Here is a 258,432-nt window from a genome sequence, read left to right on the forward strand (position 1 = left end):
ACAGAATCTGCATTTTCATGGTATGTGTAAGGTATTAGGGGCTCTATAGTGGTGGTTTTCAGATCTGCAACTTAGGATCAGGACTATCAGTTAGAGGTGGTAGACGGGTATTTCAGTTTCTGAAACCCTAACTTGAGAACCAAGCTTGCTAACCTAAGTCAGTTTCCACCCTGACTTCCCAGGATTAAATGAGATAACATTTCAACTGGTTTTCTACCAGAGAACTGGTTGTCTCTACCAGAAAACAACTGCTCCTTCTTCTACACACTCTATCCATTTAATTTTTGCCACGTTTGAGAACCCTACAATCAGGCTGTTATTGTTAATTTAAGTCTATTTCACTAGATTGTTAGTTCTTTGAAGTCATGAGTGCTACTTTAATTTACACACACATACACACACACACACACACACACACACACACACACACACATATGCCCTGAACATTTCTCACTTATATAGATTAGTGTGGGGCATGCCACAAGAGAAACTAGCACAGAGCTGGGGAGGTGGAGCGCATCCAATGCTAGGGAATCTAAAAATTTAGATTAGCAAATCATCCTGAAACTGACAGGAGTAGGGCCAACTCCCTCCCTGTTGCCATGCCTGCCTCAAAGGTCCTAACCCAGTGACCCCCAACTAGGTGCTCACAGGTAAATCAGTCCCTTGGCCCAGTACCTGGAATTTTCTCCCATGCAAATGAGGCATCTTAGTAGCCTTAGCCTTTAGCCAATGACATTTGCCCACCCTGGATATTCTCACCACCCTGGTTCACCTCAAATAAAGTATATATGTGTTCAAACCCACCCCCAAATAAAGACATATACAAAAGCTAAATATACACTCTCTCATCTCAGAGAGTGGTTTCCTTGAAGAACATCAGAAAAGGCATTCACCTAAAAGAGCTGTAACATTGAGATTCTTGGAGAAAGCCATCCCCCATACACACACACACACACACACACACACACACCTGCTCCCAGCCTGACCAGGCTCCTGCCCATACTAGACTCTGCTTCATCCTTCCAGCCATAACCCAGACATTCACCCCGGGCCCCACTTCACCCCTCCCACCCTGGTGTACAGTGAGTCTGATGCTTCAGGGGGAAGAGGCAAACTGTGCACCCCACCCTTTCCAGACTTCACCCCGTCTTCTCCAAACCGGTGTACTAGCAGCACCCAGACGGCCCAAGAGGAAAGGCAGAACCCAGAACCACAGATTAGTTTACTTGTACAAGAAGCTCAAGAAATGTAGCTTAGCTGAATTCAGTTCCATTAGGCTGAATTGGGTACAGTTGGATGAGATTGCTGCTGGGCGTGTCTGTATTGCGCAATAGACATGACTGGGCAGCATAGATACGTGGGATCTCGAGTGAATTCCAGAGTTATTTCTGGGGACGAAGCAACTCCACAAGTCTAGAAGAATATTACCTATGGTCTGCTCCGAGTGAGGTCATGCAGCCCAATCCTTCTGGGCCATGTTTCTGCTTCCACTATTATTGTATTTAGCTGAGAGGATCCTTTAAGTAAATCTGTCAGTTTCTCTACGTATGAACCCTCCCAAATAATGTTTCCTTACCTCTAATAAAGACTATGCCCTCATCAGAGAAGAAAGACTAACAATGGCATTGAATTGGTGTCTTCCATTCAATACTTGTATTTACAGTGTGAAATTTAAATAAGGACATTTGCTCTTTATTTTTATAGATGAAATAATGGATCCAGCTATTATAAACTTAAAAAAAAAAGAAAACCTGAGGTAAGTGATTGTAAAAATAAAACCGGTGAGTGGCCTTAGTGGCTTCTCTTTTCATCTTTTTTAATTTAAGAAATTTGTAAGAGACAGGCGGATTTCTGAGTTCGAGGCCAGCCTGGTCTACAAAATGAGTTCCAGGACAGCCAGGGCTGCACAGAGAAACCCTGTCTCGAAAAAAAAGAAGAAAGAAAGAAAGAAAGAAAGAAAGAAAGAAAGAAAGAAAGAAAGAAAGAAAGAAAGAAAGAAAGGAAAGAAGGAAGAAAGGAAGGGAGGGAGGGAGGGAGGGAGGGAGAGAGAGAGAGAGAGAGAGAGAGAGAGAGAGAAAGAGAGAGAAACAAACTTGTAAGCTTGACCCTCGATCCTAGAGGCACCAACTCTGCCCAGAATGTCATAAAGGAGTCAAGGGCCACCCTTCCATCCCCAGGACTCCTTAACCATTCATTCATCAGTTGGATGCTCGCCTGCCCTGAGCCATTTATGCTCTCAAGCCCATGAGAGGATGATCTAAACTAAGTCCTTTTGGGTGTTTCTGGGCTTAGATGTTTGTGACAGGGCAACCCTGTGTTGCTTCTTTATCTGCTGTGGCCAACAATGACAGCGTGCTCTCAGTAAAGTAAGCACTGCCAAGATTCTAGTTAAGTGGGGCAGTGAGGGGCAGAGGGGGGCGTGGGGACAGGAATCAACAACAACAAAACCAAAAAACAGCAGCAACAACAACACAAACAGCACTTGGTTATTTACCGGAAATCTATATTTTTATGGAATGTGCACTGCAAACGGAGGAATCCAGTCTATCAGTAACAGGAGACAGAACAAGGGCAAAGCCTTCAACAGTTCTTGCTCTGTGGATGATACCACTGAAGACCATTTGAAAACCATACATCTTTAGCTGATCTGCTCCATGGTGCAGGCGCTTTTGTTATACTGTGCTGTAGACTGTTACCCAGAGAGAAAGATACATAAAGTCGGGCAGCTATGGAACACACTCAGCCTCTGAGCCCAAGTTGTAGGATTCCATACTCTTAATTACCGGCTATTTTTGGAAAGGGGCTTAGAAAAGGAAAATGGCTATGTTCCAGGACCTCATTATACTAAGTAATTTTTTCCCATTTCCTTCTCATTAGGACTCTTTCGCAATGCAAATTTTGTCACCTCAATTTTTCTTCTACCATCTCTTTAATAATAACCATTAATCACATGGCCATTAGGAGGAAGACTTATACACATCTCACCTTTCCCTTTTATCTTCCTTCCCATAGTTACTGAACCCTTCATTCCAAGAACTAAGTTAACCCTGAGAATACACACAAACAAAACAAAACAAAACAAACATAAAACAACCCCACATACAAGAATTTCACATTTGATGGGAGATACACTAAAGAAATAATCTTCATATCGTTCTTGTATTTGCTAACTTAGTGATGGGCACCGGCATACTTACATCCACATTGCGTCTTTTGTTATAAGGAAAGACTGTATGTTCTACTAAGCGGATGGTCAACTATAACTTCTGGATTTGCACAGTTTTCTCCATTGCACACTGTGCAATCCAAAACATTTCTAATGTAATGTTTTTAGGTTAAGTATTTCTACACTACACTACACTAGCACTAGCACTACAAACAGAAACTTCAACGCTGGAAATCATTTAAGTTGCAGTTAAAACAGATGCACACCAAAAATAATATATAAATTTGCCTTGAAGTATATGTATATAGTCTTCAGGAAACATGAGTGAATTTCGTGTTTGGACTTGGGTCCCATCTCTGAATAAATATCGGTAGGTATATACAAACATTCAAAAATATAAAAAAAATAACATGAAATGATTCCTGTCTCAAGCATGTCCCATAAGCAATACTGGAACTGTTTGGTCTTCCCTCTGCTCTAAGGCTGCCATTCCATAGTGTGTGAGCCTTGCTGTCTATCCTCAGCATCCTTCCTGGCACTTTCTCTTCCTTCTTGTGTTTCCAGACTTACTGAGTGCACCCTCTACCTCACCAGCGGCTTTATAGAGGAGGGCATTGTCAAAGCCAAGGCCCTACAGCACAGGACACACACCACTTCCTGTCAATGTTTTAGTTCTTTGGTGCTTGTTTTCTGACTGGAATATGTTACTGGCAGGCCTCACTAGGTGATGAGAGACTCTAGAGTTCTGCCAAAATCAAGATACGTCCCCTATAGATAGTATGCTTTGATCTACTAAGAAATACCTTCAACGAATGACTACATTTAAAATTTTGGCTCTTAATGACCACCATCATCTTGACTGTTCCTTGTCTGCCTAACAAATCACCTCACTTCCCCAGCCCCCCAGTCCATTCCCTCCCCACCAGCTAGTCTTGAGCTCCTCCAGGTCAGAAATGTAATTCTGTGTCTACAATACCTCATGTGCTTGCTTCTTGACGTGTAACAGATGATCAGTGTATTGTTGAATAAATGACTGAAACCATCTGTCCCTTTGGTTTAGGTTCAACTTTTACCCAGAATGTTCCTATAGGGCAGGTATGTGATCACTTTTAGAGTTTAAGTTAAGTTAGTTATGGGTTATTAATACTAATCATTTTCAGTACTATCAATGGATAAAGGAGAAAATGGAGCTTAATTTCTGTTTTACTTCTGCCTCGTCAAGGAGAAATATCTACGTGCTGAAATACAATGAGTAAGATGTAGTACCTGTTTAAAAACAGTCAGCTGGCTTTTTTTTCCCCCAGAGAATTAAAGTCAGCCAGTTCACAACTACTGAAAAGAAAAACATCGTAGCCCCACCAGTGATGTCTCAGATGCTTCTAGGGTATCTTACAAGACTAGTAAGGCAATAGAAAGCAGCATCCTAGTATTCTGAAAGGAACTTGGTCCTGGCACTGGATATAATTCCAGTGATTCTATGGTTTGTGAACACAGAGGAGACACCGATGATGTCTTAAAGACTTAGTTCAATTCCTGTTGTTCTCTTTGATAATGTTACCGAGCTGATTCTATTGTTCCACAATTGCTCACCCCCATTCTCCTTAGAAACTAAGGACATGAAAATAAGTGGGCCAAATCTGGCCCGTCCTGCTCAGACTGAACAGTCTTGCACAAGCACATAAACCATACATAACAACTAATATGGACCAATAGAATTTTTTAAAACAATTTTAAGAGTTAGATACTATTTATACTATGGATTTCCAAATCATTTTTTAGTTAAAAGGATAATAAAACAAAAAGCTCTCTCACACACACACCCAAAAAATCAAATCAAAACAAAACAAAACAAAAACCCACCATGGAATCTATTTTGTGTTACCCAACTATTCCTGGGCATGAGGCCTACCCTGGACCATGGTTGATACACCCAATAACATTTCATTGGAGAAAACTGTTTGTCTGTTTATCAATTGGTATCAATTGCAAATGGATTATTGGTTAGAAGTGGGACCCTGTATCCACTTCCTCCTCACAGTGATAGGACCCCATCTGGCTGGAATTTGCGCAAGTCTTATGGGGTCTGCCACAGTATCTGCAAATTCATATGTGCATTGGCCTTTTGTATGTGGATGACAGCTTTCTTGGAAGTATCCACCACCTCTGGCTCTTACAATCTTTCTGTTTCCTCTTCTGCATAGATCCATGAGGCTTGAAGGGAGGGATTTGAGGAAGATATCTCATCAAGGATTGAGTGTTCCAAAGAATCTCACTCTCTACACACTGTCCTGATATGAGTCTCTGTATTAATTCCCATCTGCTGTGAGAAGCTTCTCTGACAAGGATTGAGGGCTGTTTTTTCACAGAGATGGACTTTCAAGAAGAACTGGCTGAATCTCAGATGCCTGCCCAAGTTCTACATCCTGTACATTTGATCAAGCCTCAGAGGTTATACTAAGATTCCTAATGGCTTGAGAAGTATCACCCAAAGCATAGCCATGGAAACCTCCGAGGGTAGCTTAGTCTGGACCTATGGTATGTGGAAGACCAAGGATGACATAGAAGCTGTAGAACCAGAGTCTGAAATATCAGCTCTACATGTAAATAGATGATAGATAGATAGATAGATAGATAGATAGATAGATAGATAATAGCAAAATAGATGATGGAGAGATTATAGGTATGTAGATAGAATAGAAATTTTAGAAATTATAGAGATAAAAGATGATAGATAGATAGATAGATAGATAGATAGATAGATAATAGCAAAATAGATGATGGAGAGATTATAGGTATGTAGATAGAATAGAAATTTTAGAAATTATAGAGATAAAAGATGATAGATAGATAGATAGATAGATAGATAGATAGATAGATAGATAGATAGATAGATAGTCAATTCATGAACACGGAGACTCTAGGCCCATCACATCAGTAGTAACTTCCTGTCCTCTGTACCTGCTGCCCAGATTCATTCATCTCCTTAGCCAGCTACCCTAGAATAACACCATCAACTCTTATTTACTCATAGTCTTCAGAAATAATCTAGAGGACAGAGGTAAGAAAAAAATAACATTCCATGGGAGAGAAGGTGGGTTTTAGTAGTGATCAGCTGAGGATTCTGTCCTTTGTTGTTTTAACTGTAGTTGCTATGTCCCTGGAAGAGTCTCATGCATGGTTTTTGTTCACTTCATTTTAATGTCCTTCCAAGCATATTGAATGCAAACACAGATTCAAAACATCCTTGCCTAATACCAGGTTAAAAGCACAACTAACCAGTTAAACGAACATATTTGAATGTGCTTAGAGAAGACTCCAAAATCTGGCTGTGGGGCTCAGCCCCTTAGCCTGGCTTCTTCATCATATGTGCCAAGGTATGATGGGAACAATGAAGAAATAGACTCAAGTGTCTCTTATTGCCCCTGTTTCTTCTTTCTGCTTCTTGGTCTACCTATTTAAATATATCACAATCACTTTCTCCTTGATAGCCCTCTACATTGAAGACTTGGAGGTAAATGTGATGTTTCCCTCCCTCTGTGTTCTTAAGAACTAATAAACAATTCTTGGGTTATGAGTCCTGTTACTATAAGGAAGTCATGACAAGGTAACTAGGAGAAAGTTAGCCATGCTTTTCTAATGAAGCCAATCTTATGGTTCCTAGTCTGTGTTTAATTCACTTTGATTTAATAAGTCTGCCTCTGAGCAAGATGACTCCAGAGACACCAACAGGATGAAGCATTCACCTGCCTCCAAGCAAGCTGATGAATCTTTGATTAGAGCTGGTGATGCCTGTAGGGAGGCCACCAGTCCTTGAGGCTTTCTTTCCCCCAAAGCACAGCCTGTGGTTACTGGCTTTTCTGAGGATCTTATACTTATCTGAGTCTCTTGTCAAAGGACCTCAGAAAAGTGAGGGAACAGTTCCCTGGGGAATTTCTTCAGCTCTATTTAGCAGTGTATTGATAGCCAACACACACACACACACACACACCAACCAACTACAGCAATTTGTGTTTGACTTGAATCTTGAAAAGAACATACAGAAAGGAAAGAGTTAGGATTCATTCCACAAATTTAAATATAATAGCTAGAATATCCATTGGGCAGAGTTTAAAGTTTTTGACATTTTTATATTATTTGACTACATCATCTTTAGACTATAACATTTGTATGTGTGTATTGAAATAGCTTTTTACTCAAAATGATTCCAAGAGGATAGGTATAATGACTCAAACCAGTAATATCTGTAGTCTGAGCCAGGAAGAATACTACAAATGTGAAACTTGGATGAGCTACAGTGCGAGGCTCTGCCTTAATAAAAAGGATGGTGATTTACTGTTCAATAAGTACAAAGTCAAATGGTACCATAGTCACATGATGCTATAAATACACCAACTCTCCTGAGCTGAACATCGAAAAATGGTTAATGGTTAAGATGAATTATGCTTTGTGTAATTTACTATAATAAAAACTTGAAAAAAGTCATCAAAATTTCTAAGGCAAGATAAATATATCATTTTTTTGAAATTTCATTTTTTTCTCACTTTGTCAAAGTCATCTATCATATTGGTAACATGGACATCTATTAACAAAATGTGTATAACAATAGCTAATGTAGATCTTGCTTTTCAGACTGAGGACCAAATGCAGTATAAAATGAAAGTTAAATGTATCAATATTGGGGGGTTCAATGAACTGTATAAGACCTTAACAGTGCACTCACTTTCAATATGTAGTATAGCTGCAAGCATATATGAGAGTTTAAGATGACTTGAGCTGGCTTGGTTTCCAGTGCAGATTCCGAATGTGTTTTAGCTGAGTAGTTTCTAGAACAGCTATAAAGGCATATGACCTTCAGTAAGTTGTGGAATTGATATACACTCTGTGTACTTGATATAAGGATCACTTGAGGTCATGTATACAAAATCCCTGGCCCATAGTATGTTCCATGAGTAGTGTTGACCATCATCTGTGGGTACTATTCTCTATACATGTGCTTCTCCTATCTCCCCACACTTAGCCAAGCTAAAGAGCTACTTCCAGAAAACCTTAATGACCTAAACACAATCATTTTAACCCCAAGGAGACTGGAATGTGCTGGATTCTATCATTTCTTTTATCATATGAATTTTGATTGCTTGTTTAAGTTCCTCTCTCACTAGTTTATAAACTCCCAAATGAGGAACTCTCTTGTGTCTTTATGTCTTCAAATTTAGTAATATTTGAATATAATCTTAACAATCAATGTGATCTGTTACTGAAAGACCTAATGCAATTCTTCAAGAGTATTTATAGAAATAGTGTTTTCTCTTTAAACACTTTGGCATATACATACTTCATATTGGATGGGATCTTATAGAATTAGCTGCATGGTGGTACTACAGCCACAGGTCCCATGTTTGAGAGTGTGGCTAGGAAGAAAGCAGGTGTGTCATGCATTCTTCCTTGAGAAACTATTCTGAGTCTGCTATTATGTTCTTCTGTGATAAAATGAAAAGGTAATAATAGCACATGCATATCTAGGGTTATTTGAGCTGACTTGGTTTCCACTGCAGACTTCCAATGTTTACTAGCTGAGTAGCTTTTAGAACCGGTATAATGGTATATGACCTTCAGTAAATTGTGGTATTAATATATATTCTGTGTACTTGATATATGGATCAGTTGAGATAATGTAAATAAAGTCACTGGTCCACAGTATGTTCCATGAGTAATGTTGTGTTATTCAGGTCAATTTAAAATTCATCCTCCATTTTATTACTATATGTTAATCATACAAAATTGGATTTGGGATGAGTATATAGTCATATAACTTGACTATAGTCAACCCTCACTTCCATCTTATATTTCTCTTTCCCAATTTCCCCTGATCTCAATCCTTTAAATCTCTCCTTTTGCTTTCACATCCCTCAAGGTATTACAGTTAAGCCCCTTGACACCAGGAGATTATGTACTGGAAGGAGGCACTAGCCTTGGAAGCATATGGGACCCTGAGATAACGGGCACACTGGGAAGGGGGATGCCCCAGCAGGGCAGGCCACAGCTGTTAGGCTAATTTTGTTTTCTAAAAATAACATCTCTGCTGACCAAAGCCAATCCAGCTATTCTGTGGAGGAAATAGTGTCTCAAACAGACCGATTCATCTATATAAAACTCTGCTAAGCCATTGCACACTTTTCCAGTATTTTCTTTCCCATCATTACCTACAAGCAAAATGTATTATATAAAAACCACATAATTGACTCAGTAAGCTTATTAACACAAAAAAGCCAAAGGCCAGTGTTTTTATATTTCAGTGATGTCCCAACTGAAATTGGCTAAAAGAAGCAGAAACAAGCAGAGCTGCCTAGAAGAGATTTGGACCAACTGAGTCACTTGGAATGGGCACTCTCCAGCCTGCTGAGATGGGAGCAAGTTGCGCAGTGTGCTCCAGGTTTCCAGCTAGCATGGGCTTTGATGATGCAGTGGTCTTTGAGTCGTTTCTGCACATATAAATAACCCCTCACCCACACTCCTGTAATTAACCTCAATACATTGGTTCCTCATTGGTTCACCAAGTCAAACTTTCACGGTACCCATATGTTCTCTGTCATCTGTGATGAGTAGATGTATATTGTGTATTCGTAGGAAATTTTTTCTTATACAACACCTTCATACCAGTTATAGGGGCAAAGACTATACAAGATACTTCATACCTTCCTCCTGTAATTTTCCAGAAAGAAAAAGACAACCAAAATCCTATGGATTTTTTCCAGATGGTATAAACACCTTACATGAAGCAACAGGATCTGGATCTGAGGGTTCTAAGAGGTGAATTCTTAAACCTTCTTCATAACACACACACACACATATATATATATATATATATATATATACATACATATATATGTGTGTATATATATGTATATATATATATATGTGTGTATGTATATATATATTACATTCACATGCGCGCACACACACACACACACACACACACACACACACACACACACGCTTCAATAGCCACAAGTGTTTCCTATAAAGAAGCACAATCATGTCTCTGCTCTCAATCTCATGCTCCAATGGAGGGAGATACTTGCACAAAGTTACTCCCCTGTCTTCAAGCCCCAGGGACATCCACATATAGTTTTAATCTGAGTGTAACTACATGGGCCCAGTCCTATTGTCTCAACTGTGAACATCGCTGAAGACCAACATTTCAGAATTTCTGATTGAGTCTGGAAGCCTCCGTTGCAGCTATAGCACAGGTCTACAGCTTTATCTGCTATTCTGCCTCCTTCACTGCATTCATGTGTTCCTGTGAGCACCTTCTGATTAACCTGCTACACACAAATCTAGCACCTCCTAATTTATTCCTGGGAATATAAAACTATTGCAAGTAGATTCATGGGTAGAATTGCAAAGAATATGAAAACCAGCTAGAAATTTTAGGACTCCATGCCATAGAGGTTAAAACCCTAGGGAGGGAGATAACAGAGAGGAATGGGAGTTAGCCTAAATATGATCAAAATATATACATGTATGAAATTTTCACAGGATAAATAAATTGTTAAAATAATAATAAAAGCTGACCTAGGACAGTGATGGTAGTAAGAGTGGAGCAGATGGGAAGAAAGGATACATACTGGAGAGACTCTTCAGAAGCAGCAGCAACACACGCTTCTGCCTCAATGCCCTCACATTAAGGAATGAGCCACACATAGTTAGGCCTTTGAGAGATTGGCAGAGTGATGGTGCTATTGCAGAATGTCATACCATGCTGACCACACGTGTGAGAACAGCTAGAGACCTTAAGACTCCAGGCTGAGAGACTAAGAGCCCAGGAAGGAGTAAAAAAGGAAGGTGGACACATGATCAAACTATATTATATACTTTAATATGTTTTGTAGGAAACACCTAAGTTGAGAGATCAGTGTCAGCTCGTCGACCATCCTTGTGAAGTGATTTCTCTACACTAAGAGACACTTAGGGTTAGCTTCACTGGACCACAGCTGGAAGAAGGATGTAATAATAAGATTTCTTCTCCTTTTCCCCACTTCCAGACCTGAGGTCTTTTAGCAGGAATGCTCTAAAAGATCATCTATACAACATTTTTTTTCAAGAAATAAAGTGAGCTAGAATATGTCTATATGATATACCAGATAAACTTATAAACAGGAAAATCTTTAACAAAACAGACCACAATGTTATTGGATATATACTTAAGATATATTTCTGAAGACAGGTATCTTTATGTTACAATGAAGAGTATAAGTGGCATTCAAACCACATCAGTTTATATGAAAATAACCTACATACAACATTATAGCCAAGATGGCCTCTTCAGTAATGCATTCCACCTGCCATGTGGGAAACTCCTACTATTGTTTGACAGATCCGTATGTTTATATAATACATTTTATACCCCATTCCCTTCCCATCTTCCTCCCTCTCCCTCTGGTGTCCAACAGTTTCCCCTACCACTTCCATGTCTTTTTTTTCTTGTGCAACACACTGAGTTTAGTTAAAGATTTTGCCTGTGCATGGGCGGGAAGACTGTTTCCTGCAACGAGGGCAACACTGAAGAAAATGCTACCCCTCCCCCAACAATCATTACCTGTCAGTAGTCCATTAGGAAGAGGTGGGTCTCCATGGACGCTCCTCCCCATACATGATGAAATATTGATATGTCTGATCTTGTGTGGGTTGTGTGCAGATAAACACCATCTCAATGAGTTCATGAGTGAATAGCACTTTTGAGAGCAGACGTCATAAAGCTACCGAGTATCTCCCCATAGTCTAGATCGTACATTCTTCCCACCTGTTTTCCCAGATGTTCCCCAAGCCTTCAGTCAAACATCACTTATTTTCAGCACTTTGGTCACTTACTGGTATCTGAGGCATTGCCTGCTGAAGTAAGAAGTTTCTCTGATAAAGGCCAGGACGGTACTAATCTGAGCATATAAATGAGAATAATCGGAAGGCAGTTTGACAACATGACTATTCTATAAAACAACAATAGATTTCCCCTTAGGGTCAATGAATCCCAAGCCATGGGCTCTTGACCAGGTTTGCAAAACAAGGTATGAGTTCCCTCCTGCCCAACAGGCTTCAAATCCAATCAGAAAGTGGCCGGTTACCCCATCATACCCATACCACTATTTTACTAGAAAGCACATCTTGCCGAAGAACATTATTGTGACTTGCAATATTCATAGCTAGATGCCTTTTTTTAAAACCAAGAAGTCTACATAACACCTTCTGGCACTATGAGGGCTAACCAGTGGGGAAGAACCCTAAGGCTTAACTCCGGATTGATTTCTCTGTGTCATGTGACCAACGTAGACATTGTCTTTATTAATGAGGACCTAATCTAAACTATGTTTTTGAAGTTTAATTATGTTGAGTCCGTCACTTATATAGTTCCCTTAGTCATCAGGTTGTTCATCTGCAATAGTCATTAAAGGGTATTACCATCAGTTTGCACAATGAACTGCAAAAGCAGGCTTAATGCATTTGGTCGTGTTTCTTTCCATTATATGTTATTTCTTAATAAATTTGATTAAAGACCTGGTCTTTATTGCCTTGCAACCTTGGGTCAGTTCTTCATGTCCTACTTGAAGATTATATGAACTAGATTTGTTTGTGCATAGCTTGTTTGTCCTCTCTTCCTCCCGTCTCTCCTCCTGTTCTCTCTCTTTTCTTTCCTTCTGCACCTCTCCCTGTTTCCCTCCTCTCATTTCCTTTCCAGTCCTAACCCTGATCTAAAGGCTTAAGGACTCACAAGTTAACTCTGACAGTTCATGGAATGTGATCACACAGGGAGATAATTCTGCGTCGGTGTGTGCTTCAGTACAGAACAAGCTACATGTGTAAAGCTTCAGCCAATGGAATACTTAAGTCCAGAATTCTCCAGTTTCTCTACTTATATTTCATTAGCATTTGGGAAGAGTGCCAGTGTTTGGTTAAGCTAAGTCCTGCTGATGCTCTTGTCAAGATAACATAAAAATGCAGTGTCAGCTGTAGTTTTATTTTGTCTCTTCTTAGCGTCCCCCCACAATGCAACAGTGCGCCTATAGCAATAGCCTGTGATAAGTTGTATATGTTTCTTCATTTGGTATGTCCTTTTTACAAAACCTTTTCTCACTTTGTCCTTGTATTTGATGTGTATCATACCTGATATTTCTTTCCACATAGAGACTTAAAAGAACATGTATAACTGCTTTAGTAGAGAGCTATGATGTCTTCCTCCAGAAACGAGTGTGTATTTCTCTCCTCCTTTGCCACACACAGTATGCAAACAAAAAGCTCCGCCTGATGGCCTGACCTGGTGAGCCTAGCCCTTAAGCAATGCCACATGCTTAAGCACACTTCTGTGAAATTTAATATGCTAAAGACCTCCTTAAGTGTGCGTGTATATTTTATTTCTCTCTATTCCTTGATGATTACTCAAACATTTCTGTGTGTCAACACTGGCATTTTCTTCTCTCATCAGCCTCCACTTCCTGAGGTGTAACACCTGCCAGTAATTTAACATTACGGCATTTTATCACCGAAGACAACCTCTCGTGTTTTAACCATCAGCTCACATAGGAAAGCCAAGCATTCTCAGGTTTAATTTGCAGAGGAATGAATTTCTATCCTTTCACCCTTATGTTCATAATCTCTGGTTTGTGGAAGGACTTTTTGTATGACGTGGGAAAGATAAGCAGAATGATGGTCCCTCCTTTCGCTCTTACCCTTGTCTTCTCCCTTCGGGGGTATAGACAGGGTTATCACAAGGCTTAGAGCATCGAGCACTCCAGAATTAACTTGTAGCTCCAACATAGGTCTCAAGTTTCAGGGACACCCACCTCTATATTAAGCTTTAGATAACAATAATAAAGGCCATTTGCATGGATGTTGTTCATTATATAACATGCATTTACCTACATTTGTCTCATATATAGCAGCTCAATAAACCTTGAGGTTAAGTACTAACTAAATATATTTGAATAGAATTTTGGTGTCGTTAAGTAATCTACCAGTGTTTACACACTTAAAAGGTGGCTCCAGGAAGCAGGTCAGTTCATTCTTTGACCCAAATGCCATTTCTTTGCTTTCTGCTAATGATTCTTAGAAATAATTTTTCTTACATATTCATAAACCTAGATTCTTAAAGGTACACTTTTAAATTTAAAGATTAGTAATTTTACATTCTAGGCACTCAAATCTATTAGATCCAATATAGTAGATTAAAAATGTCAGAAATATATAGGGACTACAAAATATTCTCTCCTTCATATACACACTGTGATTTTTTTTATCTCCTTGGCTCTTTTCAAAATTCTGTGTGTGTGTGTGTGTGTGTGTGTGTGTGTGTGTGTGTGTAAAACATATTTTCCATGATAGAACAACCTTTAGAACACATTCCTCTCTTTCCAGCATGTTAGATCCAAGGGATAAAACTCAAGTCATGAGTCTACAGCAAAGCACTTTCTCACACACACACACACACACACACACACACACACACACACGAGCCATCCTGCAGGCCATAGTCAGTTCGAATACAACAGTTTTTAGGGTTCATATTTTAAGTCAACTATAAAATATCTCCATTCAGAGGCCAGTTTCTGCAATGTTTTTCTTAGTCCAGCCTTCTTGTAGGTGTAAAAAGTAATGAGGTACACAGGTTCAAGGTTAATTGCTACCCAGAGAAGGGCCTGTTTTCAAAGCTATAAACCCAGAGCAGTTACCCTCCTGAAGCAGGCCATCAGTGTTCACTAGGATATTGGATACGTTTTTTAAGTTAATTCAAAAGTAATAAGTTAGCAAAGAAACTCTAACAATATTATCAAACAAAAGTGCCACATCACTAAATCAAACATTAGAGTCATTAGCACTTTGGTGTTAGTGACACACTGGATCCACCTGGACAATCCAAATTTAAGCATTTTTCTGAAACAACGAAAAAATTGTGGTTTTAAAATTCCAGAAATACAATTCTGTGTTTTTGTTGTCTATAGCTTTATGGGTCTTAGAAACTGTATGCCTCCCTCTAGAAAACCACAGAATGAATCCCAATGATAGTGGGCAGTTTTCTCACTGGCCTGTTACTTTAGGGTGGTATTAGCAGGTAGAATAAAGCCAAAGTATTACTTTTTAAGTGCTGTTTTGGTCTCTTTCATAAAAATAAAACCTATATCCCCAGATTTGATCATCTCAGAAGCACCCTGACAATATGCTTTATATAATTCTGTAAACATAGAAAAATCTTTTAATCTCACAGACTCCATCCAAAAGTGTCCTGTTGCCTTTCCAAAGCCACTTTCTGCTTTTTACAATTTTTGAGAGTTCCATCCATGAGTACTGTATTTATATCATTTCCTTCTCACTCTCTCCACCTCCCTCTCATGTTTATGACTCTGTGCCCCACATTCTTCCTCATATGCGTGACTTCTTTTTTACACACACATATATATTATATAGAAACAATGTGTGTCCATAAATACAGTCTGCTGAGTCCATGTAGTGTTTGGGGCAGATCACTTGGATTAATCTCTCAGGGTCACTAGAGAAGACGGATTCTTCTTCCACTGTAGTCATTAATTGCCTGTAGTTCTTCATAGAAGATTGGGGCTCTGTGAAATTTTCCTGTCCACATGGTCATATCAACTGGTGCTGTCATTGTGCTGTGTTTCTTCGTCAGTAATCGCAAGCACTTGGCTATTGCTCCATTGAACCATAATGGAAAACATCTCCAGATCTGCTTTCTTTGTAGAGTTTAAAGTAAGCATTGGGGGGTGGGGGAGAGAAGATGTGGGGGGAAACGGAAGTGAGTGGAAGACTTTGAGGAGATCTACAAGTTAGAACTCATTGCATTCGTTTCATTTTGTTTTCCTCAGGAAAAGCTGTCTCCTGCTGCAGAATTAAGTAGAAAAACAACGTTCAGTGGTGCTGTGAAGACCCAGTGTTCCCTGCCCTTATCCAACTGCTTTTCTTTCTGGAAAGCATGCAGAACCATAAACTCTGTAGCTACAAAGTTCAATTCTGATCTGGAGTGAAAATGCCCCAGGTGTGTTTTACTAGATCATAAAATTGAATTGGGCAGTGAAAGTCATAGGAATCAGTGGGTTTTTGTTTTTTCCCTATATAGCATGTTTTCCAGGGAAAAGATGACGACAGAAGAATAGGCCAAAATCAAATGAATTATTAAATCATTATAAAAGGTTGTCCCTGTGATAGCGTGTGATTGTACACTCACATACTGGAAAATGGCATGCTGGAAACCCTGGAGCAGTAGAATTGGCCAGGCCTGGCTTGAATCCATTCCTGTCTTATAATTTGGAAAAATAATTTTATCTTTATTATTTCATCTGTTTCCAGATCTTCGAAGGAGGAATCCACCACAGCATTATTATGAGGCTGCATGAGAGGAGGCATATAAAGAGCTTCAAGGTCAGGCAGCCTAAGTTAGAGTCACGGCAAGTGACTCGGAACCATAAAATCCTAGCATCCTAACTTCTGAAAATAGGAATACCCTTACTACCCATCCTGTACAGATATTGTGGAGAAAACCTTGGTCCAGAGCAAGGGCATCGCAAGCATCTGTTGAGTGCCTGTTGGCTTAGCTTTCCCTCTGGGTCCAGATTCTCTCTAAGCTGCCACTGGACATTGTCTACACGTTTAACACCTATCAAATGTTCATCTATTACAATTTAGAATTTAGGACAAATTTTATTTTCAAATTTAAATTTCATCCCGAAGAGAAGTGATGCAAGGTATTTGTTTCACTGAATTTCTAGGGATTTTTTAATCTTTTGTTAACAGATTTTAGAAATAGAAAATTAAGTATAAGAAGAAATAAGATTTTATTTAGAGAGCTACTATATAGATTTAACAAGTTAACTTCTATTTTTCTTCATTTAAAAAAATTAGTCTTGTAAAAACTGTTTGTATAAGCCAATTTTATAAGATAAAGCAGTTCAGACAAACGAAAGCTTTTTAATCCCTTTCCCCAAAACTATTAATTTCTAGCCAACCATCGAAGAAGAAATAAGTAAAGACACTTTTTATATTTAATTATCAGAACCAGCTTATGCAAAATACTATATTCTACATTGATGCAGCTACCAGATATGTGCACACCTATGAAAAGTGAATGGAAGCAAGCAGGAGGAGGCATTAGAGTTATTTCGCTACAAGTATTTTCACTACCATAAAGCAATAAATATGGCGTTATTTGAGAGAAAAGAGAGAAAATTCAAATGAGTGCCTGAATGATGTCATCAGTCTATCTAAAAGAGAAGACATGCTGTATGTAATCTATAAAAGGCCACACTGTATGCAAAGACACTGGTCTTTGGGAAACTGAGGCAGGAGGGATGAGAGTTCTGTATCAGCCTCAGCTGCATAGCAAAAAGAAAAAACAAACAACAAAAAAAAACCCATACAGATTAAAAATTAGTAGTAGAAGAAAAACCCCTCAAGTTAATGCCAATCAGAGGAAGCAGGAGTAACTATGCTGATTTCAGATGAAGCAAAGGGCAAAGCAAAGAAAACTATCAGGGATATTGAAGGTTTATCAGAAGGATATTGTGTTACAATAAAGGAGTCACTTTTCCAGAAGACGAAACACTATTTAATAGGTATGTACCTAAAAGCAGGGCACCAAACTATTTGGGGCAATAATGATGAGGATGCTGTTGCTGCTGCTGCTGCTGCTGCTGATGATGATGATGATGATGATGACAGTGATAAATACAGCTGCAAGAAAAAAATGAGATCAATACATCAGAGCTGGAGATTTCAACACTTCTCTTTCTGAAGTGGACACAATCAGAGAATCAGTGAGTGCATGGTTGGGTCCAGCAGCACCTTCAGTCCACAGGAAATAATGAACATCCCTAGATTGCACCATCCAGCAACTGAAAACATTCTTCTCACAGTCCCATGGAACACCAACCAAGACAGGCTACCTTCAGAGCCATAAAACGCACCTTAACAAATGTAAAAGTCTACAAGACATGCAAAGTGTCTTCAGATCTACGGTGGAATTAAACTAACAACAATAGAAAAAGACGAAAGTCTGATTAAACCGCATATTTCTAAATAACATGTGAATCAAGGAGTAAGTCCCAATAGAAAATTTAAGATATCTCTAATTGGGGCTGGTGAGATGGCTCAGCAGGTAAGAGCACCGACTGCTCCTCCGAAGGTCCTGAGTTCAAATCCCAGCAACCACATGGTGGCTCACAGCCATCCCTAACAAGATCTGACGCCCTCTTCTGGTGTGTCTGAAGACAGCCACAGTGTACTTACATATAATAAATAAATAAATCTTTAAAAAAAAAATTTTATCGAAAGGACCCAGATGTAGCTGTCTCTTGTGAGACTATGCCGGGGCCTAGCAAACACAGAAGTGGATGCTCACAGTCAGCTAATGGATGGATCACAGGGCTCCCAATGGAGGAGCTAGAGAAAGTACCCAAGGAGCTAAAGGGATCTGCAACCCTATAGGTGGAACAACATTATGAACCAACCAGTACCCCGGAACTCTTGACTCTAGCTGCATATGTATCAAAAGATGGCCTAGTCGGCCATCACTGGAAAGAGAGGCCCATTGGACACGCAAACTTTATATGCCCCAGTACAGGGGAACGCCAGGGCCAAAAAGGGGGAGTGGGTGGGTAGGGGAGTGGGGGTGGGTGGCTATGGGGGACTTTTGGTATAGCATTGGAAATGTAAATGAGCTAAATACCTAATAAAAAATGGGAAAAAAAGATATCTCTAATTAGTTAAAAGTGGAAAACAATTATGAAAATTTGTGGGATGCAGTAAATTCAACTTATTGTATTTCGTGCTGATAATAGAAAGAGAGCAGATGTAAAATTGATACTATGCTTTTGCCTAAGGAAACTATAGGTAGGACAAATTAAACCCAGATTAATCAGAGAGAAGAAATAATACGAGTTTATACAAAAATCAGTAGAACTGAAAACAAAACCAATAGAGTAGTTGATCTCTACCATCCTAATGCTACAAACATTTCATACAGTTACTGGTGTTGTGGTGACCCCCAACCATAAAATTATTTTTGCTGCTACTTTGTAACTTTAAGTTTGCTGTTATGAACTGTAGTGTAAATATCTGATATGAGACCCACACGAAAGGGTTGTTTGACCCCTAAGGGGGTCGTGACGCATAGGTTGAGAAACACTGCAATAGAGAAACAAGAAATCAATGCTTAACACAAAGAGTGAGCACTAGCCAGTCGTGGTGGTGCACACCTTTAATCCCAGCACTCTGGAGGCAGAGGCAGAGGCAGGCGGATTTCTGAGTTCGAGGCCAGCCTGGTCTACTAAGTGAGTTCCAGGTCAGCCAGGGCTACACAGGAAAACTCTGTCTTGAAAAACCAAAAAACCAAAAAACCAAAAAAACCCAAAAAACAAAAAAAAACAAAGAGTGAGCCCTAATGTAAACTAGAGGCTGTTGTCTGCTCAGTTGTACTAGCCATGCGCCTGTGGTAAAGGATGTTACAATGGGGGATGCTGTAAATGTGGGAGTAGGGACATCTCTATACCCTTCCTTTTCTTTACTGTAAACCTAAAATTGCTCCTTAAAAAAATAGTTTTGAAAAAGCTTTAAATAAAAAACTGTAAAAGATTTGAATGTACTGTGAACCAAGGGGCGGGGGGAAACAACGGTAAGCAAGTAATTAAGGGAGGGATAACCCCCCCCTTACCCCATGCCCATCTCTGATAGGCTGGAATTAACACATTGATTATGGTAAGACAGAAAAAGATTAACCAGAGATTAAGTAGATTTTCTTTAAACTGCAAAGTTTATCAAAGCTTCTCATATACATGTTTAGTAATGTACAGTGTCACTTGAGCAGACTTTCCAAAACATACTTGGCTATGAAACTCTATATTCTCCTAGAGAATCTTAAGGGAGTAATGTTGCATATGGCGTGCTTTCTAAAATATGCTGCAAAGCGAAACACTTTTTTTGGAATGTCTTCATCTAACTTTTTGTCAAACTTCCTTTTATTTTGTTACTATTTTTAAAGTAATAAGCACTTTTGCAAATTATTTTCTTTCATTGTCTGTAGCAAATATGTAAAGGTTGTTCTTTTAGTGGTTATTTATGTTATGGAGTGTGTGTGTGTATGGGGTATGTGTGTGGGTTTATGTGACACACAAACACACACACACACACACACTCGGGGGGCGGGGGGGAGAGAATGGGTGTTCCCATGCATGCAGAGGCCAAAGCAACACATTGATGGCTTTCTTCTAAGACTCTCTGCCACACTGCCTTAAGACAGAGTCTCTCGCTGGACAAGGAGCTTACATTTTTGGGGAGACTGTGTGGCTAGTGAGCTCTAGGGATCTTCTTGTCTCCACCCCCCCCACCCCTCCCCTAATGCTGGGTTAACTGTCAGGGCCAGCCATACTTGGTTTTTCACGTGAGCTCTGGCGGTCTAAAATCTCACACTTGTCAAGCAAGTGTTCTCACCCTCTGATCATCCCCTTATCCCTTCATTTGTAATTTAAGAGGAAGAGGGTATCACACAGCCCTGAATCAGAGGAATAATGTTGGAAAGATTCATTTCCATAAACCTCTACAGAGAACTGTATCACAAGTATGTAGAGCGAACTAACAAACATGCAGTCAGATCAAACACCTAGGGAAAACCAGAGGAAACACCAGAGGAGAGAGAAGTGTCACAGATAGGGCTTTCCCCTGAAGAATGGGCAAGAAAAAGTCACAGTGGAGGGCAAATGATTGGTAAATTAATTTTGTCTGTCTCATGAAGCAATCTAAAATACGATGAAAAATGCATTTCTTCTGCCTTCTTCTGTTTCTTGTTAAACAATCAAGTTGCTTTTGTAAGATATATACATAGATATGTGTATAGATAGATATAGATACAGATACTAGGATTAGAGATATATTTAATGATTATGATAAGCCTTTGGCCTGCAAGAAAGCTAAGTAGGATACTTAAAGTCACATGTTCCATGAGAATGGATGCATCTCAGTTTGTGGTCATGAAAATCAAAAACATTGCCATCAGATTTTGTGATAAAAATTATGGGCTTTGGCTCCTACACTTGATGCTGGCTCTTGCATTTCCACGCTACATGGACTTCGATAAGTACTTTAATACCCCTTAGTACCAAGCTGTCCATTTATGTAACAAGCATAAAAATGCAAGTCATTGGACGTGTCTTGAGGTCTGTGGCAGAATGACAAATGTTAATATAGTGTTTAAGGCCCAAAGCATTATCCTGCAAAGCTATGTCCCACTAAGTGACTGGGTATGAGCATTACTGGGGTACTTCTGATAGTCCATATTTAAAGTCTAACCAGGCTTGGGAATCCATCATATTTGGGTTCAAATTCTAATTCACTTTCTATAACTTATAATTAATAGTTAGCTCCAGGGTAATCTAATGCCTCTGGCACCCATGAACCCTGGCAGTCATATTCACATTCCCATACAGATCCACACACATGTACATAATGAAATTCTTTAAAAAGGATCATAATACTACCTCTTTGGCATCACTGAAGATTATGTGTGATGTATATGCAGCCTACCTAACATACAATAGGGACTCCACAGATGTCAGTCTCCTTCCGCATTTCCTAGAAAAATCAATGTATACATTTTTATTAGAATCCACAATCCTTCACATTCTTTCCCCAAATTATTTTTCTAGCTTTGGTTCCAAGCATCTCCCCATTAGAATCTTTCTTTCTTTTTTTTCCCCCTCCTTTCTCTAGATCCTTTTTCCTCTATGGTCTAAAACCTCTTAGACTGGGATTATATTCACTGTGTAAATAGCCTCTTGAGAGATTACAACCAAAAGGTGACTAAAGCCTCGTGTCTGATCTTGATCAGTCTTCTAAGCATCTCAAGCACAAGACTCTGCTGACACTCGGACTGCAGGAAGCAGCCTCTGTACCATCTTGCTATACAGAATTGAGCGCATGGGGAAAGCTTAACTACAGGTCAGACAGGAACAAGAATGCACCCCTGAGATACAGGCAGGAAGATCTGGGAGGATATTTGCAGGTTGCATTTGGTACCTAACATGATGTGTGTTGCACTGCGTAATCAAAAGTCCATTGCTTGGAGTGAGCAAATAGTACGCTATTTCACCTATATACCACATTTATATTTGAACAATGTTGCTAAGAACACTGATGTACAGGTACCTGCTAGAGAAATGTTTTTCACCCTATGGGTCAAAACCATGTAAGGGTAGAATAACCCTTTCACAGTTGTCGCCTAAGACCATCAAAAACCACAGATATTTATAATATGATTCATTAACAGTAGCAAAATTACAGTTGTGAAGTAGTAATGAAAATAATTTTATGGTGTGGGGCCACCACAACATGAGGAACTGTGTTAAAAGGTTTACAGCATTAGGAAGGTTGAGAATCACTGTGTTAGAGTCATTGTTTTCAAATTGTTGGAAGTATATACTTAGGAATGGAATTGCGGACTCAAATGTAATCTAGGTTTAAGGTTTTGAGGAAACAGCAAGAATTCCCTTTTCAGTGTCCCCCATTCATGAAAGGGGGCAGAAAAGTTTTAAGGGGTAGTTCAGACATTGTCTGTGGGTATGGCTGAGAGAAAAAGTCAAAAACAAAAAATCTCAAATGTGCAAGTTAACAGACGACTTGGTGGTCAAAGGTGTGACGCCGTGTCTGTGAGTGGTCTGGAGGTAAGCGGGATTCTTTTGACTGGATTTAATGCACCTAACCCTGGAGAGACTTGAAGCCCCAGGGAGTGGGGAAGTCTGGTGGGGGTGGTCAGAGACAGAGGGAAGGAGGAATGGGATGAGGTACTGTAGAAGGGGGGACCAGGAGCAGGAATACAGCTAGACTAAAAAAAATAAAAGTAATAATAAAGAGGAAAGGAAAGGAAAAGAGAAGAAAAGAAAAAGGGAGAAATCTAAGCTATTGAGCTTGAACTATGAAGCACATGAAGGCAGGCGTGACCAAGAATAGGTGAGGGATGGAGGTGATAAGAAGTTAATGACCTCAACATTACACCCAATGAAGTAAGTGTTCACAAATCAGTGAGTCTGTTGGATGCCCAGTTGTGAAACTGGGATAGAAATAAGGAACTAGTTAGCACTACATGCAAGCATATGGTATGACCACAACCAGACACAGCTCAAAGATTACTAGAATAAATGAGAGTAAATTTTCATTTCCAGGACTTGGGGGTGGGGTGGAGGAAGAAATAAGGCCACAAAACACTTTGGTGTGGACACCAGAAGAAAGACAAGCCAGTAACCTTCAAGGAGAAAGCCCAGGTCAAGGTCTGCTGCTTTGACTCTGTAACAAGTATTCTCAATTCTTCTGTTCGATTGTTATGCCCACTCATTTGGCAAACTAACCTTTTCTCTGAATGAATTCAGTCCACTTTCCAGAATCCCCAAAGAGAAACCCTGCCTTGTGAAGGTAAGTCCATTATAAATTCATTCGGGTTGTGAATATGCGGGCAACACAGTCTTGACCTTGCTCATTCTTCAGAGCCCATTTAAAGCATTCTATTTACCATCTATTCTCTGATCCTCATATGTTTCCCTCTGTTCTCTGCAGAACTCGCTGATCCCCAAAGATGTAGAAATGCTTACTCAATCCCTAGCCTCAATCCTTATGCAGTACCCTTGCTTACAATGTGTTAGCCAAGCTTTCTGCCTTACCCACAATTCTTTCCTACTTATCTTTTGTAATAGAATCAGTGTTGTTTGTCCTGCACCATTGGCCCCAGTGTCTTCAGCTGTGTCACCTCTAATGCCTTCCCTTCCGTATTTATGTGAACTCACTTGGCTGTGTCACCTCTAATGCCTTCCCTTCCATATTTATGTGAACTCACTTGGCTGTGTCACCTCTAATGCCTTCCCTTCCGTATTTATGTGAACTCACTTGGCCCTCCTTGATTCCCTTCAGATCACTCTCTCTTCTCTAGTTTCTGCTTTCTCTTTCAACCCAGACACACCTCCAAAGAGTCATGTACATTTACTATAGGGCTCTTTCTCATTTGTAAAACCCATCCCATTCATATCGCTTAAACTGATCTAGATAGGATAGACACACACACACACACACACTGCTGCTGCTGCTGTTCATAAAAATAATAGGTATTTTTCCAGTCTTATCTTTCTTGGTCACTTTATCTTTCCATAAGCGTTTTTCCTCTGACCTTGTTCTATAAATGAATATTAGCATCTCTCCCCTTCTTCACCCGTAGCAGATCTGCCTACTGTGTTGGTGATAAACAGACTCCTTCTCCCTCTGATGAGGGTTGTCTTGTTTTCCTTTCTATCCACAGCTAATCTATAAAGAGAAGTCCCAGTTTTCTCCCTCCCCCTTCCAGGTGCACCTTCACCTCTTGCAGCCTAAGATGTCAGCCACTATTTCTCCATAACCGTTATATTGACTTTGAACATGAACCCACTTAGCACTGTTCATTTTCTCTAAATGCTTTATCTTCCTCCCCTCCACAGTTTGTCACCTCCATTGCTTTCCCAGTGGTGTTCTCAGTGGTGACCATAAGGGTTTGGGATTACATAAAATAATAGACCCAAATGATTTCTCAGAGAACTTAAATTTTTAAAGAACTTGGAATTATATGGAAATATGCAGACTTTAACGTTTGGCAACACAATATTTTTAAAATATGCATATCTGAACTCCCACTTCAGGCCATCAGTTTCCACTGTGGGTCAAGGGCATTTGGATACAAAGTGGAAATGACTGCTAAGTGCATCTTGTATTTATAATGACTATCCCTTTCAGCTCGTCAAGCACCTGGTATAATCGTCCTACATATGAAGAAACATCGCATGAAGTTTTTTAGTATTTGTGTTTTCACTACTATTCATTCTGATGATTGGCAAGATGCTGGTTTTATTCTTAGTGTCCATTGCAGGCCTGCTCCTGGAGCTTCCCAGATGCTAGTGCTTTGCTTCAAGGCTTGCCTCACAGTATTTTAGGTGCATCCTGCTTGTGTCTAGCATTGTGCTTCCCACGCTTCAATTGCTTTATCATCAGTTTCATGTCCTGGTATCACTTGCCTACAGCATAAGGATCCTGGTGAATAGAAAATGGTTTTCATCGTCTAAACAACACAAGGACTAGTCCAGGGTTCTGTCTTCCTCTGTATAACATCTCCCTCACACTAGACAGAATGATGGAAGTGACCTATGGTTGTATATAATAGTGTGTTTATCCATTCAAATATAAAAGGTTGTAAAAATTACTGCAGCATGCTTGGGTGCATGGTATAGAGAAGAGAAAAATGCAACTTTTCCTCTTAAAGCAAGTAGAGCAAACGGCACTGGTATAGTGTGGTGTGAGTTACTCAGAGAAGCAAAGCTTTCCGCAGCACGGAAAGCAGACCAGGTAGTTGAGAAGAACGCAGGTTCTGAAGCTGCATGGTCAGTTTCTAAGTTACCATCACTGTTCAAAGTCCTCGTGGCCTGCTGTTGTCTTCTATGTGGAGTGGGGGAATAAACGAACCCACCCTATCTGATACAGATGGGAGTTAATTATATCTGTAAAATACTCATAGTCTCCCATAGAGCAAACACTCAGCAAAGGCTTCCTGTTGCAATTGCTGGAGCTACTCTCAAGCCTGGGTGCCTGGAGCTGGGGAAGAGATAAACCTAGGAAGACTTCTCTCGGTTTCTGACAGTCCTGAAGATTTCCAGGACGATTCACCAGGTACCTTTTATGCCCCAGATACTAGACATTTCGGAGTAAAGTAAAAGAGGGTAGAGACGTAGCCTGGAAAATTCCCAGACACGAAGGACAAGTCCAAAGTCCTAGTGGGCTTCTGAAAGTATGACGATTTCAAGGTGACAGAGAACAGGGTGAGAAGCAAAGACACATAAGAGTCAGCAAGAAAGTGAAGTGAGGGTGGGGTGTGGGGGGGGGTCTGTCTTTCATTCTGTACTATGACATTTTTGGTTTATTCCACAGCAAGGAACCAAATAATGGTTTAGCAGGGCAGTGTTGTGATCAGACAGACATGTGTCTCTACTGTCGGCTGTTCAAACCCAAATTTCCTGAGTAGCCTTGCCTCGAAACTTAACGTGGAGAGAGCAATTTTCTGTGCTGTTCCAAGCTATTTCATCTTGGGAATAAAAAGACAAAATGAACAGTGAAAGTTTTCCACATTTGCTGGGGGAAAAGGGGGTACCTTGATTTGGGAAACTGGCTATTTCATCACAGAGATACTTCATAGTCCATGGGGCTCTTTGAATGACAGCCAGCTCTGTCTTGACTCTTCTGCATCTTTCTTATATCATTTGTGTGTCTTCTCAGTTCATTTAACTAACAAACATTTATTATGTTAGACACTGCCTTAGTATCTATCAGGTGGCAACAAAGAACAAGAATGTCTGGATGGCTGTGACTCTTTGGGCTAAGTGAACTATTTGGAGATAAAAGAATTGAAACAAACAAACAAACAAACAAACAAACAAAAATGAGGCAGATTAAGAAAAGCCAGGGTGTCCATTCACCAAAGAATTAAGAGATTAAGGCACCTGGGGGTGGTTCCAAGTGAATGAACAGAACTGCAAAGCCCTCTTTAAGCACAACCTATAAATTAGTGGGTGAAAGCCCTTCTCTGCACGAGGACCACAGCTGTAGCACCCCTGATTCACAGATGTATATACATATATATGAGATTTATTAAGCTTCCTTTTAACAATGTAGTGTGATGTGACTAAAATTAGCCTTATATTTCCACAACAAACAATCTTAGGTTTGGATGATTGTGTAGGTGTGTCTTTGTGGGTGTGTGTTGGACAGCATCCCCTAGCTTGGAACACTGCCCACCTGAGTTCTGTTCCTTATAACCTGCCCCAATAGCCGCCCAAACTGCAAGAAACCTCTTTTTCTTTTTTTCTTTTCTTTCCTTTCCTTTTCTCCCCCTTTCTTTTCTTTTCTTTTCTTTTTTCCTTGTCACAAAAATAAGCAGAATCCGTAACCATCTCGCAATCACGGAGTGATATCCTTAGTGATTTTTTTTTCACACTAGTTCTGATTCCAAGGGAAGAATGCCACCTACTGTATCATTTACACCAGCAGCCAGCCCTGCAAAGTGCGAACACTACTTAACCCTGGTCTGTTCCAACTGCCCTTTGATTATTATTTAGTCCAAAAAAGAGGGAGGGGTCACTATTTGGACTTACAGGAAGTTAGGTTCTGAGCTCGCGATATCAGATCAACGCTTCCACATATTGTTGCCTTCTCATAGATACTATGCCAAGTTTCAACCTCCTTTCTGCCTGCATTTTCCTCTTAATTGCGCTTTCTCCTTCAGAATGCAGGGTCCCTGCAGCTTGCTGCCTGCGAAGCTGGTGGTGCAGACATGCAAGGTTGCTTGTCCATGCTTGCTCCCTGTGACTGCAAAGCAACAGCTCTGGGTTACCCTGACAGGCTTAGCTAGCAAGCGTTCGATATTGCCCCCGAAGTCCGGCGATGCCACCAGGGCTTCCAAATTTGTCTAACTCCTTCTTCAGCGGAGCGGGGACCGGGTTGGGGGTGGGGGTGGGGTCCCTTCCGCAGTCCGCGAAAGCGAGGCTAGGCTGGCGGCCCCTGCACCACCTTCGAGCGAGCCGCGCTCGCTGAGGCTCCCGCGCTGCAGCTGCGCGGGAAGGGACGCTGGCGGGAGCGAGCGGACAGGCGCGCGGAGCTGCACCGGAGGCAGTGGTGCGTGGTGCACGGCGCGTGGCGCGCGGCAGCGAAAGCTTCGTACCCGCGGAGGCACCTCGCAAGGTTAGTGGCTTCGGTAGCGCCAAGCGCTGAGAGCTCGCTCCCGGCAGTGTGCACGGGCGGCGCGGGGAGGGCGGAGGAGGCGGGGCGGACGCGGAGAGGCGGGGCGGGCCGGGGCGGGGCTACGTGGACGGGCGGCCGCCCGGAGCGCTTGCTGCAGCCTGAGCAGAGTGCGGCGAGCGCGACGAGCGCGGCGCGGGCGGCGGTCCATGGCCCCGACGGGAGGCGCGCCGCCCGCACCCGCAGCTCGGCGTCCGGCCTGAGCGGACCGCGCCGCGCAGCCACCCGGTCCTCGGCTTGGGCTTAGCTTGCAGATCTTCTTCATGGAAGCGATGTCTCCGCAGCAGGATGCTCTAGGGGCGCAGCCGGGGCGCTCCTCCTCGCTGACAGGCATGTCTCGCATCGCGGGAGGCCCTGGCACCAAGAAGGTGAGGACGCCCGAGCGGGAGGGCCCCTCCATGGGCTCGCGCCTTCCACGGGTGCCTGGTGCTGAGAGGGGTTAACGGTCCCCGCGTGGGGTGGGAGGGTCACCTCCCGGGATCCCCGCTGTCTTCTCTGGTGGAAACGGTCTCGGAGAAGCCCGTTGCCTCTCCATCTCTGACCCGGGGAGTGCCTCCCTGCGAGCCTCCCGAGGTAGTCTTAACCCGACAGCCTGAGGAAGGTAGGCGGCCCCGGAGGGGAGGGATGATGCGCCCACCCAAGGCCTCCAGGGGATGTCGGAGATGGGTGCCGTGGGCTACACTGTGGGATCCGGAGGTTTGACTCGGCCTAGATCTAGGCTGGCTGGCGGTGGGCGGGCAGTTTCCGGAGGTCCCAGCGGGGCATGGGGGGCTTGGCTCAGAACCACCCCCTGAGAAGGGACGTTTGCATTTGCCTGTGGGGGCGGCGCCCTTGTTCCCTGACACCCGAAGGACTGATCCGGGTAACTACTTGTAGCTTTTGCTGGTGATTGACTGGTCCACGGTGCAGCGGGAGGATTTCGATAGAGGTCAGGAGTCTGCAATAGGTCCCGGAGCAAGTGCACGTGGGCCGCGAGCTTCTGAGCTCCTGGGAATTGATTTGGGTGCTGTAGCCATGGGTGCCCCCTTCCCTTCCTCCAGCACTAAACCTTCAGATATTTGGCCATATTTGTTCCTTACAGTGGTGTCGCCTTCTCCAGCTTCTGTGGAAACAAGTTGGGATGAGAGCTCATTCTAGTTCTTCCCTAACAAATAATGTGAAAACGTTGCATTACTATAATTAGAGACTCACAGGGATACACTGGCTCCCTGCATGTCCGGATTTTATGGCTTTTCATTAATCTTCCCACTAGAATGGTGGCTTGGCTGGAGGTGAAAGAAGAGAGGTGATAGCTGTATAGAAATGTATGTGAGCTCCCAAGGACCTTGGGCCTGTCACAGAGCCCTCTATGGGTGTCTGTGAACTTGATGGATGGGCAGTAGTGGCGGCTCAGCCTTTGATGTATGGAGGCTGATGTTTGCCCTTGTGGGTTTTTTCACCCTTCAGAGACAGTGTGTGTGAGTGTGTGTGCGCGCGCGCGCGTGCGTGTGTGTGTGTGTGCGCGCGCGCGCGCGCGCTGTATGTGGTGTGTGTGTGTGTGTGTGTGTGTGTGTGTGTGTGTGTGTGTGTTCCAGTTTTTCCAAATAAAACGTGAAATTGTCAGGATGTCATTCTTAATTTAGGATGGTAGAGGAACATTAGGCAATTGGCAGAGATTTAAAGCGTTTTGGTTTTGTAAACCTAAGGAATTGGAGAGAATCAAGCATTTGTTTTCCTAAAGACTGTGGCCCCGCCCCGCGACTGATTATGCTAGCAAGGGGCGGAGGGGAGGGGAGGGGAGGGGAGGGAGCCTTAAAGAGTAGCTTTATCATTTTCAAGCCGCACTTGTCCCATAAAGGAAGGGAGGCTGTGTCCTTTTTCCTATGCTCTGTTCTCTGGGCACAGCCACTATCTCTAGGATGGTGTCCTTCGTTATAAAACATAAAGAGCTAGTACATTTCCACATCCATCTCTACTCCCCCAAGATTTTTGAGAAAATTGAATGGATGATGGCACATAGGCGCGATTGTGTTAGCCCTTCGTGTGCATTTTCCCCGTGATTGTAATTCACAACACTCGTGTTCTGGGTTACTCAGGCCTGTCATCTAGGATGGGGTTTCAACACCTTTCTTCAGTCAGCAATAGCCAACCCACCACAACAGCTGCCACCCTTCCAAAGTGTCCCGAACTTCTCCACTCCACCCTGCACAGCTTCCAGTGCAGTCCGAGCTGCCCAGTACCCATCTCTAACCTGTGCCTTTGCAGAAACTCCCACGACACCCTCGTGTCTTTCTGTGACCCGTTCTGCATTTAGCAGTGCCAGAATGGGTGGGTTTTTTTTCCATTTGAATTGATGGTGACATTCATTTTGCTTACAATTCTGAAGGCGATTCATTTTGCAGGCCTAGTAAAACGCAGACACTTCTCCTTGGTCCCTTCTACTTCTCCCATTCCTTCACCCTCCCCACTTTTGTATGTTCTTCAGCCTCCTGGGCCTTCACTTTCATACACTAAGTCAAATTCATTCCTATTTTAGGCATTGGTGTTATTCCCTTTATGTCTGCCCAAGGAATTGTTGGTTGGTTTTTCTGTTTTTCATGTTGTGCAAACCTTGGGTCTTCTAGAGGTCTCTCTCCCTCTCCCTCTCCCTCTCCCTCTCCCTCTCCCTCTCCCTCTCCCTCTCCCTCTCCCTCCCCCTTCTCCCCCCCCCTTCCTTTGTAAATGAAAGCCACCTCCTGTCACATTCTGGGCCTTCCACTCTATTGGTTGTCTTAGCATTCATTGTACTTGGCATTTTCTCCTCTGCTTATTTCTTTCCCATTACCTGCCTCCCTCCCAACTGTGTCCTCAAGACTAGAGTGGGTCCTGCTAGATAGCAGTTGTTTCGTAAGCATTCCTTGGGTCATGGCAAGCAAGGAACAGGAGCAGTGTGGCCCCTGTCCTTAGAATTTGCCTTTAAGAGAAGGATCAGCAAGCCTTAAAGAAACAGTAAATACTTGAGGTTTGCCAGCCTTATGGTCTCTGCTTACTTCTTCCTCTACAGCACTGAAGTAGAAATGGACACTTCCTAAGTGAGTGGGCTTGACTGTGCCCCAGCAGAATTTCACATGTAGTGGAGATCAGCAGAACGGCTCATCAGATAAATACCCTTGCTGAGCAAGCCTGGGAACCTGAGTTTGATGCCCAGAACCCACGCTAACATGGAAGGAGAGAGCTGATATTCCACCAAGTTGTCCTCTGGCCTCCACACACATAGCATGCAGGTGTGTGTATGTGCACATACACATACCATATACAGCATGCACACATGTAATAACAATATAAACATACCCTGTAGTTTGCTGCCCTCTGGTCTGAAGCATTTGTGTGGTTTGGTTTGTTTGTTTGTTTGTTTGTTTGTTTGTTCTGTGGGACCTGGTCAGATGGTGAGGCTTGACCATCCTTCGTGTCTGGTAGCCAGTAACCACATGTGCCTGTTCAGGTCCTGAAATGTGGCTGGTACCCTGAAGATTTTAACATCTCTCTTGAAGTTTAATCGATAGACAGTAACCTCACATATTTAGAATTTATAAATCTAAGGTCTGGTGTATGTATGCACTTAGAAAATGTGAATTTTCCCAAGAAATCACCTGTCTGCTTTATGTCATTATAGACTAAGCGTGCATTTTCAGCTTATGTAAGTGAATTCCTTTATTGTTATTTTTATTTTTGCCTTCCTTTCACTAGATGTAATTTTCGTATCCACCTGTGGTTATTTGTATGTGTCTGTGCCTTTCATTGATGAGCTGCCATAAAGACTGAATATCTTAGCATGGGAGTTTCAGGTTTCATATACTTTGGACTTTGAGTTGTTTGGTTATACAAAAATGAGATAACTCATGAGCGGCATTCAAATCTCAATATAAGATTAATTCATATCTCTTACGTGCATAATCTGAAGATCATTTTGCTCATTGTTTTTAGTACACCTGTATTTTGACCTCAGCCCATCACAGGATGTGGCATAGACTGTCCATCTTCTGTCTTAATCAGCAAGCAGACAGTCTCAGAGTTTGAGGCAGTTTTGGATGCCAGGGTTGGGAACTAGGGATGTTCAGTTTGTAGTTCACTTACCCATTCCTCTGGCGATTGGATTGCTTCTGCTTCTTGGCTGTTACAAGTAAAGATGTTGAGAATCTTCGTTCACAATTCTGCATGGACCTATGCTTTGAGTAGGGAGCAGTAAATATCTAGGCATGGATTGACTAGGTCATAACTAGCCATATACTTGACTCTTTGAGAAAACCGGTTGTTTTTTTGTTTGTTTGTTTGGTTTTTGTTTTTGTTTTTCGAGACAGGGTTTCTCTGTATAGCCCTGGCTGCCCTGGAACTCACTCTGTAGACCAGGCTGGCCTCGAACTCAGAAATCTGCCTGCCTCTGCCTCCCGAGTGCTGGGATTAAAGGTGTGCGCCACCACGCCCGGCGAGAAAACCGGTTGCTTTATTCTGAAGTGATCTTACAGTTCCAAAAGCAGTGTATGGTAATCCAGTTCCACACATGCTCACCGACACTGTTAGCATCTCTCTGTGGGTCAGTCATCCTGACACTGCTAGCATCTCTCTGTGGGTCAGTCATCCTGACACTGCTAGCATCTCTCTGTGGGTCAGTCATCCTGACACTGCTAGCATCTCTCTGTGGGTCAGTCATCCTGACACTGCTAGCATCTCTCTGTGGGTCAGTCATCCTGACACTGCTAGCATCTCTCTGTGGGTCAGTCATCCTGACACTGTTAGCATCTCTCTGTGGGTCAGTCATCCTGACACTGCTAGCATCTCTCTGTGGGTCAGTCATCCTGACACTGCTAGCATCTCTCTGTGGGTCAGTCATCCTGACACTGCTAGCATCTCTCTGTGGGTCAGTCATCCTGACACTGCTAGCATCTCTCTGTGGGTCAGTCATCCTGACACTGTTAGCATCTCTCTGTGGGTCAGTCATCCTGACACTGCTAGCATCTCTCTGTGGGTCAGTCATCCTGACACTGCTAGCATCTCTCTGTGGGTCAGTCATCCTGACACTGCTAGCATCTCTCTGTGGGTCAGTCATCCTGACACTGCTAGCATCTCTCTGTGGGTCAGTCATCCTGACACTGCTAGCATCTCTCTGTGGGTCAGTCATCCTGACACTGCTAGCATCTCTCTGTGGGTCAGTCATCCTGACACTGCTAGCATCTCTCTGTGGGTCAGTCATCCTGACACTGCTAGCATCTCTCTGTGGGTCAGTCATCCTGACACTGCTAGCATCTCTCTGTGGGTCAGTCATCCTGACACTGCTAGCATCTCTCTGTGGGTCAGTCATCCTGACACTGTTAGCATCTCTCTGTGGGTCAGTCATCCTGACACTGCTAGCATCTCTCTGTGGGTCAGTCATCCTGACACTGCTAGCATCTCTCTGTGGGTCAGTCATCCTGACACTGCTAGCATCTCTCTGTGGGTCAGTCATCCTGACACTGCTAGCATCTCTCTGTGGGTCAGTCATCCTGACACTGTTAGCATCTCTCTGTGGGTCAGTCATCCTGACACTGCTAGCATCTCTCTGTGGGTCAGTCATCCTGACACTGCTAGCATCTCTCTGTGGGTCAGTCATCCTGACACTGCTAGCATCTCTCTGTGGGTCAGTCATCCTGACACTGCTAGCATCTCTCTGTGGGTCAGTCATCCTGACACTGCTAGCATCTCTCTGTGGGTCAGTCATCCTGACACTGCTAGCATCTCTCTGTGGGTCAGTCATCCTGACACTGCTAGCATCTCTCTGTGAGTCAGTCATCCTAGGATCATGGTGCAGTAGTACCTCTTCACATGGATGTGCATATCCTCAGTGATCTTGTATTTACCAGCCACACATTATCTCTGGTTAATTATCTATTTGCCAGCTTTCATTGGGTTGTGAGCTTTTTTATTACTGAGGTTTGAGAGTACTGTATACATTCTGTCTTCAAGTCCTTTATTGGGTATATGGTTTTCAAAATATTTCCTGTCTGTCTATGATCTGTATTTTTATTTCTTTGGCCTTGTTTTTCTAAGAACAAAAGTTCTTCACTGGGTGAAATCTAACTTGCTTTTTATTTTTCTTTAATTTGATTTTATCATAATTAACTTGAATTTAAATTTATATAGTGATGTTTACTCAGTGATAGCAATATTGGGTAGCAGGTCTAGAGGGGGAGCTTAAAAACTGTACCACAACAATTATTAAATTGTGTTATTAAATGGATCATTAAAATTCAATCCTGGTTTGAACAAATGTAAGTATTCAGATGGACCGTTCTGCACTGAGCTGTTGAAGGGAAGGCCTGTTTAAATTGCCCTTTAACTCTGAAAAGGACAGGGCCCATACATTAGAGGAGGATTTCAGAAAGGGTGAAATTAAATCCAGAGGTCCTAGGGTGGGTCTGTTTGAGCAGTTAGCCTGTAGGTGCACCACAGAAGTCAGTCTCTTTTCTTTATAGCTTTATTTAATGTTTTAACCTCAATAATTACATAGCTGAAAAGCTTGCTTTTATTTGCTACACACAGGATACAATGATTTTTCAGAGAAAAAATGTAGTCTATCTACCCTAGACGATGGACCCCTCATCCTGCCGTTGGGGCTTCCCAGAAGAACAGACAGTAAATTTGTGTAGTGGTTCCTAAAATAGAGCTCTCAAATGCACCTGCAGCACGCAGAGGACAACTTAAATTCTTCCGGAATAATGTGTTCTTGGGAGGTGTCCATATTCGTCCTTCACATCCCTGGAACAGTGGATGGAAGCCCATATCAGAGCCATGTCGGTGTTAGGAATGGCTTGGGTCAGACTCCAGCACGCTGCCCCTTAGCCTTCACTTGATAGCTAACAACTTTTTAACGAGAGCAGCAGGTATTGGGATAGGGAAGAAATGTATAGGCATAGAAAGCCAGCCAAAGTAAAATAGTTTGGAAATAGTTGTAGCATCTCAAACGTCGCAGCTGCGGTTATGAACTGTACCGTTTCCCCTTTATGCATTTTGTTGGGGGTCCAAATCTGTTTCTAGCATTTGGTGGTAGAACACCAGCAGCAGCACCACCACCACCACTACACGCCAAGAGCTGACGACTTTAACCAAGCCAAGCGTATGTGTGGCACTCAGCCTTGAATGAAATGTCTTAATAGCAGGCTTTAGTTTTATTCTTCAGTACTGAGAAAAGAAAGCCCTTGCTTAAAACTGCGTCCCACTGAGCCCTTCTCTGGTGTTACTCGCAAAGTGAATTGCATAAAACCAACTAGGAAAGAGTCTTTGCTGCAGTCATGGTGGCCCCTAGGTAATGTTAGGTGAACACTGACTAATAGTGACCCCTGATGCAGCTATCACAAGCCTTCTTATTTTGTCAGCTCACTAGGTTTTGCACCTTGATGTCTGCCCCTTTCTGGTGTTTCATAGAAGGAAGACAGCTAGAGATTCAGGAGCTGCTAAACCAAGCTGAATGTCCATGCTGCTCGCTTAGTCTTGCCTACTGTTGGAAAGCTTGGCATATCCTGCACAGGTAGACTATAGTTCGAAGTTCTGTGGAAATGTTCCAACTCCTGTGTCTCTGATAACTCCACTGTCGAAAGCGATGTGTGGAAAATGTCACTGAAAGTTACATCAGTAAACTTAGAAGTCTTGAGTCTGAGGGGGTTTTTTTGTTTTGTTTTTGTTTTTGTTTTTGTTTTTTACCATCCAGGAGTGATTCTTCAAAGGTAGCCCAATACTGGATTCTAACATAGCAAAAATACTTAACTTTTTTGTAGCTCTAGAATTTCATGTTATGATAAAATCAGTCAGATATGAAATGAGGCATCTTTTATCTGCATGTTTTTATTTAAAAACGTGTGTGTGTGTGTGTGTGTGTGTGTGTGTGTGTGTGTGTGTGTGTGTTCACATGCAAAGGCTAGAAGTCTTCCTTGATGGCTTTCTGCTGGCTTTCTGCTACCTTGAGACAGAGTCTCTCACTGACCCCCAAAGCTTGCCTTTCTATTGAGCAGACAGACTGGCCAGGCCGGGAGCTCATAGGATCTGCTGGTCCCAAAGCCAGGGCTGCACACATAGTTGTGCTTGTCTTTATAGGTGATTGCTGGGGATCCAGACACAGATCCTCATTCTTGCAGCCAAGCACTTAGCCATTGAGCTGTCTCCCCAGTCCCAGTTAGTTAAATTTGTAGAGTGAGTCTCAGGAATGAACATTGCAGTTACAGCGCATAACCCATAGACCTAAAGCGTTCTTGCATGGCCATCATCCTGAAATAAAGATTGCAGGGAGGTGAGTCTTGCTCCCAGAGACTTCAGCTTTCTCTTGAGTTACAAATTAGCAGTCTGTGAGACAAACTGCAACACATTTGGTGACTGAAGAGGAGCAAGAAAGCTGGAAAGGAATCCCTTCCTATTAATAACTGAGGAGTCTCCATTCTTTCTTGGCTCTTGACCTTGTCAGGATGTGTTGGATTGATTGATTGATTAATTGATTGATTGATTGTAAATGTGTCATGTGTCACAACTTACTGGAGACATGTAATTATACAGCTGGCATTGTTTTTCAACCTTTGTGGACCCTAACATTTATTACTAAATATTAAATACTACCAAAAGCAGCTGTTTAAAGTCAGGTGTATAGACATATACATGGACATACACTCATTCCATATCTATAGTACTTTGAAGACACACATGCATGCATGTGAGTGTGTGTGTGTGTGTGTGTGTACATACAGATACATCATTTTGTTACTTTGTGAAGTGTCTTGAAATACACCCATCATGTCTAAAATGCATCTAAAATAAACTTGTACTGTAGGAAAAGCTTGCTTTCTTGCTGTTTCTGTTGGGTCTCTCATGCTCAAGATTAGAATTCTAGGAGTCCCTGTATGTTTAAGACACTTAGAGAGAGCAGGCTCTCTATGGTAGTCACAACTCTAATGTTTGTCTGAAACTAGGGTAGGGTAATCTTTAGATTTGTTCTTGTATGGAAGGCTCTGCCACAATCTGGAAGGCAGGGGAAGCAGAAAGGGTCCCTTACTGACTTCTGCCTTCCACCCCAATGGTGCTTGTAGGCAGCACAGCCCAGGTTATTTTTAAATTTTGTCTCAGCCTTATTTTCTTCAGGATAAGTTTAGCTTAGAAACATCCAGCCAACAGCAGAGGCAGCCCCGTCAGCACTGCGTGTCAATAGTGAGCTGAGCAGTCCTGACCTAATTTTGACAGACACCTGTCACACGGTATAACTGGACATAAAAGCTGTTTTTAGATGTCTGGGTCACTCAAGAAGACTCTGGGAATGGGAGGTATGTGCCACCACATCAGCTCACAGATGAAGATCTAAAAAACCCAACTTCTCCACAGCCTGTGCTTTCCTGATTTACCTGGGGCCCATTTACAGCAAGAGGGCCCTAGTATTCCCTCTTCTCCCTCTCTAGTGGCCACTTTACACCTGAATGTGGAGAAGAACACTACTAGATGACACCATATCTAAGTCCAGACATACCCTGATGTGGTTCTGTTGATCATAACACCGTTTCCCTCTAAGTGTGGAAAATCAAGACTATGTTAAAAGGTGAATCTTCCCAGTCATTGCAGTATGCCTCATACCTTTAAACCCTTGGCCCTCAGACAGGTGGGTATTGGAATAGCCCAACTGTACCTATGTTTGTCATAGAGTGTCATGACTGTAAGAACAACACCATTATGTGTTGGCCACGATGTGAAAAACTTCAGCAGAACCTTGCTCTAAGGCATAAAGCGTCTATGGTTGACCTGTATACTTGAGTACTGCTTTTGAAAGGGAAGTGTGGCCAAAGGGTGAAGCTGGTGGCTTTGATAGAGACCACAGCCCAGCCAGTTCTAAAGCTCATCGTGATGATAGGACAGAATGCATTGTGGGTAGAGATGGAGGAAGAGGAACAAAGAATGTGTAAGGGAGAGTGTGATGCTCTCTCATGTATAGACACTACTGTAAGTCTTGAATGTGTGCCCTAATATCACAGTACTTTTCAGCTCGGGAATCTTTTATACATGCACACAGATAGGGCAGGAATTGGGTCTATTTTAGAGAGAATCTGAGAAATGATGTCATGGAAGTAGGGCCCAGTGTCTGCTGCATTATGTAGACTCTTGATTTGTTGTTCTTCAAAACAATGGTTTTGAGGAAATAACAAAGAGCCATGAGTAAAAATGTTTCTATCCTACCGTCCGAAGGAACGTTAACCTTAGTCGTTATTGTGATGTTTGGTTGAGCTAAGAGTCCAGACTGATTCTGGATGGGACTGTTTATGAATATATAAAACATTATACTTAGCACAGGCTGAACTGACAATAGCTGGAAGTAGTATCACCTCACCCAGCGCTCAAAATTTTGTTGTGATAGTAGGATCCAGAAGCAAGGTGCAAGGTTAAAAATAATTCTTTTCTCACTGCAGAGCCAATGTTTTTGAACTATAATTGTGCAGTGGCTTGAGTATGTCTCCACAAATAAATACTGCAGGCATGCAGGGAACGAGAGAGAGAGAGTTCACTGCTTGCCTGAATCGCACAGACTGGTCACAAAAGGATTAGTAGTCAAATTTGAGCCAGTTAGTTTGTAAACTTGATCCAGTATTTTTGTAGCTGTGAAGATCTGTAGTTCTTTAAACGATTTCCTCAAATCTCTCATTTTAATGTTGTTCTTGCTTGCTTTAAAAAGCTCAAGGGTGATGTTAGTTTGTAAAACTTCTGTAAAGTTTGAAGTATTTGATTTTTTTTAATCTCTAAATAAACCATGAAAAGTTACAGTTCACCTCTACTTAAATCTTCCATCCTAGCCCTTTCTTTTGATAGTATTTATTTATGTTTACTTATGGGGAAGGCTAAGAATGCCAGATTTGAACTCATGTGTAAGGTGAATAAAGCAGGGCCATAGCATTCAGTGGACATTCAATTAACATTCTAATGAGAACTTATATGTAAGGTGGGATTTTTACATAGAGAGGGTTCCATCTATAGACCTTTGAAAAAGCCCTGTGGAGACTTATATCTATAGGGGTTTCTTTCCATATAAACATAAACAGAGTTTCAAAGAGTTTAAGTGGAGTTACCCTAGACTAGGGAGAGGGACAGCAGTGCCTCTCCCAGGCAGAATCAGCTAACAAATTAAATGTCTGATGCCAGATAGGTAATTCCCTTTTATGAGTTGTTGATCAGTAAGATCCTATAGACACCACCACTGCCACTGCCACCCCTAAAAAAAAAAAAAAAACAAAGCATAATGACTATTGTGGTTGCTTCTGGTTACCCTCCAGAACTCGGAGGTAAGATCCTATTGCCTCTGAGAGGGTGGAGGAGTAGAGCTGATACTGGCCAGGAAGTACTGTTCCTCCTAGCTAGCTTTCACAGTGTTGGCAGGGTGCTCTGGACACAACAGAGGACAGAAGCAATCATCAGCCATGCCCAGCTGTGAACCTTGTGAACTACAGTGACGACTGGCCTGACAACACACACCCACTAGTGAAATTACAGCATGAGTGTTATGGGGGTAACCAACCATTTTCTGATTGAATTTAAGGCCTACCCTCACAAAATGAGACTCATGTCTGGTTCTGTGAACTGTCCCATGAACTTGTGAGTGCTAAGTCATAGGCCCTAATAGAAGCTCTACTAGCATTATCCTGCTAAGTGGACATAGTATCAGACTGTCTTCTAAATGCTCACCCTACATCAATAAGTTAGTACACGACTCAGCCCTCATCAGAGAACCTTCTTTCTGTGGAAATGACAATTAGCAGAGAGGCCTCCAGATGGTCAACATGCAGAGAATAGAAGTCTAGAGTAGCCATCCCAGAATGGGACATCTGTATAATACCCTTTCCTCCCAAGCCTTGGGGATCATCTTGGAAGAGGGCGAAAAAGATTGTAAAAGCCAGAGATGGTAGATGACTGCAGAAAAACAAACAAACAAATGAACAAACAAATGAAAGTCCACAAGGTGTTTCTGGACATGCTACACATAAACTCAAACAGCTGTGGTTGTATGCACAAATTCAAGCCAGAGAAAAATCCAACTATAGATGGGGTCCCTTGTCCCCTCCTAGCTGAGTGCCAAGTGATGGCTGCCAGGAAGGTTGGGTCCCTTTCCTTAAGTCTCCAGCAGGTGGCCCTGCCTTCATCCAAGGCAGTGCTAAATGGATTCAATGGGGTTTGTGTCTGTCTGGTTTTGTTTTGCACACGAAGGCAGGAGGAAGTAGTACTGGGGCAGGGGAAGAGTTACAGGGAAGGAAACAGAGGCAGACTTGACAATTTTTAAAATATTGAAATTAAATAACTTTTAAGAGAAGAAAAACACTTGTTATTGACCCAGCAGCATTTTCTGGAGAACACTAGAGGGATGTGTTCTTTGTTCCTCCCTTTATTGAATACATCTTTTTAAGCAATGAAACACCAAAAAATTAATAAAATGTTTTCTGAGTTGATGAAAAAGCCAGCTTGTTCCTTCAGCTGCCTGTTTGTAAATCGGTTTCCTTGTATAGGTACACTCACCACCTGATAGGCCTACGTGTAAGTAATGGTAACCACTGTTACCTAGCAACTCCTGATGACCTGCCATGCATACACCTAAGGGAGTGGGTGACAGCAAACTCCAACAAGTAGTCAGGCCAGCTTGAGTTTCATACAGAGCCCCCGAGCTCTCTACTGCTCCCATATAAAGAGCAGTCAGTTTTACATGTCCACATAGTATCCATTGGGTGGCTGTTAGAATATTCTCACTTCTGGTCCCAAATGAGTTTGCTGAGACAGAGCCTAGTGGTTTAGTGAACACGTAGTTAGATTTTTTTTCTTAAATTTTATTCTTTATTAAACGCACAATTGAAATGCTGCACAATTCTCCTGCCTCAAGTGTACAGTCATTGATTTCTGCATTGGTTCTTTAATTATGCATTGGTCTTAGGGCATTGTAGCAATGTATTTTATATGTAAATCCCATTGGCACCTGTTCACTACCTGCCTCAATGGTTTAGGTTCCTGAATGAAAAACACACTCAGCCTTTATATTTTGATATACCTTAAACAGCGCAATAGCTGGGCCACTTCCTAATTGCCACACGTTTTAATCTACCTACCATTGATAATCCCAAGTTATCATTTACAAAATTCTTTATTCTACCCTGGCTTCCCTGGGTCCAGTTGGGCAGTGCTCTGGGCCACATTCTCCTGGTTCCTTCACATGGTTGCTATAACAGCCCCTCTCCTCTGCTCTTTTCAGGCATGGTGACTCCTCTCCTCCATCACTCCCAACATGGGAGCGCTCTTTCTTCTCCTTTTCTGTTCCAAGCCCAGGAGTCCTAAAAGCTCTGCCTCTATCTGCCCTGCCCAGCCATTGGCTGCCAGCATCATTATTTACCAATCAGAACCAACTTGGGGCAGGTTCCCAGAAGCTACATGCAGGTACTCTCGTAGAAACAGTTTCTGGGGAACATGATTAGCATTCATAATACAAGAAGCTACAGGGTGCATTGATTACCTCATAAAGAACTCACAACTCTGAGTCATCTCCTTTTGCCCCACTTTCCCAAGCTCAGGACAAACACTAACCTACAGTTCGTTTCTGTCAAACCTTTTGTTCTACACAGCCTCTATAAGTGGGATCCATACGACATGGTCCTTTATGACTGTCTCCCCTAAATTGGCATAATGTTTTCAAGTTTCAGACAGGTCGTGCCATAGTGCCTATTAGTACTTCTTTTATTACCAAGTAATATTTCAGATGTAGCATGAGACATTGGGCTTACTGATTCTTAAGTGTGGGTGTTTCTGCGATGCTGCAGTGAATGATGGTGTGCAAGCCTTTGTATGATCATACGTCTTCACTTCTCTTGAAGGGATATTCCTTGGCGTGAATTGCAGGATCATACACGTGGTTAACCAATTGCGGGACTTTGCACTCTCTTCGAGAGTAACTGATCCAACTTGGAATGAGACAGCAGTGTATAATAGTCTGGTGTCTCTATGAACAGAAAACTGTCTTTCTTAATATTGGCATCCCTGTGTGGATAAAGCGGTAGCTCACCATGATTTTTATTTCCCTGGTGGCTAATGGTGTTGAACAGTTTTTCATGTGTATTCATGTCTTCTCAGAAATCATATCTTTCACCTTATTTCCACTTGGGTAATTGGCCTCTATGACTGAGTTCTAATAGCTATTTACATATTCTAGATATGAGTCACTTAACGTAGGTATAATTTACCATCCCCATTCTGTGCAAGCATTCAGTGTGAACAGTACACAGTCTACCCGTTTTGTTCTTTTGTTGCTTGTGTTTGCGGTGTTACATGAAGAAGCAGCTGGCTGTCTCATTGAAAGTGACCAAGATGGCTTGTATTTTGTAGGGTTTTTATAGTCGCTCCTGCTTTTTGTCACTTTTGAGTCAGTTGTTATGTGGCATGAGCTACAAACCCAACTTCATTTCTTTGCATGTAATTATCCAGTTATCCTGGCACAGTTTGTTGATGGCTAATAAATACTTGCTAGATCATTAGACAGATATTTGCCAAGGCGCAATCAAGTGATGGTAGCAGGGTGTGTAAGAATAGCTTCCAGTGGACAGGAGTGTTGCTTGCTGTCTAGTTCCTTCACAAATGCCCCCATTTCACAGAATCTGTTAAAGATGCTTCCTCCCTCCCTCGTTCCCTCCCTCCCTCGCTCCTTCCTCCCCCCCCCCCCCTTCCATTGGGACCTTACTGTGTAGCCTTGGCTAGCCTCTAACTCACAGCCATCTTCCTATTGTGGCTCTCAAGTGCAGGGGTTACAGGTGTGAGTACTATGCCTTGGAGCGTCTCTCTCTCTCTCTCTCTCTCTCTCTCTCTCTCTCTCTCCCTCTCTCTCTCTCTCTCTGTGTGTGTGTGTGTGTGTGTGTGTGTGTGTGTGTGTGTGTGTGTGTGTTTGCACTGGTCTCGATGTGGTAAATGACGAGGCTTTAAAATTCACATCACGCCCTCTGCTGTTTATTAACTACAGTTTATGCCGATGTTACACTAAGCTTGGAAATGCAAATTGGAGTTTCAATAAATAATTGCTGAAGAAAGCGGGCACTTTTGGAAGAGGAGGTAGTCCCTGTTGTCTGGGAAGGGGCAGACAGATGCCACGAGAAAGGTTGTGTAACGTTTGCGGAGCACATTAATTGAGGTGGGAACCCCGAGAGTCGGATGTCGGATGAATCCCGCTGACAGCGATGGCTTGGGGTGGGAAACATCGCTGAAGCTTTGGGTTATGTTGGAAATACAAACCAAAACACGAATCACATGCTTTTCATTCTCATCTGCAGTTCTGACCTCTGCCCATTTGCTCTTGGGAGGAATCGTTCTTTTGACCTGCCAAACTAAATATAGCTTCAGAGGAGACAGCATAAAAACCAAAGCTTGCTTTTGTCCCTAATGTGCATCCCATGCCTATCCAAATCGCGGCTGCTTGGAAAGAGGGACAGGTTTGACAAGGTAGTCACAATTTTTTACTACACTTTCTTTTAAGATATTATCCTATTTGGGGATAATGGAGTAGACAGAGAATACTATTTCATGTTTGTTTGATTTTTCAGCCCAAAATTCTTGTTAATTCTGGAGCTGCTTCACACTGAATAAATGGTATCACACGGAGCTCATTTCCCAAAGATGCATACAATTGCTTTTTGATGTATAGTTTATGCATTTTATAAAAGATTACTACCTTTTTTCTCTTTGAATATCTTAATTTGTTTTTTAAGATAAACGATGAGCTTTAAAAGAAAAATATTTCCCCTCCAGCTTGCATCCACTATGATGTCACATTGCTCTAAACATCAAATGCTTAAATTCAGAAAAGAAGAAAATAATAAGAAACTGGATAGTAATTTGTCAGTCAACAAAACATACAGTGTTTGCAGTTCACGCCATAATTGACCTTAGAACAGCTGTAAACATGGCTGGCCTAGTGCAGCCTGACCTGACAAGCTTGCACTACTACACGTTTACAAAGGAATCCGGTCTCGTCTTATTCCAACCTGCCCAATTCCATGTCCTTCTAGACAAATAGGAAGTCCAAGTTCTCATTGCCTGAGTGAAGGAAGGCCAGTGGCTTCATGTCAAAGCCCCTGTAGGCCTTTGGCTTTCCCACATAAGCGATAGAGATCTATGGCTCTGAATGAATAACACCTACTCCATTATACTTTCGGTTATATCGGCCACTCCTGAGGCTTTGGTTAATTGTGGGCAAAGTGAATCCTGTAGATTGTAAATGGTTCATATAATGCTTTTCCTTTCTTTTTTCTTTTCTTTTTTTCAATTCCAGGTAGAATATCAGAAATAATAACATTGAATGACTTAAGAAACTGTGTAGTCCAAATGTTCTTGTTTCCCAGACAGTAGGAAGCCGTAGAAGGGATGGAATTGTCTTAGCTTGTATGACTTTGTTGGCGTAAGGTCTGACTCTAAGACTTCAGTCAATAGTGGTATTCTCTCTGTGATTTTGTTGCATCCCCTTCTGTATGAATCTAACTGGGTGAGGTGGATAGAATATAATCACTGTATCTAAGAATGTTTTTTTATGTGGTTTCCATGAAAAAATTATTTAAAATACCTTTACAAAGGAACATATGTCACTGGTTTTTTGTTTGTTTGTTTGTTTGTTTGTTTTTTAATTACCCATGTTCATGTTTTAATAACTCTCAGGAAGATGTTCTTAAATCACACAGTTTTTTGGTTTTGGGGGTGTTTTGTTTTGTTTTGTTTGTTTTTGTTTTTCGAGACAGGGTTTCTCTGTGTAGCCCTGGCTGTCCTAGAATTCACTCTGTAGACCAGGCTGGCCTCGAACTCAGAAATCCACCTGCTTCTGCCTCCCAAGTGCTGGGATTAAAGGTGTGTGCCGCCACCGCCCAGCTAATCATTAGTTTTTTAAGGAATCCATTTCAGGGTCTTTGAAATTCTGTGGAAAAAAAACTAGCTTGCAGCTTTTGTGAGTTTAAAATTACACATTAGCCCAGGTTACCCCCAAATCTCCTTCCAAGAGTCTTTCCCATTCCACCCTGCCTTGTTCTTAACATGGATGCTCATTTCCTATGTGTAACAGGGCTGCACTACCATGGAAACATCTATTACCAAATAAAGAAGCTCGTTGTTATGGGGTTTAGGATTTTTGTTTGTTGTTTGTTTAGGGTGTGTGTGTGTGTGTGTGTTCTTTACATTTCAAGGCTCTCCCAATTCTTTCCAAATTCTTGATCAAGCCGGAATGCAGAGTTCAGAATTAGAAACCATGGACAGGTGAAGAACTGCTCTAGGACTTAAGTTTGCTGATAGTAATGGAGAGGCCCCAGAGGCAACCCCACAGATAAGGTCAGCGAGTCCCCAAGGTCACACAGGTGGCAAGGCGCTCCCTGCAGTAGGGCCAGTAGAATTGCTTACATTTCGAATTTCACAATAACAAAAATGAGCAAAGTGGGGCCAGACTGGGGGTGGGGGGGGGGGGGGTTCAAGACAAAGCCAGAAGAAAGGAGTCCTGAAAAAGAGTCTGAAACAGCTCTGATGACATTAACAGCCTGCACCTTTCGTAGTAAAATCGGCTCTGTCTTCTAGTACTGAGGCTGCTCATGCAGGAAGACGGTCGCTGCAGCCTTGGGATGTCAGATTGATATGACTAATGGGCACGGGGAGGTGGGCTTTGAACACTGTGATGTATGAGCTTAGTTGTTGAAATTGCTACAGTTGAGGAGCTATATGCTATTCCTGTGAGGGAGGCACCAAATACACACACCATGCAGACTTGGTTTCCCTTTGTAACCTGGAACCTGTTACTGGTTCATGGTCAATAATGCCTGACCCAGGAGTCTGGGAGTCTCCATTTCTTAATCCCATTTGTTTCCTGGTCTTTGTTGTTCTGTGTAATTGCTTCAGCTGCCGTGTCAGATGTGTTTGAGAGATACGAGGAGAGAGCATCCACGTAGGAGACAAAGGATTGGTTGAAGTAGCCCCAGTAATAAGTCCAGAGCAGCAGTGACAGCAATAATTTGGGAGGTCCCTGTGAACATGATGAATTTGGGGAGTAAGAATTGTAATAAAGAAGTGTATCATCCAACTAAAGGATGATTCTTCTGCCCCTGTGTTAGTATCTTGTTTTATTTACTAGCTAAAAATGGGTTAATTCTTTTGTGACACACACACAATGAGATGCTGACCCTGAGCCAGCAGCTAGTTAGTTTTGTATGGTTACTACGACAGCCATGTCCGGTTCTCAAACATGGGTGTTCCAAGCTCTTGGGTAAGTCCGATCCTGGGCCATGCTGGGAAGAGGATATAGCAGGAAGGGTGGCTTTTGTCGTGTGGCCTGAAGTTTAATCATGGCTGTTTGTGATTTCTGTTAACTTTACCAATCTCTAGAAGCAGGCTCTCTGAGTGTATCCACAGCTATTTGCATATATATTCTTTAATTAGAGAATAGTTATCTGGATAACTCAAGTTGAATAGATTCTCATTTGTCACCAAATTTTCAGTTATTAAAAATAGAGAACTTGCAAAGTTTGGAGCTGAGACAAAAGGATGGACCATCTAGAGACTGCCATATCCAGGGATCCATCCCATAATCAGCCTCCAAACGCTGACACCATTGCATACACTAACAAGATTTTGCTGAAAGGACCCTGATATAGCTGTCTCTTGTGAGACTATGCCGGGGCCTAGCAAACACAGAAGTGGATGCTCACAGTCAGCTATTGGATGGATCACAGGGCCCCCAATGGAGGAGCTAGAGAAAGTACCCAAGTAGCTAAAGGGATCTGCAACCCTATAGGTGGAACAACATTCTGAACTAACCAGTACCCCGGAGCTCTTGTCTCTAGCTGCATATGTATCAGAAGATGGCCTAGTCAGCCATCACTGGAAAGAGAGGCCCATTGGTCGTGCAAGCTTTATATGACTCAGTACAGGGGAACGCCAGGGCCAAGAAGTGGGAGTGGGTGGGTAGGGGAGTCGGGGGCGGGGGGAGGGTATGGGGGACTTTTGGGATAGCATTGGAAATGTAAATGAGGAAAATACAGAATTAAAATTTTTTTTTAAAAAAAAAGAAGAAGCTTATCATAAAATAGTACAATAATACTCCATTTTGAGGCATGCAGTCAGTCCTTCATAGGGTACTGTGTGGTGTCTGGTGTTATCTAAGAGCTCTTATAACAAGGAGCATTAACGAAACTATGTCTGTGGTATCCCCAGGGAAAAGCATGCAAATTGGTTGTCCAGTGCCAAATGGTCATCCCTGAAAACATACATGAACATATGTACATGAACATCATACATGAACAGGTTATATTTAGGAATATATATGTATACATAGTGAAAAAAGAAGCTGTGAATTTGAAGGAGAACATGAAGGGTATATAGGAAGGCTTGGAGTGAAGAAAGGGAAGAGAGAAGTGTAGTAATTACATTATAACCTTAAAAATAAATGTTTATTTCTGGCACCATTAAAAAAATAGAGAACTTGAAATATCAAGCCTATCTTGCTCCTTATAAATTATCTAAATAGAGAACAGATTTTTCTTAAGAGTTAAAGTATCCATGTGTGTGAATATCTGAATGTAAAATAGAGTTGATTACATGTGTACTAAGAGTCTGTTGCTGCGGTGGAGAGATGGCTCAGTGGTTAAGGATTCTTGATGCTCCTGCAGAGGACTGGGCTTCAGTTCTCAGCACTCACACAGTGGCTCACAACCACCTGTAACCCCGGTTCCAGGGGATCTGAGGCCCCCTTCAGGCCTCCACTGGTACTACATACATATGATGTACAATAGGTACGCGCTAACAAATACTCATACACATAAAAATAGATAAACCTTGCACAAACAAAAAAAGGGCCTATTCACTATGGCTTGGGCGTTAACTGGTACTCCTTTCCTTTATCTGACCTCCACTGAAGCTTAGTTGGGAACATGCGATCACCATGAAATGGAGTCAAAATGTATCTCCCATGATAGCTTGGAATATAAATGAAAGGGTTCATGTCTGTCTAGCACAGCAGTCCCCGGCCTGTGGTTCCTGACCCCTTGGGGTAGAACAGCCTTTCACAGGGTTTGTATATCAAATATCCTGTATACAAGAGATTTACATTACAGTTCACTGCACAGCAGCAAAGTTACAGCTGAGAATTAGCAATGAAAATAACCTTACGTCGCGGCTCACCACAGCATGAGGGGCTGCAGTGAAAGGTCGCAGCCCGAGCAAGGCTAAGAACCACCAACCCCGCAGCGTGTATAGACAAAAGGCTATGGTGGGGTTTCTCTTCTTTTACTTTTCTTTTTTTCTTTTTAATTCCCTGGCAATAAAAACGGCTTGTACCTCACGTTAATACTGTGGTCCTAAAGGTGGCTGCTTTAGATCCGTAACGGAAGTTGTAGAGTCTTTGATGGTCAACGTGAAATTCTGCTGAATTGGTTTGAAAACCAACATTTAATTCCTTCACGAGCCATCTGGTCATTATTTTGATTTTTTTCCCCCCTCAACAGAAAATGAAAACACTCGCAGAAAGGAGGAGAAGCGCCCCGTCCCTCATCCTGGACAAAGCCTTACAGAAGCGGCCGAGCACCAGGTGAGTGCAGGTGTCACGTCACAGCTGCCCTGCCCTACATGGAGGAGGCTGCGTCATCTGATGAGGTTTTCAGATCATCTTTTAGTAAGTGTGAAGGTTGGTTGTCGGCACCAGCATTTTCTTGGTGATAGGAATTGTGACCTGTGACATTCTTTCATAAGAGATAGATGGTTTTAGAGGTAGAGTGTGTACCCAGTTGCTTTACAACCAAACTGAGTGACTTTCAGTACAACACAGCTCATGTGTCCAAGCACAAAGGGTCAGTGTTTATCTGGATAAATTAGAAATCCCAGTGTTGAAAATTGAATGTCTGTATTATATACCCACATATGCGCTTGCTTTTGATCACAGTGTAGTACCTGTGCATAGATATGGTAATCTTTTCCCAATTGCATTTATGAGTAAATAAACAAACCACATTAAGATTATTTTCTTTAAAAGATTGGTGTTACAGACTTTATTGTAAATTAGTAACGAGGCTGGCTATTAACCATTTCATTTATTAGGTCTAAATAATTTTCTAGGAGGATTTTTTTAAGTCTTTTATAATGTGTGTAAATTTAATTGATATTCAAGCACTAATTCAAGGTTTGGGTTGTTTTTTGTTTTTTTGATGTTGTTTATTTTTTGTGCACACGCATGTGTGTCCCATGTCCGAATCGATGCATCTGTGTGCATGTGTGTGGAGATTTACATTAGGTGTGTGTCCCAATCTCTCTCTGTTCACTGCAGTGGAGTCTCTGAACCCAGAGTCACTAGCCAGTTTTCTCTGCAGTTGCCCTGTCTCTGCCTCCAACTACTGGCATTAAATGCAGGCCACTACTGCCCCCAGCTTCTCACGTGAGTGCCAGGGATATGAATTCAGGTCTTCACACTTGCCTGGGAAGCATTTTACCCAGTGGCCCATCTTCTTGGATGAACCTCTTCATTCATTGTTTTAAATGGAATTTTAACTCTGAGACAACCATATGTTCAAAGGGCGGCTGTGGTGACTTTCCGGTAAGCTGTAAATCCTTCTGTGTAAAGAGAATCTCTGTAGCCTTTCTTTAAAGTCAGCTTATCTATAACCATGCTGCTTTTGCAGGTGGGTGCTCATTTAACAAGGAATCCATAGGATCATAACAGAAGGTGAAATTTCCAATAATGAAATACTTAAAATACTTAGATCGCTTTTTTTTCAGTTCTCAAACTAAGTTCTTTCTGACCTTTGCCCTAAATACATATACTTTAGACATAGGCTTCTCAAGAAAGAGAAGCCACGTTTTTTTCAATAAGTGCCTACTCAAAATTTAATTAGGATGATATTCTTCCAAATAAACACACAGCCAAGTACTTCAGTGCCGTATGTAGATGACTTTAGATACTTGCTTTAGCGTGGTTCTGTTAGTGTGGGTAAAAAAAAAAAAAAAAAAATGGCCATAACTTCCCAGTTTGATCCTGGTTACCTGGAGGTACAGGAGGAGGTCTTTTTAGGGGAAGTAGATACAGAGAGGAATGTGGTTATCAGGACAGCTGTCTCTAGTTCTCTGCACACAAAGATAATTTGTACAGGGTTTTAAATAAGGTCTATTACTGGATAATCGTGGGGTCCAAGTGTAGTCCAGTTCTCAGCTAAAAGAAGCCCTGAGCGCAGGGTGGGTAGATAGACATCTTCTTCAAGCTCAGGCAGGCACTGACAATACCATTGATGCAAGGCACTGACACTTACAAAAAATAGCGTTTCCTGGTGGTACTAACCTCTAGGGGGCATGTTGGAATTGTGTGGAGGGTCTGATTTCCTCAGAAAATGCAGCACGGCTGCTGTCAGGCAGAATGCAGCCAGCGAAGCAAAGCACAGTCAAGTGCTGGCGTCCCTTTCAAATGTCCCACATGCAGACATTTATGAAGAGGGAAAACCTGACTCTTTTATTTAGAAACATGGCATTTTTATTCATTTTAACTGATACTGCATTTTCCAGGAATGCAGCTGTGTTGTGCCGCAGGAGGTCATTATACTTGGGATCCTTTTGAACCATTTGGGGAAAAAATTACTTGGTAGTACCACATTTGGAGGTGCTTGTTTCAGTAGAGGGTTGCTTATCCTGTTGTTCTCAAATTTAAATGTATACATTGCAAGTAGATGTAAACACTTGGACCCTTGTTGTGGTTTAGTGTCGCCATGCTGGAACATGGCCAGACTGAAGTACATCATTTATTAATTGCACTGTGGTCTTCCTTTTTACTGTTATTGGGGTTCTGATTAATATTTTATAGTTATGTTTACATGTCATTTTACAGTACAAAAGGAGAAGTTAAAATAGATGGGTGTATTTATGTAACCTAGACGATTCATGTAATAAAGGGCATGCAGTTTAGTTATCAGAAACCATAAATAGAAAGAAACAGACAAATGGTTAGCCAGAAACCACATCCAAGCAATCAGAGAGACAGAAGCTACGATTTTGTTATTGTATTATTGTTTGTTTGTTTGTTTGTTTGTTAGAAAGATCCTGTTTCTCTAAGAGAGAGAGAGAGAGATACAGTCTAATTCAATGGTTTTCGGCCTTTCTAATGCTGTGACCCTTTAAAACAGTCCCTTGTGTTGGGGTGATTCCCCAAACATAGCATTATTCCATTGTTATTTTGTAGCAATAATTTTTCTACAGTTATGAATCATTCTATAAATATCTCATTTGCAGAGTATCTGATATGTGACCCTCCTCCCAGTGAGTCCCAGCTCACCACCTGAGAACCACTGGTCTAATTGGATGGCTTTGTTTTGTTTTGTTTTGTTGCCCACAGAATCAGGAGGCAAGGCACCAGTGCCCAGTTGCATCATACTTATGTGAGCTTAGCTAAAGTCAGCTGTAGCCACCCAGGAAGTATTCTCACAGGCAGAGAGCTCGAGAGCCAAGAGAGGCCAAAATGCAGCCAGATACTGGAGGTAGCATGTAGGAAGAGAGAGTGCTGAAGCAATCCAGAGAGTGGAGATGAGAACAGAAAGTGGCATAGGAGCTTGACTCTCAGAGAAGATGTCTTCAGCCCTGACCACTGGCCTCTGATCACTTTAAGTATGCTGCGGATTGATGATGCAATTGACGAGCTAGACAAAAGTCAACACAAGCAGACAGGCCTGCTCTACCCACTCAGAGCCTCACGGAAAGCTCTGGGCATGGAAAGAACAGTCCCCGAAGCATCAGAAGTACAGTTGTAGCATCGGGGCATCTAGCTGGAGACAGACTTCATTGCAGAAGCCCTTCTCATTGGGAAGCCCCGTGCATGTAATGTGTTCGAATAACTGAGACCAGCAGCTAGCCTCCCCACCTTCCAACCTGTAGATACTGATAGGAAAGACAGGCCCAGGGCAGGGAGGAGCCTTCTCACTCCACCTGGGGTCGTAGTGCCTTCTCTTTTGTTGTATTGCTTATGCTTGTCATTGAATTGTTATTACTTTCTTACTTTAGTTGTTCTGTTGTGCTTTTAAATGTGTAATCACCAGAAAGTGCGTATGATTGTCCTATCTCTATGACCACTCAAAAGTATTTCCTCATATGCCTTATGATACATTATATAATAACTATATTATATACCTTTCATCTCATTACTACTCATTCTCCCCCCATTTCCCCCGTTGTAAGTTCATTTCACTAATTCACTATTAATCGCCTTGGCTCTAAAATACATTTTTATAAATTGTATTTTCCCACATCAGTACCAGTACCCCACTGTCTCTGAAGCTTGTTGGGGACACAAGTGTCTCCTACTACACATCAACACTGCGCCTGCTGCTGTCAGCTCATTGTGTGTGTCTCTGCAAGTGGTCTTCCTCCTAAGTAGCCATAGGTTTAAAAACTCCAAGTGAAGACAGCTCACCAAGAGGACCCATAGTAAAACAAAGGAAACTAAAAGAGGGGAAACGTAGAAGGATAAGCCTGGGGGACACATCCTCCCAAAAGATACACAAAGCACAGCCAATAAACACACAGAGAGATGAGAAACCTCCACAGGCTCACCACCGCTAACCACCACATACCAAGGATAACTAGATAACTGAAATCTCAGAGAAAGACGTCAGAATACTACTTTTAAGAAGGACTGATGACTGTCAAGAGAACTCAGGTAGATGTGCCTGAAATCAATCCAGGACCTGGACAGGGAAGTTTCCACAGAGGATGAACTGGCCCGTGAGGAGAAATTCAAAATCATGGAGGAAAATTCAGAAAGGAAATTGAGACTCACCAGAGAATCTGTGTAAACAAAGTCTAAAAATGGAAGAGTCATCAAATGAACACAGTGGAAAGGATCGCCCAGAAACCAAGGAGAACAGATTTCAGAGGTGTAGAGTAAGGTCCAGACAACAGTCCACATGTGAAGAGTGAGCTGAGGAGCACTAGTGGACTCCCAGAACCTCTGGAATAGGTTCAAATGCACAGACCTAACAACTCACAGAGCAGAAGAAATAACAGGACAGGAGCAGTTTATTCAATGAAATTTTAGCAGAAAATTTCCCAAACCTAAAGAAAAAACAAAATGGATATCCTAACTCGAGAGGTATTTTGAACCCAAATAAGCCCAAGTAGAGAAAAGTCTGTCACATTGGTTCTCAGTCTGTGGGTCATGACCCTTTGAGGGGTCAAAAGACCCTTTCACTGGGGTCATATGTCAGAGATCAGATATTTAATTGCAATTCATAACAGCAAAGTTATAGTTAGAAAGTAGCAATGAAATAGTTTTATTCGTTGTGGGGTCACCACAGCAGGAAGAACTGTATTAAAGGGTCGCAGAGTGAGGAAGGTTGGGAACCACTACATTACCATGTACCATGATCAAAAATCTCAGAAACACAAAACAAAGAAACAGTAATTAAAAGCTACAAAGAAAAACTGCCAAGTCACATTCAAAGGCAGAAATGGCAGATAACAAAACAAACAAACAAACAAACCTCTCATTATCCTTTCCCTCACAAGAAAAGCATTAGTTCATGCCCTGGATGTAAGTGATCCTCAGCTAAGATCTCTATATCCAGCAAGGTTATCCCTTAAAATTGAGAGGGAAATGGAAATGGAACAGAAGATAAATACAAATTAAGGTAACTAATCACAGCCAAAACAATACTGCAGAAAATACTTGAAGCAATACTACCCACGAAAGAGCAAAGATAGTGTTATCCATGGAAAACAAACATTTCACAAGAGGAATGGCCGAGCAGAGCCAGGAAGGATTCATTCATTTAGCACAGTGAGCCAGAAAGCCCTTGGTACTAACAGGTAGGCAAGAAGAGAATTGTTGCTTGTCCAATCAGAACATGAGGCACAGAAAATGTAGGAAATAGCAGAGCCCTCTCAATGATGGCATTGAGTGCAAAGAGCCCTAACCCATCAGTCAAAAGGCACACAGTAACTAATTAGATTAAAAAGCAAGACCTCACTGTCTCTCGTCTCCAAGAATCACAGCTTTCTGGATGGAAGTCAGTCTAGCAAGTGCATTAAAGCCATGACCAAGCTGCTATGGCAGCTGTCATGGTTGGTGAGTGGGCTCCTCAGTCACTGATCAGGGATGGAAAAAATCCACCACATCGTTTGTTTGCTTGTTTTTTGAAACAGGGTTTCTCTGTGTCACCCTGGCTGTTCTGGAACTCCATCTGTAGACCAGGCCAGCTTTGAACTCACAGATCCACCAGGCTCTGCCTCCCAAGTGCTGGGATTAAAGGTGTACACCACCACTACCCCACATGGAAATGATTCAGCGAGAATGCACATAAGCAATTTTTAACATTTTTCACATCATGTGTCAGCACTCCCAATTTTCTAAAAGAAACACTGAAGAGCATGAGAGTTCAGCTGGGCCCCAGGGTGGTAGCAGGGAGGAACTTCTGTACCCAACACTCATATCTACATCAGTCTTCCAAACTAAAATTGAACCCTCCAGAGCTAACATGCCATAGATGGAGTGGATCCCACACACAGCTAGAGCATATTCTCTTAGCAGTGAGGGGACACACATTCTTGCCAGTGGCCCATGGAACCTTCTCTAAAATAGTTACATTAAAGACTACAAAAGCGATCTTCAACTAATACAAACAAATTAAAGAAATTCCTTGTGTCATATCAGGCCATCATAGAATAAAACTAGAAACCTGCAGTAAGCAAAAGCACACAAACACACAAACGCACACACATACAAACTACACAGCTTGGAGACTACACAGTACACTTTGAGCAAAGAATGAGTCATTGAAGAAATCTAGGAGGAAATATTAAAACTTCTGAAAGCAAATCAAGATGATAGCAAACCTACTAGAACTAGGACCAGCCAGGAAACTTCCAGAAGGAATGTGAATAGCCACAGTGCTCATGGTTTTTTTTTTTTGGGGGGGGGGGTTGTTTGTTTGTTTGTTTTTTAAAGGAGAAGAAGAATGATGTCAGGAGCTATGGAATCAGGAAGCCAAACACAAACGTGGTAAATGGAAAGAAATAAGAAAGGCTAAGGCAGAGAGGAGTCTTTAGAAAGAGAAACTGGCGGGTGAGCATGTGTCTTCAGTGGGGAAACGGAGGGCTGTGAGCTCACCTCCCCCTTTCAGTCTTGTTGGAGTGAGGATCCCCAGCCAACACTTTTCTGTTCTTCAGAAACGATCAGACAGGTCTGTCCCTGGTGCAGTGTGCTGTTTCTTGTGACATAATCTGGGGATCCTTAGAAGGATGTATTTGTTCTAGTGGACGTTGACAGGGTTGATCGAGTCTAATTTTGTTCTTGCAGAGTGGCACATCCACTTGATTTCTTCTTTCCTGCTTGACTTGATCTGTTCATTGTAGTCACAACTCAGTCTTATCTATCCTCTTTTTCTTTAATCTTCATTTATTTACTTTTATGTATATAAAAGTACACCGTCGCTGTCTTCAGACACACCAGAAGAGGGCATCAGATCCCGTTACAGATGGTTGTGAGCCACCATGTGGTTGCTGGGAATTGAACTCAGGATCTCTGGAAGAGCAGTCACTGCTCTTCACCAGCGAGCCCTGGTGTAGAGCACTGCTGCACGCGGAGCACTGCCTCATGTGGATCATTGCCTCACTAGTGGATGTTGAGTTACCTCTTTTTCATCTTGTCCACAGGGAGAACAGGCTTGTCCTAGGGTGTCTGTACTGGCTGGTTTTGTGTGACAACTTGACACAGGCTGGAGTTATCACAGAGAAAGGAGCCTCAGTTAAAGAAATGCCTCCATGAGATCCAGCTGCAAGGCATTATCTCAATTAGTGATCAAGGGGCGAGGGCCCATTGTGGGTGGCGCCCTCCCTAGTCTGGTAGTCTTAGGTTCTATAAGAAAGCAAGCTGAGCAAGCCAGGGGAAGCAAGCCAGTAAAGAACATCCCTCCATGGCCTCTGCATCAGCTCCTGCTTCTTGGCCTGCCTGAGTTCCAGTCCTGACTTCCTCTGGTGATGAACAGCAATGTGGAAGTGTAAGCCGAATAAACCCTTTCCTCCCCAACTTGCTTCTTGGTCATGATGTTTGTGCAGGAATAGAAACCCTGACTAAGACAGTGTCCTTGCTGCACTGGGCTGGATGCTTCTTTACCCTGTAAAGCTGAAAGCCACAGTTTCCCAGGGCACTTTTGGCATTTTCGGATTGATTTTTCTTTAGATCCATGAACAGAAGGAAGCCTGAAACATTACTCGCCACAGTCGAGAGGCTTTAGAGGTTGGACATAAATGAACTCTGGATCCTTACTTTTTACTGCTTGAGCTGTGTCTTCTTACAAGCTGTGAGAACTTTGGCAAGCTATTTTTCCTCTTTAGGCCTTATTTTCCTTGCCTGTAAAAGTGAGCTAATATATTAAAATAGCAATTATAATACAACCTACATGTTACAGCTACAATGTAAGCTTTTGTTAAACATATTTATCAATATATAAATATATATATAATAACTATATATAAACCCACTTGGTCCCCAGTCACATGGTACCTTAGTATCTCAGTGTAGGTGTAGATCTTGTCTTTCCAATTTGACCAACTGATAAGACAATATTTTTTTTTAAGATTTATTTATTGTATGTATATGAGTACACTGTAGCTGTCTTCAGACATGCCAGAAGACGTCAGATCTCATTACAGATGGTTGTGAGCCACCATGTGCTTGCTGGGAATTGAACTCAGGAACTCTGGAAGAGCAGTCAGTGCTCTTAACCACTGAGCCATCTCACCACCACCCCCCAAGTTTCTTTTATTTATAAAAACATTGTATTTATTTATTTTGGTTTTAATATAAAGCTGTATTAAAATCTGAGACACTGGATTCCCTGTCTCTTCAGTTCTCTAAAAGCCCCTCCTCGGGCCTCATATGCACTCTTGGCTGGCCTGGAGCTTATTAAGTAGACAAGGGTGGCCTTAAAGTTACAGAGATCTGCCTGCCTCTGCCTCCTAAAGTGTTGCAATTAAAGGTGCGACCACCACACCACACCTGTTTAACAGGTCTTTTTAAAAAGGTTTCCTCCCTGATGTTGTCTGGGATGGTGGCTTAAAATGTATGATTACTGGTATATGCATGTGGAGATGGGAGGACAACTTTTGAGGTCATTTCTTTCTCTCTTTATGTAGTGTGGTGAAGACCATATTTTCTACTCTTAAAAAATCTGTCTTCAGTGTTTAGGCCCAACAAAAAATGTGAGTGTGTTAATATGTAAATAAGAATGTACTCGTGTCTCTAGCTGCATATGTAGCAGAAGATGGCCTAGTCGGTCATCATTGGGAAGAGAGGCCCCTTGGTCTTGCAAACTTGATATACCCCAGTACAGGGGAACGCCAGGGCCAAGAAGTGGGATTGAGTGGGTAGGGGAGCAGGGTGGTGGGGAGGGTATAGGGGACTTTCAGTGTAGCATTTGAAATGTAAATGAGGAAAATATCTAATAAAAAATTAGGAAAAAGGGATGTGAATGAAATGTAAATGTTTGTATAAATGTGTATGTATATTCTGTGCAAAAAACAAATCTATGTCTTCAGGTGGCCCCTATTTAATCTTCATTGTGCTGCATATAGACCAAAGGCCATCAAAAAAAATCTATGTATTCAGTGCATAAACATTAGCTGGATCAAATACATTATTCTTTTCTTGCCTAGCTGGGTAAGAGCCTGACTGCCTGAGAAAGAATAGAATGATTAGTACTGAGAAGAACCCCTGGAAGGAAGAATTCCTGAGTAATTGAATGTATGGTGATTTAATGCTTGACTATTTTATTATGTCCTCTGACCTGAGCCCCAGTGAATAAGGGTCCCAAACAACAAGGTGTCAAAGGGGAGGATCAAGGATGAGAAAACAACGAAGACAGAAAGCTGAGACCAGGAGGCCTTATATAAGCCATCAGCTTATGCCCAGCAAGCTTATTAAGAATACAGCGTCTTATATTCATGTCTAGGGGGAACGTGGCCACAGTCAACAGAAAGCTAAATCAAATCACATTGGCAACGAGAACACAGGACGCCTCAGACACAGCTGATAACCACGACCCTTCAGGGCAAAAGCAGGGGTTTGGAAGCCAAATCTTAACTCCTTGAAGGCTCTGGCCTCAGCCCCAGACCAGATCTGGCCAAGTCTGCTCCTGGGCAAGGACTCAGAACTAGCATCCCCTTTGGCTGTGCATCATGCCTCTGAGAAAGTCTCGGGTTGGCCTGGCTCCCAGTAGTCCTCAGTGTTAGGGACCGATGCTGTTGGTTCTCCTGTTCTCCTGTTCACTGTTCCAACTGTAAGAAGAAGACACAGCTAATAGAGTCTAGTGTCCTGCCACACTTAACCTTGGTAGAATCCCATATACTTTCTATACCTGGGTAGTAGACCTCATCATCAATTATATAGAAGAACTGGAGCTTAGAGGAAGCTGCCTCCTTCATGTTCTTTCTAATGCACCTCCAATTCTATGAGTTTTAGTTAAATTTTCTCTGTTGCCAAATGTAGTGACACACACCTTTGATCTCAGCTCTCAAGATGTAGAGGCAAGAAGAACATCTCTGAGTTTGAGGACAGCCTGGTTTGCATACTGTGTATGCCTTAGGCCAGTAAAGGCTGTATAGTGAGATCCTGTTTCAAAGAAAATCAGTGTCTGTCTGTCTTCTGTCTCTCTGTCTCTGTCTCTCTGTCTCTGTCTCTGTCTCTCTCTCTGTCTCTCTCTCTGTGTGTATGTCTCTCTAATCTCTCTCTCTCTCTCTCTCTCTCTCTCTCTCTCTCTCTCTCTGTGTGTGTGTGTGTGTGTGTGTGTCTGTCTGTTTGTGTATGTGTGTGTGATGTATGCATGGATATGGATGCACACCCCTGTGCATGCAAGTGAAGACCAGAAGAGAACACTGAGGATCCAGCTCTGTTGCTCTTAACCATATTCCCTTGAGATAAGGTCTCTTACTGTACCTGAGACTAGTCTACCTGTGATCTCCCCCTTTCCCCTTCCTCTATTTCCCTCTCCTCTTCCCCCTCCCCCCTTCTCTCTCTTACACACACACACACACACACACACACACACACACACACACACACACACATTCCTACAGCACTAGGGTAACAGGTACATGTATACTTCATTTGGGTTTTATGATTGGCTGGGGAGGTAGCTCAGTTGATAAAATGCCTCCTTTACAAGCCATACTCAGTAGAGTACACTTGTAATCCCAGCTATGGGGAATTGGAGACATACCAATTCCTTGTGGTTGCTAGCCAACATACTGTAGCTGAGTTGTCTTGTCGAGCTCTGGTTCAGTGAGAGACATTGTCTTAAAACTAAGGTGGGAGAAGAACACTTGAGGAAGAGAGCCAGCATCAGCCTCTGGCCTCTACACATGTCTGTGTGTGCTCATGTGCAAACACGTGCCTGTGTATACACACACATACACACACACACACACACACACACACACACTCACACACACACAGTAACCCAGTAACATACAGAATAGAAATGGCATGGCTGGTTCTTACATCTCTCTTATTTGATATATACATTTTTTTTGCTAGATATTTTCTTTATTTACATTTCCCCTTTCTGGTTTCCCCTCCAAAAACCCCATCCCCATCCCCATCCCATCCCCCATCCTCCCTGCTCACCAACCCTCCCACTCCCACTCCCACTTCCTGGACCTGGCAGTCACCTGCACTGGGGCATAGAGCCTTCACAGGACCAAGGGCCTCTCCTCCCATTGATGACCAACTAGGCCATCCTCTGCTACATATGCAGCTGGAGCCATGAGTCCCACCATGTCTTTGGTTAGTGATTTAGTCCCTGGGAACTATGAGGGTTCTGGTTAGTTCATATTGCTGTTCCTCCTATGGGGCTGCAAACCCCCTCAGCTCCTTGGGTACTTTCTCTAGCTCCTTCATTGGGGACCCTGTTCTCCATCTAATGGATAACTCTGAGCATCCACTTCTGTGTTAGTCAGGCACTAGTAGAGCCTCTCAGAAGACAGCTATATCAGGCTTCTGTCAGCAAGCTGTTGTTGGCATATGCAATAGTGTCTGGGTTTGGTGGTAGTTTATGGGATGGATCCCCAAGTGGGGCAGTTTTCGATTAGTCTTTCCTTCAGTCTCTGCTCCAAAATTTGTCTCTGTAACTCCTTCCATGGATATTTTGTTCCCCTTCTAGGAAGGATAGAAGTATCCACACTTTGGTCTTCCTTCTTTTTGAGTTTCATGTGCTTTGCAAATTGTATCTTGGGTATTCTGAGCTTCTGGGGTAATATCCAATTATCAGTGAGTGTATATCATGTGTGTTCTTTTGTGATTGGGTTGCCTCACTCAGGATGATACCCTCAAGATCCATCCATTTGCCTAAGAATTTCATGAATTCATTATTTTTAATAGCTGAATAGTACTCCATTGTGTAAATGTACCACATTTTCTGTATCCATTCCTCTGTTGAGGGACATCTGGGTTCTTTCCAGCTTCTGGCTATTATAAATAAGGCTGCTATGAACATAGTGGAGCATGTGTCCTTCTTACATGTTGGAGCATCTTCTGGATATATGCCTAGGAGTGGTATTGCTGAGTCCTCAGGTAGTACTATGTCCAATTTTCCGAGTAACTGTCAAACTAATTTCCAGAGTGGTTGTACCACCAACAATGGAGGAGTGTTCCTTTTTCTCCACATCCACGCCAGCATCTGCTGTCACCTGAGTTTTAGCCATTCTGACTGGTGTGAGGTGGAATCTCAGGATTGTTTTGATTTGCATTTCCCTGATGACTAAGGATGATGAACATTTCTTTAGGTGCTTCTCAGCCCTTTGGTATTCCTCAGGTGAGAATTCTTTGTTTAGCTCTGTACCCCATTTTTAATAGGGTTATTTGGTTCTCTGGAGTCTAACTTCTTGAGTTCTTGGTATATACAAACATTTTTTAACATTTTAAGTTTTATGAAAAATGTTTCATCTGCATGTATAAAATTGTTTCTATTTAACTCATGCCCTTTAATACATTTGGGCACCTCTTAAAATATCGGAGTGTATGCTGTACCACTGAGAAATACATAGGAGCCTTTCAGTGATGAGGCTGGACATTGGTTGCTGATAAGAGTCTTCCAGCTGAACATTGGTTTCTGTAGGATCTCTAGTCTGTTTTTGTCAGCCGGTTCCTGCAGTGCCCCTCCCCTGGTGACTTCTGCCTCTTGGCAGTCACTGGCTCATCTGACTTTGTCATTGCCATTGCATAGGACTGCCCTGTAGCACCAGCGGCTTTAGCAGAATGCAGTGGCTGGCATCACTGCAGTGAGGCTGTAAAGGTGGACACCCACTCCCGCTTGCTCTCATATTTTTCTCTGGCCACTTGATTTGGGAGCAGCTTAGAGAAAGCCACTCAGTCTTAGCCCTGTGATGGTGCGCCCCCCCCCCCCAACTGAGGAAAGAAGCCATCTCCTCTTTCTGAGGGTGTAGGAAAATGCTACTATTTATCAGTGATGTTATTTAAGCGTTGTGTTCTCTTGTCTGGAAATGTCTTAAATTAGTATGTTAATTTCTTGAATAGTTAATATGCAGAATTATTTAAGCATTTGGTTGTTTCTCTGAGTCGGTTTTTGCCTTTGGAGGATTGTGTCCATTTCATCCTTGCCCTCAATTTAATCATAATATTTTATTTTTGAAGCAAAATATGCCTTGATGTTTTTAAAGTGTGCCAGAACTGTCACTATGCCCTTTTCGTTCCCAATATTGATAATTTCCCGACGTCTTTGTTTAGCCAAAGGCATTGTTTTGTTTGTGTTTTCTAAGAAGTGAGCTTTAGCCTTGTTGCTCTCTCCTCTTCTCTGCTGTGTTCTTCTTTGGGCTTTATTGGGGGTTTGTTGTTGTTATTTTGCTAAGATTTGTTGAATAGCTGTATGTAATAAAGCACACATACCTGCAACATGATGAATTTTAATTTGCTGTACAAGCATGAAGCCAACCCCACAGTCAAATAATAAAGAGACGCGTGACCTCCAAAGGTTGGCTGCGTGCCTTTGAACCTATCCTCTCGTGGTTCCTCCACCCACATGCAGATAATCAGTGATTGGTGCGATGTCACAGAGTTTTGTTTTTATTTTGAGACATTGATAAAAGTACGGTGCTGCTCTTTACTGCTGAGTCATATGGCAGTCTGGGTTCGCCTTCACTCGCCCCTTTTTAACTGCTGGTAGATAGGAGAGGCATTTCTAGCACACAGCCAATTATTGTTGCCTCATACATCCATCTATCAGCGTTTACAAGTCCTTGTATTCCAGTACTTTCATTTTAAAGTATCAACAAGTGTAATATCTGGATTTTGAGTTAGATGTAAGTTAAACTGTTAATTTATTTTCCAAAGAAGTTGACCTTGGGCCTGCAAAACAGCTTGGTGGGTAAAGGCACTTGCCACCAAGGCTGACAACCTGGGTTTGATACCTGGACCCCACATGGTGAAGGAGAGAACTAACTCCAGAAGATTGCATTCTGACCTCCACTTGCTTCCTTCCCCAGCAAGAATATATTCCAACACACACATACACACACACACACACACACACACACAGAGAGAGAGAGAGAGAGAGAGAGAGAGAGAGAGAGAGAGAGAAACAAAACAAAACAAACACCAGAGTGGCTGTACCACTTTATATTCCCAGGAGCTACATGTGTACCGTACCCTTGTCAGCACCAGGTATGGTCCAGCTTTTTAATGTTGAGTATTCTTTGTATCATGCCATTTTATCTCCTGTTGGTTTAGTTGTGATCTATCTGGTTACTAAAGGTGTTGAGCATCTTCTCGTCAGCTTATTGAATATCTGTATCTTCTCTGGTAGAATGCTAGTTTACATGTCTTGATTCTTGAGTTGTTTGGAGTGTTGAGTCATGAGTGTTAAATGCCATGGTTTGTACTGTCCAGTATGATGGCCACTGAAATACTACAGATCCCGTTCCCCACTAGCTCCAGCCGCAGTTTAAGATCACGTGAAGATGTGAACCATTATTACCCATGATTCAATGCTGGTAGACTGTTTTCAGATCTCCATGGAGTTACCTGTATGCTAAGCTTTGCCCCAGTGCATGCCCTGTGAATTCTCCCCTCTAAACATAGAGCTGGTGATTTCCCCCAACAACACTGTCCTTGAAAGAGACAGATTGTAAATTTTAATGAAGTCCAGCTTAGTGCTTGTTTCTTTTTAAACCTTGTGCTGTATTCTGGTTTTTTATTATTAACATTTTTTATTTGTTTATTTTTATCTATTTATTTTTCTTTTAGGCTAAATGTAAGGTCAAGATAATCCTCTTGTGCCTTATTTTAGCAATGCTTACATTTAGAAATATGGTCTACTTTGGGTCATTTCTATGTATGATCTACAATGAAAGTCAGTATTCAAGTTTATTGCACGTAAAGAACCCTCTCCGTATTCAGTTCCCTTCCTTCTTGGTCACACAGTCATTTTGCTGTGTCCTGGACATACCTTCTTCTGTACTCAATACTATTCATGCCCAAATGACACTATCCCAGTAATAAGAGCTCTGAAACCTTTTCAAATCTAGGTGTGTGAGTCTCTCGGCTTCACTGTTATGGGGTTCCCCCCATATTTCTGGTTATTTCAGGCCCTAAAATCATCTATGTAAATGTGTTAATCTGATGATTGGCAATTCCAATAAGACTGGGCCTGAGACAATAGGAACAGCTTTTCACTGACAGTACTGTAGTCAAAAAATAACATTTTTATTTCACTTTTGAATGTGTGTTCTCTATATACAGAAATGTACTTGGCTTTTTATAGTGATCATATTCTAAAGTATTTCTACATTCACTTATTAGCTTGAGTAATTTTTTGTGGCTTCCGTGGAACTCTACGTAGACTGGGCCACCCATGAACATAACCCTGTGCTGCTTCCCTCTGATGTGAACGTTCTCTGTCTCTTCCTCAGATTCTGATTTCTCTAGTCAGGATCTGCAGTACAGCAGAGAGACTGGTATCAGCAGGTATCTCCCCAGAAGTAAAGGAGAGAGAGCAAGCTTGCCTTCCCTTCCTAAAATGGATTCTGATGAATATTATGTCCTATCAAATACATTTTAAGCATCACCATAAGAATGATCATTTAATTTTTCCTTTTGTTACTATGCAGGTTACATTGACCTCATGTGAAAGCAACCTTATATTCTTGAGCAAAGCCTACTATATATCATGATATGAAGCCATTTTATGACTTATTGTTGAATTCAGTTTGAAGGGTCTTTTTAGTGTCTCTCGGCCTATATTTCTAAAAGATAATTGGCCTGGTATTTTGTTTGTTTTCTTTTCTTGTTTTGTTACCTGTAGTGTCTTTGGCTTTGATACTACTTTGATATTTTGTGAATAACTTGGGAAATATTCTTTCCTTCTTTCGTTTTCTGGAAGAGTTTGTGTAGAAGGTAGTGCTCTCTCAAATGTTTGACTTCACCTTTGAAGCTGCTTGGGTCTGCAAGTCTAGTTTATGTGTATGTGTGGCATGGATGTCTGTGATGGTGTTAAGTTTATGTACTAAGGATATTTGTTATCATTCCTTTTTCAGTAAGCTGTGGTGTGTTATATTAAGGATTTTTTTTCTGTCTCCTTTAAGTTGTCTGTTACATAGCCCTGTATTTCCTCATAATATTGTCTAATCATTTATCTTTGAAATCTATAGTCATACTCTTATAAAAAGTTAATGCTGAGTTATTTTGATTATTTTATTTATAAGGTATACTTCATATACATTGATTATGAAAGTGCTACCTGAATTTTTCTTAATCTGTACCCTGTCTTCAGGTAATGTTTGCAGATGATAATGGCAGTAAGAAGTAAAATTCACTAAATTTGCAAACTCCCTTCGTTGTCTTTTACAGGCCTTTTTCAGTTAAATTCTGAGTATGAGCTTCTTGTCATACTGATGATTTTATCCCAGGGTTTGCAGCCTAACATCTTGGATAAACATGTGTTTTCCGTTTATTGTATAAAACTGAGTTTAGGATTATGTTTGTGCACCTGGGCTCTGAAATGGACTAATTCTTTTTGAACTTGGGACTCGTCTGGTTTTTATTAAAAGAAAAAGAGATGAAGAGGGGAGAGTGAGAAGAAGGTCAAGTCTGTGTCTTGACCTCCAGCAAACACTGGGAAGATGGGCTAACTTTGTAGTGGGAAGGCTGTGTTGTAGCAGTGCTCCCTGACACATCTGTGCTTCTGAACATCACAGATCTGAGGCATATGTCCAGTATAATCTCCAATCTAAAAACCGTCTTATAGACAATGTGGTATACGTTTATGCCATATCACTTTGGGGATCACATTAATGTCAGGTTGTCTGACCTGGCCAAGGGGACCTCATAGGCTTTATTAAGGTAGTTTTCCTCCTTTGCAATTATCAATCTATAAGTTGATATTACAACACGTACCAGATTTCCTGTTGATGGAGCAAGATTTTGAATTTCAGATGATTTTCAATGTCAGTAACTTAACTCCTTGTGCTTTCGCTATGTGCCACCTTTCTGTAAACATTTCTTTATTTTAACCTCAAAAGACAATATTCTTTAGTTATTCTCATCGGTATACAAGAAAGCATTCAGCTCATAGAGTTTAAAGGCCAGAGCGCACAACTAGTCAGTAACAGAGTCAGGATTTAAATTCTGACTACAAATCCCACATTATTGACAGTTGTGCTGGATACTTTTATGTCAACTCAACACAAGCTAGAGTCATCTGAGAGAAGGGAATCTCAATTGAGAAAATGCCTCTGTAAATGCAAGCCTGTAGGACATTTTCTTAGTGATGGGGGGTGGGGGTGCGGGTAACTCATTGTGGGTGGTGCCATCCCTGGGCTGGTAGCCCTGGGTTCTATAAGAAAGCAGGCTGAACAAGCTGTGAGGAGCAAGCCAGTAAGCAACGTTCCTCCACAGCCTCTGCCTCAGCTCCTGCCTTCAGGTTCCTGCCCTGTTTTTCCTGTCCTGACTTTGTTCAGTGATAGACTGTGATGTTGAAATGTAAGCCAAATAAACCCTTTCCTCTCAGCTTGCCTCGTGGTGTTTCATCACAGAAACACAGAAAAGAATAGACTTCTAACTTTCTGCCTAGTGTGCCAAGAGGCCCTTTGAAAATACCGAGGTGAGCCAGTGAATGCAAGGGCACATTATTCATCTTTTGTGAATGCAGAGATTTTTCTAAGGTATTGAAGATCTCTTCACAGCCCTTTGAGTTCCTGAAGGGGTGATTTAAGGGTGAGATACTGAGTGTTTATTTATCTCATATGTAGACATAAATGACTATTGTGCTCAAGTCTTGCACACGCTCAACTGGCCAGGAAGAACGACGCTACAACAGGATCCTTCTGCACACTTTTATTGGGAGAGCATTGATTGCATAGGCGAAAGAAGAACCCCGAACAAGGAAAATGATGCTGCTTATATACCCCTCCATGTGACGTATCAGCTCCTGATTAGCTGCTCACTCATCACCCCACTACTATGCCCCCGGGATGGGCAGTGACTTGGCACGAATTTACTCTTGCACCTGTGCACATTACTTGTTTACCAGTTAGGCACAGCGGAGGCTCATGATGGCAATTGCTCACGGCTCTCCACACTCAAGCAACAAGGCAGTTGTCTTAGTCAGGGTTTCTATTCCTGCACAAACATCATAACCAAGAAGCAGTTGGGGAGGAAAGGGTTTATTCAGCTTACACTTCCATACTGCTGTTCATCACCAAGGAAGTCAGGACTGGAACTCAAGCAGGTCAGGAAGCAGGAGCTGATGCAGAGGCCATGGAGGGATGTTCCTTACTGGCTTGCTTCCCCTGGCTTGCTCAGCTTGCTCTCTTATAGAACCAAGACTACCAGCCCAGAGATGGTCCCACCCACAAGGGGCCTTTCCCCCTTGATCACTAATTGAGAAAATGCCTTACAGTTGGATCTCTTTTCCTCATCTGAAGCTCCCTTCTCTGTGATAACTCCAGCTGTGTCAAGTTGACACAAAACTAGCCAGTACAGCAGTCATATAGTATGTAGCAGTAGTTTTTGTTTGCTTTCTAGGTCATTGAAAATGTGAGTAAACTCTCTGAGGTCTAAGAGCTGGGGAGAGGTCAAGATATTTGTCCCAAAAGACTGTACTCTTTGAATTAACAGCTCCATCTTTGTGTCGGGGCTCATGAAAGGCTTCTGCAGGTGAGCCTGATGCATGGGCTCCCTGCCACTGAGATCCAACAGGAGTGGTATGCAGAAGGTGGCTTACCTGCTTCTCTTCATCCCGAGGTCAGGCCTGGAGACCCAAGCCCTTTGGAAAGCTGACCAGAGGGCACTCCATCCTTGTTCTTTGCCCTTGACTTGAAGTGTTTCCTCACTTCTGCTGCCAGGGTTGTGTCTGGGAGTCACGACAGTGCTCTCTTCTGACTTGTCAGTCACGGGGAGCAACAATGTGGAATTGTGATTGTCCAGCGAGGAACCTCATCCTCGGGAGTAACAGCAGCATCACCTGGCAGCCTAGAACCCACGGTAGCACCCTGCCCCAGCCTGCCCCATTCTGAATCAAAACGACCAAGGACAGAGAACACACTCGGTATTTTAAGAAGCTCTGGCTGTGGTTCTCCGGTAGATGACAATTTGACAGCTACTGTCCTAAGGCATTGTGTTAGTGAAGTCTTCCTTGGGAGTGACTAAGCCTTGGCAGGGTGGTTGGCACAGAAAATGAGATAAGTAAGTAGTTACGCTGCAAACTGAAATCGTTGGGGGGAAATAGGGACATAAGGAAACTTTCTGTATGCGTGGCCCTCAAATTTCTTTTTTCTAATGCAGGCTGAGTTTTTAATCTGTCTGAAATTCTTGAGGGGGAAAAAACTGTTTTAGATTTTCAGAGTTTGAAAATTGTAGATTTGAAACTTTTAAATAATCACATGTTTGAGGCTGGACCACAACTCTAAAACACAAAACTCACTTATGTTTCATGCACACCTTGTTTATATCAGCTAGAAGACGATTGACTGTATGATGGCTTTTGCCCTTCTGAACTCTGCTAGTGTCTGTCATGAGAGGTCAGGTGTGAAATTTCTCATTTTGACATCAGTTTGGCAGCACTCAGAAACTTTTAGACTAAAGAGTACTTTGGATTTCACATTTTTGTATCAGGTCTTCTCAGTCTATATTGTATGTTGTGCCTTCATATACTGTGAGTCTCGGAAGAACAGTTTTATCTGATTCATTCACCCTCTAAAATACAATGCCCGGAAGTTGTTCATTTATTTAACAAAGATTTTAGTTACAATAAATTAGTTACTTTTCCAGGTTTTTGGGTTTGTACTTGAAACGTTTCTGCTTTCGTAGATGTTATATTCTAGCAGGGAGAGTATGAATAAAAAGAGTACAAATAACCTAGGATATTAGAAAGTGGCGTCTGATATAAGTTAAAATGGGTCTATTAGAAGGTGAGTAAGTTAGGGTGCTTGGGGAAGATCCCCTCCTTCTGGTGGGCAGTCCCAGAGCTCCAGTCCACGGTACCAGATGAATAGATGTTACCTATTCTCAGATTTCCATCCAAGGCAGAAATCTACCTATCGCTCTCTGTCTCTGTCTCTGTCTCTGTCTCTCTCTCTCTGTCTCTCTCTGTCTCTGTCTCTCTCTCTGTCTCTCTCTCTCCCTCTCTCTCTCTCTCTCTCATGCACACACACACACACACAGAGCGTTTTATAAGACTATAAGAACATAAACATTCATCATTATAATTGTTTTAGCAAACATTTGGTGTGTGTTTTCTATCATCTGATACTTCTAGGTAGATAGAGACAAGAACAATTAAACAAACAAAACCAAAAGAACAACAACAACAAAACAGAAAAACCACCCCACTGGCTTCATGGAGCTTACATTAATGTTCCAATCCAAAAGTAGCTAACCCAGTTATTCTGTACATTAAATTTCTCCCAGTCCTGCCCAGGTCAGATTTCAGAGCTAATCATTAATTGATAGACTAGAAATAAATCTTAATTTTAGTCAACCCCGGATTTACTGCTAGTGGAAATTTAAACGAATGCAGCTACTAATTAAGCTCAGAGTTTCTCAAACAAAACCAAAACAAACAAACAAAAACAAAAACCTAAAACATAATTTACCATGTATCTTAGTTACTTTACTGTTGCTGAGCTAAGACACCATGATCAAAGCAACTTATTAAAGAAGGAGTTTATTTGGGGCTTACAGTTTTAGGGTTAGAGTCCATGATCATCACTATAGGAAACATGGCAGCAGGTAGGCATGATGCTGGAGCAGTAGCTGAGAGCTCACATTTTAAAATAACCAGGAGAGAGATGGGGAAGAGAGAGAGGGAAGGAGGGCAGAAAAAGAAAAAGAGATGAATTCAAGCATAGGTGCCTGTTGGAGCTATTCTTGCTCCACTGCACCATCTCTTCCACTCCTGTACCCAAAGAACTCTAAGCCCTAACTCAAAGATTCGTGCATGTCTGCATTTGTTGCTTTGCTTTTGCAACAGTGGAAGAGATGGAACCAGGCTAGCTTTCCATTAGGTGGAGGCATGGATTAGGAAAGATACATGCGCAGTGCAGTTTACCCCACTGTAAAGAGAATTGAGCTCATGACAATAGCGGGAAATGGGCACAGCTGGGAATCATTAATTAGGCAAAATAAACCTAACTCAAAGGCCACACTTGCTTTTCCATGTGATCCTAGATTTTAATATCCGCTCCATTCTTTGTATGTGTGTCTGTGCCTGTGTACTTGACTGTGGGGGGGTGGCACTGCTTCATGCTTTAGAATTTGCGCGATATGAACAGAGAAAGTGTCTGATGACATTGTACTAACATTTTCAGGGCCTGGACAGAAATAAGACCCACACATGTGTTTGCTCAGTCCTGCCAACACAGATGCGATGTGTGCCTTTTCTGCTTTAAGAGAAAAATGCATCATCTCTGTGATGAGTTACTGTGGAAAATCATTGGTTGAACTGTCAATTGTTTTTGTTGAACCTTTAACCTGTGGATTTCACACTTTAATATGCGGCAGCAATCATTAGTGTAATCTCTTATTCTCGTCCTCTTAACAACTGTGAAAAGTTGAGTAACATAGAAGCTAGATCACCCAATAGTTAACATTGTGAGGTCACTGTGACTAAACTCTTCATAATTTCAGCATGAGGAAAAGCATTTTGAGAATGATGGTTTTAATATGATGGTTCCTCATGACTGATAGCCAAAAATAATTCTCAAGAAGTGTTGAGATCTGGAGGCTGGAGTAAGGACTGTGTGGTTTAGAGTGTTTACAGCTGTTGCAGAAGACCAGAGTTTGGTTCCAGGCACCCACATCTGTGTTCTTTCTGTGTCTTTTGTGCTTCCATACAAATGGTAAGATTGTTATTTTCCTAGTTCTGCTACGAGTGTCACTGGACTTCTAATGTACGTTGTACTGATTCCGTAGATTAGCTTTGTTAGCATAGCCCATATTCACAGTGGTAATTCAGACACTGGAAGGTTTTCCCTCGGCTACCACTGTTTCTATTTCTTCTCTCAGCACATTGCAGTTTTCCTTGTAGAAGTCGTTCATCTCCTCAGTTAGGTTTTCTTCTTTGTGTTGATTTTGTTCTTACCAGGTTTGTTTATTGTACATGAATCTTGGTATTCTACAAACCTTACTGAAGTATTTACTACATCCAAAACTTTTATGAAGGCCATGGCTCTTTTTAGAATAGAACCATGTCCTATGCAATTTTTGCCAATTTTTTATATCCTTCTGTTTTCTCGTCATTCTATGTAAGAATCAAGCGCTATAAATACTGAATAGGAATCAAATGTGGAGATGTCCTTCACTTAAGTCTAGATCTGTGGGAAAGCGATCTCAGTTTTCTGCCATTTGGTAAGCTAATGGCTGCTGCTTTTTATCATGTTTAGCTTTTACTGTGTTGAGATATATTCCATCTATTCCTGGTTTCTTCATAACTCTTATCCTGAAGGACTGTTGAACGTTTTCAGAACCGTTTATGCATCTATCAGGATGATCATGTGACTGATGTCTTTATTAGTCTTATATAGTACATTTATTGACTTGATGTTGAACCAACTGCGCACTCATAAAATGGAGCCAACTTGGCTGTACTATATGATTTAAAAAAAATTTCATTATCCTTGGATAATTTAATACCTGAATCCAATGTCTCTGGATCACATCCATCCCCAATTCCTCCCTCCAGCTACTACCAGATCACTCTATCCACATACCCTTCCCAACTTCCTGACTTCATTCTTTAAAAAGGTTAATTTTATTCATTTAAAATGTGGGGTTAGGGGGCACAAGAGGAAAATGCCCACTGAGTTCCTAGGTGTCGGATCCCCCAGAGCCGGAATTATAGGCACTTATGAGCATGGGCACTGGAAACCAGTTTTTGATTTTCAGCAAGAACAGTTCCAGCTCTCAACGACTGAGCCATCTTCAACCCCTTCCTTTTTATAGTAACTCATTTAGTGCAATTAGTACTGCCATTTGAACATTAGTTAAGATGCTAGCGTTGCATGGGTATAAACATTACAAATCTAATAAATGATAGCTTAATACATTTTATTAGGACAAACCTAGACTTAGACACTTATGTGGTATGTTTCTAATTTTATTTGATAACTTTTAATATTTTCCCAAAATTTGTATACAGTGGCCTTCTAAAATCATCAGTGAATGAAAGTTTGACGTTAACACAAATTGAAGTAATTGATTCCTGTAGGCCCATTAGAATTATTCTCCACAAAAGAATAATTTCTTTCTACCTTTGCAAGATATATATATATATATATATATATATATATATACAAGATATATGTATATATATGCAAGATATACACATATATGTATGTATATGTGTGTATACATACATATATTACACTAAGTTATACTTATGATAAAGTTTAATCCATACATTAGGAATAGCAAGATGTTGGCAACAACTAATAAAGTGATTACAAAATAATTACAATTGTACATTATAATAAAGGCTAGGTTGTGAATACAGTCTTTCAGAGTGTCCTTTGTGCTGTCCTTACATAGCTTGTGACATTATGAGATGATACTGTATCTGTGTGGTACCATGAATGACATGGGCATTGTGACACAGCATCAGGCAGTTACACAAAGCTTACTTGAACACTGCACTGATGTGTGTGTGTGTGTGTGTGTGTGTGTGTGTGTGTGTGTGTGAGAGAGAGAGAGAGAGAGAGAGAGAGAGAGAGACATCAGTCTGAAAACGAAGGCAAAAAGTGATTAAAGATACATAGTAGAGATATAAGGTGGGACAGAGACAAGTTTTATGACACTGCCTAAGATGGCGTGTGGTTTAAACTCAGGAACTATTTATTTCTGGAATTTTCCATATAACTATTTAGAGTCAGGGAACTAAAGCTGCAAAGCAAAACCATGAAGACGACAGTTCTCGCCATGAGATTCCTCCTTACCCTGAGAGGTCCGGTACGAGACAGGGGCAGGGAAGGCTTCTTGCTTGCCAGCCTCATTCTTTCACCAGCATCCAGCTAATGAAATCGACTTATTTACATATCAAGTAAATATTGACATTTTGCTGTAAATGAGCTGGAGATTATAAACAGCCTGAGTCCCTGCCAGTGGCATACCACCTTAAGGACTTTGTAATTTGTATTTCTTAATCTTCTAGTTAGAAGTTGTTAGCTGGACACAAAAGCACATGATTAATCATCCTAGCCATCTTGGGAGGCTGAGGCAAGAGGGTCACTGGAGTCCAGGAGTTCAAGATCAGCCTGGGCAGCACAACATAGCAAGCTTGCCTCAAAAGGAAAATTAAAGAAGTTATCGGGTGGCATTTTTAACTTTAGGATATCTTTAAGTTACAGACAGAATGACTGAATGAGCTATAATTGTTTTCTTCCTTCCCACATGCCATCCACTGTTTAGTTGTTACCTGAACGAACCAATCTGCCCATGGAGAATCTAGTCAATATGTGATCGGCCTGGCTTAATTTTCAATCAGTCATCATTCTAACATGTGGCCCCATCACACTAATCCATACATATATAAATTGCTTAAGTTGTTGGAATGTGTTTGGTATTCTCTGATTCAGTATGACTGAAATTAATCTTAGTTAGTTCATAATGGGGATAGATGGTATTTTGAAGTCAACAGGCCACATAAAAGAAACGGAATCAGTGTGACATTTCCTCCGGTCTTCCCCTGAGGCTTACCTGAGGCTTACCTGCTTCTCGTCATCCTTTCATTTTGCAATAGAACTGCCCTTGCAAAGTTACAGTCTCATTTGAAGTTCTGAAATCCATGTTTCCTTCTGTTAAGGGAGCTGCCATGTCTTTGAGTATATTCTGTGGTCTTTGGATAAGCAGCAGCTCTCAATCCGTGCGTGCATCATGACCCCTTTGGGGATGGAATAACCTTTTCACGAGGGTCTTCTAAGATCACCAGGAAAACAGATGTTTACATTACAATTCTTAAAAGTCGTCAAATTATAGTTACATTGTAGCGATGAAATGTTATACATGGGGGGTCACCATGACTGAGGAGCTGATTTAAAATGTGGCTGCATTAGGAAAGTGGAGACTGCATTGGGGAGACCAATCACAAAACCTTCTTTTGTCACTAACATTTCACGAGTGCCTTAAACTCTAAGTCAGTGTTGTTGAACCACTTCTTTGTCAAGGCTGTGAAGGCATTAAGTGCTTCATTCTTAGAAACACTCTCTGTTGTGTGTGGGGGTCTGACTCTATTAGTGTAACTGTTTATTGGCATCCATCTGCCCCTCATGTCCTTCTTCTGTCTTGCTACTCTGTTTTACTTGTCTGTGTTCCTTCATTTTTGAATACTTATATCATCTAATTATTAATGTACTCAATATATGATATATTGATGACTGTAACATAGATACTACCTACTCTAATCAATATTTTACTGATTATAGTGCTCCTTTGTATATTTCTTGCTCTTTAAGGCGCTGCTCATTCTGTTTATTTAAACATTGTTCCATCTGTTCTTCAAAGCCCTTGTTCTGAGTTCATTTTTATCGTAATATTAGCATTATCACTAGGCTCTGTTCTCACAATCCAGGGCATTTCTCTGTTCATTATGTTGCCTAGTTAATTTGAAGATAGGTAAGTAGGTAGGTAGGTAGATAGATAGATAGATAGATAGATAGATAGATAGATGATAGATAGATAGATAAAAAGAAAGATATGGCACACTATCATTTCATAGTATACTTAGTAGTGTTTTTTTAGTAATTTGCATGTGAATTTTATTACAGTGATAAATATTGAGAGGCCTCAGAACCTGCTTGTTTACCCCTGAGTAAGACATAATTGCTTTAGACTAGATTTCCAGGTTTTGTTTTACTGCTGAAATGTTCAAGACGGTCACGAATATACCATAAATGGAGTGTTATTGCTGAACGACATGGATGGGTACCAATAGTGATTCTGTAGCCTCATTTCAATGGCTGTGTTCTTTTGTTTCAAATTATTTCTTGCCTAGTTTATTTGGAACAACTCAGCAGGGATACCACGCAAAGACGATAAAGAGAGTTGTAAACTGGCATATCATAGCCAAGGTGAGCTTACTTGTTAGACGGCTTACATTCTAAGATCATTGGCACCGTGCATTTAGAAGCTTCAGTTTGATGGAAATATTAAATGTGAGTCGAAAAATGGAGTCAGCAAGAAAGTAGAGTTCAGTTAAGACATCTCTTACAAACTATAGAAGCAGTTATGGGCCCCCCCCCTCTCTCTCTCTCTCTCTCTCTGTGTGTGTGTGTGTGTGTGTGTGTGTGTGTGTGTGTGTGTGTGTGTTAGAATACCCTTAAAACATTATCCATCACTGGTGGGGTATAGAATGAGAAGGCGACTATGGTGAAGTCTGGTGGTTCTTCAGCACGTTATATATGGAATTGCCATGTAATCCAGCGCTTCTAGCCTTCAGTATACTCAGCACTGAGAACAGACATTTCCGTGGCAGCATCGGTCACAGTAGCCACAAGGTTCAAACACCCAAAGTACCCCTCAGCTAATGCCTTCAGAAGTATATCCATACAGTGTAACATGTAGTAGCAATAAAAAGCATTGAGTCAAGCTACAGAACGAACCTTGAAATTTATACTAGCCCAAAGCAGGGAGACGGACGAGAACACATACAGACCAGTATGATGTATGCAAAGTAGGCAGATCCATGGGGGCTGGGGGCAGGCCTGATGAGGAGCTTTCCTTTATGAGTGATATAAGTCTTCAATAACTAGATAGTGATAATGGTTGCTCATTATGCATATTGTGCTAATGAATTTTACATGTTTAATGCAATCTAAGTCAGTAAAGAGCTCGACACACAGCAGTGAGGACCTTAGTCTGGTCCTCAGCACCACGGTAAAAGACTGGGCATGATGTTGTAATGCTTGGATCCCAGCACTGGAGATGTATACATAGGAGGATTCTAGAGCTTGCTGGTCAAGACAGGCTGATTGATGGGTGGGCTCCAGGTCATGGTGAAGCCCACTTCCCAGTGTGAGACCCTTGTCTCGACAACAGCAACAAAGCAAACAAAACAAACACAAGTGGACATCTCCTAAGAAACACTGAGTTTGACTTCCACACACATGTACACATACAGACAAATATGAAAAAATCTATGGTATTTGATATAATTTTTGACAGAATTCAAAATTAGATGAGCCTTTAAAAACAGCAATGGTTAAGCAAAAATCACTGGTTTAAGTACTTTGGGGGGGGGGCAGAAGTACAGTAGACATAGAAGGAAAGTGGCAAACTGTGTGTGCAAGATTGTTACTGTCTCTGTGTGGGCCCAACAAAATATGATTGTGAGTCATGGCACACCCAAGGCCTGTCTGGATGACAGAATAAATTCAAGGCCATTGTGGGGAGTTTGGTGAGACTGCCTTAAAATAAAGAGAAAACAGGTGGCAGGGGACATGAGTCAGTAGTAGAGCACTTGCCTAGAATGCACAAGGCCCTAAGTTCAGTGCCCAGCAAGGCATGCAAGAATAAAAGAAAAGTCGAGTAAAGACTGGACAGTAAGGCTTACATTCTTGTCCATTTTATTTTCATTTTAGTACCACAGCTAATTACAGTTTTAGTAGTGCAGATTTTAATAATTTTAAAATGTGTTTTCCTTTGTTCTTTTCTTCCTCACAGTTGAATGTCCCCCATTCTTGCCTAAGTTTACTGTGGCAGCTTCCTAGTGGTTTTCCTCTCCCTAAGTTACCCTTCCCTGTTCCCTTCAATATGTTACAAACACGGCATCCTGCCTAAAAGCCTCCTGTGCTTTGGGGTAAAGTCTAAGTGAGATTCTTATAACACAGGGAAATATCCTTCACCAGGCCTGTAATCCAATCCCTCCCGAACGTCGCTCTTCCTAGAACACACTTCCTTTACTTAAGAGTGCCCTTCTGTGTTTATTGATCTGTCTGCCCATCCTTTAAGACTTTGCTTCCTACAAGAAACTGTCCTAACCCACCCAGGCTCATAGCTTTGCTGGGCCTCAGTACCCTGCATGTCTGATGTGTCACTGGTTTCTCATCGTTTTCTTTGTCCGATTCCTCTATTGGATAGCTGACTTTTTGAGGTCAGGGAAGCAATCATATCTGTCTTTCACGAATGAACCCGTCAGCAAAGCAAAATGTAACACTATTATATGTATTGCAAGCTATTCACAGTGTTAAATGAGAATAGTAAGGAAGCAGAGTACTGAGTGTACATCATACAAGAGATGACAGGCAAAGACTCGTTTAAGAGAATGCTGTCATAGAAGATAGGACATTTGGAATGGGTTGTGAGTTAGGGGATATTTTGAGGAACTACATTGTTTTCGATAATTATTGTAGTTGTGTACTAGGTAATGTACCAGGACTTGAGGTTGTATGGATCCTACTTAGCATATTGATTATCACTTATGAACATAGGTGTTTCCCAAGAAGAGTTGAGCAGTTTTGTCTATTTTACTTTGTAATGCTTTGTGTTGGGGGTGTGGGGTCAGCAGTGAACAGATGATAACAGCATGGTATCAGTGGCAGTCAGAGGACAGCCCCAGATGTCAGTCCTCTCTACCCTGAGCCAGGGTCTTTATTGCTAGTCTCAGCAGTGCACACACAGGCTATTGGGCCAGCCAATATCTGGGGCCCCCAGCCTCCGCTCCCATCTCACTGTGTCAGTCCTGGTAACACAGATTGCTCGACCACACCCAGCTTTCCTTGGGTTCTGGGGATTCAAACTCAGATGCTCACATTTGCACCCCAACCCCCTTCCCTACTGAGTCATCTCCCCAACCACTGCCCTGTGATTTCCTAAGAAGCAACTATTGCTCTCAAGCTTTATCTAAAACTCAACTTGAGCTTTAGTGTAAGCCCAACCAGAACGTATTAGGGAATAATACTATCCCAGGATTCAGGGAAGTTACCTGGTTTTAGTAACAACTAGGTCTTAAAATTCTCTTTGCCATTCAGAAGTAGCTTCATAAAGTCTTTAAAATGGTATGTTCATGCAGAAGTTGCAGCAGGTTAATTTTTATAGTTTGCAGTACTTGTTAAATCAGTTCAGAGCTCTGTTAATTATAACCTGTAGATCTTACTCAGGCTGTATGAAGAGTTAAATAGAAGGCTATGATCTTACCCTCCTCCCATTCCTATACTGTAAGAGACAAAAATAATCACACCTCTGTTGCACTCAGAATAAAAATAAATACTTCATCACTGTCTGACAATGCATTTTAAGTAGAAAAACACCAAAATGCTAGTTTTTAAAAATGCCAAAGCTATGTGTGTGTCCCCTTAGATGAAAGTTTTTAATTATGTAAGTGCCGAGTGATTTTGATTTTCTTCAGACGTACTGTAACATGTGTTGTTTTTGGTTCTGTTTTTGTTTTTGTTTTTAAATCAAGGCTCAGCTTGCTAAGGTCTTGAAGCATTTCTTGTCATACATAAAAAAGTTTAAAATTACAGATAATAGACTTGCACATTGCTAAATTTGGGGGGGTTCTTTCCAACAGTACCACCAATACTATTTGAAGGTATATTAACTATGAGGTAAAGGTTTTATTATGTGTGGAAATCCTTTGCTTTCAAGGGTAAACCTTTTTTTTTTTTTTTTTTTTTAATCACCTACATTAAACCTTGGCCCAAGCTAACCTCAAGCAAATAATGATCACTCCTGAGTTAGTGGCTCTCTCCCTGAATTTCTTTTCTTTTTTTTTTTTTTCAGAGTTTGAGGTACTTGCCTTTTTTTTTTTTTTTTTTTTTGCATTTTTATTAGATATTTTCTTCATTTACATTTCTTTTTTTTTCCGTATTTTCCTCAATTACATTTCCAATGCTATCCCAAAGTTTTAGAAGTAAATGTTCAAACCAAAGCGTAGAACAAACCGTAGCCCAGACAGGATGCTTTGTTTTGTATAGCATTGCCAGGCCACAACCTCCCCTGGCCATTCAGGCGTTATCTGTGGTTGATTCTGCAGTCTGAGGGCTGTGGAGATGTCCTCACCACCTGAGATTGGCTCATGGCAAGGAGATGCCTTCCAGAAGGAACTCCTAAAGAGGAGGATGTGGGAGGAGCTCACCTGGGTGCTGCAGGTGCAGGTGCTGTTGCTGAGACCTTGAAAGAGGGAAAGAGTTCTGCCACCTGGGCTCACATAACAAAAGACTCTTCATTGGCTCACAGATGCTGGCTATGCAGAGCAGGCAGGCTAACAATGGCTAAAATGTGCTTGTGTGGGATAATTTTGACGTCATTGGTGTGTAAAACTTGAATTCCGCATCAGTCTCGACCTGTGGAGGGTAATCCACCCAGCGACCTGCACATGGCCCCATATAGTGACAGAGAAGGATGGCGGTTTTTGGAAAGATTGTCAGTGTCTTGGTTTAGGAGTTCAGATTTCACAGGTGAGTGCCTTTGTCAAAACTTGGGGTATATGCACTGGCAATTTGGCCTTGTGCATTTCATTGCTGCATACATTTTAATTATGGGACAACTGTTAGGTAAACATTGGGCTCTGGTTAATGACACACAGTCAAGACTGAAATGCCAAAAAGGAAATGAGTTAATGAATCCTAGAAAAGACAGTTGGATTAGGGACGCGAGGAACCGGTGAGATAAAATATTAATGCCAATGTCTAGTTCAATTGTATGGGCATTTATTAGGAAGCTGTTTTCAAGTTTGTTTTAAGGTTTGTTTTTTGTTTTTTGTTTTTTCTTTTTTTTTCATAATGAAGTTCTAAGATACTGCTGTGTGCAGAATCAGCAGTGAGGTCAGAAAAGATACTGAGCCGCTGCTTTAAGGAAACAGAAAAAGAAAAAAGCCCTCGGGTTCCATATCCATAAACAACTGTCGGCCTCTACTGTAGAAATCTCTGTTCTGAGGATGCGCATTTGACTGACAGCTTTGCTACCTGTGGTCTCTTTCAGAGACAGCCATTCTGCCAGCATTGACACGTGTGCATTCCTCTCGTCCTTCATGTGCTCCAGTCGCACTCTGCTGATTGATGGTCCAGTGGAACTTAAAAGAGGCCTGCAGAGGCAGGAGAGGCATCTTTTCCTATTCAACGATCTGTTTGTCTCAGCCAAAATCAAGTAAGTAAACTGCATATGGCGCAAGTAATTGTTTTAAAGCGAATTTCTTCTAATGGAGACCACATTCTCTACTTGGTCTGGCCTCCATCAAGGGCCTAGTATCTTTTTTAAAGCTTTATTTATGTTTGTATGTATATGGACTTTTTTTTTCCATGTGCATGCAGTGCCCACAAAAACCAGATGATAGCGTCAGACACCACCACCACCACCACCACCCCACACCCCTAGCCCCTAACTAGAGTTATAGATGGTTGTGAGCCAACATGTTGGTGCTGGGAATTGAAGCTGGTCTCTGGAAGAGGGGCCAGCATTCTTTTTTTTTAATTTTTTTATTGGGTATTTTCCTCATTTACATTTCCAATGCTATCCCAAAAGTCCCCCATACCCCCCCACACCCCTACCCACCCACTCCCACTTCTTGGCCCTGATGTTCCCCTGTACTGGGGCATATAAAGTTTGCAATACCAATGGGCCTCTCTTCCCACTGATGGCTGACTAGGCCATCTTCTGATACATATGCAGCTAGAGACGAGCTCCAGGGGGTACTGGTTAGTTCATATTGTTGTTCCACCTATAGGGTTGCAGATCCCTTTAGCTCCTTGGATACTTTCTCTAGCTCCTCCATTGTGGGCCCTGTGATCCATCCAATAGCTGACTGTGAGCATCCACTTCTGTGTTTGCTAGGCCCCGGCATAGTCTCACGAGAGACAGATATATCAGGGTCCTTTCAGCAAAATCTTGCTAGTGTATGCAATGGTGTCTTCGTTTGGTGGCTGATTATGGGATGGATCCCCGGATATGGTAGTCTCTAGATGGTCCATCCTTTTGTCGCAGCTCCAAACTTTGTAACTCCGTCCATGGGTGTTTTGTTCCCAATTCTAAGAAGGGGCAAAGTATCCACACTTTGGTCTTCATTCTTCTTGAGTTTCATGTGCTTTGTATCTTGTATCTTGGGTATTCTAAATTTCTGGGCTAATATCCACTTATGAGTACATATCATGTGAGTTCTTTTGTGATTGAGTTACCTCACTCAGGATGATGCCCTCCAGGTCAATCCATTAGCCTAGGAACTTCATAAATTCATTCTTTTTAATAGCTGAGTAGTACTCCATTGTGTAAGTGTACCCCATTTTCTGTATCCATTCCTCTGTTGAGTGGCATCTGGGTTCTTTCCAGCTTCTGGCTATTATAAATAAGGCTGCTATGAACATAGTGGAGCATGTGTCTTTCTTACCAGTTGCAACATCTTCTGGATATATGCCCAGGAGAGGTATTGCGGGATCCTCAGGTAGTACTATGTCCAATTTTCTGAGGAACCGCCAGACTGATTTCCAGAGTGGTTGTACAAGCTTGCAATTCCACCAGCAATGGAGGAGTGTTCCTCTTTCTCCACAAAGGACACCGTCAATAAGACAAAAAGGCCACCAACAGACTGGGAAAGGATCTTTACCTATCCTAAATCAGATAGGGGACTAATATCTAATATATATAAAGAACTGAAGAAGGTGGACTCCAGAAAATCAGATAACCCCATTAAAAATGGGGCTCAGAGCTAAACAAAGAATTCTCACCTGAGGAATACCGAATGGCTGAGAAGCACCTGAAAAAATGTTCAGCATCCTTAATCATCAGGGAAATGCAAATCAAAACAGCCCTGAGATTCCATCTCACACCAGTCAGAATGGCCAAGATCAAAAATTCAGGGGACAGCAGAATTCTTAACTACTAGCAGCCAGCATTCTTAACTACTGAGCTAGTTCTCCAGCACCTATAGATAATATCTTAAATGGGGAGCTTGTTTTTTTTTTTAAAGTTGTTTATTAGAGTGTTAATTTAGGTTCCTCAGGAGGGACAGTGAAGAATGTGATGGGTCTAACTCCTGCTCCTCTGAAGCCTCCACCCTTATGGGAAGGGATGTGAGAGCTTGCATCCTTATATGTGTGTGAAGAGTTGATGATAGTGCCCAATGCTCAGAGCAAAACTTAGGTGCTAGAGTAGGAAGTAGAAGATAAGGGAGTGTGTTGTGTACATAGTTGGGGTAAAGAATTATTAAAGGATGAAAAGCAGCTAATCTTTAAATACCTTGAAAGGATGAACTAAATAAATAACAGATTCCTCTGAAACATAGCTGCTTAAAACTACCAGCATTTCGTTCAGTTTGAATCAGGACTCGAGAGTATTTAAGAGGGTAGCTATGGCTCAATGGCCCTCCAGACCCTGAGGCTTGACTGGAGGATTCACTTGCAAGCTAGCATCATGAGTTTCTCCCTTCCTTTGCTCTCCTCCAGTAGTACATCTCACAACATGTCACCTGCCTCCTTTACACTGAAAAGTCTTTCAGATCTGTTAACACCAACATGTCTGACCTGTGCTACTGGCTACACAGACCAACCTGCGAATGGTATAGAATACACTATTCACAGTAGTGTATCAGGAAGCAGAGACTACTGGGGGGTGGGGAGGGGCCCTCTGGAAGGCTGGAATCACTAAACTACACTAGAGTTTGAAATCAATTTTTAGATTCAATTGAGGAGTGCCATCATGTGATACATATCTTTGAAATATTTATTCATCATAAAGAGCTGGTTGTAGGAAAATCAAAAGAGTAGAAACAAGGTGACAGACAGGATGATGCTGTAGTGGCCCTGGAAGGAGACAGTGAGGGCTTTGCCTGGGGGAAATGGCAGTTATAGACTTATTGGGATGTTGGGTTTACACCTTAGGGGTACCCAAGAAGATTCTCTTCCTGTTCAACACTAGCTGTCGGGACAGCTAACAGAAAGGCTGTGGCTGCAGAGCTTGCTCCGTTCTGCTTCCTTGTTATTTATAGGACACCAACAAGGGTCAGACCACTCTTAACAGATTCATTCTCTGCAAAGTGATTCTCAGTCACTAGAGAAAAGTAAACGCTTGTTAACTCTACACTAAGTTATGGTGCGTCAGAAAAATAAGACTTGGACCAAGCTAGGTATTCATTTGGCAAAAGTAAGTTTAATCCAAGAGGTGTGCTTATGGCAGTAAGAGCGAAAAATTTGATAGAACCTGTTAGTGATTAATCCAAAGGCTTTACTTTTCAGAACCCTTTTGAGTTGAATAATATGTCCCTTGTTGTAAAAATAGAAATTGAAGTGATACTCCAGAACTATTAAGTTAGTGACTGGCTGAGCCTCTATGTGAACTCCCTGCTATGTGAAGCCTATGGCTACTCTGTCGCTCTTGGCCCTTGGAGGAAGGACAGGGTGGTAGCCAGATGACTTCATTTGCTGAAATAACTGAGTGCAGCCCTTAGTATTTAGTTTCCTTTCACATCACTCCTTCAAAGTCCTTGAAGGACCACTATAAATCTCACTTGAGCTTTATAACCTCTGTAGTAGATGGCTTTGGGGGGCTCCTGTCCGCATGCTGTATCTTTGATTTTCATTGCAGCTTTTATGTTCCCAAATGGTTCTAAATGCTACGTGAGCCATTTCCCTGGGCTAGGAGAGCCATTTCCCTGGGCATTCCCTTCATAGTTCCCACTGCCCTCTAACTACTTATGTCTCACAGCTACCATGAGTATTAAATATATCATTTAGGTTAGAATACGTTGTGCCTCCATGTCAAGGGTCTGAGGATGACTAGGAAGATATTGCCAGACACAGTCACAGCCCACTAAAGAACTCAGTACCTCAGTCCCCAGAGCTGACCACTAGCTGTGTTAGCCCTCCCCACTGCTTTTGTCTGTTTTGTTGTTGCTGTCTAGTTTAGGTTCTGTTTTTAGGTTACAGTTTTTCAGTGTTTGCAAGAATATACTAGAAAATGATTGGGGATAAAAACAAACAAACAAACAAAAAAAAACACTTAAGTGAAATTTAAGGTAATCTGTGTTTCTGAAACCACAAAGTCTTAACAACCATTCTATTGAAAGCTTATCAATTCCTCTAACTCCTAACATGGAAGTACTTAACATTTTATAAAGCATGTCTTTGTGTATATATGTTGAAGTAATTTTAAAAATAAGCAAATTGCTGATATTTTGTCACAAAAATAAATTTAAGTTGGGTTTTGACCCCAGTGTAGTGCTCCCCCTATGGAAAAGGGCAGTTTATAGATATTTTCTGCCTCTGCTGCGGGCATGAGAACCAAGCCTTCCCAAACGTTTCAAAGGCCTGGGTAGCCGTCCACGGTACAGTCTGCTGACTCAGGAACTGGAGACGGGAACAATAAGACTTTCTTAGCCCACAATGGGTAGAAACTGCCCTCGCAGGACAAACACAGATCCTCCTGTAAAACTCAAGAAACAAAATAACAAGAGCATCTGTTTTGGTTTCTGTCTTGCTAGATATAACAACAACTTTAAGATAAAGAATAAAATAAGACTAACTGACATGTGGACAGCTAGCTGTGTGGAGGAAGTGGGAGAAGGCAACATGAATGCTCAGAAGTCCTTTGTCCTGGGCTGGCCCACCGTGAACTTTGTGGCTACTTTCAGGTAAGAGCCAAGGTTTGTCCTCGGTTTACCAGGGTCAGCTACTGTTAACAATGTCTAGGACAAAGAGATGTGGTTTTGCCAGCTTCATGCCTAATGTTTAAGGAAAATGTGATTATGCATCGAGTAATTCTTCCTTTGCCCATAAAATCCTTCAAATGGCTGACTTTTCATGTGAAGACTATTTCATTAAAATGTGTAAAAATTAGTGATAAATATTGGGGATTAGAAGGGCAATTCACCTTGGGCTAGCTGTTGGTTTTTAAAAAAAAAAAAAAGTTTTATGGAGACAACTGGTAGGAAAGTAATTTATGAGGTTGTGGAAGTAGAATTGGTTGGTCCATCTGGGAACCCTCTATTCTTAATGGCTAGGGGTTTGTTTGAAATATTGAGACATGAAGTTGATCAGTCTTTTTGAACCACAAAAAAGGCCACTTCACTGTTAATAAACCAGCAGAGTTAAGTTTAAATATTGGGTCATTTTGAATAATATTTGAATAACTTGTTTACTCTCAATTTTAAAAAAGTTTTTTGTTATACAGATGACGTGTCAAAGTACTTTGTTTGCTAAGTTCTGATTAGCTATCTATAGAGATATGGTAATCAGAAGCATATTTCTTCTTTTAAAGTGTTTAGTTTCCTAAAACGAATTCCGAGTCTGTGTGACTACAGAGTGTGTCTTTCAGTCTGACATGGTTATTTGACGGCCTGGCTCTGTGATTTTGAACGACTGTACACCAACTCCAGCACTCATTTTCCCTTTAACAATTCTAGTGTTCATCACACTCACAGGAAGCACCAATCTACTCCAGGCGTCATTCTGGAGCTCGACTGCTAAACCTTTCCACATTGTTCTCTGTAAATCGGGAGCAGGCCCGTCAGGCCGTGCCTTGCCGTGCACTGTGGTGCACTGAGGACCTGATGCAGGGCCTGTTCAGAAGCAGCACGTTTGTGTCATCCTCTGTATCTCTTCCTGTCCGTGACAGATCTCTAAAGATAGTGTCCCTTCCCAATGTTTAATCAGCTTGGTAAAAGGAAGCAATCCACCCATGGGGCTGACCATGTGCTACCAAGAATCTCCACTCTTTGTAAGAGGGATGAAATATGGGACCATTTTGCTTGGGCAAAGCATAGTTCTTTAACCACTTGATGAAGGCTAATATCCCCAGTAATGTCATACAAATGCCACATGTGTCTCAATATATGTTGATAAGAGCAATTCACTTCTGTAGTATTTATTCACATCCCTCCCAACAAAATACACACACACACACACACACACACACACACACACACACACACACATATATATATATATATATATATATATATATATACACACACACACATAAAATCATAAATATCTGTCAAATCCTGGAAAATCCCAGACTCCCTAGCCACTCCTCCTCAAATCTGCCAAAGGAAAACATAGACTAAGAAATTACTATAGACCTTCCCTAAGGTGACACAGTCCCTAAAGGCCATGTGTGGCCCGGTTTTGGTTATTGGTAAATGGCAGCAGTTCCTGGTTCTGTGCCTTGTGACTGTGATAACAACAGCACAGAAGCAGCAACTGGCTGGCAAATTTCAGGAATTTACTGTTCTCTGTATAACTTTTTGGGAAACAATTTTTCCAAGCTAAGTATCTTTCAAAAAATAAATTATTGAGGTCTGCCTGTAGTATTTAAAAAAAAAAAATGCAGTCTTAATACCGGGCTGCCCTGTAGATAACTGCTTATCTGCTTAAAACTCAGAGCAGTACAGAAACAGCAACTACCAGGGGCTTCTGGAGAATTGGAAGACTAGGGAGAGGTTTTAACTCTTGAATGAAGGCACCGACACTCCGTGGGTTCCTGTTTTTTCAAGGCTCTTGCTTGTTGTAGGGCCAAGTAACTAAAACTCACAAAACCTCACTGTCTCTGTGGAATTAAGCTGAGTACAGCCAGCCACAGGTATCGGGCGTGAAAGAGGACATACAAAGTAGCTCACACCTTATTATAATATTTACACAAATTGCCCAAAGGGGCAACACCCCTCCTGTGCCACTGGGAAGCAGGATCCTGAGAATCAAGGCCAGAAATGGGGTAAAGGGGGACTTCTAATTTCATAGCATGGGTACTAGAACTTTTTTTTCTAAATCAAGATTCTGTGTAACTGAATCTAAACAATCTCTAGGGGGAGGAGTACACAAAGGAAGGGGCTGGAGAGATGGCTCAGTGGTCAGGAATAGCTGCTCTTTCGGGGGATCCCAGTTTAGTTCCCAACACCCACGTCAGATGGCTCACAACTGCCTCTATTTCCAGACAACCCAATGCCCTCTTCCAGCCTCTGTGGTATCCCACATACATGTGCCATATAGTCACACAAACATACACACATAAAGTTTTTAAACCAAAAAGCTGTAAGAAAGATGGCGAGGAAGAACTGTGGAAATTTTGTTCCAATAATGCATAAATATACTTTCTGATTACCAACCCTGAATATACTTTCTAATTACCAACCCTGAAAGTTTGTTTTGAAGACAGTTAAGCAACGACGTTACAACAAATTACAAATATGTATTACACATTTTCTTGAATAAGAAATGTTTTTCCAACTTCTGTATAGAGATGAGAAATATTTTTAAAGTTGTGACAGGCAGGATCATATAAGAAGAAATTAGATGAATGTTTAACTTTAACCATCAGCAGTGGCAATAGAAACATATTTAATTGTACATACATCCATATTAATCAAAATGTTTTTGCACTTAAAATAAGTTTGCTTTGAGCAAATCTACTAAATTCCTGCTGTTTTGCCTTGTGTATAGGAGATGAAAAAAAAAGTTTCCTTTCCTGACAATAGACTGGTTCCTGGGCCTAGCATTTCTGCCCATCCGCCAAAACTCTCTTTCATCTCAATATTAAGCTTTTATTAAGTATTTTATTAAGTAATAATATTATACTTTGTGAGGTTTTGTTTTGGTTTGGTTTGGTTTTTGGTTTTTCAAGACAGTGTTTCTCTGTGTAGTCCTGGCTGTCCTGGAACTCACTTTGTAGACCAGGCTGGCCTTGAACTCAGAACTCCACCTGCCTCTGCCTCCCAAGTGCTGGGATTAAAGGAGTGCGCCACCACTGCCCGGCTTTACTTTGTGTTTTTATAAATGACAATTTTAGCTGGAAAACAGCACTTGGAGAGGATAATTAACCCAGCTTCTCAGGTATAAAAACTGCAGCTTCGGATAAGTGGCTTGCCATGATGCTCTAGCTTGCATGCAGTTGTTTCAATTCCAAATCAGATATTCTTTCCACCAAGGGACCCCCCTCCCCTGTGACCTAATGCCACTGGTGAGCGAGCAGTAACACATTAAAAACAGCCTGCCTCTGATCCACCTGAGTGAGTTTAATAAAGTGACACTGGACTGTGATCATTCCCAGGGCCTGCAGCATCTTCTAAGCAGCGGTGTGAAGCCCGCACTGTATGTGCACAGCTACATTTGTAACAACAGGCTGTCGGTATAGTCACCTGAAGTGGCGGGCTTTAAAATGTTGGCATTAATATTTCACACGGCTTTTTTTTCCTCTTCCATTTTCTCTGATTGCAGTTCTCCAGAACAAAAGGACAAATGGCTGTCTCTCCTTCAGAGGTATGTTCCAGTTCACACAGTTTTGATGTTGTCGTTAACCTGTTTAAACCAAACATGTTACTGCCAAATATGCCCCAGGGGTGCACCTTTCTTCTTGAATGGAAACTGACATTTGTCTGCTAAAAATAACCTACGGTTCAGATTGTACACCAGCTAGAACATAGTATAAATAGTATTCTCTCACTACAAGTACTTTTTTCTAGGAAGGAGGAGAACACTGGGGTCTGATTAGATCCCATTAGAAAGGAAGGAATTACCAGTATCTTCTCTGTCTGATGTCTCCAAGCTATGAGCCAGTCATTTCTTCATAGAGCATTTCAAGTCCCCATAACTGCAAGGATTTATTCAGAGCACCTCAGTGTAGGGTTATGATCCCTACCATTGCCTGTACTGAATAAAACAACCAACATAGGCTTACCACTTACAGGCAGAGTTCTTCCCTCTTTTCTTTCCTCTCCTCGTCCCACCCCATGGATAATAATCAAGATTTACACCATGCTTAGCAGCTAAATGGGAGTGAGTTCATTGTACAGTATAGTATGTGGTCGGGTACTTGCCAGCAAGGTAAAAGGCCTGTTCAGAGGAGACAGGAAGGCTCTGAGAACAAACCGTCACTTAGAGGTACCTTCACCTGGTCCCTCCTCCAACATCAGTTGACATGGATATCCCATTCTTTGGCGAGTTCCATGCCTAATATCAATTTTTTTCTCTTTTATATAATCTGATTCGGCTGAGTTTTACCTGTATCCTTAAAAAAAGAAAAATGAGAAAAGAGAACATTTAAGTATATTGACAATGTTATCAAGATAGGTTTGGTTTTTTTTTTTTTGTTTTGTTTTTTTTAATGAGCTATTAGTGAATCTCATTTGACTCAGTGTTGTTTTGGATTATCACATTTGATTAGATACATCGCTCTAGAAAAGGAGAAAGACTACCCGAAGAGCATCCCCCTCAAAATCTTTGCCAAGGACATTGGAAACTGTGCCTATGTAAGTGTTTCTAAGCCAGTAAACGAAATCCAAGGTCCCTGTATAAGAGCAAAAACATTGTGGATGAAAAAGGAGACAGGCAGGCTGAAAGACTGTGCGTGTGTCCTATAGAAGGCAGGCATTTAGAGGTCCTGTGGTGGGGGTGTGCATCTATATGTATCTTTAAATGCATGAAAGTCAAGTTCTGGAGAGAATGGAAAAAGGGACATTCCTGCAGTATTTAACATGTAGCCCTGGATAGAACATTGCTGGTCAGAAATCTCTTCTCGGGGCATGAATACTTGTCTGGGTCCTTTCAGGAACAACTGCAGACTCTTGCAGTGAAGCCACAGGAAGAATTGGCTGCTAGTATTCACCAGCTCTTCCCAACTTGCCAGTTCTTCGGTTGGGTGGTTTTGAAAGTGTTTTCATTCTTTGAGTTCTTATGAATGAAATCCCCGAGATCAGGGAACAGATCTGAATGATATGACATCATCTAGGAATCGCCATGTTCCTATGGTAAACATTCAGCCTTTAGCCCCAGTTATGGGGACTTTCTTGGCTGAAATTGTAGCCCAAGAGCTGAGCTTGTTATCAACTGTGAACAGGATGGGAAGGGGCCTTCTTATGATGCTGTGGGCTGTAGACTACACAGCAGCTCTCTGTAACAGACACCTTGTGAGCACAAATGTAGTTCATGAGAATTATGTTTTAATTTGCTTTTAAAAAGTTAACTATTCTGACCAACTCCTAAAAGCCAGACCTTACTGCTTGAAGAAAACATTCAAAATTTTGGGCTAAGAAACTACCTATCTCCTTCAGTAAAATAGAAGAAACTAAGACAAAACAGACAAAGATCTACTGTATTTCTGCTTGCTTAAAAATGGTGAACTCTTCATTTATGACTACGTTTTTCTATTTCTCTCCCTACAGTTTAAAACTATAACAGTGATGAATTCAGACACAGCGAGTGAAGTTATCAACATGTCACTGCAAATGTTAGGAATAACTGTAAGTTACCTCTCCTCTATTGTCTTCCTTTTGAAACATGTTCCTGCTGTGTAACCCAGGTTGGCCTTGAACCTTGAATGTGATTTTTTTTGCCTCCGCCACCAAGATACTCCTTAAACTTTGATATTTTGATTTCAAAAATAATACATGGTAATTCAGATGTAAGTATAGTCCCTTGCATTACAACACAACCAATAACAAAGTTACATTTGTCCCCAGCCCCAAATGTAGAAAACAGGAAAGTTCCTATGTTAGCACGATGAATGGGTGCTGTCTATTTTAACACTACTGTGACCCAAAGACCATAATGGTTAAAGTAGAACTTTAGAGTAATAATACACATTTTATTATATGTCCTATGTACATTCACAAAAATCTGGTGAAAATTGCAGGAGAGAGTTTTAACTTCTGCTACTCCCTCCTTCTGTTCCACCTTGACCTTCAGATACTGTTTTTATTCTAAGACTCAATCTAAGGACAATTACCAGGTCTCAAGGCTTTGCTTTGCTGTATACTTTTGCATTCATACTGACTGGCTTCAAGTCCCGAAAAAGACATCTGGTTCCTCTTAAGAATCAGTAAATAAAAGCACAGCTTTGAATTCTGCCATGGATTTGAAGGCCTTACTGTCCTTGCTGTGTCAGTCTGTCTCGCTTTTAACCTGACCCTTTGTTTTCTGGGGTGAGTTTGTGAAATGTTGTTAATGGAAATGATTGGAATATTGAGATTGAGGTCAGGGGGAGAACTGGACAGCTTCTCCCTTGGTCCCCCTGCTAGCACCCCGCAAAGAACCCTTCTATTAACAGGGAGACTTCAGAAGAATGGAAAGTAAGAAAAAGTAAGAAAAAGCATTTGTGAGGTTATTTTTAAACACCCTGCAATATGAGCCATAGAGATGGCTCTGTTGTACAGGTGCATGATGCCAAGCCTGATGACCTGAGTCTCATCCCTAAGACCCACTTGGTACAAAGAAAGAACTGACCCCTGGAAGTTTTCCTCTGAACACCACGTGTATTCTGTCATGCTGCTATAGTGTGTGTGTGTGTGTGTGTGTGTGTGTGTGTGTGTGTGTATGTGTGTGTTCTTGCACATGTGCATGTACACACAGAGTTAATAAATGTGATAAATATTTAAAGCTAGGCTGTGGTATAACAGATAGAATGAAGATAGACACACCATTACTGTGTCTATTTAGGTTCGCTCTTATCCAGTGCTGCTAAGCCCATTAATGACTCCAGGCAACCAAAATCTGGGATAAAATAAGTAAAAGTTAGTAATATGATTGAAATAGAATTAAATTTTATACACAGAGTAAAGTGGGGCTTTCTGCATTGCTATCTAACCTGCACAAACACAGTGCATAGTTTTAGGCTAGGAAGGAAGATGAACCACCCCGATGTATTTTCTTAGGCTTCCTTAAAAGCTGATCTGCTCAGGTTCAAAAGAAAAATAGAAGTTGAGACTATTTGATGACACCCATGCTAAGAGATATCTGACAGCGTTGTCTAAAATGTATTTTTATTAGATTGTTCCTCTCTGTCTAAAGGACAAAGTGGAGGCTAAGTGATCTTTGTGTGCCTGCTCATGTGGCCAGGCGCAATCTATACGACATGTACAGTAGCCAGGACCCTGACTTTTAATTGCAAGTTAAAGGCAGGACAGTGAAATGCTTCTAACAGACTCAAATATTTCTATTATGGCTGTGTATAAGAATTCTGCCGTATCCCTCCTGGAGGATTCAGCAAAGTCCACATAATTAGTATTTCTTTCAAGTGGGATTTATAGTTTTGTTAGATTATAATTCTACTAATAAATACTTTGTTTTCCATGATTGGGCCTATTCTGTAGGAGAATTCTTAACCCTGTGTCCCCAGGACTGGATGGAGTTGTTCAAAGTGAAGTCCATCCAACCAGCTATCCATTTCTAGAAAGCCCCTTGGTCAGTCTGCTCAGAGCCCACTGAGCTAAATAAATAGGCAGCCTCTGAGATTGACGTTATAGTCTCATAGACAGAAAGGTTGTCTGGCAGGGGTACATTAGACGCTATGTCCAGTATTCTCTGAGACGACGAGGGGATCTCAGAAGTTAGGATCAGCCATTTAGAACCAGGAAGTATATTCTTCCCTTGTCGAAGGCCTTTCTTAGACTTTCACACTCTGTGGGCCACTGATAGGAAGGTCTGATCCCACTGCAGTTTGCAGATCCCCAGTCAGCTCAGGGGCTGTGGGAATGAGGGGACCAACAATGATGGATCCTGGTTTTGAATAGGATATGGTTGTAGGAATGAGTACTACTACCCCGCCCAAGCCAGATGCACCCGTGAATCTAAAGAGCGGAAAATGCCCCAAACTCCCTCCTCACTCAAGTACCTAACATGAAGGATTTGTTTTGATTTTTTTAATCCTTTTATCTCAAGGGCTCTGAGAGAGATTACCAACTGTGGGTAAATTCTGGAAAAGAAGCGGCACCGTACCCACTCATTGGTGAGTGTCTGTCAAAGTCTAAGATAACCTCACATTGCTTTGGCTCTACGGTCTTAAGCCTAAATGTTACTGTATCGGGTGTTTACTATGAACCAGACAATGGGATCGTTTCTCTCGGGCTGCTAATGATTACAGTCAGACAATAGACATTCTCCTCTTGGTATTTTTACTTTACAAGCAGATCTTACCAAGCCTTTTATGATGGGGTATCTTCTTCATGAGAGAGCAGTGCACATTGAAATTCCTCTCGCTCCATGCACACGTCTGGTTTTCAGCATCTTGAATTGCCACTTGTCTTTCCTACTTTAATACCAGGGTTGCCTCAATACCTAGAGTACTGTGAGTGGTACAGTGGTGTACTGTCACCCACCCCTGAGTACATAACATCTGCTCTCTCCCAGAATTCCCTTAGCATCAGAGGAAGTGACACTAACACATTTTGACTCCTGAGAGTCTTCACTGACTCGCTAAACAACTAGTGTATATTCCCCTTACCATTTCTCCAGGCCAAAGTTCCATTTGTTTTTAGGATTTTTTTTTTCCTTTTTTGCCTGGGAGACAATGTCCAGACTGGCCTGAAATTCAAATTCCTGCTGTTTTGAGGAATTAGCGAGAAGTAAATTTTAACTTACCTTATTTCCACTATTTATTTGAAAGTATTTTCTGGTTAGTAATTCCACTTTGTAATTAACAGAAATATGGTAATTAAAATAAATTCTGGTATCTGTTTCAGCTCCCCAAATGATAACCATAACAACAGTTAGCAATTTTAGAGTGCCGCCTGCCTGTTGGAGGCTGTGCAGCATGCGCCCGTGCGAGGTCACTCTGGGATGGTTGAGTATTTCAAGTGATCTTAGGAATTGAAAACAAACTTATCTAGAAAATGCTTGTATATTCTGCCATGCAGAAAATAGGACGCTGTCATGCCATGCTGAAGGCAAAGCCAGTTTCCTCAGACAGGTTTGGTTTTAAACGTCATTTATGCAAAAGCGAATAGGCAACAAGAAGATATCGTTTAAAAAATGACAAATAATTTTATTACGTTAGAACTAAGACCGTAACTCTTAGGCACAGAGCCACTTTCAACTTCACTGAAAACCACAACTCTAAACTGTGCAATGAAAAAACTTCTGACTTACAAAGCAGTGTGGATTAGTGGCCCATTGTTTTTCAAGGTTACTTTTGAATTATGCTGGTATGGAGGTCTTCTTGCCTTAGTCTTTAGAGGTTTCTGTAATGTGTGTAAATGTCAATAACACATTTGCTTTTTATGCCTGTGTCAAGTGCAAAGGAAGGGTTTGCTGAGTTACATTCAGTGAGTCTAAGTGAAAACATGCTGTCTTGGCTTTAAAAATCTGCAGCATGGCAGGATAAAAGGACTGAACCACACCCATGATTTACCTGGAGAACTAACCAACAAAAACTGGGTTAAGGTCAGATGTCCATGCTCTGGTTTGTCAATTCGTTGTTGCATCTGTATCTGTATTCTGAACCCACTACAGTTTCCTTTAGATTGTTCCCTAGGAATACCAGTCCCAGGGCTGCTGAACAACTAATTCTGCAACCAACAATAAGCAAATGTTTTTTTTTTTTTTTATACAGATGTGCTAGATAACAGGGTGAATCTTTGGGAAATGTGCGGGGATGAGACATGGACTCTGTAGCCTAGGTCCTATCTCACTTTCAGTCTGGCTGGCACCCAGGCTGGGCTCAAACTCAGAGCGATACTCCTGTCTCAGCTTCCCAAGTGTTGATATTTCAGGCATGAGCCACCACACCTACATATTAAGTGTATATTCAGGAATGCAAACTTTTGTTGAGGAAGGCTCTATGGGGTGCGAGGGCTCACCAATCAATGGCTAGGTTGGAGTAATCTTTACCAGGCAGGCTTCTTTGTCCTCATTTTTAGAAGCTCTTAGATATTCTTGATGCAAACGTAGAAAAGGTCAATTATGCAACCCACAAACCGATGTCTACAGTCATTCTAAGGAATCTTTTGAAGAGTTTTTTTTCCCTCCGCTTACCCTTCACCTGCTGTGAGACAACCTCTCAGATTTGGTAGAGCCACCTGCAATATGCAGAGGCCCCGGCTGCAGACTGGGCACATGGATCTCTCACTGAACAAAAGCATTCTTTATCCCAGATGGCCCAGGTGTAAGTCACAGTGCGCTCCGGTTTGCAGCACTCGCCCGAGGTACTCGCCCAGCCTGAAGTCTGCATTTGGATTTTCTTCTTCTTGTAGGACACGAGTATCCTTATGGAATTAAAATGAGCCACCTCCGAGACACTGCCCTTCTGACGCAGGGATCAAGAGACTCTGCCAGCCCATCCCAGCTCCAAGAGCCTTTCCTCATGGAGCAGCTGCCCCGCGAGATGCAATGCCAGTTCATCCTGAAACCTACCCGCCTGGCGACAGCCCAGCAACTGAGCGGTGAGTTGCTCCCCCTCCTTCCTAGAACCCCCCCTTTCAGCAAAAGCTCGCATTCCCGGACACAAAGGCAAAGACCCAACTTCCACCCAGATGAACCTGCAAATATGAATTTTCAAGAGAAGAAAACAGAATTTTGGAAGATGGTTCTGTAAACTAGCTGTAGGTGTTAACTGACCTATACTCAGAACAGGAGGCCAGAATCTGCCCCTTCTTCCCTTGCCAGTCTTCCCCCTTCAACCTTCTGCCCACTGCAGAGTCAAGGCTTGGGCGATGCTGCAGGTGCATCAATGCCCTCTTTGTATGGTAATACACTCCACTGTGTGTTCTAAATGATCACGTTATAAAAGGGAGCCTGTCCATCGTGGATGTCAGAAGACCATGATGCCCTGACCGGGAGGGATCCCGGCCCTGATAACTGTGTGAAGACTAATATGATTTCTGCCGAGGTCTCCCCTTAGCCTACTGATCTACCATGAATTCCCTGTGAGCAAAGCTGCCTCACTGCTACCCTATAATAAAGGCTGTATTATGGCAGCTGTGGTGTTCAACAGAAGAGCATTATAGTTTGCCCTGACCCAAGCTTGCACTAAAGAGCTCAGTCTGAAGCAAGACTGTATTAAACAAGAGAAAATTGAGACCAGAAAGTCTAAGGGTGATAGGAAATGGATACTGTACTTCTACGTCTGCCTTGGTCAGCTGATCCAGCGGATAGTGACATTGCCTTCTGCAGACTAACTCCGGGAGTAAGATTTAAAGAGAGGCCACCCACCCTCCCTCCACAGGACAGATTTTTGGCATCAGCTGGGTGCCAGATGAAGCACTTCATTTTCATTTTCTCCATTTCTAACCGTGTTGCTAAATGACCCTGCTTTAAGAAAAATGTGTGTTTAGTTATCCAAACTTAGAGGGACGTAGTAATGAATACTCATTATACAAAAAGGTTTTCCCGCTTTAAGTGTTTGACAAACTCAGTGTTCATCCCATTAAGTTCTGAGGTTTTATTGGGCTAAAAGAAATAAAGGTGGGGGGGGGGTGTTGTTGCAACAGCTTTTGCTCCTTAAGTTTATCCGATCTGTAAGCCCATATTTCTTCCTCTCACCTCCCGATTCTACTCCGTATTCCTTTCCCTCACCTACCCAGTCTACCGCTTTCTCACACATCTCCCGCTTGTGTTTGCCTGCTTCTGTATCCATACATTCAGTTAGCACCATCTCTCTCACAGATGACTTGAGCTCTCATCCCCACTCACTTCACTACATGCCCAGCACAGTCCCGACTCCAGATGTCTGCTGAGCACTTTGAAGAACCCGTACAGCAGAAGGGCAGAGTGGCATCGTCACTAATGACCAACCCCAGACATTCATTCATCCTGGCTGGGCAATCTGATCACCTGTCTCATGCACACCTCCACACACACGTCAGCCCTGCCAGTGCCTGGTGACCTGGCCCCAGATGTTACAGCTCACTGCAGTCCGAGCAGACATCAGCTGTGCAAATGTACTTAAATCTGTACCCTCGTTTTCCCTCCTATAACAGTAAACTGGGTTTGGGGTTCCAAGGCTGCTTGGGCACATCTTTGGGTTATTTTGAGGTGCTGCTTTGGAAAGATCCTTGATTTTATCCCCTAAAATGAGAAGGCCAGATGCTGGTCTGGAGAATCTGAGTATCCGGTAAATACTTACTGGATGAATGAACAAGTTAATGGGCCTTTTAGTAGATGAATGAAAAATTCCCATAGGAATTTAAGGGAGCCAAGGGAAATGATAGTCCGACTCTTCTACCTTTAAACTCATGATTTTCAAGTTTGTTATTTCATCACAGTAATTACTTGGGGTTTTGTCCGCTCTATCCATTGACTTGCATTCTCTTGTTTTCTATTGGAAATACAGATGGTGCTTGCATCCTTGATGCTCAGGGTAAATGGAGGAAGAGTGTAGTTAAGGCCTCTGCTCTGGATCATAGGAGTCACCTTCCCTGCAGCAGCCTCGACTCACTCAGCTCTGTAGTTTCTCAGTGTTTGGTACATAGATTTCCGTGGAGAGTGCCTTCTCGGAACTTCCTGGCTTTTTCTGTAAGGGGCCCAATAGTAAAAAGTATTGCCAATGAAATTCTGAAAAGTATTTAGAGGATACATGAGAGAAGCAATCTCCACAGATTTCTTATCGATAGAGTTTATAAATCAAACTCAGTGTCTGCAGATGAAGAGATGAATTTGGGGGAAAGACATAGCATTTTGCTTTAGAATTTGAAGTTCTTGATCCAATCACAGAAATTGAACACAAGTGTTTCTATGACTTTTATATTTTAACTTAAAACATTTCACACAGCTAAGTGTAGCTAAATACTGATGCCATTATTAAAAATGCATTTTAATTGTGCCTATCTCTCTCTTGCATTACATTTGTAGAATTTTATTAGATTCTTCTTTTGGCAACTGCCTCTTAGCATTTCACTGTAAACCAGTCACCTCACCCAGATTGTTACATGGGTTTTGAAATGTGGAAATTTTCTTTGCTCTACATCAAAAGTTAGTGAGGAAGGGAGGGAGAATACTGCTGGAATTCGGGTGCACTTATAACTTCTAATTGTTCCAAAGTGTTCTCAGAATGGCTTTACTGTGATTGTTTCATATCTTACAATTTTAGATTAGAGCCAGGTGTGGTGGTACACATCTGTAATCCCAGCACTCTGGATTCTGAGGCAGGAGAATTACAAGTTAAGAATGTTACGATAAAGCCAGATGGCAGTGGCACATGCCTCTAATTTCAGCACTCAGGAGGCAGAGGCAGGTGGATCTCTGTGAGTTTGAGACCAGCCTGGTCTACACAGCGAGTTCCAGAGCAGCCAGGGCCTACACACAGAAACCCTGTCCTGAAAAACAAACAAAAGAATGTTACAGAAAAGCATCTAGATGAAATTATCGGGCTCCGTATGATGGTATTCCTGCTATCCAGCAGTTTTTACCTCGCACTTAGCATTTTAATGAATCCTTGATTGATAGATGAGCTTCCTCGGACTACATGTGCTATTGTGAAGCATAGGACAGTAGAAATTAACCCCCCCCCCCATGCTGGCTGCCCTACTGTGTGTTGCCTGTTAACATGAATTCTCGTGAAACAGACCCCTGACCACCACCACACCTGGTAGAAGCACTGTCAGTGCTCTGCCTGCCTCTGCCACTCTATTTCCATGTGGTCCAGTTCATCACTGGTATAAATCAGACTTTAAAAAAGAAACTCTCGAGGGTAAGGCAGGATTGCTACAAGTTTGAGGCAAGCCTGGACTATAGAGCAGGACACCATGTCAAACAAATAAAACACTACTCCATCTTCACTCTTTCTCACCACCTTCCATCACAGCTGTTATCAGCCTAGAAGCCTGACCTAGAAAGTCTCAGCACATATTTTAAGTGTATAGAATGTGCCTGTATTTGCCAAGTGCACAGGACTCTTAGATCCACAGAACTTAAAATTGTAAATTGCTTAGTTCCAGTTTACCATGGTCTGTCGTGTAGAAAATATCTGATTTGTCAAGGAGATAATATTTTATGCTGCCTGGTTAAAATCAGCCATAATTAGTCACAAAACTGTTTATCTACATTACTGAGAGGGGGCTCCTCTAGTTAAGAAAAATATCTCCTTCTCAGGAAATTAAGGTAAAAGTGATAGAAGTCTAGGGAGATGGCTCAGGTGTTAGAAGCACTGGCTGCTCTTCCAGAGGACCCAAGTTCAATTCCCAGCACCCACATTAACAGCTTACAACTGTATGCCAGTTCCAGGAGATCTGACACCCTCGCGCAGACATACATGCAGGCAAAACACCAATGCACATAAAAATAAATAAATCTTTTTTTTTAAAGATAAAGAATTGAGGTCTAGCCAAGGCTATATTCATGAAATTGTGTTGTACCTGCCACCCAAAAGGAGTAGGGGTTGGTTAAAACTGGCTTTAAATACCTAAATTATGAAAACTCACGAATTTTAAGCTTTTTGGATTAAGTTTCTATTATGAAAGAACCTTTAAATTTTAGTCTTAAGGAAGTAAACCAAACGTTTAAAGAGTAAATAAAATAAACGTTCCTCTAGATCTAGAAAAAAATTCCTGAGATTTATCCTCGGGGTGATTAGTCTCTAACGAGCCCCATCTACTGTATTGGAAGGTTCCAGATATAAAAATTAAACTTATTCACACTCAGTACCTAAATGTCACTCCTGGCAAACCTTTGTCCCTTCTAGAAGATCATTACCCCTACTGTGCCTCTTACCTGTATCCTGTGTAACACCTAAAGATCAGCTGTGTCACTAGACCTTGAGAACATGCATCCCGAGGCTTTTGCTCAGTGGAAGACACAGCAGGAGGTGAATAAAGATGGCCCCGCTTAGTTGCAGCCAGAGTGAGACTCTGGGTGAGCAGTTTTGGTGGGAAGTGTGACCTGAACCACACCTTCAGATCCAGGGCTAGCCTGAAGGTGAACTGACCTTCATAGAAGACGGTAGAACGCAGACACCCCTTCGTGCCCTGTTGCCCGCATGCATGTGCTACTCTTTGGGGGAAATACTTAATTGTATGGCCAGAAGGGATTTTCAAGTTAAAGTTAAAGCTTTTCGGTTAACAACTGTTATTCTTTAACCATGAAGTTGTATAAATTAATATTTTTAGTATTAAGCTTTGTCATGTAAACATGGGAAGGATCTAGGAAGGCTAAATTTACACATTGTTTACTGTGTGTTTACCCTTGTGGCTTTGGTTATTACGATTATTAATAATCAGTAGTAGTAGTATTGGCAATTGCATCTTTTGGTGTCAGCCTTTGCCATTTAAAAAGAAAAAGTAGTAGGGCTAGAGAGATGGCTCAGCAGTTAAGAGCACTGACTGCTCTTCCAGAGGTCCTGAGTTCAATTCCCAGCAACCACATGGTGACTCATAACCTTCTGCAATGGAATTCAATGCCCTCTTCTGGTGTGTCTCAAGACAGCTACAGTATAGTTATATACATAAAGTAAATTAATAATTCTTAAAAAAAATAAAAGGAAAGAAGTATGCACTGAAATGCTGCAAAAATAATAATAAGCATCAGTGTTTCCTCAACCCCAGGGAACCTGACGCCTCTCGCTAATTTTATGCACAACAAACAGTATGACTGACACTAAAAATATTTAGGTACATGATTCAATTTTGACTTTATCCTCCCTCTACGCTCATAGGATAACTGGGTATGTAATTTGGTGATAGATCATTCTTACGTGTGTGAAGGCTAAAACCAAATATGAGAGTTTTGTAAAAATAGGTTAGGAGGTACAAACCAGACAGAAAAATTGTCATTCATGCTCTACAGACATTTGCGTGGTTTGATGGGCAAATTCCTCCCTGGATTTAAGGCAGGATTGGCTCCCTTTCCTGCTTCTTTCTGTTTGGAATGGAAGTTAGATCCCAGCAGGAAGGAAGGACTATATTTGAGCAGAATGACGATCATCTTTCATGGCTGCACACTTAACAGCTGTCAAACCCATGGAAAATGAGTACAAGAGATGCCCTCTGCCAGGATGGTATCAGGATGGCTTTAATAGCCCACAACCATGCTCCTAGGTAAAGTTAAGGAAATAGGAAAATCTAAATGGATGTGGGAACCTGAAGTTTAAGTAGGCTCCTGACTCCACTGTCAAGAGAACTTCACACCTCCTTGTGGTTCCTGCTTACAGGAGCAACAAGATAAGTACGGGCGATGGTTCATGGTCAAGATGCCGTTTAGGAAAACGTTGCTCATTCATTTAGCATTCCCCAATTTGGCTCAAGCAGATTATTCTGAGGAAAGAACACGTTGAGTTACTTTATAACCAAGTGATTGATACAAGGGAGTCTTTGAAATTAGTATTTGGTACTGCTGACTATATCTTCCGTGGATTGTTTCCTGTCCAGTGTCAGTCAGCAGAACATCATAGCTAAATAGAAAGGCCGTGTGGTGGTGTTTAGTGTCCAGTCCTCTGTGCTTTCCCTGGAGACAGGCAGTTTCTGGATGTCAAGGCTCTCCAAAGCTCATTTCTGCTGAACCTTCATCAAGTGGTTTCGAATCTGCATCACAAGTGCTTGCTTTGGGTATTCGCCAGAGATTTGAGCTCTTTGTGCCAGTGACACCGTGGCTGCGGCTCCCTCTGTCTTAGTTCCCTCAGATCTCCCAGCCGATCCATACAAGTCTCTTTCCAGATGTCTCCACCCCACCACCCTGGGCCCTGGGGAGCCTCACTAGTCTGCACCATGCTGCCTTAAACACACCTTTTGAAATTGCATATTGAAAAGGACAGATTGACGATTTCCCAGTTACCAAGAAGACCTCAGCTTCCTGTCTCTGTTCCTGGTCCCATGATACATCAGAAAACAAAGCAGTCTTTGTTTCTAGAAAAACAAAAGTAACCCCTCTTCCTTCTCCCTTTTCTTCTTTTATCATGTCCTCCCCTTCCCTCTCCCTTCTCTTTTACTCACCATTTAATGGTAACCTAATTCACTCTTCCACTTTAATATATGCCTGACTCATCTTTTAAATTCACAGCATATGTTGACATGAAGTACTATCTGCTTCAAGCTGTTATAGTTCAATGAGAAAAGGATGTTTGTTTGTTATACAGTGTTAGGGTTGGAACTCAGGGTCTTGTGTAAGACAGTCAGGCACCCTACGATGGAAGGACACCTCCAGCCTAGGAAATGTAAACCCTTCCCTAGGTTTTAAATGTTAGTGTCAAGGCTCAGGTCAGCAAGCAATGCAATGTCTTACCCCAGAAAGGGGTAGAAGAAACCAAACACCAGATTCTTCCTTAATTTGCCAAATATTTGCAAGAGACTTTCATAGCTAGCATGGTTGGTAACAAGGGACCTCCATCTGCACTTCTGAGATAGTGTAATAAATAAACTACAAACTGGAAACTCTAGAAATAAGACTGAATGAATCACAAGTCTCCCTCCTGCTCTCGCTTCTTAGATTCCAGCCAGAAGACATTTAAAAGGAGGCGCTCTATCATCAACTGGGCTTTTTGGCGGGGTTCTAGCACACACCTGGACAACCTGCCCATGTCACCAACATCCCCTATGCCAGGACAGCTCTTTGGAGTTTCTTTACCAGATCTTTGTGAGAACGACAATCTGCCAAAGCCTATCTTGGTGAGTGTCACTTGGGTCTGGAAACCAACGGGAAAGGTCATTTGTGAAGGGCACATGCTGCCGGGCAAATATGCCCCCAAAATGGAAAGATTATAAACACCTCCTGGCTTTAGCTAAGACCCTCTATCCTCACTTCAAAATCTAAAAGTCAGACTTCATCATAGCAGAATCTTCAGGAAATGTAGTCAAAAGAGACAATAGAGTTGACCCACCCAAATTGGTGTGCTATGTCATCAGACGATCCCCAGATCCAGCCTTCAGCTCTTTTCTTCTGAAAGCCTTGTCCAACTGTGTTTTAAGCCTTTAAGAACTAGTTTATTTTTTTTCACATATTTAAGCGTCAAGCTATATTCTCTGGTATTTAGTGTTTGTGCACAGAATGGAATGTAAAATAACTGCTGGGTTCATACTGTCTGATAGATAAAAGAGCCACTAGTAAGTAGGGTTTGTTCCCTGTCCAGCATCCCCACAAGCAGTCTGCCCCACTACACTCTGGGAGGGACCTCACTCTCTCATACATCCATAAATGCCAGGCACTGTGGCAGACGCTTTATTATCTTGTTCATCCTCCAGAGTAAAGTTTACAGGTACTTATCATCACCCTTACTTTATGAATTTAAAAGTAAAACACGGACCCTAACTCAGATTGCACAGGAAATCGGCTTCCAGATCTTATGGATTGCTTGTCTCCACACACCATTGTCTTCTATACTGGATGCAGAAGACACGCAGATAGAAAGCAAATTTGGAGAACGCTTAAACTCTATTCTCTGAAGTTTTTAAGATTGCATGCCTATTAACTATACTCAGCAGGTTATACAATAAATGTTGTGATCGTACATTTTCTTAGACCAGGTCCTAGCTCCATGGCCTCCGATGATAACAACTCTATGTTCTAAAAATGTCATTTGACGTGCCTTACCGAAACAGCAAGTTTGCCTACCTGCTGCAGAACCCTCTGGGTGGCAGTGCCAAGGCTCATGTTTGTGAATAGTTCTCCTCTGGAAGAGAATGTCTCCGAGTCTGAGTTCACTACGCTTTGCTTCCAAGGTGAACCAGTGTGTCATTGGTACTGCTCAGGCTAATAAGAAGTGAAGTCGGATCCAGAGCCCGATTCCCTTGCAAGCCAGTGCGCATGTGTCTCTGTTTTGGTGTATATGTATTCGGTGGGGGTGGGGTGGGGGTTGAGACATGATTTTAGTGGGAGAACAATATTATGTCATCAACTGTCCAATAAAGAAAATCTGTTGTAGGTTTAAAAAAAAAATGCCATTTGAATCCTTCTAGCCATCCGTCCAGCTCCAGTCCTTCGGTGTATACACCCCGGCCTTCTGAGTGCCTCAGAAGGCCAGCACCTGCTCCTGTGCTGGCGTGTGTAAAGCACCCACTTTAGTGTATTTCCTCCGCTTCCTTGCAGGATATGCTTTCCTTCCTTAACCAAAAAGGCCCCCTCACAAAAGGCATCTTCAGGCAGTCGGCCAACATGAAATCTTGCAGAGAGCTAAAGGAGAAACTGAATTCTGGAATCGAAGTCCACCTTGACTGTGAATCCATCTTTGTGATAGCATCTGTGTTGAAGGTAGGGAAGGCTTAACCAACGTGGACCCCAGCCTTTAGCTCCAGATGTAAAATCCATTCCATTTATTTCTGTGTGCAAAGAACCAGGACAGATTTAGAATCGATATTTTTTTAAACAAACAAACATTTCACAGAGCAGCCTTGGACTTTGAAGGCCACCCCACTGATGGGACACAATAGCTCATCATCACTATTAGCACCTCAGACACAAAAGCAAACTTGAGTGAAACGGTGTACCACCATCAGAACACACAGAGGGCGTTTTACCACAACCAACATCCAACTTTCCCAAGATCCTCGAAGTGTTTTCAAACCCAAACGAGAGTTTTGTGCTTGCCATGATATGGAGAGGAGTTGCTTGTGCCACCTAAAATCCCATGTTACCTGTAACTACTCGTGCACTCTGTTCTAAACGGAGAGAGCGGGGATGGCTGGGCCTTCTGCCACAGAAATTTCTAACATCATCTCTTCGTCACATTCTTAGAAACGTCCTAGGATTTTGAAAGCAGAAACAAGTGAGCTGTGAGCAGAACTTTTGACCATAGTGACAGTTTTTGCAGACTTGCCCCAGACTTCCATTTCCCAGAGGGTTTGTGATATACTGAACCAGGGGTAGACAAGGCCCCAGTCTCACCTGAGGACCTGAAGCTAAGGAAAATATGGTGGACAGGGCTTGTCTTCCCCTGCCCCAGAGATTGGCCAGCTGCAGATCAGGTCAACACCATGACTTGTAAGAACTCATGTGTTTCTTGATGCGCCATGTTTAAACTCTGCTATGGGCTTTGGCAGAGACAAATACCACTCCAGAGAATGAGCCAGGGCCATCTGATCTGTTGTGTAGGCTTTAATTACTCTTCAGTGCAGGATACACCATTCAGATACGTGGTAAGCTAACCAGGTAGATATATCAGATACAAACACATGCCATCAGCTTTGCCTCATCTCGTAGAAATGTCTCAGAGGTTCTCACTCTCCTTAATTTAGGCAGGCACAGCCCATGTTGTAAAAGCAGTCCCTAGCTTTCTACTTTACAGTACCACACTTCTTAAAATCCTCTGCTAAATTATTGAGACTGTTCCAAAGAAGCACGGTCTTAACTATACCAAAGCAAGCAAAAGGGAAAAAAGCAACTGAATAATCGAAGACTCTGGCTAAATGGATTCCGTATAACTGAAGTCTTATCACTGTGTAACTTTTTTTTTATTATTCCCATCTATTTCATTTGCTTTTAGGGAGAAAGACAAAGCTTGAGCCCTCATTCCCTTTTTCCTGTACATAGCTTTCTTTAGAAAATAGTCTGAAGTCACTTAAATATTTCTTTCATTTTTTTTTAACTTACCTAGTTTTGCTTGAATACAACTTTTGTTCTCCATACTATGACTGGTCAGAAATAACTCAGGATAGTATGACTCTGGCCCTTTCTCCCTGCAGGGAAGCTCCAGAGACTCATCTCACATGACCCAGAAAGTCCTGTCAGCTTGGGCTCTGATGTTGAAGGGAAGAATTTCATTGAGCACTGCAAGGCATTGTAATTCAGAGAGGGCTCCCCTCCTCCTCAGCTGGGGGGTTACATTTCATAACCTGCGGTTCCAGCCGTGGGAGAGTGCCCTGTCACGGCAAGTTATCACTAACCCACTTCTGAAATAACAGAGCTCACCAGTGGTAACTGCCTGGTAAGGTGACGCTGCAGATGCACCTGACCCGAAATTATGAACAGCAGTGGCAACTTTTGTGAGGGTATATCCGAGTCACAAGTGACTAGGTACATTTATGATGGAATCACAAAATCAGAGGAAGGTAGAAAACAGCCAACCTTTCTTACCCACCCACCCCAAAAAAATGAAGAGGAGGAGAAAAAAGTAGGCAGCACAGCTACAGAGGTTTTTAGTTATCTGGTTATGGTTGACACCTCCCTAATCCTCTATCAGCTTCCCATGGGATACTTTGTAACAGCTCAGTAATTGCCTCCACTGTGTCGACCTACACTTTACATTGCTGTATATGCCGAGGGGGCAAGAGCCTGTCCCTGCCCTAGTGGAACCCATAAGAAGTAAGAATTCTGCAGAACTAGCTAATTTTTCTTACCTTAATACGTTATCACAGCTTCTGTGGTAGAGAAGCACCGGGCTTCGAGGTGACTTTTATTCTCTGCAGAGATAATGAGCACAACTTTAAAATGCCTAATTCCAGACTTTCACCTGTGTCTGTGGCATAACCAAGCACTAGTGAAGGTAGCCAGCCATTTCACTAACCTGAGTTCTCCCTGTCTAGTACTGACTGGGTTGGGATCAGACTGCGAACCTGGCCTGGTTGGTGCTGTTCCAAAAGGGACACAGATAGGTGGCCAAAAACCAGTGCCCACTGCTCTAATATAAGGACCAAATTCAGTTCATCTTTTAAGCTTTTTTTTTGTTTTGTTTTGTAAACAGAGACTCCAAAACAGCAATCATCTGTGACTATATCCTGTTTATGCCATGGTCTGGTTTTTCTACACCCATCCCCACTTGTGGTCTTAGCAGAAAAGAGAACATAACACGGATATATGCGTTTATATACATGTGAGGCGCATGATGCTAGCCCTACCCAGCTATTAGACATTTTCTTCCCCTTGAACACACAAGCACCTTCTTTTCATGGGGAATACAAGAATAAGCCAAGTACCTTCATGTCGTTGTGCACCAACACTGGAAAATAATGTTCTAAGGTCATGGCCACTTGCTTGACTCATTTCTATATCCCAATACACCCAGCAGTGCATATAGCACTTGTGAATAAGTACACATGGAGGGATGGGATAAGTGATTGCCACGTTACAAACTTCTTAGATAACAAAGGAAGGAGGAGGATTTGAGGTGGCAGACTGCCAGGTCCCATCGTGCTAGCTGCCAAAATGCCTACTACAGGCCAGAAACTTCAGCAGAATAGGGTGCCTTTTTTTTTAACAGCAGTCCAGAATTGAATATCCCGGTCAGTCCTTAGAAAAATGTCAACTCATGAGCTTCCATTCACACAACTCAGTGGAGAGTTGACAGGGGAGGTTTTTTTTTTTTTTTAACACATAATTTGCATAAGAATCTTTCAAATATTGGGGTTTTTTTTCCCTTCATCTAGGATTTTCTGAGAAATATCCCAGAAAGTATCTTTTCATCAGATCTATATGATCACTGGGTCTGTGTAATGGATCAAGGAAATGATGAAGAAAAAATAAATATAATTCAAAGGTAATGATTTAAGTATGAAATATATGTTAAAATACTTTTAAGTTTTTCTCTTAAAATATCAGTTGTGTTTCTTTGATTTTAAAACTTAGTGTGTGTGTGTGTGTGTGTGTGTGTGTGTGTGTGTGTGTGTGTGTGCGCGCACGCGTGCATGTGCATACAACTTAGAAGTCACTTCTCTCCTTCCACCATGCAGGTTCTAGGGACCGAACTCGGGCTACCAGCCTAGTCAGCAATAGCCCCTAAAGTAGTTTTTCATTTCCTTATCCTCTTTCTCAGTACTGGGAATCAAACCGGGGGCCTTGTGCATGTCAGACAAGCACTTTGCCACTGAGCCATACCCCAAGCCTTTTCTCCCCAGTCTTAATTTGTATACCCTCTACCTCTATTTATCTGTATCTGAGAGGAGCTGAAATTTGTTAGCCCATTGGATGCTGGGTCTTCCTGTAGAGGAAGCATCTACCCCACTAGATGACACTCTATGTATTCATTTGGTGACTGGAGCAATGTAGAGAACATGACCTATCCCCTTCAGGAAGCCCGGTAGAGTAGATATGTGAAGTAGATGTGGCTAACAGTAGAAAACCATTGCTATAAAAAGTATTTGTTGAGTTTGATGAGGGTACTTATAGGAAGGCAGCTAGCTTCTTGAGAGGAAAGGAGGTTTACAGAGTCTCAGGCTCTTAATAAAGAATGTAGTGCCTCATACCTGTCACCCCAGCACTCGGGAGACTGACACAGGAGCATTACTACCAAGTACAGTATCACATTCGTCTACAGTGTAAGACAAGAAACAACAACAAAGAACCTGCTGTATTTAAAGCCATCCAGGAAGATTCCTCATAGAACTCATTACCTCATGTTCCCGAGTATTTCCTACATTGTAAAAGAATACGTAGTGTGCATTAGTGCACATTAGAAAAATGAAATATTTCTGGTTTATGAAGATCTTGGATCCCAAATATCACTTGTTTAGCTTTAATGTGAAATTGTGACACTTAAGCAAAAGCTTTTATTTAATTTGCATACATTAATTTATAACAGTACCAGTAAGCTATGTCCCATAGCCAGGCGTGGTGGCACACGCCTTTAATCCCAGCACTTGGGAAGCAGAGGCAGGAGGATTTCTGCGTTCGAGGCCAGCCTGGTCTACAAAGTGAGTTCCAGGACAGCCAGGGCTACAGAGAAACCCTGTCTCAAAAAAACAAAAACAAAAACAAAAAAGATATGTTCCACACAATCCACTCAACAACAGATTGCAGAAACTCCAGCTTTCAGGATCCGAGTCAGACGTGCTGATGGGAGTTTACAGATGGATACAGAATTGGCTCTTCTTGTAGGCCAAGGATGCTGACCAGTCAGCTGTCCTTCTCAGACAGAATTTATTCCTATAAGCAAGTACTGGATGCTCTGCTGTCAGTTGCTCAGTATAGAAGCAGCCCAAATCCTTACAGATGACCTGAAAGCATGGGCGGGATGCTTCATTTCCTACGGGAAAACACCCAAGTCATCTTTTGATTTCAGGGTCTTTGATCTGGAGTCACGGTCAGCAGCCTAGTACTGAAGAAGGAATTCTGCTATTTGTGCAACGGGTGTCAGAGCACCTTATGTCCTAAAGTTGTAGGTTCTTGTAGAAAAAGTAACACACACACAGAAAGGGAGAGGTAGGGAGGTGTGTGTGTGTGTGTGTGTGTGTGTGTGTGTGTGTGTGTGTTGAGTGATAGTAAAAGTAATTTTGGGTGAGTAATTTAAAACTCTATCACTTACATAAATGAGAACAGTGGGAAACACAAGGGAAATATAATACAAGTTTGATTGACATATGAGAGTGGGTGCCAGAGAAGACAGATCTGAGGCACAACTGCCTTTGGAACCTGGGTGGTTCCAAAGAGAGCCTGGCTCCCTGACCAAACCTGGAAGTCTCCATGACTGAGACTTGGGTTCTCACCAAAAGCGAGCATTCCCGCCTTGCTGCTCGAAGTCAAGGCATACTTTAATCTTGCAAGGATGCCTTTTGTGGGTTTGCTTGGGAATACTACAAAATGCTGCAGGAGTTGCCCGAGTCAAAAAACACATCGGCCTGCTTTCCTTGGAAGTAATAACAGGCAACGTGCCTTATGCGTTCTTCTATACTGTCGTTGAGTTATAAAGATGACGATAGATGCAAAAAATACACTGCCAGTGCTTCTGTGTCACGCCCCCTGCTCCGCATGCTGCCCAGCACCTGTGACTCTTGTACGTCTGCACTGTGGTTTGCCTGTGTGGTTTGCATGGTTTCCCATGCAGGTGAAGTGAGGGGTGCCTGTCTTTACAAGTTTCTTAATAAAACGTCCTGCATTTTTCTGTCTTTAGGCTATTAGATCAGCTTCCCAGAGCCAATGTTGTTTTCCTAAGGTATCTGTTTGGGGTATTACACAACATTGAACAACATTCCTTGTCTAATCAGATGACTGCATTTAACTTAGCAGTGTGTATCGCTCCAAGCATTCTTTGGCCTCCTGCTTCCTCCAGTCCAGAGCTAGAAAATGAATTTACAAAAAAGGTAATGACATTTCTCATTTTATGTCCCTCACTCTCCATTTTGATACATTTGAAATTCACGGTGTTCTTAAACACAGTTTCTTAAGTGGCTAAAGTAGACTTCCTTATGCGGGTTTGTTGACCATGCTGTCCTGGTAAACTATGTATGGCAAGTTGATATCTAACAGAGGGAGAAAAAAAAATCAGTTGTTAGATTTTTCCTTTTCAGGAGGCTGAACCAAGTGCTAAGAAAGCAAAAAAAAAAAAAAAAAAAAAACCAAAAACAAAAAAAAAAAAAAGAAGGCGGCAGTGGCGGCGGCGGCCTTTGAGTTCAGAGAAGCCTGAGTTCAGTTCTCAGCACCAACATTTGCCAGATCCACAATGCTGAGAGAAGTTCCTTAAAGTGATTCCTTTCCAATTATATTAGAGACTGAGCTCCCACCCCTGTGACTGGCTGTTGATCAGGGGTCTGAGGCATAGAAACCATTGATCATAAACTAACCTCATATGCACCTTAGAGTGTGTAGTAGGGAGCCATGCTAAGAGTAGTCAGAGATTGCCCGAGTTTCCTTGATGTCTTCCTATCCCTCCCCTTCCTTCTCGACCCCCTAGAGCTTCCAAACTTACAGCAACCTGCCCTTTACACAAGAAATCCTGTGTGAGGCCTCATTACTGATACTTGATAAACTTGAACAACAAAGTATGTTTCTGCACCTGAAGCACCCTATGGAGAATGCTTGGAATTGCCCTGGTCTAAAGGGCAGTGCTGGTGGTCTAAAGCATTCGTGTTACACCAGTGCCAGAGATAAGTGTCAGCTGCTGACCCAGATACAGCTCTGTACCCAGACTGCAGTCTATAGCATTAGCAGTTAGCAGTGGGGCTTCTGTATCCCTTCGTATACTTTTCCCTATTCTTTTTCGTTTTGTGGTTAAGATGAGGATGTGTATATGAAGTGCGACATAATAAGTGGGTTCTGTGGATAATAACGCTTGAATTCTCTCCATCTGGCACAGGTTTCTCTTCTTATACAATTTCTGATTGAAAACTGCTGTAGGGTATTTGGAGAAGAAATCGCTTCTCTCTTGGGGGAGCTTTCGGAGAGAAGCGACAGAGAACACACCCCAGGTACTGTGAAGACCTAGGTATTTGTGAAGATGACAAGGCTGGTTGTCCCAGAGCCTCTGACCTGAGTCAGTGGGGCCCAGGGCTTTCCTTCCTTCCTCAGAAGTCCTGCTGATGGGGTTAAGATGAACATGGGATTAGGCCTCAGCCTACAAGATGTCCACCAACATTTGAACACTTGTTTTATATAAACAGAAACTCTTCATTAGAACTACTATTATTGAAACTGAAAGCAAAGGTTCAGAGGAAGTAGGGGAGTCCTGGTTTGGGAGGCTTCTTATCCCCCCAACTCCTAGTGGACTCTAAGACTTCAAATTCTAGTAGGCTGTGACCCAGTTTGAAACAACTAGCATCTTTGAGGTTGGGAGTGGGGGAGGGCTCTGAATTCATAGACATACTACCTGCGTAATCTAACTTCCTTCCTTCCAATTACAACTATGCTACCTTCAATCCATAATTCTGTGCAAAAATGCATCAGTATTTCATCTATGAAATATAAATAATCTTTACAATAATCATAAGAGTCAACCAAAGCAATAACCTAACTTTAAAGAGCTTTATGAAAGGTTTTAAGGAGACTGGCATGTATCTTGTATACAGTATGCAGCACACCCACGCTAGAAAACAAACTCTACTCAGAATCCAGGTCAGCTTGACAGGGATTCATCTTTTTTTTTCATTATTTCTTCATTTTATGCCATATTCATTGCTTTGAGAGACCCTTACCTTAAAAAGTCACTCCTCTCGAAATCAAGATGAGTCTAGAAGATTTCTGTCTTGGGGGCTAACATTTGGGAGGATGAAAAGACTCAGACAAGGTGGCTTGGTGAGGAGAGGTGCTGACCCCACCCACAGTCAGGCATGACAGACAACCAGAGTTTAGTTCCCTGTTGCTGAGGACCGACATGGTAGAAGGGAAGAACCAATTTCAGCAAATGGTCCTCTGACCTCCTTCCACATACATTGGCCTACAGATGTTGCCAACTCCCTCCACACACAAAATGTTTAAGCTCTTTTAGAGCGTCTCTCCTTCTCAGGGTAAGAGTTTGAACTCTAGTCATGAAAATGGCAGAGAAGCTGCATGGCTTGCCTTAGAGGTAGTGCAGGCTGTATCTGTATGAATGTTAACCATGATGTAATTTCTGCCCACAGATATAACTTGCTTCCAAATGAACGACTCCTCCTATGACAGCTTGGAAAACGAGCTCAATGAGGAAGCTGATGCTCCATGCAGTGACCTGGTCAAAAAGCTTGGCCAGGGTAGCAGGAGCATGGACTCTGTCTTAACCCTCAGCGACTATGACCTTGAACAGCCTGAGGTGGAAGGCCTCTTAACCCTGAGCAACTTTGACTTAGATCAGTCTAAAGAGGAGCACATTCCGATAAAGCCACCTCTGGAGCCCAAGCCAGTGAATGTTTTCGTAGGCTACAGGAAGGTTTCACTAGGGGAGCACGCTAGGGCCCCAGCTGGCCCAGGCACACTCAGCTGCCTGCCTGTGGCTGCAGCAGATGCCCCGAAAGTCCTGCGGCGGCACCGGCGCTCCTCAGAACCCAGCATTGACTATCTAGACACAAAGCTTTCCTATCTCCGGGAGTTTTACCAGAAAAAGCTGCGCAAGTCCAGCTGCGATGCTGTCCTCTCTAGAAAAGATGAAGATTACCTGAAGCAGACCCAGCCTCAGAAGAAAGGGGATAAGGTGTGTCTTAAACAGAGTTCAGTGACAGGCACTGACGTCAGCAAGAGAAACACAGCTAATGAAAACATTAAGAAGAAAAGCTTGTCTGGTCATGAAGGAACTCAAGTGACACTTTTTACTAAGTCCAAGCCAGTACCCATCTCTGTGGCATCTTACAGCCACGGGTCCTCCCAGGATCATCCCAGGAAGCAAGCCTTTGATGCAGACCCATGCCGGTTCTCCCCACCACACCTAACAGATGCCCAAAAGAGCTCAAGGGTGCAACATCGGCGCTGTTCAGAACCCAGCATAGATGACCAGAACTACAAGCTGTCCTATCTCAGGGGGATCTATTCAATGAAACAAAATAAAGCCAGCTGTGAGGCTGGCCTCTTGCATGGGGAGGACGACTATCTCAGAAGGCATAAGTCTTTGCAAATCGAGGGCCAAAAGCTTATTAATCAGAGTTTGGTCATGGGCATTGAGGTGGGCAAGAGCAGCAGCTCTCACCAAAGCACTGAGAAGGTTTTGCCCCCAAGACTAAACCTTTGCCCAAGGGCAAGCTATTCAAGCTTATCTTCTCCAGGCTCGTCCCCATCCGGCTCCTCTGTAAGCTCCCAGGACAGCGCTTTCTCTCAGATCTCTGAACACTCCGTGTTTACGCCCACCGAAACCTCCTCACCAATAGATTGCACTTTCCAGACACAAAGAAAACAAGAAGAGCTGTCTTCAGACTTTGACAGTCCCAGCCGCCTTTCCGGAATGCCCGGTCCCTCCATGGGTCAGGCCAGCAGCCACCTAGCTTATTTAAGAAAGGGTACCACGGAGCAGCCATCACAAATGCATTCTGTAACCCTTCACCCCAGTGCGTGGTTGAGAAGTGGCTTGGTCACTTTAAAAAACTGGTCCCTCAAAAAGAAAACAAAAGCAGCCAGACCAGAAGACAGGAAAGTCTGTTCCCTGAAAGAGCCTCTGGAGTTGCCGTCATGTGCTTCCGGTACCCCAGAGGCTGACTCTCTACAAGAGAGTCAGGATGACTTACAGGGAGATGAAGGACCTGGGCAAACAGCCTGTGGATTCAGTTCTTATGCCTGTCAGGACTCAGAGCAACATGCCGGCTCTCCATTCCACCTGGCAGAAAGCAGACTCAAGCCTTGTATGAAGTTATATAAGGGAGAAGAGAGTGGAGGGCAGTACCCTTGTGATAACCCTTGGGAAGGAGCCTCTTCAAGTCTGGAGACCACGGAGGATACAGCCAACCCAGGTGCAGAACCTACAACATTTGCGATGACGGGGACAGATATTTAACCAAAGACCGTTACCTACAATAAGAATCTGATATCAAAATAATCCAATGTCTTTAAGAACAGGAACTGGGCCAATAAAAACACAGACAGTAATTAGATAACCCCATTTATAAGGTGCCTGAGGGCATGTAGCACAAGGACAATCACTGCTAATATGGTAATTTCTTTGTTGAGATTATGTGGCAGAAATTTGTTGAGACGTTACATGATCTAAGGTTTTGGAAGGCTTTTCCTATTAAAGCATGGGTTAAGTCCTTTCCTGAGATTTTCAGATACTGATAGAAGGGTAGAGAAGTGTCCTCTGTAGAAGATGCCTGTTCGTGTCAGCAGTCTAAGAGTTCAGGTGTTTTGAGAAGACCAGAGTACTTTAAATGCAGCATCGGTGACACATAGAGAAGAGTGGGAGAGAGAAGCCATCTTTATGCCATGGAATAAGTAGGCAAGAAAAGGGGGGCCACTGAGCCACTCAGAAAAGCATGTATGCTCACTAAGGAAATCATGTAAAATCTGTCCCTAAAGCCAAGTCAGTGGCCATTTCTGTGGCTGTTCTTAGTCACATATCTTCACTGGGTCATTTTTGGGACCAGCTCGTTGATGAAGGCAGAGTAGAGAAAACTAGTGGGTAAAGTGCCATGGGTGCTGGGACAACACAGCCTGTAATCGGGCAGCTCGGTTGGTTTTTGTTGTTGTTGACTTTCTCTTAGGGTTGAGTGCATTCACATGTATCTTTCTGAAATGGAGATACAAAGACAAGGAAGGAAGAGTTTGCCCCATTTTAGTGTCCTACCCACAGTCCCTATGCAACTGTGTTCTGGGAATGTAACGTATCCCTACATAAAGGAACCTGCTGATAGCATGCATCTCATAGCGCAGAAGAATAGCCACATAATAATTAGGGAAATTACTCTCGAGGTCAGTTTTCCCTGGCTGACTAATCTCAGGGGCAAGACTTCAGAGAAACAAGAGATGCTGGAGTTGGTAGCAGCCATGCAATGGTATTGTGCTGTGATCAGTAAGTGTGTGCAGAGATGTACCCAGATCAGGAAGCTGGGTCCTGCAGTACATACAGTATATTACAGAAAGTGGCCTCTCTTTCTTAGACCTAATGGCCAGTTGCCATGTGACACTTGTGTGCACAGATATACCCAGATCAGGAAGCTGGGTCCTGCAATACATACAAGATATTACAGAAAGTGGCCCCTCTAACTTAGACCTAATGGCCAGTTACCATATGACACTTCTCTATATAAGTCATACTTTTCTCATTTTGAAAAATGGCAGTTTCCTGCAACAGCTCTCCCTTCTTGGTTCCACAAGCAGTATTTATCAATATGGCGTCTCTGTGGAATGTTTCACTGTAGCCCTTCCTGTTAGATTACAGTCAGCCAAGAGGAGACAAGGGACAGCTGTTAATTATTCTTTCATTCTACAGATTGTTCCCGATTTGAGATTGGCAGACTGTAAGATTATTGAGGAGAACACAATGACATTGCTCTTGGGTGGTCTCTGATGGCCACTGCCTTTGGGTTTTCTTGCTGAAGTTCTCCACTTTTTCCAAATGATTTATAGTTTATAAATATTCAAGTTTAGACCCTGGCAGTTTATCATAGACCTTTGTCCTCTCTCTCTACCTTCAAGGCTACATCAGTATGTCTTCCTTCCACAGCCAGAATGTAATGGAAGGATACACCCTAAGATAGATGCGCATCTTCCTTCATTTGAGCTACTCCCCTAGTCCAAAAGTTTCCTAAAGTCTATGTGATCTCTTGAATCCCTGTTTAAAAAAAAAAATCCACTCAAAAAATAGCTTATCCCAAATTATTATTCCTACCAGTCACCAGGAAACTCGTGGCAGATGTCTCCTTCTCCTAAAGATCACATTGTCAGTTATAGGGTAAGGACTTATATCAGTATTAAATATTGAAGTGCCACCTACCTCTCAGGCATGGCCCTGTTTACCCTAATCATAATTAACTTTCAAACTCTGTGTCCAGTGAGCTCCTTCATGACACTTGCAATCTCAACCAGATGTAACCAACCACTTCCATATGAAGACTCCTCCATGCCCTCCATATCTTTTGTGGTATTAGTATATAAAGTTGGCAGATCAACGCTTCCCTTTAGAGCATACTACTGTCAGAACTGCAAGATGTGAATGAAGATCTTATGGCTTAGATTGTCTCTCTGTAAGAAATGTCTCCTAAACAAAGTAAAGTGTCCTGGCTTTTCTCTCCCCACCTCCTTTCATAATGGCCCAGTAGAAAAAATCATCCACTGAGTTTGAAGCATAGAAGAAAATAGCTGGTAAGGCTCTCTGCCAACCATTCTGACTCTGTTTCCTTAGATGCTCCCAGGATACTTAATGTGAATAGTCTGTTAATATTGCTGTAAAGTATTGTATGAAGACAGACATGTCATTTTATTAGACTCCATCAATCTATAATATATTAGACTGATTCTTTATCTCAAATGCGATGAGTTTGTATAATATATCTTGACAAATTTTATTACCGTGTTATGTAACAAATGTGTATTTTTGTACCTTGCAGAAACTGCTGCTAACTTTTAAATTGTTTGGTTTTTCAAGGCACTGAAAATGGACATGTACCAAGTCCATGCTGTCAAATAAAATGCCACCCTGCAGCTAACAGTCCCACAGAGAAATACTGACTGCCGAGGAGAGTTCTTTCACTCAGCAAGCCTGAGCTCCCTTTGAGTTGACCATTTCATACATAATGAGTTGTGGCCTTAAGTTTTTACTCATAGTTTTTCTAGGGGAAAAGGAGTGAAATTGTTTTTCCTTTTTATATTTTTAAATCTCGTTTATCAAACAAGTTATGTTTTATACCTAGCCGTTCCCCTTTTGTCAGAAATTGTGTTTTTTCATTGTATTCCCGGAGTGATGCAGACAAGTTTGTCCACATGCCAAAAGAAATAACAGCTCACTTTGATTGCATGTATGAGATTTTCTTTCACATTTAGGCCATTCTGACAAAAGGACCAAGTTGACTTTCTACACATACCAGGATATCTGTTCTTTGATGTATGACAGTTTCCCAAGACTACTGTATCTCCTGACTTCTTGAGGTTTATCAAGCAGTCTCTGTATAAATCTAACTACTATTTCAAAGGGATTTATAACCTAGAAAAACTAGATTTGCTCCAGCCAGGTGGAAAGGACAAATCCACTTTGACAAATGTTACTAATTGTATTTCTACAATGTATAAACACACACACACACACACACACACACACTAAATTCTATCCAAATTTTAGAGAAACAAATTTACTTTTAATGAGGACTCGATCTTATGTTAATAACTATCTTCTTTATAGTCTACTTAGCAGGTCATAACACTGAATCAGAAGGTTCTAATTTGTCAACTCAAGAACAAGCTTTTTTTTTTAATTACTCCCAGTAAATTTTATACTGTGAATAATAAATTTGGGTAAAGCATTTGCTTCAGTTTCTTTCATTTTGGTTAATGAGATCTTCTCAAAAGCAAAGTTTCCTATGAAAGTAAGAAATCCCCTTGAGGGCTTTGCGGCCTGCCCCGTGTGTTGCTCTGTCTCTGAGCGACCTTCATGTTGCAGAACTCCTCCCCCGCCCCTTTTTTAAAATACATTAAACACCTTGAGATTCATCTTTGTACAGTGTGAATTGTTCTAGTAGAACTGGAAGAAGACTAAGGTATCATTTGCAAACTTTGGTTTTAAAATCGGTTTACTTCCACCACTCCACCCCCCCACACACACATACATACTGTTAATACTATTAGATTAGAATATTGTTCTTTGTGTCCCTATTAGATAACATCAGGACACATAAACATATTTTAGATGATATCTTAAAATGTCTTTCAGTATTTTCATTCATCAAAGTAAAAGTAGTGTTTCTATTTTTACCTCACATAGCAATATAAAATGTAGGTTTGTGGATATTAAGATTTTAAAACTACTTTTTAAATCTGGGCTTTAGATTACATTAACTTAAATATAGAAATTATCTTTGCAGTCTGAATAAATTAGCTAAAACCTTCTGAAATAGTCTGTTACTCAGAGGAAAGAAAATGGGTACCATGAAGTCTTATTTCTTCTCTACCAGATCATGGGAACTAGATTATTGCTGCCTAGAATTTTCAAATGTAAAGGAAATATTCCATATCTTTACTCCCAAAATGAAATGACTGAGCTTACAATAATCAGAATGTAAAAAATGTTGAGGCCATTCGTGTTGGGATGGCACATCAAATGTGATAGGCCCGAGGTGAGTTAACTCAAGAAACAGAATCACAAAGATCTCAACAATTGAGACTCAGGTAAGACTGTCAACTAGAAACCATCTCCATGAGATTAGTGCGCAAGAAGAGTCAGGATTGGGGGAATAAAAAGTCAAGTTTTGTTTACTAGAAAAAAGTAAGACAGCATCTGCGGGAGCCTTTTTGGGGTCCCAGATTCCACCAAGTCTGGTCTGCGCAGGTGAGAGTGTGGACTGCAGAGGCTAACACCTTCTGGGACAGGCAGAAGCCACAGAGCTTCTGGGGCAGACCGTGTTTCAGGCTCCAGACACCCGTGCACGTTTCCTACCAGAGGAGAGGTGTCCACACCTCCTAGGAGGGCTTTGCCACAGCATCTGGTGGAGACATCTTGGTTACCGGACCCTGCCCAGACTACTCTGTGCAAGTGAATGTGTGGACTACAGAAGCTACACAGATTCTGGGACAAGCCCCATTTCGCCTTCATCTTCTGTCAGGAGGCAGGTCCCAACGCCAGATATCTGGCCACCTTCCCTGCAAGAGGAGAGCTTGCCTGCAGAGAATGCTCTAACCACTAAAACCCAGGAGAGAGCTAGTCTTCCAGGTCTGCTGATAGAGGCTAACAGAATCACGAGAGGAACAAGCTCTAACCAGAGACAACTATAACAACTAACTCCAGAGATTACCAGATGGTGAAATGCAAACGTAAGAATCTTACTAACAGAAACCAAGACCACTCACCATCATCAGAGCTCAGCACTCCCACCTCAGCCAGACCTGGGTACCCCAACACACCCGAAAAGCTAGATGGGGATTTAAAAGCGTATCTCATGATGATGGTAGAGGACATCAAGAAGGACTTTAGTAACTCACTTAAAGAATTACAGGAGAACACTGCTAAAGAGTTACAAGTCCTTAAAGAAAAATAGGAAAACACATCCAAACAGGTGATGGAAATGAACAAAACCATCCAAGACCTAAAAAGGGAAGTAGACACAATAAAGAAAACCCAAAGTGAGGCAACACTGGAGATCGAAACCCTAGGAAAGAAATCTGGAACCATAGATGTGAGCATCAGCAACAGAATACAAGAGATGGAAGAGAGAATCTCAGGTGCAGAAGACTCCATAGAGAACATTGGCACAACAATCAAAGAAAATACAAAATGCAAAAAGATCCTAACTCAAAACATCCAGGAAATCCAGGACACAATGAGAAGACCAAACCCACAGATAATAGTAGATGAGAATGAAGATTTTCAACCTAAAGGGCCAGCAAATATCTTCAACAAAATTATAGAAGAAAACTTCCCAAACCTAAAGAAAGACATGCCCATGAACATACAAGAAGCCTACAGAACTCCAAATAGACTGGACCAGAAAAGAAATTCCTCCCGACACATAATAATCAAACAACAAATGCACTAAATAAAGAGAATATTAAAAGCAGTAAGGGAGAAAGGTCAAGTAACATATACAGGCAGGCCTATCAGAATTACACCAGACTTTTCACCAGAGACTATGAAAGCCAGAAGAGCCTGGACAGATGTTATACAGACACTAAGAGAACACAAATGCCAGCCCAGGCTACTATACCCAGCCAAACTTTTAGTTACCATAGATGGAGAAACCAAAGTATTCCATGACAAAACCAAATTCACACGTTATCTTTCCACGAATTCAGCCCTTCAAAGGATAATACAGAAAAAAAAGGACAGAAACCACGTCCTAGAAAAAGCAAGAAAGTAATCCTTCAACAAACCTAAAAGAAGACAGCCACAAGAACAGAATACCAACTCTAACAACAAAAATAATAGGAAGCATCAATTACTTTTCCTTAATATCTCTTAGTATCAATGGACTCAATTCCCCAATAAAAAGACAGGCTAACAGACTGGCTACACAAACAGTACCCAACATTTTGCTGCTTACAGGAAACCCATCTCAGGGAAAAAGACAAACACTACATCAGAGTGAAAGGCTGGAAAACAATTTTCCAAGCAAATGGTCTGAAGAAACAAGCTGGAGTAGCCATTCTAATGTCGAAGAAAATCGACATCCAACCCAAAGTTATCACAAAAGACAAGGAGTGGCACTTCATACTCATCAAAGGTAAAATTTTCCAAGAGGAACTCTCAATTCTGAATATCTATGCTCCAAATGCAAAGGCAGCCACATTCATTAAAGAGACTTTAGTAAAGCTCAAAGCACACATTGCACCTCACACAATAATAGTGGGAGAACTTCAACACACCACTCTCATCAATGGACAGATCGTGGGAACAGAAACTAAACAGGAACACAGTGAAACTAACAGAAGTTATGAAACAAATGGATTTATCAGATATATACACAACATTTTACCCTAAAAAAAAAAGGATATACCTTCTTCTCAGCACCTCATGGGACCTTCTCCAAAATTGACCATATAATTGGTCACAAGACAGGCCTCAACAGATACAAAAATATTGAAATTGTCCCATGCATCCTATCAGATCACCATGGACTAAGACTGATATTCAATAACATAATAGAAAGCCAACATTCACGTGGAAACTGAACAACACTCTTCTCAACGATACCTTGGTCAAGGAAGGAAGAAATTAGACTTTTTAGAGTTTAATGAAAATGAAGCCACAACGTACCCAAACTTATGGGACACAATGAAAGCATTTCTAAGAGGAAAACTCATAGCTCTGAGTGCCTCCAAAAAGAAACTAGAGAGAGCACACACTAACAGCTTGACAACGCACCTAAAAGCTCTAGAACAAAAGGAAGCAAATTCAACCAAGAGGAGTAGACAGCAGGAAATAATCAAACTCACGGGTGAAATCAACCAAGTGGAAACAAGAAGAACTATTCAAAGAATCAATCAATCAAGGAGCTGGTTCTTTGAGAAAATCAACAAGATAGATTAAACCCTTAGCCAGAATCACTAGAGGGCACAGGGACAGCATCCTAATTAACAAAATCAGGAAGGAAAAGGGAGACATAACAACAGATCCTGAAGAAATCCAAAACACCATCAGATCTTTCTACAAAAGGCTATACTCAACAAAACAGGAAAACCTGGATGAAATGGACAAATTTCTAGACAGATACTAGGTACCAAAGTTAAATCAGGATCAGGTTAATGATCTAAACAGTCCTATATCCCCTAAAGAAATAGAAGCAGTCATTAATAATCTCCCAACCAAAAAAAAAAGCCCAGGACCAGATGGGTTTAGTGCAGAGTTCTATCAGACCTTCAAAGAAGATCTAATTCCAGTTCTTCACTAACTATTCCACAAAATAGAAGTAGAAGGTACACTACCCAATTCATTCTATGAAGCCACAATTACTGAGACCTAAACCACAGAAAGAACCAACAAAGATAGAGAACTTCAGACCAATTTCCCTTATGAATATTGATGCAAAAATACTCAATAAAATTTTCGCTAACCAAATCCAAGAACACATCAAAACAATCATCCATCCTGACCAAGTAGGTTTTATTCCAGGGATACAGGGATGGTTTAATATATGGAAATCCATCAACATAATCCAGTATATAAACAAACTCAAAGACAAAAACCACATGATCATCTCGTTAGATGCTGAGAAAGCATTTGATAAAATCCAACACCCATTCATGATAAAAGTCTTGGAAAGATCAGGAATTCAAGGCCCATAACTAACCATAATAAAAGCAATCTACAGCAAACCAGTAGCCAACATCAAAGTAAATGGTGAGAAGCTGGAAGCAATCCCACTAAAATCAGGGACTAGACAAGGCTGTCCACTCTCTCCATACCTATTCAACATTGTACTTGAAGTCCTAGCCAGAGCAATTCGACAACAAATGGAGATAAAGGGGATACAAATTGGAAAGGAAGAAGTCAAAATATCACTTTTTGCAGATGATATGATAGTATATATAAATGACCCTAAAAATTCCACCAGAGGACTCCTAAACCTGATAAACAGCTTCGGTGAAGTAGCTGGATATAAAATTAACTCAAACAAGTCAATGGCCTTTCTCTACAACAAAGAATAAACAGGCTGAGAAAGAAATTAGGGAAACAACACCCTTCTCAATAGTCACAAATATAAAATACCTAACTAAGGAAGCAAGAGATATGTATGATAAAAACTTCAAGTCTCTGAAGAAAGAAATTAAAGAAGAACTCAGAAGATGGAAAGATCGCCCATGCTCATGGATGGGCAGAATCAATATAGTAAAAAATGGCTATCTTGCCAAAAGCAATCTACAGATTCAATGCAATCCCCATCAAAATTCCAACTCAATTCTTCAACGAATTAGAAAGGGCAATCTGCAAATTCATCTGGAACAACAAAAAAAACCTAGGATAACAAAAACTCTCAAGGATTAAAAAAAAAAAAAAACCTCTGGTGGAATCATCATGCCTGGACCTAAAGCTGTACTACAGTGCAATAGTGATAAAAAAAAAAAAATGCATGGTACTGGTATAGCAACAGACAAGTAGACCAATGGAATAGAATTGAAGACCCAGAAATGAACCCACACACTTATGGTCACTTGATCTTTGACAAGGGAGCTAAAACCATCCAGTGGAAAAAAGACAGCATTTTCAATAAATGGTGCTGGCACAACTGGTGGTTATCATGTAGAAGAATGCGAATTGATCCATTCCTATCTCCTAGTACTAAGGTCAAATCTAAGTGGATCAAGGAACTCCACATAAAACCAGGGACACTGAAAGAGGAGAAAGTGGGCACAGGGAAAAATTCCTGAATAGAACAGCAATGGCTTGTGCTGTAAGATCAAGAATCGATAAATGGGACCTCATAAAATTGCAAAGCTTCTGTAAGGCGAAAGACACCGTCAATAAGAAAAAAAGGCCACCAACAGATTGGGAAAGGATCTTTACCTATCCTAAATCAGATAGGGGACTAATATCCAATATATATAAATAACTCAAGAAGGTGCACTCCAGAAAAATCAAATGACCCCATTAAAAAATGGGGCTCAGAGCTAAACAAAGAATTCTCACCTGAGGAATACCGAATGACTGAGAAGCACCTGAAAAAATGTTAAGCATCCTTAATTATCAGGGAAATGCAAATCAAAACAACCCTGAGATTCCACCTCACACCAGCCAGAATGGCTGAGATCAAAAATTCAGGTGACAGCAGATGCTGGTGAGGATGTGGAGAAAGAAGAACACTCCTCCATTGTTGGTGGAATTGCAAGCTTGAACAACCACTCTGGAAATCAGTCTGGCAGTTCCTCAGAAAATTGGACATAGTACTACCGGAGGATCCCGCAATACCTCTCCTGGGCATATATCCAGAAGATGTTCCAACTGGTAAGAAGGACACATGCTCAACTATGTTCATAGCAGCCTTATTTGTAATAGCCAGAAGCTGAAAAGAACCCAGATGCCCCTCAACAGAGGAATGGATACAAAAAATGTGGTACATTTACACAATGGAGTACTACTCAGCTATTAAAAAGAATGAATTTATGAAATTCCTAGGCAAATGGATGGACCTGGAGGGCATCATCCTAAGTGAGGTAACCCAATCACAAAGGAACTCACACAATATTTACTCACTGATAAGTGGATATTAGCTCAGAAACTTAGAATACCCAAGATATAAGTTACAATTTGCAAAACACATGAAACTCAAGAAGAATGAAGACCAAAGTGTGGACACTTTGCCCCGTCTTAGAATTGGGAACAAAACACCCATGGAAAGAGTTACAGAGACAAAGTTTGGAGCTGAGATGAAAGGATGGACCATCTAGAGACTGCCATACCCGGGGATCCATCCCATAATCAGCCTCCAAATGCTGATACCATTGTATACACTAACAAGATTTTGCTGAAAGGACCCTGATACAGCTGTCTCTTACGAGGCTATGCCGGGGCCTAACGAACACAGAAGTGGATGCTCATAGTCAGCTATTGGATGGATCAAAGGGCCCCCAATGGAGGAGCTAGAGAAAGTACCCAAGGAGCTCAAGGGGTCTGCAACCCTATAGGTGGAACAACAATATGAACTAACCAGTACCCCCCATATGTATCAGAAGATGGCCTAGTCGGCCATCAGTGGAAAGAGAGGCCCATTGTTCTTGCAAACTTTATATGCCTCAGTACAGGGGAAAGCCAGGGCCAAGAAGTGGGAGTCAGGGTGGAGGAGTCGGGGGGGGGGAGGGTTTGGGGGACTTTTGGGGTAGCATTGGAAATGTAAATGAAGAAAATACCTAATTAATTTTAAAAAAAAAAGAAAAAGTTAAAAAAAAAAAAAGATTAACCTTAATGGGGTTTTCTCCACAGACACACACACACACACACACACACACACACACACAAAAACCCACAAAACAGCCAAGGCCATAGCACACTGTTTATACCTGTTTAGACAGTTTACAGGCCAGGGTCAGCAGTAGCTACCTGCTCACAGACACAGGCCAGGTTAGGACAGCCACCTGTGGAGATGCAGTGTGTGCAGAAAGTCAATAGAATGAGCTGCAAAGACAATTGTGATGAAGTCTGAACTGAGATTCTCCACAGATACCCTAAGGTCACCTGAGGGACAGTACCCTCACCATGCCTCAGACTACCCAAGTATACTGAGATGGGAGCAGTCTCCTGGGAACCATGCCTTGGAATGGGATAAAACGATTTATTCAAAGAGATTATAGCAGAAACTTCCACAAACCTGGACAGAAAATGGACAAGCATTAGAATCCCATCTAGACATAACCAGAGAACCGTTCCCCAGTAAGCCATAGTCAGTGTGGCAAAACTACCAAGCAAAGAATGTTTAGTGCCATAAGGAGAAAACTCTTACTCGTGTTTACTACGAAATTAATGTTTTTAGTGATAAAGTCAAGAAAAGCATGGAATTATGTATTTCAAACCCTAGAAGTATTGGCTTACCTACGATCCATTGGTATACCCAGCAAAAGCATCTGAAATAACGAGAGAAATAAGAACCTCTCAAGAGAAGTACCATGTAAGACAACTCAGTTCAAGCCAGCACCAAAGACGACTTAGAAGAAACTACACAAAGGTTTCATCCACCAGAACACAAAGCAATATTTCATGAGAGAAATGAGCAAAGAAGAGCTGGGACGTTAATACAAGTCTCTAAGAGTAGACCAGCAAATCCCTAGTCCATACCTGTCTCTACAAAAATGAAACAAAAACAAGAAATAGAAATCACAAACTCAACAATGGCATTAAGTTCGTTTAGTCCCTAGACACAAAGCTCACCCAATATACTCAAATGTAGTATGACATTTGAAGATCTAAGATATGATCACGTGATTTCTGTCTTAACAGATGCAGAAAATGACATTTGACAAAAGTTCAACTTTCCGTCATGATAAAAACCCACAGACACTAGTAACAAAAGAAACATAATAAAATTGTGTTCAAAAGAAAGCTAGATCCAACATAGTGGGAGACACAAAAAATTTCCTCTAAAATCTGGGGTGAGACGGGTTCCAACGCTCTACTCATTCCATAACGTACTTAAGACACTTAGCTGCGTCAGTAAAACAAAGAAATGAAGGAAATACTAATAGAGAAAGGGAAGTCAAATTATTCACGAAATAACTCAAGGGCTGCACCAGAACTCTGAAAAATCAGCATAAAAACCATTTGTTTTCCTATATAACAGTAATGGACATACTGGAAAATGCTCCAATCACAGTAGCTTAAAACTCCAGAGATAAATGAACCATCAAGGTGAAAGACTAGATAATTAAAAACTTGAAGACACAGAAGTCAAAACATAGACAATAGGGAAACTTGACATATTTGTGGCTTGACAGAATCTACATCTTAACTATTACTGAGAGATGTCTTCAGATTCAACATAGTCCTCTGTCAAAGTTCTAATCACGTTCTTCCAAAACAAATATCCTGAACTTCATATGGAATCACAAAGGGCACAAATATCAAAAGCAAATATCACAGGTGATGTTGAACGTGCCATAACACCTGATCTTAGATTATACAGTGGAGTCATTGTGACAGCAACAGCATGCCTTTGGCACAGAAATAGATGTGTAAGTCCAGTGCACTAGAACACAGGGCTCAAAAAAATCTTTGTCAAATATTAGGTTGTTATATGCTATCAAAACTACACATCATTTAAAGATTCAGAAGGTTCAATAAATAACACTGAGAGAGTGAGACACATTCAAAAATGAAATTAGTTACATCTCTCTCATCCTGCTTTTTTAAAAATTCAAAAGCATGGAAAGGACCTTATAAAGCCTGCAAATGTTGAAACGTCTAGAGCAAATATAGGGATGGTAGTTTAAGATAGCAGCAGCAGGGTGAACTCTTTGAAAATGATTCCAATAGCACAGAAAATAATTTCCAAATGAGATTGCATCAAATTAAAAAGCTGCTCCACAGAAGAATAAAAGCAGAGTGAAGAGAAAGGCTACAGAATGAAAAGCAATCTTTGCAACTGCATCTCGGGATGAACATATACTATAGATAAAAGAACAATAAACTGTAACATAGGTCAATAAATGCGCTAATAGACAGTTTTAAAAAGAAGAAATAGAAATAGCCAATAAATATTTGCAAAAGTGTTCACCGTCTATAGCTATCATGGGAATACAATTAAAACAACCTTGAGATATGAGCTATTTCCAGTAAGAACCGAACACAAGAACTGCCCTATGACCCAGCTACACCATTCCTGCATGTATACCAAAGGGACTAATCATTCCCACAGAAACACATGTACACCCATGTTTATTGATACAATATTCACAATAGCTAAGAAATGAAACCATTCTAGTTATACATCAACATACAAATGGTAGAGAAAATGTATTTATACACCATAGAATTTTATTCAACATTAAAAAAGAAGGAAATCATGGCATTTTTGGGAAAATGGATATCACAGAAACTCATTAAGTAGAACTAATCAGGTTCAGAAAAAGACCATCTTCCCTCTCATACATGGATCCTAGGCTTTAAATAGATCTCATATTTAATATGAAATCTTATGTAGTAAGATCTTTAAATAGATCACACACACACACACACATATATATATACACATACACACACACATATATATATGAAATTTATATAGAAGCATGAGTCTTTAGCTATCCAAAGTACTTGAGCAAATATGAATTCTGGATATATTATCTAATTTCCAAATATAGTATACATTCAAAGTAGTGGCAAAAATCCCAGCTTCATATGCCCAAAGAATAGGATAAAGAATGCAGACATAAACTCACACAGCTACCTAAGGTAATCAGATTCTTGAGGAAGGTGAAAGAGACTATGTTGACCAAAGATGATAACCCCTTTAAGAAATGGTACCAGAACAACTGGATTGAGACTCTAGCTCACTCTGTACAAAAATCAGCTCTGGATAAATCAACCTATATCAAGACTTTTGGAACTACTAGAAGAAAATGTACCAGAAAACACCCTCATATCCATGCTGAGGTAATGACTTCTTGGACCGAACTTCAAGTTCTCAGGAAATAACTATGACTGACAACTATAACTGAATTACTGAATTAAATTAAAAAATTTCTGAACAGCAAAGGAAAAATTAGCAGAGTGGAGACACAGCCTCGAGAACAAAAGAAATGCCAGCTGTTTGTTTCTCTGAAAGGGAGGTTGATACACAGCATATATGAGGAATTTTTGAAAATGAACAGCAGTCCAGTTAACATATGAGCATACTGTTTGAAAAGATATTTCTCCAGCCATAACAGAAAATTTCCCAAATCCATGGAAATAATGTCCATCTAGGTATAGGAGGTGTTTAGAACACCAGATGGACATACCAAAAAAGAACTCCCTACATCCCATTATAGTTAAGACACGAGAACAGAGTGTGGCTCCCAGCACCCGTGTCAGATGGCTCCGAATGCCTGTAGCTCCTGATCTAAGGGATTTAATGTCCTCCTTTGGCCTCTGCAGGCACCACATTTGTGGTGTACATTTATTTATGTCACAGGTACATATACATGCAAAGATTTTTTTTTAAACTCAAGATAGACTAGCAAAAAATTAAGCTACTAAAACAAAGAAAATAAGGATTAGAGCAGACACTGATATAACTAAAGAAAGAACAATACTTTAAAACGCAGGGAAACTACAGATAGGTTTACTGAGGAAAAACAAAACTGGCTAGTGTCTAAGAGCACAGGTGATGGTGATCCCACCTGGCTTGCACATGGGGCTGGGAATCTGAACTCAGGTTCTCACACTTGTGGGATGAGCACTTTCCCTCTGACACACTGTGTGCTCTGGGTTGATTGAGTGGTTTGTTTTTCTGTTTAATTTTTGCATCCTTGGCCGGGTGTGGTGGCACACACCTTTAATCCTAGCACTTGGGAGGCACAGGCAGGTGGATTTCTGAGTTCGAGGCCAGCCTGGTCTACAAAATGAGTTCCAGGACAACCAGGGTTACACAGAGAAACCCTGTCTTGAAAAACCAAATATATATATATATATATATATATATATATATATATATAATTTGCATCCTTTTGACCAGAAGGAAATAGCTGTCTCTGAATGCCCCTACCCTCCAATGCTACTTACAGTGACAGTAATGAACAAGCCTCGGGATGTCAAAAGTGAGACTGCAGAGCCAGTAATTATTTAATGTATTAGATGGTAGAGAGGGCTGAAGCAAACAGTGATGTAGGGAAGGAAGATGGGGCTGACAGGAGCCATGGCCTGAGGAAAAATCTCTGGTCCAGTGTCCAGGGGGACTCCCTGAGGGAAGCAGGGGTTCTGAGGGCATCTAGGGCAAACACATTCCTGGCAATGAGGAGAACGGGAAATTGCCCAGACATTTGGAACGCTTGACATGTATGCAGCTGAAGGAGAGTAGATCTGACAGCTTAGGTATTTTGTGGTCTATTTTTCCTTCTGTTGCTTCCAGGTTGTGTCAAAAAATTATAAGTATCAATGAAAGCCAGAGCCATTCAAAGTGACCGAAGAAACCTACTGGCCAACCTCAGATGACCTATAGAGCCACATCTGGCAGTTGTCCTGCAAGCAGGAAGTAGTAGGGCGTTGTTTCTCCATGGCCCACATTCGTTCCTCACAGTTGCTGACTGGAAAAGCAGGTCACCCAATGCTTAGAGACTAACCAGTGGGGCAAGATGCATCCAGGTTGAGACCCAGAGACAGCCTTCCCTTGGCCCTGCTTAAATGTCAAATCCTCTCCACACCGAGAGTCTGAGCTTGTCGGCTTGGCTTCCAGTCCTCACAAAAGCCCTGGTACTTCTCTGGCCTTTATCCAGGTGTCACATACCACTGGTTTCACACATGGACTCTGAGCTATAGTAATAGGACAGAAACCCTTGGTTCTTTAAGGACACAAAAGCAATGCTTGGTCCTAAGCAAGCCAGCCAATGTCTGATTCATTTGGCTCTCAGAGGAATTCTTGCCTTCCTTTGACATGGTCTCGAGTGCAGGATACAGCCACTGGACAGGTGGCTGATCTACAATCAAATAACTCTGTGTCGTGTGGCACCAATCTAAACCTCTGGCCTGGTGCCCGGTAAACAGCTGGACCACTAGGCTTTTACCCTTCACCCAGCTTAAGGTGCCACAAGTCTGGGTGGGACGTGCCTAAGATCTGGGACCTTCCCACTATCCCTCGGAGGCAAGGTGCTTGGTTCTGAGGGCAAAGGAGCATACAAAGTGTAATGCTGAGGGGCTGACAGGTAGTCCGGGAGCTCGGTTCCCCTTCTCTTTCAGAGTGACCAGCTAAGGCTCTGACATTCGCCTCACTCCTACTCTGTGAATGACTGGTCAGTCTACAACAAAGGCTTTCTCTCAGAATCTGAGATTAAGGAAGATGAAGGCCCTAGGCCGCCTGCCTATCTGTCTACAGTGGGCATATTGCATAATGAGAGCTGTCTCCACATCTTCACGGCAGCTTTGTAACAAAACACCAGGCCATGGCTTCTTATCTTTGCTGTCTTCCTCATCCACCTCCCATCTTCCCTTCTCCCACAGATGCACAGAGAAAACTAAGCAACTCTGGCTTTGAAGCCCTCCAGATTGGCCCTTTTCCCTTAGCACCCATTGTTTGCTGAACTCGCTATTGAGAAAGACCTTTAAGCTGCCCACCCCTCCTCCCACGTCTTCAGCCTAGCTTCATTTCCTCCTCTAGCAGGTGGTTAGGCAGTCAGGCCTCCAGGTTCATAGGCTTTGAAGGCCCAACTGGAGTGCGGCAGAGCCCACATTCGAATATATGAACAGGTGTTTTCCAGTGGTTAGATCAACTCAGAGGAAGTTAAAAAGAAGACTTTTCTTAGCTTTTAGACTTTTTAAGTGCACCTCAATCCAGAAGAAATGGCATTTTCTATAGATGCTGAAGCATACATAGAAAGACCTCCATCCACACTGCATTTCACACAATGTCCTCTTGGTCTCTGAGAAGAAAAGTGAATAATTTAAAATAAGGGTAGAGAAAAATTTTCTCTTCATAATTTCTGCCAGTCTAGGTCAAAGGCATTTCTGCAAAAAACAGAATTTTGGCCACAGCTTGCTGGGGTTCCTCAAAGGTGGAAAAACAGGCCCCATAACTTTTTCAGAAAAAAAAAAATCAAAACAAACAAACAAAAAAGACCAAAAAACTGTACAGTCTGCTGGCAGTGTTGCTGCCCTTGACTTTGATCTGTGTTTCCTTCTGAGAAAATCAACCACTTAAATCATAGAAGCGAGATTGTTTGTGGAAAGTATGTTTTAGCATTTTTGTGATTTTTTTTATTTGCTCTTTCAGAATTTTTTAGGTGTATATTTTAAAATTAGATTGGTGGGACTGTTTAGCCATTAAAGGTAAAAGGACTAGATAGATGCCTTTGGTCGCTTGCTTGGGAGTTCCTGTTGGGTCCTCTTGGTTGTCACCTTCTAGCTCTCGTGTGACCTTCCTACCTGCACAAAGCTCCACAAGGCATTCTGCTCCACAGACTAACATGCCTTAGAGATATTTTTCTAGAAATGCAAATACATATTGAGTCAGATTTTAGTTTTCCCATCTTCCCTTCTGCCTTTCCATAACCCTTCAGGGGGACAGAAAGGCAAAGGACGTTTTTGAGCAAGAGTTTCATAGGAATTGCATAGGATGGAGACGGATCAGGAAGTGCGAGCAGGATAATGAACTGTTGTGGGGTTCACAATCACTAAGTTTGAGCCTTCTCAGGGCCACACTCCTGGGCTGCTTTATACCCTCAGAAGATGAAGGCTGCCATCATATTGCATGCCGTCAGATCCTACTCAACTGTACCTGAGAGCTGGAAAGTGCCTCTCAGTTTAAAATTAGACAACTCATTAAGGAAAAGAGCCAGTCATCAAAATTAAATATGTCTCTTCATCAAATGATAGCATGATGGTGTGAAGGGGATGGTGGTGCATCCCGTCACCCCAGCACGCAGGAAACTGTAGCAGGAGATTCAAGAAACCAACCTGAACTATAGGATACCCTATATCCTGCCTAACTAAAAGGCGATGGACAGATCTGCATCAGACTGCCAGGCTTGGTGGTGGCAGCTTTACATAGAGCATATCTAACAAGTTTAAAGTGAAGAAATACTACACACCAAGCATAGACACAACCCAACTTATAATGTTTGCAAAAAGATCTGAAAAGTTACTTCACCAAAGGGCCTAAACGAATGTCCACTAAACTCTTGGGAGATACCCAATATCATTAGTAATAAGAAAATGAAAATGTGGGTAGACAATGACTCTCTCAGAAGACATGGGTTTCTAAATGTACATCTCAGTGCCAGAGTGTTGGATATCCCCCTATAACAAGCTGTTGGGCAGAAGGCCCCAGAGACCCCCTGAAGAACATAGGCAACTGCCATTACTTTTGGTTGCCCACCAAACGTGATGGTAAAGACCCTATTACTGAAGGCATCACAAAGTTAAATACCTGGAACTGACCTGAAAAAGTCCTCCCCCCTGGCCCCCTTTCAATGTGCCAGAAGTTCCTATGTAGGCTTCTGGGGGAGAAAAGCCATTAATGATCATACTCAGCAGTGAATCCTGCATGCTGCCATATTTAAGATATGCCTGTTGGTACAGTCACACTGGCATGACTGCTGTGGGAGTAATCAGCCACTTTCTGAATCATATTTGGGGCCTACTCCACAAGCAGCAGCCATGTCTAGTACTATGAACCTTGTCAAAAGCCAATGACAGATCATAGTCTGGTGGGGGTTGGGGGGAAGGGGCTACTACTGTTGTTTTGCTAAATGACATGTTATCAAACTGCTTTCTAGATATTTGTTTATACTCATCGCTTCATCTGGATTAATGCTGCTCTCCGCCTTATGAAGAGAGGCTTCTTTTTTGCAGTGGACAGTAATAAATGCAGAGACTGAGAGCAGGCCTAATTTCTGAGAATGAGTTGCCATTGGGTACTCATCCCTGAATGGGATGACTAAATCAACCCCCTCAAGGCTCAGGAAACATCTCTTGGAGGTAAGGGTAAAAATCATACTAGCCAAGGGATGGGGAAAGAATGCGGAAATGCGGATACCCAGGCTTGACATGGCCTTTGTCCTCCTGACCTCACAACAGCTGTGGTCACTTGCGTAAGACCTGCACATGATCATGCCACTCAGCATTCCAATGTGGACAGGGAAGGGGACTCATGAGGCACTCCCTCTTGCTGGGGAGCTATTGACATGTTGGCTGCTGTGGAAAAGAGAGTCATTTTGTGTAAAGGCTTCTGGAAGACTCCCCACCCTTGTGTGCTTGGCCTCATACCCACGAGCACTCAAGGAGGCACTAATTAGACTCTGGGTCATTTTTACAAAGAAGAGAACATGAAGGTAGGGGGAGGAGTTATTGAGGAGTAGGATCCAGGAAGAGAGGCAGGGAGGAGTTGGGGGTGAATATGATCAAGACATATTGTACACATGTATGTCATGATCAATAATTTCTAAAATTCCTAATTTATAAAAGAAAGCACAAATGAAAATCTACAATGAGAGCACTCTATACTACTGGAATGGCTAAAATATGAATGATGTCATTAATGGATATGGAGAAACTGGAACTTACACGCTGATATATGAAATCAGGAAACAGATACTTTGGGAAAGTGGCCATTTTTTTTTTTATGAAGGAACTGTATTTAGAGACTTACCTCATAGGAATATATATCCATACAAAGACTTGTGCAGAAAGGCTCATTCCTGTTCTCGTTCATAAGAACCCAAAATTTATGAATGTAGGCCAAGAGACAGAGACAGAGGCAAAGACAGGCAGACAGACAGAAACAGGGACAGAGACAACCACTGGGCCTGAGCTTTTGAAAACTCAAGGCCTACCCACTAGTACCACACTTCCTCCAACAAACCACACCTCCTAATCCTTCCAAACAGCTCTTCTGAGGACCAAGAATTCAAACATATGCACCTATGGGGACCATTCTCACTCAAATCACTGCATTCTACTGTCCAATCCACATAAACCTGTAGCCATAGTATAATGTAAAATACACTCAGTCCAATTCCAAAGTCTTTCATAGTCTCAACACTGTTTTAAAGTCCAAAGTTTCTTCTGAGACTCAGAGCAATCTCTTAACTGCAATCCTCTGTAAAATTAAAATCAAAAAAGCAGATCACATGCTTTCAAAATACAATAGCAGAATATACATTACTATTCCAAAGGGAAGAAAGGGGGAGCACAGGGAGAGAATAGTGCACCAAAACAAGATTGAAACCCAGCAGGACAAACTCCAAATGCTACATCTCCATGCCTGTTATCAAATGCTCTTCAGATCTACAACTCCTTCCACGTTTGTTGGCCACAACAGGCTTCTCTCTCTTGGGGTAGTTCCGTTCTCGCTTATCAGCTTTCCTCAGCAGATATCCCATGACTCTGGCATCTCCACCATCTTGGGGTCTCCAATTCAATCCAGGTTTCACCTTCACAGCCTCCATACAGGGACACCCCTGCCACAAGCCTGGCCTTGGCACCTTTTCTTAACTACAGAGGAGGATTCCAGAACTCCTTTCCTGTATCCTTGATACCCAATCCAGAACCACATGGCCGAAGCTACCAAGCTCTCCTGCTTGCTAGGGCAGGAGCCTGGCCTCTTCCTTGAATTGCATTTGCATAAACTTTCCATTGTTGTTTAGGCTTGTGAAATCCCTCAGACCTTTCCCTGCGCGCGGGGGGGGGGGGGGGGGGTAGCTTTGCTGGGGTGGGTTGCAGGATTAGCTGGGTTGCAGGATTAGCTGGGTGGGGCCTTGCCCTGAGGTTTCTACTCCCTTTACTGCATTAAGCATCAGACATTGCTTTAACATTTTCATTGCCTAGAGCACAAGATTTGGCTCCAACATTCCAACATTACATTTCCTGACGCTCCTTTTCTCCCCAAACTGTACTTTTTATATTTCTCTTTGCCTCAGATTGCTCTCTTGCATTGTAGATTTACATACGAGTATTCACTAATAATGTAGCATAGTCAATACTAGGCTGTCTTGAAATTCTTCTGCCAATGATTTTAGTCTAAAAGTCTTCAACTTAGCCTCAGGCAGTTTCTTTCTATGGACAAGAGCAAAGCACATTCTTTGCCAAAACATCACGTGCATGGTCTGTAGCCCCGCTGTTAATATTGTTCCCCTCTGAATCCCCTTGACCTGGGCTTCCACAGACCAAATTGCTCTCAGCACCACTGTCTTCCATGCCCTGCTAGGATGGCCAACTAAGTATTTAACCACTTTCTTAATCTAATGCCAAAAGTCCACATTCCACCAACAAGCAGCATAGTGAAGCCTGTCACAAAAATACCCCAGTCCCTGATATTGTCTTAGTGGCCTGTTGCTGTGATGAAGTACCATGACCAAGGCAACTTAGAGGAAGAAAACATCTAACTGGGGCTAGCTTATAATCCATGGCCGAGTTCTGTGGCAGCTAGACAAGCATGGAGACAGAGCTAAGAGTATCTGATCTCCAAGGTGCAGGTCAAAGGGAATGTGTCAGAGGGTAGGAGGCAGAGATGAGGTAGAAGAAGAGATGAAGAGAGAAGGTACCCGGTCATGGGCTTTTGAAACTTCAAAGCCCAACCCCAGTGGCACACTTTATCCATCCTGGCCATGCTTATTCTAACAAGGCCACACCTCCTAATCCTTCCCAAACAGTTGCAATAGCTGAGGACCAGACATTTAAATACATGATACTGTAGAGATCATCTCATTCAAATCACCATACTCTCATTCACCCAGTTAATAATTCCTGAACACCTATGGTGTAGTTTACATGATAGGACGAATCACCTGCAGACTTAGCCCTGAGAAGTGCTCAGTGCAAAACCATAGATGTGAGTACAAGTCACTTAAGACAGAGACAGCAAGCAACAAACATAGGTGGTAGGGCCAGGCCAGAGGAGAGAGGGATTGCTTTAAACTGCAGCTGGACTATCCAGAACTCTCACTAGTCATTTTGTATCTTCTCATTTGGTCCAATGCTCAAAAAAAAAAAAATTATATATATACTCATCAAGTTCTATTATGTGCTGGGCACTATTATCAATGCTGGTAATATGACTGAATAAGATCATTTGTCATATCCTGATGAGAAACGACAAAAGTACATTGTTGTGAAACACTGTCTTATAGGTATGATATAGGCACTGCAATCTTGAACTCTTCACAGCTGCAATTAACTGCACAAGATCAGGTGATTCCCTTAAGGAGAAGGGAGAGGTTCGTGACACTCCACAGGCACACACACCACACACACCCAAGACCGTAAAGGCAGTGCACTGCTGCTGAGGGTAGAGAGTGGAAAGGGGTCATGAGGCATGGCCTATAGGCAATTAGTAGTGGCTAGAGAAGAGATAGACACTTTCTTCAGTGGTGTAGATTGTCCATGCTCATTTAAGTAAACTTACTTAAATTCGTTGGAATCAGAAGAGAAGGAGAAGAGAAATAACTAGTAACAGAGGACAAATACCATCCAAATAAATTATCTACATCTAACACATTATTATATACAATCAGTACATCCTAATTTTAAAACACAAGGGGCAAAGTGTGGTACCAGGTGGTGACTGGTTCCTCAGATGACGACTCTGAATTCTTTAGTCATCTTTGGACAACAGAGCAGGCCATTTCCCTCAGCTGCAGTGGTCCCCACCTCACTGGGAAATTGAGTCCTCAGCAGCCAGCAGCCATACTTAACGACCACCACCATGTCGTCCCTCCCCCCCCCCAAGTCAGCTGAACTCCCCCTCCCCCTGTGGGACCTTGCTTCATCAGCCACGCAGGCCCGCCCCTCTGCTCTCCACCTTTGTGCCCATCATTCAGTAACTTCCACTCTGTTCACAGATGTTTGTCTGTTTGTTTTTTACTTTCTCACAGTTCTAAAGCTCCTCGGCTATTCCCCAGTGGGTATTAGGCAAGATCTCATCTGGATTCATCCAGTTACCATGTAAGGAGTCACAGAAATGGCATGATAGATTGACAATGCTCCCGTGACCACAGAACTACCACACATTATGGAACTATATCAATCACTTCTTTGTAACAAATACAGACAAGAAGCAACATAAGGACAGTCTTGAAGGAACAATCCACCGTAGTGGAGAATACGTGCTGGCAGGAATGGCTTTTAGCAGTTTGGAACTCAAATATCAGTGGGCCAAAGGTAGAGAAGAGGAACCCAGGCACTCACCTGGCTGTATTCACTTTCCAGTTTCATTTAGTTCAGGAACCCAGCCTGTGGAATAGCATACCACCACATCCAGAAGTTCCCCCACCCCCCGCCCCCCAAGTCAATGCTTTCTGGAAACACCCTCACAGATGTTCACCAAAAAAATGTTTTAGGTACTTCTTAACCCAATCAAATTTACAAGTGAAATGGACCATTGCAGGTCCTTCCTTAAGTCTTACCTTAAGTCTTAAGACAAACCCATGCGACCCATCACAAGTGCTTCATTTTGTTGCCAGACAACTTAAGACTGTTTAGTACTTGCCTCTATGCACTTTCCCTCTATCATCCCACCTGCCTCACCGCATGCTATGCTTCACCGGTTTGCCTGTAAAACAGCCTTCTTGCACTGGATTCAATGTCATGGTGGCCCTAAACAGTGATATTCCTAAGATATGTCCTGAGCTCTCTGCTCACCTCTCTGTTACATCTTAAATCTAAATACAGCATGTATTCTGGAGACGTCATCTTCTGATGAGAATGAAACATCTTGAGATACTGATGACCCAGACATCACTTGCATGTGACAAAGATGCACAGCATGTACACAGAGACTGGAGCATGTAAATTGATGGGATCTGGTCAGTTCTATGAATTACGTCATCGTCTGTGTCTTGCTCACAACACTGTGCTCATATACAACACAAGCATTAAAAGTCTGGGAGAAGTGCCGGAGGGAATCAGTGAACCTTTCCTTGCAACTCCGTCCCAGGAGATCTATACTTCAAGATCAAAATTAAAACCCAAAACAGATACATGTTTGTGAAAAATAAACACATAGCAAGAAAAGCCTTCCATGAGTCTCCACTTTTCAAAAGACAAAAATACTGATTTATTTGTTACACACTCAAGGCCCTACATGATGAGCCCTTGATGTCTGTGTCCAGTTCATCACCCTTAGACTTGACATTCATGCTTTCGTTGGGTCTTGAGAACCCACACACTAAAACACAGCTCTAAGCAAAACAGATAAGGTGCCTGCAACCAAAAACCTGAGAGAGCCAGTTAAGCAGTTTGTGCTTCCCTGCACTTGGGATCCACCACTCTCCCCCATGCTATCACATCATTCAATCATAAACAAACATTCCCCCAAGCACTTCCCTGTGCCCTGCCGCAGCTGCGCTGGAGTTACAGCTGTGACCCACAAAGCAGGGCCTCTGCCCCAGGAGTCTCACATCAATGATCCAAAACCAGATGGGAAAACACAGGAGGAGGAGGTTTAAGGGTGTGAGCCAGGCAGTGGATTAGGCTAGTGGGCCAAGCAAGCATCCCTCCAGCTGGCGTTCTCTAAACGCATACCCAGATGACAAGAAAGGACTTGACATAAGGGAAGAAGTGGGTTCAAGGCTTAAGAAGGGAAATGTTTGACCTTGTTAGGGAGTTATTGTGAGGCAGAGGAGGAAGAGGTAATAAAAGTGGAGAGAATCAGAAAGGTGCGCAGGAGCGGGTTGCAAAAGGGCTCCGGTTATCCGGAAGGCGTAGATGCGGCTTGCATGTAGCCACGCGGGACGCGGCTTGATCAGGAGAGTAGACTCAGAGAAAACGTACTGCCACAGTACTGAACACGAGTGGGGGTTGGGTGAGGAAGAGAGAAGCTAGAGTCCAGAGAAGCCAGGGGTTCTAAAGAGTCTCCATGTGGCCCTGTTCTCCCTCGCCCCGACGTTAAGGTTTCTGGTTTATGTCTTGCCTTCCTGACTGGACAGGTGCTGACAGAGCAGAGGGACAGTGTAGTATTCCTTCTTGGTTCCCTCGCGCCCACGAAGTTTATAAATTAATTGCTCGTGTTCAGCTTGGGGAGAAAGGAATGGAGATCGAGGAAGGTTTTAGAAAGTAAATGACATTTGAGGTAAACCACTAAGGAGGGGGAAATTAGACACATGGGACTCGGGAGGGTGGAGAGGGCAGTGTGTTGAAATGGGGGGGGGCGTGGGGAGAGAAGACGGGGATGTGGGGGTGAGCACAGCAATGCTGGGATCTGCTGAGGCCGAGCCTCAGAAAAGGTAAATTGGAAAGACTAGAAAGCTGGATTAGGGTGGGATTAGGGCAGTTTCTTAAATGCTTTTTTTAATCTAAGGACAGAAGAGTGCTACTACTCGTTTTCCAGCAGAGGAATGAGGGGGAAAAAATAAATCCTATAAGAAACTTAAAATGAAGCTGCTGGAATAAGGAAGGATAAGAACCAGGAAAGGCAAGAATAAGTGAGTTCAGGATAAGGGTGGCGGTGAGTCACCTGGAACAGCCGCCGCTCTTCCCCCGGAGCAAAGCATGACCTTTCTGAAAGCCTGCAATCATGCCATTACAGGATATTTATCTGTGGACTTACAGCGACAGCAAGTCGCCACGACTTGTACCTGCTCCGTGTACGCTGCGACAGCTGAGTAGACTGTATGGTGATTTACAGCAGCAGAGTCTAGAAATCCAAGTGGGGCACGGGCACGGGCACGGGCACGGGCACGGGCACGGGGGAGCGTCCTTGCCGCATGCTCAAACCGCACAAACTCAAGAGAAAGGAGGCGAGCCCTTCAGCTCTTTTATAAGGGCTCTAACTCCAGTCACGGTGAAGGGAGCCCTTGTTGTCCAATCTTCTCAGAAGGGCCTCACCTGTTGAAAGTACCGGTTCGCCATTAAAGTTTAGCACCTGTGTTTGGGCAGACACGCCCTTGTTTAAGCCATAGCATTTCTGAAAGTGCGTATTCCAAATGAAGTGCTCACCATCCAGCACCTGAGAAAATTAGAAAGGGCTAAGAGGCAACATCAGAAGGCAGACCAGGGGCAGGTGAGAGGCAGGGGGCAAAACAAGCTTGGCTGTGAGGAGGTGTTTGTGTTCTCTTTGCATTTTTCTTCTTGTGGTCTAGTTGCCATCCACGTGCAGCATTGGTTGTTTTTCCATGAAGATGCTCAGCTGATTTACTCCCTGCCAGCTGTTGCTGAGTGCTTCCTCCATCACAGGGCACCTCTCTCCCACAGTGCTTGGAGCACTGGTGGGGAACAGAGCTCTGCCTCAGGTTCCTCTCTGCCCTCCATTCCATCACCATCTCTTCCTGCCCTTGTCCGTGTATACAGCCTGAGCCTCAGAAGAAGGACAGGAGCTGATGGTTAACATGCAAAATATGTTTTTCTAACATAATCTATATTCATAGAAAGTTTATAAGATAGTCGAAATTATGGTTCCCATTTCACAGATGGCAAAGCTGACAGGCAGCTAACACACATATGGGTGGTGGATCTGACCCAGGTCAGTGACCCTAAACACAGATCATCAGTATTGCTTTTATAACCCTAAAGATATAGGAAGGTGTTCACTTAAAACTAGCTCCACAACATCGCTAGAGACCCAGCAGAAAACCCTGTCACTCCATCTCTACCTGAAACTAATGTGCCCTCTTCTGTATGCTTAACCTTCTACCCACACAAAGTTACAGTTTCTAAAATTCACATACCGTGACAACAAATGTATCCATTTAATTAACTTATTTTGGAAATCTCTTTTTAGGAAAACACTACATGAGTGGATATTTTGGTCTTTTCTAGTGCCCTGTTATTTCAATATATATATATATTGAATATGTGTATATATTTACACATATATAAAATACATATTATACATGTATATAATACACATATGTATATATACATATACACATATACATATATATTCTAGTATTTGATACATGTGTCATGTGAAATACTTTTAAGATACAGACTTAAAAATGGGACTTCTCAGTGTTTGGGGTTTTATTATTATTGGTTTGTTTGTTTTGTTTCCTGGTTTTTTTGTTTGTTTGGTTTGGTTTTGATTTTTTTTGAAACAGTGTCTTATGGCTGGCTTTGACAATTCCTCAGTAGCAGAGGCGGTCTTTGAACTCCCGTTCCTGCCGTTTCTCCCTCCTAAGTGTGGGGGGTAAGAGCTGTTTACTCTGGGTTGAGACACCGGAGTGTGATGAGGCATTCTCTACACCTTTGAAATATTTCATAATTAAAACGTCACTTTGAGTTGAAGGGTTATGATTTTTTTTTTGCCTGCCGTTGTCAGTGGCTTAAATTAAGACTTAGAAAGGAGCAAGATCTGTGAAAACAGATGTCCAGATTAAAATAACCTTAACATAAATGTACCATTCCAAAGAAAATCAAATTTACTAGAGATACATTATAGGTTAAAAATGATTTTTTTATGCACACAAGCTACAGAGGCATATTTAGAAATAGTCTTAATATAAAGATGTCAGCTGGAATGAGAAGGCATGGGTTGGAGTGGACAAAACAGAAGCATGAGGCCTGTGTTTACTTTTAATACACAGAACTTGGCTTCAACTGGCCAAAGCTCTATGGTTGTGAGCAACAGAAACTTACTGACTGAAGCACAAAAGGGAATGTTTTAGAAAGCTGATGTCAAAGTGGTCAGGAGGCTGCAGAGCCAGGATGGGCTCCATAAACACCTGGAGGACCAGGCAGCACGGACCAGGGAGAAGTTAGGTGAGAAGTTGGCAGAGGCTGAGCCTCCATGGCTACAGAGACATGGCCAGGGCCACAAGAAGCACTACTGTTCCCATTAGACCCCAAACTGGCTGGGCTGACTAAGCCAAAGCTCCTGGTGCCTTCCTACCTTCAAAAGAGCAAACACGGGTCAAAGTGAACTATGTTTAGGTAGGACAGTATAAAACTGACTTTCACTGAGCAGCATGGCCAGGGCTGGCTGCTCTCCATCCAAACTGAAGAGTGAATTCATACCTTGCAGAGTCCCCTAAAGCTGCTAGTGTTAGTTAAGTGCACTGGCTTGTTTTGTGTGTCAACTTGACACAGGCTGGAGTTATCACAGAGAAAGGAGCTTCAGTTGAGGAAATGCCTCCATGAGATCCATCTGTAAGGCATTTTCTCAATTAGTGATCAAGGGGCCTCCCCCTTGTGGGTAGTACCATGTCTGGGCTGGTAGTCTTGGGTTCTATAAGAAAGCAAGCTGAGCAAGCCAGTAAGAAACACCTCTCCATGGCCTCTGCATCAGCTCCTGCTTCCTGACCTGCTTGCGTTCCAGTCCTGACTTCCTTTGGTGATGAATAGCAATGTGAAAGTGTAAGCTGAATAAACCCTTTCCTCCCCAACTTGCTTCTTGGTCATGATGTTTGTGAAGGAATAGAAACCCTGACTAAGACAGTTAAGGTTTTACTGCTGTGAACAGATACCATGACCAAGGCAACTCTTATAAAGAAAATGTTTAATTCGGACAGGCTTACAGGTTCAGAGGTTCAATCCATTATCATCAAGGCAAGAGCATGCAGTGTACAGGCAGATGTGAGACTGGAAGAGCTGAGATTTCCACCTCTTGTTCCGAAGGCAGCTAGGAGAAGATTGACTTCCAGGCAGCTAGGATGAGGGTCTTAAAGCCAATGCCCACAGTGACACACTTCCTCCACAAAGGTCACACCTACTCCAACAAGGCCGCACCTCCAAATAGTGCCAAGCATATTCAAACCACCACACTGCTCACAAGAAGTTACAAATGGCCCAGGAGGAACTAAGGGACTCTGAGCAACAGTGGATATCTGTCGTAAATGGAGACTGGATTTTAAAGACATGACTCTGATCATATTTGGCCCTGAGTTAACCTTGAATAAGAAAATTTACAAATAATAATGCAATATAAAGACAGGCCTAGTCTGGGTGTCTCTCTCTGAAGACCATTGAGCCACCAGTCCTGGACATTTACTAATTCTGGAAACAATGCTCATGTAATGTTAGGTGTGTGTGTGTGTGTGTGTGTGTGTGTGTGTGCACGCGCGCGCGCGCACGCGTGTGGTGTGTGTGTATGTGGGTGGGTACATGTGTGCATGTGGATATGCATCTGTGGAGATCCTCACCTCATCTTTGAGACAAGAGTCACTCACTGAACCTAGAGTTCCTTGACTGGCTAGGCTGGCTGGACCATGTGTGCCCGGGAATTGCCTGTATCTGCCTCTGCCTGTCTTCCGTGCTAGTGTCATAGATGCAGGTCATTACTGGCTGTTGTCATTACTGGCTGTTTTATCTGTGCTGAATCTGAACTTGGGTCTTTGCTGACACAGCAGTCACTCTGCTTAGTGAGACATCTCCCTGGCTCCTAGTTGAGTTTTCTGTGGCATGCATCTAAGGAATGTGGATCATTTCAAATGATGAAAAGTGCTTCTATTTATCACCAAATACAAAAACACTATGAAAGCCAGCCTCTAGACACCCTATCAGGAAGTACCATGGGGCTGGGGCTGGAACTCAGTGATAGAATGCTTACCCAGAATGTTTGTGACCCTAGGTCGAAAACCAAGAATCACCTACTTCATATAACTGTGTGTGTGTGTGTTCATTTTACACTGAAATATATATGTGTGTGTGTGTACAATGAATATATATATGTATATATGCATATATGCATATATACATACACTGAATATATACAAGTTTTTATGTGTTGGAAAACTATACTGTATGCTATACCACATTAATATTATAATTACTACATTCATTTTAAAATGCAAAGAGAAAGAATGCCAAGCACAAGAGCTCAGGCTTGCAATCCTAGCATATAAGAGTCAAGGCCAGCTACAGAATGAGACCTGTCTCAAAGCCCATTTTTTTGTAAGGAAAAAGAATATTGCTATAATGTGAGAAGGGTTTCTCACTGCTGGGCTATACAAAATAGTTAGCATAAGTATAAATAAATGTTCTTTCCTGAGAGGGGAAGTTGACAGATTAATTAACACTTCTTCTTGTTGTTGTCTTGCTAACAAAGGAAAGGCTAGTTTCTTTCTTCATGGAAAAGAGTTGTCAGAGCCAATACGGCCTGAACTCGTGACCAGCCTCCTTTGCTTCGGGTACCTTCCCAATTCCACACCTTGCTTCTACACAACTGGAAGATTGTGAGCTCAACTGGAAGATGAATAAATGAATGTCTTAAGTAAACATTAACTAAACATTCTCCAGAATTCTAATAAGGATGCCAGACCCAGTTTGAGAGTTCCTACCATGAGAACAAAGCTAACAAGATGGTTCAGTGTGTAAAGCCTGACTTAGGGAGTCCAATCCCTAAGTCATCTTGTAAAAAGAAAGAGGTAACTCCCATGTGTTACCCTCTGATTTCCACACTCACACATGTGCACGCACACACACACATATGCATGGCAGGTGTACATAGCTGCATGTTCTAACACACACATAGATAGATGTTAGATAGGTAGATACATACATACATGCATACATACATAGATGTTAGATAGATAGATACATACATACATACATGTAGAGATGCATAGATACATAGATGCATAAATAGATAGATACATACATAGTTAATACAAGAGCTGAGAGCCACTTTCTCAAGAGTATGCTGAGTCTCTGATCTAAGCTTGGCAGAGAAGTAAAACAATTCCAGGGTTGATGAGGTCCATTAGAACTACATAGATCAAAGGCAGGAAGTCACCACTTCACTCTACCCCTGCTTCAGCTTTTGACCCCATCCACAAGTGGCAAATTTGTATTACACGTTCCTGGTTACCAAGCCAGGAAAAGTGCTGAGAGAGGAGATGCCATTGGTAACGGACACAAACCAATCTCTGCCCTCTGTTGTTCACAGGTTAGTGCAAAGATGAAGTCTATGCAGCACCCCCCAAAGGCAACAGCCTCAAAATTAGGTGCTGAGGTACTGCTGTGGGAGCCGAGATGCTTCTCAATGGTAAACTTTCTCAAATGACAGAACTTGAAGCTATTATCCAATGCTATCCTACGTTCAAATGCCTCAATAAATCGGTGTGAATTAATCAAGTCATTGCTCCTGCGTATGCTTTGTCTTGTGCTAGTGATGACAGCTTCTTGGTTATCTTTTCCTACATTGGGGGTAAACAATGAATATTTGCATCTGAGATGAGCCAGGCTTCATCAAGCAGTATCAGGTTCACCAGTGCCCTTGATCAAACAGCCACTCCTCAGACACTAATTCAAGAGGACTTCACCTGAAGAGTTGGCCCAGGCCCATGGTACTCCCTGGGCTTTCCCCACCCTGCCTACCCACACTTGGCCCTACCTATGTCCCTAAATCATGTACCTCTTTCATGCAGCATGCTTCTTCTCCAGCAGCCTATTTCCCCTCCCCTCTGGAGGGAGAGGTGCTGCATTCTTGTGCAGACAGGAGGCATCCCACAGAGCCAGCACGAGTTGGCTGCCCTTTCCCAGAGCACTGAACATCTTGAAGATATTTGTAATTCTACTCTCGACTGGAGGATATAATTCATTGCCTGCTGAATCACAGCCCACCAGCTGCCAGAGGATTCCAGAGGCCATTTGTGTGATTCTGAAATGTAAAAACAAAAGCGAAAGGGTCGATCCTCATCCTCTTCTCTCCCCTACATGCAAATATGTGTAATCCCAACCAAGCCAAGAGCTCTTGTTCATCATTCCCTGCTTGTCCCTAGCTTCACATTCCTTGATTTTCAAGGAATGGTGATCCAAGTTGTATATGGGACATACAGATTTTGCAGGTACAAATCAGGTACAAACCAACTCCTCCAAGGTTAAGAGTAAAAGATGGTCCTCTGGAAGAGGCTTGTGGGACCTCAGCCAAGGAGAGAGAAGCATCCTTGCTCTCCTAGGCAATTCATCATCCTTCAGTGTGAACGGTGACTGCTAAGAAGGTACACAAGGCTCGGTGGCTTTCTCGGGCTTTGCTTTCCAGCCAAGGTCACAGGGCAGAGCAGCTGGCCAAGGCCTCCTCAGTGACTAAACCTGGGGTCATGAGAAAGCAGGTTCCTCACCAGCAGGAAAGACTAGAATTGGTTTTTACCCTGCCTCTGAGAGGACAGCAGCCACCGACTTGGTCATTGTTGCTTTGGTCTGATTCTTCCTGTGTCTCCTTCACATGAAAGTGGAACAAATATTCATAATCACCTATATTCAACCTCTCAAGAAGCTGAGAATAGAAGCTGCTATTCCTCCGAACCAATGCTAGCTTGTCTCTACTGAGGTAAGGGTAACTGCAAAAAGAACACAAAGAACCTAGATTTGTAACAAATATATATATATATTTATAAATATGCATATGTACACGTATTCTCCCCATGACCATTCTCTCTGCTGTCTACTTGGCGAGTATACGAATGGATTTTCATACTCCTCCCCCCACCTGCTACCCCTATCTTGAGACACATTCATATCTTTTATATGTCTTTGTTCTCTCTAAGCATGAGTGAACACTGTGACATGAAGTCCAGCACTTAAGAAAGTCATGGGCTTCTCCATAAGGGAGTCTCTTCAGTTCTTGCAGATGCCATTACAAATCACATGACGTCCTACTGTGATCATCCACAAACAACCAGCACTGGACGAAATGTCTCGAGAGCTCGGATGGATTAGTTATTGGGCATTTACTAAGTGAGCATTTACTAAGTGCATGACAAAGTAAGTCATGTGGAAGGCTGACTACTAACTTAATTTGCATTCTGTGACTCAGTATTCATCCCAAACACCAAGAGGTAGGACTTACTATTATACATATTTTGCAGATGAATACCATACCAAGCAACATTAAACAAGTCACTCCAGGTGAAAGGCAGAGGCAGGGATCAAATATGAGTTTAACTCTAAGCCTTCAGTCTTAACCCCCAAGCTACAGGGACAAGTAGGAGGACTCTCTTGACTCTGTAGGAAATAGGTTGATAGGCTTAGTATATGCCTTCTACCTAGTTTTGCCACATAGTCCCTTTTCAATCAGTTAAGTGATGCTCTTAACTGAGCCCAAGCAAAAACGCAAGCTGGCAACACAAACTTGTTCAACCCATCTGTCAGGTTCTGTTCATCTCTCAAAGATACCTATGTAAAGTCTCACCATCTGGGGTGTGTGATGGCCACTCATTAGTTTCATGACTTTGCTCAAGTTACTTAACTTCAGTGAGCCTTCATTTTCGCATCTGCAAGTGGGAAGCCATTCTGCCTAGTTCACTGCATGGAGTCGTTGAGAGAATGGAAGATGGCTTATTAAATGAAGGAGGCTCTGCCAGAGTCGTTGGCAGTATTTCTGCACCAAGGCCCCTTAGAAAACATGATCTAATCGGGTGATTCAAGCAGGCTTCCCAAATGCATTACAGATCATTGCTAGGAAATGCTTAGTGCTGTTTGAGTCCAACCAGCCTGAAAGGTTACTCTCTAGGCTCGTGAGTAAACCACTGTTATATCATATTGGGCTGCTGGCCACTTGGTTGGGGGCCAGAACAGCTACAGGCTTGCTCCATTTAGACTTGGTTTGACCACAATCATATTAAATATTAAATCATCCAGTGGCCATAGCAAAGAAGAAAACTATGTCAGGGGTTAGCTATTCTGTCTTTTGTTACTACTCACAACAATCTCCTAAGTGTTTCAGGCACTCATTGTTGAGCCCGGGCTTAAAAGAAGTGGTATCAAAGCCCAAAGGAACTTTGCCTTAATTTCATTGGAAGTTAAAACTAGGCCCTTACACACAGAAACTGTGTGTCTTCGTGCTCTCAGCAAGCAAGAGACTGCAGAGGAAGTACAGGTTTTCTATTCTTGAGAGGGAGGCCGTGGCTTTGGGGCTGGAATTCGGGTTCTTTGTCACTTTCTACCGTTCATGACATTGACACCTGGAGCTTTCTCCTCGCTTCTCTTTCATTAGACAACAATGGACCACAAAATTAAACTTAATGTCACCAGCAGAGGGACAACTGGCATCGTGAGAGAAGGGCATCTCTCACATATATTCTTATCCCACTAAAAGATGTCACCGTGATCTCAGAATGGGGAAGCAACCAGAAGCTTCTAGAATATGAGGCATGCCAAGACAACTGATTGGGACCCTTTGATTTCGCCCATACTATTTTTTATAAGAACCCAGGAGACCGAAAAGACCTGAGTGAGTATAACAGTTGGATTCTAGACCTCTATTAGATTTTTCATGGAGAATTCACAATCTATTAATATGAAGTACAGGTAAGATGATATTGATGAAGGATAGTTTCTCTTGATGGGATAATGGTAACAGGTAGGTTGAAGAATGTTTTTATTCTTAAGAGCTGCTTTAAGGATATTCCACCCTGGGAACTAGTTTTCATAGTTCCAAGTGCTGGACAAGCTTCCAAGGGAGAGAAGTAACCAATAGTTCTATCTAGCTGTGTCATCTATGAACTACAAGCATGACCAGCATGGTCCAATACCCCTAAGGGTGCAATAGTGGTACTCATATCTGGTGGCAACCAATGCCTCTCTAATAGGACTTAGGATAAACAGCAGGGAAGTTGTGTCTGGTACTAAAAACCTAGCCAACCATCCAGGAGAAGTGAGGTCATGGGTCTTACAAGAAGTCCTACTACTGCCACTTTCCTAACTGCGATTCTAAGTATTTGCTCTTGTACCAACCAATAAGTGTAGCTATCACCCCTTATCAGCCCTAGATAGGAACTATAGGCAACTAAGAAATTCTAAAAGCAGGCAAAATAGTCATCTAATAGTATTTTAATTGGGTAATCTCCCTAGTTGTTTATTCGATACCAAGTGGTCAGCCATGGAATCATATACATATAAATAATACAAGTGGACTGAATAAGCTATGATTATATATTTAGGCATATATGTGTGACACACTGAGATGTGAACAAGCAGCCTCACATCCGCACTTTCACAGCCTGGAGCCACTCCTGCATCCATGCCGTCACTACCATGATGCTGTGTACCCTCAAGCTACGAGCTGAAATAAATCCTTCCTCCTTTAGGTTGCTTCTGGCGAGTATTTGGACATAGTGAAATTAAAAGTACCAAACACCTAAATTAACACATAGGGTATCAATAAGCATGCTACAGTCTCCCAGACATCCCTCCCTCGGCCCTGCTAACTTTTGTTCAGGTCATCTGTGATGATGTCCTTGAGTTTACCTCTGATCCCTCTGAACACATGTTAAGGAGCCTGTCAAGTCAGAGTAGAATTGTTCAGAGATTTGGAGAAATCAAGTAAATCTCTGAGGGAGAAGACACCACTTCATGTCAGTTTCATTTACTAAATGACCAGCCGACTTCTGAATGGAAAACGCAAATGTTTGGTCTTGTAAAAGCTGAGAATATACAAGAGTCCACAGGGTGATAAGGTATAAATGCACATGTTAGAGTGTAGAGGGAGTCAGCCTCAAGTTGGGATGTAAAAACATGGGATAGCTGAAGAAGCAGAAATGTTAGGAGAGGTGTCCTTCCGGACATATGGGGAAAAGCCAACAATAACAGCATAGCTTCTTAGTTCCAGGAATCTGCAGGGTGCAGTAGGCTGACTGGGGAGACGTTTTCTTTCTCACTTTGGCTTAAGATGGTTTGAACTTGAGCCTCTGAAGGATGTTTGTATATGAAATCGCGGTTTACACTTATACTTACCATTAGACTCAAAAGGCAATGTCACTAAAAAGAAATAGATATGACGGTATATCCTGAAACTCCAGACCATCCTCCCCAGTCTCCAGCTCCGTTTTGCCAACAGCCTTGCATCTCTTCATGTCTCAATGGCATTCCTCTAGCCCAAATGACTCAGACTGGGGGAAAACATTTCATAGAGAAAAGGGAGATAGGTCCTTTCTGTGTCTAAGAGGGAAGATTCTGAAAAGGGCCTAAGTCAAAGGGCCAAAGGATAAAGAACTTGGGCCTGACCCCTGATCCTCCTGTGTTTGCCCAAGAGAAGCCTATGGTGTAGAATCTGGACCATTATCTCTATATTAAAATTGCCCAGCTACACCAGAATTCCTTTTGTTTTCCTCCAGCCCCTGGACAAACAAAGAGAAACAAGGGGTAGAGAGAAAGAATGAGCAATAGATGACAGATAGATTAAATAGAGATAGATAGCTATAGAGGGTAGATATAGCTGGTAGAGAAATTAAATAGATAATAGAGAGGTAGATAGATAGATAAATAGATAGATTGATAGATAGGACAAATATATTTTAGAAATAATAGATTAGATGAATTACATAAATGGCTGTATGTGTTAGATTATATGGATTTAGATGAAGATGGGTTATATATATGTATGTGTGTGTGTGTGTGTATATATATATATATATATATATATATATATATATATATATATCAGATTACACAGATGATAGAGGAGCTAGAGAAATGGCTCAGCAGTAAAAATTCTTGCTGTTTTTACAGAGAACCAGAATTTGATTCCCAGCACCCACATGGAGCAGCTTACAATTACTTGTAAATCCAACCCTAGAAGATTTGACTCCCTCATCTATCTTCTTCAGATAGTACATACAAACACACAGACACACACATATACATACACACAGTGTTTGTGACATATATGATTGAAAGATAGATAGATAGATAGATAGATAGATAGATAGATAGATAGATAGATAGATAGATAGAAGATAACAACAAATTGGTCCTGGGCATGAAAAAAATAGGTTAAAATGGGAAGAGAACAGACAATGGCCAAGAAAACGAAACAGAATGGTTCTGAGAGATCATTTGAATATAGCAGCAGAAGATGGAGTCCTTCGTTCCCCATGAAGGAAGCCCATGAGAACATCCCCTTTCTCTTCATCCCTTTTAAGAGAAAAGAGGAAAAGTTTGACAGCAACCTGTGGGTGTCGGGGAAGGAAGTGGTATGTCTGAAAAGGCAGACAGGGCCACATACACAGAAGGTGGTATGCTTCCAATGGGCTGGAACTTACTTGTTTCAAGACAGAACAATATGCTTGATACTGACTGGCCTTTGAAATTGTGACAAGAGGCATCTAAAAACCTACTATCTTAGTTAGGGTTTCTATTGCTGTGATAAAATGCTATGAAAAGGGGCAGCATGGGGAGGAAAGGGTTAAGTTCGGCTTACAACTCTCTAGTTACAGTCCTGTCAGTGAAGAAAAAGTCAGGGCAGGACCTCAAGGCAGGAACTGAAGCAAGGACTACAAAGGAATTCTGATAGCTGGCTTTTTCCTCACAACTTGCTGAATTTATTTTCTTATATTAACTAGGACCATCTGCCAAGGGGTGCCCCATTCACCGTGGGCTGGGCCCTGCCACATTCCCCCATCAGTCACTGATTGAGACAATACCCACAGACATGCCTACAGGAGCATATTCTCAGTTAAGATTCCCCCTTCCCAAATATGTGCAGATTAACACAAATATGTGTTAATTTAACAAAAACCAATGAGCATACCTACCATCTAGTCCTTATAACAGTTTTATGTTCACATTGGGGTTTAAGCACATAGAGGAATGTCACCAAATTCAGTAGGTGGGTTGGTTATGTCAGCAGCTGTAGAGAGGCAAGCGGCCCACTGTGAATAACATGGCCTTTGTCTGTGTTCTTTGCTAACTATAACAGATGAGGAATCTTCTACATGAGGATTTCACTGTCCTAGGGATGACCAGAAACAGAACACCTATAACGTGAGCAGAGCTTGCCTGTGTGGGAGTGTGTAGGTGTCTGTCAGGATGCACCCAGCATCTTCACAGAGATCCTATTTGCTGTACTCCGTGCTATCGACAGCACCTGATTCTGTTCCCTCCTTTATTATATTGTCAGCACTCAACCCAGGAAAACTCAGTGCATAGCTGCTTCCAGATGAGAGGGAAGCAAATGAGAAATGCCATGCTGAGGTTCCTTGCAAGAAGAAAGTATTTGGTGTTTCAGAATTACAAATAGCAATCAGGACTACATAGATGTCTCTGCAGTTGAGAACAGTTGCTGCTCTGACAGAGAACTCCAGTTGAGTTCCCAGTACCCGTGTGGAAGTTCACAGCCATTCGTAATTCCAATTCTAGAGGACCTGGTACCCTCTTCTAGTCTTTGCAGGCACCAGGCTCATATGTGATGCAAGCACAACCACCACACACATAAAATAAAAGCAAGCAAACAAAAAAATAAACAAACTAATGGGTGTTTTCAATAAAATTGTTATTTGTAGCCACAGGCTCAAATACATGGGTTGTAAAAGTCAGAGTATTCCAGATCAGTGTGCCGTCTCTGGCTTTTGGTGAGGTCCGTTCTTCATCTCCTGTCCGTGTTTTGACAGCCTGCTGTAATTCCAAGTATCCCACTAGCCCTTTGGAACCTCTTCTTTGCAAATAAAGCCCAGCCTTCTCTAACGATTCCCTTTTGTCCCATTTGTGATTGACCACCTACCAGGCTAATTCCTCTAAGATGAACTCTCAAACATGTGTTCAGTGAAACAAAGTTAGCCGTTACATTTAGCTCCAACAGCTCAGAGCAGAATGTGATATTGCTGTTTCTAGCACTGTTTTCTTTTTCTTTTTAACTAATAGATCATAATTGCATATCTATGGAATCTCTGTGGCATGTAATCATCTTCTCTGGACTCTTCTCTTTTTTAATTTTTTAAGGACCTTCTAACATTAGAAAGAGAGTACATCCTGGGGCTAGAGGCATACCTTAGTAGTTAAGAGCACAGCTGCCCTTTCAGGGAACCTGGGGTCAATTCCTAGCACTCACATGGCAGCTCACTACTGTCTGTAACTCCAGCTCCAGGAGATCTGGCATCCTTACACAGATGCACATGCAGGCAAAATACCAATGCACATAAAATTAAAAAAAATAAAAAAAGCCAGGTCATGGTGGCACATGCCTTTAATCCCAATACTTGAAAGGCAGAGGCAGGCAGATCTCTGTGAGTTCAAGGCCAGCCTGGTCTACACAGTAAACACATCAGAGTAAACTCCAGGTCAGCCAAGGCTACACAGAAAAACTCTTGTCTCAAAAAACCAAAATAGAAAAAAAAAAAAAAAAAAAAAAAACCAGAGGGGAAAAAAGGAAATGTTGGCGTGTTAGCCTGGTTCCCCTGTTCACTTGCACATGATAGTGATGATGTGATGATGATGATAATTTCATATGTATGTATATTATGTACACAAATAATCTAGACTTGTGATAGGCATTAATGAGTGTCATAAAAGAACAGAAATTAATGATCAGATGGTTCAGTCTTTTCCCCAAGCATCCTGTCTGAAGGTGTCTATTGTTTCATTGGCTATTGCTACAATAAATATATCCTGTCCTTCTTGCAGTGAGTCATAATTTAACCACTTTGTTGTTCTACTTCATGTTTCATCCAATAAGACCTAGGGTCTAGGATTGTATAATTATCCTCAGACAGTGACACTTATTTCCTTAAATACCTTCCATACTTTCAATGAATTGAATGGCTCTGGGTACAAGTCCCAGATTAAACAGATTCCTTGCAAAGTGTCCCCTCCTGCTTCATGTTAATTTTCTTCTCCTGGGTGTACAGAAATGGTCAGTGGCATTATGATGCTTGGAAGTCACTCAGGGGAAAGCAGTCCATTGTACAAGTCCTGAGGAAGCACGACCAACCCTCTCTGCACCACAAGGGAAGAATGTGGTTTCTGTGAGAAGGACCTGAGTTTCACATTTCTGCTGAGAGCCATGGGAAGTCTAAGCCTTGGTCCTGCAAAGCCTACAGCTTACCAACCTGTTGATAGAATGGAATCTCTCTTGGATGGCCCAGATGGCTTCAAGTGCCTAAGCTGTGAAGACAGAGAGACCTCCATTCAAATCTTGACATAGAAATCACTAGCTGGATGACCTTGGGAAAGTTAATTAAGCCCTCAGCCTTAAGTTCACATCTAAAATAGGACAGATCATACTGTTCATATCATAGGTTTGTCATAGAATATAATCAAGATAAGAATATATGTAAAATGATATGAGTAATGCCAGTCATGTAAGTGGGCATGAAAGATACATGTGTATGTATATGTGTGTATAGTATGTGTATTCATATGTATACATAGACATAGACATTTCTTCTTTTTCTCTTGGTTCATCACGTCCTGGATTTGGCTGTCTCTGCCTTTCAAGTGTACTTCATTTGTTTGTCCAGTGTCTGGATTTTTTTGAGGGATCACTATAGCCCAGGGGCCTGGTCCAAGTGTTAAGAGTCATTCACTACACAGAGTGGTATCCTGTAACCCTAGACAGACCTACTTTGATTTGGGAAGTCACTGTCATAGGTGCAGGTGTCAGGAACTCTGAAAAATAAAAATGGTCCCAGTTGACAGTGGGCTCAGGCTCACAGAGCAGAAAGCTAGACCACATAGACCCTCTAGCCTAGACCACCGGATTGCCACGACCAAAGGAGCTTAACCAGGAGAACAGGAAGAGAGCTACAGGCCTCTCCACTCTCCATGACCCAAAATAGTAAACATTTTTCTATCTCTAATAGACATAAAAATACTTGTGCATATTTCTGTGGCGTGCAGTATGATATTTGATACATATAAGTGTGTGAGCTCAGGGCATTGGTAGATTCAAGCATTTGCTATTTCTTCAGCAGCATCTAGAATTCTACCAGTCATTTCAAAATGTCAGATTAATTTCTATCAATCATGGTTATCCTTCTATACAGTAGAATTTTAAAGTTACTCATCCCATCCTATTGAACCCCAGTATCTCTGTTCCTCCCAACTTCTATTGGCTACCACCCCACTCTACATTCTTAAAGGCAACTTCCTTCGAGTCCACCTAGAAGTGAGAACATGTACTATTTGTCCTTTGAGCCTGGCATTTTACTTAATGTGAAGTCTGTCATCTTCATCCATGTGGCTGCATGTGATAGTGTGGCATTCCTTGTCATGGCCAGAAGGTGTTCTGTTACATATACACACAACACACATTCTCCATTCAAAAACCAGTGAATACCCAGGTTGATTCTCTGCTGGCCTATTGTGTATACTGCTAACATAAACATGGGAGTGCAGATGGTGTTTGACATGCTGATTTCCTCCCCCCCCCCCATATCTACCCAGTAGTGCTATTGTATGTCATACGGTATATATTTACATCTGTGATCCACATGAGACAATATGTTATATTTATTCTTCATTTTTCTACCCATTTCCTTTCTTATTCTCCCAACTTTCCCCAGTCTACTTCCTACTGTATATTGAGAGTGTGTATAGTAAATACTTTTATCACATATACTTTAATCTAAATTTCACATATGAGAAAAATACAAAATATTTGTCTTTTGAATCTATTCAGCTCCTTTTTAAACTTTGTTTTGAAATGAGGTTTCAATAACATGGCCAGGCTGGCCTTCAACCTGTATCTCACGTAGACCAAGAACTTTCAATCTTCCTGCCTACAGAACCTCAAGTACCTGGGATTCTAGGCCTGTGTTACTGGACCTTATAAGCCAGAATTCTTATAGTTGCTTCTTTTTGCTGGCTAGAGTCAAAAAGCTGAGGTGGGGACCTAAGGAAGATCCAGCCAGAGCTCTATGGGAGTAGTCACAAGCCCAAAAGAGCACAGCCAAGCCGGGCATGATGTGAGTCCCCTCCAATCTCAGGACCATGCCCAGAGGCCCACCAGAAACACATGAAGCCAAGGATCACAGAGGCATCTGAACAAAATGATCGAGGGACCTTGAATGCCTGGTCTGGTGGCTCTTCCTCTCTTGATTAGCTGTTCATCATGATCTCATCATTATCATTAATTTTGTCAAGTCACCAATAGTTCTTGCAAGGTCATGCTCAACATGGAATACCAGAAACTGTCCTAAGCATGACATATGGCATTGTATAGTTTGTAACTACATTTGGAAGACTGTATAAAGAAACTTCCAGAAGCTAAGAAAGATATTAATGAATGGCAGCGAGAGGCCACCTGTGTCTCACACACACACATACACTGAACACTGTCATGAGTGTGAGTGTGCATCTCCTTCAGAGCTGAGCACACATAATATTAAGCTGTTCGCTGGCCTGGCATGCTTGACATGCATTTCTCATTGGGAAAAATGACTGTTCTGGATCTAGAGCAAGCCATTTCCTCTTTTCCTTATTTTTACATGCAAAGTTTTGTTCCGATTTGCACAATCCTCAAGAAACTACCCAAGTGTCCACCATGCCTCAATTCATGTGTTAATCCACAGGCTCCTGCAAGCCATCCTCTGTGGGTCCCATTGCGCTTGATAGATTGACTTTGGGGCTGGAGTTGTACCAAGAATCTCTCCATTAGTCTTTGCCAGAATGACTGTTTCCAATTACATGAACCTCTTCAGAAGAAGGTAACTCCTTTCTGAAGGGGTTAAATCAAAATGTGGCATTTGAAAAATGTAGCTTTGACCTACTGAGTGAGTCCCAGTTAAAATGAGTCTGAACCCCGACCTACAGCCTCCCTGAATTCTCTCCAAGACAGCAATAGGGTTGCATGCCACACAAGTAACTCATGCTTTAATGCCTCGTTGTGTCTCATTAGTAGTCAAGACAGGGTTATCTGTGATGGGGAAGATTTTCTGTGGTCACAGTGCCTTAGGTAATCAGCCGGAAGCTAGACGGGGAGGGTAGCTCCTGTGTTCCTCCTTGCCACTCAATGGCGATCTGGAAGTAGAATTCAGATCCTTGTAGTTCAAGATATGCAAGCCTTCATGTCAAATAGGCTGATGGGGAGTTTTTAAATGGGGTGAAACTCCCCTTTCTTCTTCCTACGCAGAGTCTCTGACCTTTCTACCCCTCCCAGGATCCGTCTCCTTTCCTTCCAGCCTAAACTCAGGAATCTCCTTACAGCCTCACCATTTCCCATGCCACCTGTGTTTCCATATTGAGGTTACCACATATACTAAGGGGAAGGCAGGGTGGTTGGAAGTTTCTGGAAGCCAGAGGCCATGTCTTGCCACTCCTGGCTGTCCTTCCAGCTAGGAGTTTCATCCCATTTCACTGTGTTCCCATTTTACACAGGCCAGAGGTCAAAGTACTGGTGCCAAATTCAATGTCAAGATAATCCTGGATCAGCCTCCCTTTGACTGATGGTTTCCGCCAAGTAGATTTTTCATTCCATTGCCTAATGGGCTCAAGCCCCATCTTGTCCCTGCTACCCTCTGTCAGTCAACAACTGCTCAAATGGGGAACTCTACCCTGTATGGACTCCAAGGGAAGGGGGACTGGGTAGTTATAAAAAAAACAAATTCTTAAAGACTGTGCTAAAAAATGAATCTTTCCTCTAAAACTTTGATAGGGTTTATGGGTGGGTAGAGCACCTGGTTTTAGCCAGGGTCATGCCATTTTGGCTAAATAATGATAATTCTTGAAACTAAAGTGATTTTGTTCCCAGCAGTAAAGTAACTTGTTCTAAATTCTCTCTGCTCCCTGATCTATTGAACCCCAGTGGTGTTGAGTAGATAAACACAAGAGGTGTTTATCAATCAGCTGACATTCTTTAAACCACCACCTACCTTATTTCCCTAGCAATGGCCAACTGGGGGCAGGGGCAGTCAAACGCTCAGCCCCTTTTGCCTTTTCTTCTTTTCTGTCCTATAGCTGCCCCTGCCTGTAAAAGATGATAGTAGGCTCCCTGGTTCTTGCACTGAAGAAGACCCTTCTTAGGCCTTTTCCCACCAATAAAAGCCTGTGCTATCTATCACCAAGCCACTCATTCCCTCATGTGTGTCTTTCCTTCATGATGACCTTACAATAAGAAAGAACTCTGTAGTTTTTTCTGTAAGAAAGGCTCTTGGAGGGGAGGACCTCACAGTCTGATGCAGGACCAACATATATGATGACAAGTATCACAGATGGACTGTGGGATGTGATGGGCCCAGGTCAACCGTGATGCTACAGAGGAAAGCTGAGGCCCACCATCTAAATCCCCATTCAATGAAAGGTGGTACACGTTAGACTGGGACTCGGTCTTTAAAAAAAAAAATTATGTATTTTCAACGTGCAAATATACACTACCATTCCAAAAAAAGAGCAACGCAGGTGTAGTGATAAAACCCACGACCAAAGCAAGACCAAAAACAGTGTAAACAAACATCAGGACCCGTGGAGCCCTGTGCAGCCTCCCTGGTGTTTCAGTCTTCAAGGCCCGGATGGCTCTGACCCTCCGGCTTAGCTGCCTGTAACAGGGCTGTTCTTGGGGTTGTTTGCATTGTGTGGGCTTTGACAGGTGAGTTCTGAACCATCTTCACCATTGTAGTCTAATCCCACATCGTCTTGCCCCCTGAGTTCTCCCTGCCCAGTTTTCCCTCTTCGCCCCCTCATTCCTGCTCTCTACTAACTTGTTTTCTTTTTTTTCTTCTAATTTTTTATTAGGTATTTTCTTCATTTACATTTCAAATGCTATCCCAAAAGTCCCCTATACCTTTTCCATCCCCTCCCACTCCCCTACCCACCCACTCCCACTTCTTGGCCCTGGTGTTCCCTTGTACTGGGGCATATAAAGTTTTCAAGACCAAGGGGCCTCTCTTCCCATTGATGGCCAACTAGGCCATCTTCTGCTACATATGCAGCTAGAGACACAAGGTCTGGGGGTGCTGGTTAGTTCATATTGTTGTTCCACCTATAGGGTTGCAGACCCCTTCAGCTACTTGGGTAATTTCTCTAGCTCCTCCATTGGGGGCCCTGTGTTCCATCCAATAGCTGACTGTGAGCATCCACTTCTGTGTTTGCCAGGCACTGGCATAAGAGACAGCTATATCAGGGTCCTTTCAGCAAAATCTTGCTGGCATATGCAATAGTGTCTGCATTTGGTGGCTGATTATGGGATGGATCCCTGGGTGGGGCAGTCTCTGGATGGTCCATCTTTTTGTCTCAGCTCCAGACTTTGTCTCTGTAACTCCTTCCATGGGTGTTTTGTTTGACTGGGAGTCAGTCTTACATGCTAAAAGAGTTACTGGGAAATTTTAGACAGTGCATCTTCCATCTTGCATCTTCCAAAGATGTTTACTAAAATATACTATGAGAAGCAGAGAACCCTCTGGGAGTCTCACATAGAGGTGTTAGATGCCTTCACAGTCAAGTTGAGATTGCTGAAGCATCGAACTCATGGACTGGGCAGCTACCAGGTCCTCGGCATCTCCATTGTGGAGACAACCATTCTACTGTTGTGCTCTTCTAGAGAACCCTAATATAAGCAAGACACCAGGATGTGGTAGGCTACTATGTCTGAGGTTTAGAAAGAGGGAGAGTAGTATTCATAGTTATGGCTTAAAGACTTAGCAGTTAGTATCTCTGTTAATTTGCAGGGCTAGGAAACGCCAGAGAGTAGAATGTTTGGCAGAGCACACAGTAAACCTGACTGAGAACATGTGGATGTTGAGATCCCTGAGGGGATACAGGCAGAGATGCCCAGTTAGTAAGCTAGGAGTTTGTCTAGCCAGGAGTTCAGAAGGATGGCGGTCTGTAGGTCTAGTTGACTACTAGGCTCCAGAATTCTAACCCAGGCTTCTGTCCTATTTCTTTTTTTCCTTTTTCTTTTTCTTTTGTTTTTGTTTTTTGTTTTTTTGTTTTGTTTTGTTTTGTTTTTTGTTTTTTCAAGACAGGGTTTCTCTGTATAGCTCTGGCTGTCCTGGAACTCACTTTGTAGACCAGGCTGGCCTCAAACTCAGAAATCTGTCTGCCTCTGTCTTCCAAGTGCTGGGATTAAAGGCATGTGCCACCACCGCCCAGCTATTTGCCCAGTGGTTCCAATTAGTTCAGATAGTCTGGGAATCATACTGATACTATGACCCTTCCTGCCCAAGGACAAACTCCTGTGAAATTTCTCCAGCCCCACAGAGCTACCTGTCATAGTACTGAAAGGAAGTGCTTACTAAACTCTCAGGGATTTTGCAGCAGGGAAAAGTAAGATTGCATGCACTCCAGACAATCTGGAAAGAAAATGCTAAGTAGGTTTTTTGGTTTTGTTTGGTTTATGATGGTATTATTTCAGATGTTCCATAACCTAAAGCAGAAAGACAGTGATGTGTAAAGCTCAAGACTAGAGAGATATCAACACATTCAGAAAATGTAAATAAAATCATGGTGATTGGTAAACAGAGAGAAGAGTCTGCAAAGTCCTACAAATTATAAAGCTTGAAGCAGAGAAGTAAGGAAATCAGACTTAAACTCAGGAAGATGATTCTGGCTGTAATAAGTGGGAACAGCTTGAGGGAAAAAACTATCGTGGAAAATGGAGAGCAAATAAGAAGCTGGGTGATAATGCTGGTGAGAGGGAATAAGGGGATGGTCTAGGATGGCAGCTCAGGACAGAAAAGTGGGAAGACACGAGAGATTTGGTGGTGCTGGTGGTGGTGGGTGGTAGTAGTAGTAGTAGTAGTAGTAGTAGTAGTAGTAGTAGTAGTATGTGTGTGTGTGTGTGTGTGTGTGTGTGTGTGAGAGAGAGAGAGAGAGAGAGAGAGAGAGAGAGAGAGAGAGAGAGACTGGCATTCTGCCTGGCTATCTTTTTGTCTGAGACAGGGTCTCACTATGTAGCTCAGAACTCACAGTGTAGACCAGGATAATCTCTAATGTACAGAGATCTGTCTGCCTCTGCCTCCCAAGTGCTGAAACAGAAGATGTGTGTTAGAGATTGGCTCTAATGCTTTGATTTAATCAGGAATCTGCATGGCCAAATGCTAAAGGTCCTTGTCCCCAATTGTTTTTTGATTGATAAAGATGCCAGAGGCCAAAGATTGAGCAAAGAGAGATGAACAGGACCTTTAAATTTGCATGGGCTAGAAACTAGTCAAAAGGAGAGAGGGGGGGGAGGAGAGGGGAGGGGAGGGGAGAGGAGGGGAGGGGAGGGGAAAGGAGGGGAAAGGAGGGGAGGGGAAGGGAGGGGAAAGGAGGGGAGGGGAAGGGAGGGGAAGGGAGGGGAGGGGAGAAGAGAAGAGAAGAGAAGAGAAGAGAAGAGAAGAGAAGAGAAGAGAAGAGAAGAGAAGAGAAGAGAAGAGAAAGAGAATCCCCATGACTCAGGGAAGAAGGATGGGACACAGGAGCTGTAGGAGGGAAAGCCAACCAACCATGTGAGAATTCGGGTGAGTGGCCACAGGCCATTTACCTGATTGGGCCTGGGGTATCAGGGAATGGTTTAAGATTGTCCAGCCTTTGAGGTAGCCAAAGCATTTTAAAATTAACTGGTGTGTGTGTGTGTGTGTGTGTGTGTGTGTGTGTGTGTGTCTTCCATTTGCAGATCCAAGGACCTGCTGGGCAGGTGGCTAGAGAAACATGACCCACTGGGAGCACAAAGAAGTGTAGCTAAACTCGCCACTACAGGTGTATGCCACAGTGCCTGGTCTCTCAGTTCCAGCACTCATCAGGCAGTGCACAACTGCCTGTAACTCCAGTTCCAGACGATCCAGTGCTGTCTTCTGGCCAGCATAGGCACCTGCATGCATGTGTCACACACACAAACATGTGTTCGCCTGACTTGCCAGCAAGGAAGATGCCACAACAGGATTCTTCTGCACACGTTTATTGGGAGAGCTTGATAGCGAAGGCGAAAGATCCCAAGCCCCAGAACTGGCACTGCTTATATAGGCCTAGGAGTGGCGTGTCTATACCTGATTGGTTGTGCTTTCAGTACCTCATTTACATTCCCCAGGATGGGCTGTGACTTGGCGCGAAACCCTTAAGCACATGCGCACATTGGTTGTTTACCTGAACTTACGGGCGGTGGCCAGCGGTAGCCAGCGCCATCTTGTAATGGAGTATGTGGCTTCCCACACAAACACAGCTTTTTTTTAAAAGGAGAATAAAAATCTAATAAAGAATGGTTTCAGTGGAAAACTACCCACTATTGATCACAAATACCTATCATTTTTTGATCCCAAACCATGAGTCAGACAGTTTCTTCTTTAAAACCTGGCACCAAAGGAATTGCAATGCCTATTCTACAGATGAGAAGACTGAGAGCCAAAGGTGAAACCTTTACCAAAAAGTACATTATTCTCTTGATAACCAATTTTAGATCAATAACCACTATTCTAGATCAATAATGAGCATTTATTTTTTCACATGTGTGCAAAATTGCCCTGCATTCAAAAAATTTAGAAAATACTGAATTTAAAGATGGTACACTTTACTCTGAGACACCCATCTCAGGTGAACATGACCTTGAGGCCAACAGCTTGAGGAAGTAGTGTTTCCTCTAAGTTGCTGAGATTTGTTTTAATGTGGTGGGAAAAAATATAATGATCAATCACAGAGACTAGCAGATGCTTATGGCATTAGTGGCAGGCTACCACTGCCACAGATGTCAGGACTACCCAACTCAGGATGCCCAAACAGCCAGAGAATGAGTTCTACACTTAGTGGGTTGCATGGCCAACTTGGTCGGACGGGAGACAGCTTTACCCATACTCCTCAGAGAACTATTTTATTGTTCAGTTCACTCTCTGAAAGAAAAATGATGCATGTGGCAAGAAGCCTACACTATATAAATGGTAGCCTTATGCTTTTCACCTCAGTAGGGTTCAAGGTAAATGGTCAGGTTGCAAGCCTGGAGTTCTTAAGCTGGCCACACTGTGGAGACAATTTAAAGCAGTCATCCCTGGGTGCCACCCCACTCCACTCACCCAGAATACAGAATATCTAGGATGTGAAAGCTCGGGAGCTCATAATTTTAAAATGCTCCTGTTGGTAATTCCATTGTGTGGCCAGAGTTGGGAGACTGTTCTGTTGTTCTTATTCTAGAACATTCTTTCTCTCCTGCCTTTGCCCCCATACAACCCCAAGCCCAAACACTCAGCTTTTGAACAGACTTTAAGCCATCATAATTCCCTTCTCGGGGCCTGGCACAGGACTGGACTTGGTAGATTGTTGATGGTCTGAATTTGCAGAAAAGCACTAGTGCTCCCTCCTACACCTCTGGTTTCATCTAAAACAGTCAGTATAGCAGCAGTGTGGACCTCGAAAGGACAGGGGCTATGCAGCTTCAGGATTCTTCTGTGACCCTCAATACCTGACTGCCACGGGTTGTGGGGAGTAGTGGCATTTATCATTGACTTGAGAGCCACATGTCACCCAACAAATAAATGGGGGATTTTTAAGACATAAAACTTATCACCAGGAGTCAGGAGACTCCAGGTTATGGATACATCAAAGACAAAAATTTCAAAGATGGTAACACAGTGCTGTTTTTAAAGAAGCAATCATCTCAAATGCTAGAGAGATAGTACTTCTTTAAAACTATGTAGGATAAAATTAAATTAGAAACTTACCCTAAGGGAAGCCACCATTATTGGTTTGAAATAATCTTGGTCATTGTGCTTAAATTGTGCTCACTTATGGGGCTGGAAACGAAGTTGAAAAGGAAACTTTCCTTGACACAAGTCTTTCTACTTCTTCACTTTATATTTATTACACGTGTTGCCTGTTCAAAAACAGAATAAAATGTAATCAATTATACTGTTTAAAGGAAAAAGAATGGCCGAAGATTAATGAATTCAATCTATTAGCGTTTATTTTGCTTTTCAAGTATGAAGTAACAGGAAGCTAATCTCTTCCACATTGCTGACCGAGTTCACAGAATCATACATTCTTTGCCTTATTCTTTTCCTCTTTAGTAGCTTTCCTTGTTCCCTTTGTGCCTCCATCTTCTGTCCTGGACCTTTCATTGGCTTCGCAAGACACTGAATAGAGAAGACTCCAGGAGGTCCAATGCCCAAGAGTTGAGCCAGGGGAACATAATAAGCCAGGAAAAATAGGAAAAAATTCACTGTCAAATAGAAGACTCTCAGTCTGGGCAAGAAAACAGACCAGATTAGAAAACAATCAAGCTGGCGTTTTCCTGACCAAACAAGCTTGTCTCTCCAGCAGATCTGGCCAACTGGGCAGAACAATCTTTAAGGGAATCAGAGAAGCCAGTGCAAGGGAATTGCCTGGAGGCAGCCATATGAGCAGAGCATGAAGGGTCTCTCTAAGAATGGCTGCAGTCGCCCCATGCCTCTCTCATCCAATTGCCAAAACTTCATATTCCCCTACCTGGGAACTAGACCTTTCTTTCCTGGATGAATGGCAGAGAGGAAGCTGCTTACCACTGATAAGATCACATCCCAGCTTATGTGTTTCAGGCCCTTCTAAGAGTCAGGGGAAGAGAGCACAGGAGCCAACCAAGGTTTGGGGAGAGACAAGTCAGACAAGACCTTGGAGGAGGGTCTGTGTCTTCTAGGGACCATCCCGGCAACTGAACTGTTGGCATGAGCAGCCCTTAATCGTCTGAAAATAAGATCAAGGTCACCATCTCTGGGCTTCACTCAGAAGATATAAATACAACTGAAATGATGATCATATGACCAGCAAGCTTGGAATCTCCACTCCTAATACACACTGGTAGGGGGAGATGCAGTAATCCCCATCACTCACCTCTTAGTGCAAAGCTCTCCTCTCTTCTTGCAAAGCTCATCCCATGTGGTGGATTCCACTGTGACAGCTGAGTGGTCGCCTCTGGCATCGTCTTGAACAATTAAAAGGACAAGATGTGGATCCAGGTGGTCAGATACAAGTCAAAGAGCCTCTGCTTGCCAGCCTGTGATTGTCAGTCATGGCTCAAAGGTCACAAGAGGCAAAACCAATTCTGAACAATTTCACTCTGCAGGAAACTTAGATGGGTCTGCAGGGTGGCTAAGAAACCACATAGGGCAGTAGCTAGGATGCCCCTGGAATCCATGAAGCAGGAATTGGCAGCCATCCTGTCCAGAAGCTGTGGCTACTGAAGCCCATCCTGGACCGCTTTTACCATCAATGTATATCTCCTTAGAGTCTCAGGAAGGAGAGTTTGTATCTCTAAATTTGAGAAAGGGAAATACAGGTGATGAAAGTTCCTTTATGCTGGCTCACAGGTTCCTGAAAGAGGGTTGTGGTGCAAGAGGGTCTCTTAAGGGAAGAAAGTACAGTTGATCTTGTCAGAAAAGTCACAGCAGCAGGAGCTGTCGCGTGGCATCAACAGGCAGAAAGTGGGGAGAAATGAATGTGTTCAGTCGTCTTTCTTCTTTTAATTCAGTCTAGGATCCAAGCCCAGGAAGTGGTGGCCCCTATTTTGAGGATAGATCTTCCCTGCTCAGTTAAGCTAGTCAACACAACCTGTTGCAGCTGTGCCTGGAGGTTTGTCTCCTAGGTGATCCCAGAACCCGTAAAGTTGGCATTAACCATCACAGCAGGGAAAGCATACCCATTCAAACCTCCACCAACCTCTACCCTCCATAGCTATTGTCATTACCTTGGGATCTTGGTTGACCAAAACATACATGTGCTTGTTCAGAGGTTTCTAGCTGGGTGGCCAATTCCCATCAGCCTCTGAAAGAGCCAAGACAATGCAGGATGGCTTGGAACAGTCTCTGTGGTCACTACCCCTGCCAGATTCTATGTCAGCAGAGACAGTAACATGACTCCTATGAGATGATTTGCAGCATCCTGCCCCTTTTCTTAGGACACCCAAAAGGAGGATTCCCCAAGGTCCTTGCAATCCCTTGTTTTGGAAAATAATGTTATTCCAACAATTGTATTTTAAGTGTGTTAATATCTCTCTGTGTCTGCCTCTCTGTGTCTGTCTCTCTGTGTCTCCTTTTCTTTCTCCAACAGGAGCAGAACGCATGATTTACATCTGTCACCTATGGTCTGTCTCTGCATACACAGTACTGTAAATTGTATTTTATATCAATTGAAATTGATACAAAAATTCAAATTGCTTCCCCCTGCCCCACTACCTGGGACTACTTTTACTTAACAGTAACATTTTACCAAGGACCAACCTTGGCATACAGAGGGGTTCTGAGAGAAGGGGTGTCTGGGAGTGGCAAAAAGAATGACTTGAAGTCAAGTGGTGGAAGCAAGCTGACAACCTGTGCTCTGCTTGATACAGCTTGTCCAGTCTGCGTCTATGTTCTGCTTTCTCTCTGGAGATCTCTCTGTCTATTTTCTGATTCCTTGCTATTCTAAGAGATCTCTCTGTCCATATCCTGCTTGTGTGTGTGTGTGTGTGTGTGTGTGTTTCCAAGCAGTTCTCTCTTTTTATCCTTAAAAAAAAATGTCTCTGGATAGCTCATTTCCTGCAGAACATAGGTCCAGTCTTTAATTTTACATATCAAACCTCAGGTTTTCCTTTAGATTATCTTATTAATTGGCATCCTGTTTTCCCAGCCCTTTGATTCTTAGGAGACAGGAAGCATACATTTTTACTTAACATTGCAAAAGAATTCAAAGATCTGCCTGCCTTTGTGAAGCACAGACAATAAGCTAGTTGGGTGGGACCCTGCCCTGAAATAACCATTTCTACCACATCTGGGCCTAGCCTCCCTCTGTCCTAGGCTGACCTTGAATTCAGGATTCTGCATGTCTTTGTATCTGACAAGCTGCCTCATAGTGTAGCTGCTGTTGTTCCTTTAGATTCATGAAACTCCTCATAATTCATATTGCATCTTTATATTTTCCTAGCTGAGAAGTTATATATTTTGATCTCATGCATCTAGAGTTCTTTCCCATAGCCTCAAGGGCTGTCCTAAAGGTCCCAGCATTTACCATCTTGCTGAGACATTAGCCATACCTTCATCTCCTGGACCTGCTGTCTTTTTATCATGGAGTCATTAACATTAATAGAGAGGACATTCCTTGGAGTGAGAAAATATGTATGTTATTACACAAACAAGCCTTACGTCCACAGCAGCCATCGGCACTCATGGAGGCTCATACTGGGGCACTCTCCCAGGAGCAGGAACCATGTCACTCTGTACCACAAGAGCTACACAGGGCCTGGCAACATTTCTTTAAAACGTTTTGTTTTGTTTATTTATAATTACCTGGGTGGCCAAGGGTGTGTGGGAGTGCAGGTGTACTATGGAAGCTAGAAGACAACTTGCAAAAATTCAGTTGTCTTCTTCAACTCTGTGAGTCTCAGGATGAAACTCAAGTTCATGGTCTTGCCGGCACCACCTTTAACCACTGAGCCATCTTATCAGTCCAGGAGATGACATTTCTTAACTTCATAATTTACATGGCAACTTGGGAAATCACACATCCCAGGCATGTGTCTCAACTTGTGTTTTCACAGCATAGACACACACAGAAACACATGTTCACTCTTGAGATGCCTGCTGACAAGACTTCTCCTCTGACTCTCAGACACCTGGCTCTCAGAATACACTAGCATCCACTATATTCTTCAGGGGCGTTGAGTAATGGTGACTTCCACTTCCACTCACCTCTCAGAAAAGCTGGAAGGGGTGAGCAAACCTTGCCACCTCCCTCAGATGCATGCATGCGCACAGACACACAGGCATGGACGCACGCACATGTGCGTGTTAAACAGTGTCTCTTTTACTCACATCATAAAATAGGCATATATAGACTGCCATAGAGCTTGTCTTGGGAGTGCTGACGTGCATAACTTATTTAAGCAGTTTGTAGACGAACTCAGGGTTTGCACAGCTGTTCATACTGTTAAAAAGAACTGTTTTAATTCTGGCCATAACAGCAAAGAGGATGTTGAATTCTCATTCTTCCTGTGCAAGCTAAACCGGTCTACCAAAATCTGAAGAATGCTCTCTCCGGGCATCCGATAGCCACATAGCAAACCTGAGTCAGTTCCTCTCCCACACCTATGCTCCTCACAACCCCCACACCTATGCTCCTCACAACCCCCACACCTATGCTCCTCACAACCCCACACCTATGCTCCTCACAACCCCACACCTGTGCTCCTCACAACCCCACACCTGTGCTCCTCACAACCCCACACCTGTGCTCCTCACAACCCCACACCTGTGCTCCTCACAACCCCACACCTATGCTCCTCACAACCCCCACACCTGTGCTCCTCACAACCCCACACCTATGCTCCTCACAACCCCACACCTATGCTCCTCACAACCCCACACCTATGCTCCTCACAACCCCACACCTATGCTCCTCACAACCCCACACCTATGCTCCTCACAACTCCCACACCTATGCTCCTCACAACCCCACACCTATGCTCCTCACAACCCCACACCTATGCTCCTCACAACCCCACACCTATGCTCCTCACAACCCCCACACCTGTGCTCCTCACAACCCCACACCTATGCTCCTCACAACCCCACACCTATGCTCCTCACAACCCCACACCTATGCTCCTCACAACCCCACACCTATGCTCCTCACAACCCCACACCTGTGCTCCTCACAACCCCACACCTATGCTCCTCACAACCCCACACCTGTGCTCCTCACAACACCACAGATCCAGATTTTCTCCAGTGTCCCAAAATGCAGGTCAAACTCCTTGCTGTGACTCTGGATCCTGCTCTCCTCTGCCTCTTCCTTCAGCATTTCTGGTTCAGTTGTTGGTGTGTGCTCAGTAAAGCGCCCTTGCTTGGGCCCTCTCCATGGTCTCTGAAATCTGTGTTTGGGTGGCTTCAAGACCCTGAAGACAGGACATGTCCTTTATTGTCACCCCAGCTTTTAATCCAGTGTCTGATCTGAATAGGTTCTCCATCATCTATGACTGAATTAAGGTGTGGGAAGAGTAGGTGGCATTGGGGTGGGTGTCTCTGAAGTCAAAGATGTCCTGATTCCAAGGACTTCTGCTGTGCTCCCAGGAACTGTGCTGCAAAGCCTCCTTGGGGGATAAGCTTCTTTACAGGAGCTATTATACATCTCATGGCAAAGGACACCAATGACACATGAAACGGATTCCAGAGAAGGAGTATAGTAGTTACCCCCCAACCTTGAAATTAGTTTCCATCTACAGAGCTCTGGGGTTACCAAGCAGCAGAGGCAGGAGGGATGCCTCCCCACCCAGCTTTTCTTTTTAATTGAAATTTTTGTAATATATTCTCTTCACAGCTTCCCCTCCTCCATTGTCTCCCAGGCCCTCTCCACCTCCCATCCAATTCCACACCTGACAAACAGGAAAATTAGAAAAGCAAAAATACAAGAAAAAATTAAAAGCACAAGAAACACACAAAACAAAAGACAAAAAAAAAAAAACCAAAATCAGAAATCATAATATGCACACAAACAATAAAACTTTTTTAAATGCCCAAAGCAATATGAGACTTTTTTTTTTAAAAAATCTACAAAACCCACCATTGAGTTCATTTTATGTTGGTATCTTCTGCTGGGCATGGCCCTGCCCTGAAGGGTGATTTATATACCTAATGAGATTCTGTTGCATAAAACTGAGTTTTCCTTTCTGAGCAGTTATCATGTAGAGATCGATGTTGGTTAGGGCTGAGAGTTTGTGTCTACTCAGCGTTGGGATACCATCTGGCATATATGATGTAGTCCCTGTGAATGCCACCACAGTCTCTGTGAGGTCACATGTGTGCCAGTTCTGTTATGTGTGAAGATAACGGTTTACTTTTTTTTGTCATCTGACCCCTTTGGCTCTAGCAATCTTTCTGCCTCTTGTTCTGCAGGGTTCTCTAAGTCCTGAGGGAAAGTATTTGATTATAGGACTGAGTGTGCCAAGGTCTCTCACTCTCGGCACACTATGGGTCTCTGTATTCACTCCCATCTACTGGAGAAGAAAGCTGCTCTTATGATGACTAAGCCAGTCATTGGTCTATGGGCATAGTAGACAGTCATTAGGAGTCATTTTATTGCTGTGTCCCTTTAGAAGAACAACAGTGTTTTGTTTCCTTCTAGGCCTATGGTCTATCTAGTCTCAGGTTCTTGGCCACTTGAACAGTGTTGGGCTTCCATCTCATGGAGTGGACCTTAAATCTAATCAGATAATAGATTGTCACTCCCATAACATTTGTGCCATTATTGTATCAGCATAGAAAGCAGGTAGGTCACTCTTAGGGGCTTTGGGATTTGTAGCTGGGTTAATGGTTACTTTTCGCCTCTGGTAGAATGCACAGTACCTTCAAGTACCATGAAGTATCATTAGTTAGTGAAGATGAAGGCTCTAACTTCTTCATGTTCAGTGAGATATGTAAGTGTTGTCTTCAGCAATGAATTCTTTTTTTTTTTTTTTTTTTTTTTTTGGTTTTTCAAGACAGTTTCTCTGTGTAGCCCTGGCTGTCCTGGAACTCACTTTGTAGACCAGGCTGTCCTGGAACTCAGAAATCTGCCTGCCTCTGCCTCCTGAGTGCTGGGATTAAAGGCGTGCGCCACCAGGCCCGGCCAGCAATGAATTCTTAACATGAGTTTTTGGAGAACAACCAACAGCCTTGGCAATAGCCTGAGTGGTTTGGAGGTTTCTAGTGCTCACGTCTTGAACCACAGGCAGAAATCAAAGAGAGTACACCAACCCACACCTCCTAAACCGCCCAAACATCACCCCTAACTAGGGATTAAGCCCTGAAATTCTAGAGACAATGGTGGGACGTTTCTCATTCAAACCAACACAAGGAGGAAACAGCACTAAGGAAAATAAAAAGTGGTCAGCTTAGTTAAAGAGTTAGTGTATTTACCAACTGTTTTCAGAACATCATCCTTAGTCCAATATAGGACTGGGTCCCTGGAACAAAAGAAAAGTTTTAAAAAGTCTCAGCTCTCAGAGAATGCAGGGTTCAGTAGAAAAAGTAAGATGTGAAATGCAATACATAAGTAAACAATAAATGAATAAAAGCTCCTATCAATTAAAAAGGACACCAGGAGTAAAATGTGACAAACTCCTTTTATGGGGCCACATGTGCACCCCACATCCTGCATCCTATTCCGGGCCTTTCACAGTCCTTGTCTCATTTGGATCTCCCAGGAGGTCTCTAAGCTGGATGGGTGGGAAAGGGAAGGGGGTAGTAATGAGAGGCGGCAGGGTGAGCCTAGTGTGCTGGGCAGGGCTAGGTGGTCTCTCTGGCTTAAGTTATATCCCTTTGGGCAGCCTTGGGCCAGCCAGCCCAGCCCGTCTTTGGCTGGATGAGGGGCCTGAGCCAATCAATCCTGCAGCCCAGGCAGACCGTGCTGGGGGCCTTGGCGCAGCCCATAATGAATCTGGCTAGCAACAGAACTTATTTTTACACCTCTTCACATTAGTCTCCAAAGACCAGACCTGAACGCAAAGCGAGAAAACATGGATTGATCGCAGCTGTGGATCCATGGTGATTTGTGCTTAGTGCTGAAAAGTGTCGGGTCTGTGGTTGGAACCCCTGACTTTCTGGCCATGAGCCATCATTAACACAAATGCTGATATGTTTGTTCTTCTCCCTTTGTGTCAGGCCCCATCAGCCGACCCTGCCTAACTTCTGCCTTACAAAATTTCCATGTGTTTTAGAGTCATTGTATACAAGATCTTTGTTCAAAACTGCCATGGTCACAGTACACAGAGATCACCAGTCTGTGGACAGGCTGAGGTATTAGTCCTAAGGGCATATAACATGGTCCCTAATACTAGAAGCTGAAGTCAGATGACCTGGGTCCAAATCACAGCACCAACTTGTCTGTTGTGTAACCCAGAGTGCCAAAATCATCATTGTGAACATCTGGCTCTTCTTGGTAAGATGTAAGTAACAAAACCATACATCAAGAACTTCTTGAACTGAAAGATGGTCCTAGTTAGCTTTAACTATCTGCTTGACACAGCCTAAAGGGACCGCTGAGGGGAAAGCCTCAACTGAGCAGTTCCCTAGGTCAGTTTATCCATGAGCATGTCTGTACAGACAGAGTTGCCTTGATTGCTAATTGACATCAAAGGTCCAACCCACTGTGAGTGGTACCATTCCCTAGGCAGGTGTTTCTGGACTGTTTGAGGGAGTGAGGTAAGCATCTGCCTGAGTGAGCCAGTAAGCAGCCTTCCTCCATGGCTGCTTCTTCAAGTTCCTGCAGTCAAGCCTTCCCTCCTCTGAGTTGCTTTTGGTTATGATATTTTGTCACAGCCACAGAAATGAAACTAGGACACGGATCAATTTTTGTTATTGTTTTTCCAACTTGGGGCGGATCCTTTTGTATAAAGATAATGCTTGGGAGTGGCCAGCAATTTCAAATTGCTATGAAAAATGATTATTTGCTATAGGAACTTGCAGACGAAACCATCGAGCATGGCTGCTTACTGGCTCACTCAGGCAGATGCTTGCCTCGCTCCCTCAAACAGCCCAGAAACACCTGCCTAGGGAATGGCACCACCCACAGTGGGTTGGACCTTCTTCTGTCAATTAGACATTCTATAAAAATGCTTATTCTAAATGTGTATACTTACTACCATAGACCACTAACTGAGGACCATGTACCAGCATCACTACAGATCTCACCCAGAAAAGCGTAACCCCTGGCACAGAATGAGAGTGTTTTCTGCTGTGGTGATTATGAGCCCCTTGTGTGTTTGTAAAAATAAAGTACTGGCCAGTGACTTAGCCCATTAATCACACGTACTAGTAGAAAGAGAAATAATCTCCAAAGCAAGATTATTGTTTGTTTAGTTATTTACTTTTGACTAGCAGGGCTCTGACTAAACATTATTGCTTAAATTTCTTGGCATTTGTATTCAGCATTAGGTAATCTCTGGATTTTGTTTTCTTTTGCAGCCTCTGAAGATGCCTTTCATCTCCTAAGGACTGTGGGTGACAAGGCTGATACAGCTATCGGTGGGTTTCTGTGGGCTGTTCTGTAGGTCAGTTCTCTCTTAGCAATTAGAACCTTTCTAAGCATAACACAAAAGAGCTACAGTGGCCTCTGCCTATGGGCTTCTGGGCTGTTTACTTCTTCACAGCAGGCTGAGACCTGTTAGCTCAAAAGTGCTCTGGCACTAAACACAGATTTTTACACATCCAGTTGTTTTTAGTCATAGTCTAAATAAGCAGACATCTAGCCATTTGGAGCCTGTCTACTATGCAGAACCCAGGAGGCTTCATCCAACATCTACAAACCATAGATAAGAAAGACCTGATAACCACAAACCCCAGAAGCCTCTGTCACTCGGCTGAGCTCTCTGACCCAGACTCTTGACATTTCAGCTGGGTCTCTGACCCCCTCCCTTGGGAGTTCCCTTTTCTGCGCAGTGGCCCCTGCAGTAACTGTAGACTCTCACAGATACTTTCCTGTGGTAAGGTATGTGCCACAAATGAGACCTGTCAGAGTAGCACTAGAGTCTGTGTGTGCTACTGCCACCTGGTGGTCATATCTTCCATCACTCAGTCTCCAGAACCCAAGACTTAAACTGTAGCAATGAACCAAATTCGAGGTCTGTTTTCAGTGGTTTGAGCTTCAGTTAAAGGTACCTAAGGCCCAGCAGGCTCCCTACACAGCAATGACAGAAGGAAAACTCTGTTAGGTGTGCCTTCCCACTCCACAAGGCTAGAATTTAAAATCAGAAATCTGCTTACAAGGGCTTTCTTTATTTGGCTTGCTGGCGTGTAGCAGCGGGCAGACTACCCACTAATAGTGACCATTGATTCTGTCAATGGGAAAATGAGTTCTCCACCTCCACAGGCTGTCATGAGGATTGAACAAATTAATGCATATGGTGACATAGTTTCAGACAATACACGGTCACCACAGAGCATCATTATTGCTATCTACATTTCTCCCTCTGAAGGTGCTACCATGGCCTCCATGTCAGACCCTATTAGAAAAGAGACTTAGATTGCCTAAAAAGCTTTAATGGAAATGTAACATTTTTTAATAAAACATTTTATTTTATTTTTATTACTTTTTTATTAGATATTTTCTTTATTTACATTTCAAATGCTATCCCCTTTCCTCATTTCCCATCAAAAATCCCCCTTCCCCCTGCTCACCAATTCACCCACTCCTGCTTCCTGGTCCTGGCATTCCCCTACATTGGGGCATCAAGCCTTCACAGGACCAAGGGCCTCTCCTCCCATTGATGACCTACAAAGCCATCCTCTGCTGCATAGGCATCTGGAGCCATGAGTCCCACCATGTGCTCTTTGGTTGGTGGTTTAGTCCCTGGGAGCTCTGGGGGTACTGGTTGGTTCATATTGTTGTTCCTCCTATGGGGCTGCAAGCTCCTTCAGCTCCTTGGACCCTTTCTCTAGCTCTTCCATTGGAGACCCTGTGCTCAGTCCAATGCTTAGCTGAGAACATCCACTTCTGTATTTGTCAGGCACTGGCAGAGCCTCTCAGGAGACAGCTATATCAAGCTCCTGTCAGCAAGCACTTGTGTCTGGGTTTGGTGACTGTATATGGGGTGGATCCCCAGGTGGAGAAATCTCGGGATGGTCATTCCTTCAGTCTCTGCTCCACACTTTGTCTCTGTTTCTCCTCCCATGGGTATTTTGTTCCCCCTTCTAAGAAGGACTGAAGTATCCACACTTTGGTCTTCCTTCTTCTTAAATTTCATGTGTTTTGCAAATTGTATCTTGGGTAATCTGAGCTTCTGGGCTAATATCCACTTATCAGTGAGTGCATATCATGTGGGTTTTTTGGGATTGGGTTACCCCAGTCAGGATGATATTTTCTAGTTGACTCATTTGCCTAAGAATTTCATAAATTCATTGTTTTGAATAGCTAAGTACTACTCCATTGTACCACTTTTCCTGTATCTATTCCTTTGTTGAGGAACATCTGGGTTCTTTCAAGCTTCTGGCTATTATAAATAAGGCTGCTATGAACATAGTGGAGCATGTGTCCTTATTACATGTTGGAGCATCTTCTGGGTATATGCCTAGGACTGGTATTGTTGGGTCCTCAGGTAGTACTATGTCCAATTTTCTGAGGAACTGCCAAACTGATTTCCAGAGTGGTTGTACCAGCTTGCAATCCCACCAGCAATGGAGGAGTGTTCCTCTTTCTCCACATCCTCTCCAGCATCTGCTGTCACCTGAGTTTTTGATCTTAGCCATTCTGACTGGTGTGGGGTGGAATCTCAGGGTTGTTTTGATTTGCATTCCCCTGATGACTAAAGATGTTGAACATTTCTTTAGGTTCTTCTCAGCCATTCGGTATTCCTCAGTTGAGAATTCTTTGTTTAGCTCTGTACCCCATTTTTAATAGGATTATTTGTTTCTCTGGAGTCTAAGTTCTTGAGTTCTTTGTATGTATTGCATATTAGCCCTCTATCGGATGTAGGGTTAGTAAAGTTCTTTTTTACAATCTGTTGGTTGCTGTTTTATCCTATTGACAGTGTCCTTTGCCTTACAGAAGCTTTGCAATTATATGAGGTCCCATTTTGGAAATGTAACTTCTAGTTCTATGAAATTAAGAATGCTAAGAGAGCATTCTAAACGATTACACACTAACAAATATAGCAGCCCAGATAAAATGGAAAACTTCCTGGAAACACAATACCTACTGAAATCTGTGAGGAAATGGAAAGTCCAAATGGACCACAGCTGGTAAGAAGACTGAGTAACTCATCGGAAGTTCTCCTGGATAATAGGCGTTAGTGCCAATCTATAAGACTCTTGACTAAGACCAATCCTTTACAAATCTCCCTGCTTTTCCCCCAAAAATGAAAAAGATATTTTTAACTCATTCCACAAGGCCACTTAAGTCAGAAAAAAAAGTACAAAGCAACATCCTTATGAATATTGTTCTGATAATCCAAACAATTAAAAGAGAAAATGAAATTTGTCTGTACATTAAAAATGAGTATTCATCACCAACAAGTAGGAGTTATTCTAAAAATACAAAGATAGTCCATTGCACAAAAGCCAATCAATGCAATCAATAAACCGCATCAACAAATAAAGGGACAAAAATTAACCTCTACTGATGCAGTTCGGCATCTGACACAGTTCAGCATCCTTCCATGACTATAAGGAAGTCAGAAGGAACTGAAAGGAACCTCCCTAGGCTAGCAAAGGTTTGGTATTAAATAACACAATTAACGGGATATTGGTGATAGAGGCCCAGCAACTTGTTCCTCTCGGGTCAGGCAGGAGACAAGGTGCCTATTTCATCACTTGTAGTAAACATTATATTGAAAGTTTTAGGTAGAAGAATTAGGAAACAGATAGGGATGTAGCTCCGTGGTAGCGCTCTTGCCTGGCGTGTGCAAGCCTCTGCGGTTAAACCTCAGCACCGCAAGAACAAGAGGGAAAGAGTGAGGGTTGGAAAGAAAGGGGAGTAGGGAAGAAGAGAGACACAGAGAGAGACAGAGACAGAGACAGAGAGAGTTCAATTGTGTGCCTAAGACAATATGATCTTATACATAAAAATTAATGTAGCATTAAAACTGGCACTCATGAATGACAATCATAACTAATAAGTGAGCCCAGCATAGTTGAAGGATCCAGTATGGACTTTCACGGCCTTGCTGTAATGTGTTCTCTAGCAATGAACAAGCTGGGAAAGAAATAAAGAAAACAGCTCCAGGTATAACTGCTAGGAATTAGTCAAGGATATAAATAAAGGACCTATCTCAGGAACGTGAAGAACACTTTGACAGAAATTAAATAAGACAACAGTAAGTGGAAAGGCATCCCAGATTCATGGGTTGGAACATTTAATACTGTTAAGCGCCAGCAATAGCCAAAGCAATCTACAATGACAGAATCCCTCTCAAAATCACAACATTGCTTCTGTAATCATAGACAAAGCTCCTAAAGTTGACATGAATCTAAAGGGGCGCTAACAACCAAAATAATAGTAACAACAGCAACAATAATAAAGTTAAATCAAGCTTCCTAATTTCACATTTTACTGCAATAATCAAAATAGTATATCAGGAGCATAAAGACAGATATACAAAACAATGGGAAAGGTCTGAAAGCCATAAATAAACTCTGGTAGGTATGGGCACATGATTCCAACAAGAGTTCTATGACCATTCAATAAGAATTCAACACAGTGGGGCATGGTAGCACACACTTTTAATCCCAGCACTCAGGAGGCAGAGGCAGGCAGATCTCTGAGATCAAGGTCAGCCTGGTCTACAGAACAAGTTCCAGGACAGCCAGACCCATGTAGAGACCCTATCTCAAAAAAAAAAAAAAAAAAAAAAAAAAAAAAGATAAAACTTCTGTAATTACTTGGCTCATGTGTTGATGAAGAAAAATGTTTTTAAGAGGATACAGCAGCCTTTTCAATAATCTATATTAGAAACCCTGGAGCCCAAGTGCAGAAGAATGACATTGAGCTGGGCATGGTGGCACCTGCCTACAGTACAAGCACTTGGGAGGATTTATCAGAAGGGTCAAAGCCAGCTGGAGTCACATGGGAACAGCCTGTCTCAAACCAAGGACAAGAAACGGAGGAGGAAGAAGGAGAGGGAGAAGAAACAGTAGTAGCAGTTGTTTCTCTGCTTAATACTATTTATAAAAATTAACTCAAGCACATCAGAAACCTAAGAGTAACAACTAAAATTGTAAAACCATGAATAAAACAGGAGGCATTCTCATTATACTGTGTTGGCACTATTTCTTTAATGACTGTGACCCAGGCACTGGCAAAAAAAAAAAAAAAAAAAAAACACACAAATGAGGCTTCGTTGGTTTTTTTTTTTTTTAATTCATTCCAGAACATATCGAAAGATTCTACCAAAAGAACAAAAGCGGCAAATCAGAGAAGTGAGGAAATGTTTATAAAGCACATATCTAATGAGGGATTGGAGTCCAGAATACACGAGGAGCTCCTGTGACCTGACATCAAGCGGTAGCTTTATTAAAAATTGGCAGGGAACTTGAACAGACTTTCTCCAAGAGGAAATAAACAAGGGATCTGTGAAGACACACTGAGTGAACAAGACAGGCACACAGGAGGATAAATACTGTGTGCTTTCACTTACGTGAAGACACTAGTCACCATAGGCTCGTGGGGAAGGAAAATGGGCTGTCATTATCAGATAGGTAGAATTTCAATTCAAGTGATGGAAACCTTCTGCAGATAGATAAAAGTAATGGGTATAAAACACCCATAGCACTTAACACTTCTCTGAACTATATACTTGGAAATGGCAAAGGTGGTAAAACTAACAAGTTTATTGTGCCACAGTTTTTAAAGGAAGACGAAAGAAACTACATTACTTGAGTTTCATGAACATTTCTTCCACGGAGGTGATATGAATTGCATCCATCTTTGATTCAAACACCAAATCAAAGTATGACTCCATCCAAGTCCATCCTGGGGAAACAATGAGTTTATTGGGAGTTACTGACAAGGACATGGATGGTCTCAAACAGTCCACTAGACAGTTTTAACCCAACGTGGGTAATGGCTTCCCCATGGCCATACAGATGAAGCCTTCTTCTCCTAGTGTCCCCAGACTCCCCGCAAATCCTGAACTCATGTGCAATTTGGGATCAGCCTTTACATTTTTATCCTCAAGACAGCATTTCATATTATACCCTGTTTTATAACTAGACTTCTGTAATGTAATCTCTTAGTGCGAGAGCTCTCCAAGTAGTAACCTATGTGAGGTCATCTGCCTAGAGAACAGTGTGAACGCCCCACCCCCACCCCCACAATCTCTGAGGTCCATAGATCTCAGGTCTGCGTGAAATTGTCTCAGCTAGGCCTAAAGTCACCGGGCCGCCCGAGCCTCCCTCTCAAGGAGCCTGGATCTTAGCCTGAGAGATGAAGAAAGCCACTACGGGGTATTGATCCAGGAGGGGACATGAGGGAATTATGGTTTTCAAAAGCTCACTCAGGCTGAGGTGTGAAGAGCCTGGCTTGTACGAGTAAAAGCATGGAAATAGAGTGGCTAGTTAGGTAACCGCGGTGGCCACCATCCAGAAAGAGCTGACGACAGCGACTGATTTATCGGAACTTCTCTGGAAGCCTGTCTTAAAGTTCTATTTCTCTGAACCAGTAAGGGCTGATAATAATGGGTGGCCTCCAACCGTCAGATGGGAAGAGGGGAACGGCTTGTGTGCACGCAGCTGCACAAGCACAAACCAAGCTGACAGATCCCATTAACCTGAAGAGAAAAAAGCCAAGGGCAGGCAGGATAGAAGCAGAACTTAGCCCCTGGAAGGAAAACCCCACCTCTCTGACTCACTGACCCTCCCATTGGCTCAGGCATGCTGGGAGTGGGAGGGATTGCCTGTCCGGGATTCCGTGGGCTGTCTTAGCAAAAGTTCATTCCAACTTTCCTGATGTAGAGACAGTCTTCCAAATTGGAAAAGCCATCCTTGAACTATCTGGCTAGGATGTGAACTGTCAAGAAAGCATTGGGGAGCCCTGGAGGTGTCTAAAGGGGGGATCTCTGCCTTTTTAGGTTTGCTGACTTCTTTTTTAACAACATAGATAGCCCTGGGCTTTTTACTTTCAGGAATGGTGCATAGGGTTTTCATCTCGCAGGGACAGAGGGTGGCAGGGACATATTGGCGAAGTCTGCCAGCCTCCACATTAAGAGAGTAACTTTAGATAGGGCGGTCTAGCCATTCCTTGGTTTACCTTCTCTTCACAATATAGGAATAAGCAGGCTCTGTCTGCCAGCCCTAATTGATCCCGCTCCACCCTATTGCATGCAGAACGGAGGATATTAGCACCTGCCTCTTATCAACAAGGGGAGACTAAGTCCCCACCTTGCTGCTTACAAATGTATATGACATACTGCCTACAGGCTAACACCATTTGCAGAATATTTGAGAGCCTCCTAGTTTCCAGCAGTCACTAATGATAGGTGCTACAAGTGAAATGGTTAACAAATTGTGTGAATCACTTCTATAGGAACAACCCAGAATGAAACTTGTACCAGTGTCCTGTTTATACCATTCCTCCCTGCAGATGGAGCAACTACCTCATCTCCTATCCTCTGACCCAGTTTGTGGGGTTGTATTCTGACCTTCAGCTTCCCAGACACCAACAAAGTAATCTTGGATACATTCCGCTCACCACCACAGAGCCTTGGGCTCATGTGACCTGTGTTCCCTGCTGGGCCTGCTTTCTGAGTGCTAAGATTGACCTTATAGTCCCCTGAACCTCCTGTGCCCTGTTGCCTACCTGGACATTGCTTGAGTCAGATCCCAGATGCTTTCCACCTGAGCTTGAAAATAAAATACATGTTACACTTGAATATCACTCATGTACCAACATATTCATTGCATGAATATGAATATTCATATTCATGTACCAACAGTCCGTTCATATGGCTGCAATTTTCTCTTTCAATTTTCCTTCCCCCTTTCCCCTCCCTCCGCCTTGCCCTGGCCTCTCTCTCCAACTTAATTCTTCACCGCCATCTCCTAGAGCATCAGTTCTCAACCTGTGGGTCATGAGCCCTTGGGGGCAGGGGATGCTGAACAATCCTTTCACATGAGTTGCCAAAGGCAATCCTGGATATTATACATTTATATTACAATTCATAACAGCAGCAAAATTACAGTTATGAAATAGCAACAAAAGCAATTTTATGGCTGAGGCTCACCACAACATAAGAAACTGTATTTAAAAAAAAAAAAATCACAGCATTAGGAAGGTTGAAAACCACCGTCCTAAAGCAATAGACCTCAAATCCAGTTACACCTTAGAAACATATGGGGATATTACTGAAGTACAAATACTTTTACCCACTGTCCAGATGAATTGAGACTTGCTGCTTTTCAAGGTTTCCGACAGAGAGGCTCAAACACCAGGTCCCTAGAGTATAAATCCCAGCTGAGAGGGGCACAGGGTGATCAGGGGCTGCCAGGGATAGTGGGTGGGGACCAGGCATGGATCACAAGTATAGACAGGAACAGGCAGACCAAGAAAGCAGCCTAAGTGGAGGCCAGAGCTTACTCTCCTCACGTGGCTCTGCTCTGCTGCTGACTTGTTCTGGCAAAGTCGTTATAGAAATCCGAGTCTAAGGAGGTCACTGAATCTCCATCTTGGTAGTTGTCCTGGTCAGGTTTTTTATCGCCACGATGAAACACCATAACCAAAAGCAAGCTGAGGAGGAAAGGGTTTATTTGGCTTACACTTCCACATCATAGTTCACCATTGAAGGAAATCAGGACAGGAACTCAAGCAGGGCAAAACCCTGTAGACAGGTGCTGTGAAGAGGCTGTGGAGGGGTGCTGCTTACTAGCTTGCTCTCCATGGCTTGCTTAGTCTGCTTTCTTATAGAACTCAGGACTGGCAGCCCAGAGATGCTACCACCATAATGACCTGGGCACTTCCTCATCTATCACTAATTAAGAAAATGTCCTATAGGCTTGTCTACAACCTGATCTTATAAAGGCATTTTCTCATTTGAAATTCCCTTTTCTCAGGTGACTTTAGCTTGTGTCAAGTTGACATAAAGCTAGCCAACGCAGTAGTCCTGGTCAGGAAATGGTGCTGTCCTTGAGCGCTGAACCAAGATGCTTGTGGAGTAGAAAGCTCCAAAGGGCACCAACAAGAAGTAGTAATGGGGCTCCCTCAATCTCCCACACTTCCCAAAACCTTACCAGGATTCAGAGGTGCTAACTAGAAAACAACTACTTCTAAGATGGCACAGATGGCTTGGTGACACCATTCAGTAAGGACTGCAAGCATGGAATGACCTCATCAGACACATAGCTTCTTTCAGCTTTCTTCAGCTCAACAACAGGGGTCAGCTGCTTCTGTCCATTGGTTCAGCTGCTTCTGTCCATTGGTTGGGTGCAAATAACTGCATCTTACTCTTTCAGCTGCTTGTTGGGCCCCTCAGAGAGCAGTCATGAAAGATCACTTTTTGTGAGCATTCCATAGACTCAGTAATAGTGTCAGGACTTGGACCTCCCCTTGAGCTGGAGCCCACTTTGGGCCTGTTGCTGGACCTTCTTCTCCCCAGGCTCCTCTCCATTTCCAACCCTGTAATTCTTTCAAACATTTCTTACCAAACATGGCTGCACACTAAAATTGGAAAGATCAGAAGAGGAAGATAGACATAGACATAGACATAGACATAGACATAGACATAGACATAGACATAGACATAGACATAGACATAGACATAGACATAGACATAGACAGACATAGACATAGACATAGACATAGACATAGACATAGACATAGACAGACGTGTGTGTGTGTGTGTGTGTGTGTGTGTGTGTGTGTGTGTGTGTGTGTGTGTCAGTTGGTAAATTGCATTCTAATATGTCTGAAGTCTTGGGTTGAATCCTCAACACCACATAAACTAGATGCGCTTGTACATGCCTATGCCTATAATCCCTGCCCTTGGAAAGTACAGGCAAGAAGATCAGAAGTTCAGTATCATCTTTGGCTATATAGGGAATTTGAGGTCAGCCTGGGATACATAAGATAACTGTATTAATTAAAACAAAAAACAAAAACAAAAGAAAGTACAAAAAAGCCTTCTTTCTTCCCACTCCAGACCAACAAGCCAAGATAAAGTCCAGAAAGCTAAATGTAAACCTGAAATCCTTAAAAGAAAAGTAGGGGTTCTGGAAAAAGGGCTCAGAAGTTTAGAGTGTGGGTTGTCTCAGAGGACCCAAGTTCAGCTCCCAGCACCCACATCCAGTGACTCACAACTGTCTGTAACTCCATCCCCAGAGACACCTGACACCTCTGACTGCCTTGTACACATGTGTGCACATACCCACACAGAGATGCCCACAAATAGACATACATTAAAATAAAATAGATCTTTAAAAGAAAAAAGAAAAAAAAACTAAAACTGGAGGTACTACCTTCTCTGTTAATAAACACAGATAGGAAGGCCCAAGTTCTCTAGTTAGAATAAGAACCCAAGCAAGATGGAGGTGAATTCTGGGCCAACAGACACTTGCTCATGACACCTTTCCTGTTTGTGCATGACTTCAAGCCTTAAAAGTCTCTTCACCAACACTAAGCTGAGCAATAACAGGCACCCCCAGCTCCTTCTCGGCAGGCCATATTTTAACAAATACTTTAGGCCGCCAGTCAAACAATCTCTTGGTCGCCCTAAATTGGGCAAGCTTCAACGTTAAGCTTAGAATCTCTGTGCAATGGGCCTATAGCAAACTCAACCCACTCTAGATCCATGTTCTTTTATCAACACCCTTCACTAATTCTAGAACATGCACTTGAACTTGAAAAGCTTTGTGGTTGCTTTCTCCTCGAGCTGGACTTTATGATTGGAAATGTGGCTTCTTCATTTCAGCACCACTTGGTAGATAAGACAACACCTAGAATCTGTTTTTTTTTTTAAACAGCTTTATTGAAGTATAGCTTATGAAGTATGCCGTGCATATTTAAAGTAAATGTTGATAAATTAAATCTGTCCCCCACAATCTCAAACCCCTGACTACCCAGACATGATCATTTTTCTATAATTTCATGGTGGTATGGACTCATATGTTATATACTCCTGCCTCAAACCCTTCACTCAGTGTAGTCCCTTTGAGAGTCACTTGTGTTTTACTAGTGGGTGAATGTTTAGCTCTGACCAAAATATCTGATAGAATAACTTTACAGTAGACATATTTATTTTCATTCATAGTTTCAGTGAGATATTTTTAACTGTCAACTTGACACAATTGTCTGGAAAGGGAATCTCAATTGAGAATTGGCTGCATCAGATTGTCCTGGGAGCCATGCCTGTGGGGGACCATTTGTTAACTAAAGGCTGGCTTACCAGCCAGAAGGCAGCACAAGACACACACAGTTCTCTCTGCTCTTGACTGTGGACAGGAAGTAACTAGCTGTTTGAGTTTCAGCTTTGACTTCCTCACAGACTGTTTCCTGGCCTTGTAAGCCAAATAAATCCTGTCTTCTCTAAGTGCTCTTGGTCAGAAAATTTTATCTTAGCAAAAAAGAAAACAAGTGAAACTAGAACAGGAGGCTTGGTCGATGGTTGCTCGGCTTCATGCACTAGGCAGGGTATCATGGCAGCGAGGAGAACGTGATGGGACCATTCCTATCACGACATACAGGAGTCAAGACAAGTCACCACGAAGGATCTGTCCCTGTGGCCTCTTTCTTTTAGCTACATTTCACCTCTTAAGGTTTCCAGAACATCCAAAACTAGGGCCACCAGATAGAGACCAGAGATCCATCATCTAGGTATTGGGTGCACATTCCATATTCAAATTATGACAAGTGTCTCTAAAAAGCTCACTCTGTTTTAATGCAGAGTAGTATCTCACCGTAGGAATATATCATAATACGCTTCTCTGCTCCCTCATTGGTGGACGTTTGGGCTGTCCCCAGCGTAGGCCTGTAGGAGGCGCTTCTGATTCTGTTCTGGAATCTGCACATAAATGCTAAAGGTCCTGTTCCCCGGTTGGTTCTTGATCAATCAATAAAGATGCTAGTGGCCAATGGCTGGGTAGAAGAGGCTCCCACAGGCAGGCTGTAGACACAGGAGGAGGAAAGAGGGTTCATCACACTTCAGAGGGAGAGAGAGCCACCTGCCATGGGAGATCTCAGGTGAAGTGGCCGTTGGCTGCTTCCCTAACTGGGCCTGGGGTAGCAGGAGGGAGATTAGAAATGCAACTAAGCCAAGGGCAGATTTAGGGTGCTGAGCTAGGACTAAAGGTATCTGAGCAACTGAGTTGAGGGCAGAGTTAGAGGTATTGAGCTGGGAGTAAAGAGAAGGGCACGCTAGCTGAGGGAGGGAAGAGCCCAGCCATTGAGCTAAAGCTAAAAGCATATTTAAAAATAAGCTGGGGTGTGTGTGTGTGTGTGTGTGTGTGTGTGTGTGTGTATTTCATCTGTGCATCCAAGGAAACCTGGGTGATGGCTGGTAGTGCTGTCCACCAGAACTTAAAGCAGGGTAGTAGAAACTACATACTACATAGGCCTATTACAAATGAAGCATGCTCTGAATATTCTTTTCATATCTTTGCACAGAAGTATGCCTTCTTCCATTAGTTGTGACATAGTTGTGGCCAGTGCCGGTTTTGTATCTAACTGTTCAGAAATTATTTTTCAAGGCAATTGTCTTAGCAATCCACAAGAATTCCAATGCCTCCTTTTCCTTACCCACACTTGGTACTGGCAGTCTTTTCTACTTTAAATCTTTTCATGATGTATTTTGCCATGGTTTTAATTCACACTTTCCTGATAGCAAATGACAGTATCTTTTCATTCTCTTGTTTACCATAAACCACCATATACATCTTTCTTGATTAGGTATCCTTTAAGATTTTTTCCACATTTTTAATGTTTTGTTGAGTTTTGAGATTTATTGAGATTTGCCTTGCCAAAATAGCTCAGGTGGGAGAGAGTTGAGATGAAGACGAAAATCCAGATGTGTACTATACAAACATTTCCTTTCAGCATGTGGCTTGAGTTTTCATTTTATCTTGAGGAATTTCCACTTTCTCTCTCTCTCTCTCTCTCTCTCTCTCTCTCTCTCTCTCTCTCTCTTTCTCTCTCTCTCTCTAATTTTAAAGATTATTTTTACTTTTTTATTTTGTGTGAGGAACATTGAAGAGGTTGAGGGTGGACATGTATACGTGAGTACAGGGGCCATCAGAGGCTAGAGTGAACATCCTAACTTAGGTGCAGGGAACCAAACCTGGCTTCTCAGGAAGAGCAGTACTTAACCACAGAGCCATCTCTCCAGCCCCTTTCTTTCCCTTTAATGATTATACATTTGGTACAACAGCTTGAAAATCTTTGCTTAACTCAAAGTCACAAAAAAATGCATTCATTTTTTCTTCTAGAAACTTTATACTTCTCATTTCTATAGTTAGATTTGTGATTCATTTCAGTCCATTTTTCTATTTCTTTTTTCTTTCTTTTTAATTCTTTCTTTGCTTAGGAAGGAAATAGGAATTCATGGCTATTTTTGCCTGTTGGTAAGTCATTCCATCACCATCAGTTGAAGAGCTGGCCTCCCTCCTCTGACTATCTTGTCTTTGTGCTTTTGCCACACTCAAGCTGAGGGGACAGGCTAGTTAATACGGTGCTTGCCTTGCAAGCATACAGAACTGAGTTCAGTTCCCAAAGCCCATGTAAAATGCATCAAGCATGGTGGTGTGTACTTAGAACACCTACTTCTGGAAAGGTAGAGACAAAAGTGTTCCTGGGGCTCACTACCTGTCAGTCTAGAAGAGTTAGCAAGTTAGAGGCCTGTGAGAGACCCTGTCTCAACAAGAAGTTTCTGAGGAGAACCTGAGTTGACCTTTGGCCTCCACAAACCCCCCTCACACACACACACACACACACACACACACACACACACACATATCACATCACATGCACCTGCACACATATGACTACCCCTTACATGCACACACACACACTCCTACCTGGATTTATCCTCAATGTAGTGTCTTTGGCCTCCACAACCCCCCCCCCACACACACATATCACATCACATGCACCTGCACACATATGACTACCCCCTACATATACACACACACTCCTACCTGGATTTATCCTCAATGTAGTGTCTTTCTGGGCTCTCTCTCTTTTCCATTGGTTGGTCACATTGTCTTCATCACTGTCTATTTGTGGTAAATCCTCATCTAAAATAACGTAGGCCCCAAATAGCTTGATTTTTTTCTACTACAAGATGTTTTGCTTATTCTAAATGCTTTGCATTTTCTCCATTTGAGTATTACAACCAACATCAATTTCTATCTCTTTTTTTAAAAATGTTGATAAATGTGTTGAATCTGTGTCTTAACATCATTGAATCTTCCAAGTGGATTTTTAAAGATACTATCTTGTACGTAATGCCTTTAGAAAGTCATAAATGGATGTTTAAAAACATGCTGTAGTTAGGTTTTTTTGTGTGTTTGAAAACTATTGACAGGGCCAAGTTTTGTGTTTCAATCAACATTGCTAATGCTAAACAACCTATGTGCAGCCAAAAGCAGGGTGTTGAAGGGAAAGTGAGTGTGTGGGAGTCAGTAGAGACTTTGCCGTGGACCTCACAAACAGCATAAGTGACCGTTCTGGAGAGGCATTATCCAGGTCTTAGGGTCCAAAAGAGCTTCTGGTGACATCTGAGCCTTGGACTGAAATCATCTTCCAGGAAACAGACATCCACTGCCCCACAATGCACCTTAGATCTATCATCCTCTTACTCCTGGGACAATAAAAGGATCAGCCACAGTACTTCAGAACAGAAGAGACACTGGCTTTCCGTTGCCTGGCAACTAACAACTGCACACTTAGAAGTCTTCTAGTTGGAAGCTAGAAATAAGTTCCCTTCCTTCCTCCCTTTTCTTGTCCATTTGTCTTTCTTTCTCTTCTTTCCAATTTTTTTAAAGTTTCTCATTTTGTAGCCCCAACTTGCCTAGAATTTACTAATCCTCCTGCCTCTGCCTCCCTGGTGCTGGGAATGCAGGCAAGCACCACTATTTTCAGCCTTTTCTTCCTTCATCTCTCTCTCTCCCCACCTCCCTCCTCTCTTTCCCCTCTCCCTTCTCTTTTTAGCTTTCTTTATTTTTAAAGTCCTCTTTTGATAAACATAAAACCTATGCTTCTCTCTAGCCAACTCCCTTAGAGTTAAAACAGCATTTTCCCCTTGGGCTCACTTGTAACACAGAGATGATATACTAGGTTGAGGTTCAGCTATCTCTGCTTGCTTCCCAGGATGAGGAAAAACATCTAATGACTTCCAAAAGATGCCTACATTTTCCACACTTACATTTTTCTTTCATACAATTCTGGGTCCACCAGAATGAAGGTTGGCATTGGCATAGCACAAAAAAAAAAAAATCAATTTTGTTTTTCACTTGTTTCCCTGCTCTCCCAAGAGCTCTCTGTAGCTGTGACCTTCCTTGATCCCACCAGATGCTAAGGAATAGGACAGTGTCCTATTCCTCCAGCCAAGACTTAGAACTTTATACAACAGCCCAAATGAAGCTATGAGCCAGGCTTTTCCGTGGTGCATCCCAGCTCTCAGAAGGCTGAAGCAGGAAGGGCTCAAGTTCAAGAAATTATTCTTGTTACTTAGAAAGGAAAAGAATTCTTCTCTTGTGCCCTGTGCAGAAGAACCCCTACCGGAGCTAGCTAATGGGAGTGTGGATAGGAACCAAAAGTATACACAAATGAAAGCACTTTGTACTCAGTATATTCAGGGCTCTTCTCAATGCCTCAGCTTATTCAACACATGCTAGGAAGCATAGAACACCATTGAAAGGCATAGCTAAAATGGATGAAAAAGTCAACACTCACTAAACATTTTCCATTTTCTAGCCTAAAGTTTAAGGTGGGGTCATGTGACTAATTTTGGCCAATGATGGGTTTTCGAGCCAGGGTCTTTCTCCCTCTTTTTATTCCCCTACAGCAGACATCATAGGAACCTGTATCAAGTAGGTTTGCTATATTAAAGAGGGCAACCAGACCCATACTAGCCTTCATGGAAATGAGAAAGAAGCCTTTCTGAATGCAGTCACCACAGTTAGGGGCTTCTCTGTTACTATGAACCACGTCAGTGAAGATCAGGCTGCAGCTGAGAAGCAGGGCTAAGGCATGGCACACCATCAGAAGTAGGAGCAGTTCCAAAGAGCTTCATCTCTGAAGGTAACCTGAAGGGCTCCTTTTTATCTTAATTCTTTTCCTGCACTAGCAATGATATTGAACTCACAGACAGCATTCAGAAAACCAAAACCATAACCGTAGGTCATTGAAGCAACCTCTGTGTGGTGACTGTAAATGAAGTCTTCAGCAGGAATTTCAGAAACCCTTCCCCGTGAGATCCTTACCACCTCTTACTTGTGTGCTTCCGGCTGCAGATTGAGGGAGTAGACACCTCTGCCTGTCCTTTGGCGGTGCCCACATAAGGAAACTTTCCTCCCAGAGGTGTGCTGGATTCCTATCCCTGACATGGGGTTGACATCAAAACAATTCTGCAACAGGAAGAACCAGGAGGCGGCTCATCTGACAAGAACCCCTCCTTCAGCAGGAAGACTGGAGGTGGTTTGATCTGGTGCGTGCTTACATAACACTGTCTCCCTCAGAAATATCCTCTACCAGGAATGGTTGCTCCACCCCACAAATAAATCCCAAGAGCTCTCTCTGAAGTTCCAAGCTCTCCTTGGTTTTGCCTTGGTGCCATCAAGACAAATGCAGCAGGAGACAACACTGAGATGGTCTCTCGGAATGAAGCGGCATAGGTTCTCCTGAGAGAAGTCGGAAGTTGCAGCTTAACCATATTCCCTTCACACAAGGCCTGCTCTTCGGTGGGTGGAGCTGAAACATCTATTTAGAGCTAATTGCTAAAGGAGCAAAGTGGGAGCTGAGAGAGAGAGAGCAGGAGGAAACGGCTGGGCAGCACATTAGTCTCAGCACGGCAGAGACATCCGTGTGGAGAAGGAAGCAAGATTCTTGGGACAGTTTCTGCTTCACAGGCTCCGGGATTTAGAATCCTTTCAGATGTCGGATGCAAAGTCCTTTGGACAATGTACATCCAAACGATGGTCTCAAGCGACAAGAACAAGCAAGGGTGTTTCAAATCCAACCCTTTGCTATTCTGCCTGTACCCTTTGCTATTCTGCCTGTATCCTTTGCTATTCTGCCTGTACAGTTCCTAAAGCTCACTGCTGTCACTTAAAGGAGACCAGCTTAGGAAAAGCATGGCTGCCTAAGAGACCCAGATGAGTACCATCTGTGTGGTGTGTCCAGATTTCTAGGTCTGGAGGCATGCTCCCACAGTGAGGCCTGGGATCATGAAGGGCTGGATTGTCCTGTAACCTACCCGCTGTACCCAGGCATCCAGCTCCTAATTCATCTGCTAAAGGCCAGGACAAAGGGGCAGTTTCCTGTTCTACTATAGGCCAACCTCCTCACAGCCAAACCAGAGGTTATCTAGCCAGTGTCTGACTCCACTGCCAAATGCCACCTGAAAGCACTCGGCTCGGCAGTGGGGTGAGACTGTGATTTAGAAGCTGCAGAGCAAGAGCACAGCCATATGCAAGATATTCCGGGTGTTTTGTCCAAACATGCTTATTTATTTAAACTGCAAGTCTAGGTGTGATAAAGCCACCAAAGCATTGCTCATATGTGAACACTAAAGTGACATTCTCTCTCTGGAGCTTGGATGAGAATCAAGTTAGGTGCTGCAGAGATGGCTTAGTGGTAGAGCTTGCTGCACAAAGGCAGGGAGCTGGGATCAAAACAACCCCAGAACCCACATAAGGCCAAGCACAGGAGATGAGGACTAATATTCAAGGTGGTCCCCTTAGCGCCATACATGAGCCATGGTGCAGGAATTCACACACATTCTCTCTCTCTCTCTCTCTCTCTCTCTCTCTCTCACACACACACACACACACACACACACACACACACACACACACGGGGGCGGGGGGTAGGGGAGAGACAGTGAGTAAATGAGTGAGCTAGGGGGCATGTGATGGGTTAGAGGTTACAAATGAAACAGTCATCACTAGAAATTGATACCATGGGTGTAACTGATGCTTGGCAGAGTGCCTTCATGGACCATATCACACCCATCACTCTCTAAGTGCCTATTACCGTGCCAGATAGTACAGGCACTCTCATTTTGTCTGGTGAGGCTAGGAACCCTTGGCACTCAGACACTAAAAGCTGTCCACGCTCACTCGGGGGCTACAAATTCAGGTTTCATTGAGTCAAGCTGCATGGAGCCATGGAAGGGGAGAGGGCAGGTTGGAGAGATGGCCCTGGACTTGCCAGTAGCTATCCTATGAGTTATTTGGAGATGTTTGGCACTTACTCGCTCCCTCTGTTGGTTCTAGTGTGACTTCTGAAGAGCACTGCCTGACTTCAATACCCACGGTCACCTTCCCTTCCAACTGAGGAGTGTGAGACAGAAGGCTGCTGGAAAATGTAAAGAAAAAAAAAAGGCATAGCGGCAGGTTCATCCTTGCAACGACGCTTGCTGGAGTCTCCTTGTTAGAAGAGCAGAATGTTCCAGAAATGCAGCAAAGCAGAGCCTGAGCTGAGTCTTCAGGCATCAGCAGCCTAGTGAAGAAGACATGTGGCCCAACAGATAGGTGTGCAGCAATAATTAAAGACCTGGTATCTGGCCATAGACCTTGGCGGGCCTGTGGTATGCCTGGAGTCTAGGGATAAGAACAGCCGCACGTGTGCATGCAAGTCACCGGGAGCCCTACTGGCCTGTTTTCTAAGTGGATCAGGCTCCAGTAAAGATCACCAGCTTACTTGTTTAAAAGGGTTTTCTCCAGATCTACTAAAAGAGGATGTCCAACAAAGAGGCATCAAAACAGTGCGCGCGCACGTGTGTGTGTGTGTGTGTGTGTGTGTGTGTGTGTGTGTGTGTATGTGTGTGTGTGTGTGTGTGTATGTGTGTGTGTGTGCGTGTGTGTGTGTGTGTGTGTATGTGTGTGTGTGTGTGTGTATGTGTGTGTGTGTGTGTGTGTGTGTGTGTGTGTGTGTGTGTGTGTGTGTGTGTAAAGAAGCCTAAGTTGATGTCAGGCAGTGCTGCCTCATTTGCTCTCCACCTTATTTCCTGAGACAGGCTCTCTCACTGAACCTAGAGCTTGTCACTTTGGCTAGCCTGGCTGACTGGTAAGTCCCAGCAATTCTCCCATCTCTATCTCCCCAGCACTGCCATGCCTGGTTGTCAGTTTATTGTTTTTAATACAGGCTTCAGGGACACAATTTACACAAGTACTTTCCTGACTGAGCCATCATCCCAGCCCTTAAATGGGAATTCTCATTCCTGCTGGGTTTTCTTTATAATGTGTCTGGGTGTTTTGCCTGCTTGTGGATCTTTGCACTACATGCATGCCTGGTGTCTATGGAGACTCAAAGGTGTCAGGTACCCTGGAAACGGAGTTACAGAGGGTTATTAGCCTCCACATGAGAGCCAGAAAATGAACCTGGGTCCTCTACAAGAGCGTCCAGGGCTCTTAAACACTGAGCCATCTCTCCAGCCTCTACACTGGTATTCTCAATAAGTCCTCATGTGGCTCTTAGGACCAGGCAAGTTTGGAAGTGATCTGGCCTGGATACAGGGTAATGGGAACTAATTCCAGACTCATTTTAACTGGGCGTCCTGTTTTCTCAAGCATCCTCACTCAACACACACGCCTTGCAGCATGTCCCTACCAGGCCTCCAGACTTCTGGACACCCCACACACACCATCCCACCCAATACCCCACCCCCACCCTCAGCCTAGTAAAACTGCATGTAACTTTTACTCTCAGAAGGATCTCAGCAAACCAGCCCTTTTCTAACAGCTGAAATCACAGACCACACTCTGTCTCTCCTTGTTTCCTTTTTATTAGGTGATAAAGGGCTTGGGTCTGCGGTGTACTCCCGGGAGGAATGATGGCCACTGTGGTGATAAAGGGGGAAGGAGAAGAGAAGGTCCGTCTGGGAAGAGGGATTGGAGTGGTGAGGAGGAATGTTTATGGGTCAGAACAGCATGCCTGGAGCCATTTGGCAAACTGTGCTAGAACACGCCTTCATGAAGAGACAAGCGGAATGTCCTGCTAAGCCTTCCTAGGAGCGCTGGCCAGAGCTGCCTGAGTGACGAGCAATCGCACAGTATCGATTCTGTGCATGCTGTGTGAGCAGGCTAGAGATTAGGTTTCTTTCACAAGACCAATCGGCTTGCTCTTGCTTCCACGTTTGGGGAATTGCTCTCTACCTTGGGTACCTTGGCTTCAGATAGTTCAGAAAGGATTAGTGAGAAATTCCGTTGCAATTGCTGTTTGAAACAAAGTGGGGAAAAATGGGGAGGGGGGAGGAGACACAATGCCAAAAAAATGAAAACTCATTTTAGCTCTTCTATTAAAGCCAGATGTATTTTAGGCCCAGTTTCTAGGCAACTGCATAATGGTAATATTCTCGAATCTTTTTTTTTTAAGACTCAAGACTGTCAGAGTCAGTAAAGGTCATAAGGTAATTATAAAGTAATAAGGATGACATACGAGAGGCAGAGTCACTCAGGACGCTTGGGAGGCACTGACATTTTCTAGTCTGCATTCATTTTCAGGAACTCTGAGATCTCACCCTGGGCATGTGCACTGCCCCCTTCAGCAAGCCTCCTGTGCAATCAAACAGGACATCGGCCTGGCACCTGGCCCTCAGTCATCACATCTCTCAAATCATTCCTCAAGGACCAGTGTAGTCCCACCCCGTGCACATCTAAGAATGCCTCGGCAGCAACAAAGAACTTTCTCCCTGGCTATTGCCTCGGAGAGCAGACCCAAGGCTCAGGACAAATACTGAACTCAGAGAGGAGGGGTAGAGTGGAGAGAGGGAGAGACAGAGAACGCTAAAGTCTGGAGGGGTGTGGTTGCGCCCAACCTGGTATAAGATGGGCCTGATCTTCATTGTGTTGACATTTACTGAGTTCCTGGAGCACATTGCTAAGCAGGCCTTGTGTTACCACTACACCTTCACAGCTGTGGGCAGAGGATTCCGGTTCTATGGAGGAAGAAGCTTGATCTTGGAGCAGTTAATGAGCGTCTCTAGCTCCCTCGCTTGCTACATATTCATAAGTCCTCATCCTTACAAGGCTCTTTATAAGATTATATGATGTAATCTATGTGAAGATGCAGTTCTGGACATACGAACACTCAGAGCATCCAGGAGCTGCTGGCCATCAGAAGTAAGGACTTCAGTGCTTGCACCACCTGGCAAGTCCCTTTCCCACCTCCCCACCCTTCCACCTCCAGGCAGTCCTCCTAACTCTGCTGCTAGGGAGGGTCACTGTCCACTCCTGGAATGCTCTTCTGTAGCATCCACCCCACAGTCCATCCTAGTTAAGACTGCAGCGCCTCGTTTTCCTTACTCCCTACACCCTCCTCTGTTCATAGCACTCACCACCATCTAAAACACACTGTGATTTTCTTTAATGTATATCTGTGCATGTGCATGTGTGTGCCCGTGTGTGCATGCCTGTGTGTGTGTGCCCGTGTGCGTGTGCGTGTGCGTGTGTGTGTGTGTGTGTGTGTGTGTGTGTGTGTGTGCAGGCAGAATGGGATATCAGATTCCTTGGAGCTGGAGTTACATGTGGTTGTAAACTGCCAAACATTGGTGCTTAGGGCCCAAATTCAGACCCTCTAGACACACTCTTGTAAAGCCCAGCCAAGCTCGTTTTTGAAGAAACTCCATTTTGTGTGAAACCAGGGGCTAAACTCCAATTCCAGGAGGAAAACCACAAAGTCTATTGAGCAAACATTCCACAACAACCCTCCCCCTTCCCACCCGCCCCACCCCCACGGCAACAGCCAGTAAGGTTACAATAGTCAGGTTACAAGAGTAGGGTTAAGATACATACAGGTAACGGAAGACATCCTGCAGAGAATAGATAACTTGGCCATCCTCTTTGTCAGGGTGGTTTTGTCCCTGTGTTCGGTTCCTGCAGATTACACCCAGAAACAGTTTTTAAAATAGTAACTTGCTGACCAGTTTGGAAATTCCCCAAGCTTGCTGTAACCACAGTAAAAATCCTGCACCCCTAGACTAAGGCTCTCACTCTGACCCACTGAGAATGGGACGGTGAGAGACCTTGCTCTTGAGCTCATAATAAAGACCCTTATGTGTTTGCACTGGAATTGTCTCCTCAGTGGTTTTGGGGTCCCTGGGATTAGGCATAATACTCTTAACCACTGATCATCTCTCTGGCCTTATGTTGTCACTTCCTGCTCTCAGGATCCCACTTTTAAAAAGCGGTAAACACTCCCATTTACCAGCTTGATCTTGTCCTAGCTGAGGCCTCACCTAGATGTGCAAGAACTGTTAAATGAATACTTGCTTGTGTGTGTTTCTTCTTTCTCCTCTCCCTCCATCTCTCAAGGTCACACACCTATTAGAAAAGAAGTCTTTGACCTTTGACCTTCCAGCTGTCAGTGATAACGGAATAACTGATGGCTCTAAGACCAAAGCACGCCCTGATCCTAGGCGAGCGTGGGCGTTGGGGGTGTGGGCATGAATCTGCTAGAGGAAGAAGTGGGATGGAGAGCTAAGTGCCATAGGCTCACACACTCACTTGTGCCCACACAGGCAAATATACATACACTTATGCACATCACACACACACACACACACACACACACACACACACACACATGCACACACACGCACACACGTACACACGCACACAGCTAAAAAGCATCAAAACCAAAATTAAAAAAAACAAAATCCAAGTAAGACAAGATTTGCAATGTTTTTTGAGGAAGAGGGCATTTCCTGACTATCTGTTTATGATACACCTGGCCTTTGCTCAAGTTGACAAGAGAGAACACAGACCCGTCAGAACCCTGCATCACCAAGAGGATACCCTAGATGATGCACTTATCCTGGATAGGCCAGGGGCTCTGCACCTGACAGGGCCACTGCAGTAAGACAGGGGCTGCCAGCCTCCAGAGACCATAGAGTCCCAAGGCAAGAGAGTCTATTTTGAGGTTGCCTGAAAACCAAATTCACAGAAAGAGCCACACTTGACGTCAGTTCTAATCATGAGGACTGGTGTGACCCGCTTCTCAGGGGTTTTCCAGGCCAGAAGTTGCTTGTTGGAAGCACACTGTTCATGGCTGTTCATGAATTATCATCTGAATCATCCAAAACAAATGAAAACAATGTTTAAATTCTGGTAAACATCCAGCAATCTGGAGATTTCACATAAAAATTGGGTTCCAGCTCCTCGTGGAAAAGAACCAGAGAACAGTGATTCGCTTTCTTCTCTGACACAGTGGGCTGGGGCAAGACCATGGCTGCTGCCTTTCCCTCTTGCTGCCTTCTCTCCCTCCTAAGTAGAGACTGACCTCATTTGCAGACCGCTCGGTGGCCTTTCAGGCATTCAGATGACCGCTGAATCTTCAGAAACTGGCCTTGAACATCCATGGAAGGACTCTTACCCCATTTCCAGTCTGGTTTATCAGCTTATCTAAATTATCTATTGAGTCCTGCCAAAACATTTTCCCCTGGTAGATTACTCAATGCCAATAAAAACTGGGCATTTAAGAGCAGAGAATATAATAAACAATATAAAAGAAGACAGGAGGGGAAATGTGCGCTAGATTGGGAGAGCCACCCCAGAAAGTCAGACCCTGAGGCCTGAGCAACTGGGCTATTTTAAAAAAACATAACAAACAAACAAACAGACAAACAAACAAAACATGGAAAGTGACAGGGTGGGGCCCGGAGAAGAAATGAAAAGAGAATTATCTCTCAACAGGAAGTTGAGGGAGATGTGGAAGTGTGGGTAGGCAGGAAAGGAGTCTTCCCCCCATCAAGCCACATGGGCTAGTGCTTAGCAGCAAAACATTAATATCTATGTGCTTATCTATCTCACTAGTAATTAGACTTAGCATTCCTGGGAATTTGAATGAGGTGCTAAGTACACAGTATGTTAACTTCGGCAGGGGTGAGCTTTTTCCAGTTCAAAATGAGTGCCCCAGCCAAACAAAAAAAAGAGCGGTGGAATGTTTCCCCCAGATGGTTTGGCTCTTTAATATCTACAAACATTTTGAAGACAAACTATTTTTCAGTGTTTTCTGTGCCATTGCATTAGGTGATGACTGCTGGCTTGCTTGTTTCCTGTTTAGTTTTTCCTTTGCTCTCTCTCCAAACATCGCTTAGCCTTGGAAGGCTGTGGTTGATCCACAAAATTGAGACTTGGGGACATGAAGAGTTGGATAACAGTTGGGAGAGTTGACAGTGCCAACAGGTAGTTTCACCATTTAAAGCCTTGTGATTCCTCCTTTTATCTCAGTTTTCCCAGTGAGTACTGAGTTTGATGGTGGATATTTGCACCATGCCCCCTGCCCACATCAAGATGAGGCCATGTCCCTGTTCCCTCAGATAAGAGATTTTGCTGGAGCTGTGCAAAAGCTCCCTCACTGTTTGATTACTATACAAAAGGAAGAGGCCTCTGGTTGGCTAAGACATGGAAGTGGAACAATGTTCTTGCCCCTTGAGAACTGGAAAGAAAACAAACAAACAAACAAATGAACAAACAAACACCAGGAGAATCTATTTGCCGAGGCCATTCTCTCTGTCCCCTACTATACAAGAAACTTCTCTATCCAAAGGCATGCATGAAAGGCATGCAACAATGGCTGGATAAGGTGCACAGCAGACTACAGTACAGCACTGCCATACACATGTCCCTTTCATTTTGTAAATTCTAGTAGTGTTCACCTACAGGATTCAACTGTCTGGAAAAAGCAATGAGAACCAGGATAGAGAGATGGTCCAGCAGTTAAGAACACTGGCTATTTTTCCACAGAACCCAGATTCAACTCCCTGTACCCACATGGAGACTCACAATCACCTAAAATTCCAGTTCCAAGGGATTATACACCTTGTTCTAGCTCCAAGGTAACCAGGTATGGACCTGGTACAAAGACATACATTCAGGCAAAACACCAATCATTATCATCACCACCACCATCATCACCATCATCATCATCACGAGTAGCTAAGTGTTATATTAATGTGCTATCAATTTAAATGGCAGAAAATTAAACACATATCATTAAAAAAAAAGCAATACGGATCTAAAAACATTTGAGTGGGGCCCTGCAGGGGTGGGGGAGGTTTTAGAGATGACTCTGCAGTTAAAATGTTGGTTACTTTTGCAGAGAATCTGTGCTTGGTTCCTAGTGACCACATGTATACTCACTACATGTATTACTCATGTAATTCCAGTTCTACCATCTTCAGGCTGCTTCATGCACCAGGCATGTACATGGTGCATATCCATAGAATGCAGACAAAGCCCCCATACATATAAACAACAACAAATACACTTATTTTTAAAAAGAGAACACTTGAAGTCTGTTATCCTTGTCATCTGATGAGAGCAACGCCCCAAGTCTGATTGCAAACGCTGATGCTGGAACCCTGCTTTTCACGTCTTGTTTCCGTTTTGATGACTCAGATGATGTAGAACTCTACGCATTAGTGTGAAGTTGTAATCCAAGATTTCCTCCTCTTCCTCAATCTCCTGATATGTTAACTCCAGAAACCCTTGGGGCATTGTGATGGGCAGAGGAAGTAGAACTTTTTATAAAAGAACAATTAAACTAATTCACCCAATAGTTACTGACCATCTACTATATGCCAGTTATCCAAAGTATTAGAAATGTATCAGTGTGTGGGGGGAGGGATTAAAAAAAAGAAAAAGAAAGAAATATATCAGTGAATAAGAGACTGTGAGGCAGTCTAGCATAGGGAATAGCTTAGCAACCTGGGACTCCTCTTGGTTAGGGCTAGCCATACACTCCTGTTCTAATAATGTACCCAGGAATCTTGAGCAATGTAGGATTTCCAGCGGCATCAAGCTGCACATGTATCTCTCTCCAAACAATGGACTAAGTATCTCTTCCCTTAATGATCATCAAGTATGGACAGTTTCTATATAACTGGACTCCAGCTACATCCTGGTAGGAGGGCAGGTCTATCCTGAACTAACCTTGGGTCTAAATGTAATAAAGCCAACTGCCCTCTCAGTGAACTGTTAGGGAGAATCCCCTGTTTAGGAATGTGTAAATGGTCATGCATGTGACTGAAATCAAATGCATCATGGGAAAGGACACAGTAGTGAGCAAAAATTATAACTCAGATCTGTCCATCCAAACAGAACCACCTGCACCATGTCTCTTAGCAACCAGTTCCTTCTTATCTTGAACCCATAAAGGGAAGTCCACATCTTGGCAGGTCCCTGAGGATTCCCTCACACTCATGTGGCTGCTGTCACTCTTGATGGCATACTTCTTTCTGATCTACACTATCATTTCACTTTTGAATCTTCTGAATGAAGTTTATTCCCTACTTTGCAATCTGTGTGAACCTTTATTTCAAGTCTTTGGAAAGAAGCCAAGAACCTGGAAACATCTGACTCGGACCCTGAACACCAGTAACCACTGGACTTTTTTGAAAGAGCCCAGGAACTGACACTTTTGGTTTTGTAATTCTAACTGCAGAACAATACTTCACTTGAAATCACTGCATATGTGAGCATCTTTAGCCAATTTCAGTGGACTGTGCAGAACACAGCCCCCTTCTGTGAGCAGCCAGAACATGCTGTCTTTCCCACAATAAAATTGTGGTGGGAGGAAATCCTCTAGGGTTATTTAAACCTCCACCAATGTGGGTTAGCTGACGCTCAAAGAATGGCTCCTCCATTGGTGACTCTGTGTTCAATCCAATGGTTGGCTGAGAGCATCCACCTCTATATTTGTCAGGCACTGGCAGAGCCTCTCAGGAGACAGCCATATCAGGCTCCTGTCAGCAAGCACTTGTTGGCATCCACAATAGTGTCTGGGTTTGGTAGCTGTATATGGGATGGGTCCCTGAGGTTGAAGAATTTAAAAACCCTAAATAAAGTAGGGTTTGAAAAATCTAAGCCTACATATACTTCATTGTTTTTTCTTTCAATAAAAAGTCAATGCATTCATTCCACCCCACTCCCAAGCAACACAAAGCTGTATTTCAGCTTTCTTTTCTAAAAAATTACAAAGTCAAATGACTTGAGGATTCAATACATGTAGCTATCAGGATATTTCTTTAATGTAAAATATATTTAAACCTTTCCACTTTCAATAATGTTCATCAGATGAGTATTACCATAATCCCTTTGTTTGCCTTTTAAAACTAATTATGATCAACTTCTTAGAAGTCAAAGCATCAGTCCAATTCATACATCACACAATCAATACCTAAGCTTTAGATTTTGTCAAGAAGCATAGCTTGTCATGGGATTACACACCTATGATCCCAGTGCTGGGGAGATGGAAGAGAGAGGCCAGCCCAGTTACATGAGATATTCTCTCAAAAATACAGAACAATTAAAATAGAAAGTAATGTCTGATAATTGCAAATGCCATAGTGCTTGGCAGTCAGCTGTGTTTACACATACCATCGTTAAACTTAATTACAAAACACTGGCCAGTGCCTATTACTACTTGAGTGAGGAAGTAATTTAGCCGAAGTACTAGGGGGAAAAAAATCTCCTCCACTTAAGAACCTGAGGCACTGCAGGACTAAACAAGCAGCTCTAAATAGAACCCTGGTGAGGAGATCCTGGCAGGCCTTGGACAGTCATTCCCACAAAAGAAAGACGTGTACATTGCAGAGTGATCATGCTGCACCAAAGGTTTTCTTAACTATCGAATGAGAAGAGGCACAGTGCTTAACCCCAAAGAACATGAGAAACAGATACACAGGGTCAGTGAATAAAAGAGCGTTGGCAGAATACGTCAGAAGATACAAAACCAGATAACCACAAGGAAACTCAGTTGTCAGAGTTACCCCTTCTGTGGACAGAAACATCTACAATATATTCATCTTTCTCACGTTATCATGTAGCTTTAGGATCTGGGCACAAATCAATAGTCCACAGCAATGGTTGAAGCGGTCTTCTCAGAGGTCAGTAGCGTTTTCTACAGATGTAGCAAACACCTTCCAGCTCCTAGGCTGCATGGTCTCTGCTGCTTCCATCTATGTTGGGGTGTTACAGTATAGAAACAGTTACAGGTAAAAATGAATGAACATTGCTGGATTCCCATGAAAAAGAATAAGCACTAGCTAACAGGATCATGGGACAGCTTGCCAGCCCCCATCAAAGACTTCATGATCATCAGTTTAAGACAGTTAATCCTGTATATAAACTCTAAAGAGATAGCATAAGATTAACATAGACAAAGAAACGTTTGTTCTCCACAAACTGACAGTGGGGCTCCAGTGCCATGACAACATCCACACAACTCATTGGACATGCAGAAGTTGATCTGGTGCCTACATGGAGCCCTCACACCTATGTTCTAGTCTCTTTGGTGTGGAAAAGTACTCTGCAGGCTTCCAAAGGAGAAACATGGACCCAGCCACAAAGCCTTTGACTTACAATCTGCCCGCCTGTGAAATATGCTAGGGCAATGGTAGCATAGAACTTGTGGGAGTAGTCAACCAATGTCTGATTCAACTTGAGGTCCACTCCAGGAAATGCAACTCATACCTGACACTACATGGGTAACTAAGAACCAGAGACCTAGGGTAAAGCAAACACTATGGGTCAAAAAAATACAAAACAATAAAATGGTTCCTAATGAGATGCCATGTTCATAGATCAGTGCCATATCCAGTCATCATCAGAGAAGCTTCCTCCAGCAGCAGATGACAACAAGTGCGGAGACCCATAGCTGGAAGTTATGTGGAGAGAGAATCTAAATTGGAGGCCTCCATCAAATCCCTCCTCTCAGAGCTCAGAGGATCTCCTAGAAGAGAAGGTGGAAAGATTGTGAGAGCAAGAGAGGATGAAGGACACCAGGTGAATAAGGTCTTCTGCAACAACTAAGCAAGGTGCAGAGGAGCTGACAGAGACAGAAGCAGCAAGCATGGGGCCTACATGAGTCTACGCTAAGTCCTTTGAGTATATACTATAATTATTAGCTTAATATTTTTATGGGACTCCTGACTGTAAGAACAAGAGAACCAACTCTTTTCCTCCTGTTGGGTTTCTGTGTCCAACTTTGACATGATGGTTTTACTGTATCTTATATTTATTTTGTTATAGTCTGTTGTTATCTCTTGGAAATCTGTTCTTTTCTAATGAGAGACAGAGAGGGAGTGGATCCATGGGGGTGGGGGAGGAGGTGGGGAGGAACTAGGAGGAATAGAGGGAGGGAACACTATAATCGGGATATATTGTATGAGAACAGAATCTATTTTAAATAAAAGGGAAAACAACAACAACAAAGCATGACGTCAGACACTTCCAAGAGATGGAGGAGCCCTCATCTGGACTATGGTCCTCAAGGTAATGGCCTCAGGGAGACCAGAGTCCATGGAACAATTATCAGTATGAGAACACTGGTCTGTAAGGTCAATACCAGCAGAGGGACACACATCAAGAATTATTCATACAAAAGAGAGATAGCAGTTTCCCAGAGGGTTAGAAAACTGGAGTCTGCACCCCCAGACCCCATGTAAACATCAAGTGAACATGGCAGTCTGCCCGTAATTCTAACCTTGGAAGTAAAAGGCCAGGAACCCCACAGCAAGCTGTCTGGAAAGACTAGCCATACTGGCAAGCTCTGAGTTTGATGGAGCCCCCACATCAAAGAATAAGGTGGAAGTGAAATCAAAGATTCCTGATAACAACCTCTGCGTGCATGAGTGCACACACACACACACACACACACACACACACACACACACACACACACACACACGTGTGCACAAATGCACTCAAACACGTGTACTCACATGAGTACACATACACATGAGGAGATGAAAAACACAAGTTGAAGAGTTGTATGCATTATCTAATCTCTCAAGAAAACTTTGCTACATATCCTGATTCATATTAAATTAGGCTGCAGACTCCACGTATTAGCCTAAATTTAGCTTATGTCCCATCTACAACAGGTGACTGCCACAGAGCCAAATGATCACATTCTTTTTAGGTCTGGTTAACTCAGACACTTATTGCACAGGTACTGCGGGCTAGAAACCACGATACATACTGCAGTCACCCAAGTGAACACAACACCAGTGCTCATTCTCAAAAAGAGCAAGTGTTAGTTTATCAGGGAAAATGCTGATGTAATCAGTAGGCCAAATCTCCACTCCATATGCCACAAGGTGGACACAGTGAGTGCTCCATAGGCTGTCTAGTGTCCACAGATGAGTGCCACACACTGCTGCTTAAACACTTGAACTCCTGGAACAGCTCCTCAGAGTTGGTAATTTACAGTCGTCAGATGCTTATTAGGCTCCAGTTCTAGGGGTCGATATCCAAGTTCAAGAGTCCAAAAGAATAAAGGTGTATAGGAAAGGGAAGAAATGGGCTAGACCTTAACCTTGTATTGAACCACTGGCAAGAGAAAGTCATTAATGTACTCATGACTGCAAACTCGAACATCTCAATGGCTCTCTCAAAACTGGTGCAGCCAAGCAGTGTGGTGTGTGCCTATGATTGCAGCACTGGGGAATTGGAGGGTCAAGATTCATTGCAAGTTCAAGGCAGCCTCATCTACATAGTGAGTTCTGGATCAGCCAGGGAGACCCTGCCTCCAAATAACAAACAAACAAACAAAACTCCACACCATCATAGAAAAGACTAACTTTGAACACTGGAAGACATACTTTCAGAAATAGTCAACAATGAACATTAGATGGCAAGTACTTCTTTGTAAGATAAGCAAATGAGCTGAGGATGGAAAGACAACTGAGGGGCCTATGGGACATTTTGCTGTTACCAGCCATGCAGAAATCCATCTTCTGACAGATTAAAATTCTCCCCATTTCAGTACAGCCATACCTACCTGTTTATCTACTAATGGCCATGCGTTCCTCCAGCCAAGTGGATATCTAAATTTTCAGTTTTCAGACTGTCACACATGAAGGAATCCCTGATGCTTCTTTGCCAGAATCATATTTCTAGTTATCAATATTTCTCTAACAGGAAACCCAGTCTTTACATCTTGCTGTGGTCTACACTTAATTTCACACACTATTTTCAGGAGTGAACATACAGCACATTATCTCTGGGTTTTAAAGCATAGTAAGTTGTCCCATAAACAGAAAAAATAGCCAATATCAAAACTCTGTTCCAAAATGTGGTTTGTCACAGCATTCCAGGAAGCTGAAGGAGAATCATTATGAAGAGGGACAGAAAGGAAGGAAAGGGTGGGGAACAGTCTGTGTCTTGGAACTTTAACTTTTTCTAATCCTATTTTTAATGACGGTCCTTAAACACTTTAACCTTCCTTGTAACCCGCCATCCACCAGAGGTAGTAGAAAAGAAAGGATAATGGGAGTTGTGGGGAGTGTACCTCTTTAGAAAGGTTCTTTGGACCAACTTCCATCTGTGTTGTCTGGAAATCTGAATTTCAGTTTACAAGTCAGCAGGCAAGGGACGGCTCGATCCCCTCGCAAACACTCCACAGATACACCAGCAGTCCAGTTCGGTACAGTTTCTACTTCAGTGTCTCCCTTAGAAAATGTTTCAAGTGAAATGGGGAATACCACTACTTTGGCCATGTGGGCTACCATGTGATACTTAACCTAGCCACCAGAACGGGAAGGCCATCCTTTAAGACAAAAATGACTGTGTTCACAGTTAAAGTTAGCAAACCGTTTCAGAAATTCCTGCAATCATTTTCCTTAAAAAAGTAAAATGAAATAATGGAGTGGTTCTAAAGCACTTTCGTAATTGCAGGTTGTAGATTTATCTGTGCAATTTAAATATAACATTAAGTACTAGCACATAGTCAACAATTATAGAGTACTCTACTAAAGGAAGACACTTGTCTGAAGATGCAAAATCACTGAAACAAGAAAGCTTGCTTTACAGATCACTGAAAGGGGGCCCATAGTTACTCCCTTTCAATCAATAGTCAAGAATAAAACTGGTATGAGTTAAAGAAACAGACCACGGTAATGCAGTCAACACAAGGTATCTCAAAAGACAATGCAAAATGAACACGTGATTTCTCTTAAAAAGCTTGGGATGCTGTTTGCTTCAAAGTCCATTCTCTCTGCCTCATGTGCCACATGCACTGTGCTTGGCCTTAGAACACAGCCACTTTGAAGACTTCCTTACTTTGTAAGGAAGCTGGGCCACAGTATGGATGCTCCATCCAACTCACACTGCCTAAAAGCCCTGGCTGACTCCTACCAGACTCCCAGTCATCCACAGATGACTCTACCACGGCTGGTTAATTTTTGTTGAGTCAGCGGTGCAAGAGACACTCAATTGAAGAATCGTTTTCATCAGATTGGCCTATGGGGATGGGCTGGGGGTGAGGGTGCATTCTCATAACTGCTAATTAATGCTGAAAGCCTAGCCCACTGTAAACAGTTCATTCACAAGGCAAGAGGGCTTGGGCTGCCTAGGAAAAGTAGCTGAACAAATGAGTAAACAGTCCCTCCGTGGTCTCTGCTTCAATTTCTGCCTCCAGATTCCTGTCTATGTTCCCTCCATGATGGACAGTAAAGTTTAAGATAAAATAAACCCTTTCTTTCCCAAGCTGCTTTGGACAATGCTTTATTCCAGCAAGAGAAAGGGAAGCTAGTATACAGCACCTCAACTTTCTGTCCATGAGTGTCCATGCCAGACACAGGGTAGCAGACACAGGGTCCCACTTCTAGCTGACTGTAATTCCTGACCTGCAGGAGCTATCTGAAGAAACAAAAGATAATTGTTTGACATTACGTTTTTTGAATATTTTTATGACAATAGGGAAACAAATACAGTAACATATAATGCACAAGTTTCAAACTTGGAAAGTTTCTTTCCTCAAACTGGAAAACTCACCCTTATATAACCCAATTATTTAACATCCATCTAATAAGATTAGACTCTATACAAGCACACACTGCTGAACTTTCATAATTCGAAATAATTTATTCTACGATATGTATCACTCTTAAATGCTCTGGGTGATCTGTGTAGGACAAGAATACTAATGCTAATTAATAAATTGCTTTGAAGAACACTCATAGTACTGCATGCTCCATACGTAAAGGATTCCAGTCATTAAGCAGCAACTACAAGATGCTTCAAGATCTTCCAAGTCTTTATTTATACACTAATTTAAAAAATCATTTGGCAAATTCATCAGTGTAGCTCAATAAAAGTATATGTATTTATGTATATATATATATATATATATATATATATATATATATATATATATACACACACACACACACATACTGTACCTTTTATCATTTTGCCCTCCTTAGGGGAAATCTTTCAATCATTTTTCCTATTCTTTGAGAACTTCATGTATGCGTATGTTTTGATCAAACCCACTCCCCATCTCTCCCTTGCAGTAAGCTCCCTTTCCCTCCTACCACTTTTTTCCCCAATTTCATGACCTCTTGTTTTCAAAGTCCACTGAGCCAGGAACTGGAGGGATGGCTCAGTGGTTAGGAGCACTAGCTGCTCTTACAGAGGTCCCTGGTTTCTCAGTACCCACTTAGTGGCTCACAGTTACAGGTCCCTCCTTTGGCTTCCACGGACGCTAAGACTAAGTGCACATGGTGCATAGACTTACATGCAAGCAATCACCCATATACATAAAATAACAATTAAAAAAATGTTCTGTAAAGGCCAAAACCCACTTGGTATGCCTAAATGTGCATGGATGTAGGACCATCTAGCGAAGTGTGGTAGCATCTCAGGAACTACGTGGTCTCTGAAGAAAACCGACTCTCCCTCCCCAGTAGCCATCAATTACCAACAACTCCTCACCTAAAGGTGAGCCTTCATTAACTCCCTCCCCCATGCGTGCTGGGATTTCAGCTGGCTTGATATTGTATAGGTCTTGTGTGACAAGTCACAGCCTCTCCAGGTTCACATGTGCATCAGCACAATTTTGCTACCAATGCCTGTAACCTTGGACTCTTACAGTCTTTCTGCCCCTTTTCACTTGTTTGTTCCCTGAGCCTTGTGGGGAAGAGATATGAGATGGCCTGTTTATCCATCTGTAAATTTATGGTACACAGCACAAGGCTACTTGCTAAGTTTTACCCTTGAAAGAGTACACTGTGGCCATTGTAGCATATTTGATTCCAGAACACACTGTGTAACCCCTTTGTGAACACTGAAGAATTTATTTTTGGTTCAGGTAAAGAGTCAAACATCTTCCATATATAATCACTATCTGTGAGCTGAAAAACACTCTAGTTTCTGGGTCTGTGGCACAATGTTGGGCAGACTGTGTATAAGAAGACAAAAACCATACAGATGAGTGTTGGATTCTGAGAGAGGTGGGTAGCATGGGATTTGAGACAATGTATTGCAGGCAAACTTTATGGAGAGGGAAATCATTCATGAGTTAAGGCAACTAAAGAATTCCAGAAATGGATCAAGATTTTCCCTGAATAGGGTTAACTATCTCCTTTATCTCTAAGTGAAGTTTCTGAATATGTCCTTGTACCTGATGGACAATATGAACACAAGTTTTTAATGCTAATGATATAAAAATACCATTACCATGAAGAAAAGGACCAGTTGCAGTGGTCCCAGCAGGCCATGTCAACCACTGCCAGTTTTGGATAGCCTGGTATCTGTACTGAGAGGTCGGTCACATGAAGTCCTCTGTAACACAGCTCTGTGGTTATATACACCTCTCCACATCATGCTTGCTGCCTCCTGCTTTGCCAACCTCAGTTAATTGCTCCAGTTTCATTCTGAACATCAGTCAGCACAAGATTCGGGTCCCAGTACAGATTCTCTGGATGTATCCTAGTCAAGATAGAGCTCTGCCATCCACATGAAACAAGATGCTAAGCTTTTACATTTCTTGAAATTTTATTTTTATTTCTTGTGTATGAATGTTTTCCTTATTATGTCAATATACCACATGTATTTAGGGGCTAGAAATGGAATTACAGACCATTATGAGGCACCATGTAGCTGTCAGACTTGAACTGGGTCCTCTGGAAGAACGGTCAGTGCTCTTAATTGCTGACCTAATTTTCCAGCACTAATGGTACTATTTAAAATTACCTTTTTAAAAAGCAGACATGAGATTACACAGTAATGTTTTACTAAAATCACCAAACACACTCATGGTAAAATACATAAGGAATTTATTATATCAGCTGCCTTCTAATAGTTGACTGATGTTTTAATAATTTAATCAAAATAAAAACTGCAAAGTTTCAGTTCTACAGAACTGAACTAAGACAGCACAGCTACTCACACTAAGATATATATTCTGTCATATAATCACTTAATTATACTAAGAAATAATTATAAAAATAGGTAAAAATTTAATGAAAATATTTCTTTTTATTGTAGCTTAGGAATTCTTGCTCATGTCAACAGACTGTCGGACATCCGCCACTGCTTCAGGCACACGCACAGTCATATTGTCCATAGCCTTGGTCAGACAAACTTGGCAGCCCAACCTTGACCTGTAAGGAAATGAAGGAGGCTCCATTTAGTATTGGAACATATCATTCACATGCCTGTAGTTGTTTAGGATATTTGTAGACTTTCTTGCCTAAAGCAATTGGAGAATTTGCTTACCTTTTAAGTTTTCGTTAGGCCGAAACAGACACAACCATCCATGCCATCTAACTGATGTCATGCCCTCTAAAGGGCAGCAGCAGGTAGCATCACACAACCTACTAGGCCAAAGCTTCATGAGGCTCTAGTGTGTTACCCAATGAACTCACCAAAACTTCTGTTCAGTGCGATTGCAGACAGGAAGAGAAACAACCAGAAGGCGTGAAGGCACACACGTGACTTAGCAAGCTAAAGAAACAAGTCTTCAATGCCTAAATAAATGAAATCATAGACTGAAGGCAAGCGCAGTGGCAAGCACCTCTAATCCCAGCACTTGGAAGATGGAGGGAGGTCAGGAGTTCACAGCCGTCCTCAGCTACACAGCCAGGAAAAAGACTGAACTAGACATGAGATCCCACCTCAAACGGTACCTACAAACGCCTTCAGACAAGGTCAAACTCCAACCATCAAGGGCAAGGATGTATCCCCCTTTGAGATCAAGGTCTATGTCAAAGCCAAGGACATCTTAAAGTTACTGCTAGATGTAAGGAGGCAGCTGTGTCATAGCTGTAACAGGTACACCAGTGTCTCCAAATGAGCAGGTATTTTGACTCCAAAAGTGTTGCATTTTTAACCCTTTCAAAGTAAGTCCAAAAGTATTATAAAACCAAAATTACCAGCACTAGAGGAATACTGTAGATGCATATCTGTAATCTGTTATAGGAAGAAAGACCACCACTCCATTTTCTTCTCCTCCTTTTACAGATTGCTACAAGTCATGCTTCCCTTGAGCGTTTTGTTTTCAACACACAGACATATGAATAAGTGTAAATAGCCTTTCAAATGCACACAATATAGTAAGCATACAATATAACACAGTGCATATTTTAATCAGTAGCACTTTTCTTTTCTCTTAGAAGTTCAAAAAGGTTTCGTGTTAAGCTAGGTTGGCGGCACGAGCCTGTCATCTAAGTTACTTAGGAGTTTGAGACAAAAAGAATGCAGGTTGAGGGCAAGCCTGAGCTAAGGAGTAAGTTCAATTCCAGCGTGGAATTAAATTCGATCCAGTCTCAACATCAAAAAGTAAATACAGAGCTGAGATACAGCTCAGTGTGAAGTACTTGCCTAGCATGTGCAAGGCCCTGAGCTCAGCTCCTAATACGGAAAAAAAAAAAAAGGCTAATCTTACAACCAGTCTTTGACAAAGCATGTTATAAAGGCATTGAATTCATTAATAGATTCATCAAACATTTATTGAACGCATAATGGTAAAATTTTCTACTACTAAATGTCAAAGGGTAAAGTGGTAAATGTCAATGGGTGTACAACTAAATGTCAATAGATACACTACTGTATATTAGTGGGTATACATGGAAAACTCAATTCAATATTTTCTTATTAACATCTGTTACATGTTGGGCACAGGAGAGGTATTCATAGGAAAGCACAAGATTCAGAGCCAAACAGACCAATGGTTCAAAAGCAGCACTGACAGAATTTTTAAGGGCAACTTCTATGATTTCCTAGCCTGATCATCACAATGGAGAATAAAAGGCTTGCTCGTAGGGCTGCTGAAGACACTAATTGCCAATGTCAGCAGTATGAAGTGAACTTTCAATCAGACAGATGAGATGAGACTACTCACTGATAATTAGCATGTGAGACTGTGACAAATGACACACAAGCAGAAAAAATAAAACCCCTTTGAGGAAACACCCATACTTCTGGCCAGGATAGATGGTATCTAGAAGGGTAAACAAGATTGAACATTTATAAGAGGCAAACCAGCTTGAGAAGAGCATTTGAGGTCACGGTAACAGACATAAGAGGCTCAAAGGAACATCTGAGCTGAGGCAGATGCTTCAGTTTTGCTGACAAGACAAGCAATGGGCTAGGGTGTGGCTCGGTGATAGACACATGCCTCATGTCCAAAAGTCCCAAATTCAATCCCCAGAGTCTTCTTTGAGAAAGAGAAAATTTACATGGAGAATTGTAGCTTAAAAGTCGCCAGGGTAACACATAAGTTTAGACATAGTGAGGCACCACTAGGGAGTCCTAGAATGAGAAAGCCAGGTTAACCATAGGGAGTTTTGATGATGGGTGAAAAAAAAAAAAAAAAAAAATCAACCCATCTCCCATCAGTAGTTCTTTGTAGAACTAGAAACAGCCTTGACAATACCCAATTATGCACTGAGCTCTATCTGCAAGAGCCAAAAACAAAACAAAACAAAACCCACAAACCAAAACAAAACAAAAGGCAATCCAGATAGACTTTAGACTTGGGAGGCCTTAGTGAGCTAGTCAGACACGGCACATGCTCATATGATGAGTGAGACAAGGCTACTCCACAAGGAACTATTAATTTACAAAGTGAAGCACCTATCAGTGAGGCTCAGCAGAGCACTGCAGGTAGTGATGGGAGAACAGGCACACATGAGGACAGAGAAGAGCTCTGGGTCAGAGCAGCCTGACACAATGAGCTTGCATGTAAAAAGGTATGGTGTTCTCAGTCTCTTCCAAAGGTATTAGTCTCACCTCCATAAGACAGAGGTGAGGCTGGAGACAGAACTGTGTTGAAGGAATTCTGATCACACTGTGAACCCTAAGACTGTGTTATTTACTGGAAAAACCTGTTTCTAGTTGTGGTGTGGCTTAGCACTAGCACACACCTTTAATCCAAGAGTTTTCTGTTTATTGTAAATAGGATTAAATAAAGTCAGCCATAGGTCAAGAGGCAGAGCAAGCAACCAGCAGTCAGAGAGTAAACATAGAAAATAACCATAATGAGTAAGAGGAAGTCAGGATGATGGATAGAGAGACACACAGGAAGTCGAAGTTCACCCCAGCATTGGTTGGCTCCCATTGGTAAAATCAAACATTTGAGATTTTGTTAAAAACAGTATTTGGCACCAAACATGGGGTGCCATTTGTAACCATTTGGTTTTTTTCTGTCTGCCCCAGTTCCTGAATAATGACATGGAGGCTTATTTATTTATGTCTAGGCCTTAAGCTAGGTTTGTTCCCCAACTAGTTCATAATTCAATTAACCTATTTATTCTATTCTATGTCTGCCACATGGCTAGTTTCATATGTCTGACTTACTTGTCTTGGTGGTGAATCTCCTGTGCCTAATTCTGTCCTGGAGATCCTATCTCCTCCCAGAAGTCTCACTTCCTACTTCCTGCCTTGTTATAGACCATCTGCTTTTTAATAAGTCAATCAGAAGATGAGAGAGTGTTTGCAAAATATGATATAGTTATGTGAACCATACCAAAGTCCAGTCTTCATTCAACTCTCTGCCATCACAGAAATCAACATTTGAATAATACAGAGACAATCTGTATGGGGTGGTTCTGATGCTAAGGTCCTACTCCCCATTTGGTTCTTGATCAATTAATAAAGATGTCAGGGACCAATTGCTGGGCTGAAGGAAATAGGTGGGTCTTCCAGGTTCCTGCAGGAAGAGGCAAAGAGATACAGAAAGAGGAAGGGAGATTTTATCATACTTCGGAGGGAGAAAAGGAGACCGTGTGGGATCTCAGGTGGAGCAGCCATAGGCTGCTTCCCCAGGCAGGAGATTAGAAATGCAACTAAGCTAAGGGCAGTTTAAGAGGTGTTGAGCTAAGAGTATTGGGAAGGGCACGCTAGCCGAGGGAGATTAGAAGCACCCAGCAATAGAACCAATAAGGCAGGTTGAAATTCAGGTGTGTGCGCATGTGTGTATGCTTGTGTGTATATGCATGCGTGTGCCTGTGTGTGTTTCATCCACAGATCCAATATTCCCTGGGTGGGGGCTGGAGTTTAAAGTGGCATAGTAAGAACTACACACTATGATAATCTTTACAGTACATAGTAATATTATCCCAATATAGATAACTGACAGGGCACTCTTGTCTAGCATGAGCAAGGCCCTTTGCACTGAAAACTAAACAGAATGAAAAATAGTGAGATGAAGTATAAAAGAAACAAACCGAAATAAATAAACTATTACCACCATAACTGCTTAAAATATAAAATGAATTCTTGTAAGCTAATAAAGTTTTTAAAAATTATTCATTAAGGTAGCAAAATATACTTAAACAAAGCCCACTCTCAGTAAGTAATAAGCCTCCTTAATTATGCCTTGAAACAGTAAATCCAGGAGAAGTCTTCCTTGACTCTGAGACTGGAGAATTAAAAAATAGTATCACTAATGCCATCTGTTCTATGGAGCTTGCCATGTTTAAGAGAAACTCTACCTACTAATTAATAAGCTCTGATTAATTTCTTTAACATACACTTAGAAAAATAACTAGTCACCTTAACATAATTACTACTATATATTACGTTTCTTTGAAAACTCAATTCTCTGAAACAGGTAAAAATCTCCACTATAATTTTGTTCAATTATCAAATCTGTCTTTCAAGAATACTATAAAAAGTATTCCATTTAATTCCACCCTAATAAATTGTGATAAATATTAATTCCTGGCATAAATAGACTAAAAAGATATATTACAATTTAGAAATTATATTACTACCAATTAATTCTTTGACTTGTAAAAGAGAAGTTTCATGGAGGCCTTGTGGACAGTGAAAGAGAAATATCCCCAGACTTCATGACTTGTGCTATACCCACAAGGGCACTTCTACTCATGCGTATGACCTAAGACCTAAAGGAATATTAACACAGACTTTTCCAGGTTGTTGATAACAATGAAGCAACTTTAAACCCTTACCTGACAAGGCAGGTTTTGTGCCTTATGTCTGTGATCTCTGCACTCATGAGTGTGAGTCACCCTGACCAAAAGTTATAATCCTGTCCTTCAAACAAAACCAACAAAATCTACTCACCTGTCTGTTAGTCCAAAAGCCAGGTCAAGCATGTCATTCTCTTCATCAGTAATGGCATCTAACTTCTCATAGATGTGATCCTCAAAGATAAGATGACAAGTAGAGCAAGCCAACGTTCCCTCACACGCACCTGTCAAAGCAGCACAAGGTGACCATACCATCCACTGTAGCAGTGCACACCTGGCTACTGCGAAATGCACTTTAGTTTTAGAATCAGCTGCACACTTAAAAGGGCTGAAATACTGAGTAATCATGAGTCAGGAATAGGTCGCCCATCCTCACACAGTCGTAAATCACTCAGTACTTCACAAAGGTTCTGAACAGATAATGTGAGGGGACCATGAAGGTCATACAATTCGAATATTAAAATGTATACATGTTCATAACTGAGACACACAGACACGTAAAGATGCGTTCTGAAATACATATAGCAATGATGCATATAATCATTTGCACATAATTCACCTTGTCTGGAGAGCTCAAAACAACCAATAAGGACTTGCATTATATAAGAGAAAGCATCTAACCTACACCTAAATAAAGATAATCATTCTTTTCTCTCAATCCTCTAAATAATTGGGTTTAATCAAACAAGATGTTTTAAGAAGCACCACAGATTCAAATACTGTGAATATTTGTGTTCCACATTTAGATTATATTTATTTTACATTTGTGTGTTATGTATGTATGTGCGCATATGTGCATCATATTACAGAGTGAATGTGGAAGTCAGAGAACAGCTTGTGAGAGTTAGTTCTCTCCTTCCATGATGCAGGTTTCAATGACCAAACTCTGGTTACCAGATGTGGTTGACAAGTGCCTTTCCTTGCTGAGCCATCTTGCCAGACCTTTGCTCAATTTTAAACCATTAATTTAACAGTTATTTATTCAGTTCTTATTATGATCCAGGTACCCTACAAAGGAATCTAACAAAATCATGTCATCCAGCCAAATCAAGGCAGAGTCTGCTGAGAAACAGCCTCAGACTTCATTTGGAAATCTCCTCACAAAGAAATTCAACCATATAAGCCAGGGCTTCCTGAACTTTCCACTCATGTCCCACTTCCAAGTGAGAAATTTTTATGTGACCACAGGTCACAGGCAAATAAAATAGGTACAGAAATCAAGTGTGTAATTTTAATAAACCAGAAAGCCAATTATTTGATATACACACACATATATGTACACACACACACACAAACACACATACACATATTTATACACAAGATCTCTCAGAATTTTACTAGCCAGATAGCCTGGAGTACACAACACAGTAGTAAAAACAAGGAGACCTGTCTCAACAAGGTAGACAGTAAGAAAACTCCATACCATACACAGAATACACATAACCACACACACATAACCACACACACACAGACACAGAAAGAGAAAGAAAAAGAGAAATAGAAGAGAAAGAGAGAAGAGAAACACCTTCGTTTTTATTAAAGCCATTTTAAAGTAGTGATAGCATCAGGAAGGCCCAAGACACGAAGTTCAAGAGCATAGGAGTTCCCCGCCTATAACTACCTCTCCCGTTATATGTCATGGTAGGCTTCTTTACTTTCCATGCTTCAATTATCTTAATAGTAACTATACCAACCTCTTGTAACCTAGGAGTTACAAGAATCATGAGTATAAATAAATTATATGTATTGGCAACGTAGGGGTTGTGGTAATTACTATTTGGAAATGGTCAGACTCTCAGGCTGCTGGAGGCTGAGGAAGGAAACTGCATCAGTGTTCTCATCCAGCACTAGACCCTGCGTGCTCCAATACTAACCTGATTGGCAAGATGTGCCCTTGGTGCAACAGTGGCATGTTTGTCACGTCACAGGGTAATCAACAACTTTCTGACTGGATTTTAAGCTGGCTTCACAGAAGGGATTTCATGCCTGTTATTGTAAATCTGGTCAAAAGTCCATGACAAGAGAGACCACAGGCCCTGGGAATTTATTGTTAAGCTGTCCAACTGCCTTCTAAATATTCATGTTTACAACCATAGATTTGTGTTGTTCTCAACTCAGGTGGAAGGAGCTTGATTTTGCAGTAGGTAATGGTTAACACAGAGACTCATAATTGGTCAAAGTGACAAAGAAAGTAGAGATAAGGCTCAGGGAACATTTTGGAAGAGGGCCTGAAGGAGTGTGAAGCACTGTTTGATGAGGAGGAAAGCTGTAAAATGCTGACATCTGGACATGGCACAGCTTCTGCAATACATAGCAGCTATGATTGCCTGCACAGGATCAAGCCAGTCGAAAATCCAGCATGGATGCAAGAGTTCCCTTGGCAAAGGAACTGCTGGCAGTTGATGGTTGCTGAGAGAGAGAGAGTAACTCTCTTTTGAGGACATGACAACACTGGTAGGTTGGCCATGCCCCAATTGATGGATGGCCCTACACTCATGCATGTTAGCAGCACTAATTGGTCTTTGGGGTTATTAATATCAAAAGGAGGTCAAGAAGTTTAAAGGAAGACAGGGTAGAAAACACTAAAGGAAGCTGGAGGGAAGTAGTAGTGAATGGAGATAATAAAGGCACACTCTATAGATATGTGAAATTTCTACTCTCCGTTTATGAAATTTGGGTGCTAATAGGATGTTTTCTATATGAAAGTCTTGGGTTAAGATCATTCTGTCCACTTACAATGCTAAGATAAAGTGGGCCACCCACCCATACCTAACCCCTTTCCTAACCAAAACCTAGAATACAGCTATGTTGGAAGTTACAGATTGAAAATATAAAATTATATATAAACATTTTGTTCAAAGGATGATCTAGCATAAGAGAAATGCAATGCTACGCATAACAGCAAGCAGAAATACAGACTTCTATAAACATTACTAGGACCTCTTATCTTGGATAGTCATAAAACAGGCATATGAAACATACAGAAGAAAAAAAGTTTGAAATGATGAGCTAGATCAATTTAATCACAGATGTGTAACTGCCCCCAAGTGGCAGAGTACTGAAACGCACAATACTGAAAAACTGATCTATTAACATACAAGTTGGTAGAAAGAATATTTATTTATTGTATTACTTCCCAAGTTTACAACTGTCCATTTTGGTTCACTTATTGCCTCATTCCCTCATATACAGTAAGTTATAAATTGAGAGTGACTGTATTGCTCACCAGAGACCAATGGAAGCAGAACACAGACGTGAATTACGGAAATGTGGTAAATGCTATGAAAGCACGGTCTGAGGTAGACCCGACAATGACAGACTATCACAGACTGGGTGCCACAAGCGATCCAAGTTTATAATGGGTTGGGAGTAAAGAGAGAAACCTTACTAGGGACTGGGTGGTTAGGTGAAGGAAGATTTCTTTTGTTACCTAAGCCCAGTATCCTACACCCTAGAATCCAGCCATTTCTTCCATAACATTTGTCACCATCTACTATGCATTTCTCCTGTATGCTATAAGGGACTAATACAAAGACACTTAATACAGAATAGTAAGTATGCATTTGTGGGATGAGGGAGAAAAGATGGTACCTTGGCAGAGGTGTCTTGGCAGAGGAGCACATGAAGTCTTGAAAAGTGGTGATTTGGTGTAAGTTCAAGCTTCTAAGAGGTCAGCATTGCTACACTAGGAAGAGCAATGAGAAGTGGAGGGGGAGGGGAAGAGCAGTGGGGAACATAATACGTGTAGCCTTTTAGGTCAATGAGGAATATGGATTTAATCTTAAATGCAATGGCAAATCCTTTGTGGTTTTACTCAGAAAACTAATACAGCTGATATCAGACAATCACCCCAGCTTCAGAGCTCCGATTGGAAGCAGGTTCACAGGTCCAGTGGCTTCATAGAGCCAAGTGATAAAGATAATGGAGCCAAAAGAAGCGTCTGGAGGCTTAAGGAAGAGAAGATGCTGATGTACCAGGAGAAAACCTGCTGCTCAGGCTCCAGCCTGCAGTAGCTGGATAGTGTTCATGATGAATACAGGAAATGCTGGAGGAAGCTTTAGGGGAGGGGCGGAGGCTGTTTTAAGAACATGATTTTTACCAGCAACATGGTTCATCAGGTAAGGACAACTGTTGCCAAGCTTGATTGCTGACTTGAGATTTATGCTCACAATGCACATGGTGGGAAAAACAAACTCCTCTAACCTATCTCTAGCCTTCCACATACGTGTTATAGCAAGTGTGTGCCTGTACTCACACACAAGTATTATACACATGTGGTGGAGGAGATAAGTACATGTTTTAAAAATCAATAATTGAGTTCTAAATACCTTTGGGGTTTCCAAAAAGAAACATAAAGTAGGGAGTTGAATCTACAAGTTCATGATCAGAGGAGAGAACTGAATCAAAGATGGAAAGTTAATCTCTATCAGCATCTAGGAAGGGCTTATAGTCACAGAGTAGATGAGATTACATGGAATCTCACGGAGATACTGCAGAAACCATGGACTTGGTCAGGCACATGGCGAGCTCAGTGAGTGATGCTGTTTTGGGGGATGCCACGGAAACCTTTAGGAGGTACAGCCTTGCTGAAGAAGCATGTCACTGGGTCAGGCTTTTGGTCTATAACCTCACCACTTCCAGTTCCTTCTCTCTCCTTCACATCTGTGGTTGAAGATGTGATCTGTTAGCTTCCTGCCAAGACCACCTGCTGCCATGTCTCCCTCATTATTATGGACTTTCTATATGGAACCATATGCAAACCAAGATAAACGCTTTCTTACCTAAGTCACTTTTGGTCAAGGGAGTTTTATCACAATAAAAAAGATCCTGATACACTCAGACTAACACATTTGATCTTTGTAGCAACTGTATGGAGTAAATACTAGTACTAGCCCCACTCTATTAGAGAGAAGACAAGACAAGAAGTTAGGCCTAACCCAAAGCCACAGACTGAGTGACAGAGTGGACAAACGAGCCTAGGCAGGAAACCCTACTCAACCACACTAAAAAGGGATTAGTGGGAAAACACTGTTTTAACTTTGATTCACAGTGTGTATTTAATTTTACACCAACACTTCATAAAATAAATATTTCACAGTAAAATTCCTGCAAAAGATGTTGTGTTTTTCTATGTTTTTAGAAATTAATTAACTTCTCTAAGATGCTAGTCTGAAGCCAATCAAGTGGAACTGGAATGTAGAGTGCTTGCCTAGCATACATGACGCTTTAGGTTTCCTCTCCAGCATGACAGAAATCAGGCTTGGTGGCTTGTATACTCAGAGATAAAGAAGGAAGATCAGGAGTTCAAGGCTGACCTCAGATACATAATTTCAAGGCCAACAAGGATACAGTAGGTCAGGTGTTTTATCACAGCAACAGAACAATAACAAATACAGTAGAAGGACTTTTGTAACAAAACAACTCCCTTCTGGTGTTTAATTCTTAACTCTTCTAGAACTGTCTTATACAACTGTACAGCCTTATAGTCTATGACTATCAGTTCTCTGTTGATGGGCAGTTGTTTTTGCTACTCTTTTCTGTTAGAAACATCTCTGAAATAAACTGGCCAGGACAAGAGTCTCTTTCTAAAAGTGAAATTGAATCTACAGAGAAAATGCCAAAAAACAAAAAACAAAAAACAAAAAAACAAAAAAAGCCCTGCTTGGTTACAGCTTTCATCTAAGTTGAGAACATTTAGGGCTGGAAAAACAGTTGCTTTTGCATGTTCTCAGAGTGTGTTAACAGCTTCTACATATAGATGTAGGTCTAGAACATGCCAAAGAACACTGCCATACAGTTTTTAAACCTGGCCTAACATTTTTGGCTAGTTCCAGGACAGATGAGGCTACAGAGAGAAACCCTGTTCAAAAAACAACAACAAAAAGGTGTCTAATAAATCTAACACCTGGGTCTCCTTATTAATAATTTATGTTGACAGCTTTTTGTTTGTTTGTTTTTTCCAAAAAAGAACCTTATATTGCTCTTTGTGTATCTTGAATGTCTTTGTCTGTGCATACTGCAGATACCACAATGTGAAAATTCAGGGAATAGGAACTCACCCTGCCACCAGCTTTGCTAAGTTGTGCTCACTGGTGGTCATTGCTGCTATTTGCTTTCCAGTCATTGTTCTACATAAATTCTCTAAAGCTTGAACTTTTCAGTATGGGAATCTGACCAGCTAAATGATAGCCAGAGGCTTTCGTGCTGGTGCCAAGAGGCTCAGGTAACTAGGTGAACCCCTCAACAACCAAGCAATTTGTGTCTTCACTCCTGCTTGTAAGACACCTCAAGGTCAGCCAGAGATGTGAGAGTAGAAGTAGAGTCTCTGGGCCTTGCAGATCCCAAAGCCGCTCAAAGCCTGCTGTGGGCATCTCACCCATAGGTATTCCATTCACTATGTAGCTGGCTCTTGCTCACCCCAGCTGGTTTCACAAACCAACCAAGCTGATCACTCTATGTGAATGCTCTAGAGACAAAGCTCTCACCACCAGCAGCCTGCAAGAGGGATCAAGGCACTCCCTAGACTGAGCTCTTCTAGGAGACTGCAGCAAGGAAAACAGGGGCCATATTCTGGGAATGGGACATCTCTGAGCACCTCAGACCCAGGCTGCCTTCCACGGTCACACAGAGACAGTTTTCACCAACACTAGAAATTACAGCGCTTTCCACGGATCCAGATATGTGGGGTGAGAACAGACCACACTAAAACGCCACAAACACTACTGCTCTTCCCAAACTTAGCGCATGACAAGCCCGTCACTGCTGCATCCTGAACAACACAGGGCGGGCAGAACTGTTATCACCTCTATTCTCCAGACCATAAAAGCAGGCACAAAGAAGTTCCTAGCACACCCTAGGTCTCAGGTGACAAAGTTGGTTTGAGAACCATAATCTGTCTGACCCCAGAGTCCAGTCTCCATTCCTGTTCAGCACACTAGAACCCACTGTCAAAGAGAACTTCAGCAAAACTTAATTAAAAGTGCAGTTTAGCTGGGCTTGGGAGCCCATGCCTATGACTCCAGCACTCAAGAAACAGCTTTTTAGCATTTATTATCTGAGGAGAGGGATGCTGCTTCTAATAAGAAAAATTGCAAAAAGCATTAACATGGAGGCAGATTTAATACATAATGAGAAATGGAGAAGAAAAGAACTAGCAATAGTTCTTACAGTGGGAAGTAAACCATGCCCTGAAGTGACACAGTCAGGCTTTAATCCCAGCACTTGAGAGGTAGAGACAGTTGGCTCTATGAGTTCAAAACCAGCAGGGCATCCAGGGCTATGTAGACAGACTCCACCTTAAAACACCCCCCAATAAAAAATAAATAAAATAAAAAGATTTAGTTCTTTATATAAAAAACCAAGCATCTACTTGATTTAAAATAAACTTATAATTTATTACCAGTAAACGCCTGGTTTGTGTAACTCTAAACAGCACCCAAGGCTGTATAAAATGTCTTGAACTACAAGGAATTACAAGTGGAAAGATGTAAGGAGCCCTGCTCTAGACTAGTGCTTTTCAAATCTAGCATGTGCCGTCCACATCACAGGAACAGCTTGCTACACACTGCTAGGCTGACAAAACAGCTCGTCTGGTAAAGGCGCTTGCCACCAAGCCTAAGAAACTCAGTTTGGCCCTCAGGACCCACACAGTAGAAAAAAAGGAAAGAACTGAGTCCTCTGACCTTCACACACAAGTTGTCCTCTGATCTTCACACATGTGATATGGTACAAGCAAGCCCACACATAAAAAATATGCTTGTGTGTGCATGCACAAACAAAATAATAAATAAATACAACATATCTGACAGACTTCCTGAGCCCAGAAATCTGTATTTCCCAGGTGACATAGATGGCAACAAGCCAAAGACCCCTCAGAAAAGAGCCATTTAGGCACAGCCAGTGCTTGCCCGAGGTGTAACATGGTGGGGTGGGAACACCAGTTTTGTACGTGTGATTTGACAATAAGGTCAGAGGTACAGGAACAAAAAATTTCTACAAAATACTTATTTTTATATACTACCTGTTCTAAGAAGATACAATAGCATTTAAAATTAAATTGTAATGATTCAAAATGTTCTGTGCTATGGTATTTACTACTTCTGAGCTGATCTCTCATCTGCTCGGGCTTGCAGCAAACAGGCACACAGTAGGCAATGGGCCACAATAGACCTCTGAGCCAAGTGGCTATTTGAGTTCCTTTCCAGAAGTAAACAGTAGTGTTACTACATTATCCATCTGGTTTGTTTTAGTGTATATGTGAGTATGTCTCTGCCTGGGTGTGTGCCATATGTGTGCACGTGTTGAAAAGACAGGAGAGGGTATAAGATCCTAGGAGCCAGAATCAGAGGCAATAAGGCAACTGACCTAAGTGCTGGGAACAGAACTCTGGAAGAGCAGTATGTAGCTTTAATCACTGAGCCATCTCTCCAGCCTCTACTCTAATAATCTTTACCAAAAAAAAAAAAAAAAAAAGAGTAACATGTCCTAAATTATAATATTTCCTTAGAACATCACAGTTTAAAGTCAAAAAACAAAAATAAACCCTGTAACTTATTCCGAAGGCTACCTGGAAAATTTCAGAAACACTTACCAAACCCATCGATATCTAAGTTGTTCTCAATCACAACATCTAGCAGAGAGTCGCCAATTTTCCCCTTGGTCGTTAGCGTCTCGCCATCTCGGTTCTTGAAGTGGACTGTTATCTTATCTTCTGAGCTGGGAAAGGAAGCAGCAGTTTAGCACTGTGAGTAATTTCCAACTGTATCTTAAGGGCTAGGGAGATAGTTCAGAAGATAAAGGCTCTTGCCACCTAAGTCGGATCCCTGGCAGTCATGTAAAGGGAGGAGGGAACCAACTCCAAGAAGTGGTCATCTGAGCTTTACAGATGTGCCATGGTGCCCCCCACACACATAACATCAATACACTCACATATGTGCCATGGGTGCCCACACACATCATCATCAATACACTTACACAACAGTATCAATGAAAGAAGAATTAAATCACTACTTAACCTGCAAGGCCAAATCAATAAACCTGCATACATGTAGAAGATGGGATAAACTGAGGATCTATCCATCCACCCCACACCGAGGACATACTCTCTCACCTGAAAACAAATGAAAACTACCTTCCTGACCCAGGAACCCGGTGGGGATGGAGTCAGTCTCCCCATAGGCCACAGATATGCGGAACACTCAGCAATCATTACCCCCCCCCCCCCCAGAAATCTGTTGGCTTTGTTATGATAGCAACAGTGATTCGGGTTAGTCTTCATCCAGAGATTAACTCCAGACCCCCACAGGCTGAGCACATACTTGACCACCACACTACACCCTCAGTTCAGGAAACCTATTTTGCTTTCACAAGCTCTTAAGAAAACAATGTATCTGTGACCATAGTCCTAATAGACAAGATCAAGGTTGACTGTGGTTCTTTATAAAAAACAAGTCATTCCACTAGCCACAGGGTCACTACTGTGCAGGTGTCTGCTTAGTGAGACTCTGGCCCCAAAGGACAGCTGTTTTATTCTTTTGTGAGTCTTTGAGTATTTCATTTTTAGTCCACATGGTATATTCAAAATTCAACAGAATAGAACCCTCAAAGGATGCACACTTCTGCATGTGTTTTTACTGTCATCTATCATCTAGTCAAGCCTAAATTGCTTTCCTTTCTACCAAACAGCATTAAAATGTGAGAAGCGGCCCTTATCCTAACACCTGACTCTTTCCCCTCCATTATCAACACTTAGAAGATACAGACTTACAATAAGTAACTCTAATTTTGCCACTACCAATAGATGACAATACCCACTCCCTACCTCCACACCCCCACTACCTCTGTCTCAATAAAAGCCAACCTCACTAGAATTAAAACCCAGAACTAAGTAATTCCAGGGTTACAGATGTCTTTCAGAAGCACAAATCCAATCATTAAATCATTTCACAAAAATGTCAGATGACACTCCTCCCACCCCCAAGTGGATAATGCTGTTGTTAGTATGGCCCTGGATAAAAGGATATTGCTGATTAGAAAGGCCCAATAGAAATGTATTTTAAAATATCAATAAAAATTTTTATCACTCTCTTCAATAAATGAATTCTAATATTTTTAAACTAAAATGATATAAAAATTGCTTATGTAAAAGCAATTACAAAATTAAAAGCAAATTAAAAAATTGCAATTGTAGTTGCCTGCAAAAACTGGTCTATGCCACACCTTTCTTTTAATTGGTGGTACACGAGGTCTTTAGAAACAAGTGCTTTTACTTGCCTAGCACCTCTAGCATGTGTTAGGATTCCCAGGACTGTCAGAAAACAGGGAAAGAGTTCTCTTGTGTGGCTCCAGAGACAGAGTCAGGGAAATGCTCTTCTTTGCCTTAGTTGCAGCCCAGGCTCTGTAGGTCAAGTGTCCTCATACTTGAGGATTTGGGACGATAAACTACCCAACAGCTATTTTCTTTTTTCAAGGTAAAACTGAGAATGACAATAGCTCTCAAGAATAAGAGATTCTATAAAATTACAAATTAAAAAAGGATTTAAGAGGCAAGGATTTGAGCCAATTGGACTACATAGTGTGTATGTGTGTGTGTGTGTGTGTGTGTGTGCATGTGTACTTGTTTGGCTTTTAAAACTTGAAAAACCAGATGGGACTGTCCCAACCCATATGGCAATATGAATCACAAAGCTAAGACATGGACAAATGCCTGGAAACTAAGCTACAGTAAACAGGATGTTTATGGAATTACTCAAAGCCAGGGGCTTAAGAATTGCTGTTCTAGAACACACAAGAGCTAAACTCACAGCAAAAAATAATTTCAAAATCACTTTAACATCAGCCTCTTGTCAAGACAATGTACAAAATGGCTAAACCATAGTAGAGTTCAAACATGGGCTTTTTTTATTTAAAGCCCAAGTTCTTTTTGCTGCTAGGAACCTGAACTGCTACTCGTCGGGGGTATGTATTCAAATGTTGAACCCTGGCCCCCAAGATCTAATTGCAGGTCAGCGAGCACATTCTCATGTAGACCAAGTGATGCCATATAAACCTTGTTTGCTAATCTTCTCTGCCTGGTTAAATAAACATATTTGGCTACAATTACTGGGGAGAATAGGGGTAGGCAGGGTTTTGGTTACTGGGCTGGGGGGGGGGGGTGTCTCAGGACAAGAAGGAAGAGAAGTGGAGAAGAGAAGGAAGACAAGAAGAGGCCAATGTGAGAGGAGATGGACCACGCGCACGTGGCCAGGAGAAGGGCCTCCTAAGGACTGTACCTTAGTCAGGTTGATGGAGCGAAAAAGGAGCCCAAGCAAGACTCAAACAGCACGTAACTTAGGGAGCACAGCTGGAAATCAGCCAGACTAAAATATAGAAAAATAGATTGGGGATAATTGTACAGTAATTCTGCTAAACTTGTTGCATAAATCCATGGGACTCAGTCTTGATTATTGGGGGCCTGACTAGGCCATATTAAGAACTAATAGAGTTAATTAACATTTACAACAGCTACTATGTACTAAAGCAGTGATTTCACTTTCAGAGTGGGACTGACCCCTTCACAGGAATCATGTCAGATATTTTGCATGTTAAATATTTATATTATGATTCATAATAGTAGCAACTTATGAAGTAACAACAAAAGTAATTTTATGGTTGAGGTCGCCACAATACGAAGAGCTGTATTAAAGGGTTACAGCATTAGGAAGGTTGACAAACACTGTACTAAAGGTATGCAACCCTAGTTAACAAATGCTAAGATTAGTAAGTGATTCCTTAAGGACAAGAAAGGAAGCACAAGTAAGACTGGAAAGGTAACTCTTCAAGTGAAAGAGCAGAGAACTTAAGAGCCAGGAAAAAACAGCTTCTGGTCTCACTTCTAACAGCACTTTTACAGAAGTGACCATGGAAACCACTTCAATACGCAGGTAAAACAGAATAGTGACTCTATTGATTAAAGCATTAAAGTATTTTGTTTGTTTGTTTTACAGATTCCTACTTATTTCAGGCTAAGTTCCACTACTCCAATAGCCAAGGATGGCCTTGAACTTGGATCCTCCTGCTTCCATCTCCCAAGTGCTAGAATTACAAGTATGTCACCACACCCAATTTATGTGGTGTCAGAGATCAAACGGCTTCACACACACTACACAAGCACTCTACTAACTGAGCTACATCCTTAGGATAAACTGTTTATAATTTAACAAACTGAGAGAAACAGTTAAAACAGAGTGTTTTTATTCCTTAAAACACTATACACATGTATTTGACTAGAGTTAACTTCTGTCTACTCTCAACAACTGATTAGTCAATTGTACAGACCTTCCCACCCCAGCCCAGCCTCTGCCACATACACACAGCCCTTTCTAAGAGCTAGGTAATATTTCAAGTAGTGCAATAAACGTAATTCTTCTAAACCATATTCACCAATTAAATAGCCACTTGTTCTGCTCAACCCCAGCAGACACATTAACAAGGCCATAGTCCTGTAGGTCTCCAGGCTTCGTGGAGAAAAGCAGTGTTTCTCGACTTCCCTAATGCTGTGGCCCTTTAATACATTTCCTCGTGATGTGGTGAACCCCCCAAACATAAAATTATTTACACAGCTACTTCATAACTGTAATTGTGCTACTGTTATGAAATGTAAATATCTGTTTTCCAGTGGTCTTAGGCCACCTCTGTGAAAGAGTTATTTTACCCCACAAAGGGGTCTCAACCCTCAGGGTGAGAATCACTGCAGTAAAGTATAGCAGCAGTTACCCTTTCACTACATAGCCTGGGGCACTAGCAAGGGAAAAGGGGCAGCCTGTGGCTCCCTTCTTCCCTCATCACCTTTGCTCTCTGAAATGACTCATGAAGTAAGAACCACAGAGCTGCCAGCTGTAGCACTGCAGTATCTCACACGTCTGACACGCAAGAGGGTCCTGCCTCCATCCGCAGCAATACAAGAAGAAAGACTGACACCTGCTGTGCAGCACAAAACCTACTCAAGGTCTAGGTCTGGTTTTGCCAGCTGCTTAATATGGAAAACGCCCACTAACCTACCTATATACTTCTTGGGATTGTCTTAAAAGCACAGTGAAAGAAAGCCCTTTGTGATCAAATTGCTACAAAATATCAGAGTACTTGGGAACAAAAGCTTTCAATACTCACTTACTGAGAACTTACATAAATGTGGAATTTAAAACTCAGTTCCTAGAATTGCTGTCCAAATACAAGTGTGTACTTAACAGGAATGTCCTGCACTGGCAAAGCCAAGCACAACAGGCACTCCCCATGCACTAAGTACTTGAAATGACTGTAAGCCCGAAGCTTAAATACTTTTTAGCTTCACTTGTCTTAATGTTCAATAACCACATATGCCTGGGAGCTGCTGTGTTAACAGCAAAGGTCTGGATAATACGAGCTGGAAAACTTATTTAAGCTCTGTCAAGAAGCAAAGAATCCAAAACCTAATGACAAAATCGTGGGAACCAGTTTGCAAACGCATGTGTGTTCCCTTAAATAGTAGTCACACTGATTATGTACAATGTATGTCACAGCTTAAATCCAGAAAGCACCTGCCACAGAAATTAAGGCATCCATGGGTGAATGGTTGGAGGGGCCAGGAGAACTAGGACTGAATGGTCCTAACAATTTCCCTCTCACGTCATGCAAAATATCTGTATGTACAAATGTATTTGTATGCACAAATGTATGTACACACATTCTTGTTCCTGCTATAAATATAAGTTTTCTGAAGAAGCCGTATCTGCGTTGACTATTTTGCAGACTGATACACCAGGCACAAACATTTGTGTTGTGAAGAGGTGATTGCCACAGATCTAGAGACAGCCAAAGTTACCTTGAGTGAAGGCCTTTAATGGCCACGTATCACCAGACACTATTTCTGAGCTTCATGTTTACCAGGTAAAGACGTTTGGAACATATTATTCGGCTTCCGATCCAAATGCTATCTATGTAAGTTAGCTTTATATAATCCTGTGATCCACTTGGTGTCCCAGCAATATATTTGGCAAGTACATTGATTTGTGACTTTCTTTGGGACTGTGACTACAAAAGTTGAGCTAAGTTCTTCCACCGAGTAACATACAATCCAGGGAAACCTTAATCTGTGTTTCCAGACCAAAACCACTCTTGTTTCACTTTGAAGAAACTTTCATCTTCCCTTTGAAGTAACAGATGTGTTTTGCATTGACATTGACATTATATGATTCTCACCTTGTCCCTACACTTAGAAACCTGTAAGTAAATCTCGTCTTTAGTAAATCTAAGGGGACCGTGCTTTTGAGAACAAATATACCCAGTATCTCCACCCATGGTGGTGGTGGTGGGAATCTCTCATCTCTCTCTCTCTCTCTCAACATTCACCACAGAATTCTCTACACTATGACCCCCAGAACTGTTGCTAAGAGGCAGCTGCCTACTGAGCCCTCACTTTCAATCAGGTGCACGAGCAATGTTACCTTCACGGGGTCGTTTATCCCTTAAATCATCCTATAAGGGCTACACTGTTACCCTGGGTCAACAGGGCGGGTGTAAACCCTACCCTACCTGAAGTCAGCACAAAGGGCCAACACAAAGCAACCCCAATGGCGAAGTCGACAAGGACAACCCACCGAGGAAGCCCCAAAGCCAGCGCCCCACACCGCCCGAGCCAGGCCCAGAAGACTAGGGTCACGGGAAGAGCTCTCCGGCGCGGGGCCAGCAACCGAGAGGCGAGGCGGAAGGGAGTCGCGGGCGGAAACGCAGGCCGCGGGATGAGGGACCCATCGCCGCTGCCGCCGCGCCTCACCTGCTCCGCGCGCGCGCAGACACGCTCAGCGGCCGGCCGGGCCCGGCCTCTGCATGCAGGCGGGGACTCGGGGTCCACGGAGAGATGGCAGTTCCCGCTCCGGTCCCGCAGACCAGCAGCCGACAGCGGTCAAGGCCGCGGAAAGGGACGGAGGCGCAGGCCGCGCGCAGGAGTCGGGCGCCCGGAGCGGCCGCCATAACCCTGTCGGAAGGTTCCGGGTCCCGCGGAGTCCTGCGCAGTGCTGAGGGTCGGGTAGGTCCCGCGTGTCCGGCTGCGAGAGGGCTACACTCCCGCGAGCGCCCTGCGTGTCCTATAACCCGCGGCTGCGCCCCGCCTCGCCGCTGCCACGCCTTCGCGGGGCGGGGCCGAGCACTGTTCCAGGGATCTGGTTAAGAGTTCACCTTGAACTTTTTCTGCAGTCAGCTCTGCGCTCTGGAGCAATTACTCATCAAGGACTGACCAAAAAGCCACCAGATTAACTTTTGCCTTTTGCCATAGACCCTCAAAAACAAAGCAAATTATCACAGTTTCCAACACTTTAGAATACAAGTTACAGCAAAAGGGACCTAGGTTTTTCCTACACAGGACAGCAGAGAGTTATACAAAGTTTTAAAATGCCAATAGGCATTTTTATGAAGAGAGACATGCATAGGTAAAAGCATAAACTATCTCATAATCAATAATTTGCTATTTAGGGCTGCTGAAGAAAGCAGGTAATAACGGTCAGCCTGAACTGACAAACTGAATATATAAAATCCTGAGAAGTTAACAGGAAACTTTTCTTAAATGAGTAACTATTCAACAGACTTCAAAACTAGAAAGCCGACTTTTAAAACGCGCACGTTGTCATTGCTAGTACATTTTTGAAAGAGTTTTTGTGGTCAGATACGCAACCTCCAAACCTAAGTCCTATGTTGATCAGAGACCTTGGATAAATTACTCTTGGAGGATAAGAGTTTCCATGACTGCGGATAAGCTCACACTCAGGGCCACTCTGGAGGTTAGGTGAATTAGGGCAAGGAACTGCGTCACAGACCATGAGCAATACATACATCATCTTGAGCATTCCTGATAAGGTGCTGAAGGACAGAAGCACATGTTGCAAGCGAACTGAAGACAGTAAAAGACTACTTAAATATTCAAGCTGAGGCTGGAGACGTAGCTAGGGGTAAAGAATGTGTGTTGCCCTTGCAGAGAGCCTGGGTTCAAGACTCAGAAACCATAGAGCTGCTCACAACTCTCTGTAACTCCAGTTCCGGGGGATCCAAAACTTTCTCCTGGCCCCTCGGACACCAGGCATGCACATGGTACACATTAGATATAGATTCAGGCAGACACATACATTTGGGAGGAGAAAGGGTATTCTCAAGAGGCTGAGCACACGGCTCACCAGTTAGAGTACTTCTTGAGCTTGCACAGGATCTTATTTGGTTTCTCAGCACCCACTGCAGTTGGCTCCCAACTTAAAACTGTAACTCCAAGTTTCACAGTAATCCTCTGCCCTCGGGCCTCCACAGGCACCCACTGACATGTGGCATACACGTACCTACACACACATATTTTTAAATAAAAATATTTAAAAAGTAATACTTAAGAGGTGCAAAACTGGTCAGGTGTTAAGGACATTTGCCGCTCGTCCAGAGGAGCAGAATTCCGTTTTTAGCACCCATAGTCAGGTAGCTCATGCATGCCCAGAACATGCTCATTCTGACCCCATGAATACACATGCACACCTCAAGAAAATAAATACTTTTAAAATGAATATTTAAAGAGATAGTCTACCTGTATAAAGTCTCTCTAGAGGACATATGGATATTGAACCTGCAGGGTGTAGACATGATTACCTTAGTCTTTGGGCTAACATCATGTTTAAAACTCGGGTTAGAAAGGGGTGAAGAAATCCTGATGAGAAGGCTTTTGTTGTTTTTCAGTCCTAAACCCAAAACCTAAAACTTCATCAGATGATTCAACCATAGGAGAACTGGGCAAGGCATGCATTCCATCTCAGTCCTCCTGTAGAAGAACAAGCTTTGCTTGGCAGGGTGTGTATAAGGTAGTTGAGTAGTTTTATCTTAATAGTCCAATATATCAAGGCTTTAACTAGGCATTTAGAATAAGCTGGTGTTCCCAGGTAACTCAATATCAGCATTAGAATTCATGAAGCATCTTCATAGAGATCAAGGGTGGGAATTGTTCTCCAGACTTTGAAAGGCAGGTGAGGTCACGCTAAGGATTGAAGATATGGACATTCAGCAGAATTCCAGAAGAAGTGAAAAACATGCTGGCTGTGAACATAGATAAAGCAACATGGAATCATTGCAGACTTGCTTTTGCCCATGGGTCGCCTCGTCTATAAAGTGCCACCCCTCCATGTTTTACTCATGTCAAACCCACTAGTATTTTAATATTCTTGCTGTTACAAAAACCAACACCAATTGGGTAAATTATAAAGAACAGATTAAACTAAATAAGCCTAAATTGGAGGCTGGAGAGATGGCAGTTAACAGCACTGGCTGCTCTTCCAGAGGTCCCAAGTTCAATTCCCAGTACCTACATAGTGGCTTGCAACTGTCTATAAATGTAGTCTCATGGGATCCAATGCCCTCTTCTAGTGTGCAGACATATATGTAGACAAAACACCTGTAAGTCATCCTGAACATATCTCCTCAGACATTCATCATTCTTACGATGAGGACTGTAAAATCCTTCTAGCTTTTTGAAATGTACAGTGGAAAATTGTTATCTATAGCCACCTCACTATGAAACAGCATACCAGGACTGACTTAAGTGTTACAGTATGCATATTTATGTACACATGTGTGTGCATATATCATATATAAAAAAGCACTGCATGAAATCCCATTAGCATTTATGATTTTACATATATGTTGAAAAACTATAAAGAACAAAAATGTGGCATCTTGAGAGATAACCCAGATAGCTAAAAATACATGCTACTCTTACAGTGGACCTGAATTTGGTTCCTAGCACCCATGTTGGATAGCTAACAACAGCCTCTAATATTAGTTCTAAGGGTTCAAATGCCCTCTTCAGTCCTCACACATTTGGAGACTGGGTAGTCCAAATTCAAGATGCCAGCAGGTTGGTATGCAGTGAGAGCCTAGTCTCTGCTTCTGAAATGACACTTTATAGCTCTGTCCTCCAATGAAAGAAAGGGTTAAAGTATCTAGTTCTAGTCTATCTAGTTCTATTAACCTTAAAAAAAAAAAAAGAAAAGAAAAATTATTATTTGAGTACACTATAGTTGTCTTCAGACTCACCAGAAGAGGGCAGCAGATCCCATTACAGATGCCTGTGAGCCACCATGTGGTTGCTGGGAACTGAACTCAAGACCTCTGAATGAGTAGTCAGTGCTCTTAATTGCTGAGCCATCTCTCCAGCCCCTATTAGCCTTTTTATAGAGTTATCAGTGCCATCTGTCAGGGCAAAGCCTTCATCTTTTCCTAACAGCTCCATCTGACCCTTTAACCAGTCTTCTGTTGGCAATTAAACTTCTTGGAAGGAACACATTCAAACCACAGCACTTTAACCCATCTTTCCCAGAATGTCAATCCTATTCCTCTGAATGGATCACATCCTCTTGCACTCAGTATCTACAATACCTTCTTTATTATCATAGATCGTAGCACATCCCATGTTTCCAATGGGATGATGCTTATAAAATGTGTGGTGTAAAGAATACAAAGTTGTAACAATTCTGTTTCCTGAGTTCTGGGGATCCATGGCACTTTTAGTTCTGATACAAATAATGTGTGCTGCCTCTTTAGACAGAATCCTCCCAACTTCGTCTCATTTGTCTTCATGTCTCCAACACTTGGCACAGTGTCCTGGGCATAGAATACATTTGACAATGCCTTTGTTAGGAACTGTGCTAGGAATCTCCATAGTGTTTAGCTCACTTGTGAACAACTCTGAAAGGCTGGAAACATGCTAGATACCAAAAGGAAGGAAGGAAGGAAGGAAGGAAGAAAGGAAGGAAGGAAGGAAGGAAGGAAGGAAGGAAGGAGAAAAGGAAAAGAAACCCCCTGTTCTCTTATTTTCTAGATGAAAACCCTAAGGCCCATTGTAATAGCAGATATCCTTGGTCCCAAGTCTAGGGCATAAGTAAAAGAACTATAGTTTTTAACTTTATACTCATAGTAAACACTTAAAATTCTACATGAACCATGACATTTAGGAATAAGGTAGGAATCCAAAGAAACTAAGTAATGAGAGGCCAGCGGAGGATTCGAGAATCTTACTCAGAAGGGGAAATAAAATAGTCATCAGAGGTGGATGAAGGGAACAGAGTGGGAGGTGGGTATCAGCTATGGGGAGGGGGTGCTGAAGAGGGCACGGGAAGAGAACAGAAATGGACGGGGAGCGTCTCTAGGACTACCTGGGGTCCTGGGGCAAGATGCACAGGGATAAAAATAAAGCAGATTGAGGAAACACCCAACCAGTGACAGGCCCAACTTGAGACCCATCCTATGTGAGAGAGCCAACCCCTGACACTGTTAATGATACTCTGTTATGGTTGTAAACAGGAATCTAACGTACCTGTCTTCTGAAAGGCTTCATCCAGCAGCTGATGGAAACAGATGCAGAGACCCTCAGGCAAACATTAGGCACAGCTCAGGGAGTCTTGTGGAAGAGTGGAGGATAGGACTGAGTGAGCTGGAGGGGTCAAGGACATCACATGAAGATCTACAGAGTCAGCTAACCTGGGCCCTAGGACCTCACAGAGAATGAACACCACCAACCAAGGAGCGAGCATGGACTGGACCTAGGCTGTTTATACATTTGTTGCAGATGTGCAGATTGGTCTTCATATGGGTTCCCTAACAACTGGAGCTGGGGCTGTCTCTGATTCTGCCATTGATCTCCTTCTCCTAGCTAGATTGCCTGGTTAGGCCTCAGTGGGAGATGTGCTCAGTCCTGCTGTGACTTGATGCCCCAAGGGTGGTGTGACGTGATGGTTTATATATGCTTAGCCCAGTGTGCGGCACTATTTGGAGGTATGGCCTAGTTAGAGTAGGTGTGTCACTGTGGGCATGGGCTTTGGGACCCTCATCCTAGTTTCCTGAAAACCGGTCTCCTATCAGCCTTCAGATGAAGATATAGAACTCTTAGCTCTGCCTGAACCATGTCTGTCTGGATGCTGCCATGCTCCCACCTTGATGATGATGATGGGCTGAACCTGTAAGCCAGCCCCAATTAAATGTTGTCCTTATAAGAGTTGCCTTGGTCATGGTGTCTGTTCATAACAGTAAAACTAATAAAACAGAAGTTGGTACCAGGGTCTGGGGTATTTCTGTGACAGGCCTAACTGTGTGTTGTTTGGAAGAATGTGGATTTAGGAACATTGGATTTGAAAAGCAGAGGAATCCTTTAAGTAGGGCTTAATGGGCATCCTAATAGGAATATGGAAGACTTTGTTGCTGAGAGTGATTTGAATTGTATAAACCTGGCCCAAGAGATTTCAGTGGAGAAGAATCTCAGTATGTGGTGTAGGGACTGTTTTTTGTGGTATTTTGGTGAAGAATATGGGTGTCTTTTGCCCTTATGTGAAGAGTCTACCCAAGGCTAAGGTAAAGAAATTTATATTAATTGCATTGACAAAGAAAATCTCAAAAAATCCCAGCAGAGACTTTGTTCTCTCATCAAGTGTCATGAAGAGTGTTTTAAACCAGTATAGTGAGCTTAGAAAGGAAAAATATAAAATGTATGATTCGAGTATTAAAGGGGCACCAGGAAGTGAAATGGAGCTGTATCCTGTATTCAAGGATAGTAAAGTGAATTAAGGGAATGGTGATCTTGGGGCTTGATCCCACCCAGCTAAGTTTAGGTCCAGGCATGGTGGTGCAAGCCTTTAATCCCAGAAAAAGTAGGTCTCTGAGTTCAAGGCCAGCCCAAGGCAGAGCAGGTTCTAGGTGAAGAAAAGCTTAAGTCCAGGCATGGTGGCACACACATTTAATCCCAGCATTCAGGAGACAGAGCCATGCAGATCTCTGAGTTCACAGTCAATCTACAGAGCAAGTTCCAGGAGAGCCAAGCTTAGGCAGTAAAGGAGTTGGAAAACAGAAAGCTGGTGATAACGTAATAGAACAAGGGGAGCCATGTTCCAACTCCAGCAAGCAATAGAACTTGGCAGCTTCAGCCACGTGGCTCTGGCTTTAGAGTCAAGAAAAGAAGGAACTACTGGGACAATTGATGTTGGTTAGCTGAACCTAAGAAACTTGGTAAAGTGCAAGAATCACCCAGGTGGTACTGGTTTTGAAGGCATTGAAGGGGTCATGGAGAGCAGCTGAGGCTTGCCACTGTGAGAAGCAAGGGAAGGCCACTGCACCCTCAGTTGCAGTTGATGGCCCAGGACTAAAGGGGTCATGCAAAGAAATTGAGGCTTGGCACCATAAAGAGAGCCTATGAGAGGCTATTGATGAAGCCTAGTTGCAGGGAAGACCCCAGTGTATTGGAGATGTCAGGATGAGCACCAAGAACAGCAGCAGCAGTGGAGTGGAGTCAACCAGAACCTACTGTTCTACAGAAGGCAGAGCTGGAGATGTGACCCAAGCCCTTTGGAGGAGCCCAGAAGATGATGCCTGGATCCCAGACATTGAAACAAAAAGCTGTAACATTGAAGTTGCCTTGGAGACCTCAAGATGTTAAGAGATTGTCAGAGCCATGGGATCTTTCCTGAGGAAAGCTGCTAACAGGGAGTGGAACCAGCCCAGGAGAAAAACAAAGCAGTCAACAAAGATGAAAAAGGAGTGGAGATCTGAAGACCATTTGACATCAGTCATGGAGATGCAGAGTTTGGAGTTTGCCCAGCTGGCTTCCTGTCTTGCTTTGGGGATTACAGTTAAGTGATTGGATGAATCTCAGAAGAGACCTTGAACTTTGGACTTTTAACATTATATCCTGATCACATCTCCTGATCCTGATCATATAGATGAGACTGCTATAGATTATGAGGACTTTGGAAGTTGGACTAAATGTACTTTTTAATTATGCTATGGCTATGTATGGCCCCCTATAGACTCTTGTGCTTGAATAAGCCTAAGGGCGGGCCAGGAGGTGGAATGTGATGGTTTGTATATGCTTAGCCCAGGGTGTGGCACTATTTGGAGGTATGGCCTTGTTGGAGTAGGTGTGTCACTGTAGGTGTGGGCTTTAAGACCCTCATCCTAGCTTTTCCTGGCAGCCTTCAGATGAAGATATAGAACTCTCAGCTCTGCCCGAACCACGCCTGTCTGGAAGATGCCATGCTCCCACTTTGATGATAATAGACAGAACTTCTGAACCTGTAAGCCAGCCCCAATTAAATGTTGTCCTTATAAGAGTTGCCTTGGCCATGGTGTCTCTTCACAGCAGTAAAACCCTAAAACTAAGACAGGTGGTAACCAAAGTGTGTGTGAGGAGTGGGGGTTCCCCTTCTTGAAGGGGGAGGGGTAATGCAGGGAGGAATTTGTAAGGGTAGGACTGGGAGAAGAGAGAAAGGGGATGTGATCGGATATAAAATGAATACATACATACATCCGTGTGTGTGTGTGTGTGTGTGTGTGTGTGTGTGTGTTGGTAGAGAACTGCATTCTTTGCATGCTAGGCAAGTACTCTGTTACTAAATAAATTTCATTATGAAAACTACCCCTCCACTCCAAGACAATTTAAAACTCAAATAGCTGATAATATGGATGAGTGAATTTCATATATTAAAGATTCAACTTGTGGTCTGGGGCACTGACTGCTTTTCCAGAGGTCCTGGGTTCAATTCCCAGGAAACACAGGGTGGCTCCTGGAACCATCTGTAATGGGGTTCGATGCCCTCTTCTAGTGTGTCTGGTGTGTACAGTATATTCATACATAAAACAAATAAATTCGTTTTAAAAATAAAAGATGCAACTTGCACTTAAATAAATGCCTTAATGTTAATGATGTCCATACCCACAATGTTGTCTTAAATCCCATAATTATTTATCCCCAGTGTTTCTTTTTCTTTAATTTTGACACTATAATTACCTATTCCTCCCTTTCCTCCCTGCAAACCCTCACATATGCCCCTTCTTGCTCTTTCAAATTCATGGCCTGTTTTTTAATGTTATTACATGTGCATATGTTTATACATATATAGTCCTAAATATAACCTGCTCAGGATGAATTCACACACACACACACACACCACCAGGAATGACCATTTGGTATTAGATAAGCAGTTGGTGTGCTCTTCCCTGAAAAAGTCTAATTCTCCCAGTCTCAGAATTCCTTAGTCGACTGTAGTTGACCTCATGTGTGCTCTCCCATCCATGTTACTATGCAACTAGTGTTGCTGTCTTTGTTCAGCTCACATTAGGTAGTCATGTTGGTGAGACTTTATAGGTGTAACTTTATAGGTGTAACTTATTAGTAGGAGACACATTCTCACAGCAAACTCTGTGCCTTTGGCTTTTATAATCTATCTACTCTATCTTTCACAATGTTCTCTAAGCCTTAGATAAGTGTGGGTGAGTTTTGTAGATATCTCTCTCAGGACTGGACTCCACAACTCTTCATGTTGATGGGTTGTGGTTTTATGCAACAGCCTCCATTTTTGCAAAGGGAAATTCCCTTGATGAGGGGTGAGGATTACCTTTACCTGTGAGTAAGATGTCAAATATTTAGAATATGATTAGGGATTGTGCTGGTTCTTAATAAGGTGGTAGTACTCTCTCCTCCAAGACCCATGACTTCACCTGCCCTGGGTTAGGTTTTACTACCAGGCATGGTCTCTCATATTGAGTGGGTCTTAAGTCCGATTATCCAAGGTATTCAGACCACTGCTACACACTTAGGGTTATGACGTCATGCTGGTTGTTGTTGAGGTTCATAGGCATCATAGCTAGACAGAACTGTTGGTTGCTTTCCCCCTTTGGAAGCTTGCATGGCACCTTCTGGTACCATGAAAGCTAATCTTTAGGGAGGAGTCATTCAGATAAGTTCCAGCTTAAGAGCTGTTAGGCCCCCTATGTCTAAAGTACATGATATCTTCAGCAATAGGGACTTAACTGCCACCTCTTGGGGCCAATCAAGAACAATAGCAATAGGGTACGTGTTTGGGAGTCTCTTGAACAGCCCTAATATTGAGGGTTTTGTCAGGCAGTCTTTGGCTCTTGGAGGGAGCATTGTCAGCACAGATGAAAAATAATTCATTTAAACTATATGTGTATACCTATACACAGAATTACATGTATTATATGTGTAAGTTTTGATTTTTTTCAGACTCTACTTTTAATATAGGCTCTTAGATACTTTGGCCTCCCTTATAGCCCACCATCCACCAGAGGTAGTGGAAAAGAAAGTTATTAGGATACGGGGGGAAGTGGACCTGTTTAAAAATTGTTCTTTGGAGCAAATCCCATCTGCATTGTCAGGAAACCATCAGTTCAGTTTATAGGATTCAGCAGCAGCAGCAGCTCAGGCTCTTGCAAATACTTCAGAAATATACCAGCAGTGTAGTTCAGTAGTGTTGGGATAGCAAATATGAATCCGCAGTGGTAGCACAACCTAGCAGAAACAGCCAAGCCTCAGCTGAATGGGCACAAGTCAGCAGGAATGATTAAGACCAGCAGGGAAGCCAGGAGAAGTTCTCTGCTGTGCCTCTCAATGAATCTAAGATGAAGACTGGAGACCAAGAAGCACGCCAAAGCTAGCTATGCAAGCCTGAATCTGTCCCTGTCTGTTGAGTCCTATTTATACTCCCTCCAAACATCAAATGTCCTCCACAGGTCTTGCCTGACCACGAGTGTTGCCTTGGCAAATGAATTTGTCTTAGCAAAACTCAACTGACATCACCCTGCCAATTGGCCCAAATCTGAGGAAGCAGCAAGAAGCCAACAGAATACCACCCGCAGGTTTTTGGTGCGTTTCTTTCATGACAAATGGAGCTCAGCTACACAATGTAAGGTGAACCAATACATTCCTGTCGTTAGTGAAGAATCCTTTATCATGTATCCTTTCAGGGGTCTGCTTTAGCAAGACATCCTTTCACCTGTGTCTGCTTCAGGAAAACACTTCTTCCTTCATGTGTCTGCCCCAGTAAAACTCCATTCGACACAACTGACTTTCCAAAGAAACCCTAAGTTTCCACTTCAACCAAGTATTCAAATATATGAGCCTGTGTAAGGCATTCCCACTCAAACCACCACAGGAACACTGATTGCTCTCGAGGCTTTCCCCTCCCTCCGTTTTATTTAGGCAGTTCATGAACTAATGCCACTCACATTTAGGGTGGGTCTTCTCTCCTCAGTTAAAACTCGCTAGAAGTAACTGCATGTGCTTGTGCAGAAGTCTGCCTCTTAATGATCTCAAATGCAGATGAGTTGGCAATGAAGATTAGACTTCATACCTGCTGAGATGGAGCTGAAATTTTATGCTAGGCTTTCCTGCCCAGCAAGACTCTCTGGTATGAATACAACGGGTAAGAGAAAACCTATTGTTTGGGGGGTGGTTTTGTTTGTGGGCTGGGAAATGTTCTGCTTCTCATCTCCCAAGTTTGCAAGGACAATTGCTTGGAAATTGGTGATACTTCAAGATCTTAGCATCACATACAAATCAGTGTTAAGGTACAAAAGTGTGTATTCTGAATACTTAGCTGGGAGGCTGTGCTCTCAAGAACTGTTTTGATTTCACAGTGTCGTGATTAGAAACAACCAAGGATTGAGATACATACTGTCCTGCAATGTGACTGCAAAAGAAACAGTGAACTTAAGTAATCAAAGAGTTCCAAAATGACGGCTGGCAGCCAAACAGAGACTGTTTATTAAGTTAAAGAGCAAGGTCCTAAAGTTGAGGGGCCAATAGAAAGAGCAGGAAGTGCCATATGAGGCTCCTGCCGCATCAGCTTCAAAGATCTGACAGTGAATAAGGGGAAGGAAGAATAGAGAAGCCAAAACTCTCAGTCCTTGGATTGTCTCTTTCAGACCCTAAATCACAAGACAATTGCTTTCAACTCCTAGGCTTTGCTGTCAGTGACCTAGCAGAATTTGCCAGGTGTGTGCTATTGCACAGAGGCGGATACCTACAAATGTCAGATAATCTGGAATGTAAACACAACAAACAGAACCAAAACAGAGGTAGGGTCACAAAGAAGCTACAGGATAGTCATCATGTGCTGCCTTAACACAGTGTCTTAGTTAGGGCTACTCTTGCTGTGATAAAACATCATGGCCAAAGCAACTTGGAGAGTGTACTTACATAAAATAAATAAATCTTAAAAAAAAAATCTGATGACTAGTGGGAAGGACTTTGTTACAATGTCACCTTTTCAGGTTCTGTAAAAATGCCAGGTAAGATTTGTTTTGCAAAGATGGCCTCTAAACTTTTAAACTATGGGGTCCACTGAAGCTCTACAACACCTTGCACTCTCAACCATGTGTTCCAGAGCACAGCAGGCCATATACTACCATCTCAAATATAGCCAACAGCAGAAAGGCTCTTCTGGAGTACCATGTGTCATAGCGTCTCACTAACTGTCACCACTGGCCATTGTCTGCTCTGCAAGGCACTGAATGTTTGGATAGTTAGACAGTATTTATAGGGTCAAAATCAAAAGTATATCTCAGCACATTCCTAGGTGACTCATGGGTTCAAGATCCCTGAACCATGCAGAATCCTTGGTCTTCATATCAAAAATTCACATTGTTTGATGCTACATAACCCTGAAGATACTGTTTTGTCATTTATCTTTCTGTAAAAACAAAGCAAAGCAAATAAAAAACCAGAAGAGTTCCGTGTACTCTGTCCTCCTCTCCTGTCCCCAGAGTCCTTCCTCCGGTCATGTCAACTTTCATGTTATCACGTCACTGATTGATAAAAGTCAAAAATAACTTCCACCCAGCTAAATATCATGGTCAGTTTCCAGTTTTCCAGTTTTTGTCTCTCTTACTTCATCAGTACCACTTGTCATGTCACCAGCAAATGCCACACTTCCTCTCACAGTGTGAACTGACGTCACTCAGAGTTCTGCTCTTATCTTGGCCACTGCTTATTCTGTCTCATGGGTCTCCTTTGCTCCCCCAACTCTAATAAATGTTAGGGTGTTCCATGAACGAATCTTCAAACTTCTATTTCTCTCTGGTTTTATTAAAGGAATCTCAGGTCAGCTGCTGGATGAAAATACATCTACAGATCTGTATTTGCTAAAGCATAAATTTTTCACTCCAGGCCAGACCACTAGTCTAATATGATTTCCCAACACCGATTTAATATCTCCATGTAGAGACTAACATATACTTCAATTTAAAATGGCAAAAATGACTGGGATATGTGTGTGTGTGTGTGTGTGTGTGTGTGTGTGTGTGTGTGTATTGTATTGTATAGTGATTCCAATGTGTGTGTCTGTTTGTACATCTAAGTACATGTGGGAGAACAAAGGTCAATGTTGGGTACCTTCATCAATTGCTAAGTGCTTTTGAACCTCAGTTTTTGAAACAAGGTCTCCCATTGAACCTGGGACTTGCTGGTTGTCGTTGACTGGCTTGTCAGCAAGCCCCTGGGATTATGTGGCTCCTGAGTGCTGGGATTAATTACACTGCATCCAGATTTTGATGTGTGTGTTGGGAATCCAAATTCAGTTTTGTTTGCTTACTTTTGTTTTGGAGTTTTTCTGTCTTGGTTGGTACTTGATTGGGCTTTTTTTTTTTCCTTGTTAAAAGATTGTTTTTGTTAGAAATTGAGCTCAGGGTCTCCCACATGCACACGCCCTTCCGCTGAGCTAAACATCACCCCAGTGCTCTAGTTGTTCTTAGGCCAAATTAGTGGTCATGGTAGGAGTTCTATTGAGATTTTATTTATTGTATATATGTGAGTATACTGTTGCTGTCTCCATACACACCAGAAGAGGGCATTGGATCCTATTATAGATGATTGTGAGCCACCATGTGGTTGCTGGGAATTGAACTCAGGACCTCTGGAAGAGCAATCAGTGCTCTTAACCACTGAATCATTTCTTCTGCCTAGGAGTTCTATCCTTTACACCACATGTAGTCAATTGATCAGTACTGCAGGCTTTCCTTTGCTATCTTTAGGGATTTTTGCAAATGGCCCCTCACCAGTTAGTCTTTGCTTATCATAAACAGCATCTACTCTCTCTCACTCCCTGCCTCCCTTCCTTGCTTTATCATTACAGCACTCATCAGCCCTTCGCACGCATGCTTCTTTTGTTTCCATGGCAATGCTTCCTACCCTCAGAATTTAGCGATTCTAATACTGTACTCCCAATGTCTAAGTCAGCATTGTGTCATTGTACCTTTCAGTAAGTATTGCCTGGGACTTGAGAGTCTAAGTCAACTGAAACAGACAAAAACTCATTCAAGTGTCTGAGATTCATATATATCCCAGACCAGATTTCCTTACATAAGGTAGAGAAAAAGAGTGTAATTGTATAAATGATGTATCTACCTAGAGGATTTTTCAGAGAGACAAAGTTTGCATATTAAAAACAGCAATCAGGGCCTAAGAGACTGTAGCATTTTCCGAATAAAGCCTAAAAGCTGGGCTGATCTCTAGAAACCACACGAAAGTGGAAGGAAAGACCCAACTCTACAAAGTTGTCCTCTGGCTGCTACATGTGCCGTGACAGTTGTTTCCCTAAGTAATATTGATGATAATGCTAAGAAGAACAAGCAGTTGAGTATCAGTGACACGGGTGTAAGGTGCATCTTCTGAGAGCTCCTCCTAGCCCAGGTAATGAAGTCATGTATCCATGAGGCACAATAATAAGGTCTGGCAATTCTATCTATGAATGAGCAGACAGTTTGGAAGAAGAAACACTACATCTAAGTGCTACATACTACATTTGTATCGTATCACCTCCATCTCCATTAATATGTTGAAATCCTACCTGATCCCACAGATAGGAGGGTCGTCCTCTTTGGAAGATGATTACTACTGGGTCAAGTGGGCAGATGTCCGTGAATTGGATTAGTGTCCAGTGAAAAAGACCCTACAGAGATCCTCTAGTCAACCTTCCTTACCGTAAAATTGTTTTCATTGCTTCTTTATATTTATGAATCATAATATAAATATGTGCACTTTCCAATGGTCTTAAGCAATCCTTATGAAAGGGTCATTCACCCCCTAGGGGTAGAGAGCCACAGATTGAAACCTCTACAAGGTCTTCTACCATGTGACATACCATAAGAAAGTGTCATCTGTGAGACAGCTGGTCCTAACATCACATCACATCTGTTGCTCTCCTAACCCTCTTTGCCAGCCTCTGTAGCTTGGGAGGGAATCTCCCAAGCAGATCCAAGTAAGGACAGTGCTGGCCACTTCCGCCCGCTAGGTGGAGCCCGAGGAAACAGAAAACAGTCTCTGGTAGCTTGCAAAACTGGAGATTCCAAGACCAGCCCTGAAGGGCATGTGCCAGGTCCAGTGGCCTCCTCAGTTGGTTGGAGTCAGGGGAGGGGAAAGAGTCTGAAATGAACTAACAGAGTAAACAGCAGGCACAGCAACTCCAGGTACAAAGAATAACAAACCAGTTTAGTCTGGAGCTGAAGGGCGTGCTTTTGTTTTCACAAAACTTTGAACCTTAGAAATGAGGGGGTCAAAGGTGCATTTGGGACACTCTCTTGATTAGAAGTAAAAGATTAATAGTTATATTAAAATTAAACCTATTGCTGACAGGATAGCTCAGTAGCTCTTGCCACTAAGCTTAGATGTCCTGAGTTCGGTTCTCAGGACACACAGACAGACTCCCTGGGGTTGATCTCTGACTTCCATGCATGCACATCCATACTCTCACACAAACAAGTAAAATAGGTGTGAATTTTTAAAACATAAAGTTTTAGGCTGTAGCTTTAGAACAAGTACATGGAGGAGAGGAGAAAAAAGGTATTAAGGAGGATGTTTGTAATCCCCCCAACTAGCTGCAGCTGGCCAATGACACCTAGGAGTATAGTTCTGCATAATTTGATCATTGTGATAGTTAAAAAGTTAACAAAATGTGTTGAATTATATTTCACAGATATGCCTTTTGACCGCTTTAAAACGTGTCACATATCTCATCATCAGAAAATATCACACAGAGACTTGCCAACAAAAGGAAGGACCCAAGAGGCAGGACAATCTTGGGTTCAAAGGCTGCCTGGGCTACATGGGAAGTCCCGGTCTCAGAAAATAGTAAAAAGGAGAGGAGAGGAGAGGAGAGGGGAGAGGGAGAGGGAGAGGGAGAGGGAGAGGAGAGGAGAGGAGAGGGGAGAGGGAGAGGGAGAGGGAGAGGGAGAGGGCCAGGGAGAGGGAGAGGGAGAGGGAGAGGGAGAGGGAGAGGGAGAGGGAGAGGGAGAGGGAGAGGGGGAGGGGGAGGGGGAGGGGGAGGGAGAGGGAGAGGGAGAGGGGGAGGAGAGGGGGAAGGATGGATGATTATGATGCTTTTAGTGCATATGCAGCTGGGTGAGGAGACACTGAGGTTCCAACATAGCCCCCATCTCCTCTTTTCATCAGCCCAGAGTAAGCTGAATGAAGACGATAAAGACCTTGGGAACTTGATAATATTGGCTCAGCAGCCTAAGGACCTCCATAAGTTGAGGATTGATGTCTTAGTCTATCCAGTCTACTATAACACAATATCTTGGGCCGGGCAATTTACAAGTAATAGAGATTTGTCGCTTACAGTCCCAGGGCTTAGAGATGCCATGGTGAATGCACTAGTAGTCTGGATGTTTCATTGTTGTGGATGGGCCTGGTGCTGTTTGTATTTTGATGCTAATTCTGCTCTCCTGGGAGGGGCTTCAGACAAGGAGTGAGTCACACGTACTCAGATGACTTCTTGTGAACCAATCCCCTAATGAATAAAGGAACCAATCACTGGGTGAGTAGGCGGGACTTCCAGGTTGGACAGAGGAAGAGAGGTAGCAGGAGAGAGCTAGGTACTTTTGGACGGGGATAGTGTGAGGACAGGGATAGCATGAGGACAGGATGTAGCTACTAGTGTCTCCTAGTTTCAATGGCAGATCTGTCAGGATTCTCCACCAGAGGATTTAAATTTAATAAGGTTTACAAGAGTAGGATTCCTTTCTGAACTAAGTTTGTGTTGTGTTTTCCTTCACGCGGAGGTTCATCCAGGTTCAGGAGAGAAAGTTATGGCAGCAAAGTGTGGGTTTGCTGGAGGTACACCACAAAGGCCGTGGGGGGTTTGAAGCACAAGGTTGGCATGGTAGCAAACTGCCAGTGGGAACCTAGCAAACTGGGTGGAGAGATTTTGGAGTTCTGAGTCAGAGTCTCCATGAGAGAAAACAGGTCGGCCACTGCCCACCCATGCTTGGTTGGCCAGACTGCTGGAGCAGCGGTATAAGTGCTGGAGCAAGTCGATTTTGTTTTGTTTTGTTTTGTTTTAAATATTTCCCACAACATTTCATATATTATCCAGACATTGATGTTTTCCTCTCTCTTTTCTCAGTGGTAGGAATCATAATCAGGGCGTTGTGAATGCTATGGAAGTGCTCCACAACTGAACTCTACCCCAAGTCTTAGATAGTGCCTCTTGCTGAGTTCTCGTGTGACTGCATGACAAAAGTGGGAAAGCAGGCTTGCTTCAGTTTCCTTTAGAGAGGCACTAATCCCATTCAGGAAGGCAGAACCCTCAGGACTTTGTTGCCCATCCCCCCTCTCAGAAGCCCTGTTTCGTTGTTTGTTTTTTAATTTTCATTAGATATTTTCTTTATTTACATTTCAAATGTTATCCCTTTTCCTAGTTTCCCCTCGAAAAATCCCCTATCCTATCCCCCACCCCCTGTTCTTCAACCCACCCACTACCGCTTCCTAGCTCAGGCATTTGTCTATACTGGGGCATAGAACCTTCACAGGACCAAGGGCCTCTCGCCCCATTGATGACCAACTAGGCCATCCTCTGCTACATATGCAGCTAGAGCCATGAGTCTCTCTGTGTGTTTTCTTTGATTGGTGGTTTAGTCCCAGGGAGCTCTGGAGTTACTGGTTAGTTCATATTATTGTTCCTCCTATGGGGCTACAAACCCCTTCAGCTCCTTGGGCAGTTTCTCTAGTTCTTTCATTGGGGACCCTGTGTTCTGTCTAATGGATGACTGTGAGCATCCACTTCTGTATTAGTCAGGAACTGGCAGAGTCTCTCAGGAGACAGCTATATCAGTCTCCTGTCAGCAAGCTCTTGTTGGCATCTACAATAGTGTCTGGATTTGGTGGTTGTTTATGGGATCGATCCCCAGGTGGGGCAGTTCCTGGATGGTCATGCCTTTAGTCTCTGCTCCGAACTTTGTCTCTGTAACTCCTTCCATGGGTATTTTGTAACCCCTTCTAAGAAGGATCGAAGTGTCCACACTTTGGTTTTCCTTCTTCTTGAGTTTCATGTGTTTTGCAAATTGTATCTTGGGTATTTTGAGTTTCTGAGCTAATATCCACTCATCAGTGAGTGCATATCATGTGTGTTCTTTCGTGGTTGGGTTACCTCACTCAGGATGATATCCTCCAGATCCATCCATTTGTCTAAGAATTTCATGAATTCATTGTTTTTAATAGCTGAGTAGTACTCCATTGTGTAGATGTACCACATTTTCTGTATCCATTCCTCTGTTGAGGGACATCTGGGTTCTTTCCAGCTTCTGGCTATTATAAATAATAAGCCTCATTTTTTAATACTATCACATCGAGGATTGAGTTTCAACATAGGAAGGGATGACACACCAATGTGTTAGCACTGGTCAAGGAAATTGCAAGCCATCTTTCTATGAATGATGATATGAAATAGCTCGGAGAGTTATAGTTATGCAAGGTCCTGGCTTAGCTGAATGTCTAGAAAGGACTGTGAAATGTATAGAGCAGCAGAGGATCACTCAAGGGGAACAGAATGACTTACAATTGAACTTATAGAACTAGAGAGAATGGAAAGTCACAGGTACCATCTAGAATCTTCTCAGTGGCTAAGGCTATAGAAGGACACAGGTTATAAGTAGATAGGGTGGAACCTTGCACTGCTGGCCTCTGACAGAAAGTAGAACTCAATCTCTTTCTATGCCAGTGACCCAGTTTCCTCTGCTTTAAACAGCTCTTGGCATCTGCAGCTGGTGCTCATTCTTCTGGCTGTGGGGAAGCCTCCCCTGACCTCACAGCTCACTTGGCTCCTCCCTGCAGACAATTGGGTTGTTTTACATGTCAGCCACTATTCTAAGACCTCTCTATACATTTTCTCGATAACTACTAATGAAGTAAACACTGTCTATGGCAAAGCTAAAACTCCAAGAGTTTTATATTTTGTCCAAGGTCACCAAGCTAAGTCTGGATTTATCTCTGTAATTCTAAATGCCCCCCTTCACTTTTACAACTTTCAGAAACAAACTTTTTGCAAAGCAGGCATTAGTGTGTATACTAAGGCATTTACAAGAGATCTAAGGGGCAGGGGAGAGAGATCCAAGAAAGGCACCTAGAGTCTCATCTTTCATTACTGCTATGTTGTTTATCCTATCCACACAGCAAGTACTGACTAGAATTCTGAGTTGAATGTGCTCTTGTCTGTATTAGGATCCAGATTTAAAGAAGAAAATGACAGAAGGTCTCCACAAGTCTCTGCTTGTACTCGCACCTCCCTCTCCTTACTTCCACCGTTTTGCTTTGACTTGACTCATCCTTGTTTCTCTTTGGCACACTCCAAATCAAAAAGGGCATATCAGAAACAACAAATAAGGGAAAAGAATAGGTGCCACACAAGCATGGTAGAGTTCTATTTCAAGAGGGTACTAGAAATAGGAAATGTTAAAAGTAACAGAATAGAATTTGCAAAAATCTAGATCACCCATGAAAGAAAGATTCATGACAGGATGGCTGTATGTGCACATGTGTCACTGATCAGAGGTGGGGACTTCAGGACTACAGAACAAAACCAACCAATAGTGGCTGATGTATAAAAATAAGTGGTGTGTGGTGCCTATTGTGCCAGCACTTGGGATGCTGAGGGAGGAGGCTGCTACCACATCAGGCCAGCCTGGGCTACATAGTGAGTTCAGGACAGCCAGGTCTATATAGAAGAACCCTGTTAGATAAAAATGAACAATGTAGAGATGGGAGAAAGAAAGAGAGAGAGAGGGAGGGAGAGGGAGAGAGAGAGAGAGAGAGAGAGAGAGAGAGAGAGAGAGAGGGAGAGGGAGAGGGAGAGAGAGAGAGAGAGAGAGAGAGAGAGAGAGAGGTGTAAAATGGAGAGACACTTGTTATATCAGTACTTGGAAAACAGAGTGATTCAAATTATGTCATCCTTTCAATAAAACAAAAGTCACAATTCAGACTAAAGCTAAGTTAGTCATAGTAGTGTCTGTCTGTATTTCCAGGTACTGGAGTGGCCTGATGTGGTAGCAGGAAGATCCCTTGAGTCATTGAGTTTGAAGCCAACCTGTACAAGTACAGACTGACCTGAAACTCAGAGATCCACCTGCCTCTGCCTCCTGAGTGTTAGGACTAAAGGTGTGTGCCATCATCACCCAACAGACTTTGTCTTAAGTGGGAAAAAAATGAAATGGAAGGAAAAAGAAAGAGAAGAGGAAGGGCAAGGAGAGAGGAGAGAGAATTAAAACTAGCAAAAGATCAAGGGTCCTATACAAAGAGCTCAAGGAGCTGGACTCCAGAAATTCAAATAATCCAATTAAAAAATGAGGTACAGAGCTAAACAAAGAATTCTCAACTGAGGAATACCAAATGGCTGAGAAGCACCTGAAAAAAATGTTCAGCATCCTTAATCATCAGGGAAATGCAAATCAAAACAACCTTGAGAGTCCACCTCACACCAGTCAGAATGGCTAAGATCAAAAATTCAGGTGACAGCAGATGCTGGCGAGGATGTACAGAAAGAGGAACACTCTTCCATTGCTGGTGGGATTGCAAGATTGTACAACCACTCTGGAAATCAATCTGGCGGTTCCTCAGAAAATTGGACATAATACTACCGGAAGACCCAGCAATACCTCTCCTGGGCATATATCCAGAAGATGTCCCAACCGGTAAGAAGGACACATGCTCCACTATGTTCATAGCAGCCTTATTTATAATAGCCAGAAGCTGGAAAGAACCCAGATGCCCCTCAACAGAGGAATGGATACAGAAAATGTGGTACATCTACACAATGGAGTACTACTCAGCTATTAAAAAGAATGAATTTATGAAATTCCTAGCCAAATGGATGGACCTGGAGGGCATCATCCTGAGTGAGGTAACACATTCACAAAGGAACTCACACAATATGTACTCACTGATAAGTGGATATTAGCCCCAAACCTAGGATACCCAAGATATAAGATACAATTTGCTAAACACATGAAACTCAAGAAGAATGAAGACTGAAGTGTGGACACTATGCCCCTCCTTAGAATTGGGAACAAAACACCCATGGAAGGAGTTACAGAGACAAAGTTTGGAGCTGAGATGAAAGGATGGACCATGTAGAGACTGCCATATCCAGGGATCCACCCCATAATCAGCATCCAAACCCTGACACCATTGCATACACTAGCAAGATTTTATTGAAAGGACCCAGATGTAGCTGTCTCTTGTGAGACTAAGCCGGGGCCTAGCAAACACAGAAGTGGATGCTCACAGTCAGCTAATGGATGGATCACAGGGCTCCCAATGGAGGAGCTAGAGAAAGTAGCTAAGGAGCTAAAGGGATCTGCAATCCTATAGGTGGAACAACATTATGAACTAACCAGTACCCCGGAGCTCTTGACTCTAGCTGCATATGTATCAAAAGATGGCCTAGTCGGCCATCACTGGAAAGAGAGGCCCATTGGACTTGCAAACTTTATATGCCCCAGTACAGGGGAACGCCAGGGCCAAAAAGGGGGAGTGGGTGGGTAGGGGAGTGGGGGTGGGTGGGTATGGGGGACTTTTGGTATAGCATTGGAAATGTAAATGAGCTAAATACCTAATAAAAAATGGGAAAAAAAATTCAGGTGACAGCAGATGCTGGCGAGGATGTACAGAAAGAGGAACACTCCTCCATTGTTGGTGGAATTGCAGGCTTGTACAACCACTCTGGAAATCAATCTGGCGGTTCCTCAGAAAATTGGACATAATACTACCGGAGGATCCAGCAATACCTCTCCTGGGCATATACCCAGAAGAAGTTCCAACTGGTAATAAGAACACATGCTCTATTATGTTCATAGCAGCCTTATTTATAATAGCCAGAAGCTGTAAAGAACCCAGATGTCCCTCAACAGAAGAATGGATACAGAAAATGTGGTACATTTACACAATGGAGTACTACTCAGCTATTAAAAACAATGAATTTATGAAATTGTTGGACAAATGGATGGTTGTATCTGGAGGATATCATCCTTAGTGAGGTAACCCAATCACAAAAGAAGTCATTAGATATGCACTCATTGATAAGTGGATATTAGCCCATAGAACATAGAACACCTAAGATACAATTTGCAAAACACAAGAAAATCAAGAGGGAAGACCAATGGGTGGATACTTCATTCCTCCTTAAAATAGGGAACAAAATACCCACGAAAGGAGTTACAGAGACATAGTTTGGAGCTAAGAGGAAAGGACTATCCAGAGACTACCCCACCTGGGTATCCATCCCATAATCAGCCACCAAACCCAGACATTATTGCATATGCCCGAAAGATTTTGATGAAGGGGCCCTGGTATAGCTGTCTTCTATGAGGCTATGCCAGTGCCTGACAAATACAGAAGTGGATGCTCACAGTCAGCTATAAGATGGAGCACAGGGCCCCCAAAGGGAGAAGGCCCCTTCTTCTAGGGAGAAGCTAGAGAAAGCACCCAAGAAGCTGAAGGGGTCTGCAACCCTATAGGTGGAACAACAATATGAACTAACCAGTACACCCAGAGCTCATGTCTAGCTGCATATGTAGCAGAAGATGGCCTAGTCGGCCATCACTGGGAAGAGAGGCCCCTTGGTATTGCAAACTTTATATGCCCCAGTACAGGGGAATGCCAGGGCCAAGAAGCAGGAGTGGGTGGGTAAAGGAGCAGGGTGGGGGGAGGGTATAGGGAACTTTTGAGATAGCATTTGAAATTTGAAATGTATATAAAGAAAATATCTAATTAAAGTTGAACCTAAAATTAAAAAAAAAATCAAGGGTCCATCACAAGGGCTGGCAAGATGTCTCAGTGGCTACTGAGCTTCCTACCAACCTACTGACCTGAGTTCAACAAGGACACACACAGCAGAAAGAGAAAACCAACTCCTGAAAGGTGTTCTGTGCTTACTGCACACATTGGGGACGCACGCTCCAAATAAATACATTTTTTTAAAGAATTGTCCCACTTGACACCCCAAGTTTTCAGAAATCTTCTGTTTTTCCCAGCACCACTACAGAAATGGCTCACGGACAGAAGGTCCCAAACAGAAATGTTACAGTGCTCACCCTGGCATACTCTAAATTACCCTGCAGAGTGAGAAGACAGCTGAAATGGAACAATCCCTAGTCACAGCCTTGCAGAAACGCCCATGAAGGCAACCGGCTATTTGTTCTGCGTGCCAGAAGTAGGGGAAAGGGTGATCAGTTTGAAGAGCAGCCAGGCCTTTGAGCCCTGGGAGTGTGATTAGAGCCTGGACTGGCTTGGTCTTAAGAACCCGCACATGAACGGCAGTGCCAGGCCCTGGAAAGTCTGCTGCTTGGAAGGCTGGGAGGAGTGACTGAGTGGAAGAATGCCAATTCCTAACCCACACAGCCTTCTCTGTTGTGCGTCTGTAGGAGTTATGCTAAGTGCCTATAATATGCCAGCCTGCTGTCGGGGAGCTATCATCTCATCGGATGAGTGTGACATGCACAAGGGACTTCCCATTCCTCAAGCAGAAACAGTCACTCGTCAGGACCCAAAGTGAGCAAAGGCAACTTCTTAAAGTGGTATTGATTTAAAACAAAAACAAACACACAAAACAACATCAACAAAAACCCTTACTTTAATTTTTTTGTCTCCTACTCCTCTTCCTCCTCCCCTCCTCCTCCTCCCTTCTGAGGGCAGCTCCTCACTAGGCCCACTTTTTAAAAAAAGATTTATTTATTTTATTTATAAGTACACTGTGGCTTTAGACACACCCACCAGAAGAAGGCATCAGATCTCATTACAGATTACTGTGAGCCACCCACCCTGTGGTTGCTGGGATTTGAATTCATGACCTCTAGAAGAGCAATCAGTGCTCTTACCCACTGAGCCATCTCTCCAGCCCTGTTTTTATCTTCTTGTGGTAAGCTGTGAATCAGTGCCCAAAGATCTGTGGACAGCTCAGTCTACAGAACCTGTGAATGCTGTCTATCCTGCTAGCCTTTATAGATGAAGCTGAAGGCTTTGAGATTCCGAGATTATAGATTATTTGTGTACATTTGAAGTACAAAACCACAAGTATCCTTTTAGAACTCATCTAGAAGAGGAAGCAATGTTGCTTTGTGGTGAAAATTGTTGTGATGTAGCCACAAACCAAGGAATGCCAGCAGCTACCAGAAACTGGAAGATACGAGGCAGTGCTCTCCCCTGAAGCCTCAAGTGATGCTATGGATTGGCTGTAAAATGTATCCCACAACCTAGCAGTGTTTGGTCCCAAACAGTGGCATTGGTTCTAAAAGCTTTAAGAAGAGGAAGCTAATGCAAGGTAAGGCTAACAGCCACACTGCAGCGCTCCTTCTGGCTCCTGGTCCAGGGAGCACACAGCTCCTAACTCCTACTGCCACCATCTTGAGCTGTTCCTGCCACTGTGCCTTCTGTGTCATGATGGACTGTAAAACCATGAGTTAAAATACATGCTCCCAAATCACTTCCTGTCAGGCAAGTGGTTGTTGCTGATTCAGAGGGCATGAGGCACTGTCAACACCTTGATTTGGACAAATAAAACTAATTTCACACTTCTACTTTCAGAATTGCAAGAACAAGTTTCTGCTGGGAAAAAAAAAGATTTATTTTATTTTTAAATTGGTGTCTATTTCTTTGTGTGTGGGAATGGTATGCCTAAGTGCAGGTGCTCCTGGAATCCAGAGGAGGGCATTAGATCCCCTGTAGCTAGAGTAACAATGTCTGTGAGCCTCCAGACATGAGTACATGGGCCCTTGGTCAGAGCAGTCTATGCTCTAACTTAGTTCCTTTTCTATTGTCTTGATACAATACCACAAGCAAAGGTAACGGAGAAAAATGTTGCTGTGAAAATGGTCTGTAAAAGATCTCCTTTTAAGGGCAAGCCTGAATTCAAGGAGAACCTGTGACTCAGTTAAACTTCCCCTTGGCCTTCATTTCTCTAAAGCATACTTCAGGGCAATCTGATAGCCAAAGAAAAAATGCCTGTAGCTGTGCTTTTCGGGGAAGAGTGTCCATGAGGTATCTTTGAGCCCTATGACCTCCAATGCTCTAAATGAGGCCAGACACTCCCAGTGACTCAGTAACTCTGTTCTGTCCTTTAAATAGACCAAAATGTAAAATAAAGTTTCTCTCTTTTATCAGGAAAAGACCCCAAGAGTCTGTTTGTCTTTCTCTACTCATTTATTGCTCTTCTCTTCTTGGAGCTCCAAGTTTTAGCGTTTGCTACACTGGCAGAAGCAAACATTCAATGGCTGCTTACAGTTTCGGAGGGTGAGTCCATGGTCATCGTGGCAGGGAGGGTGGCAGCAGGCAAGAAGGCTCGGTGAGGGAACAGTAGCTGAGACCTTACATCTGGTCTACAGCAGCAACCAGATCAAGAACTCACTGGGAATGGAAACTTCAAGTGGTGACACATTTCCTCCAACAAGACGACACTTCTCTCTGCTTTCCAAACAGATCCATCAGCTGGGGACCAAGAGTCCATGTATGTGAGCCTCCAGGGGCCATTTGCAGCCAACCCATCTCAGTGTTCTTAACCACCGACTCATCTTTCCAGGCCTAACTTGCTGTTGCTTTAAGCCACTACTTCTATATTTATTTGTCACAACAGCTCAGGTCAATTAACATGCTCCCCTAGCCACCCAAGCTCCTCCAAGCAACAGTTAAAGAATGGAAGATTCATAAATACAGAGAGGAAATAGAAAAAGATTTTGACAATTATTAGAAGATGGCAAATTAATGGGTGAAAAGCAATTTAGCAGAGATAATAGCAACCAGAGGGTGTGAAGACATGGTCAGTTGTCAACAGAGGCCAAATATAGTCACCAAGTAGATGAGTAATGAGGCACCGGGCTGAAACAGAAGACAGGGTGAATGTACAGACACAACCAAGTCAATGCTGTGCCAAGAGCTAGGGGCATCCCTGGTGCTTACCTCCAGTCCAAGTCCTACCACTTGAACTTGTATTGTATATATCAGTTCTGCCCATATACTTTCTATTGGAAAGAACTAGTCACAAGCTTCTTCCTGGAGCAAGAGCTAAGAAGCACCACACAGAACAGACAGGCTTTTGTACAGCATCTCTGTACTTCAGAGGGAAGATGTACTTCATGAAGCTCCATGTCTGCTGCATGCTCTACAGCATGCCACCCTAAGATTTCAGATCTCAGAGGATCCTCAAAAGTTCCAGAAAAAACAAACAAACAAACAAACAAACAACAATAATAAAAACAGATCACATGCTACTTGAGGATAATCAATCTCACTGGCACCAAACTCTTCAATACCAGTACAGAATTACACATTCTCAAAATTCTGAGAGAAATGTATCTTGCCGCAGAAATGTCTATCATATCTAGCAAGCAATATTCCCAGAAGACAGTAGAAATGTATAATGAAGATGTTTAGGGAGAAAAGTAGAAATGATATTTACTTCATGTGTTGCCAAATTTGAGGGAAAACTATGATGAATAATTTGCCAAATGTTGAATTTCTTGGGGGAAGAGGTGATTGTAAAATAATATAATAAAACTAATAAGCCAGGCGTGGTGGTGCATGCCTTTAATCCCAGCACTCGGGAGGCAGAGGCAGGCGGATTTCTGAGTTCGAGGCCAGCCTGGTCTACAAAGTGAATTCCAGGACAGCCAGGGCTATACAGAGAAACCCTGTCTCAAAAAACAAACACAAAAACAAAACAAAACAAAAACCCTAATAAACTATTAAGTGGGGAGGGAATAGACATCCCTCGTTTTAATTTTTCTATTTTTATCATTGTAAATTGATGTTATAGTTGCATGTATTTATTGGGTACACAATGATGTTATGTGGTGCTGGAGACATGGCTTGGCTCCTAAAAGCACTTGCTGCTCTTCAGAGGATCCATATTTAGTTACCAGCACACAAATCATAAGGCTTAAGACCTGGTTTGTCCAGTTCTAGAGAATCCAATGCCCTCTTCCAGCCTCAGTGGGCTCCTGAACTCACATGGCATACATGCAAGACACATAGGTAATAAAAACCAAATCAACAAATTTAAGTAACATTATGACTTAAAAACACAATGAGGAACCAACCATTAAACCCCCTATAATTAGCATCTCAAATGCCTTATTTCTTGCGGTAAGAGCATTTGATGTTTTCTCATTATTCACCAGGCTTTGTAATATTTCAACATTTTAAAAGTAAAACTTGATTCCTCCTGTCTAACTGTGGCTATGTACCTACTGACCATCGTCTCCATATCTCTTTATCCTAGATTAGAAGATTAACAATTACCAATGTCAGGCTAAGCAGACTCTGTATAAAGAAGATATGATTGCATGCATCAGTGGTGAATAACAGCAGATAGATGTCATTAGATTTTCTTAAGATTTATTTGTATTCTTTTTAATTATATGTATGTGTGTGTGTGTGTGTATACATGTGGCTGTCCCCGTGAGGGTGACTCCTGGACTGCAGGAGTCCCTAGAGGCCAGAGGGGTGAGATACCTGAGACTAGAATTATAGACAGCTGTGAGATACCCAATGTAGGTGCTGGGAACTAAACACTGGTCCTCTGGAAGAGCAGCAAGTGTTCTTATCGACTGAGCCATCTCTCCAGCTTTTAAACTGAATGAATATTTCATAACTGTTCTGGAAAATAGGGGGAAGAGAAGTGAGGGAGAGCTGGAGTGGGAAAAGAAATTTAAAAAATCTCAATAATTTTCATTCTAGAATCATAGCCTATACACATATGCAAAGATCATGTACAAAGGACTTCATTATATTTATCACTGGAGAAGAAGTTGGAAAATGGAGATAACATAAATATTTGAGTGAGGCATAGTGCTATTCATTTATATTTCCAGCACTCAAAGAGACTGAGATGGGAGAATCACAAGCTTGAAGTCAACCTGGGCTACACAGTGAGACTATACCTCGAAACAGACAGACAGCAATAACCAAAAAGACTGGTTCGTCACATCTTAGTTAAACAGGATATGATGTAAATAAACACTCTTCAAATCAATCATCCCAATATGCTGGCATGGTATATGCCCAGATAATGAAAACAAAGCACAGACAAACACAAGAGACTCAGTGCACCAGGGGCTTTCCTCTGGCTGTGGCAGACTTCTGACAGCAGTAACTCAAGGGAAGAAAGTCGCATTTTTGCTCCTGGTTTCCCGGGACTATAGGTCACTATGGTGGAGAAAGCTTGGCAGCAGGAGCACGTCAGGCTATGGCTGTGGAAGCTGGTAGCTGGTCACAGTGGCCACTACAGTAGAAGCTGGTAGCTGGTCATACTGGCCACTACAGTAGACAGAAAGTCAAGAGAGCTACAGCTGAAACTCAAAGCTGGTATCGGCTTCAAGGGCCTGCTACCAATGACCTCTGTCAACTTGCCTGACCCCATGGTCAAAGGGACCACAAAGTCATAAAACAGTACCACCAGCAGGGGGCCGCATAGTCAAACACCCAAGAAACTGCTCATAGAGATTGATTGGCCTTGAGAAGGAGGCTGTGGAGGGGAAGGCAGGACAGGCATGGTCTCATATTTCACTGCATGCTATTTTGTCAGTTAAAAGTCTATGTTAGTGAGTATACTATTAAAATAAAAATTTTAAAGGAACTTTTTAAAAAAGAACCTTGGTAAAAGAAAAAAAAACCAAACCAAAACAAGTGTCTTCTAAACATGACCTTGGCACTATGAACTCAGGGTGGCTGTGGCTGCCTGCTCATCATCAGCCAACAGTTCAGCAGATGGGGGGGCGGGGGGGGGCGGCAGGCACACAGACCCCCCAACCCTGGCTGAGGAGCCCCTGATAGCTGATGGCTGCCTTGAAGTGACAGAGGGTCAGATTCCTTTAGGGGTGTGGCCTCTGGCAGTTGCCCATGATCCTGTGGTTGGTCCTACACTCATGCCTAGACTGGGAACATTAATTGGACTCAGCAGGTTATTTAAAAAAAAAAAAAGAAAATCTGACAGGAGTTAGGGGAAGAGGGAAGGGTGTGTGTGGTCATAATACATGAGATGATCAAAGAATACATTTTAAAATTATTTTTAAAAACCAACTCTCTTACTTTCAGCATGTTTCCTTTAGGTGGCAGCAACTGTATTTTCTGTGTGTGCAATCCAGCTGGCTTGCCCTTAGGACCAGATCAACAGAGTGTTTTCATATCTTGTTTTGTTTTTCCCTCTCACAAGGGAAAGAAAAAAAAATCCTTGGAATGCTAAGTATTCATTAATGAAACACATGGTCCAGAAATATATTTCTGTTGTACTATCCCAAGTCCTACTGTCATAAAAAGAAAGTCAAGACAGACCAAGAGGCTAGCAATCCCGGTGGTTATAAAGCCAATGGGAGGGTATTTACCAAACTGACAATGCTTGTTTGCATGGTAGACCAAAGAAGGGGTCGCTTGTTTTGCTCTGGGTTCTTCCAAATTTCCTACAGTGTGAAAGGTATTTCCTGCAGACTTGTTTATTGTAGTCCTAATCTGTGCCACTTTAGCCTGCTTAGGCCCAGGGGACCAAGACTTGTGTGCAATTGTACTCCAGTTGCCTTGCCCACGTTACTTGCACACCTGCTTAATGGAAGTGCATGGTACGGAGAAGTCAGAGCCTCTCATTCTCTCACTGACAGAGTCAATGAGGGTAAGTTCTTACAGAACTACTCCTGGTAGCTAACAGAAAGGGTATCTCTAAAACCAAGGCCGCAGAAGAGTCCTCTTGTCACTGGGAGGGTCTTGGGAGAAATTGAGCAGATCCTGCTGTGTCATTACAGTGCACAGGTCAGCTTGGCTGTGTGCTAGGCTTAAGAAAAGAGATCTGGCTGGGCGTGGTGGCGAACGCCTTTAATCCCAGCACTTGGGAGGCAGAGGCAGGCAGATTTCTGAGTTCAAGGCCAGCCTGGTCTACAGAGTGAGTTCCAGGACAGCCAGGGCTACACAGAGAAACCCTGTCTCAAAAGGCCAAAAACGAAAAACCCAAAAAAAAGAAAAAAGGAAAGAAAGAAAGAAAGGAAGGAAGGAAGGAAGGAAGGAGATCTGTTTCTGCTTTTTGAAGAGATGTATCAGCATGTTTACCTGTGAAACTAAGGACAAATCAAATGATACCTGGTGTGTAAATCTCCCAAACAGTGGTATCATAGAACACTAAGAAAAAAAGAGTAAGAATTTAAAAAATCCCATGCTGTATAATGCAGTTCTACCTCAGGGTATATACACCAAGACAGGAAAGTATATCTGAATGGATAATGGATATTTACACACTAATATTAATAGAATTATCCATAATAGCCTAAAGATGGAAGCAACCAAGTGTGAACAGATAGAGAAATAGATGAACAAAGTGTGGTAGGTGTACAAAGTGGAAAAGTATTTAGTCTTCAAAAGGGAAGAGATTCTCACAGTTGCTATAAGAGTCTTTAGACATTAAGCCAGTCACTAAGGAAAAAAATACCATAAAATTCTGCACAAATCAAGTCTAAAAAGCAGACAGACTTCCACAAATAGACAATAGAATATAAGTTGCCTGGAGCTGAGAGGAAGGAGAAAATGGGGAAATTCAGTTTTAAAGGTATAGAGTTTCAGTTTTGCAAGGTAGAAATAACTGTAGAGCTGAGCACTGGTGGTGGTAAATAGCAACATGAATGTTCTTCACAGAACTCCACCCTGAGAAGTGCATGACGTGGGAGCTGCTGTCCTGTGTGTTGGCCTGCAATGATAAGGTACCCAAAAAGACCAACCAGATTGAACCAGAAAGTAATGAATATTCCTCAGAACTTCACTGATGTCTTAAGATGAGTGGATTACATGTCAGCTACAGAATTGTTGTCATTAAAACTTTTTTTCTGGGCTGGAGAGATGGCTCATTGGTTAAGGGCACTGGCTGCTCTTCCAGAGGTCCTGAGTTTGATTCCCAGCAACCACATGGTGACTCACAATCATCTATAATGATATCTGGTGCCCTCTTATGGCCTGCAGGCATACATGCAGGCAGAACGCTGTATACATAATAAAAAAATCTTAAAAAGAAAAGAAAAGAAAAGAAAAAAACAAAACAAAAAAACTTTTTCCTTTTTTTTTTCATGTGTACATGTGATTTGCCTCCATGTGCATGCAATGACCGTAGGGGCCAGCAGAGGGCATCAGATCCCTTGGGACTGGAGTTATAGACTTGTGAGCTGCCACTTGGGTGCTGGGACTCAAATGCAGGTCTTCTGGGAGAGCAGCCAGTGTTTTTAGCTGCTGAACTGTCTCTAGAGCCCCTGTTCTGTAATTATGTACAGATGTCAATAATGAATGTTGACCTGTAACAAGGCCCTTTCTACATGATTGGGTCAGTGTTAAAGAATAATTTTAAATAATCAAAATTTGTCCTGTATGCTGAGTACTATGATTATGGTCATTTTAAGGCTCAGAAAACTGAGGTTTAGAAACTGTAAATATTTGTTCAAGGTTCATGAGTGACAGAGCCCTGATTGTTTTTTAACTAGGAATTGAACCTAAGCTTTCCCACATGCAGGCTACCGCTGAGCTAGCTCCTCAGCCAGATCTGATCTTGCTTTACTCATCTGAGTGCATGGTTCATTTCGTGGTTAGGGTTCTGTTTTGTGCAATCAGACATTTTGTATTCTTTTTGTCTTAAGTACTTCTTTAAATACTCTTTTAAAGATGGGGATCTCAAGTAGAGGACTCTAAATTATAAGGGCTTGGGGTGTGGCTCAGAGACAAAGTTTAGTAATAGAAAAATACTGGATTCAACCCCAAGAACCAAGGAGAAAAGGAGAAGAAATGCCATTTATGTGTTTGGGATTGAGAGTTCATTGGTACTTCTTAGAGAACTGTACAGAAGACAGAGCCTCAGCAAGTGTCTACTCATACCTAGCTGTAGAATTGGGGTGTCACGCCTAATTTTGGGGAAAGGGGCAGAGAACACACTAGTAGCCACAAACAGATAATTCTATAAGGTAATCTTAATGTCACTTTAAATTCTTTATTTTAAACTTTTCTCTTCTGTCTATCTATCAATCTATCTACCTATCATTTGCTTGTTTGGTTGGTTGGTTTTTCAGTTTTTCAAGATAGGGTTTCTCTGTACAGCCCTGGCTGTCCTAGAACTCCCTCTGTAGCATACTGGCCTTGAACTCAGAGATCCATCTGCCTCTCTGCCTCTCTGCCTCTCTGCCTCTCTGCCTCTCTGCCTCTCTGCCTCTCTGCCTCTCTGCCTCTGCCTCTGCCTCTGCCTCCGCCTCCTGAGTGCTCTGATTAAAGCCTTGTGCCACTACCACCCATCAACATTATTTTTTAATAATTATTAACAGAGTAAAACATAATCAAGCATGAAATCCAGAAATTTGCTGATAACTTATGGAAGACTAACTTCTTCAAAAGGATTGTCTGGATGAGTAATTTTCTTTACGTTGTAAATGTACGTGGAAGTGTAGATTCATATATATGCCTACACACAGTGTCACCACCTACATGTGGAGATCACAGGACAACTCAAACTCAGCTGGTCAGGCTTGGCGGCAAGCACCTTTACCCACTGAGCCATCTCACTGGCCCAACAGATATTTTTAAACAAAACGAAATGATAATACCAATCATGGAGAGAGTGTGGTATCAGCAAAGAAGGAGCTTTGAGAACTTCCTGAAAAAATTCAAAGTGGGTGGACAGGAGAGATGGGTGGGTGAGCAAGCACAGAAGGAGCTGCAGGCCAGGGCACAGGAATGAGCTCTGGGCCTTCCCTGGGGACCCCGGACAGGCTCTGCATTCTGTCAACAATGCTGTGATGGGCTGTGGGGCAATTATCAGTGGCCTCATTACTGAGCTGGATTCTGTGCCTTGGGACATCTGGGCCCCTTTCCCAAGACCTGTGTAAACATAGTGTGGCAGATGAGACTTTGCCCTCAGGATAAGAGCCAGGGTACTGCCTTTTAGAAAGCAAGCAGTCAGCTCAGAGGTTATTTCAAGGGTCTTGTGATCTACTAGAAGACAGGAAGAAACTCCCAAATCTCTATGATAAGCTCAGACAACAGTCAAACAAGCTGAACCTGCCTCTCCACCTCCTCCACAGCTGCCTCAGGCGCTTGCC

General features: G+C 42.5%; 2 protein-coding genes and 4 long non-coding RNA genes across 10 annotated transcripts; 2 read left to right on the forward strand and 4 right to left on the reverse strand.

Annotated features, from left to right (window-relative positions):
* Positions 1-15,389: 15,389 nt before the first annotated feature.
* Gm40520 lies at positions 15,390-28,194 on the reverse strand. Of its 2 annotated transcripts, XR_870739.3 has the most exons (3): positions 27,367-28,194; positions 17,787-17,896; positions 15,390-16,051 (listed from the first exon to the last, which is right to left on the reverse strand). It is a non-coding gene; the product is annotated as a predicted gene, 40520 (long non-coding RNA). The 2 variants fall into 2 exon arrangements; XR_003948165.1 differs by having other exon boundaries at positions 15,390-17,896; positions 27,367-28,193.
* Positions 28,117-115,825, forward strand: Arhgap20 (Rho GTPase activating protein 20). The gene is made up of 15 exons (NM_175535.4): positions 28,117-28,377; positions 48,502-48,584; positions 79,443-79,607; positions 83,929-84,078; positions 87,659-87,700; positions 88,605-88,689; positions 89,602-89,679; positions 92,096-92,162; positions 94,405-94,593; positions 101,564-101,742; positions 103,160-103,321; positions 106,432-106,541; positions 108,891-109,080; positions 110,073-110,184; positions 111,334-115,825. The coding sequence occupies exons 1-15, from the start codon at positions 28,273-28,275 to the stop codon at positions 113,163-113,165; spliced, it is 3,549 nt and encodes a 1,182-aa protein (NP_780744.2). The 5' UTR covers positions 28,117-28,272; the 3' UTR covers positions 113,166-115,825.
* Positions 102,259-138,651, reverse strand: Arhgap20os (Rho GTPase activating protein 20, opposite strand). Its single transcript, NR_033560.1, has 4 exons — positions 138,469-138,651; positions 105,406-105,468; positions 103,705-103,811; positions 102,259-103,389 (listed from the first exon to the last, which is right to left on the reverse strand). It is a non-coding gene; the product is annotated as a Rho GTPase activating protein 20, opposite strand (long non-coding RNA).
* A 37,590-nt stretch (positions 138,652-176,241) lies between these two features.
* On the reverse strand, positions 176,242-187,409 carry Gm6980. Of its 3 annotated transcripts, XR_870742.2 has the most exons (5): positions 187,296-187,409; positions 184,997-185,095; positions 179,454-179,603; positions 178,677-178,714; positions 176,242-176,852 (listed from the first exon to the last, which is right to left on the reverse strand). It is a non-coding gene; the product is annotated as a predicted gene 6980 (long non-coding RNA). The 3 variants fall into 3 exon arrangements; XR_870743.2 differs by lacking the exon at positions 184,997-185,095; XR_870740.2 differs by lacking the exons at positions 184,997-185,095; positions 187,296-187,409 and adding an exon at positions 182,765-184,742.
* 4933407I05Rik (RIKEN cDNA 4933407I05 gene) lies at positions 177,195-189,769 on the forward strand. The gene is made up of 3 exons (NR_040731.1): positions 177,195-177,325; positions 187,316-187,509; positions 189,299-189,769. It is a non-coding gene; the product is annotated as an RIKEN cDNA 4933407I05 gene (long non-coding RNA).
* Positions 189,770-205,788: 16,019 nt separating this feature from the next.
* Fdx1 (ferredoxin 1) lies at positions 205,789-226,368 on the reverse strand. 2 transcript variants are annotated; one of them, NM_007996.2, is made up of 4 exons: positions 226,037-226,368; positions 219,839-219,963; positions 211,343-211,472; positions 205,789-206,415 (listed from the first exon to the last, which is right to left on the reverse strand). In NM_007996.2, the coding sequence occupies exons 1-4, from the start codon at positions 226,231-226,233 to the stop codon at positions 206,301-206,303; spliced, it is 567 nt and encodes a 188-aa protein (NP_032022.1). In that variant the 5' UTR covers positions 226,234-226,368; the 3' UTR covers positions 205,789-206,300. The 2 variants fall into 2 exon arrangements, with proteins under 2 accessions (NP_032022.1, NP_001288657.1); NM_001301728.1 differs by lacking the exon at positions 205,789-206,415 and adding an exon at positions 207,737-209,963.
* Between the last annotated feature and the right edge of the window lie 32,064 nt (positions 226,369-258,432).

This window comes from Mus musculus, chromosome 9 (assembly GCF_000001635.26).
Source record: "Mus musculus strain C57BL/6J chromosome 9, GRCm38.p6 C57BL/6J".
Lineage (NCBI taxonomy): Eukaryota > Metazoa > Chordata > Mammalia > Rodentia > Muridae > Mus > Mus musculus.

Bases quoted from the DNA above. Each gene is read 5' to 3' on its own strand.
- Arhgap20 (NM_175535.4), top strand. From the start codon at position 28,273: ATGGAAGCGATGTCTCCGCAGCAGGATGCTCTAGGGGCGCAGCCGGGG. The intron at 79,608-83,928 runs GTAAGTAAACTG...CTGTCTTGCTAG, and splicing joins TTTGTCTCAGCCAAAATCAA to ATATAACAACAACTTTAAGA. The intron at 109,081-110,072 runs GTAATGACATTT...CATCTGGCACAG, and splicing joins AAAATGAATTTACAAAAAAG to GTTTCTCTTCTTATACAATT.
- Fdx1 (NM_007996.2), bottom strand. From the start codon at position 226,233: ATGGCGGCCGCTCCGGGCGCCCGACTCCTGCGCGCGGCCTGCGCCTCC. The intron at 219,964-226,036 runs GTGAGGCGCGGC...TTCCTTTCCCAG, and splicing joins TCTGCGCGCGCGCGGAGCAG to CTCAGAAGATAAGATAACAG. The intron at 206,416-211,342 runs GTGAGTAGATTT...ATTTCCTTACAG, and splicing joins GCTTTTGGACTAACAGACAG to GTCAAGGTTGGGCTGCCAAG.